The sequence below is a fragment of the Urocitellus parryii genome, chromosome 1, assembly GCF_045843805.1.
Source record: "Urocitellus parryii isolate mUroPar1 chromosome 1, mUroPar1.hap1, whole genome shotgun sequence".
In the NCBI taxonomy this organism is placed as follows: domain Eukaryota; kingdom Metazoa; phylum Chordata; class Mammalia; order Rodentia; family Sciuridae; genus Urocitellus; species Urocitellus parryii.
In genome coordinates this window covers 94,797,135-95,046,234 of record NC_135531.1, presented here as the reverse complement: position 1 = coordinate 95,046,234, position 249,100 = coordinate 94,797,135, and the positions used below count along the sequence as shown (strand labels likewise).

The window sequence follows — 249,100 nt, the reverse complement described above, 5'->3', positions numbered from 1 at the left end:
GTACCAAAAAAAAATATTTTCAAGTAGCTATTTCCCTAGAAGTCTAGAACTATGAATTTGTGAGTGTGGTCATAAATGCTTAGACCTTACCGCCATCTGGGACTCTTGTTTTTTGTTTCTGGGTCCCCCCCCCTTGGCAAAACGGGTGATTTACTAATTAATCCTCATTCAACATACTTCCTGCCCTTCCTTCTAGGCACAAGAATTGCCCTGGAAGGAGGGCAGGGAATAGCAAGTTACAAATGGGAAATATTTCTTCTTGGCTGAATGAGAGGCTGAAGTTGCCCTCCAAATGCAGTGGGATTTCCACAAGGCAGTACCCCAAATCTTTACAAATTAGGTTGGTTTTATTGAAAGCACTAGGTGCCAGGGTGATCAATCCAAGGCATTTATTAGAGGAAGGTAACTACTGAGTGGGCAGCAGTTTCCTAACCTAATTACAAACTGCAAGAGAAAGATGTTCTACCTATATATGTTCATAACAAGGAAATCAGGGTATGGAGTTTATATGAGAGGTTAAGGAATTTGGCTTAGATTCTGGGCTAGTTTCTTTCAGTGTTTTGGGCAACAACCTAAATAGCTTTACTTGTGCCTGGGAATGCTGCAGGCCCTGGCTTGGGTTCAAGCCTTCAGGGGAAAACATGCAGCTGATCAGGTCACAGAGCCATCAAAGCACTTGGTATTTCTTGGTTAAGATGAGAGAAAAAGTGAGAGCACCTTGAGGACCCTACAGGAAATTTACATTTAAAATATCTTGTTTTCCAATTTCAGGAGAGGAAATGAGTACTGTGAATAAATGATAGAGCAACTAGGTCAATATGTGTCTGTTAAACACCTGTTTTTTGTTTTTGTTTTTGTGGTGCTGGGCATTGAACCCAGGGCCTTGTGCATGCCGGGCAAGCACTCTACCAACTGAGCTATATCCCCAGCCCTGTTCATTTGTTTTTGGTTTTTGGGTGTTTTGTTTGTTTGTATTTTGTTTTATTTTAGATACTGGGTGGGGATTCAGCCCTGGACCCTTTACCACTGAGCTACATCCCACCCTTTTTATTTTGAGACAGGGTTTTGCTAAGTTGCTGAGGGTCTCAGTAAATTCCAGAGGCACCTTGCACCTGGCCTATACACCTTTACTTTTTTTTTTTTTTTGGTAGATAGAAACAATACCCTTATTTCAATTATTTATTTTTATGTGTGCAGAAGATCGAACCCAGTGCTTCACGCATGCTTGGTAAGCACTCTACTGCTGAGCTACAACCCCAGCCTCCAGACACCTCTACTTTTAATAAAGTTATTAAATAAAGGAATAAATAAGGAGGGAGGAAGAAGAGTTTTTCTTCAGACCAACTTCCTTTTCTCAAAGCTAGTTGTACCCTCTTTTTAAAATATTTTTTAGTTGTTGATGGACCTTTATTTTACTCATTTATTTATAGTGCTGAGAATCGAACCCAGTGCCTCACACATGTGAGGCAAGCGCTCTACCACTGAGCCACAACCCCAGACCTAGTTGTACCCTCTTAAGACAACAGAAGAAGTTCACAATCTCTTCCACAAAACATCCAATTAAATATTGATAAACCCACTCTGATTCCCTCTTAAAATTGGAAGCCATCTCGCCATAAAGACATAAAAGCTAATTTCGGCTTTACTATAAATTACTGCAAATTCTGAACTTGTTTGGAATGTCTGCTCGTGCCTTGAACTCACCCATGCCTGGCTTTCCCTGACCAGATAGCAGCCCTCTCTGAAATTTTAGTGAGGCCTCATAAATCTTGGCCTTCCCTGGCCAGAAAATGACCCTCTCTGAGGCTCTAATGACCTTCATAAATTCTGATGTTGGGCCAGCAAAAATATAAACTAGCATTTATGTTATGCTCGTCAGAGTTTTGTTATCTATAACCTTCCCCTTTGTGTAACTTTCTAAAAGCTGGGTTCCAAGAAAGCTGTAGGGCTGTCTTATTCCCGTGTTTTTTTTTTTTTTGGAGAGGCAGTCCAGCTGGTCGAAATAATAAGCTTGCTTTTAATTTGATTTTAATTGAAGTCAGTGGTCTTTTCTTTGCGATCTGGTCTAACAATATCTGAGGAAAATCAAGGATTTGGATTTGGGTGGCCAGAAGATAATATTAACCAAGACTAGAGAAAAGTAAGGAAAACCAATTTGACTGAGTCCCTGGAATATATACCAGGAAGCAAAGGTGCTGGCTTAAGACTTAAGGCACAGGGGATCATCCGTTCCCCATTCCTGCCAGACAAGCCTGGGGCGCCTGAGTCATTCTTCATTGCCTGGCACCGGGTGTCTAAATGCCCTCAAAGAATTCTTCCTGGTTCAGCCCCTCTCCCTGCATCAACCTTCACTTGGAATATTTCCTAGAAGGGAAGTGCGTAGGGCTATTGGCAGGAACAGATGTGGTGAAGTGACCAGGGTTCACAGAGGAGGAAACCGAGTGACATCACAGGATTGCCCAAACTCTTGGGGCAAACAGAATAGATAAGAGCATGAGGCTGGAAGCCCGAGAGTGCCACCAAAGCCATTTCCAGAGCCCACTCAGGCCATAGAGGCTTTCAGGATTTAACAACCATGGTGAGTTACAGTCTTGGGGTCGAGCTGGGGGCACCTGAGCTGGGCATCCCTGGGGACTAACTGGGACCTCCCTGACTTTTGCTGTCTCTCCAGGAGAGCGTGCGCTGGTTGTTGCTTTTGCTGCTACCGCTGCTGGATATCTCTGCAGCCACTCCGGATCCCTGCGAGTTGGACGAGGACGACATCCACTGTGCCTGCAACTTTTCGGAACCGCAACCCGACTGGTCCAGCGCCTTCCTGTGTGTAAGTGCGGTTGATGTGGAGATCCGTGGCGGCGGCCGCAGCCTGGAACAATTTCTAGAGCGTGTCGACATCGACGCAGACCCACGGCAGTACATGGACATAGTCAAGGCTCTACGTTTGCGGAGGCTCACGATTGGAGCTGCACGGGTTCCTGCTCTACTGCTATTCGGCGCCCTGCGTGTGCTAGGGTATTCCCGCCTCAAGGAACTAACTCTAGAGGATTTAGAAGTAACAGGCACCATGCCGCAGCCTGTAGGAATCCAAGGGCCAGGGCTTTCCGTCTTGCGCCTTCGCAATGTGTCCTGGACTACAGGAGGTGCCTGGCTCCCGGAACTGCAGCACTGGCTCAAGCCGGGTCTCAAGGTACTGAATATTGCCCAAACACACCCGCTTGATTTTTCCTGCGACAAAGTCCTCACTTTCTCGGCCCTCACCACCCTAGACCTGTCTAACAATCCTGGACTGGGAAAACGCGGACTGATGGCGACCCTCTGTCCCCACAAGTTCCCGGTCCTCCGGGATCTAGCGCTACGCAACGCTGGAATACAGACGCCCAATGAGGTGTGCTCTGCTCTGGCTACAGCTGGTGTGCAGCCCCACCGCCTAGACCTCAGCCACAACTCGATGCTCGCTACTGCAAAACCCGAGGATCCTGGGTGTGTCTGGCCTAGCGCGCTAAACTCCCTGGATCTGTCATTTGCTGGGTTGGAGCAAGTGCCTAAGGGACTGCCGGCAGAGCTCGAGGTACTCAATCTCAGCTGCAATAGGCTAAATAGGAAGCCACGGTCAGACGAGTTGCCCAAGGTGGGTAATTTAACACTGGACGGAAATCCCTTCCTGATTCCGGGAACCTCCAATCCCAGTAGCATTGTCCCCTCTGGAGTAGTCCCAGCCTGTGTGCATTCACCCTTGGCCGTGGGGATGTCAGGAACGCTGGCTCTGCTCCAAGGGGCCAGGGGCTTTGCCTAAGGCCCAGAGGAAAAGAATCCATAGACATAGATTGCCCTGGCTTGGGGGAGTACCATCAGGACAATCAGCACTTCTGCCTCAGAACCAACCCTCTGCCTCACCTTTATTAAATCTTAAAGGATGGACTGATGTAATTCAACAGACCTTTACTGGGTGTCTGCTATGTTCTGGGCTCAGGGGTGAATGTGGAATCCATCATACTATAACTTTCTTCATCCCTACTCCCTAGAAACCTTGCCTACCCTTCCAAGAACTGCAGGGACAGAAAGAACAGCAAAACATTGCCTAGCTCGGGGAGAAATAATGAATGCTTGTATAGTCAGGACTTTCTGAGCAGATTACTGGAATTTGGGTTAATGGATGTTTAATGGTAAACATATCATGGAAGATACAAAATGTTTTCTTTCCCACACACTGTCCAAAAATCAAAGGAAATAAAACCCAGAGTCAGCTGGGCGGGATAGAACATGCCTATAATCTCAGCAACTCAGGAGGCTGAGGCAGTAGGATCACAAGTTCAAAGCCAGCCTCAGCAATGTAACAGGGCCCTAAACAACTTAGTGAGATTTTGTCTCAAAATAAAAAACAGAAAGGGCTGGGGATGTGTGCCTTGGGTTCAATCCCCAGTACAAAAAAAAAAAAAAAAGTCATTTGCTTCCCTGCTTCCTCCCTCACCACCCCTTAAGGGAAAGGGCAAAAGTGCCTTCCTGTCCTACATAAACTTTGCATTTCATTATTTCAGGGGTTCTCTCCCATAGTGTAAAACTAATTTGTCCCCAAAGGTACAGTAGTCTTCACTATGTCACTCCCCAAGTAAAGGATAATTTCTTTTTCCTTTTTTTAAAAATTTGTTCTTTTTAGATGTATATGAGTAAGGGGTAATTTAAGCAGGGGAAATGGATACAAGGTACAATTTATATCTGAATCAGAGATCTGTTTTATTGATACCTAAGTGGATAACCCATTTAGATTGACTCTGATTTGCAAACAAGATAACATATCAGATCCTTCACAATAAACAGAATCAACTCAGAGACCTAGGATATCAGCCATCAAGAAGGGCTGCTTCTTTTGAATACTTTTCTCATTACAAGGAGGCAGCCACATATATCAAAAAGCTAATACCTGCTGGAGGGAGGGTAAGGAACAGGGGTGGGGGATGCATATAGTTCAGTGCTCCTGTCTGCCTTAGGCCAGTGTCTAGAGCCTCATAGATAGGAATGAGAAAATTAGCATTGGTGGGAGAGTTATAGAGGTCAGCAAAACCAGACTCAAAGAATGGCAAAATACAACTAAATTAGCTGGAAACTCACTGGAGTGTTCCCAAGGGACCATCTACCTGCCTGCTGGGAAGTTTCTAGTATAGAAGAGTTAATCACCCCAAGACATTTTTTTTTTTACATTTGAATAGCTCTGATCATACTTCATGAAATAGTTATAGAGCCCCTATTCCACTTCAGGCCCCATATTAGCTTGGTATACAGACCAATCATAACACATTTGCCCTCAGGGAATTTTCTCAATTCAGTAAGGGAGGTAGACACATAAAAGCTAGTTGTGATTCAAGAAGATGGAGAAATAATCTCCACAATGGGAGGTAACTCAGGAAGGATTTGAAAAAGATAAAACATGTAATATGTATTTTGTGACATGACTATCACTTCCTCATGAAGGACATCCCAGGCAAAAATAGGCAGCTTGTAAAAAGGCTCAGAAATCTGAAATCAGATGACCAGAACTGGGAACTGTACCTGGTTAGGTAGGACTGGAGACCATCTCCAAGGCAGGAAGCAAGCCCTCACTAGAAACCAACCATGCTGGCCCTTGATCTTGGATTGCTAGTCTCCTGAACTGTGAGAAACAAATACCTGTTGATTAAGTTGCATTCTGTCATGATAGCCTGAGTTGTCTAACAGAAGATTTTCAGGGAAGTCCTCTCAGATAAGGAATATCTGAGCGGAGATCTGGGTGAACTGGAAACCAAGCTTGAGGATAATATGGGGAATATAATTCAGGCAGAAAAAATCAAAATGCAAAGACCCTGAGGTCTTTGGGAGTTAAAGGAAAAAGCAAGAATGCCAGTGTGGCTGTATCAAAATAATCAAAGTTGGAGAGGGGTAAGAGATAATATTAGAGAGATATCAGGGACCAGGTCATGTAGGGCCTTGTAAAAAAAATGCTACTCAAAGTATGGTCCAAGGCAAATTGCTATTACTTTATTCCCATTGTATTTCCAGGGCTTAATATAGTGCCTGACACATGGTGGGCACTGGAATGCATGAACATCTCTAGCTTCCATCACAATGATCTCCAGCCCTTGTTATTTCTGCACTATAAGAAGTACAAAGGTCAAGAAAAAATGTGTTTTGCTGGAGATTGAACCCAGATCCTTGCACATGCTAGGCAAACATTCCACTATGAGCTACACTCCAGTCCCTCCCCTTTTTTGCACTGCTGGTGATCAAATCAAGGGCCTCATGCAAGACAAAATGGAAAAAGAATAACAGGGCTGGGGATGTGGCTCAAGCAGTAGCGCGCTCGCCTGGCATGCGCAGGGCACTGGGTTCCACCCTCAGCACCACATAAAAATAAAATAAAGATGTTGTGTCCACCAAAAACTAAAAAATAAATATTAAAAAATTCTCTCTCTCTCTCTCTCTCTCTCTCTCTCTCTCTCTCTCTCAAAAAAGAAAAAAGAAAAAAAAAGAATAACAAGGCTGGAGGACTCACACTTTCAGATTTTAAAACTTACTACAAAGCTACAGTAATCTAAATAGTGTGGTACTGTCATAAACACAGACATCTAGATAATGGAATAAATTCCTGAAATAAACTGCATCTATAGTCAATTTTTGACAAGGGTGTCAAGTCTGTTTAATGAAGAAAAGACAATTCTTTCACCAAATGGTACTAAGGAAACTGTATGCCCACATGGAAAAAAAAATGTGTTAGCTTTTTGTTGCTGTGATCAAGTTACCCAACAAGAACAACTTAGAAGAGGAAAAGTTTATTTGGGGCTCATGGTTTCAGAGGTTCAGTCTATGGCCAATGGCTCTGGGCCTGAGATGAGGCAGAACATCATGCCAAAAAGGGTGTGGTGAAGGAATGCCAGTTTAACTCATGGCAACCAAGAAGCAGAGAGAAAGATCAAAGTGCAGGGACAAAATAAAAATCCCAAAGTCATGACTCCAGTGACCTACATCCTCTAGCCACATCCAACCTGCCTACAGTTGCCACTCAGTAAGTAGTTCTTTCAAATTTTTAATCCACCAAATGGATTCATCCACTGCTTAGGTTATAGCTCTCATAATATAACTGTTTTACCTCTGAACATTCCTGCAGTGTCTATCACATGAGCTTTTGGGGGATAACCCATATCCAAACCATAAAAAGAATGAATGCTCAAGTAGCTCAAAATTATTAGAGACTTAAATGTAAGATCTAAAACACCTAACTCTTAGAATAAAATATAGGGCAAAAACTTTATAATGTTAGGTTCGACAGAGATTTCTTGTCAGAGATTTCGACGCCAAAGGTATAGGAAATTTTTTAAAAAATAGGCAAACTGGACTTCAAGAAAAACTTAAAAATTTGTGCATCAAAAGACATCACCTACAGAGTAAAAAGGCAACATATAGAATGAGAAAACATGTTTGTAAATCATATATCTGATAAGGGATTCATGCCCAGAATATAGAAAGAGCTCCTAAAACTCAACAACAGAAAAACAAATAACCCATTTCAAAAATGGGCAAAAGACTTAAATAGACATTTCTCCAAAGAAAATATTTATGTGCCAAATAAGCACATAAAAGGTGCTCAACATCACTAATCATTAAGAAAATGCCATCAGGGGCTGGGGATGTGGCCCAAGCGGTAGCGCGCTCGCCTGGCATGCGTGCGGCCGGGGTTCGATCCTCAGCACCACATACCAACAACGATGTTGTGTCCGCCGAGAACTAAAATAAATAAATAAATAAATAAACTCTCTCTCTCTCTCTCTCTCTCTCTCTCTCTCTCTCTCTCTCTCTCTCCCTCTCCTCTCTCTTTAAAAAAAAGAAAAGAAAATGCCATCAAAACTATAGTGAGGGGGTCAGGGTTATGGCTCAGTGGTAGAGGGCTTGCCAGGCATGCATGAAGCACTGGGTTCTATCTTTAGCACCACATAAAAATAAACAAATAAAATAAAGGCATTCTGTCCATCTGCAACTACCAATTTTTAAAAATTAAAAAAAAAAAAACACCATAGGCTGAGACAGGAGGATAGATTGGGCCCAGGAGTTTGGGGGTGTGGTACACTACACCAATGGGGTCTCTTTACTAATTATCAGTAGTGGGATTGCACCTGTGAACAGTCATTGTGCTTCATCCTGGGAAACATAGCAAGACCACATGTCATAAAAACAAAGAAAAAAACAAACTACAAGGAGACATCACCTCCTACTTATTAGAATGGCAACTATTCAAAAGAAAACAATAAGCCTTGGGAAAGATGTAGAGAAATTAGGACCCTTGGGCACATGTGGGAATGTAAATTGGTACAACTACCATGGAAAACAAATCTCCATGAGTCCATGGGCTGTGTCACTTGCATTCAGTTTACAAAGTAGTGCTTCCATAAATCATGGCAGGTATTCCATCAGTCTTTACTGAATGATTAATTAAATGAGAGCAGTGGGCTTAGGGCTGGGCATTGCTGCGCTGAGGAAAGAAAAAAAAAAAACACTGAATGGCATTTTATTACACCAAGGTCCCACAAAAAGGTTTGTCCCCAACTGAGTTTGGACACTAGAAACTATGTATCATGGTTCCAGTCTCAAGGTATCTATATATCTATATATCTATAACATATATCTCAATATTTTTTTCTGGTAGTGTTCAGTATCGAAGTAACATGATTCATTCATCCAATGTCAGGGTTGGGGCACAGGCATCCCCAGTGAAGCCCAAAGACTGAGAGATTTGAAATGATAAAATAACGATGAATAATACACCCTACAGAAGGAAGGAAATGAAGCAAGTAGAGGGAGATGAACTGAGAGAAGCAAGGGCCCCATTTCCACTTGGCATTCTGTGGTCAGATGTTTGTGTGGTGTGATGGATTTTATGCTGAAAGGGCAAAATGTGGTCAAAGGACTTCCTTTTTTGAGCCAAAATAGGTTTCCCTGTATCTTCCTCTTTTGTTTCTGCTCTGTCATCTGTATATGTAAAAACTTTACAATGTTTACAACTTGTATATGTAATCAAACATATACAAGTTCTTTTCCTTGACTACAAAGAGTTTTGCTTTCAAAAAAACTATTTTTTTGCTCTGTCTTATCCAGACTTCTCTTTTCCAACACAAACCATCCACTCACTTTTTCCAGTGATCAGAGTCCCATCATTCTTCAGCCCATGGGAGGCTCTTAAAAAATCATATGTATGTGCTGGGGTTGTAGCTCAGTGATTGAGCACTTGCCTCTCAGGTGTGAGGTACTGGGTTCACTCCTCAGCACCACATAAAAATAAATAAGCAAAATAAACATAATGTGTCCAACTATAACTAAAACACTTTTAAAAAAAAAAATCCTATGCAGTCGAGAACATTTGAACACCAACTTGAATCCTTGTGAATATTTTTAAGTTGCTAATTTTTAAAAGTAATGTGTGTAATGAGTGTGATATTATGATCATGTTTAAGAAAAAGTATTTGACAAATACATCAGGAGGAAAGAAAACTGCAGAGCAATATCCCTGCAAATATGGACACAGGAATCATCAACAAAAATGAAAGGAAACAAAATCTAGCAATGTATAAAAGCAGTTACACACCATGATCAATTGGGATTTATTCCAGGAAATGGCCTAACATCTGAAAATCAATATAAGACAACATATTGATAAAATAACAAATAAAAACTCTATGATTGTCTAAATAGATGCAGGAGAAGTATTTGACAAAAAAATCAACCTTTTATGAAAAAAAAAACACTCAAAAAAAAAAAAAGGGAAAGCTGGGAACTTCCTTGCATAATAAAGGACATCTGCAAAAAAACATCTGCTGAGAATAAACTTAACAATGAAAGACTAGATGTCCCTCCCTCCAAGGTCAGCACCAAAACAAGGATGTATGTTCTTTTTTTTTTTTAAATAGTTTTTTTTTTTTTTAAAGAGAGAGTGAGAGAGGGGAGAGAGAGAGAGAATTTTTAATATTTATTTTGTAGTTCTCGGCAGACACAACATCTTTGTTGGTATGTGGTGCTGAGGATCGAACCCGGGCCGCACGCATGCCAGGGGAGCGCGCTACCGCTTGAGCCACATCCCCAGCCCAGGATGTATGTTCTTACCACCTCTATTCAAAATTTACTAGAGATTCAGGTCATGAAAATTAACCAAGAAAAAGAAATAAGTGGCATGTAGATTAGGAAACTGGTAAAATAGTTTGAATTTACACATGATATGGTGGTGTATATTAAAATCCTATGGATTCACTAAAATATATTAGTTCAACAAGTTCAGTAAGGTTGCAAGATACAAGTTCAATATACAAAAATTCTATTGTATATCAATACACTTGTGATGACTATTCTGAAAATTAAATTTAAAAAATCCCATTTACAACAACAGCAAAAAGGATAAAACACATAGGAATAAATATGGCCAAAAGTTATGGTTTGGATGTGAGGTGTCCCCAAAAAGTTCATGTGTGAGACAATTCAAGAAGGTTCAGAGGAGAAATGATTGAGTTGTGAGAGTCTTAACCCAATCAGTGAATTAATCCCCTGATAGGGATTAACTGAGAGGTAACTGAAGTGATAGGATTTGGCTGGAGGAGGTGGGAATTGGGGGCCTGGCTTTGGGGTATATATCTGTATCTGGAGAGTGGATTTCTCTTTCTCTCTCTCTCTCTCTCTCTCTCTCTCTCTCTCTCTCTCTCTCTCTCCTTTCTGATCACTATGTGAGCTGCTTCCCTCTGCCCCCATGATGTCCTGCTTCACCTGTAGCCCCAAGGACGGGAGGCAGCCTTCTATGGACTGAGACCTCTGAAACCATGAGCCCTCAAATAAACTTTTCTTCCCTAAAATTGTTCTGATCAGATATTTTAGTCATAGCAGTGAAAAAAACTGACTAAAATACCAAAGAAGATCGAAATTTACACTCTTAGAACTATAAACTTCTGTTGAAAGGAATTAAAGAATGTCTAAGTAAATGGAGTAACATCCCATGGATCTTAATATTGTCAAATCTATCATTTCTCCCCTAATTTATCTACAAATTCAGTGAAATTCTTGCATAAGAACCTAAGCAGCTGATTTATTTTCTTATCTTTTTTTTTTTAATTTTTAATACTGAGGATTGAACTCAGGAGCACTTTACCACTGGGCCACATTCTGAGCCCTTTTTCTTTTTCATTTTTTTAAATATTTATTTTTTAGTTTTAGATGGACACAATATCTTTATTTTATTTGTATGTGGTGCTGAGAATCAAACCCACTGCCTCGCATGCTAGGCAAGCGCACTACCACTTGAGCCACATCCCCAGCTCCTTATTTTTCATTTTGGCACATGGTCTCCCTAAGTTGCTGAGGCCCTCACTAAGTTACAGAGGCTAGCCTCAGAATTTACCATCCTCCTGCCTCAACCTCCAGAGTCAACTGGAATTACAGGAGTGTGCCACCATGCCCAGTCAAGCAGCCGGCTTTGTGTAAATGGACAAGCTGGTTCTAAAGTTCATATGGAAATTCAACACTTGTGGAATAAACAAAATAATCTGGTAAAAGAAGAACAAAGGGGCTGGGGTGTAGAGCATATGCCTAGCTGGTAGTAGAGCATTTGCCTAGTGTGCATGAGGCCCTGAGTTTGATAGCAAATATCAGATGAAGAAAAAGGAGGAAGAGGAGGAGGAAGAAGAGGAGGAGGAAAAAGCTAAAGGACTCATTTAAAATATTGTGAAGCAACAGTAATTCAGATAATATAGTGCTAGAATAAGGATAAACACAACAATCAGTGTAATAGAAGCCAGAGTTCAGAAATAAACCTCAATGAAAAAAATCAACCTCAATTGATTTTGACAAGAGTGTCAAGAACATTAAGTGAAAAAAAAAATTAGTTTTTTTTTAATTAATAGCATGGTGACACACATGTAGATGCATGAAGATGAGTCTTTACTTCAGATCATAAAAAAAGTTAAGTTAATATATACTGATGACCTGAATATAAGAGCCTGAAATTATAAAACTCTTAAAAGAAAACATAGAAATTAATCTACATACTGGTTCATCAATAAGCTAAACATAGTTAGTTATCAGATAATACAACAATACTAACCCTAGTTATATACCTAAAATAATTGAAAAGGAGTATTCAAGCAAGATTTATTACCAAAATGTTTATATCCACACTATTCAAAATAGCCAAAAGGTGAATGTCCAAATGTCCATCAAAAGTTGAATGTATATTGGACTGGGGCTGTGGCTCAGTTGTAGAGCACTTGTCTTTCACATGTGAGGCACTGGATTTGATCCTCAGTACTACATAAAAAAAATAAACAAACAAAATAAAGGTATTGTGTCTATCTACAACTAAATATATATATATATATATATATATATATATATATATATATATATATTTATTTATTTATTTATTTATTTATTTAAAGTTGAATGTATATGCAAAAAAGTGTTATACACACACAATGGAATGTTTTTCAGTCATTGAAAGCAACAAGGTACTTTTACATGCTATAGATAAACCTTGAAAACATCATGCTAATTGAAATATGCCAAACACAAAAGAACAGATATAATCTGATTCCATTTATATTAAATATCTTAAATAAGTTAAAGATTACCAGAGTCTAAACAAAGGGCAGATGGGGGAGTTATTGCTTAATGTGCAGAGTTCTGTTTGGGGTGATGAAAAACATAGTGGTGATGGTTGCACAACACTGTGAAGGAAATCAAGGCCACTTTGTTGTACATACGAACATGGTGAAAATGGCAAAATTTATAGTGTATATTTTACCATAATAAAAAGTAAGAAAAATTCTCAAATCAAGAACCCAATTTTATACCTAAATGAACTAGAAAAAAAGAGCAAACTAAACCCAAAGCCAGAAGAAGCCAGAAAATGATAAAACAAATAGAACAGAGATATAAGGATATATAATATAATATCATTATATAATATAATGATATAAGGAATAGAAAGAAACTAAACAATGCTTCTTTGAAAAGGACAACAAAATTGACAAATCTTTAAGCAGATCTAGGTAAAAGGAAGGAAAGAAAGAATCAGTTAAGCACACAACTAAAATCTGAAATTTTCTTAAATTAAATCACTAACCAAAAGTCTCATAACAGAGAAAAGTTCATGACCAGACAATTTTACTGGTGAAGTCTCCCAAATATTAAATAGAAGTTAACACCAATCCTACTAAAGCTTTTCAAAAAAACAGAAGAGGAAACATTTCCCAACATGTTCTGTGAGGCCACCATTACCTTGATATCAATGATAGGCAAACACACCAGAAGTAAAACTACAGATCATTATGTACATGGATGCAAAGTTCTCAGTAAATACTAATAGACTAAATCCAAAAGCACATGATCAAGTTGAACTTATCCCAGAAATGAAAGTTTGGTTAAAAATAAGATAAGCAAGCCAGGCATGGTGGCACATACCTGCAATTCCAAAAACTTTGGGGGGCTGAAGCAGGAGTATTGCAAATTTGAGGTCAGCCTCTGTAACTTAGGGAGGTCTTAAACAACTTAATGAGAATTTGTCTCAAAAATAAAAAGGGCTGGAAATATAGCTCAGTGCTAAAGTGCCCCTGGGTTCAATCCCTAGTACCAAATGATGATGATGATGATGATGATGATGATATAAGCAATCAGTGTAATATACCACATCAATAGAACAAAGGGGAAAAACACATGATTATCTCAATAGAGGGATGTCGCAGGGCCTGACTTTCAATCTACATGGAGGAATGCTTATCTTGCTCATTGTGCAGCAGGGAAGTCCTAACATAGAACACTAGTTTTCAGACAGAGTGTTGTTAGAACACTGGCAAGCATCATTTCCTTGCTCCTTTGACAAGAAGTCATTTCCCTGTTGGTACAAGGTCAGCCTATGTGGCAGTTTCTGAACTCCTGGTGTCTGGACTCCCATAATATGATACATTGTGTATCACCACTGACCTATCATGTCTGTTATATGTAAATTGTCATATACCCACTATGAAAGCTATTTTTGCTGAGCAATAAAGCAGACAAAGTTCTCTGAAACCATCTCTGGAAGAGTTTCTCCATGCCCTCAAGCTCCCCACAGTCAATGCTGGAAGGACAGGCCACTCAGCAGAGGGAAAAAGACAACTTGACAAAATTCATCATCTTTTCAAAATAAAAACACTCAGCAAAATTGGAATGGAGAGGAATTTCCTTAACATGATAAAGAGTACTTAAAACACATCTCTAATATGATTCAATGGTGAAAGAATGAAAGTTTTCCCCCTAAGATCAGAAGAAATCAAGGGTGCTATGTCTACCATTCCTATTACTATTGTACTGGAAGTCTTAACCAAAGCAATTAGGCAAGAAAAATAAATAAAAGGCATCCAAATTAGAAAAAAAGAGGAAGAAACAGTAAAACTTCTATTTGAAGATAACACAATTCTATATATAGAAAATCCCATAGAATTTACAGACTTAAAAACCCTATTAGAGATAATAAACAAATTATCAGTCTCAGGTACAAATACAACACATAAAAATTAGTCATTTTTTTAATGCAACAGTAATAAAAACCAAGAAGAAAATTAACAGGTTGGGATGTAGCTCAGTGGTAAAGTGCTTGCCAGGCATGTATGAGGCCCTGGGTTCAATTCCCAGCATAAAAAAAAAAAGAAAAAAAAGAAAAGAAAAGGAAAAAAAGTAACAAATAAATAAAACAATTTTATCTACAATGTTATATAAAAAAAAAAACTTAAAATAAAATTACCAAGAAAATAAAGGACTTTTACAAAAACTAGAAAACATTGCTGAACGAAATTAAAGGAATCGTACATAAATGTAAAGACATCCTATGTTCATGGATTGGAAGACCTAATATTTTTAAGATAACACTATTCCTCAAAGCGATCTACAAATTCAGTGCAATTCCTGTCAAAAGTCTAGGAGCCTTTTTTTCAGCAATGGAGAAGTCAATTATCAAATTCATGTAGAATCACAAAGGGTCCCGAATAGCCAAAACAATATTGAAAGAGAGAAATGAAGTTGGAGAACTCATACTTCCCAATTTTAAAACAGTACAACAGTGACTTGGGAGGATGAGGCAGGAAGATCACGAATTCCAGGTCAACCTCAGCAACATAGTGAGAGCCTCAGCAATTTGATGAGGTCTCAAATTAAAAAAAAAAAAAAAAATGAAAAGGGTTAGGGATGTAGCTCAGTGATGAAGAATCCCTTGATTCAATCTTCAGTCCCTGCCACCACCCACCAAATGACAAAACTATTAAACAGTGTGGTATGGACATAGGGATAAACATGCAAAATGACTGAGTAGAATTGAGTAATAAACAACCCAAACATCTATAGTCAACTTTTTTTTTTTTTTTTTCTGTACTGGGGATTGAACTCAGAGGTGCTTAGTCATTGAGCCATACCCCCAGTCCTTTTTTATTTTTTATTTTTTTTTAATTTTAAGACAGGGTCTTACTAATTTGCTTAGGGCCTTGCTAAATTGCTGAGGCTGCCTTTGAACTTGCAATGCTCCTGCCTCAGCCTCCTAAATTGCTGGGATTACAGACATGCACCATAGCACCTGGCTCATCAACTGATTTTTAATAGGAATGTCAAGATAATTTAATGGAGGGGCTGGGGATGTGGCTCAAGTGGTAGTGCGCTCCCCTGGCATGCGTGCGGCCCGGGTTCCATCCTCAGCACCACATACAAAACAAAGATGTTGTGTGGGCCAAAAACTAAAAAATAAATATTAAAATTCTCTCTCTCTCTTAAAAAAATCATAAGTAAGATAATTTAATGGAAAGAGAACAGCGAATAGCAAATAGCATTGGACAGCTAGCTAATCAAATGCAAAAGACTTATGAACCCCTACTCTCTACATATAAGAAAATTAACTCAAAAACTATAAAGGCATTAGAAAAATATACAGATTAATCTTTATGACCTATGACTTAGTAATGTGTTATTAGATATAATACCAAAGGCATGAACAACAACAACAACAATAAAATAGATAAATTGGAGCTCATAAAAACTAAAAACTTTGGGGCTGGAGTTGTAGCTCAGTAGTAGAGCACTCACCTAGCACGTGTGAGGCCCTGGGTTCGATCCTCAGCACCACATAAAAATAAGTAAATAAAACAAAGGTATTGTGTCCAACTACAACTAAAAATAAGTATTAAAAAATAAAAAATAAAAACTTTGGAGTATTAAATGGCACTATCAAGAAAGTGAAAAGACAATTTATAGAATAAGAGATAATTATGAAAACCATATATCTGATAAGACATAAACATAAGATACATATAAAGAGCTCTTACAAATCAACAACAAAAGACAAACAATCCAATTTTTCAAATGGTAAAAAGCAAACAAATTTGAATGTATGTTTCTCCAAGAAGCTATAAAAATGGGTAATACCCAAAGAAAAAAACGCTTAACATCACTGGTCATTAAGAAAATGCAAAGCAAAACCACAGTGAGATATCACATCATAATCACTCTCTTGGCTATAATAAATTCTCTTTTTTAAATTTAATTTTTAGTTTTAGGCCAACACAATATCTTTATTTTACATTTATGTGGTGCTGAGGATTGAACCCAGTGCCTCCTGCACACTAGGTGAGCACTCTACCACTGAGCCACAACCCTAGTCCAATAAGTTCTTAAAAGAAAATATCTGGACTGGGGGTATGGTTTATTGGTGGAGCACTTGCCTAGCATTTGTGAGACACTGGGTTCCATCCTTAGCACCACATAAAAATAAATAAATAAAATAAAGGTATTGTGTCCATCTACAACTATATACAATTATATATAAAATAACTAATATTGGTAAGAATGTGAAGAAATAGGAAGCCTCATGCTTTGCTGGTGGGAATGCAAAATGATACAGTCACTCTGAAAACAATTTGGCAATCCTCAAAAAGTTAAACCCATCAATTGATTTCATTTTTTGTTATAAAAATAGCAGAAATCAAAACATACGTCCACACAGAAACTAGCACACAAATATATTTTATTATTATTATTATTATTATTTGGTACCAGGGATTGAACTCAGGGACACCCAATCACTGAGCCACATCCCCAGCCCTATTTTGTATTTTATTTAGGGACAGAGTCTCACTCAGTTGCTTAGCGCTTCACCCTTGCTGAGGCTGGCTTTGAACTTTGAGATCCTCTTGTCTCAGCTTCCCCAGCTGCTAGGTTTACAGGCATGTGCCACTGTGCCCAGCAAGAAGCATTATTCATAACAACTAAAAGATGAAAACAATCCAAATGTCCATCAATAAGTGATGAATAAATAAACTGTGGTAGATACATATGGTGGAATATTATTCAGCCAAAAAAAGTAATAAAGTATTGATACATGCCATCACTTGGATGGACCTCAAAAGTTTATGTTGAGGTAGGGAGGGAGGAGGGAAGAACTAGGGAGTGATATGGGCTAAATTATATTGTTATATTGTGTACATGTATGAATATGTAACAACGAATTCCATCAATATGTAAGACTATAATGCACCAATAAAAAATGTGGGAATAAAAAGTGAGTGACAAGGGATGAAGAATCAGAGGACAGTTGATTCAGGCTGCATTATAGTCCATGCAAAAGCATGAGCGGAGGGGCTGGGATTGTGGCTCCGTGGTTCAGCGCTCACTTAGCATGTGTGAGGCCCTGGGTTCCATCCTCAGCACCACATATAAATAAAATAAAGGGATTATGTCTACCTACAACTAAAAGAATATTGAAAAGCATGAGGGGAGAAAACAGTAGCCCCCCAATAGGGGCCTTGAGAGGGCCTAAGATGTGTTGAAGAGGCAGGCAAGAGCTGAATTATGCAGAGTCCTGCTAATGAATTTGAACTTGCCTGAGGACCATGTAGGGCAACTGAAAGAGCTGAAGCTGGAGCCTGCCATAATCAGTTTGGCACTTTCTAAACTAGCCACCTTTTCATAGTGTTAGATGGTGATAATCAGCTTTACTGTCATGATTCGAAGGCCCTGGAGGATGAGGAAGAAAACACTAGCTTGCTTCAGTATAACAGATCCCTAGGGCCAAGTCTGTGTTATTTTATTTTCTTTGGAAAGTAATAAATCCTTTATGGGAAGGGGGAGAAAAAAACTTATGCTAGGTGAAATAAGACAGACGCTAAAGAAATCGTTTGCTTTCTTTCTATAATATATCCAGAATAGGCAAATATAGAGAGACAGAAAGTCAATAGTGGTTACCCCCAGAGGAGGGAAAAGGAGAAGGAGAAATGTTACTTGATGGGTCTGGAATGTGTTTTGAGGGTAGTGAAAGAGCCTTGAAACTAGAGGGAAGTGATGGTTGCACAACAGTGTGAACACACTCAACTCCACTGAGTGATGCAATTCAAAGGGGTTAATTATATGAATGTGCATTTCACCATGATTTTTAAAATACAAAGGAAGAATAGGAAACTGTAAACAGTTACAAACCTCTTTACATGATATAAGTGGGATGTGTAGAAAGATGGCGAATCCTGGAAATCATGGACTCTGGATGAATATTGAGTCATAACAGAGAAGGTGACACTGAAATTGAAACTAGGTTTTGAAAGGTAAAAATTCAGAGATTGCAAGTATAGGTCCTGAGAGAGGGGGTTCTTTTTGAAAAGGGAAAAAAAGAGTGAGTGATAGTTTCATGCATAGGGAACAGAATGGGCAGAGTCTTGAAGGCATGAGAAAGCAATTCCAATACAGAAGATGAGGAAAGTCAGAATCACAAGGCACACAGAGGATAAAAACATCAGGAGAGGAAGGCAGGGCCTGATGTTGAGGGATTTGGAAGACCTTATTAATGCCTTTAGTCAAGGACTCAAGCAGGATTTATTTCTAGAAGGAACAACATGAGGATCTTCTTTTTGCCCAAATTAACTCTCTATATCTTGGTAATATTCTCTTGCTCTTGTTTTTTAAATATTCATTGATGTACTGCTTATCATGTGCCTTGCACTGTTTTATGTTTATTATAAAATCACTTACTCTTAATCATGTCTCTCAACTTTGAGGCTCTCTGGGAATTCGGTGGAAGTCTTTTTTTTTTTTTTATAAAGAGAGAGAGAGAGAGAGAGAGAGAGAGAGAGAGAGAGAGAGAGAGAGAGAAATTTTTAATATTTTTCAGTTTTTGGCGGACACATCTTTATTTTATTTTTATGTGGTACTGAGGATCAAACCCAGCGCCCTGCGCATGCCAGGCTAGTGCGCTACCGCTTAAGCCACATCCCCAGACCTTTTGTTTGTTTGTTTGTTTTTGGTGGTGCTGGGGATTGAAACATGGAAGTCTTAAAACACAGAAATGAGAGTTTCTGATTCAATAAAATATGAGTGAGGCCTGGAATTTACTTTTAATCCCATTCCTAGAGATACTGAGCCTCCTGACACAGGGAACACATTTTGAGAAACACTGCTTTCCATCAACCTTATACAGAAGATGGCATTATCATCACCACCATACCCATTTTAAAGACATAGGGAAAAACAAATAGAAAATTAAGCAATTTTTGCCCAAGGCTGTATAGCTCTCAGGGGTGAAGCTGGAATTAAATACTGAGTGACACTAGCATATCTCTTAGTTTAGAGGTCGCAAATAAGCAGAATTTATGGCTGACATTTTCAGTCCTTGTTTGCAACCGTTTTGAGTATCTCATGTAACACACACACACACAGACACATACACACACGACCATAACTGACATCTGAGATTAAAAATTCAGATACTAACTGACATTAAGGGGGTGGTAAGGGAGAGTCTTTTTTTTTCCCCCTTAGTACTGGGGAATGCAGGGGTGCTCTACCACTGAGCTATATCCCAGCAATTTTTATTATTTATTTTGAGAGCAGATGTCACTAAGTTGCTGAGGTGTTAAGGTCTGTAAATAAGTCAAAAATAACACCTGGTATTTTGCCAGAGAAATGTTAGAGTTCGTAAACAAGTCTGGATGGTGCCTGGCAAAATGTCAGAGGGAGTGGTTTGAGAAGTAACAAAAAAAAGTGAGCCATTAAGTGTGGAGATTCCTTATTGGTTGATTGATGTATCTGGTTTATGCTAATTAAGATAAGCTGTGCAAAATGTATAAATAGCTCTGTTGCCCTACAATAAATGGCTCCTATTCCTGCTGTATCAACGTACGCAAGTTATTCGTCACCCCCCGGTTATTTTGCTGCAGCCGGACCCCGGCAGATGGTGGCCCGTTACGGGGAGCCCCGGGACACTCGGGGGTAAGTGACGAAAAAAAGCTGCCCATCCATAGATAGGACGGGAGCAATCTGCATGTCCCTAGACAGATAGGGCGAGAGGAAAAATGGCCATTTCGAGAAAATGGAGAAGATTGATACAGTATGTTTGTGTCTTGTTTTGTCTAAGTGTATTGTATTGTCTTAGTGACGAAGATATGGAAGGGGTGAGAAGTAAATTGATAAGGGAAAGAGACACCCCAGTGGAACCAAGAATAGTTAGGGCATGTGTTGATAAAAGCCCAGGAACTCTAGTCAGAAAGAAAAAGAAAAAGAAAGTTCAGAAAAAAAAGGATTATCAAAAAATAAGTTGCAGCAAAAGGCTATTACTGAATACTTTTCGTTACCGGAGGGTGCGTAAATCGGAATCTGTGCAGCGGCTGCCTTGTGCACAAGCGGGTCATGGTGCAGCAAATACTTTCCAAGAGGCGGCAGCTGGCTCTTCCACTGCCGGGAGCCCAAATCTAGACCTGACCTGGAGGCACAGTCTAGCAGGCTCTTGCTCCCTGTGTCCAGTAGCAGTTTGAGTCCGGACACTCCCCAGACTCTCCCTGGGGCCATCTGGGGCTGCCCAGGATGCTACAGCCTGCAGAAGATGCTACCAGCGTCCCTCATTTTTGGTCATTTTCAATGCCAATAACTAAGCTACAATGGTTCTCCCACACCAGGAAGCTAATGAGTAATGAGCACTATTAAGGCTTATTTCTGTTGGGTGCAGAGCAGGCTGAACTGTGTTGTCTGCAGGGCAGGCTGAACAGATGTTGGCTGCAAGATAGCCCATGCACTCAAACCCCCCTCTATCTGGTCCTTTATCACCTGTTTGTGTCAAGTCCCGCTCAAGGCTGAGCACTCAACCCCCCTTGTGCCAACAAGGCAGCTTGCAGACCCAGAGGCCCCATTAGATTTGGGCTATAAAAACTCCCTCCTGCCAGGCCCCCCTCTCTCTTGCTCTCTTTCTCTTGCTCTTTCTCTCTTGCTCTCTCTCTCTCTTGCTCTTTATCTTTCTTGCGTGCACTCTCTGTCTCTCTCTTGCTCTTGCTCTCTCCCTGTTCATCTCTTCTCTTCTTTCTCTCTCTCTCTCTCTCTCCCTCTCTCTCTCTCTCTCTCTCTCTCTCTCTCTCTCTTTCTCTCTCTCTCTTTCCTTCCTTCTTTTCTCTTTGTTGCACTGCTGCAATAAAGATCTTTTGGTCACTCCGAGTGTTGTGGTCACTTTCCTTTCATTGGTGCCGAAACCCGGGAGAGGGTTAAAACCCACTTTTGGGTCCCTCTTCCTTCGGAAGTGCCACTCACCGGATGGCCTGAACCCATTTTCTCGACTGCCAGAACTCCATCCACCACCGACCTTCGATTGGTGAGCTTCCCCTTCCTGGAGTCCTAAACCCAAAGGTGGTGTCAGGAGGATTTGACCGTTGATTGTCCGGCAAACCTCTTTGCCCACCTGCGGGGAGGAAAACACCCCACCACAGCCTTCAAGGCCACGGTGGCCCTCAGGGACTCCTTCCTAGGGCAGAATAGACTCCTGGGTTCAAAATTATTCCCTTCCCCTCCCAGCTGGTAGTTTACCAGCATAGGCTTTGTAGGTCTCCCTCAAAGGACTGTGTAACCTCCGGGGACACAAAACAGAAAACTGAACATCACACCCCACCCAGACCTTCATGGCCTTGGTGGCTCTCCTAAAATCCTAGTCCTCACACCTTCAAGACTCGGCCGCCAGAGAGATGCTTACCCTCCCCTTCCTCCCTCTTCCCCTGTCTCTTTCTTTCCCCTCTTTCCGGCCCTGTGGCCCTGCGAGTCTCCAGCCTCTCCAGGAGGGGTCCTGAAAAGAAAAGCCTTGGCCAAGGTCTCCCACTGCTACGGCTCCGTCCAGGACGAGAGCCTCGACTGTCAGGATTCGGTGACGACCAATCTCTGCAGCTCGAACCTGCCACTAAGGCACTCCTGATTTTTGGCTCTAGCGGGGACGCCCCTTTTGCCAATAAATCAGTTTCCTCCTTCTCTCTTATACTAGAGTTGCGTCCCCTTCCTTCTCCTCTATACCAAGTTTGCGTCCCCTTTCCTCCTCCTTATACTACTTTGCGACATGGGTAATGTGTCCTCTCTGCCAGTCGACTCTCCCCTACAATGCCTCTTGGATAACCTCAAAACTCTCTCCTTGACACCAGACATCAAAACCCCAAAATTGATCAAATATAGCACCCAGGCCTGGCCCACTTATCCCTTAGACAACCAAAGCAGATGGCCTCCCTTTTGGGCCCCTGGATCCCTCCATTCTAAGGGATCTCTACAATTACTGTGAGCATTTGAAAAAATGGGTAAAGAGCTGCTATATCAAAGCTTTCTTCTTGCTTGTGCTCTCTGCACCTCTTGCAAATTTTTCTAGCTTGCAAACCAAAACCCACAACCACTGATCCCCAATCTTCTCCTCCTCCAGACTCATCCACTACTTTTGACCCTACTGATGAATTTCCACCCTATCGCCTGGCTCAAATAGGTCCTCACCCTCAACCTTCTGCCCCAGCCCCTCCACTGTCTCCCCCACCTGAACAACCTGACTTCTCCTCTCCACTCACTAGATCAAAAACTAAACAACCGCCTTTCCTCAAACCATTGCCTCTTTCCTGAGGTAGCAGGTACTGAAGGAATCCCTTCACCCACTCACTCCTCTCTTCTTCTGTCAGCGCCCACACCAGGTCCCACCAGGTCCTCTTACCAGCTAACTCAAAGCTCAAACAAGCTGAAGAGAGCCCTTGGACCCCTATCAGAGATCTGGTAAAAATGGCCTTTAAAGTTGCTTTGTCATCACTGAAAACAGGTTACTAAGAATTGTCCCTTACAGGCTTTTTGGGATATTCACTCCCATCCTTCCCTCTGCTCTACCTGTTCTACTGCTCAAGTTTTCCTTGCTAGGGAAAATTCTATTCTTTTACATCATTCCTTCCTCATTCTCAGATCCACCAAGCTGCTCTCAGCCCCACCTTCCCATCTTCCCCCTCCCTACCCAGGCCCACAGAAAAGGCTTAACTGATCTTCTCCAGAAATCTTCACCATGGCTGATTTTAGGACTTTCAGCAAAAGAATCTCTACAAAAAAGTTTAATGTAGATAAACTTCCTATTTTCATGTTGCCCTGTTTTACTTGGTCACTGAAAAAATCAGCACTCAAAAAGCTAGACACCCCGTACTAGTTTTTCACAAAATATGTAAAACAAGGCCTCTGGCTTTGAGCTGGTGCTTCACAGAGAAGGCTACATGTCTAAGATAAGGAGGTTACCAACTGGGCTCCATGATAACAGCTGGCAGGGGTGGGGAGGGTGGAAAGAAGAGGAGAGAAAGTGAAGAAAAAGCTCTCCCCCTTCCAAGTGTCCTTGAAGGGTTAACTTGCCCAGAACAGAGAAAAAAAAAAAAAACCTGCTTTTTGTGAACTTCTGCAGACTGTGAACTTCTGAGCCCCTTCCCTTACATGTTGGGTACAAAATTCTGAAACAACCTAAACTTGGGGTTCAGGAGATTAATTGATTACAACAGAAGCAATGTCCTCTGAATCCGGTTGCAACCAAATAGGACTATTTCCCTATCTTCGGTGCTATCTTAGGTGCCTTGCCTTGTCTGTCCCTACAATTCTATATACCTAAACATTTTCATGTTTTCATGAGATGGTCAACAGATGTGATTAATTGTGTGTTGCAAATAACAAAATATCTCTTGTTAAAATGGAATAATTTGCCTAAATTCAGAAATTTACAAGGATTGTTTCAAAGTGTGAATAAAAAAGAGTTAACAGATAGGAAAGAGAAATTAGAAGGTTCTAAGTATGGATTTAATACAAGGAAAATGTGTTTCTGGATAAGAGAGTCTATTAAGTAAATAAGAGGGTTTATGCTGGCTATATAGGTTTAAGTAAGTGCTAAAGAAGGTCTGTCTATACAACTATGGTTAAACAACAACTGTTATTTTGCAATATTGTAATATGTTATTTCTTTAAAAGCTAGACTTGATTAATATAAAAACATCAATAGTAATTGTGGTACTATTACTCTTCTTTGTATATTAAATGCATTCATATTTTCCAGGTATATGTCATTAAGATAGAAGCTTTAAAAACTATATCAAGCTGGTGTTCTCCAAAAGGTTGCATGGTTATTTTAGGCTTATAAAAATAACTTATTGGAGATTTATTTATATCATTTAATGTTTTATAACTGGACCTGTTATCAATAAGATTAATATGAAGTTCTATACACTGGGTACAATTTAAATGTAATATACTGTGTTACCTAGTATTCATGTGACATCAAGCAACAACATATATGTAAACTTTATAAAATAATATTTAAAAAAAAAAAAGATCAGCTTCAATACTAGAACACTTTACCTAAGATTTAAAGAGCCCTGGCTTACTTGAGATAAGGCTGTGCCTCCCATCTTACTACATGTCAGAATGACTCCAAAGTAGGCCAGACTTCAGTTAAAGCCTAATACTCTTAATTTAGGGTGAAACTGACTTTGCTGGATGTTTATGATCAAGATTTAAAGTTAAATTAAAATGGCCAAGAAAACCAATAGTTGGCTCTGGCCCTCTGAGTCAGTCTGAATCCAGGGAACAGGGAACTTCTCTAAAGAGCTCTGCAACTCTGGGCCACATAACCTCCTGATCGGGGAGATTAATGAGACCACTGGAGAATGGAAAGCCAATCAGTGCACTTGCTGTGAATAGGAGGGTCATTGGAGACAGGAGACATCCCTGATGCTTCCAAGGGAAGCCACATGGTCAAGCAAGACCTGGACCCATCCTAGCGCAAAAGCACTAGCAGAACTGAGAAGCTGCTCTCAAGTTCCCCCACGAGTGACCCCTATGGGGACTCGGCTGACTCTTAACAATAGATAGAAACAAAGTCAATTTTGACCAACTTGATCTTAAACACCTACCAAAACCAGTTAAGCAAAAACACAGTCATTCCTGGGAGTAATGAAGGACAAGAACAGCTAGAAAAGAGGAAACAGCAACTAGCCAACAGGCTCCATGGGGAATGTTCAGTCAAGTATGGCCTTGGCTCCTCCCCCTCACAGGACCCCTATTAGTCCTCTCTATGTTTCTCCTAATAGGACCATGTCTATTAAATTGCCTACAGAAGTTCCTGCAAGATCAGATACACAAATTCACCCACAAGTCAGTCAATCAACTACTTCTTTAAGACTACCAGCCCTGATGCCCAAGATGGAGACCAACTCCTCTGGCTCCAGAGACTCTGTGCCCATCTAAAACCCTCTTCTTCTTTTACTAATCATTATTCTCTCTCAAGTTTTTATCTCAAACTACAGATACCGCTTCTACATCAATGTGACTTGACACCAGGATGACACCACCCACTCTCAGTTTATGGGTCAAGGCGATTGCCCTTCCACTGGCTACAATCAGGCTGTCACCCTGAACATTACTGGATTCAACCAAGCCACCTCCAATACTTCCTAGAGTCCCTGCTACAGGACCAGTGGCTGATACCAAGAATCTCCTCCATCCAGGACTGGTTTGATGCCATCAAGGACTTGTGGTTTCAAGGAACTTTTATGGACTTTACCCCTACCATGGTAGTTGTCTGTAGCCACTGAGTGTTATTTCTGGCTGCCCTGGTGTTCTCAGACCTGTCCCCCGAACATTCCTCCACTTCCCCTTCTAGGTCTAACGCCGTCCACCATTAAGCAGGAAGAAGTCAGAGGACTTTACGCGGCCCCCCATGTCACTTAGAAAAACAAAAAGGGAGGAATGTTGGGTGCAGAGCAGGCTGAACTGTGTTGTCTGCAGGGCAGGCTGAACAGATGTTGGCTGCAAGATAGCCCATGCACTCAAACCCCCCTCTATCTGGTCCTTTATCACCTGTTTGTGTCAAGTCCCGCTCAAGGCTGAGCACTCAACCCCCTTGGGCCAACAAGGCAGCTTGCAGACCCAGAGGCCCCATTAGATTTGGGCTATAAAAACTCCCTCCTGCCAGGCCCCCCTCTCTCTTGCTCTCTTTCTCTTGCTCTTTCTCTCTTGCTCTCTCTCTCTCTTGCTCTTTATCTTTCTTGCCTGCACTCTCTGTCTCTCTCTTGCTCTTGCTCTCTCCCTGTTCATCTCTTCTCTTCTCTCTCTCTCTCTCTCTCTCTCTCTCTCTCTCTCTCTTTCTCTCTCTCTCTTTCCTTCCTTCTTTTCTCTTTGTTGCACTGCTGCAATAAAGATCTTTTGGTCACTCCGAGTGTTGTGGTCACTTTCCTTTCAATTTCAAATGTAAAAAACCTTGAGATAATGTACTAAATTGTTCAAAAAGTTGTTTTCTTAGTGGAATGCTACAGGATTTTCTTTAGCCAGCGTTGCAGAGTTCCTGCCTTTGTCCCAGTGCCAGTGAAAACGAACGTGGAAGAATTTCCAGTGTTGCTGAAAACCGGAGGAGATTTCGGCTGACAAACGGAGGAGACTTCGGATCAAGCTAGCTGCCCGAAGAACTTACCTGGACTGTGATTTAAGCTAGCTGCCTGCAGAACTTACCTGGACTGTGATTTAAGCTAGCTGCCTGCAGAACTTACCTGGACTGTGATTTACCTGGACTGTGAGTTACTCTATTGAGACACTGCTTTACCTGGACTGAGACAACAAACTGTAATGTACAACAAATTGTAACTCAATATCTTTGCAAACAGTGTCATTGCTGGTATAATTTTTCCAAAGGCTTCTTGCATGGAGCCATCAAGTGGCTTGGTATTGTTACATTTTGTATCCTCACTTTCTGTTTGTAGCAGGTTATTTATGGTGTTTCTGTAAAAACCACTATGGTCTTTATTTAAATTAAACAAAAGGGGGAATTGTTAAGGTCTGTAAATAAGTCAAAAATAACACCTGGTATTTTGCCAGAGAAATGTTAGAGTTCGTAAACAAGTCTGGATGGTGCCTGGCAAAATGTCAGAGGGAGTGGTTTGAGAAGTAACAAAAAAAAGTGAGCCATTAAGTGTGGAGATTCCTTATTGGTTGATTGATGTATCTAGTTTATGCTAATTAAGATAAGCTGTGCAAAATGTATAAATAGCTCTGTTGCCCTACAATAAATGGCTCCTATTCCTGCTGTATCAACGTACGCAAGTTATTCGTCACCCCCCCCCCCCCCCCCCCCCGGTTATTTTGCTGCAGCCGGAACCCGGCACTGAGGGTCTCACTATACTGCCAAGGCTGGCCTTGAACTTATGATTCTCCTGCCACATCCTCCCAAATCACTGGGATTATAGGCATGCCGACACTACTCCTGACAGGAAAGTCTATAATACATTCTTTAGGCCCTTTCAATGAAGTTTTATTTTGGTCCTTTTGTGATGATGCCAGATTCTAGAAATAAATATTTACAAACAACTAATAAGCTGTAAAGAAAACTTTAGTAAGAAAAAAAGACAAGACTGAATTATCAATATGTTAATATCTGTTATTTTAAACATTTACCTTTTTAAAATAGGCAGCCATCCAAACTTTTTTTGGGGGCGGGAGTTATTGCAATCTACTTTTGGCAATAAGGGGAAAGTGACTATTAGAACTCTAATCAGTTTGTATTCAACAAAGCAGTTTTTCATGAATGTTTAAGGTCAATGTATATAGTCAGCTTAGATTCCAGTATCAGCTTGAGTACCTCATCATGGATATTTATGGAAGAGTGACAATAGTAAGAAATTGCAAGATGCTACATCATTTAAGATTACTTAATTTTTAGGACAGTAAAGTATACTAATGAACTATAATAAGTAAGTATTTTTTTTCAGTCCCAGAGATTGAATCCAGGGGTGCTTAACTACTGAATCACATTCCCAGCCCTTTTTATTTTTTATTTTGAGAAGGGTCTTGCTAAGTTGCTTAGAATCTTGTTAAATTGCTGAGGCTGACTTTGAACTTTCTATCCTCCTGTCTCAGAATCTCAAGTCACAGGATTACAGGTGTGTGCCACCATGCCCAGCTATAAGTAAGGATTTTCATAATGTGTTTCGTTGCCTCTTTATTGAACAAAATCCAACTATTAACTTGTTCTGTAAGTACCTGGTTTAATAAAGATTTGTTGTACTTCAAGAGCTCTGACTTTTTCAAAGACCAAAAAATTAGTTTTTATTGTTATGATAAAAATTCACCTTAGAAGCACATTCACATTTGTCCTTATTGTAAAAAATTTTATTTTGGTGGGGGGTTTCTAGGGATTGAACCCAGGGGTGCTTAACCACAGAGCCACATCCCCAGCCCTTTTTAATATTTTATTTAGAAAAAGGGCCTCAGTGAGTTGCTTAGGGCCTCACTAAATTACTGAAGCTGGCTTTGAATGAATGATCCTCCTGCTTCAGCCTCTTGAGCTGCTGGGATTATAGACATGTGCCATCAGCTAAAAATTTTTATTTTTATAAATTATGAAAGTTAATAATATTGAGAGAAGAAAAACTTGTTACACATGCTATTTTGGAGCTGTCCCAAGATGAAAAACAATTCTTTCATTGAGCTACTTACTTTTCACATCTGAATCTAATTTGTAAAGTATCTCTCTGTTTTCCTTGCAATAAATAATGTCTTCCTTTACAAAGAGAAAAAGTTGAGGGCTGGGTAATATAACTCAGTTGGTAGAGTGATTGCCTCACACAAGGCTCTGGGTTAAATCCATAAAAGAGAGAGAGAGAGAGAGAGAGAGAGAGAGAGAGAGGGAGGGAGGGAGGGAGGGAGGGAGGGAGAGAGAGAGAGAGAGAGAGAGAGAGAGAGAGAGAGAGAGAAACACAGAGTTACCATATGACCCAGCAATTCCTTTCCTAAGTCTAAGAGAAATGAAAACATTCATCAGTGCAAAATCTTGTGTACAAAGCTTACACAAGCATTATTCATAATGATCAAAAGATGAAGTCAACCCAAAAGTCCATCAAGTGAAATCCAGTCATTTGTAATAAAGGATTTGCCAGCAATTGTTCCTGGTCCCTAGGAGGTACATTCTTTCCTTCTCGCTTGTCCAGATTCGTAGCCTTTCCTACAATAAAGCTGTAATAGTAAATACAGTACATTGTTGAGTTTTGAGAGTGGTTCTAGTGAATTGTTGACCTGATGGGATAGTGAGAACTTCCAAATTTCTACTTGCTGGTGAGAAATGTCATCCTGAGAACCCTCAGGTTTGTGACTGAAATTGAAGTAAGACCATTCTTTTATAGGAGAAGTGGAATTTTCTTGAACAACCTGATTCATTAAAATATAGTAAGTAGTTCTTCCTTATCTTTTTTTTTGTCCTGTGGATTAAATTCTGGAATGAGCTATATCCCTAGTCCTTTTCATTTTTCATTTTGAGTCAGGGTCTCACTAAGTTGCTGAGACTGACCTAGAATTTATGATCCTCTTACCTCAGCATTCAATGACACTAGGATTACAGTATGTGCCACCATGCATGGTAGTGCTCCATATCTTTGGGACATATGTTCCAAGATCTCCAGTAGATGCCTGAAATGGCAGATAGTACTGACTCCTATTGATGATACTATTATTTTCTCTACATACCTATGATTAAATCTAATTTATAGGGCTGGGGTTGTGGCTCAGTAGTACAGTGCTTGCCTAGCACATGTGAGGCACTGGATTTGATCCTCAGCACCACCTAAAAATAAATAAATAAAATAAAGGTATTGTGCCCATCTGCAACTAAAAATTTTTTTTAAAGAGAGTGAGACAGAGAGAGAGAAATTTTTAAATATTTATTTTCTAAATATTTATTAAAATAAAATTTTTAAATATTTATTTTCGGCAGACACAACATCCTTGTTTGTATGTGGTGCTGAGGATTGAACCCGGGCCGCACGCATGCCAGGTGAGCGCGCTACCGCTTGAGCCACATCCCCATCCCTAAAATTTTTTCAATAAAAATAGAATTATTATAATATGCAGTACTTAAACACAACCACCATGATACCATGACTCTGGATCTGACAACCAAGACAGCCACTAACAGGCAGTAGTACTCACAAGCATGGATATACTGAGCAAAGGAATGATTCACATCATGACTAGGAGGGAATGAGGTGGTACTAGATTTTATCATGCTACCCAGAACAGTGCGCAATTTAAAACTTATGAGTTGCTTACTTCTGGAATTTCCCATTTACTATTTTCCAGTCACAGTTGACATTGAGTAACTGAAACCTTGGATAGAAAAACTGTGTAGAAAAATAGGGGTGGAGGATTACTCTATATGGTTTGTGAAGAGAAAGAAAGAGGAGAATGAGGAACTTTGGTTCCTGGGTGGGTTACCACAGGGTTACCAGTCATATAGAACAGCAACTGTGCTGGGAATAGATACTAAAGGTAAAAGTTACTAGTGGAATTTAGAGATGACTAATGTAACTCATGGGGAATTGGGTAACTGGATGCATAAGAAAATGTAAACTAACAAGATAAAAGCTAAATATACGATCCCTTTATTATGGGATATGGTTATTTGTAATAGCTAATATGACAGTAAAAGAGAGACAAGATGATATTTTGACCAGATAGCCTGTATTCTCAGGTTTCTACTAAAGGAATGAGTGGGAAAGACCTTGGACTGCTTAGATCCTGACTGGCCTGGGTACAGCCGCTAGCCCCAGAGGGAAGTCCCCCCACATAGCTGGCAAGTGGATTAGATTTAACCAATGCAGGAATCCCTGAGGAGCTACAAATGGGTCCTGACAGGAATAGTTACTTACTCTGGCTAGATTTTACTACTCAGTGGTAGATGCAAATGCTCAAAATACTATTAAAGGATTGAAAAAAAAGGTACTGTACCAATTTGGACACCCAAGTTAATATCTTCAGACCAAGAATCAAACTTTATAGCCCATAGCATCCAACAGTGGGCAAAGAGATATCAGATCAAATAGACATATCATGTTGCATATTATCCACAGGGAATTAGAACACATAATTGAAATGTTTTAATAGGGAATTAAAACAAATAATTGAAACATTTGCTGTCTAATATGAAGGGAGGAAAATAAAGTCATGAGGCACTTGTTTGAATGAGTTTATAAGAATGTATGCTCACATTCAACATGGCAGGGGTAGGTGGCAAGGGAGAGTCCCCTCTGGACAGATTCTACCACCCTTCTAGGGGATCTGAGGAAAACAGAGTGAAGGAGGATTCTGGTATGTTGCAAGCCATCTGTGGGCTGCATGTGGGCCGCAGCAATCGAAGCCTATTGAATAGAAGAATCTGGTGTCTGGGACTGACCAGTGGACACATCCTCTGGTTGACTGCCCTGACTCATAGTGAGCCCTATTCAAGCTCTGCCAAAAGTCCCATACAGCACCGAAGATGGGGTGACAGATGGGGTGACCTGCTATGGCCACACAACCCCTCTGAGATGGGTGTGACCTACCAAGATGTCAATCAACCTGCTGACTGCAAGACACCAGGAAGCAAGACTCCACCCTTGAAACCTTATCCCTGACTTTTATGTATCCCCTTAAATAAACCACTGGAGCCATTTTCTTTTGTCTGGCTCCAGCTCCTGTGTGAACTAAACCTATCAGGGGTTCCGCTTTTGAAAATATCTTTCTGACTCTTGTCTTTTGTTCTTCACTAATTATTGTAGACTTTAATTTCTCAGGTGGCTTACACCTTCTCAGCAGGAAGAAGAACCCCCCAATGAGACGCTGGCTATCACCTTATACTAGTATGACTATGAGATTGTTATCTATATCACCTCAACTTTCTTTTTTTTTCCCACCTGATGCAAAGATCTCAGGACCAGAGATGAATCTGCAGATGCCAGAAGCAAGGATAATTCCCAAACAAGAAACCGTAACTGTTTCTTTAAATATTTCTATCAGAATTCCTAAGAGCCTAATGGAGCATATTGTGCCTTCAGCCTATCTGTAAAATATTTGAGTTGACAATAAATGCTGCTGTACTGGCTAGTGGTTAAGACAGCCCACCAGTTTCATATCTATACAACCCTACTCTACATGAATGGGGGAGGACTGAAGGGGAGACACTTGTTGCCAGAGGTGTACGCCAGGACAGTGGTCAGATCTACATATCTTCAAAAGTAGGAAAGTTTGGATATAAATGAAGAGAAGGAAAAATAATAGCTGATGGATGGCAAATAAATGAATAAATGGGTTATACAATTAGAGTAATCAAGTATTATACTAACACTTCAAAAGAATTCCAGAGCAAGAGGTGATATTGTCATACCAGCTGTCTGAAAGGGTGAAGCCAAAGGTTGCTGAGATCACTCCTGGTTTTGGAACCTGAAAAGATTGCGTAGAATCATAAAAATCTGAGTGGCCATCTTACTGAAACTGATAGTTGCCTGGTGTTGGAAAATTGGATTTTATTTCCGTACACTGATACTTCCAAATATTAGGCTTTGCACATTAAGCGTATGCATGTTGGTAGTCTGCTGTATCTGCTATATCAATAATACACCAAATGTAGATTATGAGACAGGTATGACCCTTTTGCTGAACGACCATGGACTGGACAGTGATATGATAAAGAATATGTCTGATCTTTGTCCCCATTTTATGGCACAGAGTTTCAAAATCCTTTGGAATTCATGAGTAAAAGGAGTCTCTCTGTTAGACTAATGAAGTGTGCAAAGCAAGTTCACTGTGTACTAGTTACCCACTTGTCTGACTTTGGTGAATACCTGCACACAACTTACTTAGAGATAAGCATCGAGGGACAACAGAAAAAAAAAATTGTCAAGGGACAATAGGAAAAGCTAAGAATTCATTGTGAGCCAGTCCCCTAAGGCTCTGGAAAGCTCCCTGGGTGGATGGAATCTTTTGTGCATACCCCACTGGCACCACAACTGAGGAACCCTGTATAGCAATGCTTTGGGTTTCATACCCCAGGGAAAATCAGACTTACTGGGATAAAGCATTGAAAGATATCCTATTTTAGGAGCCTATGTTGCTCCAGCCAGTCCCTCCTGTCACAGGATGCTGCATTCCCATCACATTTTGCAGTTATTTTTTAAAACTACAAGCAAGGAAGAGGGGAGAACTGAGTCAGTCCAAGACCACTTTGCTGTGGACTCTGTATAGCCGTAGCATAGAAAAGGTAGAATACCAGAAATCCAATCATGTCACTAGAAGGCTAGAATTGTTAGCTCCCCGCTCCCACCAACCCTCTGGGGAGAAGAGGGCATCTGGAGTCGAGTTCAGTCACCTGGACAATGATCAACCATGCTTGCATAATAAAACCTAAAAAAAAAAATCAACAACTCCAGACAGTGAGCCTAGGGAGCTTCCTGGCAGTAAGCACATTGATGAACCTGGAAGATGGCAGTATAGTGAGAGAGGCTCCTGTACCCTGGATCTTGCCCTATGTACCTCTTCATCTGACTATCCATTTATATCCTTTATAATAAGAAGGCAATAGTAAGAGGCTGAGATTGTGGCTCAGTGGTAGAATGCTTGCCTCCCATGTGTGAAGCACTAGGTTCCATCGTCAGCACCACAGAAAATAAATAAATAAACAAAAAAGTTTAAAAATAGTTGGGACATACTTATAATAAATATTTTTTTTAAATAAGGCAATAGTAAGTAGAGCAGTTTTCTGAGTTCTGTGAGTCATTCTAGTGAATTATTAATATTATCAGTGTTCAGAACTGAACCCAGGACCTTGCACATGCTAAACACAGGCTCTACCATTGAGCTATACACTACAGTCCCTTTAGTGAATTATTAAACCTGACATGGGGTCTTTGGAACTGCTAAACTTTTAGCCAACTCAGACAGAAATATGGATAGCCAAGTAACCTTAAAGTGTCTGTCATCTAAATTAAGGACAGCTTTGTTGAGAAATTTACATTTTAATTTGTGGGATCTGTCATCAACTCCAGGCAGTTCATGTCAGAAATGAATTGAATTGAACATTCAGTTGATGTCAGAAAATTGGTGTTATAAAATAAACATAGTGTGTTCCTGAGTTCTGTGAGTTGTTTTTGTGAATCAAACCTGAGGGAGTAATGGAAACACCCAGAATCATAGAAATACCCAGGTGGTTGGAGTGCAAAGGCTTAGGGAAACCTGAGCTTGAGAGTGGTGTCTATAGTGAGCAGAATGCTACAGAAAATCACGCCCTTTACTGTGAAATTTAGCCGGATCCTGGGTAATTTGTGACAGAAGCCTATATAGAATATTATTCAGCTGTAGGAAAAGAAATATTTATTCATGCTACAACATAGATGAACACTGAAAACATTATGCTAAGTGAAAGAAACCAGATGCAAAAATTACAGTATGTAATTCTAATTATATGAAATGTCTAACAGACAAATTTGTAGACAGAAAGTAGATAAATAGTTGCTCAGGGTTGCAGCTTGAGATGGGTGGTTTGAGGTTAGGGAGCTGATAACTAAAGGAAATCAAAATTTTTTTAATGACATGATGGAAATATTCTAAAATTAACTGTTATAGTGGTTGCAACCAATACATATATCTATGTATTGGTTGCATATATCTATGAACATACATAGATATATGTATAGATATATGTATATGTATATATACATAGATATATGTATATCTATGTATATACGCTGACTTATACTTTAAATGGGTACATTGTGTGGCATATTAATTATATCTCAAAAACTGTTATTAAAAAATGTTTACCTTTTAGAAATAGATGCAGAAATAATTGATGAAATAATGAGATGTCTGGAAACAACTTCAAAATAATCCATTGGGGATGGGGAGGGTAATTGAAGAAATAAGACTGACTGGAAATTTATAATTGCTGAAGCTAAACCTAGAAGTTTATTATACTCTTCTCTTCACTGTTATATATGTTGGAAAGTTTTCATTAAAAAAAAAAGAAATTCAGGAAATGTTTTCTCAGAAGAGAGTGTCACTTCTCTTGGTATTTTAATTATCTAGAGCCACCTGACACCTACTCCCAGGCCCTCTCATGAAGGACATGAATTATTAAGGGCAACCTGAGAGGCCAGGAGTCTTGGAGTCTACAGAAGTGGTGAGAACAGGGGCTGTGTGGACCAGGAAGGTCTGCCTTCTCCAGGGACCCACACTGTGTCTCTCAATCTACTTGCCATGTTGACTGTGGTGGTACAAGTGGAGCTGGAGAGGGGATCAGGTAAGAAGCCCCCCAAGTTTGTATTCAGGAGTATAGCCTAGGGAGCTTCTTGGGAGAGGCAGGGCCAGGACAACTTAGGTTGAGAAACTGAGGCCTGGGTTGAAGGCAGGACTTGGGGAATCCTGGAGCTCAGTTTTCTTCATGAGAATTCATGTGAAATTTGCCTTTCTCAGGCCCTAAGGAGACCCATAGCCCTACAATCCTTCTGGAGGGGCCCAAGAGCCTTCGACTTCTTCAGCTGGGGAACTTGGAGACTCAGGTAAACAGGTGGAGTTGGTGGGTATAGGGGAAGATGGGAATGACACTACTGACCCCAGTTCTGCCCATAGGAACAATGCTTCACCTTTGACAGAGTCCTGGGTCCTGATGCTGCTCAGGTAGGGAAACTGAGCGGGTGATGGGAGGATGATGGGAGGTTTCAGGGCCCTGGATCTGAGAGTGCTGTCTGCTCCCCACCCCTTTGCTCAGGAAAGTTTGGGAAATGGCACCCGAGACAGTGGGAATTAGCCTGTGTCTTCCCGCAGGAAGCAGAGCAGGAGCTACTGGCACGAGTCCAAACAACACTGGCCTCTGTGGGCCAAGGGTACAGTGTATCTCTGCTGCTCCGAGGCAGGGAGACAGAGGCCCCCCGATTTGTGCCCCAGGTAAGGAACCACCAAGGCACAGACCTCATGAGGTTCAGGAGTTACCTTCTCCAGGACTTTAGAGGTTCTTTGTCTGTCCATCCCAGCTGGACTAGGTAACACGCCTTGGGGGACTGTGATCCATGTAGTACATTTTGACCCTAGCAGGTTTGAAAGGCAGGACGCTCATGAGGATGGGATGGGAGTCAGAGGGGCGGTGTGTGAAGATCAAATATTCAGGAGGTCTGCTTTTCATAGTTCTTGGTTACACTAATGATACTAAACTTGAAAACTTTGTTGTGTGGGGGGGGCTTCATTAAAATTTCCCCAAATCAAAACAGCTGCCTCAGAACCTTGTCATGGGACCCTGTGCCAGGTCCCACTGAAAATGTCTACTCATGTGTATTGATTCTGGCTCACTGTGAACATGAGGGTTAGTGCTATTTCTATTCTGGACACCATGACCCCAGTACCCAGACAGGGCGTGGCATACATCTCACCCTCAGGAAGTGTTGAGGGCTGAGTCATTTCTTTCTCAGTCCTCACTGGATCCCTTTCTCCCTTTAGTTGCTGCAGATGCTGTTTGAGGAAGCTCTGTCCCTCCACCGCTCTGATCATGTGCTTAGCACTCTTAGCCTGGTGCAGGTGAAACTCTTGGGGGTTGAGGAGAAGGGATTGGGACCTGGGAGCCAGGGCCATGTGACACTGAAGAAAGGACCTGCAGCTTGTGGGGAGCCAGAAGAACTTGGGTCTAGCCCCACTCTGAGGCTCACCAGAGTAGGATTGTCTCTGTGGGGTCAACTTTATCCTGACAATGGAATGGCTCAGTCATGCACACTGCTGAGCTCAGAGGGACCCACAAAAGGAAAGGCTCAGTTTGTAACAAGTGCGCTTGTGTGACCTCAGATCAGCCCCAGCGGGAAGACGTGGGACCTGCTCTCCCCAGGGGTGGAGGACCTGTCGGTGCTGGATGTGGCTCCTCTAGGCTTGTGAGTGTTCAGGGCCCAATGGGGTCTGAGTGTGCTTGTCTTAAGGCAGGGCTAATAGCCCCAGGTCAAGTCTTTAGAGGTTTCTACCCGCTGCCACCTCAGAAGAGGGAAGCTCTGAGCTTAGAGTCCTGTTTACAGGCCTTGGGTCTGCTCCCAGGACCCCCTTGCACCCTCGCACCCTCACACTCTCGCACCCTCATCCCATATGGTCATATCTCTTACTACTTCCACCCCGATTGTACTCTTCAACTCATACCATTTCAACTCTATTCTCCATCCTCACATCTCAACTCAGTCCGCTGTCATAGTAGGTAATTTTGACCACTTTACTGAGCAAGACTTTCATTTCTTCATCTGTAAAATGGGGGGAATCCCAATTATCCTGTTTCCCTTGATGGGCAAACCAGAGGAGGAAAAATAAGTTGCTGAGGCTAGCCTCAAACTTGTGACTTTCCTGCCTCAGCCTCCTTCATCTCTGGGATTATAGGTATGCGCCACCCTGCCCAGCTCACAGGAGAAAATTAAAATCATTTTAGGAGGTGACTCAACTTCCCCTTCCTGCAGGGTGGTGGAACATGCCAGTGAAGTGGAAGTGTCTGATGCAAGAGCTGCCTCAGAGCTATACTTACAGGCTGCAGGGGGTGAAGGCAGGTGAGGACCTGAAGGCACCAGTCATCCCTCATCCCCTGGGCCTTTGCCTTGAGCCTACCCTTTCCCCCACAGGACCTGCTTTTTGCTCACTGTCACCATGTTCTGCCCTGGGCCTAAACCTCCTGAGGGGCCTGGGACCCAGGGTGTGTGGCGAGGTGCTTTGAGGATCTTGCAGCTCCCAGGGACCCCGTAAGTATGAGAGGGCCTCTGGCTGCATTGGGAGGTGAGGTGCAAGGCTGGAATATGGATGTGAATGCCCAGGGCAGCATCAAAGTTTCTCCTTTTTTCCTGAGCTCTCACAGTAAGGTTTCCCCAGACTCCAGACTAAGACCCTCTGTTGGCAAATGATGTGGTCAAAAGCAACTGGGTAGGTAAAGAATTTGTAGAATCTTTAAATATTAGATCTTTCCAGTCACTGTTTTTTCATATATTGATAAGTGCCCCATTTTTTTTTTTTAATGTTAAAACAGGGTGTTAGGGCCGGGGATAGAGTTCAGTTGGTAGAGTGCTTGCCTTCCATGCATAAAGCCCTGGGTTTAATCCTGAGGGGGGAAAAAAAAAAGACAAGTTCTTGCTAAATTGCCAAGGTTGGCTCCTGCCTCTGCCTCCCAAGTTTCTGGAATTATATGCATGTGCCATTATGCCCAGCCTTCTATTTCTTTTTAATTTTTACAATTTGAATTAATTTTCTTCTGATCTATCAGACTGCAAACTTGGGAAGAACCAAATATCCAAAACAAAGATTGGAAAATTCCCAAGTAACCATATCTTCATGCTGCACTTTGTACCTTTTTCTCAGTGTCCAAAAATATGAAAGCATTGAGTGGCAATAGAAAATAAACATTTCAAGCCAATTTGCAAAATTTGTATTATCATGGAAACTCGGCCAAATTCAGAAGTGCCTAAAAACAAAATGGAGAAATAAAGTACCCTAAATTCCAGACTATTCCAAAGTCTTTTCTTTCTTTCATTCTTTCATGTAGGATAACATTTTCAAGGTTCAAACTTCAGTTTTTATTGAAATAATATTCAATTGTATGAATATCCCATCTTTTGTTCATTCATTTATTCCTAGATGGACATTTGAGCTGTTTCCACCTTTGACTATTACAATACTACTTCTTATGAACATTCACATAAAAGGTTTTCTTTTTACATATTTCTTTTACATATTTTCAATTGTGTGTGGGATATTGTGTGTGGGGGGTAAACTGGTAACTCAATTATTTTAAACATTTTTTTAATTGTAGATGAACACAATGCCTTTACTTAATTAATTTATTTATTTTTATGTGGTGCTGAGGATCAAATCCAGTACCTCACACATGCTAGGCAAGCACTCTAACTGAATTTTAATCTTTGTCTATAGTTATTGAGGTAAAATTCATACAACATAAATTTAACTATAACCATGATATAATGTGCAATTTTTTTAAGAGAGAGTGAGAGAGGGGAGAGAGAGAGAGAATTTTTAATATTTATTTTTTAGTTCTCGGCGGACACAACATCTTTGTTGGTATGTGGTGCTGAGGATCGAACCCGGGTTGCACGCATACCAGGCGAGCGCGATACCGCTTGAGCCACATCCCCAGCCCATAATGTGCAATTTGGTGACATTTAGAACATTCATAAGGTTGTGAAACTCTTTAGTTCCAACACATTTTCATCATCCTGAAAGAAAACCCTGTACCCATTAAGCAGTCACTCTCCAATTTCCCTTTCTCCCAGCCCCTACTGAACATGATTTCATTTCCCAATGGATTTACCTAATATGAAGGTTTTCATATAAACAGAATGATGCAATATGTGACTTTTATACCTGGCTTCCTTCACTTAGAATAATGTTTTCAAGGTTCATCATGCTGTAGTATATATCAGCACATCTTTCCATTTATTTATTTATTTACTTATTGGTACCAGGGATTGAACTCTGGGGCACTCAACCACTGAGCCATATCCCCCACCCTATTTTGTATTTTATTTAGAGACAGAGTCTCACTGAGTTGCTTAGTGCCTCACTAAGTTGCAGAGGTGGGCTTTGAACTTGCGATCCTCCTTCCTCAGCTTCCCGAGCTACACAACCCCAATCCTTGCACATACACTTTTTATAATGTTGTAGAATTTCCCTTTTATTCCTATTGAGTTGATTTTTTTGGTTTTTGTTTTTGCTTTTGTTGTTTTGCTTGTAGTACTGGGGATTGAACCCAGGGGTGCTTTAACACTGAGCTGAATTCCTAGCCCTTTTTATTTTAATTTGAGACAGGGTTTCCCTAAGTTGCCCAGACTGGCCTTGAACTTGTGATTCTCCTTCTCAGCCTCCTAAGTAGTTGGGATTATTTTGTTGAATATTTATATCACGATAGGGTTTTAGATACTGCAAAAATTTAAAAAAAAACTATTTTTAGTTGTAGATGGACACAATACCTTTATTTTGTTTATTTATTTTTATGTGGTGCTGAAGGTGGAGCCCAGGCCCTCACACACACTAGGTGAGTGCTCTCGCACTATACAATGAACCCACTGTGCTGAAGCACCACATATAAATAAATAAAATAATAAAAAAAGAAGTCACATTACTTTTTAAAAAACCTCTATCAGGAAGAACTTGACACAGGCAATGCTGTTTTTGAAACATATACTCCATCTTAGAACAAGAGTCGCCTCATAGTCACTCTGACTCAGCTGTCATCATGGAAAGAAACCCCAAACAATATTCCATGCACTCCAGTTTTATTGGGGATCCCAGGGAAGTTTCCAAAGAGTCCCGCCCAGGTCTACTTCTTAACTTTTGACTGACAGCAAGATGACATCAGGCTTTCAAGCCTTACTGCCAGGATAACTCTATGTCACCTTGGCCCATGCTGAGCAGTTCTTATTAGATTCTAAATCATTTTTACAGGTTTTATGGTTAGGAGGAACTACCCTTATCTTCCAAGATCTAGTCTGTGAAAGGGGTCACAAAAAGTCTCTCCTTTCAAAGTAACTTGGGTTGTTCTTATCAACATTGTTTCCTGCCTGAGTTTCCTTGAAGGTAACAGGTAATTTGCTGAGGACTGTGACACATCCTGACTACTAAAGCCAGGTACAAGACATTGCTTTTTGACAAAGAAAGCATGTGGGAGTCAGCACAGTGGTGGTGGTGCTGGGTATTGAACCTAGGTCCTTGTACATATAGGAGGCAAGCACTCTACCAACTGAGCTATATCCCCAGACCTCAGTTTTTAATCTTACTGAAGATTAACAACACACAATAAGTTAGCTTCTTTCTTGCTTTTTTTTTTTTTTAAAGATTTTTGGTCTTTTGATGGTTGGATCATAATGTCTTGGTGGGGATCACCTTGAGTTTATGCTATTTAGAATTCATTAGCTTCTTGCATATGTAGATTCATGGTTTCATAAACTTGAAAGATTTTTTTCACTTTAGAAAGAAAAGAGGTTATTTTGGTTCATGGTTTTGGGGGAAGGAGAGTTCAGGAGCATGATATCTGCATCTATGGGGCTTCTGGTGAGGTCCTCATACTACTCAACTCATGGTAGAGAAGTGGAAAGGGGAAGCAAATACATGCAAAAGGAGTACATGTGCAAAAGACAGCATATTTGGAAGGTTTTTTCCTTCCACATTTTTTATTGGTGCATTATAGTTGTATATTTGGGGGATTTTTGACCATTATTTCTTCAAATATTTTTTTTCTATTCTTTTGTCTCTTTTCCCTCTGGTATTTGCATTATCCAGACTCCCACAAGTCTCTTAAGCTCTCTACTCATTTTCCTTCATCTTTTTCTTAATTCTCCTTAGACAGGATTATTTGACCTATCAAGTTCACTGAGATTATTTCTTGCACTTGCCCAAATCTACTCTTGTATCCCTATAAGTGAATTTAACATTTCAGTTATTGTACTTTTCAGAATTTCTAGTTGGTTCTTCTTTATAATTTCTACCTCTCTATTGATATTCTCTATTCATTAAAACATCACATCTTGATTTCCTTTAGTTTTCTGAGAGAGTTGACTTAAAGTATTTGTCTAGATATTTCAGTGTTCAACATCTGTGCATCCTCAGGGACAGTGTCTGTTAATTTCTTTTTTCTTTTGAACCATACTTGCTTGTTCCTTTGTACATGTCTTAATTTTTGCTAGAAGTTGTCCATTTTTAATATTTTTTGTAAAAAAAACTGTATTTGTCATATTGATCTTTTGTTCATTGTTCTTTGTTTCTTTAGTTTAATGCTCTGACATTTAGGATGTTATGTGGTAACTCAGGAAATCAAATTCTCCCTACTGTCCAGGATCTGTTATTGTTGCTTGTTATGGGCTGTGGCTTATAACAATGTTTGCGTAGTCATTTTTCTTTTCTTTTTTTTTAAATTTATTTTTTTAAAAATATTTATTTTTTAGTTATAGGTAGATACAATATCTTCATTTTATTTTTATGTGGTGCTGAGGATCGAACCCAGTGCCTCAAGTAGATAGGCCAGCGCTCTACTTCTGAGCCCCAGCCCCATCCCTAATTTAATTTTTTTAATATTCATTTCTTAGTAGTAGTGAAACACAATTCCTTTATTTTATTTATCTATTTTAATGTGGGGCTGAGGATTGAACCCAGCGCCTTGCATGTGCTAGGCAAGTGCTCTATCACTGAGCCACAACCCCAGCCCTGCTTAGTCATTTTTCCAAACAATTTTTGAAGATAGTAATCTTTGTGGCCACTGAAGTCTTCATTCTGTTATCTCATTAGTTAGCCAGTGACCTGACATAGAATTTAATCCCTAGGGACAATTAAAGAAAAATAAAAACATTAAAGAAAAGTAAAAAATAAATTGAGCATGGTGGTACAGGCTTGTGGTACAGCGACTCAAAAGGCCAAGGCAGGGCTGGGGATGTGGCTCAAGCTGTAGCGCGCTTGCCTGGCATGTGTGCGGCCCAGGTTCGATCCTCAGCATCACATACAGACAAAGATGTTGTGTCCGCCGAAAACTAAAAAATAAATATTAAAATAAAATATTCTCTCTCTCTCTTTAAAAAAAAATATAGTTAAAAAAAAGGCCAAGGCAAAAAGGTCACAAGTTCAAGGCCCCGACGTATGGAGACCCTGTCCCCAAATAAAAATTGAAAAGTTGCCAAACACATTGATTACTTTTTAGATTGTAGGATAGAAATCAAAGTAGAACACATCAGATAGGGCCTCTTTTTCACATCCCATCTTTCATATATATATAATTTCTCCCAAAAGTCAGGGAAAGAGCTCTCCCTGAGTTTGTTGTAAAAATTTCTCTATTTTCAGTTGCCACTGCTTTAAGTGCTCATTTCATGAATTTCACGTGAGTTGGACAGTGGTTAAGATTGGCAGGTGGTTCACTAGACACATTTCTGTTTTGCAGACATTACATCCATTTCAGTTCCAGGTTGTGAACCTGTCTGGTTATGTGCAAAAGTTGATGGAAATAGTCAATCTTTTTATCAGCATGTGATGCGTTCATTTTCTTTCTCAATCACAAGTGGACAACTATTATCTTCTTTTTCTCTGGCAGGGATTGCCCCTTGCTGCGGGTGTTGGCGGGTGACGCTGTTGGTGAGAAGGTGGAGGGCTCTCTGCCCTGGATTGTCTCATGGCTTCTGGAAGGAAACAACTACAGTGGACTCCTTATTCACCTGGACCCCCAAGATGGATGGGGCAAGGGTGTGGGGTTTTTTTGGAAACTCTGAAATCTGGCATTAGGCCTGCCTCATCCTATCAGCCAACTAACCCTTGCCCAGAGAGCAAACTTTATCCTCTGGGATTTAGGAAGATGCCATTGTGGCTAGGTGCCAAAGTTTAGAGGGGCAAGGGCAAAGACAGTAGTAAAAGCAAACCCCTCCCCTTAGGGGGCTTCAACAGCTTACAAAGCATTTTAATACCTTCAATTCTTACCATAACCTCCTCAGGAGAATGTAATTTACAAATGAGTAAATGGAGGCAGGTATATTTTATAGAAGAGGAAATAGAGGACCAGAAAGAGAAAAGAACTTACCTATTTTCACATACCCATCAATAATATGGCCTTTGCTGGGCACATTGGTGCATGCCTGTAATCCAGGACACTCAGGAGGCTGAGGCAAGAGGATGGCAAGTTAGAGGTCAGCCTGAGCAACCTAGCAATATTCTGTCTCAAAATAAAAAAAAATTTAATAAAAAGGCTTGGAATATAGCTCAGTGGTAGAGTACCTCTGGGCTTAATCTTCCCTCTATCACATAAAGCTGATAATAGTTCAAGATGGGTGATAGATGGATTTCTTACACTGTGTATATGTTTGAAATTTTCCATAAGAGTTAAAAAAAAAAACATGTCTGGCACTCTGTCTCCAAAATCAACAAACACACTTTTGGCCAGCAGATTCCCAGTCCTCCTATGCCAGGTCCTATGGAATGAGGAAGATAAGTTGTGGCAGTTGACACAGTCAAAGATAAAGCAGTGAGGGTCAGTCATGTGTTTATCTATAGGCCAGTGTGATGTCATGACTAAGAGCACAGGCTTTAGTGTCAGACAAAACTGGGCTTGATTTTCTGCTCTGACACTTACCAAAAAGTTGTTAGACCTCTCTGAGTTTCAATTGCCTCATCTGGAGAACATGGGTGGGGTGGGGTGGGGGCTAGGTCAATTACAGTTGTGGGGGATAAAAAGAGGTAAGCTATGAACAGCCTTAGGACAGAGCCATCAAGCACATGTGCAAGTCTAATAGGGGTTAGATATTTTGAAGCATAGTACTATTTTTTAAAATATTTTTTTAGTTGTAGATGGACACAATACTTTTATTTATTTTTATGTGGTGCTGAGGATCGAACCCAGTGCCCTCCACATGCTAGGCGAGTGCTCTACCACTGAGCCACAACCCCAGCCCCAGAATAGTACTATTAATGGAAATCTGAAATATTACAAACAGTGTGCTCTGGAGTCTACAGCAAGGAGTAATCTACTCCAAGTTTTCCTTTACTAGGCAGCTCCCTGCGTTTGCTCCAGGCTGCTTTCTTGGGGGCATCAGGAAGGAGGATGCAGATGAAAGAGGTGAAGCCCACTTGGTGGGATGCGGTAGAAGAGGCCTGGGCCCGCCGGGCTAGCCTGAGGACTCTGCGTTTGAGCCTCTTTGGGGACACCTTGACAGACAGTGGGCTTAGCCAGCTGGGAAGGGCACTGCGGGAGCTACAGGTGAGCAAAGTGAAGCCTAGGGGCACCTGAGCCAGCAATGGCCAGTGCCCACTCTGAACCCCTTCTCCATAGGTGATAAAAGCCTGGAGCCAGTGCCCAAGAAGAGGGACACCCAAAGGGGCTACAGCTGAGGCCGTGGGGTTCCCAGAACTGCAGGTACATCTTCTCCAACCTTTTGGGAGCCCCATTTATGTCTTTCTTTGCTGTCTTCACAGAGCATTCCATTTATTCATTGATTTATCGATTTCCAAACATTCATTGACAATTTACCATGTGCAGGGCACAGGGCTATGTCCGCCCTGGGAATTCCCTGATCTTGTGGAGTTTACAATCTGTTGGGAAGAAACAATTACACCATGATCAGTTCTCGGAAAGGCTTATAAACACAAGGTTCTGTGGCACATCTGGGTTAGCCTGAGCAAGAAAGGGAAGGAAGGCTTCATGGAGAAAGTGATTCCTGAGGTTGGCAAAGATGAGTGAAGAACAACCTAGACAGAATGAGAGGCAGAGATTGAGAGGTAAGCAAATGCTTGATGTCTCTGGAGAACTGCAAGCAGCTCAGTTCTCTGGAGAATAGAGTTTAAGTTAGAGTCAGGCGAGAAGGAATAGTGAGATAAGTAGGGCCAGGTTACACAGGGCTTTGGTAAACTACTGAGATGTTTGGACTCTGTCTTGAAGGTCAAGCCTGAGCCACCGAAGTATCCTAAGCAAGGAAGACAACATTATTCCCATTTGTCAGGTGAGAAAACTGAGATAAGAGAAGAGATGTGAGTAGCCCAGGGTCATTTTCTTAATCAGAGGCAGCCTAGGAGCAACACTAAAATCCTCAGATTTCTAAACTGAAACAACCCGGATGGCATGACCTCTCTTGTACAAAAGGGGGCGCTGTCTTCCATGATTTGCTGCAGGGTAGTTCAAACCCTGCGTATTCAGGTCCTTCTCTTCCCTTTTCATAATTACATCCTTACAATTTGTTTTTATAACACTGGGCCTGGGGAGTTAAGCACATTAGTTTCCAATTATTGATCACATGCCTGACTGCTCAGTGCTTTGTTGTTACCTTATTTCATGCTCTTAACAACTTTTATTTGTTACCTTATTTCATGATCTTAACAACTTTTATCCATTCTATTTTATGAAAAAGAGCATGGAGACTCAAAAGACTAGTCGCCTGCCTGACATCATAGAGCTAAGAAAAGGCAGGGCTGGGTCTCTGATCTGTTTGATTTCAAAGCCCCAAGCTTAAACTACGTTGTCCTTGGGAGAGGGATGAGAAATTGTCACTCTAGATTACTTCTCTGCAGGTGATGATTCAGTAGTAAGCCATAGTCCAGGCCTCAGCAGGAAGTCCTTGGTAGATCTGGTACTTGAGGGGTAGTTGGGAAAGGGTCTTCACCTTTGGTGTGACTAATTATATTTTCCTGTAATGGCAGAAAGAACATCATCTCTAGGGCCTGGTCTCCACCAAAAGCATCCTCTCAGGAACTCTGAGGAACAGGTAATATCTCATATATTTTGGGAACAACTGGAAACTGTTGGGAGTGTGAGGGGGTACCAGAGCCCAGCTAATCTGCCTCCTGCTATTGCCTGACAACAGGAAGAAATATGGAGCTTCTGGAAAATAAAGGACCTGAAGGGCTACTGGATCCCTAAAGGATGAGCATAGAGAGGAGCTTTTTTCTTGGTTGGATTATGAGTATGAGATTATTAGGGCCTTTATGGTGACTATTGGCAGAGCCAGTGCCTCCTCTACCCCTGGCCTCCTGAGTCTCTTCCCAGGTTACAGATTCCTCTGGGCCAGTTAGGTCCTGGCTTCCGGGTAAGCCTAGACTGATACCATCTAGTTCCAGCAGGCCCCAGATGTGGCTCTGCAGTTGCTCATGGCTCAAGTTCGGAGGCAGAGATTGAGAGAGCAGCACCAAATTTGGATCCAAGAGGAGATAAAGCATTTGGAACAGGAAGAGGTGGTACATGAACAGGTCAAAGGCCTGGTGGCTGAAGAGGAGGTGAGGAGGGCTGAGTAGGGGTCTTGAGATTCCTTATAATTAGGCTAGTCATTGTACTAGAAGCTAGTCCTTCATCAGTCACAACTGACTGGTCTATACCCTCTTAGTCTTGTGGGGGATAGAGGAGGCAATTCTCAGTGCTGCATGCTGTAATAGGGGAGTTAGGATGAAAATAAAAAGGTACACTTCACCCAGGCTGGAGTGAATCAGAGGAGATGGCATCTAAGGTGAGACTTAGAGGACAAACAGAAATCACTAAGGGAATTCACTAGACTCAGTTCCACAAAGGCAGATAGTGCTCATCACAGAGGTACTCAGTAAACATAACTTGTTTGAACAAATTAAGAATCAAAGCTATTTTTTTTTATGGTGGGGATAATTTCTCAGAGAGGAAAAACTGTATAAGCAATGGGCTAGCATAAAGCAATGGCAAAATGGGCTCTGAGAACCACAAGTCTGGCACCCAGCAAGTGTGGAGTCAAGAGGCAAAGCTAACGAGATGGTATACCACATCTCTGAGTCTGGATTTCACTCCAAGGAACTGTTGAAAGGTATATGTCATCTCAGCTCTGTCTCTCACTAGCCATGGGAATTTGGGTAAGTTAGGATAACTACCCCATAAAGTTGTTACTGGACAAAATGAGATAATGCACATGGAGGGTTTGGTACAGAGTCCAGCAATAGGTGGTGCTCAATAAAGGGTATGAATTATCTCTGAAGACCTGTGAGAAGAGGCCGAGATGGCACCGGGAGCTGAAAGTACTGAGACTTCAGGTGGAGGCCCTGCAGGCAGAGCGGAACATCGCAGAGGAAGACTTGGCATTCTTCTATGATCTGCATGGGCAGGCCACCAGAGCACAGACAAGCCACATATTACAGGTCAGTGGAGACAGACAGTAGGCCTTGAGCCTGCTGGTAGCAAGGCTGGCTGGCTGGCTGACAGACGTCTCTGAATCTGGCCACAGGTATTTCGAGCCTGGCAGAGGCTGCAGGAAGAGCAGGCCATGACCACAGAGCATCATCACCGCAGCCTACTGGCTTGTGTCCTGCAAGACAGCATTGACCTGGCCTTGAGGAACCAGGAGCTCCAAGCCCAGAACCAGCAGCTTCAGCAGGGTGCAATGAAGGGAGGGGCAGTCAGACTGGATCTCTGCCTTAGGGTGAAACCTGATGATTAGGAACTCTTCAGTGGTGTTAGAATTGGATGCAGTGGCACATATATCTGTAATCCCAGCAACTGGGGAGGTTGAAACGGGAGGATCACAAATTTGAGCTAGCCTCAGTAACACTATTGGCAAGGCCCTCAGCAACTTAAACCCTATCTCAAAATAAAAAATAAAAGGTTAAATCCCTAGTGCCAAAAATAGTAACAACAAAACCCACATTATTTGCATTAATTAAAAAAAAAAAAAGACCAATAGAGCAAGGGGATCAGAGTGAGAGGGAAAGGGAAGGTACTGAGGAATGAGGGTGAACAAATTATGGTATATGCATGTATGAATATGGCATAACAAAGTCCATTAATAAATAATTATAATGCACTAATAAAAACATAAAACATTAGTGGTCTTAAGTTTTCCAGCCTAGTTTAGTTTGTCTTGCTGGGCTCAGTACCTTCTGTTTCCAAGACTCTCCAAAATTCTCCAGGGCCCAAGTTTTGTGCTTAAGGGAAATTTCAAAGTCTGTGACAGAGAATATCTCAGATCCACAGCAACAGCTTGGAGAAAACCACTTGTCCTCTTAGTCCAGAAGTTACTCCAGAATTAAGATACTCAGGAGACCAAGGGACAATTATGTTTGAGGGGAACTGTGCAGCATAGAAGACACAAGACAATAATGACTGGTTGTAGGAAGCACCCTACATCCTAGAACACTTTATTAAGACCTTATTGCTTATGCAGTTAAAAGAGACATTGATTAAGCTATAGAAGTTTCTGTACCTGGTCCCAGGTCAATCTGTGCAGAGCTTTCCCAGGCTGTTGGGAGCTGGGACACTACTAGGCAGGGATAGGACTCAGAGTGGGAAAGATGCTACCTCCTAAGAGCCTTAGAGGTGGCAGTGGGCTTCAATAGGGCCCTTGGGTGAGCAAAGGGGTTAGGGGTATAGGTTTAAGCCAGGATCCAGGGGCAACATTCCCTGAGATGAGTCAAGCCCCAGCCCTCTGTGGGGTTTCCAGAACAAAGGCTGGGTAAGGGAAGCAGCACTGTGGAGGGGGTAGGGGATATATCTCCAGGCAGTGCTAGAGCCGAGGGACCTTGGCAGAGTGGCCTAGGTGACAGCTATATAATTTGTAGCAATTGGGCCTTCCTGCATGACTGTTGGGTGTGAGTGTCCCTTATGAAGAAGTCATGCGCCAAGGCGGGGCTTGTGCACCAACACCAGGCCTGGGTAGTGGGTATACTGGGGTGACCACAGTGGGCAAGGAAAGCCACTTGTCACCCATACCTCATTTTGTGTTTATGGAAGATGAGGCAGGGGGCCTTCCCCATCAGGAATGGAGTTATTTTTCAGGCCTAGGTATTGATGCTCCCAATTCTTTAGTTTGGAAGAACTTGGGGGTGGGTGGGGAAGTTAAGTTTCCTTAACCAAATCTACTCTTCATGCCTCCTAGAAGCCTCCTTCATACACCACTTCAAGACTAACTTGGTTGCTCTCCCTTCTCCAGCTTTTCTCACAAGGCACTTATTACAGTTGCTAAGGGGAGGAAAGGAAGAAGTTTGAGAGATGACTCTGGTGGTGGTGCCCAATCTATAGAATCAGAAGCAAGCAAGGTAGCCAGGGGCTAGTGACTACCATAATACAGGCGCACAGCCAGGCCAATGAGCAGTGTGGCCAGGAAGAATGTAGCTGTGAGTTGCAGCCGTAGCAGGGCTGCTGAAAGCATGGCATTGACCACTAATGAGCAGGACACAACAAAAAGGCGTGTGATGCTGCTGCCATGCTTCATGACAGCAGACATGAGCAGTCCATTTAGTGCTTGGCTCAGCACCACAAGTGCTGCCCATCCTGAGAAACCCTCCAGGAGGCCTGGGCCAGGACCACCACCTGCATGCAGACCAAGGTTCAGGAGCACACCAAAAGTGTAGAGGAAGAGGTTTTGAAGTGCGAGGGGCAGACGCTGTCGCTTCATGAGCAGCTCTGTGTATACAGACGACAAGCCTGAGATGAGACAGTACAGGATGAGCAGCAGCAGTCCCAGTGGAGTGATATGCAGGGGCATGGGGCTGGCAGCAGCTGCTAGAGGCCCAGGAAGGGTGTTCCCAGGGTCCTGAAGGCCACCTGCTGCATAGCAGGCCCCTGCAGCCATCAGCAGCAGCAGTGCCAAACCCTGGCGTGCAGAGAGGCGGTGCCGGAGACAGAGGCAGTAGAATAGGGCTGTGCTTCCAATCTTGAGATTGCTCAGCACCTGGTAGGTGCTGGGGTCCATGTAACGCTGTAGATAGATCACCAGGTTGTTGTTGGCGCCATAGAGCAGGGCAGATAGTGCAAAAGGAGCAGCTTGGCGCCAGGGTGGGGCCCCCCGGGGCCATGCTTGCCAGCCCACAAGGAGAGAGAAGGCGCACAACAGTAACTTGGTCAGCTCAGTGAGCAGCACAGCTGAGGAGGGCCGAAAGGGCACTCGGCCATCCACATGGCACAACGCCAGCAGTGGGGCATGGGCACCATACATGGCAGTGGATAGGAGGAGCATCAGGGTCCAGCGGGCCTGCCTAGGACGGCCCAGGCCTGGCATACCACCTTCCTCTACACTCATGCCCTCATCAGATCCTGGTTGCCTGTGTAACTAGCAAGTGGCAGAGGAACTGGGGCACATTTAAGGGATATTAAGTTATGGAGCCAGCTTCCAGGAGGAGCTGGTACATTGCCAGAGAGAATACTGAGGATCAGAGTCATCTGTACACTCTACAGTTAGGGCTGGGAGAGTAGGGGCTGATGAAGCATGGTCTTGGGGCCAGTCTCATGGAGCTGGGGAGGGAAGGAGTCCAGGTTACAGTCCGACAAGTGCACCCTCTGCAGGAAGAGAAACTAAGATGAAGGTGGCAGGACAGGTGGAGACAGTAAGTAGATGACAGCTGGGGAAGCCAGATAGTGTGTCTGTGTTCGAAAGGCCTCCACCTGTAGGCCCCAGCTGTTCATCCTGCTTCCCCCATAGGATCTAGAGCTAGTCAGGCCCCTTGCGCAGTGACCGAAAGTAGTCCCTCAGTGTCTTCTCCACGTTGGGCACAGCATATGCCTGAGCTGCATAGATGCCAGTGCAGGTGCCAACTGCAAAGCCCAGTACTGCCGATGCCCTCAGTTTGGCCACCACATAGCCAGCCAGGAATCCTTTGAGGAACGGGGAGGACAAAAGCGAGCCATCCTGCAGAGAAAAATGAAGAAGGAAACTCAGGCAGGTTTTCCCTCTTCTCTACCCAGGAAGTACTCAAGTGAGGGTCACTCTCTACAGCTGTAGCATTTTCTCCAAAGATTTTTCTCAAGGTTCTGGAGCTCAAAAAAGGAAAAAAAAAAAAAAAAAAAAAAGAACTCAGGAGTCCTGATCACACAATATATATCAGAATCCTGAAGTCAGAAAACTCCAACCACAGAATCTTCCTGCTAAAATGTCAGAGATGCCCCTGAGCAGTCTGAGCCCTGCTATTTCTCCAGTCTCATTTTCTAGCATATTTTCCCACTACTGCAGCCCAACCGACCTTCTTTCCTCCCTCTTGTACATAATACTACTCTGCATATGTTTGGAGTTTTCATTCCTCTCCACTTCACCTAGTTAACCACTACTTAAGATCTCAGGTCAAGAACTATTTTCTCAGGGAAATTTTCCTAGGGAACTGAGAACTGGCCCTCAATAACCATTTGCTGAACAAATCTCTGCCACTGACTCAACATTCTCAAGAGAAAATTGGACAATGAAGATTAAGGTGAGAGGCAGGAGGACAACTCCTACCTGGCCCACACCACTGCTGACTTCGTCTTCCACTCGCTGTTGCAGGCGTTCCAGCTGGTTCTTGAGAAATGCCAGGTCCTTAAGCTTGGGCAGAGAATCCTAGGAAAAGGGAGAGGCTGGCTCCACAGACTGACTCAGCCCCATTCCCTGTTCAATTCTATCAGAAACTGGGAGTTGGGAGGAATGGGGTGAGCCAGAGATATCTTTCTATAAAACCTTCCTGAGATGGCAGTGGTAAAGGCAGAAAGGCATTGAAAAGCAGAGTTACATGGGGCCGGGGAGGGGGTGGCAGATGAAATCAGTATCAGTAACTTGTAATAATCACTACAGGAATCTAAATATAGCAATCAGTGTGCAGGAAAGACAGAAGGAATCTTCAATTAGGTCTATGAGCAAAGAACTACTGACTGAACCAAGAGCTCCCCAAAAGTGGTGATCAGTCTTTCTTGTCTGTTGTAAAATGCCTGGTAGTGGGACTGGCAGGCACTTGGTGAATGTGACTGATGCTGGGCTTCCAGACCAAAGGAGAATAATAGCTTGAAGCCGTTCCCTGGACAATTTGAGGGTAAACCCGATTTCTGCCTGGACTGTATCCCTGTTTCTGAGAGCATCTCAACCTAAATGGAGTAACTGGGTATGAGAGATAATGAATGTCGGAAAGAGTATGCATAAACGACGAATAATTCTGATCACATGTAAGTATGAAATTCAGTGTGTGCACAAGAAAGTGTTTGAGGGTGCCGTTCGTGTGGATTGGAAACGCTATCTCTGGAAGGGAAATTTGGGGGGCTAGGGAATGAGGCAGAGTGAGGAGCATTCCGGGGTAAGTGTGTTTGAGTGTGTGCTAGTAACTGGGCATCATGATGGTATTCGGGAGGGGACTGCTGGGGGATCCCCGACTCCTCCCGCCTTCCCTAAAACTACCCCCATGCCACCCCTCCCTGTTGAGGTAGTCGATAGAGTTCCAGGGAAAACAAGAGGCACCCTATCTCTGGGACATTCCAGTGTCACCTTTCCCCAAAACTACAGAGCCATGGAATCTAAAGACAATCTTAAAAAATTAAGGATCACCCCCACGTTCACTCACCTTGTCATCCGCCATCTTCCCCGCCGAACTTGTTGCGCAGGCGCAGCCCCGCCTCCCTTATTGGGCCTACCGCCATCTTTACTGAGGGCGGAGGCGCTTCCGGGGCATTTTTGTAAAGGATTGGGTGTTTTCTTCGCCGCGGAATTTTGACAGTCTAGTTTTCACAGATGCTACCACGTGACCCCTACCGCCGCATCCCAGGCTGTCTGTGAGCGCGCATACACCCGCGCGATGATTTCACTCATGCGCGAGTGCGCGCGGTGCACGTTCACCTGACCGGTCTTCCACCCTCTTGATGAGCTCATAGTTGCGTGGTGGTGTCAGCGAGTCAGGGGCATCCGTGCGCCTCCTCTGGTCCGACGCACGGAAACACACATCCACTCGGCTTGTAGACACCACCGCCTAGGGGCGGTGCTGCTCAGACCCCGCCCCGCGTGTTTGCGGCGCCAGCTGGCCTGGCGGTCTCCGACACAGGGAGCCGGGGCTTTTCAGCGCAACTCTGCTTGAGGTCGCGCTGAGCTGAGAGCGCAGGGCAGCTAGGGCCAGCGGGGACCCGGAGGGGCTATGCTGGGCAAGGATTATATGCTGGCCATCATTCTGGTCAACTGCGACGGTGTGCACGGAGGGGCCTAGTGGGAAAATGAGAAGCTGATGGGGGAGACTAGGGAATGGAGAAAGGGTCAAAATCGGGGGTGGTGTGGGGACCGGCAGACAAATGAACCCTGATCTTACAATCCTTAAGATTGGGGAGCCTCGAGCTTCTGCCTAACGGGCTGTTCCTTGTGGGATGTAGGGAGGGTTATGACAATGGTTATTCTGAACTCATGCATAATATGTGCACCCTCTCCAATCTCGTTTCTGTAGATGACTTGTGGGGGGACCAGAATCTGGAGGGGGAACCAGGCCTGCCCCCAGGCTGGAGGAAGATCCATGATGCTGCAGGTACTTACTATTGGCATGTACCAAGCGGTAGCACCCAGTGGCAGCGTCCAACCTGGGAAATAGGAGATGCAGAGGATCCAGGCACGGTAGGTGTGAGAAAGGGGCCTAAGGCTGTGTGTGGCCCTAGGCCTGCTTGTTATACTGATTGACTGCCCCCGTTCTACAGAGGACAGAGAGGATTTGGGGACTGCGGCCCCCCAAGGGGAGATCCTTCTCCAGCCTGGAGAACTCACTGGACCGAAGGTAACAGGGATGGCCCAGGCAAAATGAAAGGCTTGGGAGCATTTAGAAATGCAGCTGAACCCAGTCTGTTTTCCAGATCAGGTTCTGGACTACCTTTTAGGGCCCTGTTCTGTGTTGTTGGGCACAGCACAGCACCATGTTCTTGACTATCAGTATTTTGAGTTTTGTCCCTTGATCTAAGTTTTTGTCATTAGTTACATATTCTTTCCCATATTCTGTGTCCTGACCTATCATGTTTTAGACCTTGGCCATGTCTTTGGGCTTTGATTTCAAGGATGTCTTGTCTTGGTTAGGGGCTCTGATTCACAGTTTATACACTGTCTCATGTTTTAACTTTTATTCGACGTCCTGTCTGGACCTTGGGTTCTGAATTTTCTCTCAAATTCTAAGCCACATTTTATGTTAATATATCTTGGGTTTTACCACACTTGGGGTTTATATTTGTGATGCTGTATTTTGGATCTTGTCCAAAATCCTGTGCTGATCAAATAGCTTGGGCCTTACCATTTCCCCTACTGTAGGAAGTATGGTTCTCTTACCAGTTGTGCTCTCTTTTCCAGTAACTCTCTGACCTGGTATGGTGAGGAATCCTATATCCAGAGCCTGGAGCCAGGGACTAAGGTAGTGACTTGAGCCCGAGGGTCAACCTAAGGCATTGGGAAATCCTTAGTGAAAGATTGGGGTGGACCTGGATTGAGTAGAGGTAATAAAGAGCAAAGGAAGAGACTACCAGAGGGTTTGTACATGTGGAGCCTATGGTACCTGCCACCCCATTCCACCCCTACTCACTCCTGTCCCTTCCCCTAACTTGTCAGTGCTTTGCAGTCCGCTCTCTGGGCTGGGTGGAGGTGCCGGAAGAAGACCTGGCACCAGGAAAGAGTAGTATTGCAGTCAATAACTGTATCCAGCAGCTGGCTCAGACCCGCAACCGTAGCCAGCCCCCAGATGGTGCCTGGGGTGAGGTGAGTTATCTGGCTGCCCAATGGGTTCAGTCTATGGACCAGCAGAAGTAGTTGTCCCTGAGTTACCTGTTTCCTATGGCAACCACTTTTATCTGATCTTTGGGATGACTGTCCTTGGCAGGGCCAGAACATGCTTATGATCCTGAAGAAGGATGCCATGAGCCTAGTGAATCCACTGGACCATAGTCTGATCCACTGCCAGCCTCTGGTGCACATTCGTGTATGGGGCGTGGGCAGCTCCAAGGGCCGGTGAGGACATCTGCATCTCCCCAAGCGAGAGCTGCTTCTCCCTCCCCCCTGCAGGCTGTGATCCCCACTGATGCTGATCCCTGGTACTTGAACCCCTGGACACAGATCCTCTGACATGGACCCAGCACTGCCTCCCCTGCCTGGTTCAGCCCTGGTTGGGGAGGGTGGGCCCAGCTCAGCAGGGACAGATAGGGGACAGCCTGAAAGGCTGGGCTGATTCTCTCCTGTGCTCCCACATGCTTCTGGAACAGTGACAGGTATGTGACAACCAGGTACCCTGACTCCCAGCCCTAACCTCCCCACTCCATCTTTGCTGTATTCCTAGACTGATTTTAAAAGCTTCTTGTAGACACTATAGGCCCCTGCCTCTAACCAGCTCTATCCCAGCCCCATTTCTGCTTTTGCCAGGGACTTCGCTTTTGTGGCGGGTGACAAAGACAGCTGTATGCTCAAGTGCCATGTGTTTCGCTGTGATGTCCCTGCCAAAGCTATTGCAAGTGCCCTACATGGGCTCTGTGCTCAGGTAAGGGCTAAGAGTGGGGGGGCAGGACATGTGGTTGTGGAGCTGGGGCTGGAGTTTTCAAGATAGTTGGGTCAGGGTGTTATTGACCCCTTCACCCAAATTCCTCCTTCTCTCTGAGTCTCATGATGATTGCATTTATTTTAGATCTTGTCAGAGCGAGTAGGGGTCAATGGTGATTCTGTTTGCTGCTCCCCAGATCCCATCTCCCCTGAAGACCTGCCACGGCAAGGTATAGGAAAAGGGCTGCTATATTGCATCATCAGGATGTTTGATGAAAGATGGGAGTTGGGGGAGGTTCCTGGTCATTTAGCACAGGTCCAGAAATGTGAGATTTCTGAGATGTCTGGCCCCAGGGATCCCAAGCCCTAAAATGGAGGAACATCCATGGGCTTTCTTTTATTAGCAACATCTCTGTCCTGGGTCCTGGCCCACTCAGAAGGGTAGGCTAGGTATAATGGAGAGTTCCCATGTCAACTTAATGTTTACCTTTTAGCGGAACTGCTGGATGCTGTGAATCAGGCTGCTCAGAAATATGAGGCACTGTACATGGGGACCCTGCCAGTCACCAAAGCCATGGGTGAGGACTAAAGAGGCTGGATGGGTTGGGATGCATAAGACAAGGGGAAGGTGGGTGGGGTGGGATCTACTATTTCTTGGAGACCTCCCATGGCCTTACATAGCCTGGGATGTACCAGCTTTCCCAACTCAAAGTTCTAATTCCAGCCCCAGCTATATTCTTCTCATCTTTCTGAATCCCAAGTCAGTGAGAGGGGCCTAGATACTCTCTGCAGACCCTTTCTTTCTTTGTAACTGGGAGTCATTACAGTTGTCATGTCCCCCCAGGAATGGATGTGCTGAACGAGGCCATTGGTACCCTCACTGCCCGGGGGGACAAGAATGCCTGGGTTCCTGCTGTGCTCAGTGTATCTGATTCTCTCATGACTGCACATTCCATTCAGGTACCAGAAGAGGGTGAAGGTGGGGAGCCTGTGGAGGGTTAGCAAGGATGCTGAGGGGGTCTGCTGGAAGAGATAGTGGGCCTGGCCAGTGCTTGATCCTCTAATGACTGGCCTGGTATGGACAGGCAGAGGCCAGTGCAGAGGAGGAGCCACTGTGGCAGTGCCCTGTGCGCCTTGTGACCTTTATTGGCGTTGGCCATGACCCACACACCTTTGGCCTCATCGCTGACCTTGGCCGTCAGAGCTTCCAGTGTGCAGCCTTCTGGTGCCAGCCTCATGCTGGGGGACTCTCTGAAGCTGTGCAGGCTGCCTGTATGGTGAGTTGGGGGTTGGCATTCATGGGTGGAATTGTCCAGTAGCTGCTGTATACCATGGACTGGGCTCACGATTGGCAGCCTTTCCACAAATCACAAACCAGTGACCCCCCTAGGGCTGATTGGTTCATAAGTATTTTGGCCCTTGTTCTATTTTTAGTAAGTTTTGATTAGTTGCCTATATTTACAGGCTATAAGATTTTACATAGTTATTACTATACCTGCATTTCTTAAATTATGAAGAGTCTGGCACAGGGTTCAAATGTAAAATTTCAGCATGTAGCTGGAGTTCTGTAGGGACTCTGCTACATAGGTTTGGCATTGTCTTTTCTGTTTGTCTCATTTAGGTTATTTCTTGGCATATGTGGGCATTCAAATGTGGTATGCTTAAACTCCACTAATTCAGTTCACTTATTTATTCAACAGATGATGAGTACCTATAAATTATATGCACCACACTTGACCCTGGTAATTCAGCAATATAGAAGGGACATCTTACCTTCACAGAATACTTAGGATAGAACAGAAACACATCAGGAAGAGGTTGTATACCATGGGATGATAGAGGAGATTTCCTTCAGGAGAGAAAATTGAGATGACCTAAGAGGAAGTTACGTGAAGCAGAGTGGGACAGTTATGCTGAGTACAGGAAACTTCAATTGTAAAGGAGAGAGAGAGAGAGAAAGAGAGAGAGAGAGAGAGAGAGAGAGAGAGAGAGAGAGAGAGAGAGAGAGATAAAGGGGGGGGAGGGAGAGGTGTTAGTGGATTAGAGTATGTGGCAATGCAAGGGAAAGTGTAGTGAGAGATGAAGGCAGAAACCAGGTCATGGGTCGAGCTGATGAGTTTATTTTATCCAGGGGTATGAGGAACCAATGAAGGATTTTGAGCAAGACAGTTAAGTTTCGTTTTTGGTTTAGGATGACCATTTAAGCTATAATATGGGTAAAAACTTTAGAGGACACAGAGAGGAGGTAGGAAGGCTAATTGAGACCCTCGTTAATAGTTCAAATGAGATAATTTGAGCAGTTGTACTGGGAATGGATTGGGGTTGTAGACCCTCCCCTTGATTAGAGAATATGCTTTGGTGAGGACTGATCCACAACAGTGATAGATAGATCAGAGGTAGCCTAGTGGTAGGTGTGGTTAAGAGTACAGGCTCTATAGTCAAAACTAGGTTTGAATGACAGTTCCACCATTTTCTGGCTATATGACCTTGAGTAAGTCTTCTACTCTGTCTGAATCTTAACTTCCTCATTTGGAAAATGGGGATAACAACACCTCATAAAAAGCTGAATTAAGTTATATTATTATATCAAACACTTACCAGTGTCCAGCCTTCCTTAATTTCTCAGTAAATATCAAGTTTTATGTTTTTGCTGTTGAACTACTTGACAGTATTGTAAGGACTGCAGATATGCTAACTACCAGCCTTGTATCAGATAGAAGCCTTGCCCAGTTTTCTGTTCTGCAGAAGTTTTCAAGGAGTCCAGGGGCAGAGAGTAGCTGTATCCTCACATCACCCTTCTCCCTAGGTTCAGTACCAGAAGTGTCTTGTGGCCTCTGCAGCTCGAGGCAAGGCCTGGGGTGCCCAGGCCCGTGCCCGCCTGCGGCTCAAGAGGACCAGCTCCATGGACTCCCCAGGAGGTCCCCTGCCTCTGCCCCTACTCAAAGGAGGGGTTGGGGGTGCAGGGGCAGCCCCTCGAAAGCGGGGTGTCTTCTCTTTTCTTGATGTTTTCCGTCTGAAACCCTCTCTACTCCATATGCCCTAAATTGATCTTAGAGGGCTGGGGAAGGAGGCTCTGGATTCATGCCCAACTCTGTACCCCTTCATGTCCCAGGGGCCTGCAACCTCTCACCTTTCCTGCCTGTTCGGGATCCTTGCTTACCCTCTATTTATTGCCCAACTTATTGTTTATACGGATGACTGAGAGGCCCTGCACTACAACTTAGGCCCCTGGTTCCCCTTACCTTGGATCCTTGTGTTCCTTGACCCTGTCCAGCCCTGGGCAGTTGGCTCTACCTCAGCAACACTTTATAGAAAAATAAGTGCAAATAAAAATCCCTCAGTGACCTCACTAGGTGTGAGTATATTGGACCTGGGACAGGGTTGGGGGCTAACAACCTGTGAGGGGTGAGCGTGACTATGAGGGCATGGATGTAACTGACACCTGACTTCATTCAACAAACATTTTCTAAGGTCTTCTTTGTGCTAGATACTAAGCTAGGTGCTGGGGATGTACTAGTCAGATCCCACCTTCTGAGACTCCTAGGGGGGAGATAAACAAGTCAAACAAAATAGAAGATGCTATGTAGTACAACTAGGAAATCTTCTTCAGAAGAGTATTGTGGTAGCACGGTGAGACACTTAACCTAGCCTAAAGTGTTACAAAAGACTTTGGGAGAGTTGACATTTAAGCCGAGTGTTGAAGAAAGATGAGTACTAAGTGAGTCTAGAGAAAATAAATGTGGTGAATGTGTAGGGCACTGGACAGAGGTGAGGCTCCAGGAGTTGACCTGGCTAGATCACTGACGGGGTACACGCGGGGCCTGAATTTTTGGTGGTTTGAACTTGCTCCTGAGAACAATTGGGAGAGATTAGACCCTGAGACTAGGGCTCCCTAGAGCGCCAGGTCCTCGGAAAAACAGCATCGTTTGGTGCCTTGTGACCAGAGTCCCTTAGGGAATTGGCGCAGGGTCCCTGCGGTTCTCGGCGGTTGAAAAGAACTGTCCAAACAAGTCCTCCAAGCAGCCAGCGCCGCCTGGCACACATTCCAACTAGCCCACGTGATCGGCGGCCCCGGAAATGACGCGCTGCCGCGCTGGCAGTGCGGAAGTGGAGATGGCGGAGCTGTATGTCAAGCCGGGTGAGCGCAGCTGGGGGCGCCGGGTGTGGACCTCTACCTTCCCAAGCCCCAGTGAAACCTTCTGGTGGAGTCCGGCTCTCGCTTTACACATTCCCTCGCCTCCACAGGCAACAAGGAGCGCGGCTGGAACGACCCGCCGCAGTTCTCATACGGGCTGCAGACCCAGACTGGCGGACCCAAGCGCACGCCGCTCACTAAGAGGGTCGCCGCCCCGCAGGATGGATCCCCCAGAGGTGCGTGGGGGCCCTATACACGGAGTCCCGCGGAGAATGGGCGGTGCCAGGGATAAGCGTGACCCAAAGGTCTGTTTCTCTCTTCTGAGGAGACTTCCCTCCACAAGACTGGGACCCCAGTAAGGGGCCCAGAGCAGGTGTTTTTGAGCTCCCTCTCTGCCGCTTAGACCAATAAATGTTGTTTATTTAAGAAGACTCTTTAATACCTTGATCCTAAGTGATCTTATTAAGCGTATTCTCAAGTTGTTTCCAATCTAGTCCTCTTCTTAGAGTCCTCTTCTCGATTTAGCCCTTTTACCTCTTCACTTGGGCTATATAGTAGGCCTCTGAAACTTGATGTGTTACTCATCTATTATTATTTACTGAGTACATACTAAGAGACACTACTTAAGGGCAACAAACTAAATAGCAGTGAACAAGAAGTTAACTACCTAGTGTTGGCAATAGATTAAATATTGATTTAATATTTAATGGTATTTAATGTCATGGCTTGAATAAGATGACATTAAATCAAAGGGCTCTGCAGAGAAATAACAGAGTGATATGTTACTGGGTGACTAAATTAGGCATCTGAGGGGTTGAAATCTAGTAACTAGAAGCCAGTCGATGATCAGGTGCAAGAACATTTCAAAGCTAGTGCAGAGGTCCTGGGATAAGAAAAAGATTGGATATTGAAGAAGTAGAATGGCTACAACATAGTGAGTTTTGCCAGGAAAAGGAGTTTGCATTTTAATCTACAAAGTTGGAAGCTACTGAAAAGTTTAAAGTAGAGAAGGGCTGTCTTTCCCTCTTAAAGTTTTCTAGGACAGAAGTGGGCAGTCACCTGCACAATGGGCTCAGGTTAATTTCTTTTAGCATCCCTTCATCCTTTACACCCTTTTCACTGCAAAGGAGTAATATAAGGAAGGCAGGGTTTCTTAACCATGGCACTACTGATTTTAGGCCAAGTTATTCTTTGCTGGATACTCTCTTTTGCGTTGTAGTTTCTTCAGCAGCACCCTTGATCCTCTACCCGGTAGATGCCAGTAGTGTTCAGTCAGTTGTGTTCAGATGTTTGCTCTCCAGCATGGGAACCACTAATTGATTTACATCTTTAAAAGATCACTGTGTCTGCTGTGTGGAAAAAGATTTTAGGGAAGAAATGAACAACAAATCAAGAAGCTATTACAGTAATACTGGCAAGATTTAATGATTTGACAAGGAAGGAAGTAGTGGGGATGGTAGGAATTAGGTGTACATAGGTTTTGTTGTGGAAAAAGTAAGAATAAGTAAATAGAAATCAATGTGGTTTTTTGTTTGTTTATTTGACATGGGGATATTGGAGGATAGAGGTTTTGTGGGGAGGGAAAAAGCAAGTTTTCAGTTTGGGCCATATTTAAGTTTGGGTTGCTGCTATCTTTGGAGAGAGAAAGGGATAGATCAGATTAGAGAAAGTCACCAACAGTCGTTGGTATTTAATGGCATGGCTTGAATAAGATGACATAAAGAGAGGTTGTGGATAGAGACCTAAAAAGGTGCTCTAGGGCTTTCTAGCATTTCAAGGTTATGTATAGGAGGGAGCAGCAAAGATTAAGCAGTGGCCAAAGAAGAATAGGGGAGAGTAAAATCAAGAATCAACAGTGCAGAATGCTACAGAGGTCAAGAGAGACAGAGACCTCTATATCTGACAAACACTGCAATTACTGCTGACCTTAACAAGAACAGTCTCTATAGAGTGGTGAAAACAAATTTAGCTGGAATGGGCTGAGAGAGAATATGAAAAATACAGAGTAATTATAGACATTTCACTCAGAAAGTTTTGTGAAGCAGAGATGAGAAAATGGGGCAATGTTGGAAAATGGAATAATGTGAAGGAAGGATTGCTTTTGATAGTATATACTACAATATGTTTGTATGCTGACTGAGAACCAGAACTGATGATGCAGAAGAAAAGGAATAATAGCTGGAGATGGATTTTGATAGAAGCAGGAAGCTTTCATTTATTACAGAAGGAAGGAAAGTGGGCACAGATGCAGATAAGCTGGTAAAAGTGGTGGTGGGAAGATGAGAGAGTTCATGTTTGATGACCTGTATTTTCTCAATGAAACATGAGGCAGGATCAGAGGTGGAGAGACAGTAGGCAAAGAAAGAGTGAGACAGTAGAAAAGTTTAGAAGACATGTGTCCAGGCAGTGTTTGGAATGTTTTAACATCGGTGGCCATTAAAAGTATTAAGTTATCATTTATCAGTTTGGTTCTGTTTTCTTCCCAAGTGTAGGCACTATGGTTTAACCAATAAAGTGGGACAAAAGGAAGAGAGGGAGGAGGTAAAAGTGTTTCAAAGGGAGTAACTGTAATGCACCAGGGAATCTGAGTAGTTGAGCTGGAAGGGTAGGAGGGGCAGTCAAATTTTGGAGATGATACAGTGTTGTGGACAAAGCATTGGGGAATAAAAGGGAGGAACAAAATGATCACTGGAGTGCTGGGGCTGTAGCTCAGTGGTAGAGCGCTCGCCTGGCAGGTGTGAGGCACTGGGTTTGATCCTCAGCACCACATAAAAGTAAACAAATAAAGGCATGCTGTTCATCTACAACTACCAAAAAAAAAAAAAAAAAAAATCACTGGAGGTGCAGGAGTAAAGTAACTGAGGCCAAATTATTAGGTGCATTAATCATCCTTGGAGATGCTAATGCCTGAAAATTAAGTTCTTGACTTTCTTCCTCCAGTTACTGGTCAGAAACAAGTCATCTTGATTCTTCACTCAACTATTGTAACCAAATCCTGTTGCTGCCTCCTCCTAAATAAATCTCGGACTGCTTTTCCCCCCTCATCTATTCTTTTACCATAGTTATGGCTAGGCATTCTCTTTTTCCTGGACCATCTCATTAATCAACTGCCGTGCCTGGCTCTATTCTTGATCTGTTCTCATCAATTTGTCATGAAACATACATCTAAAAAAATAAGTTGGGGGAGCTGGGGTTGTGGCTCAGTGGCAGAGCACTTGCCTCACATGTGTGAGGCACTGGGTTTGATCCTCAGCACTACATAAAAATAAACAACAACAACAAAAAGATTATAAGAAATAAATGTCGGGGGCTGGGGATGTGGCTCAAGTGGTAGCGCACTCGCCTGGCATGCTTGCGGCCCGGGTTTGATCCTTAGCACCACATACAAAGAAAGATGTTGGGTCCGCTGAAAACTGAAAAATAAATATTAAAAATTAAAAAAGAAAGAAAGAAATGTCAGGCACTGCAGAGTGGTGCATGCTTGGCTCCAGAGGCTGAGACAGGAGTATTGAGAGATTAAGGCCAGCCTCAGCAAAAAAAAAAAAAAAAACAAAAACCGAGGTGCTAAACAACTCAGTGTAGATCCTGTCTCTAAATAAGATATAAAAAATAGGGCTGGGGATGTGGCTTAGTGTCAAGTGCCCCTGAGTTCAATCCCCAGTACCCTGCCCTCCACACAAACAATAATAATAATAATAAGAAGAAGAAGAAGTTGGGCCATGTTACTCCTTGCTTCTATAAAACTGCAGTGGCTTCCCGACTGTAGGGCTCGAGATCAAACTCCAAGGCCCTACAGGAACTGGACTGCTCCTCCAGTCATGGCTTACACTGCTTTCTTCAGTTTTAATAAGTCTTAGGAAGCTGGGCAGTTGCACACTTGGAATCCCAGCAACACAGGAGGCTGAGGCAGGAGGATTGCAAGTTCAAAGCCAGCCTCAGCAACTTAGTGAGAGACTGTCTCAAAATTCAAAAACAGAAAAAGGTTAGGAATGTGGTCCAGCTACATTGAAGCACTCTTCAGTCCAATCTTTGGTATCCCTGCCCCCCAACAATTCACCTAGTACTCTTTAACTCTTCATAGCTGCATCTATTGTATCCATTAGTTCTCAATAAAAACTGTTAGCTTTGTGAGTATTTTGTGTTACACACTAATCTAGCAGCTGTACTTGTATAAACAACTTAGGTCTTTCTATACCCTTTATCACATAGTACATTTTATTTCTTTACAGCATGTAACATAATTTGGCAGTTGTGTCTCCAACCCCTCTAGAATTTAAGCTCTCTAAAGGCAGGAACCTAATTTGTCTGGTTTACTCTATCTTTGGCACCTAGCACATTGTCTGCACCTAGTAGATACTTAATGCACATTTTTAAGTGGATGAATTGTCCCAGAGTATCCCTGCTTAGAAGGGGTGACTTTAGTGTTGAGTTTCTTACCTATTTGAGCCATGCTACTTGAATCCTGCTTTACTTTTTCAGTCTTCACCTCAGAGACTTCTCCTGGGCCTCCTCCAATGGGGCCTCCGCCTCTTTCAAGTAAGGCCCTTGGCCCCCCCTCTGTGGGGAGCTGTCCTGTCTCCAGAGTGGAGCCCACAGGTTTCCGAGTCATTGAGTCTGAGGCTATGATGGAGGATGTGCTGAGACCTTTGGAACAGGCATTGGAAGATTGCCGTGGCCACATGAAGGTAAGCCCTCCAGGGAGTAGGAGATAGCCAGATGCAAGTATGGCTCCCAAAGGTAGACCTTCTGACCCTACAGGCAATGATTCTTAATCCTGTCAGAGTTATGGACCCCTTCAGAATCTGCTAAGACCTTCCCAAGAAAATAAACAGGATTTCAGGAGGGTGCACAAGACTTCTGCAGAACTAGTCAACAGTAGAGTTGTAGGAATGAGTTGAATTAAATTCCCATTAGTGGAAAATAGTAGTTTAATTTTCAGTATCTCCAGGCCATTCAGAGCATACCCTGCTAGTTTTGTACTCAGTGGGGGAGAGGAAATCTCTATCTATGGTGTTTCCTAAGCTCTCTGGAGGTAAGGGATCAAGGAAAGAGGAAGTAACATAGTAATTTCATCTATTTGGCTCTTAAGTCTCTTTTTTTGGTAAATTAACCTTATGAGCTTCTGAGGGTCTGAGAAGACCCCAAATTTTTAAATTCTAGCCACACATGCATGTTTTCTTGGAAGAAGATCCATAGGCCTCAACAGGTTCTCAGTGAGGGCCTCTAACCTTTGGGTAAAGAACCAGATCTCTAAAAGACAAAATGTAAGGTCCTGGGCCAGAGATTAGCAGATGCATTCCTATGATACTGCCTTCCCTTTTCCCCAATGGGCTGGCACCACTTGAGTTGGAGGGCATTTGTCTTTCAGAAGCAGGTATGTGATGACATCAGTCGACGCCTGACACTGCTTCAGGAACAGTGGGCTGGAGGGAAGTTGTCAGTGCCTGTTAAGAAGAGGATGGCACTACTGGTGCAAGGTATGGGTGGCTTCTGGTATAGCCTAAATCTCTTGCCCTGCCATGGTTGGTTAAGCTGGAACAGGTGCTAAGATTTTGAACTCTGGGATGGGAGGCATGAAAGCTCTTTTTTAGCACATTCTGCTTGCTCAAGCCCTGTTTCTCCTCAGAGCTTTCAAGCCACCGGTGGGATGTAGCAGATGACATTCACCGCTCCCTCATGGTTGATCATGTGACTGAGGTCAGTCAGTGGATGGTGGGAGTTAAAAGATTAATTGCGGAAAAGAGGAGTCTGTCTTCAGAGGAGGAGGCCAATGAAGAGAAATCTGCAGCAGCTGCTGAGGAGAACCAAACTATACCAGGCTTTCAAGAGGCGCTATAATTCTGGGGATTCCCCAGACTCACCTAGCCTGTTTCTTATGCCTTGGTGTGGAGGCCTTCTCTCACTTGACTCCATTTTACCACCAGGGAGACTGTCCCATTGGAACTGACCCAAGATCCAATCTGGGGTACAGGGAGCTCACTTGTTAACCCATAACATATGCATTTCAATAAAAACATCTCAGTGGTGGGCACTGGGTGGGAAGAGATGAGCCCCTTCATATGTCAAACTGGTCCCCAATACTGTCCTTGACAGCCCACTCCTTGCATACCCTATAACTCCTGTTATCCTTCCTCCACATATCATGCCTAGCTGGGCATGATCAGATTGCTGCTTGCCACTTTTACCAAAATTAGATCAAGAAACTCATTCCTTGTAGCCCCGTCTTTGAAAGAGTTCATTTCAAAATGAGAACAGATTCAAATAGCCTAGCATGTGGATGCTTTTCTTGCAAGGAAAGGAGACTCCCTTATATACCTTCCATCTTTGAGGTATACAGATAGTAGAGATTAGAACCAGTGAGTGGTTTTTGCTATATAGAGAATGAAGGAGATGACCCAAATACTGAGATTTGGGATCATTACTGACTCATCAGGCAAACTGCTACCTCATTTTGGCCTTTAGTGTGGACCTTAAGGTTTCTTGTAAACCTATGTAAACAACAGTGCTGTAAGAAAGGAATGCACAAGGTTTTCAGTATTGGAATGGGGACTGGTACTTACAGGTAGTAGGAGGTAGAAATAGCAAGGAGAGACAAGAGATTTGGCTATAGGCTGTGAAATCACCTCATCCAGAGAGTGCTGCTTAGGAATGGAGAGGGGAGGGCTGTTGGGGAGGCCCAGTTCCAAGAAGACTGCTTCCTGAAAAGACAGGAATATCCCCTGGCAAGGTCCAGGCTATTGCTGTTCATGGTTTGGCGACTCCTACAGTCTGTCCCAGGCTGCTGGAAGTTGGCTCAGGGGGAGCTGGGAACAGACCTGGACCTCTCATAAGCCTGCTAGGGCCCTCAGCTGTGTGGCTAAGATGAGAAGACCACCATTGAGGAGAACACTGGAGCCAAGACTTTTGTTTGAATGTTTACTAAGCAGCCAGAAGGTGACATATTCTGTCTTCCAGTCCTAGCCCTTAGCATAGAGGCCTGGGGGTTGGGAGGAGTACCTAAAGACCAAAGAGAAAGGAGATCTAAGGACTTGGCAAGTAGCCCACTCCTATCCCTGGTCTAGCTGCCCCAGATTTAAAGGAGGTCCACAACCAACAAGTCACTCCTTTCCAGATTAGATGAGGCTAGCTGTCCTTTGGATATCCCAGAAAGAGGTGGTGGCAACAGCGGCATGAGGGATCCCTCTATAACGCCACACGGGGGGATCATCTGCACTGGATTAGAAGTCCATTTCAAATTGTGCGTCATCTGGAGAAAGAAAAAGCAGGGCTAGTTGGTGGCCTGAGGGTCTGAAGGCCTATGGCCAGTGTGGAAACCCCTCTTGGAATTGAACCCCACTCTACTTCACAGAGGCATCTCAACTCAAAGGATGAGGCATTTCCTAATTTTAGATACTGCTTTCCTTACCGGGTATCTCTTCCTCTGTCTCCTTCTGCTCCTTCAGCAACTCCAGTTTGGAGGGTAGGACTGTTGGAGGAGTTGTGACCCCGGGAATCTGAGGGAGGCAGCAGGGGGGTGTCCGGGCAATGGGTGAGTTCTTGCACTCCAGCAGGAACTTTCGGTCGTAGATGATCCTGGTGCCTGTTAAAGGGTAGGGGCTGAGGTTAAGAGTCAGGAACTTGGGCTCAAAGGTGATTAGGATCCCAGGCATCAGCCTTTTGAGGACTGTGTTGGGGGGTGTAAGACTGTCACATTTCCCAGTGTGTAGACTGACTAGGACCTCTACTGACAAGGCTTCATGGCACTGAAAGACTACCAGGCCTAACCAAGATGTGTGTAGACATCATAAAGCAACTGGGCTTTCCAGTTAGTCCAACCAGGGGACTTAGGTTTGGGGGAGTTTCAGGTCTTAGTTCTAAAAAGGAGCACCAAACTATGAGCTCAGGGTCTGCTACTCTTAAGCTTTGACATTTTCTTGGTTTGGTTTACAAGGTGGGATATAGTTGCCCCACAGCTGTGAAGGGGGCACTCATCTCCTGCAAAGAGAAGCTGTGTTCTTCCAGATACTTGCTTTCCTCATGAAAAACAGGGACATATGACCACTCCCAAGTCCTTAAAGTCTCAGCCTTCTAGCTCAAGGGAAATCAGCCAGCATTGTTGACCTCAAAGGGAACTGCCCAGTTCTTGCCCCTCCCCTTTACCCAGGAATTGCTGGGTAGGGAACCCAGCCGCTCAAGTTCTCGGGGCTGCTGGCTCAACCAGCAGCAGGGGAAGCCTGGACTTTTATCTATCACAGCTAAAAGACACAGCCAGCTGCATATACCTGAACCCCTGCCCCTAACAGCTCTAACCAAGATTTGGTGCTTCCTGCTCAGGCCACCTTCTACTGGGACCTAGGGGCCTACTCCCAGGAAGGAAATTTGCTAAAGGTAGGAGCATATGGAAAACCCCCAGAAACAAGGCCAGAGAGAGGAATCTACTCACTGTCACCGAAGATGGGCACAAGGTACTGTTACAGCACTTTGAGGTTTTGGGGAACTAAGTTTCGGTTCCAAAACCCTCCCTCAAACCTACAACCTGCAGAGGGGCCTGCGGACAAAGACAAATCTACAGCCCACGCCTACCCACCCCCGCCGGCAACAGCACGCAAGCGCTGGTTTGCCAGCACTCTGCAGACTCCGACTCGGCCCGCTGACCTCCCGGGGTAGTGGCATATAGAGTGCCCCCCGGCGTAGTGCTGTAGCAGTCGGGCAGCCGTTCCCGGCCCCCCGGAATCGGGCAGCTCGTGGACGTGGACATAGCAGACAGGAGGTGCAGGAAGGCAACCGGGCTGGTGCTGTGGCGCGGAATGCTGCTGAGTCTGAGGCGGACTTGGTTGACCACGTGCGGCCCCAGCAACAACACTAGGACGACGTCACGCCCGGGGCGGGCCACTCGCTGTCACTCAACCCGACGGCGCCGCCTACTCGCTAGAGAGCAACCAGACTCCTTAAAGGTGGGGGAAAGTCTAAGACTCTGCACAAGCCTTCAGATCCACCTGGTGCAACATTTGCCAGCTTTCCTCTCAATACTGCAACAGTTTAGCAGTTTACTGTTTATACCTGGGCTCCTGGGGAGTACAGCTGGCTTATTCCTCTCAAAAGTTTTGGACAGTAAAGCACTATTAATAGCCGTATTTTACAACGAGGCAAATAAGCCCAGGCAGGAAAATCTGTTTCAAAGTAACACATGTTGTTGGAGGGGTCCTAAGTGTATCTCACTTCAAAACCTGGTCCCTTCAACACAGCTGTGTACTGGCCACTAGAAACAATCAATTGAGGCTGTGGGCTTAGCTAAGTGGTAGAGTGATTGATTAGCACGCGAGACCCTTGGTTTGATTCCCAGCACAGGAAATACACGATTGCTATATGGTGTGAAAATGCCTTAATGGCCTTGACCACGGCAAGAGACTTACTTTCTTCAGGGAGCTTTCTGAAATAGTTGTACCTGGGCTAAGGGATGAGTGGGCCCTGAGGGACAGGGGGAGGCTGCAGTTTGAGAAATCAAGAGGGGAGGCCTGGTCTTTTATCTATCACAGCTAACTGAGGATAGGTAGGGGATCTGGTCATTTAGCTCTGTGAAAGGGAAGGTCGGAGGGAGTGTCTAACCTTGGGAGATAGATATATATATTTTTATGTAGGTATAGTGATATAATAGGCCAGAGAGAGGTGGTGGGAGAGTTAAGTACTAAGTCTAGTGTCTATATTATAGACTCTAATTTTAACTTCAATCCAGTTGTCCTGTTTGGCTTCCCCAAAATCAGCACTGTCCTTATTACCCCCCAAAATTAAGTATAGCACCTGACCACATGCACATACTGGTATTACCTCAGCTATGGATTCATTAGAATTTCCCTTAGCTTTAATTCTGTCCCTCATTTAAAAAAAATTATAAATCAGTGCTTCTTAAACTTTAACGTGCATATAAATCACCTGCAGACCTCAATGAGAACTCTGATATACTAGGTCCTGGTGAGATTCTGGATTTTAAATACATTCCCAGGTAATACAGGTGCTGCAGATTCTCAGAATCATATTTCAGACAGCAAGAATATGTATGCTTAATTGTTCCAAACAGTTTTGAAGAAAGCATCTTACAAAGTGGTGCACACCTAAATGATGTACATTAACTGTGATGGAGAGCAAGGCTTGGGAACAAATTATAGAGTCATCTGATAAGTCATCTTTTAAGCAAGGTGATGAAGTAGTCTGTTCAGGGAGGCATGGGATAGAGGACCATGAGATTGAAGGTGGGAAGCCCAACAGTGAAAGCAGTTGGGATAAAGATAAATATATAAGACTCAGATACAAAGAGGAGAAAGAACAAGGTGATTGATTAAGGGTGGGGTGAAGGAAATGGAGATAAGCCAGGGTACTTCCCTATCTTCTGGTTTGACAGCCTTGGTAGCTAGAATGCTAGTATAATAGGGAAAACAAGACAAGGAGCATTGGGGAATGAATATTGTGTGTGGAATGCCCAGGTAAAGCACAACATGGAGCTAAATATATTGGTCTGAAGTTCACAGGGAGAACTCAGGCTAGTGCTTCATATTTGAGTGGAATGAAATCCAAGAGTATGGAAGGAGATAACCTTGGGAGAAGATTCAGTGTAAGACAAGCCCTAAGCACATCAACATTTATTTAAGGAAGAAGGATTCACCAAAACAGAAAGAGCAGTCAGAAACAGATCTGGGAGAAGTTTTCAAGAAGGATCCATGTCTAAAAAATCTCTACTACAAAATAGCAGCAGTAGATATCACTACTATCTGCACTACTGCATGAAGCTAACTTTTTGGAGACACTAGGTGGAATAAGTTTGGAGAACTAGAAAATAGGTTGTTGGCTTTAGAGAGAAAGCCAGATTTATTATCCATGCAACCTGGATAAGGAACAAGAGTTTAAATCAGAGAGTTAATACTCACTAGATATGGAAGTTTAAAAAATACCTATGCCCAGGCCTCCACCACTAGGCAAACTGGCTGAAGTCACACCAATACCATCAAGATGAACTTTCCTAGTATATGCAAGACCCTGCATTAGATCACCAGCACTGTGCAAAGATAAATAAAGGATAAGATAAGTATGCAATAGATGATTTGATTTATGACCTTGTTTTCCATATTAGGTCTTGAAGCCTAGGCTAATTCCCTTTTTATTGGAGGTGATCTTAACACATTTAAAGAGTTTTAAACTTCAAATCACATTTTTCTCACTCCTTTTCTATAGGAAAGAGTGAAGGTGAAGGAACTAGCCTGTTGGAAAATGACAAAGCACTAAAGGTGAATTAAAAGTGCAGCGTTATCAGAGCCCTTCACCCCAGTACAGGGTCCACTGGGAAGACGTCACGACCAGCTATACTTCTCGGTAGAAATTCTTCTTGTTAGTCAGAGAACAAGATGTTCAAAGTTGTTTTCCTACAGGCTTGTTTGCCTCTTCCTGGGTTTACAATGTGGTCCAAAGGTCTTCAACAGTGGGATACAATCATGTATACCAAATACACCTCTCTGCTTAGCATGAAACTATCATATGACCAGCTTTTCTTCTACAACCTAACTCTAACTAAGATGGTCCCCCTTGTGCCCTAGTTTTGAGATCAGCAGGAGGATTTGGCCATAATCTACACGAAAAGATGGAAACTGAAGTTCCAAGTCCTAAAATTTCTTACCTCTGGTTAGGAGAGGGCACCATTGGCTGTCCAACTCTCTTCTTTGGTCTGGTTAGATGAGGTGATGGGATTTCCCCCTTGAGAGCAGGGACTGAAGAAAGCAGACTGGCCTATAAAAGGGCAAGTCAGCACACTGTAGCCACAATAGATTTAAGGGGTCTTACAACATCAATAATTTTATTGATGGTGGAATTTTGTTAACACTGAATACTATTTGAAATAAGAGAGTCTGGAAACCTTAATGATATATTTTATTCCTTGAAAGAGCTGTTACTCTCATGCAGTTTGACCTGTATTTTAGCAGGATGTTTCTTAATGACTTGAAGGACTACTATGGATGTGCAAGGTTTTCTTCTACCTTCACTAAAATCTCCAAAATCAATACTCATCCCCAGAATAGCAGGCTTTTTTCCCCCACCTCAGAACCAAACCTCAGTACTATAAACATTTTAATGGTTTCCAGTATTCGCAGACCATATAATCTCATTCACAAGAAAAAGGAGAAAATTTATGTTAGAACTAGAGGACTCTTTTGAGTTTCATTTAAGTTTAGTTTCATTTTCAGATGATGAAAGCGAAGCCCAGAAAGGTGAAATGACATGCCTAAAGTCTTAGTGCTTCAAGTGGCAGAAATGAAAATAGAATTTAGGCTTCTGACTCTTGTTCTACCATACCCATACTGCTTCCCCCCATATCCCTTGTATATTTTGAAAGTAATCAAGTTCTTACCTGAGCTAGGTTTTATCCAATGTTCAGGTTGGTAAATAGCAGTAAAGGAATGCCAGGAAGAGGCAGGCAGAGGAAGAAGAGATTATAGCAGGCGAAATGGGATTGGGAGCTGGCTACCAGGATCCAAATAGAAAGAAAGGAAGGCAGGGCTGATAAAAGAGTAGTAGTTCCTAAGGAACTACATTCACTGTACAACTCCTGTTTCTTCCTAATTCTTCTAGGGTTTTCTCCCTCCTTTTCTCTTTATGGGTTCTAATTCCCGAATAGAGATAACATTTCTCCTTTTGTTGTTTTCTAGGTGCAGATTTAAGGGTTCTTCCAGACAATTCAAATATATTATAGTTACAATAGAACCAAACTCACCTTTTTGTCCCACTGAATAATTTACTTAATATTATCTCTCACTAGTATATATTTCATCAAGAGTAGTTTCATGGGCTGGGGTTGTAAATCAGTGGCAGAGCGCTTGCCTAGCATGTTTGAGGCACTGGGTTCGATTCTCAGCACCACATAAAAAAATAATAAAGATATTGTGTCCATTATAACCAAAAATATTTAAGAAAAGAGTAGTTTCATTCACTTCATTGTTTTAGGTGATTAATTTTGTTATTGATAAGTGGAAAGTGCAAGATATGTAGGTGATCCAAGGGGTCTCCCCCTCCCTCCAGGATCAGGGGGCCTCCTGATAATATTTAATGTGATTATCAACTACTACAAAAGCAGTAACTATGATACAAGTGATAACTTTCAAAATTCATTAAAAAAGAAGTAAGGGTTGGGGTTGGGGCTCAGTGGTACAGCATTTGCCTATCATGTGTGAGCCACTGGGTTCTATTCTTAGCACCACATATAAATAAATGAATAAAACAAAATGTCTGTTGACAACTAATACACACACACACACACACACACACAGAAATAACTTTAGTAATCATTCTCTTACATAAGATGAAATGGAAGACAAAAGAACAGGTTATGTCTAACACGGAACAAACATGGTATATCTGACCTGGTGCTGGCTTTAGGACCTAGGCAGTGATTAAGAATTCCTATTATGAGAGTAGAAAGGTGCTGCTTGTATAGTTTGCTCCTAGTTACTCCTTTTTTGTGTGCATTCTCTCTCTCTTGCTTTATCTATCCACCCCAAACATTTTCTTATTTTCTTTTTTATAATGCTTATACATAAGACAAGAGATTCAACTACATTAAAACACAAACAGATTGATGACTATACTTTTCAGTGAGATCATTTTTCCTTCTCTATTGCATCAGATTCTTGGCATAACTTTTGGTTTGCCCAACCCATTCCAGTGTTTCTGTGTTTAGTTTGTTAAACATACTGACTTTTCATACTTGGGTCCATGGAACTAAGCTCAGAACAAGTCACATATTTATAAACATTACTTAGTTGATTCAACAATACAACAAAGTAACAGGAGTTGTCGAAACCCAAATAAAATTAAAACACCCATAACCAATTACATCTTTTAGATTAAAAAAAGTCAGGAAGCACAAAAGGAACCTGAAGTTGACGATTTGGGTGTGATTTGTTCATTGTTAACTGATTTAAATCCCAAAGTTCCTATTTCCAAACTCATGATCTATAAAAAAGAGTGAAACTTTATCAGTGGCCTATGTGCTAAAGTCAGACAAGATGCAGTGCCAGGGTTTGAACTTTCTCACATGTAAAATGATGTGGAAGACAACAAGGGAACAGGAATATTAAACACAATAAACAGATAACAAGTCTTAACAGTGCTTTTTCAAGGGAGTGTATAATGTGAGAAACATGGTACATAACATTAACAATCTGGTTCAGTATGATTGTGGATTGGGCAGTACCTCCATGACCACTGAAAGGATCACACCCCACTTCTAAACACTGTTCATCTTTTTATTGAATATTCTGGTAAATATTTCACATTAATACAGGCTACATTTAGTAGAGCCATTATATGACAAGAAATTTACTCAACTTTTTCCTTTCCAGTATGTAAACAATTATACATGTATTTACCACCCTAAAAGGTTGAAACATGTAATCATCTAATTCTCTTCTGCATATAAGTAGCATTCGGTATGTTTAGCCAAAAGCACTAAGTTCATCTGATCTTAAGTTGAAAATGGCTAAACTAACCAGAGAACATAATCAGGTGGATAGGAAATCAATTTGTTCTTAAACAATGGGAAATCAAATTTCCATTGCTAAAGCCTCAGAGAAAATTTCTTAGTTAGGCACATTTAAAAAAGAAAAAAAAAAAAAAAGTTCCCCAGGGTTCTTCCAAGGTCATAGATTTCTCAAACAAGGCTAAAGAGTAAAGACCTTCTAACTTAGTTGACATATTTGAGATGCATGTTTCCAATATGAGGTGCCCACGTGCCAGGCCAAATCTGAAAAGGGGGAGGAAAAATTGGAATTTCTAATTAGGAATCTTTAGACATTTACAAAACGAATATAAAAATGCAATGGCAATTCACTGTTTTTGCCTAGGAAGAATACACATACATGAAATAAAATGTTTGGTTGCATCATCTTGATATTTGAAAAAACTTACTTCAGGTCAAGGTGGTCAGTCATGACTTGACTCAGAACTTGTATTATGCACAGTATTGGGTGACATGACAAATCTGAAAAATGAAAGAGCATTAAGCCCATTTTACCTGTTGGGCATCAGTGCATTCAGTTGAATTTTGGATAACTTTTATCATAGGGTTCCAAGCAGGATCTGGGTTGTGAAGCCCATTAAACAATGGACCTCCAGGAACATCAGCAAGCTGAGGATGAGAGGGTATTATGGTGCCTCCATACATGGAAATTGGTAGACCCTAAAACAGCAGGAAAAAAAAAAAAGGTTCACTTGCAAAATGATTACACATAATGATTCTATAATTCCAGTTTAGACCTCTCTAATTTCCCTTCAGAAAACACCAGAGGATTCTGTAAGCAGAGTGTGGTACAGTACTGACAAACCAAAAAGTGTTTTTCTGCATCTGCAACATTTTTCAATAAGAAATAAAAAACGAAATATGATATCATCAGGAAATTTCCTGTATTATGTTTGAAAACATAATACCCTACACTTTCTCCTATCTTAGTTTCATGAATAAGAGTCTACTAAGAAGAAAAGGGTAAAGCTATGTGAATGTTTATAGCAATAATTTGGCTTTATAGCAGCCAGAAAGCTGTCAGAGCAAACAAGAAAGCATTGAAGATCACAGCCAGCTTTTTAAAGATATGGAGGCCTCCCTCAAAGTTGTGATAGAACACAAAAACAGAAAAACTCAAACACCTAAGGTGTAGACATTATGACCCACTACTGAAACTGAACAAAAGAACTGGCAGGGATGCAAACAAAGGGAGACATTTCAATACACACTACTCCTTAACATGTAACTACATTGACTGGCAAAGTACCAAACAAATTACAATGATTGTTTATCAACTCACTTTAGAAAAATCCACAAAACCGCTTGCCATAGGCTGGTGAAAAATGTTAGAGGGGGCTACCATTCCAGAATCATCTCTCTCCATTGGTTGGTGCTGGGAGAATGTGCTTGGGTCTGATAATTGTTGATGCATTGGATGGTTCCCTATCACAGACTGCGACCAACCTGATAAGCCTTCTGGAAAGAAGAATTGAAAAGAGGGTTTGATATTTATTTGCATAAAACAATAAAATATTATCACTTTATTCTTTCTTCAATACCAAAATAAATTCCTCTCAAGAGTTTAGGGAACATTCATCACTGTCTTGCAAGCCAAAAACCAAAAAAACAAACAAACAAACAAAAAAAACAAGTTCCCAGACTACCAGAAGAAGTCCTCTGAATACCCCAAACATCTTATACTCTCTGAAATACCTGAAATAATTATCCCATTCTACCCTGGAAAGCTTAAGCAGGAAAGTAAGCATGCTTTGAATATTTATTTTTTTATTATTATTTTTTAAAAAAATATATTTTTTAGTTGTAGTTAGACACAATACCTTCATTTTTATTTATTTTTATGTGGTGCTGAGGGTTGAACCCAGGGTCTTGCACATGCTAGGTGAGTGCCCTACCACTGAGCCACAACCTCAGCCCTGAATCTTTATTTTTGATCAAATATATATGTCACCCAACTAACTTTCCAGACTTTGAAACTAGACTGAATTCCTTAAAGGTACAAACACCCAACCCTGTTTGTTAAGCACAGGAACTAAGTTCTTTTATTTTTAAAGGAACTGAGTTTTAATGACAAACTTACACAACTTAATTAAGCTATCCCTGCAGAGAAAGAAAGATACATACCTGACACAGCATTGACACCAAATGACCAGATTCCACTGTGTCCAACAGGAGCGACAAAACTGGTTCCCACAGGAGCTTGAGCAACAGACCCTCCTTGCCGTATTCGAGCCAGTCTCTCTGTTCCAATTGGGGGAGGTATCTTTCGATCTTGACTGGCACTGCCTCCTTTTGGTTGGCCCAATGTTGGTGGGGCAGAAGTGGCTGAAAGAGGTGAAGATGATCCCGAAGAAACAGATGGAATAGGAGAGTCACCTGGTGGCAAAATATTTCTCTATTGTTTTATTACATATAAAAACTATAGAAATATGAGAAACCTTGTTGGAAAGATCTATTCCACAACATAGGTCTGTAAAGAAAAATTTCATTTTATGAGATCATTCAAATGAGAATAGATAATTTCAAAACATTATCCTGGACTATTTTTGCCTGTAATAAAAGTAAACAAATAGCCTAAAAAAATTTCCTAGTTGAATTAAACAAGGGTAGGAAGGAAAAAGTACTCATTTATTCTAGTTCTAAATAATCTAGTTCTAAATAAAACAGTTACTTTTAAAATTAACTCAAATATGGCAATGTTTGTACAGTATCTAGATTATTATCTGAAAAACACTTCCTTACTTTTAGTTCTTTCTCTTTTTCCCTTTCAATACCCTTTTACCCTTTCAAATTGCCCTTTTAGTCCATAAGAAAGAAAGGTTAAATGTTAGCAAAGCACTGTAACTGATTGGCAGTTTTCTTTCTTAATTGGGCTCAGGTACTTTGGTTAGTTTTCCTTGTCAAAAAGGCCAATGTTAATTACTTCACAATTCTCACTAAAGAAAGGAAATCAAATACTGTTAAATTCTAAATACATAATCTGTTCTAAATATTGAAATAAGCAATTCAGAACAAAGGAATACTTATAATGGGCAATGATACATCCATAAAAATGTAAAAATAAATGAGAAATCATAAATAATCATAAACGAGATATCATAACAAGTTGACCATATGCATAAATCAGTTTCAAGATTTGAGAAATTATTTTACTGCCCCCACCCCCAATCATTTTATTATCTCTTTTTTCATTCAATACTGGGATTGAGCCCAGGGCTGCTCTACTGCTGAGCTGCACTCCAACCCTTTTTATTTTTTAAATTTATTTTTGTGGTATTGGGAATTGAATCCAGGGACACACTACCATGAGCTAACAACCAGCCTTTTTTATTTTTTGAGACAGGGTCTTGTTAAATTGCCCAGGCTGACCCTGAACTCAAGATTCTCCTGAGTAGCTGGGATTATACGCATGGACCACTGTACCTGGCTTTGTATTACCTCTTCTTGAATAACAATAGATAGCTTGACCCTTCTCAAGTTTTGAATCCTATAAAATGCCTGTCAATTTTTTGATGTGACTACAATACAAACTTTGGGTATCTGCATACTGTTTATTTTACTAAATTTATAACATAGTATTTCCTGAAATAAATGGCTTAATAACTTAATTAAGACTCTTTGGAAAGAGTTCCTCCATGATTCCTACATGAGTTTGAGGTGCTTGTCCATGGATGGGGTGAAAAATGTTGTCTGTTGAAACTAGGAGTCCCAACAGGAGCTGGCCCTTGCAGGAAAACCCTTGTTCCTGGTATGCCGGAAAAACTTGTCAGAGGAGCAGAGGAGGAAGATGGGGAGCTGCCTGATGGGTCAATGGATGGTAACCCTGAAATAAAACAGGTACGAGATATCCAATTAGCTAAGGCTTTAAAATGTGAAGTCCAAGGTTACTTAATTTTTTAAAGAAGAAAGCATGTGGTTTATGTTTGTAGATCACAGCAGAAAGAATCCACTTATGTGATACTATACGGCCAAACCTAAATTTTCTTACCATCAGAAGAAAATCATCTAACATATAAATATAGAAAATGAACACAATGTTTAAGAATGGAAGTCACCTAAACTAAAGTTCTGGATAAATCTTAAAGCTTTTATTAATATCTGTATTCTCTCTTGTGGAAAACCTGAAAGCAACAGCTTTTTAAAAAATTATAGTTATTTCCTATAGAAAATGAATAACAAAACCTACCAATTTTCCTTCCTCATAAGGAGGAAAAGCATACCACTAACCTAAGGGTAATTTTGGTATTCTATTAAACAAAATCAATAATTGTAAACTATACCAAAGTTTCTATCTATTTTGGATAAATTTGAACTTAGCAGCCTTCGTAAATTCTATTGATTGTGGAATTTATTAGGGAAAAGGGACAAAGATCCAAGAAAGGATTACAGGTATTCACTGTAGGAAAATGAAAATTTGCCAAAACTTCTCTCAGGAAAGTCTGATTTTCAAACAATTTAATTCCCTATCATTAAAAAAAACAATGTTTAGATGTAATTCACATATCATATAATTCACCCATTTGAAGTATAAAATTCAATTGATTTTAGTATAGCAATTCACAGGGCTGAACAGCCATCACCATAATCAATTTTAGAATTTTTCTGTATCCCTTAAAGGAAACTCCATACCCATTTCCTATCACCAGATCCTCTCATTCCCGTATCCCCACTTATTTTTTGTTAAGTTTTTTTGTTGTTGCAGTTTTGGGGATTGAACCCAAGGCTACTCTACCACTGAGCTACATCCCTAGTCCTTTTCATCTTGAGACAGGGTCTTACTAAATTGCCCAGGCTGATCTTGAATTTGCAATCCCCCTGTTTCAGCATCCTGTGCCTCTGGGATTACAGGTGTATAAATTATAGTTATTTCTTTTTGATGAACCTTGAAACTTTTTTTTTTACCAAAAGAGCTGCCCCATCCTACATTCCTGCCAGCAGCCATCATGATTTTAATTTCTTCACACCCTTCCCCATCTTCTTAAAGTATTACTACTTCTTACTAAGAGGGTAAACCCATGGAAGAAGACCATGAATAAAAGCAACACATACAGGCTGTTAAGAATTGAGGTCAAGTAGGGCATGGTGGTGCACACCTGGAATCCAAGTAACTCAGGTGCTGAGGCAAGAATATCACAAATTGGAGGTTAGCCTCAGCAACTTAGCAAGACCCTGTCTCAAAATAAAAAATTTTTAAAAAGGGCTGGGAATACAGTTCAGTGGTGCCCCTGGATTAAATCCTTAGTACTAAAAACAAACAAACAAAGAACAAAGAATATAAGGTCAAGCTTATTAATCCTGGGCCCCAGAAGGAGGGTCAAAGATGAATACTTCCTTTATTTATTTAAAATATTTTTAGTTGTACATGGACACAACACCTTTATCTATCTATGTATCTATCTATCTACCTATCTATGTGGCACTGAGGATCAAACCCAGTGCCTCACACATGCTAGGCAAGTGCTCTACTTCTGAGCAACAACACCAGTCCTATTTATTTATTTTTTGAGAAGGGGGTTTCACTATGCTGTCCCAGGCTCACCTCATACTCCTCCTAATCCTCCCACCTCAGTCTCCTATGTATCTAGGATTACAGGTGTGCATCACCATGCCAAGTTTAAGAATACTATTTTCTATCACAACTCAGAGCACTGACAATGAGCAATTTTTTTCAACCTGTGGCTTTTGAAGATCTTTACTAGTCTCCCAAAATGAACAGTTACAACTGATGTCTATTTATAGAAAAAAAGAAAAAAGGAGATCATAGATGGTCTTGGGGAGACTTATGTTTCTGCTTCAAAGACAAGAAACAATTACTTGAGGGGATGTGGGGTTGGAAAGATAATAGAATGAATCAGACATTATTACCCTATATACATATATAACTGTATGACTGGTGGGATTTTACATTATGTACAATCAGAAGAATGAGAAATTATACTCCATTATACATGATGTATCAAAGTGCATTTCTACTGTCATATATAATTTATTAAAACAAATAAAATAACATTAAAGGAAAAAAAAGAAATAAAATAGAAACAACTGTTTTCCTGAAGGACAAGTAAATAAAACATATCTGAAATGAAAGTTAAGGCTATGCCATATCCGTAACTCACAAGTTTTTTAAAAATACTTTTTTAGGTGTTGATGGACCTTTATTTTATTTATTTATATGTGGTGCTGAGACTCAAACTCAGTGCCTCACACCTGCTAGGCACGTGCTATACCACTGAGCTACAACCCCAGCCCCATAACTCACAATTCTAAACAACATAGATTAGTAGTTTAGCAAAAAGGTAACATGCATGTTAGGGTAGTTGGAAGAGATATACTAAGTGAAAATAGTGTTCCTTACCCCAATCTGGGTCAGCTACCATTTTTAACTTGTTTTTCTGTACAGCATAGATTAGATTAAATTTGGCTCTTAAACTTTGAAAAATAGATTTTGTTATTCCAAACATCGCCAAGCCAACAATGGATTCAAATCTATCTGCATCTTTCTTACAATGCTAAGAAACTGATAGTTTAATCTAACTTAATTATATGTAAGTGATTTACCTATAGCTACTTTTTTGTCCATTTACTCAGATCTCTACTGTTTATTACACAAGGTCATGCAATATTACATACAAAAATGCTTTATTATTATCTTGGAATAAGAGGTTAGGCTCCAAGAGCCTGCAACTTAAGCTCTAGGAATACTTAATAATAACTTACCAACTGGACTAGTAGAAACTCGCTGGGAAGGTGGTCTGAAGCCAGGTGCCTTGGAGTTGTCAGGGTGCACATTTTCCAAGTGTCCAAGTACAGAGTTACCCAGGAATGCTGACTGAACAGTGAAAGAGGCATCTGTAGCAACTCGTGAGGACAGAGGACCATCTCCCCAACCCTGGTTAGGTGGTACCTGACTGCTGTCAAAAAGGCTACTGAAGTGATTAAAAAGTGTAGCTGGGCCAAATGTAGGTTGCAAAGATTTGTTTGCTGAACTTATGTGCATCTGAGAACCATTCATAATGTTCACAGTTGAAGAAAGTTGCACTGCAGCTGGTGGACCTTGAGGTGTTGTTAAAGGAACGGGATTTGTAACAAAAATAGACTGGGGATCCTGGTGTATGGCTGCATTTGGTACCACTGAGTAAAAAGAACCTCTGGGCTGTGTTCGATGAGAAACTCGAGGTGCTGGTACAGCTAACTGAGGTAAATTACTGGTATCCTGATTATCAGCAGCAACCAATCTGGGTGATGCCAAAGTCAATGGAGGAGGTTCTGTGTTAGAGGCAAAAGGCATTGACATAGGACTTATATCAGACACATTGGATGGTTGTGCCTCCTCCTGTGTGTTATTGGAGGGAGGAGTGGGACTACTAGATGGGTGAGTTTCTGCAGCTCCTGGGGTATTGCTGGCAGAGCTACTGCAACTATTTGCAGTTGGCGATGGGGTACATAGGTTTGTCATGGGTTGGTCTGGTGTGGACATTTTTTCTTTGGGAGGTGGCATGGCAGAGAAAGACTCCATCTTTTGTGAAGAAAGCTGTGCTTGAGGAGTAGTTGCAGGCAGAAATGTAGTGGGAACTTGCCCACTTGTAATAGGTGCAGAGGAGACAGAAGGCAGGGAACTACAAGTGCTTGTCACAGAAGAAATCACTGTTGCTGGAGGACTCGTTTTAGGCACACAGGCAAACAACTGCTTTCTGACTGATGAAGGAGTTCGGGTATTAGTCACACATAGTTGCTGACTGGCAGCAACTACAGAAGAGACAGTGATAGGACAACTGGCAGTAGCTAGTCCAGGAGACTCTGATGGTAAAACAGTCCCATTCTGGTTTGGTAGACGGGTTGTATTGTTATGCTTTGGAGAGCTATTTGTATTGCCAGGATTCACAGGTCTCACTGGAAATGGTCCCCAAGTGTTAGGAGAAGGTGAGAAGGTTCCTCCAAACTGGGCCATAGGTAGGCGAGGATGCCGAATCTGTTGCATAGTTTGAGCAGCCAGCAGGGCAAAATGAGGGTGGGGATAAGCTAAAGGAAGAGAAACTGGGAAAGAAGAACGTACATTTGTTGGTACGTTCTTATTAAGTTTATTAGTGGGCTGGAACGTAGATAATGTTGTTGCCTGTGAAGTTACAAGAGTTGGAGCACCCAAGGGAAATGCATTTTTGCTGGAAGCTGCTGTGGTGCCTACTCCAGATGAGAAGTTTGCATGAATGGATTTGGTGCTGGTAGGGGTTCTGATGTGATTTTTAGGAATTAAGTCTTCCAGTTCCTTAGCGGGATCTTGTATAAGTGCATTGATAAGCTGAACTGCATATCTTGTTGATTCTGTACCACCCCTGGGGAAAAACAAACAAGAACAAGACCAAAAGCATTAAAAAACAAACAAAACACATGTATTCTTAACCATCAAATAAAATCCTTAATTGTATTATACCTAACAAAAGCTTGCTTTTTATAAAATTATACCCAGAAGTAGTAATATAAATTCTTCACAATTACCTTATTGTTATCATTCTCTCGCCATTCTTATCTTTTTGTTTATCCACATCGATGTGGGCACCAGTAACATCTTGTATTGCAGTGATGTTGCATCCTCCTCTTCCCATTATTCTGGACACCACTGAGGCTGGAACGGACAACTTCTTTGACCTATAAAATGAGGACTATTCATGAGCTTATGAAATTAGATGTCTTTATTAAAAAAAGATGTCTCAGCAATAAGTTGATGGACATTTATAGAATATTTCTTAAATCTAAAAATATATTATTGTAATTTTTTATCTTAGAAATGGATCTCTCATCATATTGAATTTAATTTAGGCAAGTTAAAACTTACATTACCATTTAAAACAAATTATATTTAACTCACTCAATCCAAGCATTCAAATCTGCTCAAAATATCACTTATATCAACTAAACTGCACGTACCATGTATTGACTCTATCTAAAATAAAATAATGCATACAATGTTGTTAAATTCCATACTGAATAATGTTAGCTTATTCATTTTAAATCAAAATCAACAACTCAAATATACATCAATAAAAAATAAAAGTCTTACGTTTAATCTACATAAAGAGCAAATCATAGGTTATCCAAAAGAGTCAACATTTGGGATAAGCTAAAGGAAGAGAAACTTATATATATAAATACAAAACACAAATTTATGTATTGCTTCTGATTGTACTTGAGCGTATTCTGGATTTAGTATGGCACTATAGTTTACAATAATGGTCACATTCAAATTATTCATTAATTAACTAGGTAACTATCTGGCATGGAAAGGAGAACCTATATGATTTATGAGAGTTAAAAAGATGAGACTAATCCTACTTACCTTCGCACAACTTCTTTCCACCCTTCTTCTCTTTTTTGACCCCTTTTAGGACTAGTGAGATTCAGCTTTATGTTTGGAGAGCTTAATGGCAATGACACTGACTTATAACTTGTTGACAAGGAATTAGAATTTGCTTCACCTTCAAGTCTGAAGAGAGAAATATCAGGTTCAACAAAAGATAAGTGTTAAGGTAGAAACTCAAGAGATTGCCCCTTTATAGACAAAGTTATGCTGAAATATTTGAATTTAAGTCCTGCACATCAAATAACCAAGTCAGAAAAATAGAAATGACCAAAGAATCATCATCTATTTTAATATAAAAATGGATTCAGAAGTCAAAAGTTAGACCAAATTCAATAAAAATGACAGTTAAATAAAATCAAGGCATGCTAATATTATCAACTTCAAACTATAAATCTTAGCAAGCTCTCTGCCACTGAGCCACAACTCTGGCCCCTGTTTTATAATCTTAACTAGCACATGATTAAGAGGACACAGGTAAATTTTAGTTTTGGATATTAAAGACAAGTTAATATGGTAGATTTAAATTGTTTAACACAACTTGGATAACATACTTTGAATTCTTGTGCCAAGTCTGAAAAAGGAAAGATGAATGTAGAGTTAGCAAATCTGAAAAATTTACCGTGTTTGAGTTTTGGAAGCAGTAGTAATTATCTTCTCTTCTTGGGAATTGAGGAGCAGTGACGGGTACCTCCTGTCACTACTGGAGTTCACATCCATAGTGAAATTTAACTCTTGACTTTTACCACCACTACTACTTTCACTGTTGCAGTCTGTACTGTCCAAGTTATCTGAATCACTATTCCCACCTGCACCACCACCTCTAGGATCCCCATTTATTTTATTTTTATCTGCCTTTTGTTGTGCTAAAGATATATGTTGTTCTGGCAGAATTAAATGTGCTGTGGGAGGGGTCTCTTTGGTTTTATTCTTCTTATTTTTCCGATTGGTACTGGGAGTTGTGACCACGTTGGCCCTTTTTTTCCCAAACACATTTGTGAATGTTGCAGATGTTGCAGAAATTCCAATTGTGGTGGTGGTGGTTGCACTAGGAGGTTCTATGGGAACTTCTTGCTCCACTGAAATTATAAAAAAAGGATAAAAATTACATTGAGAGTCATAGATCTGAAAACAAATTGTGACAAAATATACCAAATAATTCAGCCTTTTAGGTCATATTTTCTTTCCACCAGTGTTCACTAATAAATAAAGAAATATTTGCTGCCATTAGAATATACAATATTATAATTGGATGTCTAGGTTGGTATAGAAAATATATACCCCATTAACATAATTAAGATATGAAATGTTAATCTCATGAACTAATCAAAACTACATAGTTTGAATTTAGGACATTTTTTAGATATTATTTTAGAAATAGAATTCAAGTAAAGCAAAATAATTTGCCTATCACAACCACAGCATCATAAACAAATCTGAGAATAATGAACTCCAGTTATACTGACATGCTTGCCCTTTATAGTTTCAAGCCTAAATCTTAGCTAATAGAATTTATTCAGGAACTCTCTCTCTTTCTAGTTTTTAATCAGGGAAGTTAGAGGTAGAGAAGAACCTGAAGAAAAGCTGTTAAATCTCTTATTTTATTGCTTTTAATATGCACACAATATTTTACAAGGTGACTTAAATCACAACTGAACTTCTTCACGTTATGTGCTTCCTTTCTCTCTTCTGTTTCTCTATCAATTTACAATGTAAAACATTAAAATTATTTAGTATAAAAGTAAATTATCAATTTCAGATTAATTTAATAAAAAATTTAACTAAATTGACTAGAAGCAAAAGATATTCATAATGAGTAATAAGAAACTTTTTCACTCATTCAAATCAGTCATTTCTTACCATCTTCATCGTTCTCCTCTTCATCCTCATCTTCTGCTAGTTCTGAATTCTCCTTAGGTTTGTTTTCCTCATCTTCTTCCTGTTTCCTTTTCTGCTCCTCTTTTTTCTTTTTTCTCTTTTCTTTTCTTTTCTCTCTTTTAGCTGCAAGAGCCTGCTTTCTGCTCTCTTCTCTTGACTACAAATAAAGCCAGTTTATCATTTTAACATTAATGTGATAATTTAAAGAATGAAGAGGCATTTTGGTTCATGATACACAGGCTTTCCATGGACGTGTTTCAAAATATTTATAAATGCAAAAGAATAAATGGCAACATCAAAATTGAAAACTTTTGTGCTTCAAAAGAACCATCAAGAAACTAAAAGGGCTGGGCGCGTTAGTATACACCTGTAATACCAGGGGCTTTTGGGAGGCTGAGACAGGAGGATAGAGAGATCAAAGCCAGCCTAAGCAACTTAGTAAGGCTCTAAGGAACTCAGTGAGACACTGTCTCTAAATAAAACATAAAAAAGGGCTGAAGGATGTGGTAAAGTGCCCCTGGGTTCAATCCCTGGTGCCAAAAGGGAAAAAAAAAAAAAAGGGTAAAAGGACAACCCACAAAATGGAAAAAAAATTTTTTTCAAACTATTCTTATATGTAAGATATACAAATCGAAAATATATGATGACATCTTACAGCCCACTAACGAAAAGAGAATCCAATTAAGAAACAGACTATTAAAACATCAAATTCTCACCATATTTAGGTTTTGCAAACATCTATTTTTAACACATATATCTTATATACTTTTTAATATATATTACCCCCGCCAAAAACAGCGCAGTTAACAAACAGGTTACCTAAGAACATAATGAAAATCTGAAGTAGAAAATACATTATTACCCCTATTTCTATGGAAATTATGCAAAAAAAAAAAACAACATAAGAATATGTACATGAAGCCCAGTTCTTCTTGTGGTAATTAAGAAAAGCATTTCCCTTAAAACCATAATTTAGCATTCTGAGGCACAAATTGACTATTCTTTGAAATTTTTATTCATTTCAATCATGGGTGGGCAAAATATTGACTGTGACAAATCCAGTCTGCTGCCTGTTTTTATGTGGTATGAAAGGAAAGATTGCTTTTTACATTTTTAAATAGTTGAAAATCTTAACATTTCATGTGAAAATAATACAAAATTCAAACTTCAGTGCCCACAGTTGAAATTCTATTGGAATACAGCAACACTCATTTAAAAAAAATTTTTTTTAGTTGTTGATGGACCTATATTTTTTATTTCTTTATATGTGATAATCAAAATCAGTGCCTGACACATGTTAGGCAAGTACTCTAACTGAGCCACACCCCAGCTCCACCACACTCATTTACTTACCAATTGTTTATAGCTGGTTTCATGCTACAGTAGCAAAGTTGAGTTTTTATTACAGAAATCTTACGTACATTCTAAAATATTTACTATTTGGCATTTTATAGAAAAAGTTTACCAACCTCCGGTGTAAAAAAAAAGGGGGGGGGCGTTGCAGACAAAATGAAGAGATTGTATATTCAGCTAAAAGTGATTTCATCACTTTTTTGGCATAAGAGCAATCTGACTACGTAGGGAATTGCTACTATATCCCTGGATAGTTACATAAAAAGAAAAAGTTACAGATATGAATGGAACCTTAGGAGTCATCTAATTTCAAATTTCACTTTATTTGAAAATGAATATATGGTCTGGGGTTGTAGCTCAGTGGTAGAGTAGTTGTCTAGCATATTAAAGAACCTGTGTTGGACTCCAAGCACGCACGCACATGCAAACACACACTTATATATATAAATTATATATACATAAATTTAAAAATGAGTATAAATTATTTTCTATCTGGCTTTAAAATATATAAGTTTATCAAGTTTACAAAAATTTATTTAATTTCCTATTGATAAAGGTTTACACTTTCCACCCAATAGCAAAATAACAATGAATATCCTTATATATCCATATCTTTGAACATGTATCTATTTACTTTAGCATACTGATTTTGATATGCAGTGATATCAATGTTTACAGCAGTACAATTCACAATAGCTAAACTGTGGAACCAAGATAGATGCCCTTCAACAGATGAATGGATAAAGAAACTGGTATATATACACAATGGAATATTACTCAGCATTAAAAGAAAATAAAAATACAAAATTTTCAGGTAAATGGAGTTGGAGAATATCATGCTAAGTAAGGTAAGCCAATTCCAAAAAACCAAAGGCTGAGTATTTTCTCTGATAAGTGGATGCCAATCCATGATGGTGATGGTGGTGGGTGGTCATGAAATGAATGGAGGAACTTTGGACTCAGCAAAGGGAAGGGAAGGGAGGGGGCATGGGTTAGGAAAGATGGTGGAATGAGAAGAACTTCATTACCCTAGGTACATGTATGATTGTACCTAGGGTAATGAAGTTACCAGAGAAGTGAAAAGTTGTGTTCCATTTGTGTACAATAAATTGAAGTGCATTCTGCTGTCATGTATAACTAATTAGGACAAAAAAAAAAAAAAAGAAAAAACTTAGGCCACTCTTTTATTATGCAATTCTTTACTAATGAAGTTGAACAATCTTCATCTATTTAGTGCACATTTGTATTTCTTTTTCTGAAAATTGCCTATTCATGCAATCATCTTTTTTTCTCTCTCTTGTTTTGTTGTGGTATGGGAATTAAACCCAGGAGTGACCCCATGTGCGAATATGATTACATTACCTATGTAACTCTACATCATGTACAACCAGACTAATGAGAAGTTATACTCCATTTATGTATGATTTGTCAAATGTATTCTACTGTCATACATAAATAATAATAATAATAAAACAACCTAGGAGTGTTCTATACTGAGTTACAGCCCCAGCCCTCTTCATATTTTTTTTGAGACAGGGTCTTGTTAAATTGCCAAGGTTGGCCTGGAACTTGTGATCCTCTTCCTCAGCCTCCTGAGTATCTGAGATTACAGGTGTTCATTACCATAGCTTTTTTTTTTTTTAAAGAAGTGGTATCAAAATTTTAGCCTCTTTCAAAATGATACTTTTTCATCAACAAAATATCTTCATGATCAGCTATGTCCTGCATTCCTAGAACAATGCTAAACAATTCGTGATATTCTTTTATTACAATTTCTAGAATCAATATCAACATCCTTATTTTTCAAACAAGCTGACTGGGCCTCTGAATGGCAATCTTTTTTTTTTTAATGTTTTTACCTTGTACCCACATCCTAGGATCCTAGACACTTATTCTTTAATAAGGAATCTAATAAACTTACATTCAAAATCTTATAATGAACAAATGATTTCCAATTGTTTTCTAAATTTCTTCTCAAATTAATGTTAAAGTCACTTAGATAGTAATGTCATTTGGTAAACTGGTAATCTTGCTCAAAATCTAATCCTTCATTTATATGGTCTCAAAATATTTTTTTTTATGAATGATAGTTCAAATTAAATGGATGGTGGTTTGAGAATATATTAACAATTTCCTCGAGTCAAATTTTATTAAGATTATTGGTCATACAGGTGACAAATTTATTCTACCTAATTTTGAACAATTTCTAATAAGGAAAATTATTTTTCCCACTCACCTTTTCCAAATCAAGCTCCTTTAAAAGAATACTTGCATTCTTATTTGCTTCTGCAGCCTGCTGGTCTTTAGCCTTCACAATTGTCTCAACACATTGGTGACACTTTTTTAATAGTTCCTACAGAAAATGGAATTATATAAAAACACATAATATATAGAGGCCAAATAAAACATGAGTAGATGAGCACATCAAAATCTAGGGGGTAAAAGCTCAAAACACTGAAAATTTGCTAAGCCAAATTAAGCTATCCTGAGTCCAGTCCTGAATACAACTTTAATCAAACTAAGGCATCTTTCCTCAAAAATCTGTAGGTTCTTAGAAAACCTTTTCATCAGACTAATGGTTTAGTAATTAGCCATAACCAGAGTCACTTCAATTACGGTCCACAGTAAGAGGGAAATAATATTTTTTATAAAAATTAGGGTACTATGTACTTTGCAAGTGGAAAAACTAAAGTATAGAAAGATCTATGCTTTTGACATCTCAGAGGAGAAAAACAAACTCTTAATTGTACATCTGGATATATAATTCTAAAAAGAACCAAAATGTGCTTCAATATTATAGTAAACTTACCTTATCTGTAATTGTTGCTATGTATCTCATGCATTCTATATCAGAAGGGAATTGATTGACTTCCTTCACCAAATACTGGACAACTTTTACATGACCCTGTGAGAAGTACAACAAAACACATACTCACAATTCCTTTGAAATTTTGCTCGTATATATAACAACTTAAAAGATTTCTAGATAAATAAAAATGGTCAGGAATATATGGCTTCTTTTTAATTTAATCAATAACCCATAAAAAACAGAAAAATCTGTTGAAAATAGTACTTCTTAGAATAAATTTAATAACAAAAAATTGACAATGTAAAATAAATCTCAGTATAAAAGGGAAATTAGTCCTAACATAAACAAAACTTTCAGATTTCAAAGCATTATTTTGGTTCCACCTGACTAAACAAAGTTGACTACCAAATTTTTTGGAGCCCTATAACGTGAACCTAGAAAAACACTTTATAAGTGCCATTATCAGGGACTAAAGGATGAAATAAAATCTTTCTTTTTTTTATTTGTACTCTGCTAGGGATCCAACCTCGTATTTACTAGGGAAGCACTCTATGGCGGCACTATATCCCTAGGCCTTTTTATTTTATTTTGAGACAGGGTCTCACTAAGTTGCCCATGTTTGCCTTGAACTTATGATTCTCCTGCCACAGGCTTTTGAGTCACTGGGATTATGTGTGTGGCATGGATCTGTAATAAGTTTTAAGCTTATCTATTTTAATAGAACCAAGCTTGTATAGCTTCCCCTCCTAATAAGGTTCTAAAACATCCTCAAGAATAAGTCTGATGAAGAAGTGTTTGCCTCTGGGACAGGGACTTGATGAAAACAGAAATGCTGGAAACATCTAGGGTTATAGCATTATTTCATATCTTTATGGAGGTTTGGGTGACACAGGTATCTGCATTTATAAAATGTCACCAAACTATGCACCTTAAGATGCATTTTACTATATTTACATCTGCTTTAATTAAAAACATAATTTTTTAAAAGAATTAAGTGTAGAAAACATTTTAAGATTTTCTTTTAAAACATACAACTTACACTGCTGTCCTTCAAAAGCTATGATTACCTAGTTTGTGCCAGGCACTGTGCTATACAAGTAGGTATAAAAAGCAGTGAAAAGATAGCCATAACTCTCAATCCTCATAGTCCTTCCAGTACACAAAACAGGTATTAAATATGTAATTACAAGTTGGGATAAGGGAAAATATTCAACTACAAAAGAGAAACCTTTTTCAAGTTGGGTATTAGGGAAAGAATTTGAAAAGTGATATTTAAAATGGAAGTTAAAAGCAGCACAATTCACAAAATAGCTAAATTATGGAGCCAATCTAGATACCTTTCAGTAGATGAATGGATAGGGAAACTTTGATATATATACACAATGGAACATTACTTAGTATTAACAGAGAATAAAATCATGGCATTTGCAGGTAAATGGATAAAGTTGGAGAATATATAATGCTACGTGAAGCAAGCCAATCCCAAAAAACCAAAGGCTGAATGTTTTCTTTGACATGAGGATGCTGACTCATAATGCAATTTGGAGGGGAGCATAGAAGGAACGGAGGAACTTCAAATAGGGCAAAGGGGAGGGAGGGGAAAGGAGGGGGAAAGTGGGGAGGAATGAAGGTGGAATGAGTTAGACATCATTATCCTTTGGTTAATGAGAGGTATAAGACACGAATGTTGTGAAAATACTTTGTGTACAGTCAGCATCTTGAAAAATTGTGCTCTATATGTATAATATGAAATGAATTGCATTCTGCTGTCATATGTATAACATCAATTAATTATTCTCCATGGTTTCAACTTAAAATTGGCTTAAAATTAATTTAATTAAATTAGAATAAAAATGGATGAAAGGAAAATTCAAACATGATTCTAAATGTAAAATAATGAGGCATATTGAACCTAACTGAAAACACAGAGGAGATTTATAGAAGCAGAGATGAACTATGTGAAGTGAAATTCTGATTTATAACAAAGCTTGGTATTTATAAGACTTTCTGTGAATATAAGCCAGGTAGTCTATATCCCAGTCCCAGGAGAGCTGCATAATTATTCACTGTTCACACAAAAGCCAAGTGAGATTCTAAAGGTGAAATAACTTCCTCAAGGCCACAGAGCTGAAGTCATATATCAGAATCTTCCCTGTCAGGATTTGAAACAGAATTATATATCAACACATGGCTCATGTGTGTTGTGTATCCACTTACCCACTGAATTTGTTGACAAGTGATGTAAACATAAATGACATACTATATTATATAATCTTAGATTAATAAATTTTCCTGGGAATTTAATATATGGATATTATGGGGGTTGATAAATTATTTTTAAATAAATGTTAGGGGAGTAAAATAAAATAAAATAGGAGCTAAATGATGAGTAGGGAGGTAAGCCAGGTAAACAGGAATGAAGAACATCCTAGGAAAAGAAAAACCAGTGAGCAAAAAGTCCTTAGGCAGTTAAAAGGTGAGTGCATTCTAGGTCAGTGACAGTGCTACAGTTTATGTAAGCAAAAGGGGAAGGTATTATGAATGATCAATCTGAGGAGGTTAACATGAACCAAATTATGAGAGCTTTGTAGGCCATATTAAGTAGTTTATAGTTTACCATTAACTGCAATGGGACAGGTATTTATTTATACATACATATATACATACATGCATACATACATAAATACCAGGGATTGAACACAGAGGTGTTTTTGTCACTGAGCTACACCCTCAGTCCTTTTTTTTTAAAAAAAAAAAAATTTATTTTGAGACAGTATCTTGTTAACTTGCTTAGAGCCTTGCTAAATTGCTGAAGCTGGTCTTGAAATTGCAATCCTCCTGCCTCAGCCTCCTGAGTCCCTGGGATTACAGGTGTGTACCATTGCATCCAGCAGGATTTAAAAAATATATCAGAACAGTGAGCCTTAATTTATATGAGAGGTATAAGTTTTTATGAAAGGTCACTCCTTTTTGTTCCTCGTCAGGTAAATATCCACCTGCATACAATAGTTTTCCTTAAGTCTCATATTTTATGTACAACATAACAAAAATAGTCAAGGAAACAAGTGATTTAACAACAAAGCTGCTTAGAGTGAACTACCCCATAGCTTTTAGGTTTGGCTGCAAAAGAATGGAAAGACAATAGTGATTTTTTTACGGAAATATAATTGATTCACCAACATCAATTAATTAAATCTTCCCTCACCCCCACATCAAATTACCTTGCGAAATGCTGACATAAGGGGTGTGATTTTCCGGTTATCTGCTGCATCCACATCAGCACCTGCTTGTACTAACAACTGCACTACATCAAAATGACCACCATTGGATGCCAGCCAAAGTGGTGTATTTCCCTTCTTGTTTCGAACATCAATATGGGCTCCCCTGTAGACAAAAATGTTAATACAGTTGTTTCTTATAGGAAGAGGCTAACATTTTTTACTTTTCCCTACCATCTTTCATTATTTTGTAAAGAGTAACATGTAAATAAGTGTATATTAAAATGTCAATAAAGTAATAGAATTTTATTTACTTTAAAAGTAAAAGGGACCACAGAAAGTTGGGTGTTGTTTTGTTTTGGTTTGATAAAACCAAGAATCCTTCATGGCAGCTACATCCCCTGTCCCACTTCTTAAAATTTTTTTTGGTACTGGGGATTTAACCCAGGGGTGCTTACCACTGAGCAACATCCCCAGTCTTTTTTGTAATTTACTTAGAGACACGGTCTTGCTGAATTCCTTAGGGCTTCAGCTAAGTTGCTGAGGCTAGCTTTGAACTCACCATCTTCCTGCTTCAGCCTCCTGAGATGCTGGGATTACAGATGTGCACTACTGCACTCAGCCCCTTTTTTAAAAATTTTAAGATGGGGTCTCACTAAGTTGCTTAGGCTGGCCTTAAACTTGCAACCCTCCTGCTTCAGTCTCCCAAGTCACTGTGATTACAGGCATATGTCACTGTACCCAGATAGGGAAAATAAATAAATAAATCTGTGTGTGTCACACACACACATGCATATATACACATATACAAATATATATTTACCCATAGGTTATAAAATGAATAATATATGTGTTCTTAAATTTTTTTTAATAGAAAATGACTCACCTGTTAATCAGGAGCTCACAAAATTTGTAGTGACCTTTGTCTGCTGCTATTGTTAAAGCAGTATCTCTTGAAGAAGGCACAGGAGGGGCATTGACATCTGCTCCTTTATCAAGGAGAACTCTTCCAACCTCTGCATATCCCCCAGAAGCAGCTTCCATCAAGGGGGTAAGACCAGTCTGTTTAAATCAATAAATGATGTAATCGAATTTTATAATTTCTTAAAAAGACTAAAGCAATTGACTTTTAAGAAGATTCTGATTTCCTCTCCCAAGAGCTAAGCAATAGTCTGTCTTAAATTTTACTAAATAGCAAGTGATAACTGTTAGGTTCAATTTAGACATGCCAGAATTCACTTTATAACCTAATACCCTATGCAAAAAAGAAACAATTTCATAACTTCCAAACTATCATAAATCTACTCATTAGATAATAATTACTTTGTGAAATTAAGAGACATTAAAACATAAGTAGATTAAAATCCTAGTTAATAATTTTTTTCTAATGTCTTTCGTACACTAATCTCTTTGATATTTTTGTTGAAAGACATTTCCTACTCTCATTCTCAAAACAATATGGATTTCCCTAGGACTTTTAATAGATGAGTGGGCCACAAATGTAACAGAAAAAAAAAAAAAAAAGCCAGATGGTAGGAAAGGCTCATTTCTCTATATATGATTAAAAGTCAGAGGGAAACTGGGTACGGTTGTACACCCCTGTAATCCCAACTCCTTTTGAAGTGAAGGCTTCAAAAGAAGGATCACAGTTCACAGCTGGCACAGACAATTTAGCAAGACTCTATCTTAAAATAAAATCAAAAAGGCAAACTAAAATGGCAGAATGGGGCTGGGGTTGTGGCTCAGCGGTAGAGCGCTTGCTTACTATGCAGACATTCCTGGGTTCAATCCTCAGCAACACATAAAAATAAATAAATAAATAAGCAAGCAAGCAAATAAATAAATAAATAAAATGTAGCAGAATGCACCTAGTAACAAAATAAAAAAGGAAGGAAGGAAGGAAGGAAGGAAGGAAGGAAGGGAGAAAGGATGGATGGATAATAGCTAATGGAGTTAAGGGAGAAAATATGAAATTTCCATTCAAACCTTTCCAACTGGAAATGACTACCAGATTGGCTGTCATCTAACTATAAAGAATTCCAGAATTCCACCTGCTGGGTGTAGTAGTGCACATCTGAAATCCCAGTGGCCCAGGAGGGTAATACAGAAGGATCTCGAGTTCAAAGCCAGCCTCAGCAAAGGTGAGGCATTATGCAACTCAGTGAAACCCTGTCTCTAAATGAAATGCAAAATGGGACTAGGGTTATGGTTTAGTAGTTAAGTGCCCCTGAGTTCAATCCCTGGTACCAAAAAAAAAAAAAAAAAAAAAAAAATCACTTTAGCCACATTTTTCTAGGGTTCTAAGTTATCTAATAGTTCAAATAAAAGGATTTCTAATTACTGAAATGCTAACTCCTATTTTCTAAATGTCAAACAGTCAGAAAACTGTCAGAATCTTTTACGGTCAAAGTAGATTATATAATTTTATTTTGTCCTAATTTTATAATTTATGAAATAATTTTGCTTGGGTTTTATCAATGTAAGCATACCTCATTAAAAGAATTCTTTAAAAATCTACGTTAAAGGACTTATATAAAATAATCTTATTAAATTCAAAAGTTGCAAACGTCAATAGGGATAACAGAGCACACAAGTATCAAGTTGGGAAAAAAATTGATTCTATTTATTCCTTACAGTCCATAATAAACAGTTATTAACAATGAAAAGTATGTCACTGACCTTTATATGACATAATTCCCAAAACCTTAATTGAGACATCAGTTTTAACTTAATAACTGAAAATACTATAGTCAATCTGAATATAGAAATATATTTGAAATAGTTTGCAAATGATAAAATGTTTACCTTTGCCCTATGTTCAACATTGGCTTTTCGGTCCAGAAGCAAACTCACTACTTCTGCTCGGCCCTGGAAACAGGCCAGGGTGAGAGCTGTGTTCCGATTGGTCTCTATTTGAGCGTTAATGTCTGACCCCATATCAAGCAGCAGTTTCACTGCAGGAACATGTCCATTCATTGCAGCCAACATCAGGGGAGAAATACCTAGTTTACTCCCAGTCCTAAGAGGAAAATGTGCTCAGAAAATTAAAATATGTAGCCTGCGTTTTTAAAAAGCAATAACGATGAAAATGGTTCAGTAAAAAGACAAGTTTTGAACAACGATGAATAGTTTTAATTATTTAGACCAATAATATGGAATAGGAAAATCCCATAATTTAAAACACAATTCCTACTTAGGGGTTACAAATTTTCCACAACACATAGTAAAGTATTTTTTGGAATGAGACCTCTTTTAAAAGAAGCCATATTACTGAAATAAGCTGGAATTACTTACAAGCACATTGTAGAAATAATATTTGGCTTTGCATCTTTAGTACTATCTTAATTTAAAATGGTATCTGCCCAAATATTAAGGGAAAGACACTTAACTCCAAAATAATCATGATTGATAAAATGGATGAACAGGTGATACCTTGAATTAATTTCTGCCCCAGCATTAAGAAGAATCTTAATGATATTAACATATCCTCCAGATGCAGCTAGACTCAATGGTGTATAATCAGACACATTCCTATGCTCTTTATTGGCACCACGAGCCAGCAGCAAGTCTACCACCTGCAAAGTAAAATATGAATAGAGAAATTCAGTTTACACTAAGGGCTAAACTTATGATGAAGTAAGCACAAAGAAATAAGACCTACTACATCCTTGTCTAAATATCTGAATTACATTCCATTATGTCCTAAATAGAGAAATGGATTCAATTTCATATCAAGAAATTCAGACCTTTGAAATCCCAATTATGCCGAAGTAATAAGATGTCACCCTTTCCATTTGTAAGTTATTAAGCGAGCAATGAATGTGCATTTCTTGTGTTTAGATTTGTGATTCATTCAACCACAACAAATGTAAAAACAAATAAATTTTATTAGCCTCAAGGGCAAAAAACAGTTTTAGGGTTTAGATCTAGAATGTCCCTGAAGATCATGTGTTGAAGGCTTGTCCCTACTGAAGCAGCATACAGAGGTGAGGCATTGGGAAACGACTAAATCAAGATGGTTCTGATCTCATGAGTGTATTAATCCATTGATAGCTGACTGAACTACTAGGCAGTAATAGAAATTATAGGGAGGTGGGGCGTGGTTGGAGTAAATAGGTCACTGGAGGCGGGCCTCTGGTGACTATACTTTGTCTGTGGCCCCTTTCCCTCTCCCTTTCTCTCTCTCTGCTTCCTGATTGCCATAAGCCAAGAAGCTTTCCTTTGTTACATCCTTGTACCATGATGATTCTGCCTTGGAAATAGGTGACTACAGACTGAAACCTCTGAAATTATGAACCAAAAAAAACTTTTCCCTCTTTTAAGTTGTTCTCATCAAGTATTTTGGTCATAACCAGGAAAAGCTGACTAATACAAGCAGATTCCTTAAAAGGGCATTAACTATATGCCCATTTAGCTTAACCAAAGTATCCTACTCCTTGGAAATTATATGGAACGTGTCAAAACACATGCATGTTTTATTCATGTAGCTAAAATACTAATCATATACATGTTGAAAAATATAAGCAAAATGTTTACAAGATGAAAATTAATGTTGACATACCTCCTGACGTCCACCAGAACATGCCAAGGAAAGTGGAGTATCCTTAGTTCTTTCAGATTGTGCTTCTATATCCCCACCTTTATCCAAGAGGATTTCAACAACTCCAACATGCCCTGCTGTAGCTGCTAGGATCAGTGGTGTGAAACCTAAATTAGAAAATACAAAGCTAGCAAATTAGTAGGTTGTTGTTTTATTTTTGTGGTGCCGAGTTTGAACCTAGGGCCTTGTGCATGCAAGGCAAGCACTCTACCAACCAAGTTATATCCTCAGCCCAAATTAGTGGGTTTTTATTTATTTTAAATCCACTGTCATCAATTCTCTTATTATTTTAATTTTTTAAAAAAGTGTTAGGGCAGATACTAGTAACCATTTAGAATAAAATGCTCTAAATCCAAATATTTACATGACAAAAACCCACCTGCCAAAAATGCTAAGTCAACTAAAAACTTAAGTTTGTATTCACAATGAACTTTGATCCTTCTGTACAAAACACTTTGGGGAAATATTAAGGAGAAAGGCAAGCACAACCTCCCCCCCCCCGCTGCAGTATCACTAAGCTACAACCCCAACCCTATTTTTTATCTTGAGACAGAGTAGCCTCAAACTTGTGATACTCCAGACTCAGTCCACTGAGTAGCTTTTATTACAGTTGTGTGCGATTGTTCCAAGTCTTTTTCTCCTCAGTGTTGCTGGGGACAGAATCTAGGGCCTTGAACATGCTAGGTAATAACTCTACTGGTAAGCCATACTACTAAACCTGTAACCACAACTTGCCTACCTTTGCTGATAACTTTTGATTTTTTAAAAGAATTACATGGCTCTGCAGATTAATGAATGCGGATATTGTTTACTCGTCTCATCACAGAGAGATTGTAGGAAGTACTTATTGACAGTAAAAAAAGCTACAACCATTTTCTGATATAACCATAATCATATATTATGGGACTGACATTTCCTACCTTTTTTGTCTCTGTGCTCAATTTTAGCATCTCGTGCAATAAGTACAGATACAAGTTCTTCGTGACCACCAGCACAAGCTAGTGTTAATGCTGTGTCATGATTACTCTCAGTCTAGAAGTAAAAATAAGATTATCAAGTGAAGAGAATATAATATTTCTTTTAACTATTAATATACAATGATAATAATAATATTCTAATAAAGAATATTAGAATGGGCAAAATAAGTTTAAATTAATTGATTTACTTACATGTGCATCAATGTCAACTGAAGGATACACAGGGGGCATAGACTGTGAAACCATATTGCTTGGAGTCTGCGAACAGGGTTCAGGTGTAAGACATTCTGTGGTCTGAGAGGAACCATTCGAACCAGTGGGTACTCTGCTACTCACAGCTGAAAAACAATATTCATATCGCTAAATTCCATTTCAGAGAGTAAAGTAATATGTACATAGAAAATCACCAAAAAAAAAAAAAAAAGAAAAGAAAAAACTACAGAAATTTCCATAGCAAAGCTATAATGTAGTAGTTAAATCATAAGCTTTGGATCACTGACTTTCTAAAGTAACTGACCTCAATTTTCCTTATACATACAATAGAGAAAATAATAGTACCTGTGTCTTGAAACGTTGTCGGAAAAATAATTTGAGATAATACAGGTAAAATACTTAACACAGTATCTAAATATTTAGTGCAGAGCAAATAAATAGTAGTTTTTTTACCTTGTCATTAGGGAGAATATAGTTTCAAAAAAATATTCTTTTAAAAAATGAATTTTATATCTTAATTTTTAAAGGGTAATCAGACAAAAATGCCCTCTGGACAATGCAAAAAAAAAAAAAATGTGTGGGGCAGCTCGTAGAGGAAAAAGAGGAGGGGAATGAATTAGAATATTTTCACATAAATTGTAGGGAATATATGTTTTAAAATTCAATATTTACTTTGAAAATTTTCTAAAATAAATCAATGTTTTAAAGTGAAATTATTTGTATTTAAAACATTTTAACAGTGCTTGGCATATGTGAGTGCTCAATAAATGTACTTATTATATATTTTACAAGACTTTAGTATTATTATTGACTTATAAAAAATAAAAGCATTATTTACTCAAGAAAGAAAAAACTCCCAGAAAAAAACAATCATTAATAACAGAAAAAAGGGTGGGGCTGTAGCTCAGTGGCAGAGTTCTTGCCTAGCATGTGTGAGGCACTGGGTTACGTTTCTTAGCATCACATAAAAATAAAATAAAGGCATTCTGTCCATACACAACTACAAATTTTTTTCTTTAAATAAAAGCTTTGGTAATCACAATAACTTTCTAATTGCCCTCAGATTGAAAGTCAGTCAAAACTTGAAGAAAAATACAAGCATTTCAAGTGCTAGAGAATGTTCCCTCTCTAAAATTTTTATATGACTGGATCCCAACAAGGAGCTGTTCACAAGTCTGAAATAGTCAGTTATTTACTAGTTTAAATAACTTATCAAAATTTAAGATGTCCAGTTTTTTCTACATGAGCTATCACCCCTCCTCCCCATCAATATATAACACCATCTCAGCAATATAAATTTCAATGTCTGTCAGCACATAAACAACATGATTCAACTATCTAGTTACAAATAAGAATGGCTATTATGTGTGTGTTTCACCTATAAGAATATACACAATGGAGACAAAGCTTTAAAAATTTGTCATTCAATGAATTAAAAGTAGACAATATTCTGTTTACTTATTCAAAATGGCTGTTTGGAAAACAGCTAAAAAAAAAAAAAGAAACAAAAATGCAATAGAGTGATATACTGATATCTAGTATTTTACTAATATACTTTAACAGTGGTTAGTCTTATAATTATTTACATATATCTTAATAAAGAACTACTTTTCTATCATTTTTATTCATGTTCTCTTTTTATTAATGAAAAGTAGATATTTTTAAAATTTTAATAGTTGATTATCGAGTGTTATACTGGAATGGGTTGCTATGAAAGTCTTCTTTACAGAGTTAACTTTAAAAAAATATTTTTGTATATTTAACAGCTCTATTACCAAAAATCTGTTGTTACATCAGTTATTTTACATTTTTGTACTACATTAACCTAGAAGCATTTTTCTCCTTATAATAATGACAATCAGAAACATTCATAGAAAGTGACTTTAATGAGATTGATTACAAATGAAAAGTTATAAAAATAAAATAAGAAAATAGCAAGAGATGTAAAAGGTACATGTGGAATAAAGGTTGTATTATGAGAGCATTATACCAGGACTATGACATTTCATTAATTCCCAAATGTTTTCTACCTCTAAACAAAATGCCTCTGAAAATTACTAAGAAAGACCATTAAACAAAGATCAACATATAATTTAAATTAAACTTAAAACTATTCTAAGATGGGATAACAGAAGAACTGAGTGCTCTATTCTAACTTGTGAAATTGAATAAAAATAGTTTTGTAAGTGGTATGAAAGATAATAAATCATACTATGGAAAAAACTCACAGATACTAGGCATACATAAAATTTATTGTGAGGTTTTAGGAAATTTATTGCTATGATCAGTTGTAGGTAATAATAGCTTCCTTAAATAGTTCTATTTAAATAAAAAACCTAAAAATATAACTTTGATGAGAGGAAATTATTAAAACCATTTTGAGTCCTCTCAATATAAGAGCATTTCCTAATTACCTTTTTATTCTTAAATCTACATTGATTATCACTGAGTTACTTAAAGCAAGATTCTTTAAAATTGAAATATTTTAAGAGCACATAATAAAGTGCCAACAACAAGGAACTAAAGTCACAAAACTATATTAAAACTTACATGTATATCAAATCTTAATTTAAAAAAATAAGAGAAATAATGTTATCTAATGAAATTTAGAAGCCTAAGAAATAGTAATATGCTTAAGATAAATTTAGAACTTTAAGTTGAATCAGATACATGTGTATTAGATATAAGGTTCTTTAACCTAGCTGAACCAAGTTTGAATCTTGGCATTTACTAGCAACTTTATTTTCCTAAGCTTCAGTTTTTCAACAGAAAAACAAAGATAGAAAAAATGATCTATTTTATAGGGTAATTATAAATAGCCAACGATAAAATGTAATATAAAGCATTTAGAACAAAGTATGGTATATAAATGCTCAATAAATGTAAATAAACTGATATTACTTTATTTTTAAACAATCTTCTTTAAATAGGAATTAAATTTTTACTGCTTCTACAGCTTCTGATGGCCAAAGCTATTTTGAATTTCTTTAAATTGCTTTAAATTTCTAGATGTGTGAACTTTTGAGAATCACTTGCTATATGATATCTGCCCAAATCCCAACATTCACTTTCAGAAGAAAAGGACTTGAGAAACCATGTTCTTAATTAAGAGTTTATATATACTTTGTCAAGAACTACATCAGCTACAAAACATATAAAATTACCAATAAAAGCTATATTAGCTAATTAAGTAACAACATTAATGTTATATATAAAACCAACTTTTATCATAAGAAGTATCTTGAGTAGGATAGCAATAAAGAAAAAAAACATTCCTATGTTTAGAGAGTGCAATTTGAGGCTGGGGATTTTGCTCAGTTATAAAGCATCTGCTTAGCATGTGAGGCCCTGGGTATAATTCTCAGCACCAGATAAATAAATGAGTGAAATTTACTGCTATTATATACAGATATTTTTCTAAAGTAAAACTTTATATGTTATAATTTTCTCCTTATCAAGTATGAGTATAGATTTAATTTAGGTAAAATTAATTAAATCTGTGACCTCTTCTGTCCTACCAAAATACCAATGTATTAACCTTGTCTGATTTCTTTTACCTTCAATTAGAAGAAACTTATACTTGGAAAAAATAATGTTTTAAACTTTTAAGTGAGTCAGGTGAACATCTTGAACAAAGAAAATATAATTATTGCTACATATACCAAAACTGATAAACCTTCATAAAAATGGAATTTTTATATGAAGATAATTTTGAACTGATTTAAAAGTAAAATTACTGGAATTAAATTTTATTAGCTCATATCAACATGATAATTAAACAATGTTTTCTAAGGTAGTTTTTTCAAGTTTTGTGTGAATTGTAAAGGACCATACCCATTTAACAAATACTTCAGTAAAATAAATACTTTTCCTACAAGAACCATTTATAAATATTACCATAAAGTTAACTCCTACAAGATCCCTTTAGAGTTCTTTCTACATTCTTTATTTAAAAAAAAAAAAGTCGTAACTGTATTGAAATATGGGTTTCAAAACTAGAATTGAGTACTTAATTAGGAACATTATAATGCTAGTTACAGAAGTTTCAAAGGCAATGTCACAATACTATAACCAATGGAAGTTATATACATGCCCAATAAAGATTTTGATTTAAGTAATCTTATTCCACAGTTTTAAAGATTCAGTAAAGATTAGGAAGACTAAAGGCTCACAAGAAAAGAAAGGAAACTGGGATAGCATAATTGGGGTTGGGGGTGGGGAGGAGAATATGACAAGAGGAAACAGACAACAGTAAGGAAAAAAATGTTGCAATCAAGAGACAGAGGACTGGCCTGCCTTTGAATATCACTCCAGCTACATCTTAGTTCTTGGTCTTCATCCACTGTCAACAGCCATTCTGGCTGCATTTCTGAACTGGGCTTTCATGGAGGTGATACATTCACCAGCCATCTTTAGGAAGGTAAATGATTAATTGCACTGTTTTCCCACTGCTGCAAGGACAATGAAAGGGAAAGTAAACTTGTGCACCTCATTTCATATCTAGATGTAATTTTCCACACAACAATAAACAAAAACATATACTTTAAGATTATTAGGACTTTCTTGTATGTGTATGTATATGTATTTGGTGTGTCTGTTGTTTTCATCAAGAGTTAATGAAAAATTCCAATCACAAACCATTCAGTGGTGATAAGTTTAATTGTACTTTTATTTCCTCACCACAAATATTATAACATGGAATGCTTAGTTTTCTCCAAACATTCCATTTAACTGAAATAATTGATTAAAAAATTATAAATTTTAAAAAGCAGCATGATTCTAAGTATGATTTCCAAACAAGAAATTCACCAGCAAGAAAATTTAATGTTTAATCTTGTGTTAATACCTCTGAAGTCTGTACAAAGAAATTCTAGTGTGAGAGCTCCTACCCAAGGCACAATATAAGGTAGCTTTGATAACAAATATCTAAAATAAAGGATTTATGGCAACTTTATTTCTTTGCCTTTGAAAGGTGACAAAAAAGAGGAGGGGCAAGCATACTTTATGTGTTAGTGCTGTTGAGCTTAGTTAATTAAATTCATTTCCAAAATACTTCAAGAAATGAGTAATTTTACAAGGTAACTAAAAAATGGAAAAGTACAAAATCTGTGTTTTTGTAGGGGCGTGCAAAGAAGCTGAGCACACAGATTAAAGAGAAATTATTACAGATATATATCTTAACCCACCTGCTATCAGGTCATCAAGAGTGTCGGTAAGCGTCTGGGCTGGAGTTGCAACCATTAATCCATCTGGTTCTTGAACTAATAGCCCCTGATCATGTCCAGTAATAGCAATCTGAGGCTGTCCTACAATTTGCTGATTACCTGATATTTTCTGAAGTTCAAGAGAATTTGTCCCATTAGAACCTAAGTCACTGGAAAAGTTACACTCTGAAGATGATAAAGGCTGGACTGGGACAAAATCAATTTGTTCTGCCGGTGGTGGAGACTGTTGCTCATCATCAACATCATTATCTTTAAATAAGATTGTGTCAACCTGAGTTAATTCTGAAAAGTGATCCTCTGGGAGACTACCATCTCCTTCCCCTTCTGGGAAGACTCCTCTATGAGAGCACTGCTGATGTAGAGACACTGTGTCTTTCTGACCTTTGGTTTCCAAGTATTCTTTGGTAAACTGCTGTTGTGTTTTCATCTGCAACTGCCTTTCCACTTTCTGCAGTTCTTTCAGTATTTTCTTCTTCTTCTGGACTTGCTCTTCTCTGTTCTTTTTAAGTTCTTCTATCTTATCTTTGTTCAGAGGTTCACCTTGAATTAACTCCAATGACTTAAGCTGTGCTTTTTCAATAGCACTAATTCTTTGTCCCAGTTCATTCAGCTTGCCTTCAGTCTCCTCTACTATGCACTCCAAAGGCTGGTATGGGTGAAAAGGTGGCAGTAGGTCCTGATCTGCTACCTGCAGGGAACTGGACTTCTGCTTGGATGTACCTAAGCACATGAAAAATGTTTGAAAAAGTGCCATGCTAAAAAAAGAAAAAAGAAAGAAAAAAAAAAAGAAAAAAGAAATCAGAACCCTCCCTCCCCCACATATGTGGTCCTCCCTCCCGAAACCATTGTAACTAATGCTACACAGGATAAATGTTCAAAGAGTCACACCAGTGTTAGGTGTGAAAGCCTATACTATTTCACCTGTTTCACGCAGCATAAACTGGGATGTTGACAAGTCAAAAAATGTGAATTTTAAAAAATCTACTCTTTAGAATTAGGAGTATTTAGGAAATTAAGACTGGGGCAAGAAGGAAAAGAAAACAAAGGAAAGAATCTCAAAATTTACTGACCAGATTGGACTTTTAAAAGAATACCAAATAAAGCAGAATCTAGACAGTATTGAGGATAACAATGTTAATGATAGCTTAAATGCCCACGTACAAAAATGATTATTTTTAGCAATAACTGTACAAGTAAAGAAAGGTATCACAAGAAACCAAACCTTATGGATCAAAGCAGGGAAATGTGTTTTTCAAGTTGTCAAAATATTTCTCTTATTAAAATATAATGTGAAATCAATTTTCAAGACATCTTTGTAAAATTCTCCATTAAATGTCTTTAACACTTCCATACCTGAATACTATATTAAACTTATATCTTACAATATCCTGCATTTAATTAAACTCTTCAAGTAAAGTTCATTTACGAGAGAAACAGTGAATGTTCTTAGGAGAAAAGCAGACTTCCCAAATAGGATTACTCATTCTATCTTTCCATTTAAAACAATGGAAATAAATATATGCTATTTTAAGGTATTAAATTATACTTATTACTCTCATATATCAAGTCAGCAGAAAAATAACCATCATTATTAACAGTCTTACATCTACATGAAATGGAGGAAATATACTTTTTAATGTATTACTCTGAGGCAAATTCAGGGATTAATCATGCTTAGGAATAAGTAGGACTATTCAACAACAAAAAGGAACAAATTACTAATGCATTCTACAACATGGATGAACCTCAAAAACGGTACACTAAGTGAAAGAGGCCAGGCACAAAAAAAACCCTTCACATTGTACAATTCCATTTGCATCAAATATATAAAGAAAAGGCAAATACATAGAGACATAAAGAAGAGTAGCTGCCTGGTGTTATAGCAATGAGAATGAGGCTCAACCGCCAACAGGTACGAGAGCTTTTGGGGGTGACAGAACTATTTTAAAATTAGATGGTGATGGTGATCACACAACTTGGTAAATTTACTAAAAAAATTCATAGCACTATACATTTTAAATGAGTGAATTATGAAATGTAAATTAAACAACAAGAAAGCTGTTTATAAAAAAGAATTGGGTGCTGCGCACAGTGGTACATGACTATAATCCTAGTGGCTCAGGAGGCTGAATCAGAATGGCAAATTGAAGGCTGGCTTTGGCAAATGAATGAGACCCTGACTCAAAATAAGAAATAAAAAAGGACTGGATATGTAACTTACAGGCAGAACACCCTTAGGTTCAATCACCAGTGCCACAAGAGGGGGGAAAAAAAAAAACCCTGGGTTTAAAAAAAACATGCTGGGCATGGTGGACTGCACCTGTAATCCCAGCAGCTTGGGATGTGCCTCTGAGGCAGGAGGACCTGTAATTCAAAGCCAGCCTCAGCAATTTACCAAGGCCCTAAGCAACTTGGTGAGATCCTGTCTCTTAAAACAAAAACAAACAAAAAAACCAACCTTGTCTATTCTTTTAGAGTACAGTTAATGTATGTGAATACCTTAAGTAATTTAAGAATTAAATCAAAGATTCATCTGCTAATGCCAGAATTGGCTCAAACACGCAACATTTATTATTATTGACTGATACAACCTAAGTTTTCCCTATCAGATACTGTATCTACAAAAGTAAGAAAAGCACAGTTCCCATATTATTATAAGCAATTTCAAAGGTCTACTTATCTTTAAAAATAAACTTCAGCAAAGAATATTGTCTATATTCAATTTTTTAATTTCAATCTGAGCAAAGTGGTACAGAAAGATTTTACTCTTTCAAAGTAAAAGCCATTAGATTTGAGAGGCAATTTTATTGCTATTTCCATAAGACCTAATTGGAGCCCATATTTTCATGTAAGTGTTTAATGATAATCAATAGCTAAGAAAATGGAGCAAACAGCTATATAAATCCACTAACACAGAAAGGAAATTTTCCATTTTGTAATAAATGCCATAACAGCAGAATAAATTTAGAAGTTCTATAAAGAAAATACATATATGTTTGGTACCAGGAATTGAACCTAGGGGTGCTTAACTACCAAGTCCCATCCCCAACCCTTTTATTTTTTGTTTTGAAGCAGGGTTTCATTAAGTTGCTTAGGGCCTAGGTTGCTGAGGTTGGCCTCAAACTTGTGATCGTCTTATCTCAGCCTCCAAGTTGCTGGGATTATAGGCATGCACTACCACACCCGGCTAAGAATGAATTCTCTTTTAAATATTCTTTAATTTCAAAGTAACCTTGTATAGCTACTATGTAATTTGTATTCAGAGTTAACATTAACCAGAAGGATAATTATATTTATGACAACATTGGACATTTACACAGATTTAAAATCTCTATAAATAGTAAGGTGATTAAAAATAAGACTAGAATTTTGAGGACAACAATAAACATGAATAACACTATTTTATTAATGAACATGTGCAAGAAGCCTGGAGCACAGATTACTAAGAGTAACTTATTTAACTGAACAGAAAGACTACAAGCTCAGAATATATGTAGCATAAAAAAATTTAGGATAGTCAAAGCAATGCACAAAAAGCAATTTCCAAAATGGTCAATGGATGAGTGTTCATAACTAATCATTAGTAGAATTTTCTAAAATACTGACTACAACATCAAGATGAAATCAGGTTGATAAAAAATAGATAATGTTCTCTAATCACTTCCAGAAGCTAAATCAACACCAAATATTGGGTATAGACTGTAACAAGGGTTCCTTTAATAACAAAAATTTTAAATAGGTTGTAGGTAATATTATAGAGCATCAGAAAATGAAAGAGTTTCATCTCCTTCAAACATCTTCTACTATCAGATACAAACAAATAAATCTATTCACTGATATCACAGAGTATACCAGAAAGTACAATTTAGAAATATAGGTTAAGTCACTATCTCATCTTTTTTGATTTGGTTTCTATTCTACTTCTTTTGCCTCCCACTTTTTCTATGATAACAAAACTAGAAAAAGTTTGCAGCAGAAATCATGATATAGAGACAGTTTAAACATGGCCTTTATTTTTTTATGGATACACAGGGAATGAAGTGGACATACCCTTGTTAAACATTTAGTTTACTACTGAACTTAATTCTATCATTTTAAAATCTAAAATAATTAGCACACTGTGCAACAGAAAAATAATGCATTGTCTATAGATGCATGTGGACTTGGTTTCATTATTTCCTTACTTGGTTTTGTCTCATCAATGCTATCTGCAGTTCCCTTGCTTTCTAATATCACATAGCACCCTACTAGAATGATTTAAAAACAACATTCCTGACTGGATCTTCCACATAAAATAGGGTTGAAGAAGTAGAATTAAAAATGACACCAATCCATCAAATGCAGAATATATATTATCTAAGGGAATTTATGCTTTGATAAATAAACGTATGTGTGTCCTTTCCTTTTTGAGACAGGGGTCTCATTGTGTTATTGAGGCTGCTCAAAAGCATGTGCTCAAGCAATCCTCCTGCCTCAGCCTCCAGAATAGCTGGGATTACAGGCATGCACTACCATACCTGGTATAATCCTGGGTTTCAATATAGAGTATTTCTTATTTTGTTTATGGTCAAAAATTAAAGTCACTGGCCTAGAAGTCTCATTTTTCTTTATGTGCTAATATTTGTCTCAAAATTTCCCAAATAGAGTATGTCATACATTTTTAACATAGAAATCTCTTCAACCAAGAGTGTCCAAATATAGACCAACTGTTTTACATGATAACAGATTTATTCAACCTTTCTCCTTTTATTAAAAGCAGTTATAGATAAAAAGGCATTATTAATTTGGGGCATACGTAAATTCACATAAACATGAATACATAATGAAAATTGACTAGAAAAGTAGTAAAATTTACAAAGGAACATTCAACTTTATTCACTGCACATATAATTTTCAATATACTTTTAATGACTTGATATAATAATGCAAGAACTTCAAGTTTCCTACTCCAGGAAACAACTTTGGGATATGAAGTAGCATGTTAATTTAAATCTTACTTTACACTTAAACTTTTAATCTCTTTTCCACCATTCTGTAATACTAATTCTTGATTATTTCTTTATAAACACCCTCTTTAATCACATATGTCTCCTTTAAAATACTTAATAATTTTCTTTTGCCTTCAGCATAACTTTAGCCCAGCATTCACTAATTTACTAAACAAATATGTATATACCTAGCACAAGCAAGGGATGGTAGACCATACAAAGATAAGCAACATAAACCCTGCCCTTTAGGAGCTTACAGTCTAAGAGGGGAGAAAATATCCCAAATAAATTCTGACAAGATTCATAAAGGGACAGTACAAGGATTACCATTACAGTATTATATGTGGTGGTGAGGAATTACAGGCAATCTGGTACCTATCACTGGGAAAAAGAACAGGTAAGATGGAGGATATACAGGGTGAAGAAGCACAATGCTATAGGTATAAATAATCTAGAGGAAGACACTTGGACAGAACTTAAAAAAAAATGTTAAGTGAAAAAAGTAAAACACAAAATGGGATCTACAGCACAATATGATTTATGTAAATAAAAAATACAAAGTAATAAATACTTCCTAAGAACAAAGAATAATGCACATCAAACACATTAGAATGATTGCCTATAGGGGAAATAGAGGACAGGGAAATACGCCAGGAAATAAGAATCAATAAAATAAGAAAAAAGCCATAATGACAAAGCACTAGGAATTAATTAAGTATGATTAACTTAACCTGCTACACTTGAGGTCCAAAGGGGAAAAAGAGTGAGCAGGCATGACCAGAGCCAAAAAGAAGATCTAGTAAAGTATTATAGAAGTTCAGAGAAAATAAATTACTTCCCAAGAGGGTTTGATGTACACAGGAAAAAATATGTATGTTTGTTTGGGTGGTACTGGCAATTAAATGCAGGGCCTCATACATTCTAGGCAAGTGCTCTAACAATGAGCTACATCCCCAAACCCAACATCATTTTAAATGCTTTCAGCAGATTAGTTCTATGTCATATACAATTTGCAGAAGATCAAAAATGAGTCTTCTCTTTTAGAATTTCTGTAGGACTAATTGAAACAAGTAAGTTAGATGCAAATGCCTGCAAATCAACAAATTTATTTACAAAATTGATTTTGGAAAGGTAAAACTTTTACATTACTAATATATCCTTTCCTACCTGAATTATTTATATCTACAATTAACAGCTAAAGAATGCTGGCAAACTAAGCATGTCACACTCGCATAATTTCATATTTTGTTCATAGAGATGATTCTGAGGCATCTCTGTTAGATACCATCTATAATCTTGAATCCTTGAAAACCAACAACAGACAAATATGATCAAGATGGATACAGCCAGAAATGGATTTAAAAATAATAACAAATAAAGAATTGATCAAGCAGTAGATTTAAATCTGCAAACCTAAAAAAAAAAAAAAAAGATGGATACAGCCAGGACAACATGGTATGCACAAGGCATGAAAGAAAAGAATATCTGTGTAGGATATATATGAAACATCTGGGCAAGATTTAAGGGTGTGTATATATTTTTAAATGACAGGAAAATGTATTAAAAATTATTAAAAAACAGAGGAGTAAAAGAACTTAAGATGAAAGAACTTAAGATGATTGCTAGAAGAGGAAAGTAAAAGATTTACTAGAGAATAAGAACTTTATATCCATTCCAAATAATATATACTACACAGAAATAATATACTGACTTAGCAGAAACAAAAACAAAAGGGTCAAACAGCAATTTCATTGCTCAGAGGACTTCTTTTTGAAACATGGAGACTTTAAGAATAAAAAGTAGGTTTAAGGAGAAAAGAGTTGATAATATCTTTGTTTTTTGTCTTTTTAAAAAATATTTTTAAAATTGAGATGGACCTTTACTTTATTTATTGATTTATTTAAATGTGGTGCTGATGCTGAGAATTGAATCCAGTGCCTCACACATGCTAGGCAAGCACTCTACCACTGAGTCACAACCCCAGCCCTGTTTTTTTTTTGAAACTGGGGAATCAAACCCAGGGCTTTGTGAATGCAAGGCAAATGCTTTGCTGCTGAGCTACATCCCAGCCCAATACCTTTGTTTAAAATAGACTTTTCTGTCCATCCTGACAATTCAGTATGTGCTTTTAAATTATCAATTGAATCTTTCTCTAATTCATAGTATCATATTCTGTGATGTGCATGATTTATGCTAACATGACATCTCAATACAATGTGTTATCATAGTTTGATGCTACATAAATAATTGTTAAGTTGCTAACAACAGAAATGTTCAAAGGTTCAGATATGAATGTTAATTTTTTCCTTCTCTAATCAGTAAAACGAAAGATTCCTTAGTAGGTTAGTTCATTTTTACACTATTCCATAAGTACTAAAATATCAAAGTGAAGAAATTAAGTAGATACTTAGTATAAGATAGCTCAGCAAGCAAAAGACATGAAAACTCACTTGATTTTCAAAAGTCACCACTCAAACATTGTACTTACATATTAAATCTATGTTTAAAATGTTTTATGTCCTCTCTGCATTAGTTTATTTCTTGGTTCTGTCTAGTTTATTTCTTGATTGTTTTATGGATCTTTGTTAAATTTTTTTAATGACTTCTTATTTAATACTTACTTTCCCAAGCCAAAGTTACTACATTCCTCTATTCAGTTTGGACAAACAAAAGTTAAAAAACAAAACAGGCAATTAGCTTTAAATATTTTACTAAAGGCTGTCAGCTGGTTATGATGTTTCAGATTCCTTAACAAACACATGATTAATTTGCTTTTTAATTGGTAAGATTAAAAATAACAGAAAAAGCTAGGTGCAGTTATTTGTACCTAGCATTCGGGAGGCTGAGGAATGAACCCAGGAGTTAAAAAAAAAAAAAAAAAAAGAAGAAGAAGAAAGAAGGAAAGCTTTGAATAGCTAATATCCTACTATACAGAGGAAAACAGCTAGATTAGTTTAAGTCAAAGAGACTACAGATATTTCATCTCTGAAACTAAGTAATCCTTTGTGAAGGCCCTCAACACTTTAAATTATTGAACTGGCATGATTTGGGAAAAAACCTTCTGTTAGCTGCTATAATAATTTTTCCTAATATATATATTTAGACATTTCATTGTGATTTCAATAGCTAGAATTTGATTGTCATATACTAAATGAACAATATTCATAAATTTTTTATGTTAAGGTTTTTTTGGGTGATGGGCAGTACTGGGAAATCAAACTCAGGGCCTTGCACATGCTAGGCAACAGCTCTACAACTAAGCTACATCCCCAGCCTAAAGTAAATTTTTAAATTCTACAAATTACCTATTTCCTTTACTTCAGAGAATTCAGAAATTAGAACAATATATATTATTAGTAGAGGTAAGGGACTTTGTATTTACAAATGAAAGAAAAATATCAGAGCTCATAAAACTTGAGTCCTTTACATGGTCTACACTCTTTCTTAGTCATGTGAATCTCATTTATATACATTTTGATAGTTATTTGTTCAGGTTCACATACTGACCCACTATATATTCCAGCATTACATACCTAAAACTGAATGTAATTCTTAAACTTCTTACTTATTAGTTGCTACAAAGATTTAACCAGACAGCAAACACATATTTATTCTTTGTATAATAAGAATATATATATATATGTGTATATATATATATACATATAATATTGTTTAGCTAAAAATTAAGTGGAACTAGAATAACTAATAAATTTTTCTACCTAACATAATCAAACACTTAGTTTGTTTCCTAAGTATTTTCATCTACGCCAGCTAAAAATTACATTTAGTAGCATGTTAACAGGAAAATATTCATTTTTTTCCTAGCATTTATGTCTTTTCTATTTTCAACAGTATGTAAGAGAATTATTTGCATTTATCAGAATTATCTACCTCAAATTAACCACAGATACATAGTAACTATGCACCATTAAACATACAGTTTTAGATTAATTAGATGATACACCAATTTTAAAGCAAATAATTCAAAAAACTAACCTTTTTGTACTCCTAAAAGAGCAGGAGAGTTCTCTTGAGAAGTTCTGTCAGGTTCCTGGGGAGGTACAACCATGGCAAGTGTATGCATTGGTACACGAGGAACCTAAAAAGTCAACTCAGAAAAAAATCATCTCAGATCAAAAAATGAAACAAAGGCCCATAAATAAAACAGAGATATTGTTTTACATTTTTTTCATATACCACAAATTCACTTTATTTCTTAAAACTTAAGAAATAAAAAACATCTACACCAAGAAATAATTTTTGAGAATATTAAATGGAAAATCTGCAAAGAGTATATAATTTAAGCTAAATGAAATTAATGTTAGTCTTTTGCTGAATAAAGGATCCTGTTAGTCCCATTTAGAGCCAGGAATACAAGTTACATACTATTCACTGAGCAGTTTACCCTTATTCAAATTTTATATGACTCAAAAGAGAAAATAAAAATTTGGGCTGGGGATGTGGCTCAACCGGTAGCGCGCTCGCCTGGCATGCGTGCAGCCCGGTTCGATCCTCAGCACCACATACAAAGATGTTGTGTCTGCTGATAACTAAAAAATAAATATTAAAATTCTCTCTCTCTCTCTTAAAAAAATAAGAGAGAAAACAAAAATTCAACATATTTACTGAATTGGGGGTATGCTAACAGTTATCAGGATAACTTTGTAGAAAATAATTAAGGCTTTCACTAAGCTTGGTAAGCTTAGTATACTCTATATTTTTTCCATAAATTAAGTAGCTTTAACATTTATTTTGGGCTGGGGATGTGGCTCAAGTGGTAGCGCGCTCGCCTGGCGTGCGTGCGGCCCGGGTTCGATCCTCAGCACCACATACCAACAGAGATGTTGTGTCCGCCGAAAACTAAAAAATAAATATTGAAAAATTAAAAAAAAAAAAAAAACATTTATTTTAATGATTTTTGGTGCATATATAATAGTTAACTATACTTTCCTATTGACAAAAATGACTATCTTAATGATACCGTCTTGAGAGGTGTTAAGTGAAAAGCTTTTCCATGGTTCAAGATTATACTCAATATATTCATTACAACAAACAAAAAGGGCTAGAGATATAGCTCAGTGGTACAACGCTTGCCAAACATATGCAAAGCCCTAGTTCAATCCCCAGTAACACTCAAAACAACAACACAAATAACCTAGTTGTGGTAAAATAAAAATACAGAATACTTGTGTTTGAATCTATGTCATTTTTTAAAACCACTATTTTCAGTAAATAAGACAAAAGAATTTCCATGTATTTTGGAAGAAAATATGACTTTGATGAAACTAATTTTTAAACAAAAGTTAATAACTTTAAACAATACTTTTATTAACAAATAAAGTCCATTTTACTTTACCTGAGATTGATCTTGAGAAGGTGGGTTAAGATGAGACATATCTGTAGTAGGAACTGACAGAACATTATTTGGGTAATCCAATAGATAAGAAACAACATTAGTATGGCCACCCTTTGCTGCTTCAATAAGCATTGTTGAGCCATCCTAAGAAAAAATTGATATCATAATTAATTCTTTGTAAATTTATTCTTATAATCTGATAGATACAACTCATACAAAATTGAATCTCATTTAAACAGTAATAAATATTTAGCATTAAGAGACCAGCCATATTTTTATAATAATTTTATTATTTATTTATTTATTTTTAAGTAGAATACCTTGAGTCGATGAGTGGGGTCAGCCCCATGAGCCAAAAGTAGCTCAACAACTGCCAGGTGGCCGCCTGCACATGCCAGTGACACTACTGTATGATCATTATTGGCTGTAGCCCTATTCACATTGGCACCTTCAAAGAAAACATAGCAATCTTAGCAAAGATTGAAATCAAACCAGTTCAGACAATATCATTTTAAAGATCTTTTTGAAGTCGAACACAGATACAAAAAATTATGCAAATTGTAAGTGTATAGAGTGAAAACTTTTCACAAAGTGAACACACCTGTGAAACCAACACCCAGATCAAGAAACAGAACATTATCCACATACCAGAAGCCCCATCTTGTGCCCCTTTCAGTCATTACCCACCACCCCCAAAAGTAACTACTACCCTGACTTCCAAACTGGTTTTAGTTTTTCAATTTTATATGAATGAAATCATACAATATATTCTTTTGTGTCTGGCTTCTTTCTCTCAATATTACATTTGTGAGATTCATCCATATTATTGCGAGGAGTTGTAGTTCGTTCATTCAATATCACTTTTAAAATGGAAAATCTAGGAGCTGGGGATGTGGCTCAAGTGGTAGCACGCTTGCCTGGCATGCGTGCGGCCCAGGTTCGATCCTCAGCACCACAAACAAACAAAGATGTTGTGTCCGCCGAAAACTAAAAAATAAATTTAAAAAATTCTCTCTCTCTAAAAAAAATTTTTTAAAAATGGAAAATATAGAAGACTAAGATTAATAAATATATGTAGGTTATATACGCATCAAATAATACCACTGTATGTAAATCTCAAATAGTTTCAAAGACAGTTTTGATCTACTTCTAGAAAGTGGCAATAGTTTCAAAGTAGAGAAAATAAATTTTGTAAACAATATTTTAAGAGAAATAATTTTAATATTGTGTATTTAAAAGCCAGAATGACTGAGATATGGAAAGAGAAGAGAAGATTATTCAAATATTTTACTTAAAAGTCTCCTTAGTGGGCTGGGGATATAGCTCAGTTGGTAGAGTGTTTGCCTCACATGCAAGCCATGGGTTCAATCCCCAGCCCCATAAAACAAAACAAAACAAAAATAAATAAACCAAAAACTTCTTAGTAAGCTGTTCAATACCTTTGTACAATATGATCTGAAAAAAAGTTTAAATGCAAAATCTTTTCTTAGCCTCTCTTTTGATGAATTGTTTTTGAACCCTGGAAATAGGACCTAGTTTTTAGTTCAACCACTTTTTATAATCCCAAAAGGTCTCAGCTAGAATGGTAAAACTACAGAAATACTCATTCTTCTTCTTTTAATTCCAGAAACTTACATAAGAGGAAAATAGGTCAGTGTGTAAAACTAATGTTTTAATTTATTTAGTTAGTTTTCAGAAAATATTCAACTGAATACAACTGCAAATTGCAAAAAAGTATTTGGGGAAAGACACAGCAATGAATATCCTTACATTAGCAATGTGAAATTTTTAAAAAGTTGTTAACAATAAATTTAGATGGTGGTATTGTTCAGCAGCTTTTATAGATTACAAAGGCTATAATATAATCCATGTGTTCTTATTCCTGACAAGCAGAGTTGTTGGATATGATCAGATGTCCTCTTTAGTAAAGAAGCATAAGAGAACTCTAAAAGTTAGTCATCTATTTATTTCTTCTATGTGGCTGAGGTAAATAGTTTTTCCAGATGATGTCTCAGAACACAATGGGAAAATATGCCTTATTTGGCAGCAAAAATGTTATATGAAGAAAATAAACCTGGTTTTATTCAATTAAATAGCTGGATGTGGTGGTACATGCCTATAATCCCAGTGGCTCAGGAGGCTGAAATAGGAGGATCGTGAGTTCAAAGCCAGCCTCAGCAAAAGCAAGGCACTAAGCAACTCAGTGAGACCTTATCTCCAAATCAAATACAAAATAGGCCTGGGGATGTGGCTCAGTTGTTGAGTGTCTCCGAGTTCAATTTCTGGTACTCACCCTCCAACAAAAACAAAACAAAACAAAACAAAAAAACAGGTAAATTTAAAATGAGACTAATACTGCATTTTTAATGTCAAAAATATAGAATTCTATTAAAACACAGATAAAAAATTTTTATTTTAATTACACGACACCACTTGTATTTTAGCATTCTCTTCTAGGAACTTTTATCAGATATCATAGTACCTTTCATACTATAAGAATTAGACTGAACCAAACAAAATTTCTGACATCAGCAATTTTATTTAGAAAATGATAAATTCAGTATGGTTCAACCTAACACAGGGTTTGGCACCATTTCAGTATTTTAGAAGCAGTCTTGAACTAGTTCTTCATCCATCAGTTGAACAACTTTTCCTAATTTATTATATCTACAAATAACAAGAATTTCTAGATTATTAAAATAAAAAATAGCTGAGTATGAGGACATGTTCCTATAGCCTTAGCTAGTCAGAGACTGAGGAAGAAGACTTGCTTAAGCCTAAGAGTTTAAGCCTATCCTAGCCTAGGCAACACAGCAAAACCTCATCAAAAAATAATTAGGAAGGACACTTACAGTTTCTATTAATACAACTCTATCACACACACACACACACACACACACACACACACACACACAAAAAAAAAAAAAAACCATAGCAGACTTTCTTTCTATTCTCCAACTCCATCTCTAGCATAACTGTCTTGTTATTAAATGGCGAACATCTACATAAGTAGAGACAGGCGTTTATATTTGTTTTTCCAATTTGGGGAAGCAATCATAAACCATATGGCGGATGAAAATTTTAAAATTCAAAAATTGCCAGTAAACACCTCACAAACTCTATGCTTACTAAATAAAATATACCAACAAAAGACTAGGGACTAGGGTACAATATTTGTACTACAAGTAAAGTAGCCTTAACATAAATTGCAAATGCTTAAGACTTTTCTTTTCAGAAATTAGTTTCTTGGAAAGGATCAATTGCACTTCCTTTACCTTTGCTTATGAGAAACTGCACAGTGCACAAATGACCAGCTCTTGCAGCTTTCATCAAAGGTGTTCTTCCACCTTCAGATTCATGCTCCTGTTCAACAGAAAAAGAATCTATCAGTCAGTGACTACTGATTAAACACCTACTTTAAGCACTTAGTATTAATGATATGAGAAATAATGAGGATTTAATACTTACTCCATGTAACCACTTATACTACCTACCTCAATTTTTCCAATATAGAGGATTAACTTCAGTCCACATGAGATGGTGTAACTTTTATGGGCAAGTTCAGTTTTGCATATCAAACAATAATCACTAAAGATAATATTAATGTTCAATTTGGTCCCCAAGAGAAATAACTGCCTTTTTCTAATTCTAAGGTTAAGAAGATATTTTTCTAACAATTCATCTGAACTGTGAAAAAGAAACCTTAGTCCTATAAGGTGTTTAGAAGGGTTGTAATCTTTTTTCAAGAGCTACTAAGAGCTCTATCAAAATATGGTAACAAATCCCTAAATTAAAACATTATAGTATGTTAGAAGTAAAGGGAAATAGGAAAAGAAAAACATACCAAAGGGCAGATTTTTTTTTAATGGAGTAGAATTTAATTATTTAAATAGTCAAAGACAAAAAATGCAGTTTTATAACAGCAGAGAGATCATTATTCTTCCAAGGAAGTTTGCCAGCAAGGAGACCTCATATTACATGGCATTAAAAGAAGCTTGGCTGTATGATGACCAGTACTGTATGCTAAGAGAATTGTAAACCTTTACTTATTATATTCACCTAAATGTTGAAATGTAGTTGAAACTTTTGCTTCCATGAAAAGTTTTTTCACCTACCTCCTTTTCATTATGTATGCAAACATGAATTTTTGTTCTGGCTCTGTTTTGTTACTAAGAAAAACCTGAAAAAGTGATTCCATAAGGCTTTGTTCAGCTCTGTTCTTAATTAACTCCTAAAACCCTTTAGTTACCAAATATAGGCGATCTGCCAATAGAAAAGAATTTAGTATATTTGTAAAACTATATCTGAATAATTCAGGCAAACTAATAAGAAAAAAGAATAGATTATCAACCCAATGGAAAGTTAAAATTGAAGTATAGTGACTAAAATTCCATTCTAAGAGAGGTGGAGTTTTGCTTTTTGCTTTCTTAATCTTGATTGTGCTGAATCACTCAACTTATAAAAATTAGTTTATGCTTTGACTTTTTAATTTTTAAACATGTTGATTAGACAAAAACCTCTAGTAACCCTAAGTTACTAAACAATGAGTAACTATAGAAATACCTAAATTTGGCTTTAGAATGGATTTTGAACTTACATGCGAATGAAGGTAAATCTAACATTCTGGCAATTTACTTCAAACAAAACAAAACATACACCAAGAAGACCTTAATCAGAGAGACCTACAAAGTTCTTTGTCTAGTTTTCCCATGCAACTTATTTCTGAACTGTCATTACAACCAACCAAATCCTGAAAATAAACTGCCCTTTTAACAATTTATTTCTCCCCCTGCCTCAGGGCTTTTATACATGTTTGTCTCTCTATAACACATCTCCTGTAAACTCCTTTTCATCCCACAAACCTCAGGTCAAGTGTTATTTCCTAAAGGAAAATTCCTTTAGCTTCCTGACTACACAGACCACTCTTCCTGGTTTTGACTTGAATTTCTCCTTCATAAGTTATAGTCTTATATACTAGTTTGTGAGTTTAAATATCTCTTCTCCACTAAACTATAACTTCTGTGAGAGCTGCAATAGTGTCCATGTTTTGCTCACCATTGTACAATTAATGCCTAAAACAACAAAGTGATTGAATATTGCTTACCAACCAGGAATCTAGGCATAACTGAACTCTCAAATCCTCCCTCTTATCATACAAAAGTCTTAAGTTTTTATTTCTACTAGGTAAATGAGAGAAAAGCTGAACAAAAAAATTAAGGACTAGTAGCTAAGCTTGAAAGTAAGACATGGATGATACGCATTTGATAAAACATTATTAATAGGACATGGGCAGGCAACATTAATGTCACTTCTCCTTGCTTTCCATTTTTCTCATTCTAAACCTAACAGTAATACCCACCAGACTAACTAAGTCTCATGAGTAATGGAAAAGACTGAAGATTTTAAAAGCCCTGCTTCAGAATTTAAGCTTTTAAAAATAACTATTAATTCTATATATTTAAAAATATTACCATAGGTATAAAATATCAGAATATATAGTTCCTGGATCCTCACTACAAGGTAAGTTTTAAAATTCAACTTGCTAATAAAATTCCTGAAATAAAAGGTTTGAAAAGATATTTATTTTATTTTCCTCTCTATAAACACACATTTAAATTCCTTTGATTATGAACATGTTTGAGAAAATGTTTGATAAAGCAATGCCACAACTTTATATTTGTAACATTTTATGTTCTAAAATTAATAGAACTAGGGATATACCTCAGTGGTAGAGGGCATATTTAGCAGGTGTAGAGCCTTGAGTTCAATCCCCAACACAAAAAACTTTTAATAGCATATATCCCATAACAGAAAACAAATTGCTCCCAAAATATTTAATCATTAAACCCTTTAAAAACAGAAATCAAAGTTGTTTATACTAATTATAAATGTTAGCTTTATTTGTAAAGATAATATTTGTTCAAGACTAATGAAATTTTAGGATAGGAGTTATTTCTAATTTTTTCTTTCATAAACACAGAAAATTATTTTCCAAGGTTACAAATTTAGATATTGTGTATCTTAATGTTTCTTTTCTGTTCCTGGGAATAGCTAGAACAATATAAGAAATAATCTAATCCTTGTCCATTTGGTGAGATTTGTAAATCCATCTGGTACTCTTATCTTTATTAGGTACACAGTTTAAAACTACTGATTCAGTTTGTATAATGGCTATTGTTTCACTGAGATTTCCCTATTCTGAAGTCAGTTTTGCTAATTTATATATTTATGGAAAAAAATCTGTATTCATTTTATCTGAGTATTCAAATTTATTGATTCTCTACTGTATCAAATAGTTATAACTCTAAATTTCTATTGTTTGGTTTTTCAGTACTGGGGATTGAACCCAGGACCTTACACATGTTAGGCAAGTGCTACCACTGAGCTACATTCCCAGCATTAAGTTTCATTGTACTTTTCTACATTTAAAAAAAAAAAAAAAGTCTGGTTTGTTTTTTGCCTTGTTGATAGTTTTTTTGAAAAATGTCAGCTTTTAATTTTGCTCTCTATGCCTATTTTGTCTTTTTTTAAAAAAAAAACATATATATGTTATTGTTAATTTTTAAAATTTAATATGCTAGATGTTGAACTCAGGACCTTATACATGCTAGGCAAGCAGTCTATCACTAAGCTACATCTCCAACCTAATTTTCAAGCAAGAGAGATCAGAGAATACACATTATATAAGGAATTAAGGGTTTCTTAAGACTTCGTTTTTGGACTGAAACATGGACAATTTTTATATTTATATTATATTAACATTTATATAAAATGTCCCACGTGTAAGAAAAAATATTTATTGGAATCAGAATGCTAGCTCTCTATAAGAAACTTAATTTTTATATTTAAGAATTTTTTTTTTTAGTTGTAGATAGACAAAATATCCTTATTCATTTATTTTTATGTGGTGCTAAAGATAGAACCCAGGGCCTCACACATGCTAGGCAAGCACTCTACCCCTGAGCTACAACCCCAGCCCATAATTTTTATGTTTTTAATTGTTTTATCTGTTTGACCTTTTATTGGTTTCATAGAGAAGTGTGGAAAAAAAAATCCTACCACTATAGAGGTATTCTTACCATTTTCCTTGCAATTTTGCAGTTGAATGTTTTGGGCTTAAAATTCCATCGTCTCATATTAATATTTTGCCTCACATAATTTTTCTTTTATCAATCTTCCCTATCATTTTGCTTTAGGTTTGTCTCCTGTAAACATCATTTGCTGGATTTTAAATTTTAATTTAATTCAAAATTCTACCTCTTAACAATGGAGTTCAATGGCTTTTGTATTTGTTCTGATTATTGATGCATTTTTCTAAAAAAAAAAAAAAATCCTTAAAGGTTAATTCAGCACTTTATCCTTCTGAACAACAAAAGGACTGGTATAACTGTTAACCTAACACATTCTTCTAAATTTCACATTATTGTCTAGAATTTTAGCACTACTTTGGTTTTAAACATAAACTAAAAAATTTATACTTATAATGTTTTAAAACCAATTTCTTTGCTTACCGTAGCTTCTTGCATCCCACGCCTTCCTCCAGGACTCAGTTTGATTACTGATGTACATATCTTTTAGTAGTTCTTTGGCAAGGATCTGATGATGGTAAGCTCTTTTATTCTTTGTAGATCTGAATCTCATTTTTCCTTCTCTGGAATAGTAGTTGAGTATAGAATTCTATATTGCATTATTTATCTTGGTATTTTGAGGACATTACTCCCCATTGTCTTCTGTGATTTATTATTGTTGATGAGAATGTCAAAAATTTGATGGTTGTTCCTTTGTAGGTAATGTGCCCCCTCCTTCCCCCTGTAGCTTTTAAGATATTTTTCTTTAGTCCTAAAATTCTAAAGCCTTATTTGTTCTCCTGAGCAATCAATATGGTTTTCAATAAAGAATTTATGTCTGCCTTCAATTCCGGAATATTCTCCATCAATATCTCTTCAAACACTGCATTCTCTCCATTTCTATCCTTTTCTGTAGAAACTCCAAATAGATGTATGGTGCAGCTTCTAAATCTATCCTTTCTTTCTCATATTTTCCATCTCTTTATCTTTGTGCTTGTTATAGTTTAGATCTGAGGTATCCCCGAAAAGCTCATGTGTGACAATGCAAGAAGGTTTAGAGGTGAAAAGACTTTGAGTTATGAGTTTGTACCTAATCAGTACAATCATTCCTTAATAGAGATTAACTGGTTGCTAACTGTGGGCAGGCAGGGTGTGGCTGGAGACAGTGGGTCATTGGGGGTGTGCCTCTGGCATATATAGTTTGTCCCTGGTGAGCAAAAGCTCTCTCTGCTTCCTGATTGCCATGTCCTGAGCTGCTTTCCTCTGCCACTCTCTTCCATTGTGATGTCCTGCCTTTCCTCAGGCCAAGAGTGGCCACCTATGTACTAAGACCTCTGAAACGTTGAGTCCCAAAATAAACTTTTCCTCCTAAAATTGTTCTTGTCAGGTCTTTTGGTCACAGCAATGAAAAAAGCTGACTAAATTGCAATATTGTGTTATTTCTTGTTTTATCATCTGATTTACTAATTCACTCACTAATTTGTTCAACAGTGTATAATATATTGTTTGTCAGATATACTGATGTTCCCCCCTCTACCAAACTAAACCTTTGTTTTATTGCATATACTCTTGTTATCAACTCATTATCAGCTTTTTTTTACCATCTCACATTTTTTCATGGCTGTAAGATAGCGTGTCTAAAACTCTCAAGACTAAAGTCTTTCATTACAATTTCCTTGAGTGTATATTCTGTTTTGCTGCTTTTTGTTTGACTGCTTGCATTTTGACTATTTTTCTTGTCACAGATCTGCTTTTAAGTTTTGTAATTTTCTTGAGAAAATTCATTTTGCATAGCAGGTATTTTGTTTTGTTTTTCATCCACAACATCCCTTTTCATCAAATGGTTTAAAAGTTGTCTCCATCTGGCTCTTAGAATCCACTTCAGGAGTAGACCTTTCATTGGCATCTTAAGGTTTTTTGGTCCATGGAGATATTTCAATTCTGTTCCCTAAGTCAAAGAATGATGTCCTCCCAAATTTTTAGTCACATTGTTGTCCTTGCTTCTTACCTCTAAAACAATAGCTTTGGGTAGTTGCTTGGGGCTTTTTTCCATGTTGGTTCACAGGTAGAACAGTAAGTTTCCAGTTCCTTGCTTCATAAGTATACTAGATCTACTGGTCTGCTACATGTGAGATGCATGAAGTTGAAATCCCAGCCCCTACTGCCCGATTTTTAAGCCTTATTTCTCCGAGGGACTATAGCTTTGGATATGGATCTTTGCTTCATTTCTAGCACATGGAGATCTTTGATCTTGTTTCTGGGCAAAGCTACATATTTTTAGATTTGTTTTTCTCCCATATTCTGTTTATCATTTCTATATACCCGAGAAATTTCTATTACACCAAGAAGCTTCCAAATACATTAATACTGACTTTACTTTCTTGACTGTTACATTTGTACTTATATTTAAATAGCCTTCAGATACTGAAAATGACTCATTCAATACATAAAAAACCTAGAGAGAATTTGTCCTTAAAAAATAAAAACCTCCAACAAACCGTATTTGGAGTTTCATGTATTTTAGATACTTTAGAAAAAAAAAATGGAAATAATGTCCCAGTTTTGAGTGGCAAAATTTATTTTATATTATTTTTGTGGCAAAATTTTTTAAAGTATGCAAGTCATTCCTTAATAAAAAGTTAACATTAAAAAAGCAAGAAGTCATGCTTAAGGTTTATTAAAGTAAGCTAGTCACCTGTCTGAAATACATATATATATTTTTTTAAAGAGAGAGAGAGGAGAGAGAGTGAAAGAGAGAGAGAGAATTTTTAATATTTATTTTTTAGTTCTTGGCGGACACAACATCCTTGTTGGTATGTGGTGCTGAGGATCGAACCCGGGCCGCACGCATGCCAGGCGAGCGCGCTACCGCTTGAGCCACATCCCCAGCCCCTGTCTGAAATATATTGATTAGTGGATAATTAGAGTTCATAAGCTCCCTAAAAGCTTATTCATGAAAAATATATTGCAATGTTCTGGTTCTGGTGAATGAGCAGAATTAAAAAAAAAAAAAAAGGTGGAACTTTTTCCTGCTTGATTTAGATTGCAAAATTAAACTTTTATGTCATGTATGTACCAGAGGATTCTGATAATTTCTCATAAGGAGGTTTGTTCTTCCAATCCACCTCTATATATTAACCACTATCTTTGTGATCTACTGTTACTGATCAGATTCAAATCCCTTAGGGAAACAAAGATGGCAAAAAGATTAAGAGGCACCACCCTAGGATTTGTATTTAGTTCATTTTCTTAAAAATACAAGTAATTAAGAAAAAAACTAAATATTTATTTTGGATGGGGAAAGAATGCTCAATTATAAAGTAAAGATGGAAAAAGAACAGAAATCAACATTGATGTATAATCATCTGCACAGACTGCAGCAGTATCTCAAAGTGTGAAATATTAGAATTGCCTGGGATATCAGTTAAAATGAAGACTGCCCATATTAGATCTACTGAATCTGAACTCTAAAAGTAGAGCAACAAACCTCATTTTTTAAAAAACAACAAATAAAGTTATAGGACTTAGAGTAAGAAAGAGACAGAGATAGAATTATTTATAGTACTATTTCCTTTGTAACAGGAAGAAGAACTGCACCCAAAAATAGACTTGACTTTACATTTTTTTTTAAATTTTGTTTTAGTTGTCAATGGGCCTTTACTTTATTTGTTTATATGTAGTGCTGAGACTTGAACCCAGTGCCTCACATATGATAGGCAAGCACACTACCACTAAGCTATAATCCCAGCCCAATTTCACATTATTGATAGCAGCCTGTAATATTAAACTGAATCAAAATTGAAACTTTAAAAAATATTTTGTGAAATAAAGTTACCTACTAGGTTCAAAATAGAATAACATCCTTTCATTCAATAAGCCAATAATAAAGATATATTCTGATTATGCATTCTGATTAAGAATAGCTTGGTACTAAGAAATTTATTTTAGCCTGGCCTGTTATTTCTGATCCAATCACAATTTATCCCTAATTTAAAAGTTAAGAACTACTCCTGAGTTTAAACAAATGTCTCTGAGCTACAATGAATAATAAATTTGTTTGACTTTTTAAATAATAAGGCAAAGAAAAGAAATGCTTTTTTATTTGGTATCAAGGATTGAACCCAGGGGTACTTAACCACTGAGCCACATCCCCAGTCCTTTTAAATTTTAAGACAGGGTCACTAGGTTGCTTATGGCCTGTCTAAGTTGCTGAAGCTGGCTTCCAACCTACAATCTTCCTGCCTTAGCCTCCCTAGTCCCTGGGATTAAGGAGTGACTGGCAAGAAATACTTCTTATGAATAAGTATTCACCACTTTAAAAATCAATTTCGGAATGAAATAATTTTAAGAAAAAAAAATTTTAGTTTTACAGAAATCAGGGCATGAACAACAGCAAATGTAAAGATGGAAACTATTTTTTTTTCTTTTGAGAATTAAAATAACAATCCAACATATTACCATCAATCAGAGTTTCCGATTTTTGATGAACAAACTAGAATGTATAGGACTCTATAACTCTGGGATATCCTAATTCTACCAATGAGGAAAATGAAAATTAACTATATGAATAATAAAATCTAATTTTGCCTAAGAATTTTTAAGGAACACCACATAGGAAGAATACTAGGAATACAAACTACTAGTAGTGCAAATATTTTTATTGGAACTTCATAAAAATATTTTTATTTTTATTGGCACTTCTTTTCTAATTAAAAAGGACTTTCTTTGTCATCCAGCAGGGTCCTGAAACTTCTTGGCTGGAATTCAGATATCCAAAGTTTTGGTTACCTATAGCATCTACTCTTTATATAGTAGCTTACAAGCATCAAAGGCCACCCTCACCTGATGCTTGGCCGGATCTATGCCCTCCAAAAATGTCTTCATGTCCTCCTGCTTGTCCTGTGAAAGGAAAAAGAAGAACTCACGGAACTTATTCCAAAAATGAAAATCACATTTGGCCATGAAGACCTTGTGACTGGTATTTCAGGTGCTGGGCTTTGTTTACCTCAGGATCTTCAACTGAAAAGATGCTCTATGAGACTATAATCTCATGAGCAGAGTATGATTTTTTTAGGGTAAGATAATGTGATTTTCTTCCAATTAAACTTCATTATAAACCATCTTAAATAAAACAGTAATTCTGTTGAATTCTTTGCACTCGTGCCTTTGTTTCAAAAGGCAATTAAAGGCACAAAAGCAAGAGTGTCATTTAAAAATAACCAAAAGAAATCAAAAGATTTGTAAATATCAAAAATTGGGGGAAAATAGTAAGAAAAATGCTGTGAAAAATGCTGTAATTTCATTAGATAAGCAGCCCCCCCCCATATAAATGTACTTAGTGCTTGCCTTTAAACAACTGAACAAGAACCTTCAAAGAATTTGAGATGAAATATCTATATTTTCTCTAAATCTCAACTCCTGACAGAAACTACCTAATGATGTGACATGCACAACTGAGGAAATGGCAGCATGCTTTTCAGTCATTGAATGGAATCAGTAAAGCCTTTAAATTAAGAAATGTGGCCTATCTTCAACAGATGAATGGATAAAGAAAATGTGGCATATATACACAATGGAATATTATTCAACCTTAAAGAAGAATGAAATTATGACATTTGCTGGTAAATGGATAGAGCTGGAGAATATTATGCTAAGCGAAATAAGCCAATCCCAAAAAACCAAGGGCCAAATGTTTTCTTTGATATGCAGATATTAACTCATGATATGGTGGGGAGCGCTAGAGAGGAATAGAGTAACTTTAGATTAGGTAGAGGGGAGTGAAGGGAGAGGAGGGTATATGAGGGTAAGAAGGATAGTAGAATCAATCAAGTATTATTACCCGGTGTACATATAATATGATTACATGACTGGTAGGATTGTATATCATGTACAACCAGAAGAATGAGAAATTATACTCCATTTATGTATGATGTATCATAGTGCATTCTACTGTCATGTATAACTAATTAGAACAAATTTTAAAAATTTTAAAAAAGAAATGTGGCCTAGCGAAGGCTTTACCTCCAAATGACTCCAATCTCCTTACCTGAGTCATATGTTTACCCCAGGGGCTATATGCTACAGATTCAGTAAGAAAGTATTCTAAGACAATTACATAATTTGAAGACACTGACTCTCAAGGCAAAAATCTATTTTTCTACTTTGAAACCTGGCTATATTGCCACTTTCTAGAAGTAGATCGAAACTGTTTTTGAAACAGTTTGAGATTTACAGTGATATTATTTGATGCTTACATTAACCTATATATATTTATTAATCTTACTCTTCTAGATTTCCATTTTTTAGTTGTCAATGGACCTTTATTTACTTATATGCAGTGCTGAGAAACAAACCCAGTGCTTCACACATGCTCGGCACGCACTCTACCAGTGAGCCACAACCCCAGCCCCTAGATTTTCCATTTTAAAAGTGATATTGAATGAATGAACTATAACTACACACAATAATATGGATGAATCTCACAAATATAATATTAAGCAAAAGAAGCCACCCATTGAGGGGTGATGGGTAATGACTAAAAGGGGGACAAGATGGGGCTTCAATTTACAAATAAATTTTGCTAAATGGATGAGGAATAGATTATTTCTTATATTGTTCTAGCTATTCCCAAGGACATAAAAACAACATTAAAATACACATCATCTAAGTTTGTAACCTCAGAAAATAATTTTCTGTGTTTATGAAGGAAAAAAACGTGGAAATAACTTATATCTTAAAATTTTATTACTCTTGAACAAATATTCTCTTTACAAATAAAGCTAACATTCATAATTAGTATAAACAACTTTTTTTTTAGGGAATTTTAATATTTATTTTTTAGTCTTCCGGGGACACAACATCTTTGTTTGTATGTGGTGCTGAGGATCGAACCCAGGCCATACGCATGCCAGGCAAGCGCGCTACCGCTTGAGCCACATCCCCAGCCCCTAGTATAAACAACTTTGATTCCTGTTTTTAAAGGGTTTAATGATCAGAGATTTGGGGGCAATTTGTTTTACGTTATGGGATATATGTTATTAAATTAAATTAAAAGTTTTTTTTGTGCTGGGGATTGAACTCAAGGCTCCACACATGCTAAATATATACTGTACCACTGAGGTAGACATCCAGTTCTATTATTAATTTTAGAACATAAAATGTTATAAATATAAAGTTGTAACATTGTTTTATCAACTATTTTATCAAACATATTGTTCAAAATCAAAGGAATAAATGTGTATTTATCTCTTTGACTTCTTTTTCCTGAGAGATATGTTTACCCTAGGGGATATATGCTACAGATTTAGTAAGAAAGTATTCTAAGATCATTACATGATTAGAAGACACTGACTCTCAAGGCTTACTTCCTTTTCCTTTCCCTGCCCATATTATTTTCAATGAATAGCAAGTCCCATTCAAACAAATAATAAGCACACAGTATCACAATGGAACCTATCAAGAATTCCCTACAAATACAGAAACTGAATAAAATTTTAGTTAAATATCCCCTATGCTACCTAAGAAGTTAAAGAGAATATGCACTCTTTAAATAAATAACTGAACGAAATGATAGTTGAAAGAGTTAAAAAAAAGTTTTAACTGAATAATGACAAAGATTAAGTGGAGAGATTTTAGAATGAACTAAATCTGCTACCTGTTCATTTTTAAGTATTCCCCCAAAATGAAGTGTTCGAAATAACTGATGATGCATCCAGCATATACAAAAAGTTTTAAGAGAATAATTTATATACCATTTATCACTAATGATTCATACATTAAAAATTCATTTTCTTCAAGGATTTCAATTGCACTTAATGTATCCTTGGGCTAAGAAAACATTCCAGACCATCTACCCTATCTGTACACAGGGAGTTGAGTTAATATATTCTTTAGAAATCATAAAATTAAGATTTCTTCAGCTAGGTTACTAAATATCATTGAGTTAAAAAAAAAAAACCTTATTTAAAAAAGAAAAGGATAAAAAGGATGGGGAATAAAAGCAGCCTAGTGATTTGCCCAGTGACAATGAAAACAGCCAAAGTAAGAATAGAAATTTTATACCCCTCAGCACTAGAAAAAGGCACGTTCTCTCTTCTAGATGCTAAATTACTAATATTTATATGACCTTGGTAAAAGAGTAGAGAAGATAGTATTAAATTTCATTTTACAGATGAGAACAGTGAGGCAAGTATTTGATTATAGACTATTATTTTGATGGCAACGATGGCCTCTTCTAATATACAGTGGCATTAACCCTTTCTGAACAACTAAATGTAGCCTTTGTCATTCATAAGGCCTCTATTCAGGTACGGTTACAGAAGACCTTCCATAGATATTTCTTTCTTTTCAGTAGATGTACTTTTATAGCATTGTAGGCCTAAAACACTAAATTGGCTCACAGAATCTCTACATGAACATAATTAGAATGTATTTGTCTTTTCTAATATCTTAGTTGTTTTCTATGAGAAATATTTTTTTCTTTTGAGTTCAGAAGCTACTTATTATTATATCATAGTATACCTCTTCTAGAAATGGAAAACAGGTCAAAGAGCTAGGAACAAGAAAGGAATAATTAACCAATTTACATATTATTCTTTCTCCCATTCCAATTGAGCTTTGTGGCAAATTCATGTGAAGTAAATTCTAACAAATGACAAACATTTCTTCCATTTAACAAATGTATGAAAGTTTTAATACTGAAATTAACATGCCATGAAGAAAAAGACCATATTATCCTCACAAATGGTTTGGAAAATAAAATACCAAATCAAAAAGAATTCTAACATGTTAGCCAATACAGTGTTGTCACCTAAATATTAAGTGATTTTGGGAACTTTGACTTGATACAGTTCTCTTTCATTAATAAGAATCAGGACTATAACAATAGAATGACTAGGCATAGAAACCTAGAAAATACTGACTTCAAAGCAGAACAAAATTAAAGCAAGCAAGAGAAAGAAAGAAAGCAAGAGAAAGAAAGCAAGAGAGTAGTACTATTTATAATCCAAATTATACTGTTAATCAGTTATTGTTAAACAAGTTTTCCACCAAAATCATGAAGGAGAGTTAGAGGACTATAGAAAAGGACTATAGAAAAGGAAGTCAAGCCATATGTGCTTTAGCTGAAGTAACCTATAAAGATGAAAACAGTAAGAAATATTTAAGTTCTGTTTTTTTCTCTAAAGACCAGAAGTTGAGGAAAACAGCCTGGAATAATATAGGATGCTAGAATAGTGGCTCAGAGACTCTGAGAGTTGGTCAACTTCAGTTTGAAAAAGGTTGCTTATTGGTTGTTTCTGGTCAAATAGCTCAGATAAAATTTTATAAAGACAGTAATACTATGAAAAATACCTTTCAGAGCAACAAGATAAAGTGATTTCCAAAGGCTTTAATTTTTTTTTTAAAGAATCTGTGTACTACAGAATGCTAACATGTTTCAATGAAATTTTTCTTATAATGGGTCTCTACCATTTTATGCCTCAAATCACAACAAATACTAAAAATAAACCAAACCTAATAAAGAGATGCTATGCAAAGAAAATGCATAAAGGATGCATTTTTTGATTAGGTCTTTCTCTTTCCTTTAAATCAATATAAGAATGATTCCCACTACAGCAGTAGTAACAAGAGATTTACAAAACAAGGATCTTCAAGAATGTATGGGGTAAACACTATACTTATAGAGTAGTTGAAATGATTCTACATGGTGAAAAGTAGAATTCAATGTGCATAGCTTTTTCAAAAAAAGTTCAAAAAAACTCTACACTTAATGACAACTTCTTATTTAATATTTTTATATTCAAAAAGAACATTCAAAGTAACCTATTTAAGAATACTAAACGGGTCCAAAAGTTTTAAATAATGGGTTATACTTCAAAATTATGTACTTATTAATAAGACAAGCAAGCCAAAATACAACCCATATTCTCTAAGTGTATGGATATTCAATTTTCTTCTGATTAGAAAATATCTATAAATATTTTTACTTTAAAATATTTTTAGAATCAGAAAAAATGAAGTTTCAAATAACTGTCTTATAAATACAACTAAAACATGCACATATTTTAAAGATGTACTGAAAATATTCAAGTATGCCATCAGTTCTGGCTGTGAATTTTGTAAAAGCAATAAATAAGAAAATTTCAAGACTTTTTAAAAAAGTTTTTGTTAATAGACCTTTGTTTTTCATATATTTATTTATATGTGGTACTGAGAATTGAACCCAGTGCCTCACACATGCCAGGCAAGCAGTTTACCACTTGAGCCCAGCCCTCAAGACTTTTGTTAAAACTAAGTTCTAAATGATACCCATTACACATTTAGAATAAAGTCTGAAAACTTCTCAGTTTCATCTCAGGAAATAAAACTAAAAAACAAAATTATTGCATTAAAATATTTTTAATATTTACATTAAAACATAAATTAATATAATTATAATTAATATGTTAATGCATTCTGGTGAAGAATATCTAAAAGAAGAGGAAACAATTATTTATTTGTTCATTTATTTTTACAGTTTGGGGCACCAAACCCAAAGCCTTGTGCATGCTAGACAGGTGACTCTACCACTGAGATAAACCTCAGCCACAAATACTTCCTGTTTTTGATTAGGTCTTTTTCATTCCTCTGGCATTCAGGAAAGCTTGAAATTATAAAACTTATAGTTTTAAATATCAAAATGATACTTTCTCATACTAAAGAATAATTTCTCATTTTTATTAATAGGAAAAGCTTAATATTAAAAGTGAGATATAATTCTACAGATAGCAAAAGCATGGAATACGGGATATTTAAAAAAAAAATTTTTTTAGTTGTAGTTGGTACAATATCTTTATTTATTTACTTATTTTTATGTGGTGCTGAGGATCAAACCCAGTACCTCACACATGCAAGGCAAGTGCTCTACCACTGAGCTACAGTCCGAGCCCCATTTTTTTCAAAGCCAAACTCAATTATAAAATAATTTAAAAAAAGAAAAAGGAAAAAGCTATGCACATGAATTTATTCAATCTAACAGCATACATAAATAGTGAAAAACAAAGAGCAAGTCAAAAGTTCGATAATTAAGTGAATGATTATGGTTCATCAACTTGATGGAGTATTATGCAATACTCATAAATACAGAGACTATATCAATATGGAAAAGACTGATAGAACACAATAGAAAAAATAGAAAACAACTTTATTACTGTATAATTACATGTAAATATGAATGCAAAAATAGATTGTAAAATAGAAAAATAAACAATTGTTAAAACAGTAATACTATTTTTTTAATATTTAAGATATGTATTTATCTGAGCCCCATTTTCTTTTTTAAAAAATATTTTTTAGTTGTACATGGACACAATACCTTTATTTTATTTATTTATTTTTTACATGGTGCTAAGGATCAAACCCAGTGCCTCACACATGCAAGGCTCCACTACTGAGCTAGAATCCCAGCCCAGAGACCCTTTTGTTAACCCTGTATTTTGAATATAAACAAATATGGTAAATTCAAGTAGTTGTATCTATTCATTTAATACAATTTTTCTAAGAAGCCAAATCATAAACACTAATTTCCTAAAGATTAAAAAACTGTGAAAATAAAATAGTTAAAAATATTTCATAGCAGATTTTTAATTCAGTCAGAGTAAGTAAAGTTTTGCTGTGCATTAAAGCACATTTAACAGTTCTTTTTCTTATTTAATATTTTTGGAACTCTGAATAAACAGGTTAAGATAATGACTTTGTTAGAGAAAAGTAAAAGATAAAAGGATAAAAGCAGTAAACTTTGGCTATAGTATCTAAACTTTATGCTCTATGTTATCTATTTCAAGTGATGAAATACTTTAATTCCTCATTTTTATAGATGACCCAAAGCAACTCTAATAAAAGAAAGAAGGCAGATGATTCAGATCTACTCTTTTATAATTCTCATTCTAAAAAGTACACCTCTCAGAAATTTTACTGATAGCACAGATCCTGATTAACAAGAATGACTGACACTCTTATCATTGTAATACATAGTATTTGTAAAAATTATAATAGCATAATCACATTATACATTTATTTTAGTCAATTATTTTCCAACAATATTCTCAGGTATCTACGTTTGTTATAGGAAATGATTCAAAAAACATTTGCAGTATTTGTTTTAATAACTAAAACTACTAAAGTTAATTCTCTATTATATAGCTATGTATGTCTCATGCAGTTTTTGGTGGGAGAGCTTTTTTGGGGGTACTAGGGATTAAAGCCAGGGGCACTCAACCACTGAGCCACATCCCCAGATCCTTTTTTGTATTTTATTTGGAGACAGGGTCTCAACTGGTTTGCTTAGGGCCTTGCTAAGTTGCTGAGGCTGACTTTGAACTCAAGATTCTCCTGCCTCAGCATCCTAAACTACTGGGATTACAGATGTACACGGTTTCATTCAGTTTTTTTAAGAAATATATAAGAATTCTGGAAGAAAATTCTTAAAAAACTCTCACAAAATAAGTCAAACCACACATTCAGTAAGAAACATGAACCTTTTAAGCATTATAATTAATTGTATTATTTATAATTTTCCATGGTTCTAAGGATTATTACATGTATGAACCTTCCATCTAAAATGAAAGTTTTAAACGGTAAACAAAAAATACTAGAAGAACAGTGAAACAGAATGTTTTAATAATGCTGTTAGGAGGATGGTTAACAATAAGAACCTTTGTTTTTAAATGTCAAATCAAATAAACAAAAGAAATCAAACTGATTTGACATATTATTCTATTTTGTGAACATATCACTGAATTTAAGATTTGTCTAATAAAGGGCAGTTTAAAAAGTACAGAAACATCAAGTTGGGAGTAGCGTATAAAAAGGAACTATAGTTTTACCTAAGAAACAGTATGCCCTATTAAACACTTTTAAATATGTTTTAAAATATATTTAATACATGCAAGAATCACAAGTAACCATTTTTTACAGTTATTTTATATAAAGTATACAAACTATTGATATTTACTAGTGTTTTGTAAACATTACACATAAATATTAAGATTCATAAAAAAATATTTGAAATAAAAAATATCTTACTAAATCAGCTCCTGCTTGAAGTAAAACATCTGCAACGTCTGTATGTCCATTTTCACAAGCATAAGTCAGGGCTGTGTCTCCTGTTGCTGTCGTAGCATGCACATTAGCACCTGGCAAACAAAAATAATGCATTTATTTTGTGAACTACACAATTATATTAGTTCACTTTTAGAATCTGGTAAAACTGCTGAATTCGAAATGTGAAAACATTATCAGAATGCACTGTAAGTAGCCTTGTTTTCTTTTAAAAATGCTTTAGCCACACAGAAAAGAACTAAATCAAATAATTTTAGAACTTAGAAATTTGCCTGTACACTCATCCCTAATAAGATATATCTTAAAGGCTAGGGATACATCTGAGTGATAAGAGTATGCTTATATACGTGAGGCCCTGGGTTCAATTCCCAGCACCACAAAATAAAAAAAAAAAAAAAAAATGACATACTCTAAGAAATAAAAGAGTTGCAAAAATAAAGAAACCATTTTTGGAAGTCATAGTGGCAGTGTTGATTTGTATTCTAAGATGATTCTATGGATATCAGAGTAAAATAAGTAAATAAGTAGTAAAAACCCCCAAATTTTTGGCATAGTTAAGAGAAAACAGTGCCAGTCATGAAAATGCACCCCTGTAATCCTGCCAGCCAGGGAGGCTGAGGCAGGAGGATTTCAAGTTCACATCAAGCCTTAGCAACCTAGCAAGACCCTATCTCAAAATAAAATATAAAATTAAAAAGGGATGGGGATATGGCTCAGTTTCTTTCTTTTGGTACCAGGGATTGAATTCAGAGGCACTTAACCACTGAACCATATCCCTAGCTCTTTGCTTTTTACTTTTTGGGTGCTGGAGATTGAATTCAGAGGCACTCAACCATTGAGCCACATCCCTAGCCCTATTTTGTATTTTATTTAGAGACAGGGTATCACTGAGTTTCACAGTACATCGATGTTACTGAGCCTGGCTTCTGCCTCAGCCTCCATAGCTGGCTGCCAGATGGAATATGGCTCAGTGACAGCACTTATCTAGCATGCTTGAGGCCCTGGGTTTAACACCAAGTACCACAAAAACAAAACAAACAAACAAACAAACCATAAAGAGAAAATACAGATATAATTGTTAAGGTTAAATAAAAACCCTGAGATTCTGAACTGGAAGTTTCCATAGAAAATATTTATTTATTTATTCAGTATGGTGATGGAACTCAGAGGCACTTGAGTATCACTGAGCCATATTCCTAGTCCTTTTATTTATTATTTTATCTTGAGACAGGATCTCAATAAGTTGCTTAGAGTCTCACTAAAATTGCTGAGGCTGGTCTCAAACTTGTAATCCTGCCTCAGCCTCACTCCTGAGTCCTTGGTATTACAGGCATGCACCAATCATGCCTGGCTCACAATGTATTTTCTATCTATAAGAAAAATACGTATTTCCTATCCCTGACCAATTGAAAAGGCCTAGGGACAATGATATCCCAAGCAGAAGCAGCATTTCAAGCTTTGATTATGGTCTCTAAGTACAGAGCAGGAACTGTACAAGATGAGCCTGGAACATCTGGCCACATCAGAAAGCAAGGAAACTATCAAGAGACTCTAGTGAGGTTATACAAAAAAGATTTAGGGGCCAACTTTATTGACAAATGATATTCAAATTGTCCCTTTTTATTGCATCAAAAAAGAATGATGATTGTGGTGAAGTAAAAGCCAATATATATGTTTAAATCTAAAAGTTCAAAATGATGTTCAAATCAAAAACAAAAAACAAAACCACTTCAATGGCTACCTTTGATGAATGCTAGGGTATCATCTCATTATTCTGAAAACTAAAAAGGAAAAAACAAATTAAACATATATCCTGCCATTCTTATATGATCTGTACTTAAGGGCAACTAAACAATTGATATGGGGTAGTTTCTCTTTATAGACAGACATAGTCCAGCTAATAAACAAGAAAGGAATAATAGAATTTAGAATATCACCACTTTGCAACCCTAGTGTATTAAGAAATCTAAGCAATGGTGATCACGGCTTAGAATATCGCAAAAAGAGAGACAAATGACATTTATTCCCTCCTGGAAAAAGTACATAAATGCCACCTATGAAATCTTCCCTTAAAAAAAAAATTCAAACCTGAATATAAACAGGTGTCTAAATCTAACTATTAATTCATGAAAGGAATAGAAAAACAAATACATAAAATCATGGAGATATAATCAACAAAATCCACACTTTGGGAAACCTAAAGGATAAATATACTATTTCTTCAAACAAAACATTACAAGAAAAAAAAAAAAAAAGAAAAATGAAGGGGAGCCTACTTTATAGTATCTGTATGAATTGTTTTTTTGTGGTGCTAGGGATCAAACCCAGGGCCTCACTCATGCTAGGCAAATACACTACCACTAAGCTACATCCCAGCCTGTGTGAATCTTATTTGATACCTGATTAGATTCATCATTAAACACAAACATACACATTTATAAAACTATCAAAGAAATATGAAATGTGCTAAGATATCTGCTAAGAAATACTAAAAATTTTAGGTAGAAAATGGTACTATGGCTATGTTTTAAAATTATCTTTTATAGAAGCATACTGATGTATTTACTGATAATTTAACAAAAATAAATTTTAAAATATATTCAAATTTTTAAAAGTAAAGTGTTTATTTTTAAATAAAAATGATTTCATAAAAACAAATGGTGGGGGCTGGGGATGTGGCTCAAGTGGTAGCGCGCTCGCCTGGCATGCGTGAGGCCTGGGTTCGATCCTCAGCACCACATACAAACAAAGATGTTGTGTCCGCTGAAAACTAAAAGAAATAAATATTAAAATTCTCTCTCTCTCTCTCTCTCTCTCTCTCTCTCTCTCTTTTTAAAAAAATTAAACTGGTTAAACTTTCTGGGTTGAATTCTTTAAAAAAAAAAACAAAAAAAAAAAAACAAATGGGGGTGCTGGGCATTGTGGCACATGCCTGTAATTCCAGCAACTGGGAGGCTAAGGCAGGAGAATCCCAAATTCAAGGACAGTCTCAGTAACACAGCAAGACCCTGCCACAAAAAAATAAAAAGGTTGAGGGGAATGGTTTGGGAGACTGGGGATGTAACTCAATAGTACAGCACTTGCCTAGAATGTACAAGTTATTGAGTTCAATTCCCAGTACCACAAAAAAATAAATAAATAAGTTAATTAATTTGACATAGAACACCCCTGGTTTCAATCCCCAGTACAAACAATAAATAATATAGAAGGTATAGAGATAAAATAAGATTGGTCATGAATTAAAATTAAATATTTGCCCACTTAAAAGTACGTGATGGGTTCTTAAGAGTTCATTATACTATATTTGAAAAATACTATAATGAAGGGGCTGGGGTTGTGGCTCAGTGGTAGAACCCTCACCTACGACATGCAAGGCCCTGGGTTCAATCCTCGGCACCACATAAAAATGAATAAATAGGACTGGGGTTGTGGCTCAGCGGTAGCATGCTCACCTAGCATGTGTGAGGCCCTGAGTTTCATTCTCAGCACCACATAAAAAATAAATAAACAAAATAAAGGTATTGTGTCCAACTATAACCAAAAAATATTTTTAAAATGAATAAAATAAAGGTATTATGTGCAATTATGACTAAAAAATAAATATTAAAAAAAATACTATAATGAAAAAGTTTAAAGTTGTTTTTTTTTTTTAATTATATAAGCAATGCATTAAATACCTACTGGATTTTTCTTTAGTGCTACACTATAAGAACTTCATGTAAATAAATCACACTCTATGTGTGATTCTTCTTACAAGATCTTCATGTAAATGAATCACAATAGGAGAAAAAAATTTTAGCTGGAAATCATATAAAAAAGTGATTCTAACTCCTGAGATAATTCTGGCAACTACATACTTCCAATCAGCAAAAGAAGCTAAATATGAGAATCAATGGTGATAGAGTAGGAAACAATAATTGTCTAGAGTTCTAAATTTAAATATTGGCTCTATCACTATTAGCCTGGTTACCTTAGAGTAGTTGTGTGACATAACTGTGCACTAGTTTCCTGATCTACAAGAATATGTTTAAAATGTCTTTCTACACAGGGACTGGGAATGATTTATAGAGATAACATAAGAGCTGAGCAGAATGCCTGGTATTCAATTATTTCTTTTTGTTGTTGTTGTTGCTGCAGTACTAGGCATTGAAACCAGGCATGTTATGTATGAAACACCCCTAACCTTTTTCTAAACTTTTAACTTTTGAGATAAGATATCACTAATTTCCTCAAGCTGTCCTCAAATTCACAATCTTCCTGCCTTAGTCTTTCAACTCGCTGGGATTACAGGTATGTGTCACCAAACCCAACTGCAATGATTTCTTAATAAACATTTATTCCTTCTTTTAGAAACAGTATGACTTTAGCTTAAGTGAGGAATGTGGAAAGAATACAGAAAGGTAATCATTGGTAGAGAAAGACTCTTGAATGGAACACAGTCACAGAAAATGATGGAGGAATAATGACTAAATAACACATGTACAAATTAGAGTGAATAATAATACAAGTATCTGTGTCAGGAAAAAGGTCGGTTTTATGGTTGGTTTGCCAAACTGTAAATCATCCAAACCATTAACAATCTGATTTTAAATATTACTTAAATAATTGAAAGGAAATTTTGAAACTGGGCTATATTTAAACTAATGGTAACAACAAAAGTTTAAAAAGTAAATGGAGTTTTGCTAAACATTTTACTTTTCTTTACAGATGCATTTCTCTATATAGCAAGTTTTAAACAATATATCAAACATGGCTAAAATGAAAAATTCTGAATTATTTCCAAAAGACATAAAAGCTTACATCTATCTGGACTGATTTTTTCTGGCATACCTACAAAACTGCTTTATGGTGAGAACATTTTGAAATACATACTGCATTATTGTTAACTATAGTTACTATTTATGTAATAGGTCACTAAAAATTATTCCTCCTAACTTATTTCCTTTGACCAAGGTCTGTCTCCCTTTTCCGGTCCACCTTTTAATCCTCTAAATCCCTCCCCCCAGACTCTGGTAATTACTATTTATTCTCTATTTCTGTGAGTTCTACTGTTTTATAGACTACATATAAGTGAATCATTATTTACATATGTCTTTTTTTAGCATAAGGTATTTTTAAAATCACATACCAGCAGCCAGCAAATATTTAACCAATTCCAGGTGTCCCTCCTGAGAAGCCTCCATCAGAGGTGTGGAGCAGCCAAGTTCTATATCTGCCCCTGCCTTAATGAGGAAATCTGCAACTTCAGAAAATCCTCCACAGCAAGCCAAGGTAAGAGCGGTTTCTTGGGTTTCTTCTGTCTGAGCATTTATATTTGCTCCTAGGAAAACATAAAAATAGATAGGACTAAATAAATGCAAGAGAATTACAATAAAAATATTAGTCTTAGTTGCAATAATCAACTTTATGAACTCTGTCTTCTCTGCTTTGGTTCTTTCTAGAATGCTGAGAATTTATGTTATCATCAAAGGAAAAAAAAAACAATATTCTAGTCATAGTAACCTTCACTGACACTGACATGAAACATATGAAAAAAACTCTTTTTTAGGAAAGGAGGGGAGGGTACTAGGGATTTAAACCAGGAGTGTTTCACCACTGAGCTATACATCCCAACCCCCTTTTCATTTTGAGAAAGTCTCAATAAATTGCTTAGGGTCTCACTGAGTTGCTGTGGCTGGCCCTGAAATTCTAATTCCCCTATTTCAGCCTCTCAAAGTCACTGGGATTACAGGCATGTGGCACCTTGCCCAGTTTTTTGTTTTTGTTTTGTTTTGTTTTTTAAAGATCCAGTCTTCCTTTGTTTCCCAGGCTGGTCTCAAACTCAGGGGTTTTCAAGCAATCCTCTCACTTCAACCTCTCCAGTAGCCAGGACCATAGGAATGTACATCATACCCAATTTAAAATTCTTTCTTAAGCAATACAACTACTTTACCTTGTGCTAAGAGTAGTGCCACCATCTCTTCATGTCCTTCCCGAGCAGCTTCCATCAAGGGAGTGTATCCTTCATCATTAACTTCTTCAAGATTTGCTCCCCTTTCAATAAGTAGAGCTGCCAATTCAACATGTCCTCCACAGGCAGCTAGCGTCAATGGAGACTCGAATGAATCTGCAGGCATGTTCACTTGAGCACCACTGTCCAAAAGCAAACGTGCCACCTCTACATGTCCATCCTGCAGATTTTCAGGGTAAAGCAAGGAGAGAATTTTTTTTGTTTTGAGATTTTTTAAGTTGGAGAAGAGAAGCAATAGATTGAAGACAGAAAGGAAGATTAGAAGAATTAGCTTAGGCAGCATACCATCTGAGACTTATGAAAAGTCCACTAATATTATTTTAAAGTAATATTAAATTATTTTTCCTTAATTTTGAGTCAGAATTCACTTTAAAGATTAAGACAAAAAAATTTTTAAAAAGAAATCAGACTTGGGGTCATATAATTACAATTCTAAATAATTTTAACTTCCATATTCTTTTAAGTTCAAAAAACTATTAAATCCATAGTTAATAGAAACTCAATATACTATTTATACAACTGCCAGGTCAAATATTGCTGACCCTCAAACTTACAGGGTGTCCTGTTCACTTGTGGTAACTATATTAGATCTATTTTATAAACAAAGGCTTGTCAAAAAAATAACACAACAAACTCTGTAAAATATTATGTCACTATGATAATAAGCCACTGTGGATTGATTCAATCTCGTATTTTCCTTATCACAACAGCTTGTTGCAATGAGGCAAAGAATTTCACAAAGACATAAAACTAAAAATATTATTTGTAAATAAGTTTAGCATAAATCTATCTGCATAGATAGTAATTAACAGTAAAACATTCTCAAGGAAGGTATACATTCTGTCCCTTTATCATCATAAATATCCTTCTTTAACACATTTCAAATTCTATTTCTTTTTTTGTTATTGTTGTTTAGGGTTTGGGTACCAGGGATTGAACTCGGGGCACTTGACCACTGAGCCACATCCCCAGCCCTATTTTGTATTTCATTTAGGTCTCACTGTACTGCTTAGCGCCGCCTCACTTTTGCTAAGGTTGGCTTTGAACTCATGATCTTCCTGCCTTAGCCTCCCCAGCTGGTGGGATTATTGGCATGCACCACCGCGCCTGGCTTCAAATTCTATTTCTTTCTTTCTTTTTGATTTTTCTTTCTCTTTTCCCCCCACCTTTGGTGCTGGGGATTGAACCCAGGGCCTGTGCATACTAAGCTTGCACTTTATCAATGAGCTACCCCCTTTAGTCCTGAGTTTTAAATTCTTGACTTTAAAATTTATGTAGGCCTTAATGCGTCTTGTGAGATGCATTAAGGCCTACATAAAGTCAGATGCTATGTTGTTCTATGTTTTAAAAATAACCAAAATATTACTAATAAAAAGCACATGCTGAGTACAAAAATAAGATTTTACAAGGCTGGGCAGATCTTTTATTATAGAACTAGTTAAAGAACACTTAATTAGGGCTGGGGCTTTAGTTCAGTGGCAGAGCACTTGCCTAGCATATGTGAGGCACGGGGTTCCATCCTCAGCACCACATACAAACAGATAAAATAAAGGCACTCTGTTCATCTACAACTATAAAAAAAATTTTTTTTAAAGAAACCTTAATTAAATGATGAATTTCAGTATCCATCAAGTGTTCCATTATGTATTAATTAAATGACCAGCCCAACTAAAACTACTTTTAATGCAATGCCAAAAACAGATGGTTTTACATTAAAATTTTAGTTTTACTAATACTTTAAATATATGTAAAATAAAGTACATTTAGTTATCTGGTATTTGAAACACATTTTGAATTCAAAATGAAATAAGGATTTATAAGTGCCTACACATTGGAGAATTGCTGTGGTACCTAGACCCTGAAGCTTTTCAACAAGTTGTTTTACTTGAATTTACTAGAATTTTTGAAGACTATAGATTCTACTCACATATCTTGAGTTCATATATTGAGAAATTGTACTAGCTACTCTCTGATATTAATGAACAATATTATTTCTGCCAAGGAAAGAATTAAAAATTAATATAAAAAAAGAACAATTCAATCTTAGAGGCCTAATAGCATGAAAAGTTTGTTTTGGAAATGGGTAATAATGAGTGTAATAGGGGCTGGGGATGTGGCTCAAGCGGTAGCGCGCTCGCCTGGCATGCATGGGGCCCGGGTTTGATCCTCAGCACCACATACAAACAAAGATGTTGTGTCCGCCGATAACTAAAAATAAACATTTAAAAAAAATAATAATGAGTGTAATACATTTTACTATTGTCATGTATGTAAAAAATTTTTTAAAAAATAAGTTTATTTTGGAACTGGGGTTGTAGCTCAGTAGTTACTCAGAGTGCTTGCCTAGCATATGTGACACTCTGGATTCTATGCTTAGAATGCATAAAAATGAATAAATAAAATAAAGGTGTTGTGTTCATCTACAACTAAAAAAGATTAATAAAAAGTTATTCTTTTTTAAATTCTAAGACTTTGATCTTAGCCATGAAAAAGTAGCTGGAATTGAACTCACTGTCCCAATTTTAAAAGCTGGGGGAAGTCGGGTGTTGTGGCACATACCTACAACCCCAGAGACTTGGGAAGCTAAGGCAGCAGGAAATAATAAGTTCAAGACCATTCTCAACAACTTAATGAGACTCTATCTCAAAATAAAAACAATTTTTAAAGAATCGGGGTAGTAGCTCAGTGGTAAAGCACCCCTGGGTTCAATCCCCAGTACCACAAAAAAGTAGTAATGCTTATGTGCATATATGCATGTGTGTGCAAGCATGTGCACAGGTGTTTATACCAACTGTTCAGAGAAATTGGATAGCAATCAAGCAAGGGCTATGAAAGAAAGGAGGACAAGAAATAAAGCCTACATTCTCATTCCAGCTTTTTCCCAGTGTATATTCCAAACTGGCCAAAGGAAATAAAGCCTAAACAGTGAAAATTTGGCTGGGAAAAAGGAATAAATATCAGAATAAAAAGTAACTAAGATAGTCAGGACTTGGAGAATGGAGGCAGGGTATAGAGAAAAAGAAAACAGTGAATTCCCAAAAATTTATATAAAATTTTCTTACATAGGTTTAATTCTCTTCATAGGCTTAAGTACCAGAGTAACTTGCCCAGCATATGCAAGGTCCCTGATTCAATACATAGCACCATGTACATACACACAACACACACACACACTCTCTCTCTCTCTCTCTCTCACACACACACACACACACACACACACACACACACACACAAGTTCTGCCAATACTTGGGCAAGTCCTGAGTTGAGCTGGCCAAGGATGAGACTTCAGGATGAGTAGCAGAAAATAGCTACTGAAAACCTAGAGACACTGGGGGTTCAGGCTCAAGTCAAAATGGAGCCCCTGGTGGTAAATACCCCAGACTTTCAGTTGAGATGATAGGTAATTCCCAAGAACTAGTCTTTATACTGTAGAAATAAGGTAAAATCAAGCCTCATCAGGATCAAAATGATCCACTGACAATATAACTGGCTGCCAGGATAAATTTTACTAGTATTAAAGGGAGGACAGTATAATCCAGAGCTTCTAAAAGCAATTACCCACAGTGTATGGCTTACAATAAAAAAATTACTAGATAAAGTAAGAGACCAGAAAAAAGTAACTTATAATCAAGACACCAAATAACCAATAAAAGCAATCCCAGGAATCAAATATAGGAGTTAACAGAAAAAGATCCTAAAACTATTAATGATATGTTAAAATAAATAAATAAATGGAGAAAAGGGATGAAAAAGTAAATTTTGACATAGAACATAAAACACCATATCAATAATTATATAAATGTAAATGGACTATTTTAAATAACCAATTAAAAAGCAGAGCTTGACAAAGTGGATTACAAATCATGATCCAAATATATGCTACCTATAAGGCACTCACACTTCAAAATTATGACACAGGCAGATTGAAAGAAAAGAATAAAACATTTATAGGTAAGCATTATCAAAGGAGAACAGTAATAGTTATATAAATATTAAACAAGAGACTCTAGAGCAAAGAAAATTACCAGAAACAGAGAGAGACTTTCTATAATAATAAAAAGGTCCATGCCCCCCCAAAAAGACACAGCACTTCTAAAAAGTATGTGTAAGCACCAAATGACAAAATTCTAAAATGTGAAATATGATAAAAATGTCAAGACACTAAAGAAGAAACAGACAAACCCACAAGTATAGCTAAAGATTTCAATATCTCAACAATTATGAGAATAACCAGATGGAAAATCAGAAAGGATAAAGTAGTAATTACCATCAATCAACAGATCTAATTGACAAAGTATACTCTGCCCAACAACAGAATATCCATCTTTTCAAGTGCTCACAAAGGGTATATAACCACCTCCAGGTCAGGAAACAAACCTTAACCTTTGAAGAACTGAAATAAAGTGTCTTGTCTTTCTTTGTACAAAGTAATAACAATGGAATCAAACTAGAAATCATTAACAGAAAGCTATTAGGAAAATCTTCAAACATTTGGAAACTAATCAAAATAATCCATGAGTCAAAGAGGAAGTCAAGTGAAAATTTTAAAAGATAATTGAATGAAAACAAAAAAAAATATCATACTTTGTAGGACACAGCTTAAACACTGCTGAGAAGCAAATTTACAACAGTTAAGCATCAGATTAGAAAAGGAAGTAACTCAAATCAATTATCTAAGGTCCCAACTCAAGAGATGGAAAAGGAATAACAAAATAAACTCAAAGAAAGCAGAGGAAATAATAGAGTGGAATTAAATAAAATAGACTATAGAAAATAAAGAAAAATTATAAAACCCAAAGTTGATTCTCTGGAAAAAAAAAATCAACTAAGTTGATAAACCTTTAATTAGACTGTCAAAGAAAAAATGAGAAGAGTCAAAATTACTAAAAAGGAATAAAAAGAAGGAACATTAATACAGAAATAAAAGGGATCATAAAAAAGAATAAAAGAAGGAACATTAATACAGAAATAAAAGGGATCATAAAAAATACTATGAACACTATGCCAAAAAATTGCATAACCTAGATGAAATGGACAAATTCCTAAAAACACAAACTAGCAAAACTGACTCAAGAAAAAATACAAAATCTGAATAGACCAATGAAAAGAGAATTAATAGTCAAAATCATCCCATCTAGAGATTTTACTTCTAGACATATACCCAACAGAAACAGTTACTATTATCAATCAAAAGACATACAAGAATATTCATAGCAGCTTTTGATCTGGAAATGACACAAATGTCCATCATAGCAGACTAAAAGAAAAAAATGGTATATTTATACAATGGAATACTAAACAGAAATGAAAAAAGAAAATTACTGTAAAATGGAACAAAATGAAAGAAGTCAGACACAAAAGAATACTTATTGTATTATATCATTTATATGAGGTTCAAAAACAGGAAAACTACTTTATGATGACAGAAGATACAACAGTGTTTACTGTTAAAGAGGGGCATAAGTGAGTTTTCTGGAGTGCCATATCTTAATCTGGTTGTTATAAGGGTATATAAATATATAAAATTATAAAATTTCAAGCCATTACATTTGAGATTTGGCAGTCAGTTTACTGTATGTAAGTTGTACCTAACTTATACACATTATAGTTTATTCATAATTTTTAAGAGTTTGAGAAAGTCGTTTCTAAAAGTAAATTCCTGGTTTACTCTGCAATCAAGAGAATCATTAAAGCAATTATATTAAATTTTCCAATTGTTAATCAGTTATACAGATTATTAGTTCATATTTTTCCCCACAATGCACTCTACTGAATACCTTGAAATCTCATATATATTTGGTAGAACAGGATACAAGGGCTCTATTTGGAAATACAGCAATACAGATGTGTCTTAAGAACTTTTCAGATTAAAAAAAATAACAAAATTTCTGAAGAGCTGTGTAAATATGCCTGCAAATTCTTTGTCACACCACCTCATCAAGAGATGAACTTTATGCCCATCTCCCCCACTTGGAACTGTGCTGCCCCATGGTAGAAATGGTGCTGTGCCAGTTTTTTGCCTCTTGAAATGCAATCCTCAGGATCCAGCTTTCAGTAAAGAAGACCAAAAAAGTCACATGGAGAGAGCAACTAAGGTGAGAGAAGTCTCATCGTTTCTGCTAACCTCATCAAGGTGCCAGACAAATGAGTTATATCATCTTAGAAATTCCACTCAGTCACTATCTGATGGCAGCTACATGAGAAACTCTCCCCTATTGAAAGAGATCAAGAGAACTACTCAATTAACCCAGAAATATGGAAGATTATTAAGTGCCTATTGTATTAAGACATTATATTTTGAGTGATTTGTCACAGCAGCAGTCAACAAAATAAGAATTAACAAAGGTAATGAAAAGTTTACTTAATCATATCTCAAACTTTGTACTTCGAGAGTCATTTTCTCACTAGTAAAGCTGCCTTCGAATTTCTTAGAATGCTTTGAATGTCTTTGATATACTTTTTATAGATACACATGTGTATGATATCTATGTACTTAGAGAAGAAAAATGGTTTCTGGATTGGCAGAATTAAACATGATTATTCTCTTTGACAAAATATTTGGATTAAAAATTTATCCAACAGAAGCAATGTCTTTAAAGTTATACAGACTATCCAGAGTACCCACTCTTAAAATATTAGGAGGATATTTTGAGACTAGTCTTCTTTATAAGGTTTTAATATCAAGCTATAAAAACATTAGATATATGTCTACTATCTCCAAATTTAGTTTTATCACTATCTCTAAAGCCAAATACATTACTTTAGGATTACATGTTACAGTCCTATTCCCAAAACACAGATATTCAAGCATTCACTATGTTTAATTGAGAATTAGATAAGAAATTATATAAACCAAACATTAATTAAGAATTTTCAGACATTTAAATACATGTCTTCTTATTAAATTTTAAGCAGGTGCAATTAAAATTACCATGCAAGCCTCCATTAAGGCAGTGTGCATCTCATCTGTTTTGTGCTCTTGATCTGCACCAGCTTCAAGTAGAAAGCGAACCATATCCAAATGGCCTTTAAAAAAAAATTTTAAGAATTGACTATCAATTGAATATGTAAGTATTAAAATAAAGCATCTTTTTCTTTCAGATGTCTACATACAATTCATGATAATTTATTTTGAATTCAATAAATAATGACAATTCTACAAAGCAAAACTCAAAAACAATAAGCAGGCTCTCATCAAGGTCCTATTATCTAGATTTTAAAGACTAAATTGGTCCAAATTCTAGTTAAGTAATACAATAATGATTATGTCTTAATTTAATCTCTATAAAATTACTTTTCAAAACAATGCAATCAAATAGAAAGCCAGGTAAAGTATCTCTGGATCACATTTTCTTAAAAAAAAAAAAAAAAAAAAAAAAAAAAAACAGCTTTAAAATAACCATAAACTCACTGTGGCAATAAGCAGGCAAAGAAAAATCCCTTTAAAATAATTCCAATCTTCTTGAAACATTTAATATATAAAAAACCTTAGTAGTGAGTAAGAAAAAGACAAACACTCCAATAGAAAAATAAGTATATGAAATGGTAATTTAAAAAACAAATACAAATGAATATTAAAAATGATGAAAAAGATATTAAACCTTCCTATTAAATAAACACTAAAATGAGACACCACTTTTTAACTATCAAAATGGCAAATATTAAAAAGAATAATACCCAGTGTTGGTGAGGGTGTAGGGTGGGATAAAGGGCACTCTCAAACACTGCTGGTGGGAGTGTAAATTGGTTCAACCTTTCTAGAAGGCAATTTGGCAATATGTATCAAAAGCCTTAAAAATGTCCATACCCTTTGACCCAGCAATTCCACTTCCAGGAATTTATCCTAAGGAAATAATCAGAGATTAGGCAAAAATGTCTGTACAAGAATGTTATCACAGTGTTTTTAATAATAGTGAAAAACTGGGAACAATTCAAGTGTCCAACAATAGGCAATAATGGTGTATCCATTTGATGTCTTTGGCAGAGACTGATAGTAACCTATCCAAAATCCATTGTCTTATTCTTTCTTAATAACATAACTCTGATTTTATCTGGGTGACAACATGCTTAAATACTGAAAATCAACATTTTCCAGCCTCTCTTGTAGCAATGTGTAGCCAATGAGATGAATGGGAGTTATAAGGCAAAAACTTCCTGAAAGATTCCTTAAAGGAAGCTTACTAAATTGGCGTGGCACTCCCTGTTTTGCCCTTACCTTTTTCAGCCTTCCTAGAAAATGAATTGTTGGGACCCTAACTACCATCTTGGCTTATAAGTAACAGAATTCATATACTAGGATGTTAGAAAAATAAAATTCTATCATGATGACAAATAAACCCCATATTAGCTGCAGAGAACATACTCTTAAGACTTCTCTTTTTTTCAAATCATTTAAGATAGTAATATATGCAACTAAGCTACTCACATAATTCTATGTGATCATCAATAGTTATACTGCAAGAACATTTGTTGAGATGAGAAAATGTTTATGATATACTGTTAAATAAAATAAGCAGCCTATAAAATAGTGTTAGTGTATGATTATTTTAATAAATATATATGTGCTTCTTTATAAACATACTTAAAAACATACTGGAAGTACACTGCTAAAATATTATTTACAAGCTTCTTTACATTTAGATGGTGATATTATATGTCATTTAAAAATTCCTTTGCGTTTTAACATATTTTTCAGGTTTTCTGTATCAAGTATGTATTAATATTTTTATGTGTGTATTATTTTTAAATAAAGGTGGGGAAAAACAATATTAAACAAAAGTTATTAGGTAATGGAAACCATCTCAGTCTGTACTAAATGATTTGGTTGACTTCATAGCTAATTAAATAAATTTAAATTAAAATAAAAGAAACATACACTGGGAAACTATACTACAGAAAATACAGGCTAAAAATGGGCTTTCTATATAATCTCGTATAAACTACATAATCTTATAGCACAGATAAAACAAAGTTAACTCAAATACTCAATACTTGCTATTCAAAGTTGTCAATAAAATTATAACTATTCATACATATATAGAGAGTACCTTTGTAGCATGCAAGTGTAAGAGCACTTTCTTTGAATTCATTAGAATGAGTGTTGATGCCTGCACCATGATCTAGAAGGACTCTTGCAACTTCCACATGACCTGCACTGGCCGCTTCCATTAAAGGGGTATGTCCATTTTCATTATGATCTTCTATATTCGCACCTTCATTAAGTAACACTTTCACAATGTCAACAAATCCTCCAGCACAGGCATAAGTTAGTGCAGTATTTCCTAATGAAGAACAAAGAGAAATATGAAACTGACACAAAATATAATTATAATCAGTTATAGTTCTTTAATTCCCTTACATAAAACACTACAACTACCATCTCAAGTTCTTTTGTTATTGTTGTTGTCACTAATTACAAAATTATCTTAATTTTTTCCTAATTAAAAGATGCTCTTAAAGGTCCAATACGGCTGGGAGTGGTGGTGCATGCCTGTAATCCCAGTGACTTGGGAGGCTGAGGCAGGAGGATCACAAGTTCAAAGGCAGACTCAGCAACTTGGCAAGACTGTGTCTCAAAATAAAACATAGGGCTGGGGATGTGGCTCAAGCGGTAGCGCGCTCGCCTGGCATGCGTGTGACCCGGGTTCGATCCTCAGCACCACATACCAACAAAGATGTTGTGTCTGCCGAGAACTAAAAAATAAATATTAAAAATTCTCTCTCTCTCTCTCTCTCTCTCTCTCCTCTCTCACTCTCTCTTTAAAAAAAATTAAATGAAACATAAAAAAGGGCTGAGGATGTGGCTTGGTGATTAAGTGTCCCTGGGTTCAATCCTTGATACAAAGAAAAATAAAGGAAAAAAAATGCCCCTGTCTCAAAAGTCTGGGGATGTAGTTCTGTAATAGAGCACTCCTGGGTTCAATCCCCAGTATCACCAAGGGCTGGGGGGTGTCAGTACAAAAGACCATATATTATAAGTGTCTGGGCAATATAAAATGCCTAGAAAAGATAAATCTATAGTTAGAAAATAGACAAGTGGTGGCTAAGTCTGAAATTATTGAAATGGGCATAGGACTCTTTTGTGATGATAAAAAATATTCTAGAATTCTATTAGATTATACTGATGATGGAACAACTCTTGAAATCTAACAATCATTATTTGTACCCTTATACAAGTGAATTTTATGTCAATAAAGCTGTCGAGTTTTTTTGTTAGGTTTATGCTTTTCCAAAGAAGAAACAGCTATATTTGTACTAGACTTGAAAAGATGAATAGGATTCCTAAAGGAAAGAAAGGATATCTAATATCAAAGAAACTGGAAGTAAAAGCAAGTGACTAGAATGGTTAACATATACCCCAACAGAGCTGAAGTGCAGAGCTATGGTTTTAAAACCTGACCTCTCCCTAGAGGACTGCTTTGGAGTCTGGAAGGAACACGAACCTATATTTTTAACAATTTCCCTAAGTGATTCTAACATGCAGGCAGTAGGCACAGTTTGTTGGACAAAATGAACGAATGAATTAAAAACTGAACCTGATTATAAATTTACTGGTGAGAAGATGAAGTAATTTCCTTCTGAAATCTTAATTTTTCCAATGAAGTACAAGTTAAAGCCATCAATGGAAATGGGAAGGGGTACATGGTCGAGGAGAGTATTCCATTGAGCATCTGGAGGTGTAGAGAGGAGCCTATTAAGAAGTGTATGCTTGGGCTGGGGATATAGCTCAGTTGGTAGAGTGCTTACCTCTCATGCACAAGGCCCTGGTTTCAGTCCCTAGCACCACAAACAAGTGTATGCTTGCCAGACACAGTACCACACACCTATAATCTCAAAGGCTCAGGATGCTGAGGCAGGAAGATCGAGGTAAAAAAGCCAGCCTCAGCAACTTAGTAAGGCCCTAAGCAACTATTTAGAGACTTTGTCTCTAAGTGAAACAGAAAAACAGGGCTGGGGATGTGGCTCAGTGGTTAAGCACTCCTGGGTTTAATCCCCAATACAAAAATTTAAAAAAAAAAATTTTTTTAAAGTGTATGCTTACTGTCTGCTTCATGACACCCCTTCCTTCTATACAGTATACCCCTTTTGAGCTTTAAAAAAAAAAAAAAAGTAAACTTGACCTCAAAAAAGTCTTTTTCTCTCAAATGCAGCACTTCCTTTTTAAAAAACTAAAGATACAGGAACAATCCAGTGCTTTTCCAACTGTTTCAAATAACTTCAGAATCCCTATCCCCTCCCGGTTCCTCAGAAACCATGAAAGAAGATAAGCAAGGCCAGAGATCAGGAATTACATATGTACCTACAATATTTGAGTTTTTTTAAAAAAATATTTTTAGTTATAAATGGACATGATACCTTTATTTGTTTTTTATGTGGTGCTGAAGATTGAGTCCAGTGCTTGACATGTGCTAAGCAAGCTCTTTACCACTGAGCCACAACCCCATTCCCCCCTCATCTATACCTACTTTATTTTATAAAAAAATATTTACATATATTTTTTAATTGTAGTTGGACACAATACCTTTATTTTACGTATTTTATATGTGATGCTGATGATCAAACGCAGGGACTCGCACACACTAGGCGAGCGCTCTACCGCTGAGCCATACCCCAGCCCTATATCTACTTTAGATCTCTTTTTTAATCTGTGTACAATTGTATCTGTGTTTCAATATACTATTTTGTTGCATATTTCTCAAAGGAGTATATACCTAGCATGACATTGATAACCAGAATCAAAATCTTTATTTTATCATCTTAATTTAAATCTTTTGCTGTGGTTCAGCAATCAATGAATGACCCCCCTGCAAAAAACAAAAATGATGTTCTAGCAACACAATAGAATATTACACAAACCTTGCAAATGTTTATAAAGAGCTTTAAAAAAAAAAAAGCGAAGTCAAACAAATGGCACATAGGGTTATGATTTCAACTATGCATCTTTTTACATTAAAAATATTGAATGGAACATGGCAATAGTGGTATTTCTGTGTCACAAAGATTGTGAGAATATTCCTTGATCTTTTTTACTTTCCCGCATTTCTCAAATTTTTTTGACAGTTACTGGGAATTGAACCCAGGATCTCACACACACTTGACAAGTGCTCTACCACTGATCTATACCCCAGCTCAAATATTCAATAAAATATTTTATTTGGGGGCAGGGTTTTGCTAAATTGCCCAGGCTGGCCTTGAACTTGTAATCCTCCTGCCTTAACCTCCTAAGTATCTGGGGTTACAGGCCTGTGCCACCATATCTAGCTTCAATGTTTCTATAATGAGCATATGTTACTTTTATAATCAGATAAAAAAATTAAGTAAGTAAATTTAGTAGTTTACCAATACTGTCTAAAATGTATTTTCTTTATGTAAATGTGAGATTTTCCAAATTAAATTAATACAAGGAGTCATTTTCAAGGATTCAACCACAGTATTTGTCAAGCTAATCAGCTGAACTAAATGGCAGGCAAAACAGTCCACTTTCCTAAGACTAACATTTTCATTCCATATAAAAATGGAAAAAACATAGGGAAACATCAGGTAGTAGTAATGATGATGGTAGTAGTAGGAGCAACAGTATCAATAGCAATAATGGGTTTTTTTAGTCATTTACATTATTGTCATAGCACTGAACCACTTAGTATTCTATTGAAAAACTGTTACTGTAAAATTATGTTGTTGTACATTTATTTCTTAGTATTGTCTCTTTGATAAACTAAGTGAAAATAGATTATAATAGATATATTATCTTCAACCAGCCAAGTGCAGAATAGCAAATAAGAATGAACAAATACATTTTCATCAAATTAAATAAAATACTAAAAAATATTTGGCAAGCTTTAAATAAGTCTGTATTACTCTTCAATAACAAATGTATGTCTCCTAAAACTGAATTTTTAAAACTTTCTTTGTGTTAAAAGAATTGCAGAAGGCTGGGGATGTGGCTCAAGCAGTAGCGTGCTCGCCTGGCATGCATGTGCCCCAGGTTCGATCCTCAGCACCACATACAAACAAAGATGTTGTGTCAGCCAAAAACTAAAAAATAAATATTAAAAAATTAAAAAAAAAAAAGAATTGCAGAAGAACAAAAATACATTCAAATATTTCCTCAACTTTTCAAATACTTTAAATGTCATCTTGAAAAGTTGCTTTCAACACTTCTTTATCAAAAATATTCTATTGCAAGTTTCCTCAGCATAACAAGTAACTCATCAGTCTCATAAAATATTCTAATGTATTACTCACAATTACTATTTTTCTTTCATTATATAACTTAGAAAAACTCGACACCTTCTTTCTATGCATATTTATTTCTTAATGTTCTTTAACTTCTTTATCTTTACAGATTTATTCATAAGACAATTCATTGTTTTAGGTATATTTTCCTCCTAACCATTATCTTTAACCTCCATTTACTACATGACTTAGCAAGGTATGTATCCCCATCTGCATAACTTCTCCCAAAAAACCCACTTTGTATTTTTTATTTTTTAGTTATAGTTAGACACAGTACCTTTATTTTATTTATTTATTTTTATGTGGTGCTGAGGATCGAACCCAGTGCCCTTGCACATGCTAGGCAAGCGCTCTATCACTGAGCCACAACCCAAGCCCCAGGAAACACTTTTTTAAAAGACTATGACTCAAGGAAACTCATTACCAAATCTACATCTACAGCTCAAGACATACTACAAAGGCTGGTCATAGCTATGAGTCTGTGACACATCAATAACTAAGAGTAGTCCTTACTAGGGTAGCTTTTATGATACACAAGAATATCTTACCAGAAAATGTATTCAGCACAATTCACATGAAAAACCCTACCAGGTAAACATTCTCATGTTAATCTATAACCTAAAATCAAGAAAGTTGTATTTAAATGAGATAAGGAATTACAGGAGATATACTTCATAATTTTGCCTCCTTATGGCATTACATATCATTGTGGCAAAAAAAAGAAACTGCAGCAGAAAAACCATTAATATTGACCAAATAAATTATATTTGTTTTAAAGACTTTAGAAGATATCAAATTAATTTATATTTTCTTCAGAGATTCTACAGAAAAGCTAAGATATTTTTTCTATACAGTTTATACTGGGTTTCCCCAGGAATCAAACTTGTATCTCTCAGGTTACAATTACTTGTTATCAATTTATATACCAATGAACATTATCATTCTCTGCATACCTGTTGCAGACTGGGAGTTGACATCTGCATCATGAAGGAGTAATAATTTCACAATATCTAAATAACCTCCACTGGAAGCTGCCATCAAGGGAGTTATGTCTCCTTTATTCCCTCGATCTTCAACATTAGCATGCATAGCTAGCAATACCTTTAAAACAAAAGAACATACACAGAAAGAAATTATCAATTCTTACTATTAATAGTATTTCTAGAGAACATTGAATGGGGAAGATATTTTAGAGGGATGAGGAAAAATCAAAAGTAATCACTTTTGAGGAAAACATACAAATTTTTACTTTTCATAATGCCAGGTCAGATGCTATATCTTATAATACCATAATATATTAATCTTTAAATAAAGTAAGATCCCATTAGCCATCCTATTATAAAATGTGACTGTTATGGTCAAAGAAGTTGTGTTATAAAGCCAGGTGCAATTCTAATCCCAGAGGCTCGGGAGGCTGAGGCCAGAGGATCATGAGTTTTTCAAAGGCAGTCTCAGCAACTTAGCTAAGAGGCCCTAAGTAATTCAGCAAGGCCTGCCTCTAAATAAATAAAAAGGGGTGTAGGGGTGGGTGCTGGGTTGTGGCTCAGTGGGAGAGCGCTCACCTAGCACATGGGAGGCCCTGGGTTCGATCCTCAACACCACATAAAAATAAATAAATAAAATAAAGGTATTGTGTCTAAATACAAGTAAAAAATAAATATTAAAAAAAAAAGGCTGGAGGGATGGGGATATAGCTCAGGTGGTAGAATGCTTGCCTCACATGCACAAGGCCCTGAATTCAGTCCCTGGCACCATAAAAGAAGGGGCGGTGCTGGGATTATGGCTCAGTGGTTAAGGGCCCCTGGATTCAATCCCCAGTACCACTACCCACCCCACCCAAAAAAATGTTGTGTCATGTTTCAGGTTATCTAACAAGACAGCAGTAAAACTACACTCACTAGATACAAATTAACTGATAAAAATATGACTTTCCCAATATTGCTCTAATACTAAAGGAAAAGCACTAAAAGAATTGGGATAATCTGAATGCAATGGAAATAAAGCACTTCTTCCTATTTTATCTGCATATTGTTTCTAAAGAAAAGTTTAAAATATAATTATTATTTCTATCAGTTTCTTATTCATTAGAACTAGTTTTGAGAGAGTGGTAGAAAAATGAACCACGCTCATTGCATGTACAGGCAATAAAATGAATTGTGTAAATTTATATTTTGCCTATTGCCAAAAAGGGAAAAGGGAAGGAGAGAACCTGGCCTTGAATTATAAGTAATAAAAATAAATAAAACATCAAAACCTTTCTACAATTTTAATTACTAAAGATTATTTCTGCTTACTTGTGCTAATTCATAATACCCTGCTGAACAAGCCAAACACAGCAGGCTTTCTCCTTCTTCTGTATGTTCATTTACACTTCTGCCTTCATCTAGCAATTTGCGAACAGCATTCACATCTCCATCTGAACAAGCTTCTGCCAGACTGCGACTGAAAACAAAACCATTCAACAATTACCTGACACAAGACGACTCAGGATCCTGTGATAAATTACATCAAGTATAGAGTCACACATACAAAAATGTTACTACAGAAAGAGAAAAATTATATTGTAGGAACATCTTATTTGCTGAGCATCCTGTCTGCAACTCTGATTATTCACATCAACGAAGTCAAAAAGTGAATTTGAAAATAACAATGTTTATCATTCAAAATTTTCTAATATATTACAATAGATTTTAAATAAAATCTTTTGGGCTGGGGATGTGGCTCAAGCAGTAGCGCGCTCGCCTGGCGTGCGTGCGGCCCGGGTTCGATTCTCAGCACCACATACCAACAAAGATGTTGTGTCCGCCGAGAACTAAAAAATAAATATTAAAAATTCTCTCTCTCTCTCTCTCCTCTCTCTCTCTCTCTCTCTCCTCTCTCACTCTCTCTTTAAAAAAAAAAATCTTTTGCAGTATTAGATGCTTCAAATAATTTCCATTTACAATCTTATTTGGTAACAGTGAAGGTAAAAATCTAAGAAAATAATTTTACTATAAAATGACTAACCACATCAGTGTATCCTAAATTTTATTGTGCATAAAATCACCCACATTTCTTATTAAAATGTAGATTCTTCAGGAGAAGGGAGGAAGGGAGAACTACTAGAGAATGACTGGGGGAAAAAAACTGTAGATTCTGGTGGTATGGTGGTAAATTCCTGTAATCCCCCCACTCAGGAAACTGAGGTAAGAGGATCACGAGTTCAAGGCCATCCTTAGCAACTTAGTAGAACCCTGTCTCAAGATAAAAAATAAGAAGAAAGGAGGGGTTCAGCTCCATAATGCCCAGGTAGAGTACCCCTGGTAAATTCAATCCCTAGTACCACAAAAAGTAAAAAAAAAATGCAGATTCTGATTTAGTAATCTGAGGTAGGATCCAAGAGTCTGTTTCTATATACATACATACATATATATTTTTTTAAGTTGTCAATGTGCCTTTATTGTATTTACTTATATGCGTTGCTGAGAATTGAACATAGTGCCTCACACATGCTAGGCAAGTGCTCTATCACGGACCTATAACTCCAGCCCCAAGATATTGGATTTTTTTTATAGTTGTAGATGGACAGCATGCCTTTATTTGTTTAGCTTTTTTTTTTTAATGCGGTGCTGAGGATCAAACCCAGTGCCTCACACATGCTAGGCAAGTGCTCTGCCACTGAGCTACAGCCCCAGCAACAAGATACTGTATTTTTAACAAGCTCTGATGTGATGCTCATGCAATATCTGAGTAGTAAGCAACTAGACTACTACATTAGTAACCCATTTCATTTATTACTTCTCTAGCAGCCAGTTTAGAGTTCACTACTATAATCGCTAGAATAAGTAACTTAGAAGTAGAAACCTGGTTTTTGGTTTGCATTTCTTTTTTCTTTTTTTTCTTGGTACCAGGGATTGAACCCAGGGGCATTTAACCATTGAGCCACAACCCCAGACTTTTTTTATTTTTATTTATTTTTTTTGAGACAGGGCCTCACTAAGTTGAATTTGGATTTCTTATATACTCTAGTATATATTCCACATGAATACTCAATGAATAGGAGTTGGATGCAAGAATAAAAAGATCAATTTTATGTCTACATAATATACATACATTTATATACTCACTTAAAATGTAATATCCATTCTAATATCCATTTGGCTAATGTTTATAAACTCTTCCAAAAGATATATTTAACCAAAATTGGTAAAATCCACTCAAGGATGTCTAATAAACAGCATTAAACACATACGTGTCCACTTGTCCTGCATTGTGGCTGTTTTCTGCTCTCATCCGTGTCAGTGCAGCAGCAGCTTCATCCAAAGCACAACTAACCGAGGATGTCAATCTCCGGAGTACCTCAGGATCTGCAAAAGCTTTACCATCAGCAGTTGACAACTTGCCAATTCCTTTGTGACCGTCAATCAGGTAGTACAGGGGAAGAAAAGGCATAAAAGTACAAATTGTAATTATATTTCAAAACATCATTTTCTAGGGCAAAGAATGGACATAGCCTCTATAGATATGGCTAATTGTCAAAGACAAGGTTGATAATTTCAATTCTGCCACTAATGTCAAGACTATGGCATAACCACCCAAATTTTAGTGCTTCCATCTTCACAATGCACTTATTAATTTATCTTCTACCTAACTCCAAATAAAACTTAACAGGATGCTCATTGTTTCAAGTAAATAAGATTTAAAAGTTCACAGTCATATCATAAATCTCTGGTATAGGGTATATGTCTATGGTATTTTTGGTATTAATGAAGGAGATATTTTGTATAGTATGATCCTGCCTTTTTTTTCCTACAGAGAATTGAACCCAAAGGCACTTTACCACTAACATCCTCATTTTTTTTTTTTTTTGAGATAGGATCTCCCTAAGTTGCAGAAGCTAGCCTCCTATCCAGCCTCCTGAGTAGTTGGGATTATTACAGATGTGTAGTCCCACATTTGACCTCTTTTTTTTTTTTAATTATGTATGCTTAAACATCTACATGTAGTTATATTACTACAGGGTAAAAGCGAGGAAGTATATATATACCCTTGATAGACAATGAAGGTCTATCTACTTGTTATCTACTTAGTACATTTCATACTGCTTTAGCTATATTATAACAGGTGTGTATTTAAAATTTAAGTTTTTAGCTTTTTTGGGGTGGTGGGTACCAGGGATTTAGTCCAGGGGTACTTAACCACTGAGCTACATCCCTAGCCTGTTGTTTATTTTTTATTTTTATTTATTTATTTTTTGTGGTGCTGGGGATTGAACCCAGGGATCTGTGCATGCAAGGGAAGCACTCTACCAACTGAACTATATCCACAGCCCTTAAAATTGAAGGTTTTAATGTTCTTTTTTTTTTAATATTTTATTTTTAGTTGTAGTTGTGCACAACACCTTTTATTTTATTTTATTTTTATGTGGTGCTGAGGATCGAACCCAGGGCCTCGCATGTGCTAGGCAAGCACTCTACCGCTGAGCCACAACCCCAGCCCTTAATGTTCTTTAAAAAAAAAAAAAAAAAAACAACGAATTTATTTAGCACTTCATAAATGATTACATATAAAAATATTCAACAGTAGGGATGGGATTGTAGCTCAGTGGTGGGGCGCCTGCCTAGCATGTGTGAGGCACTGGGTACCACATATAAATAAGTAAATTAAAGGGCTGGGGATGTGGCTCAAGCGGTAGCGTGCTCGCCTGGCATGTGTGCGGCCCGGGTTCGATCCTCAGCACCACATACAAACAGAGATGTTGTGTCCGCTAAAAACTAAAAAATAAATATTAAAATTCTCTCTCTCTCTCTCTCTCTCTTAAAAAAATAATAAATAAATAAATTAAAAATAAAGGTCCATCAACAACTAATATATATATATTTAATAGTATCTAGAGTAAAGATAGATCAAAATATGCATGTGATTAAAGTTCTTCTTGACATGGTCTCAATTTTTTCTAAGAATCTCAATGTTAAAGAAAAGAGTATTCTCAGCTCTGCTTTAAGTTAAATTAGTGACAAGAATTTTTTCATGGGCTATGGATCTAGGAGGTAGCATGTGCAAGGCCCTGGTTATTCAATTCCCCAATATCACAAAAACAAACAAACCAACAAAATCCAGCTATCTTCCTTAAGAAAGGTTGGTAATGTTTACCATGATCTCATAACTAAAAACACAAAAATAATTCTATAAATTCTACTAGAATGCTATAGGCTCTACACAATGTTCAAAAAGCAAATTAAAATATTTGCTGCACACACACACAAAAAAATGTTCACTAAACAATTGTCTTAAAGGCTGGGGTTATGTAGCTCAGTGATACAGCATTTGCGTAGCTTGAGTGGAAGCCCTGGATTTAATTTCCAACACCACACACACACACACACACACACACACACACATGAAAAGGAAAAAAGAAAATTTAAATACTATCTTGCATAGGTCTTAGGAAAAGGCACACTCTTTTTAAATATATTTGACAGTTTCTTTGGACACAACATCATAACCATCAATGTCAAGAGTTTAAATTGTTAAAATATACAAAAATTTAATCTTTTCTGATACTTCCTGAAAGATAACTATTATTTTCAAGATTTATTTTCTCTTTCATAATATAGGTTATAAAAACAAGTCACTCTAAGATATATCTTGCTATTTATATCAGTCATACTATAAACCAAAGAAAAAGGGAGAAAGAATGCTTAATGAACCCCAAAAACTCTGAATGGGAATCATGATGTACACATTAGAAAAAGATATGAGTTTAAAATTCTTAACTGGGGAGATCACAGAATAGTTCTCACAACAGTTCTGTAGCCTAAACCAGAAAGTAATATGTACTACCAACCATAAACAAATTTGGGCTTGGAAAGGAACAGAAAATTAGTCCTTATGAGACCTGGAGAAGAGAAACACCTTTCATATTTCTCTCTTATCTAAGCAAAACAAAGTAAGGTTCTAAAACAGAAAAATAAATAAATTAGATGTAACATAGCAATGACATTTCAGGTCTAATACAATATATGCATAACTCATAACTAGGAGATTCACAAGAGATCCAGACTAGGAGGGAAATCCAACATAATCCATCTTTACATTTTGTTTCTTTTTAATTATCAGTCTTTGCTGGATACTTAAGTATTTTATTCCATCTAATCTTAAGTTTCTATCAGTTTAAAAGACACAAAGACCAAAAGTTAATCTGCTACAAATTATATTATATGCTTTTATGCCACTATGCTTTTCCATAACAGGAAAGTTTAAAGAGTTTCAAGATATTGAGTAAATATTTTCCTAATGCAATGTCTGTTTCCAAGAACAATATAAAAATGCTAATTTCCTTCATGTTTTACTTTTCCCCTAGTCCTTAACTGACAAAATACAAATTTTTCTTATTATTTTAAAGGCTGCTATGATCTTTCTGAATGTCTCTTTAATGTTTATTAAAGTATTCACTCATAAGCTGAATGAAATTTTCTATACATTTTTAAACCTTGAGTATTCCACATCTTAACAGCATTAATATAGGATAAGGTAAAAATATGGCACCCTAATAAGCTTCTATGCACTTTTTTTTTAATGTTATAAATTATTCATCTAGATGAAATTCTTATGTATGTATAATGTGCATGCATAAATGCATTAAACAAATAAAAGGAATGCTAAACAAAGTGAACATATTGCAAAAAGGTCATATTCAGAGATTATAAAAATTTTTGTATTTAGGAGTGATAAAAGGTTTTCGTTAAAATGCCATGAAAACTTTGTATAGCAAATAACGAGCAGATTATACAATATAAAATAATATGTACTATTTTGAGAAGGTATGTTTTTATAACAAATTTTTCTTTTATGATACTTCAGAACAAATAATTGACATAGCTTGACATGTTTTAGTACAAGTTTATGTTCGTTTTTTTATTTAAATGCCTATTATGTAGGAACTAGGATTGTAGTTCAGTGGTAGAGCAACTGCCTAGCACGTGTGAGGCACTAGGTTCGATCCTCAGCACCACATAAAAATAAATAAATAAAGGTATTGTGTCCCATTTACAAATAAAAAAAATTTTAAAGACGTCTATTAAATAAAAAAGAGCTATTTTTAATTAAGTTATGCACTGATTAAAATGAATAAGTAGGCCAGACACAGTGGTGCATGACTGTAATCTCAGCGGGGAAGCTGAGACAGGAGGATCATGAGTTCAAAGCCAGCCTCAGTAACTTATTGAGGCACTAAGTAACTCAGTGAGGCACTGAGGTGTGCCCCTAGGTTCGAGCCCTAGTACCAAATTAAAAAAAAAAAAAAATTCTCTCTCTCTCTCACCTCTCTCTTAAAAAAAACAAACAAACAAACAAACTACAGTTGAGTCACTCATTGCCTTCAGCCAAGAATTTTTTTTTAATATTTACCTTCTAGATACCCTAGCTCCAGCCAAGAAGTTTTTAAAATATGAAATGTGAACATTTTCTTTAGGAAATAAAAAATAAATTTTACAGTGATTGCATATTTCGTATGTTACATAATTTGAGGATAATCTTGTATAACTTTATAGAGAGATCTAGACTTTATAGAGATTAAAATAAATAAAGCAATCAAAAAAAAAAAAAAAAAAGAAAGTACCTGCTGCTTCAAGCAATGCTTCTAGTCGTGCCTGTGTCTCTGGATCCACAGTGCGTAAGTCTGCTCCTTCTGCAGTACTCGACAAGAAGATCTCTGATGTTGTTTTAAGCACTGGGTTATCCAAGTCTTCTTGGTCCAAAATAAATGATTCGACCTATTGAACATGCAAAATCCAAAAAACGATTATCAATATGATTAGAACAACTGTAAAGTAATAATATGTCTTCTTTGGCTGGGGATGTGGCTCAAGCGGTAGCGCACTCGCCTGGCATGCATTCGGCGCTGGGTTCGGTCCTCAGCACCACATACAAATAAAGATGTTGTGTCCGCCGAAAACTAAAAAAAAAAGAAATATTAAAAAAAAATTCTCTCTCTCTAAAACAAAAAATAATAATAATATGTCTTCTTATATAACCAGTACTTTTAGAAACATGGGGCTATATGGTCACAGACTTTGAGGACGCATTCTGACTATCAAGTAATCTTCAAACATAACAGGTAAACCCAGACATACTAAAGTTTCCTGGAGAGCACTCTATCTTCTATTCCTAAGCAATACTTTTACTGAAATAAATACATGAACATAACCCCTAGGAAGATGTATACTGTATACAGCACTAGAGAGTTGCTTTTTTTCAAAAAGCTGATAGCACAGATAGGTCATTATAGTTTTCCTCTCTACTAAATAATTTATCCAATTTCTAACCCCGAAATAAAAGTCTTAAAAACACACTAACAAACACCTGGAGTCCTATAGATAGAAAAACTCCATGAGTTTAGAAACAATACCTATTTGTTCACTGTTCTATCCTGGGACTAAGAGTACCTGGTACATAGCAGGTATTCAATACATACTTGCTGAAATGAATGAACCATATAAGCAAAAAAAAAAAAAAAGAAAAAGAAAAAGAAAAAGAAAAAAAAAATCAACATACAAAATTAGTTAATTCCAAGTAAATTTTATTATGCACAACCTCCCTGGTAAGCAGTTTGAAAATTTGTTAACAAAATATGTTTTAAAACTCATGTCCTTGCTGGGCACTGTAATTCCAGCAACTCAGGAGGCTGAGGCAGGAGGACAGCAAATTCAAGGCCAACTTTAGTAACCTGGCCAGACCCTCAGCAACTTAGTAAGACACAGTCTCAAAATAAACTAAAAAGGATTGGGACATAACTCCATAGTAAAGCATCCCTGCATTCAATCTCCAGTACCCAAAAAAAAAAAAAAAAAAAAAGTACAAACTCATGCCATTTGACCAAGTAATTCCATTTTAAGGAATCCATTCTTTAAAAAAATATCTGAGGTGCTGGGGTTGTTGTAGCTCAGTGGTAGAGTGCTTGCCTAGCACACATGACACACTGGGTTGGATCTTCAGCAACACATAAAAATAAATAAGTAAAATAAAGGTATTGTGTCCATCTATAACTTAAAAAAAAAAAGAAGGACTACTAAATTTTTACTAATTGGTGGGGGAATGCATATAACAGGGATTAAACTCAGGGGCACTCAACCACTGAGCCACATTCCCAGCCCTGTTTTGTATTTGATTTAGAGACAGGGTCTCACTGAGTTGCTTAGCACCTCACTGCGGTGGAGGCTGGCTTTGAACACATGATATTCCTGCCTTAGCCCACCCCCCGCCACCCAAGACACTGGGATTACAGGTATGCACCACTGCACTCAGCCTGTACTTCTGCTATTAAAAAAAAAAAAAAAAAAATCTGAGGACTGGGGTTATAGCTCAGTGGTAAAGTGCTTGCCTGGCATGTGTGAGGCACTGGGTCCAATCCTCAGCAACACATAAAAATAAATTTTAAAAAAGTTACAGTGTCCATCTACAACAACAACTAAAATTATCTGAAAGCCAGACAAAACTTAATGAGCACAGATGTTCACTGTAACAATAATTAAAATTCCAAAAATGAGAAAAATAACTACAATAAAGAATTTGCTAGATATATTTTGTACATTCACATGAGGAATGATTTTGTACCCATTAAAAACAATGTTTTTAAGCAGATCATAGTGGTGCACATCTATAATCCCAGTTACTTGGCAGGCTAAGGCAGGACAATTGCAAATTGTCCACTTTCAGTAATTTACCAAGATTCCGTCTCAAAATAAAAAATAAGGGGTTGGGGATTGTAGCTCAGCGATGGAGTGCTTGCCTAGTACATGCAAGGCACTGGGTTCAATCCCCAGCACCACATAAAAATAAATAAATAAAGGTACTGTGTTCATCTACAACTAAAAAATATTTTTAAAAACTTTACAAAAATTAAAAAAATAAAAGGGATGGGGATATAGCGAATTTGGGTTCAATCTTTAGTATCACCACCAAAAAAAAAAAAAAAAAAAAAAAGATTTTGAAAACATATTAAATGGCACAGGAAAATATTAATAAAATTAACTGAAATCCGGCCGGAGATCCAGAGGAGAGACCCACCCACCCCACCATACAGTGGCCAAGAGATCTGGAGGAGAACCACCCCATACTGGGGTTCCTTATTCAAAAAAGTGTGGCTCCACAGCCCAACATCAGAGTACATATAGGCTTGAGGCTGCCACTGCCACGAAACTGAGACATGGCTGCTTCTATCAAGTGACAACAATAAGGACCTGGTAAGACATCACCAAGGTCCCTGTGGGCCTGGCTGCACCAGAGGATTCTCTCTACTAGGGGTGCTAAACGTTATCCTGTCTTGCAGGGGGTTGCCTATCTCGTTTCTCCTATTAACAGCCAACTTCTAATGATTACCCTCTCACTTGTTATATAATTTAATGCCTTCATATTCTCATATCCTGCCTCATAAACACCTCAGCCAACCCCCCAGTACCCCCTTCTACCATTAGAAACTGTAAACCATTATGCAAACCTATTGAACTATATGGTAGAAGTTAACCGAACTCATCATTTCTGATTATAGTGACAAAACTGAATGTAAAAATGGAAGCTTAATGATATATGGCTGCACGTTGGGTATACTGAGTGCTGTAAGATTGATCTCTCCCTTAAAAGTGAGGTATTGGGGGACTGGGGTTGTGGCTCAGCAGTAGAGTGCTCACCTAGCAAGCGTGGGGCCCTGGGTTTGATCCTCAACACCACATAAAAAATAAATAAATAAAACAAAAGTACTGTGTCCAACTACAACTAAAACAATTTTTTTTTTAAAGTGAGGTATTGTAATCTATAGGGATACTATAAGACAATAGTGCAGAAGCTGTAATACCTCTGGATCTACACTGCAAGAGAGGAAGACACATAGACATCATGAAAAAACAGGGAGGAAAGTGCCCCAAACAAACCAAGATACTACAACAACAACAGAATCCATGGAGAGTACAGCAGGTGAAATGTCAGAGAAGGAGTTCAGAATATACATAACTAAAATGATCTGGGAATTAAAGAACGACCTAAGTGAGCAGATACAGGCAAAAATGGATCACTGCAACAAAGACATAAGAGAACAAATACAGGTGACCATGATCACCCCAACAAAGAGAAAAGAGAGCAAAGACAGATTGCAAGAGATCACTTCAAGAAACAGAGATACTGGGGGTGGGGGGTAGGGTGGAACAGAAACCCTTGAAATGAAAGAAACAATAAGCCAATTAAAAAACTCAATAGATCGCATCACCAACAGACTAGATGACTTGGAAGTCAGGATCTCAAACAATGAAGACAAAATAAACAATCTTGAAAAAAAAAGTTGACCTTTATTGTGAAGATGGTAAGAAACCATGAACATTATGGGATACCACCAAATGACCAAATGACCAAATTTATGATTTACTGAGATAGAGGAAGATTCAGAGATTCAAACCAAAGGAATGCACAATCTCTTCAATGAAATAATATTTGAAAATTTCCCAAGCATGAAGAATGAAATGGAACATCAAATACAAGAAGCTTATAGGACACCAAATGTACAAAATTATAACAGATCTACACCAAAACACATTATAATGAAAATGCCTAGCATACAGAATAAAGATAGAATTTTAAAAGCCACAAGCAAGAAAAATCAGATTACCTACAAGGGAAGACCAATTCAGATCTCAGCAGCTTTTTCAACCCAAACTCTCAAAGCCAGGAGATCCTGGAACAACATACCAAGCTCTAAAAGATAATGGATGCCAACCAAGAACCTTATATCCAGCAAAATTAAGCTTCAAATTTGATGATGAAATAAAAACCTTCCATGATAAACAAAAGCTAAAAGAATTTATAGCAAGAAAGTCTGCACTACAGAACATTCTTGGCAAAATATTCCACAAGGAGGAAATGAAAAACAATGAAAATGTGCAAACTACAATAAAGGAAAAGCCAATCAAAGGAGAAACTAAGTCAAGTTAAATACCAAAAATAAACAAAAATTACAGGTAATACAATTCATATCTTTCAACCACTTTCAATAAATTTTACACATAAAAATTTTAACTACAATATCATCTAATTTTTCAGGGTTTTGTTTATTTTGTATTTTTTGTTTTCCATTTCTCTTCACAAAATTACACAAATATTTTCTTTAAAAGTTTTAGCATTTTATACATTATATTTTAATATATAATTAATCTGGTATGTGTACATATTTTACCTGTTATGTGAGATGAGGTATATTTTACTTTCTTATAATTATAAAAAACCATTATTCAAGATTCAAGGGTGAAAAAATCAAGGGTAAAAATTGTTTAATAAGGTATTTATAAAGGTAAGGGCAAGGTTGAGGGAAACCTGTTAGAGTCTGTAAACAAGTCAGGATGGCGCCTGGTATTTTGCCAGGGGGAGTGGTTTGTGAGGTGGCGCCAGTGAACCATTAAGTGTGGAATTTTCTTATTGGTTGACTGCTATATCTAGTCTATGTTAATTAAGATAAGCTGTATGGAATGTATAAATACCTCTGTTGTCCTACAATAAAGGGCTCCCACTCCTGCTGTATCAATGTACACAAGTTGTTCGTCACCCCCCCGGTTATTTTGCTGCAGCCGGACCGCGGCAGAAACCAACAAATTTTGTGAAACACCTTTCCTTCCGAAGACTTGGAGAGGTAGGAGGTGAAAGAAGAGAGAGCCATTATGAAAAACTTGTAGGAGAAGGTGAACTAACTGAAATTATTCCTACCAAAAGCAAAAAGAAACCAACTCACAGTCTAATAGTCTTATAGGGAAGAATAAAGCACCTCGCACTACTCTTGTATATTCTAAGTTCATCTCTTTGGTGTCCCTTTCTGATGGAACTCAACAAGAAACCACATGACAAGGGGACTTATCCTGCAGCCTACAGCATATGTCTCACCAAAAGGTGAAAGATGGAGAAAAGATCCAATATGGCAGCCATTGGTTATGTGAGGCTACCGAGTATTTGAAATGTGTCTACTCTGAATTGAGGTGTGCTATGTGTTAAATAAACATTAGGTTCCAAAGAATCACTAGGACAAACAAAATGAACATGAAATGTCTTACTAACAATTATTTTCTTTGCAAATTATATTGGTAATCCATTGGGTTAAATGAAAATATATTAAAATTAATTTCTCTATTTGTTTAAAAAAAGAAGAAAAAGAGAACACAGTAACATATTCTGTATCTTGACTGGAGTACTATACATCCATATTTATGTTGTCATTTTTAATATTGTGTTGTCAAAATCCATATAACTATAAAACAAAATAGGGCAAATTGTACCATACAAAAATTATATCTCAACAAACATAACTTTAAAAAGAAATCTAGTTCATGAAGTGTTTTAACAGTATTGGGCACATACTAACCACCTGATAAATAATAGCTATTGTTATAAGTGATTAAAACAACCAGCATCACACTGTTTCATAGTGGGGTAGGAAAGGGGAGCATGGGAACATAAGGCAAAGGGGTGGGAGGGGAAGGGAGGGGCATGGGGTTAAAAATGATGGTGGAATGAGATGGACATCATTATCCAAAGTACATGTATGAAGACAAGAAGGGTGTGAATATACTTTGAATATAACCAGAGATATGAAAGATTGTGTTCTATATGTGTAATATGAATTGTATGCATTCTGCTGTCATATGTAACAAATAAGAATTTAAAAATTTTAAAGTGGGCTGGAGATGTGGCTCAGCGGTAGCGCGCTCGCCTGGCATGCGTGCGGCCCGGGTTCGATCCTCAGCACCACATACCAACAAAGATGTTGTGTCCGCCGAGAACTAAAAAATAAATATTAAAAATTCTCTCTCTCTCTCTCCTCTCTCACTCTCTCTTTAAAAAAAAAATTTTTAAAGTAAATTAAAAAATAAAAAATTAACTGAAATCCACAAAATGTTATGATCTTTATTTTGCTAAAAGCACATGTGTGCATGCATGTAAATTTGAACATATGCATATTCACATTTACACTCCTAAATACAGATCTGTATACTTATATGTCTATAATATGTGAATAGCATAGCCAGGTAGGTTAACATATTTATAAATACATTTTAAAAAAAGAAACAGAAAGACTAAGTACTTCTTCCAGGACACAGCTAATAAATGACAAAATCAGACCAGACCATATGGTAGAGAGTCCCATGTGGTTAAGTGCTGTTAACCATCCCATGTGGTTAAGTACTGTTAACCACTGGGATATTCTATTCCACACATTTTACAAAAGACCACGATATTTGGAATTCATTATTTGAGATATTTGGCTAATTGATTGTGGGGAGCCATTCTCGCACGTGATTGGGCACCTCCCTGATTGGGTGTGAGGCGTTCTGGCCAAACTGTGTCGGAGCTATTCCCACCCTCTCCAGGTGCGAGAGCCTGTCCGTGTGGGGGTGTGACTGATAATTGACCCTGAGACCAATCACTGACCCTGACCTTGGAATGTTGCCCCACTCGACCTTCATTGGATGGAATTTTCCCCTGAAATTTCTTGTTCCCCAATAAAAGGCCACTCTCTGGCGTGCTCTCTCTCTCTCTCTCCTGCTAGTGCTGAGTAAGCCTTGCTGCCCCACCGGGTGGTTCCAGGCAAGAGCTAGAGGGAGGGCCTTCTCGGACCTGGTCAAAGAAAAAGATAACTGAGTCTTGTGTGTTTATTTCGATCTCACTAGTTAACTTCTATGCTACGAACCTCTTGTATGAAACCAGCGTCCTGGTCTCGCGGTGGAGTTGATAATCTATTTTTGCATTGGACATTAAATAAAGATACCCTACTAAACACAGTAAAGTTAAAATAATTTAGATATATTTCATTAGTAGTGATGCACTAAGTCATGTAAAATACTGCAACACACTTTAACATTTAATTATATTCAAAGATAACATCCTACTCCATGCCAATAGATATATTATATAATCAGCTATCGATGGCCTTGAAAGGCACCTGCTTATACTAAGAGCTTACTGCAAAGCTGAGAAATTATATTTGCAGATATATATAACCACCAGTTGGGAACATAAATAAAACCATCATTCCAGTGGGAACATTCTAGAATGTTTCTTATGAAAGATAGTTACATATTAACATTTCTATTTGATAAATAATATTATGTTCATAAAACATTTTAAAAATCCAAGTTAAGGAATTTCAGTTCTCTCTTTCATTTTCCCAATATTTGCTAAAGGTTTATTATATACAAAGCACCATGAGAATATAAAAGAAATAAAGGCTTCAATTATTATAAAAGGCCTCAAAGAAAAACACATGGTACAACTACATGCATTAAGGAGCAAGAAATCACTTCCAGCTCTAGTAGGGTTTGAAGGATGCATATCATTTTTATAGATGATTAGGCATAAGGGTGGAGGAGGGCAGGAGAGTAAATGTGTTTCAGTTAGAGGAAAGGAGTGAAATAAAAAATGAGAAGATGAATTTGAGGGGCTGGGGATATGGCTCAAGTGGTAGCGCGCTCGCCTGGCATGCGTGCGGCCTGGGTTCGATCCTCAGCACCACATACCAACAAAGATGTTGTGTCCACCGATAACTAAAAAAAAAATAAATATTGAAATTCTCTCTCTCTCTCTCTCTCTCTCTCTCTTTAAAAAAAAAAAAAGAGAGAAGATGAATTTGAGAAGTAATGAATGATCTAGTCTCAAAAAAATGTAAGGTTCTTCATGTACTGCTTGTAGAAACATAAATGGTGTAGTCGCTATAGAAGACAGTTCAAAAGTTAAACATAAAATTAACATATCACCAGTTATTCCACTCTTAGATACAAACCTAAGAGAACTGAAAACACAATATTTATACAAAAACTTATACACAAATTTCACAGCTACATTACTTATAATAGCCAATAAGTGTGGGGGGGACCCCAAATGTCCATCAGCAGATAAATGGGTAAACAAAATATGGTATATCCATACACTGGAATATTATTTTTAAAAGACTTAAATACTAAGACATGCCATAATGTGAATGAACCTTGAAAATACTATGTTTAGTGAAAGAAGTTAGACGTAGAAGTTCACATACTGTATGATTCTATTTATACGAAATGTCCACCAAGGGCAAATCCATACAGACAAAAATAGATTAATGATTGTCTTGGGAGTAGGGGAAAGAAGACTGTTAATGAGTCTGTAGTTTCATTCTGAAATGATAATGATGTTCTGAAATTAGACAGTGGTCATTTCTGTACAATCTATGAATATACTAAAAAACATTGCAATATAATTTTAAATGCTAAATTTTAGGAATGTGAGTTACACCACAATTAAAAAACGACATAGTATACCTAAGATATAATTATGGCAATAAGAACAAATATGGATGGATTTGAATAGATCATGTAAAGGGTAACATATTGTTCATTTGCCCATCTGAGTCCTACAGCTAAGAAGCAAAAGAACAGCATTACTGCCTTTCTGGGTGCCAAGAACATTAAGAATCATGTTTCTAAACATATTCCTAAGTGTTTGGGAAAAATTAAGTTCAAAAGAAAAACAAAACAGATACAATCTTTGTCTTTAGAAGGCTTATAACTTCTCTTTGAAATTCACAATACATAAAATAACTCACTAAATTTAATTGTTCTATATCTTAAAAGTAAAGGTAAATTCATGTTTTTTAAATATATATTTCTTAGTTGCAGTTGGACACAATACCTTTATTTTATTTTTATATGGTGCTAAGGATCGAACCCAGGTCCTCGAACATGCTAGGCAAGCACTCTACCACTGAGCCACATCCTCAGCCCCTAAATTCACATTTTAATAGGCAACAAGACATAAAGGAGAGAATACTGCACTAGAGATCAGGAGAATTTGGTTCAACTACAAGTTCTGCATTGTTTCACAATACAGGATCTCAGATTTTTAACCTCAGACGTATCGTATCACTCAACCTTTGTGACATTCAATTTCTTCCTCAAAAACAAAGACAAGCTGGGCACAGTGGCAAACGCCTGTAATCCCAGCAACTCAGGAGGCTGAGACAGAAGGATTGCAAGTTTGAGGCCAGCCTCAGCAACATAGCAAGTTCCTAAGCAACTTAGCAAGACCCTGTTTCAAAAAAAAAAAAAAATTAAAAAGGGCTGGGAAAGGTGGCTGGAATTGTGGTTCAGTGGTAGAGTGCTTGCCTGGCATGTGTGAGGCCCTGGGTTTGATCCTCAGCACCGCATATAAATAAATTAAATTAAAGATCCATTTACATCTAAAAAATATTTAAAAGGGGGGGGGCTGGGAATATAGCTCAGTCATAGACCACCCCTAGGTTCAATTCCCAGTTCCAAAAAAATTTTAAATAAAAATAAACTTAAAAAAAAAAAAAAGACACTTGTGGGAAGAATCCTAGAATGAATTACAGTTATGCAGAACTCTATACATATATGGCAATTTGATATTCCAAGTAGCATTCAATTCTGTTTACTTTTCCTACCTCTCTAGGGTCTCAAAAGTAAGCCTGTCTCAATGTAGAATCAATAAAAGGACAAAATATCCAGTTATGTTTATTACTGTTTATGTTTATTATGTTTAAAAATATTTGAAGGATTGTTTTTGAAAGTTCGTGAGTACCTTACTCACTGAACTTGCAGAAATATACTCTTGTAATTTGTTTACCTCAAAATATATAGCCAATCAATATGGAAACTATTTATAGCTACAATTCTGGGTATATATCATAAAAGCTTGATGATACCACTCCTATTCAATATAGTTCTTGAAACTATAGCCAGAGCAATCAAGCAAGAGAAAGAAATTAAAGGGATAAAAAATAGGAAAAGAAGTTATTCAATTATCTATTTGCTGATGAACTAATGACATTACCCTAAAAGATGTCACAAGACATCTTTTAAGTCTCTAAAAGACCTAAAATCTGCACCTGAAGACTTCTAGAGCTAATAAACAAATTCAGTAAAGTAGAAGGATACAAGATCAACATTCCTAATTAATAGCTTTCCTATACTTCAATAATTAATCTACTGGGAAAGAAATCAGGAAAACTATATCATTTAAAACAACCTCAAAAAAATAAAATAAAATACTTGAGAATAAATCTAACCAAGGTGGTAAAACATCTCTACAATAAAAACTATGGAACACTAAAGAAAGAAACTGAAAAACTTAGAAGATGGAAAGACCTCCAAGGTTCTTAGATAGGCAGAATTAATATTGTCAAAATTACCAAGTCACCAAACGTTATTCAATGCAATCCACATCAAAACACCAATTACTTCTTCACAGTACAAAAAAAAAAGTCCTAAAATTCATTTGAAAGAATAAAATACCCAGAATAGCCAAAGAAATCCTGAGCAAGAACAATGATGCTGACGGTTTCACAATAAAGAATCTCATATTATATACTACAGAGTTAGAATAACAAAAACAGCTTGATATTAGCATCAAAATAGACACCGAGACCAATAAAATAGAAGACACATATAGCTACTGTCATCTGATACTTGACAAAACTGCCAAAAATATGTGGGAGAAAAGATGGCCTTTTTAACAAATGGTGCTAAGAAAACTGGGCATCCATATATAGATGACTGAAACTAGATCCCCATCTCTCACCCTACACAAAAGTCAAATCAAAGTGTATTAAAGGGGCTGAAGTTGTGGCTCAGTGGTAAAGCATTTGCCCAGCATGTGTGAAGGCACTAGGTTCAATCTTCAGCACCACATTAAATAAATAAATAAATAAAATAGAGGTGTTGACATCTATAAAAATAGAAAAAAAATTTTTAAAGTTATCAAAGGCCTAGGAATTTGCAACTGCTAGAAGAAAACATAGGGTCAACACTCTCAACATATTGGCATAGGCACCAATTTCTTAACAAGACCCCAAAAGCTCAAGAAATAAAAGAAAAAAAAATCAATAAGTGGGATGACACCAAATTAAAAAGCTACTGCACAGGAGAGGAAAAGATTGATAGCATGAAGAGAGAGTCTACAGAATGGGAGATCTTTGTCAGCTGCTCCTCTGAAAGGATTAATATCCAGAATATACTAAGAACTTAAAAAACTTAACACCACAAAAACAAACAACCAATTAATAAATGGGCAAAAAAACTAAACAGACACTTTTAAAAAGAAGAAATACAAATGTACACGAGAAAATGTTTAATATCTCTGGCAATGAGAGGGGTTGTGGCTCAGTGGCAGAGTGCTTGCCTACCATGTGTGAGGCACTGGGTTCGATCCTCAGCACCACATATAAATAAATAAAAAATAAAGGTACATCAAGAACTAAAAAGTATTTAAAACAAAAAAAAAACTACATTGAGGGGCTGGGGTTGTGGCTCAGTGAACTCTTGCCAAGCATGTTCAAGGCCCTGGGTTTGATCCTCAGTACCATATAAAAAAAATAAAATAAATAAAGGTATTGTGTCCAACTAAAAAAATAAATATTTAAGAAAAAACTACATTGATACTTTACCTCACTCCAATTAGAATGTCAATCATCAAGAATACAAATAATAATAAATACTAGCAAGTATATGGGGTAAAAGGTATACTCATACATTGTTTGGGGGGTACAAATTAGTACAACCATTTTAGAAAGCAGTATGGAGATTCCTTTAAAAAAAAGAAAAAAAAAAAAAAACACCGTATGACCCTCTGTATGACTCAGCTATTACACAGCATTTTCCAGAACTGAAATCAGCATACTATAGTGATACAGGCACATCAATGTTTATAGCAGCACAATTCACAATAGCCAAGTTATGGAACCAGCTGAGGTACCTGTCAACAATTAAGGGCTGGGGATGTGGCTCAATGATAGAGTGCTTGCCTAGCATGCATGAGGCCCTGGGATCAATTCCCAACAGCACAAAAAAAAAAAGGAAAAAAATTAACAAAAATGTGATGTATACACATTATAGTTTTACTCAGCCATAAAGAAAATTATGAAGTTTGCTAATAAATGAATGGAATTGGAAAACATCATGCTAGTGAAATAAGCCAGATTCAGGGATCCAGTATCTTCTCTCATATGCAGACACTAGAGCAAAGTAAGGGAATAAAAGGGGGAAGGGGTGGAACCCATAAAAATAGAGGAAATATCAGTGGAATAGAGGAAAGCGATTGAGGGGAAGGCAGGAGGCACAGAAGAGGGAAAAAATGCAGAGTGAAACTGACCAAATTATATACATATATGAATATACCACACTGAATTTCACCTTTATGTATATCTATAAAGTATCAATTTTTAAAAAATGAAAATAAATAAATGGAAGATCAACAGAGTAGAGGAAAGGGAATAGGGGAAGGGAGGGAAAGAAAAAGCAGTGGGGACTGAAATAGAACAAATTTTATTCCATGCATGTATGACTATGTCAAAACAAACCCAGGGGCTGGGGTTGTGCGCTCCAGCCTAGCATGTGTGAGGCATTGGGCTCGATTCTCAGCACCACATATAAGCAATTAAGTAAATAATAAAGGTCCATCATAACTAATAAAAATATTTTTTAAAAACCCACTATTAAGCATAACTATAATGCACTAGTAAAAACATTTTTTAAAATCTTGCTGAGGGGCTGGGGATGTGGCTCAAGCGGTAGGGTGCTCGCCTGGCATGTGCGGGGCGCTGGGTTCGTTCCTCAGCACCACATAAAAATAAAATAAAGATGTTGTGTCCACCAAAAAACTAAAAAATAAATATTAAGGACTGGGGATGTGGCTAAAGCGGTAGCATGCTCGCCTGGCATGCATGCGGCCCGGGTTCGATCCTCAGCACCACATACAAAGATGTTGTGTCCGCCGAAAATTAAAAAATATATTTATCTCTCTCTTTCACTCTCTCTTTTTAAAAAAATTATCTCTCTCTCTTTAAAAAAAAAAAAGAATCTTGCTATACAGTACCAAAAAAAAGTCTCTATGTAATAAACAAGCTAAAAACAAACGGTATACCTAATTAATCTTCATAATACAAATGAGTATAAAAACCTCAGTTTTTTTACATACAGCTAAAGGATCATAGCAATGTGCTTAATGCCTAATAGCTCCGGTCTCTCCACCAGCTATATTCAGTAGTTAATAAATATATTCACCTATAGCAATACTGTTTTTGCCAATAGCAAGAGAGTATATTTCAAGTTCTAAACACTGCAGAATTGTTCCTCCTACCTTTGATTAGGTATAAGAATAAAAGGTAAAGGAAAAAGAGTGGAAAGAAATTATGTTCCACCCAAAACTACCTATTTTACCCTTGCAGGTTATCTCTCCTGAAATGCCACCTGCCAAAAACTTCCTCCTCAAAAGTCTTTCTCTTCCCCTCCTTTTTTATAGAAGGAGGGTTTCTATTTTTGTTTTAGTTTCAACTAAAGAAACACAAGGGGGAAGAAGGGTAGAGGAGAAAACTATTTCGCCCCATTTTTATCCCATTTGACATTTCAGAAATGACCACTGGATGGCAACAGTGGGAAATTAAACAGTACCAGTTAGGATCACCTAAAAAAAAAAAAAAACATCTGTCACCCTGGCCAAAATTCAGTTTAAAAAATCATTTATTAATCTAGCTATGATTTGATCAAGCTTTAATTCCACTTGAAAACAATTTAAAACTTCAATAATACCAATATGGTTTAAGTCTTATAACAGGAAAATAAAATCTTGTATTACTTGAATCAATAACCAAATGTCACCTTCTCTTCTAGAAATGGTAACTGCTAGCTGACAGAGAAAATAAGTTACTAAAAAAAAATTCTATTACAAAATATGATTCTCAGGTCATGTGGTTATATCATACAAAGAACCAACAAAGAACATCACACCTATCTCTCAAACATGTCAAAAAAACATTGCTTTTCATAGATTCTCTTTTAATAGACAAATGGATTATGAAACTCTTTACATATTCAATAAACTTCTATTTTGAGTTAGGAACCTGAAAATAGTATCCACAAATTTCATCTCCAGAAGTCTTTAAGAATAACCATCACAATTAGCTAGGTAGTAAATCACTTGCCTATCATGTGCAAAGCCCTGTGTTTAATGTCCAGCACTGCAGATTCCAACTGGAGCTACTAAAAAGTTTTTAAGAAATCACTAAATTGGGCTGGGGATGTGGCTCAAGCGGTAGCGCGCTCGCCTGGCATGCGTGCGGCCCGGGTTCGATCCTCAGCACCACATACCAACAAAAAGATGTTGTGTCCGCCGAGAACTAAAAAATAAATATTAAAAATTTAAAAAAAAAAAAAAAAAAAGAAATCACTAAATCTTTGTTGCACATTACCTCTCTCCTCACAAACCTTTCAAAAATGAAATTACCTTAAGAAATTTTAATGGGAAAGTAACCTTTTAAAATATGTAAAAAATATGTCCCTGCTAATTTTCTTATTCTTTCTTATCTAGTTTATATTTGTTTTTTGTTTTAAAGAGAGAGTGAGAGAGGAGAGAGAGAGAGAGAGAGAGAGAGAGAGAGAGAGAGAGAGAATTTTTTTTTTAATATTTATTTTTTAGTTCTCGGCGGACACAACATCTTTGTTGGTATGTGGTTCTGAGGATCGAACCCGGGCGCGCTAACGCTTGAGCCACATCCCCAACCCCTCTAGTTTATATTTGAATAGGCCAGTATGTCTTACCATTGTCCATTCAAAAGAAGCTCTTTACTTTAAGTCAGAATCAGTGCCTTACACCAATTTTAGAGTGCTGGTGATTTACTATTAATTTGTATTCAAAACAGTAAGAAGGACAGGCCAGTGTTCCAAGAGGTAATTCATATATAATACATACATATGAAAAAATCACAAAAAATCATCAGAAACATCATCGTAAAATACTGCAATGAAAAGGATGTATTCATCAACATAAAAGCTTTTCAAGTTTCATTCTACAAAGAAAACTGTATTCTGAATTTCAGATCCACAAATCCTTTTTCTCCAAAAACACAGGGGAGGGCTGGAGTTGTGGCTCAGTGGTACAGTGCTTGCCTAGCAAGCGTGAGGCACTGAGTTCGATCCCCAGCTCTACATAAAAAAGAATTCTATATTCTATAATTCTAAATAAACCTAAATAAATTCTAAATAAAACCTAAATAAACAAAATAAAGGTATTGTGTCCATCTACAACTAGAAATGTTTAAAAAAAAAAAAAAGGAACTTGGTACACTGCTGGGTAGAGGAGAGATGGCAACAATCAGTCAGTTGGAGGATCTGCAGACAACCAAGAGGACCGCACTACTGCAGGACTGGAGAAGAAAGGTGTACTATTTGTTCCCAGACAGGAAGGAAATGGCAAAAAGAATATGAAGATGAGTAAACTACTTTGGGGAAAGTGGTATGAAGCCTTGGGCCTTGGGCCAGTACAGCTTGAAGTAGAAGTGCCAGTAGCCCCAGAAGCAAGGAGCCTGGGGCCCAAACTAAAGCAAGGAAAGCAATACCAATTCTAGTACCATGGGCAAGGACATCAAGATAAATTTCCAGTGACAGATTCAAAATAAGAATGTCTACAGTGTCTCCGTGAAAGAGAGGAGTGCTGTATCATTATAAAACCAACCAACAAAAAGTATTACAAGAAATTAAATTTCAGCCTTAACAGATACCACATACCTATGGATGACTCCTCACTGATTTTTGTTCATACAAATGAACCATAATGATCTCTTAACAGAAGTCAAAGGAGGTTGTGGTGGCAGAGTCAGAATTATAGAAGGAGCTAAGAAAGATAAAGATGACCCACAGTAGTGGTGGGGAGGTGGGGACTGCAAGACATAGAAGCTGGCCCCTGAGCCCTGCGCCGTCAGCATGGAGCATGCTTAAAACTTCAAGGATGGAGCCTTTCAAAAGAGGGTCTCCTCTCTTCTAAGAGCTATCCAGAGACTATAAGAACCTGCCTATAGGGCACTCTTAGCCCCTCTATCATGGCCTTCCCCCACTCCCCAGTAGTACCATTCTGACTTACAAACAACAAAACCCCCACACACAAATGTTATGTTGGGATTTCTGAAATTGTTTAGCTTTATATATGATAAGAGAGAATTATTATGCTTCTTCTAACTGTAAGTTAAAGCACAAGAAAACTAACTCCACTTTGTTCTACCACAAAAACTCCATTTCTAAAGTAGAGTTTGAATACAGAATCTACTGTCTTCTAAAATCTCTATTTAAAGATGAGATAAAGGTCTTTCAAAATTACTATGATTGTTTTCTTTAAGGGAAAAAAAAAAGTAGGCTATAGGGGCTGGGTTTGCAGCTCAGTGGTAAAGCACTTGCCTACCATGTGGGAGGCACTGGGTTCAAACCTCAACACCACATATAAATAAATAAAGGTATTGTGTCCATCTACAACTAAAAAATAAATTTTTTTTAAAATAGGCTACCATTAATAAAACACTTCATGTGTATCTGTTTTCCATACATTCAATCATACATTAAGTAAATTAAATTATTTTCATCTTAATTAACTGAAACTCAGAAAAATTAAGTAACTTGCCTAAGATCTCATAAACATGCAGGGATTTAAAGCCATGTGTTTCAGACTCCAAAGCACAACCTTTCACCATACCAAACTACCTTTAGTGAATCTTCTAAACAACTAAACCAAAAATATTAACCAATAAAGTAAGCAGAGAATCTATAGCTATCCTAAGGTCATGGATTAACAACAATAGTAATGTCAGAAAAAAAAACTTTAAATTAAAAGTAATAGATTATTAGGCCCACTAACTCATCTGTCAGGGTTCTCTTTTTAAAATATTTTTAAATTGTTGATAGACCTTTATTTATTTTTATTTATTTATATGTGGTGCTGAGAATCAAACCAAGTGCCTTACACATGCCAGGCAAGTGTGCTACAGTCACTGAGCCATAGCCCCAGCCCCTATCAGGGTTCTTAAAGGGTCATATAATGCTTTTATTCAGAAATTTCTCACAGCTACATCTACTTACTAACCAGTTCACGTTCAACAAAAACACTTGGGCTACAACAGGTTTAAAAGAAAAAAAAAGAAAAGAATACTGCTCAAATATTTATTAGAAAAGTCACAAAGAACCAGGCAAGCGGCATTAATCCCAGCTACTCAGGGGGCTAAGCAGGAGGACCACAATTTGAGGACAGCCTGAGCAATTTAGCAAGACACCGTCTCAAACTAAAATAAAAAGAGATGGGTATAATGCTAAGTGGTAGAGCACCCTTGGGTTCAATCCCCAATACTCCCCCCACCAAATCAGTCACAAGAAATAAAGTACCTGGCAATCAAGGCTAAGGACATTTTTTAAACTGTGGGGTTTTTTTGTTCTTTTTTTTTTTTTAGTTGTAGTTGGACAATACCTTTATTTTATTTATTTCTTGTTTTATGTGGTGCTAAGGATCGAACCCAGGGCCTCAAAAGTGCGATGGGGCTGGGTTGTAGCTCAGTGGTAGAGCACTCACCTAGCACCGGCGAGGTTCAAACCCTGGGTTCGATCCTCAGCACCACATAAAAATAAATGAATAAAAATAAAGGCATTGTGTTCACCTACAACTAAAAATATATAAATATTTTTTATTTTATTTTTTTTAAGAAAGAGTGAGAGAGGAGAGAGGGAGAGAGAGAGAGAGAGAGAGAGAGAGAGAGAGAGAGAGAGAGAGAGAGAGAATTTTTAATATTTATTTTTCAGTTCTCGGCGGACACAACATCTTTGTTGGTATGTAGTGCCGAGGATCGAACCCGGGTCGCCCGCATACCAGGCGAGCGCGCTACCGCTTGAGCCACATCCCCAGCCCTATAAATATTTTTTAAAAAGTGCTAGGCGAACACTCTACCACTAAGCCACTAAATTAAATAGGCTTGATTTTTTTTTTTTTAGAGCAGTTTTAGGTTTACAGAACAATTTAGTGGAAAATACAGAAAGTTCTTATATGCCTCCTTTTCCTCCCCTACAGTTTCCCCTATTATTAATATCTTGTCTTGGTGTGGTACATTTGCTATATGATGAGGCAATATTGAAACATTATTATTAATCAAAGTTCACAAGCTTATATTAAGGTTCATTCATTTTTGTATTTTTTTTACTATAACTTCTAAAACATTGTTTCACTGTGATATTTCCATACATGCATATATCATGCTTTGAGCCTGTCCACTCCCTGCTATCCTCTTTTTTCCTCCTCTTTCTCCCCCCTCTTGTCCCAGTCCCATTCCCCTTCCCTAACAGTCTCTTTTCTACTTTCAGATCATCTTTTTTTCTTTTCATTGTTCTAAATTTCCACAAGAGAGAAAACATGCAATATTTGTTTTTCTGTGTCTGCTTATTTCACTTAACATGAAAAATTAAATTTCAATCCAATTCCATTCATTTTCCTACAAATGACATTTCATTCTTCTTTATGGCTGAGTGATACTCCATTGTGTATATATACCATACCTTCTTTTTTTTTTTTTTGAGAAAAAGAGAGAGAATTTTTTAATATTTATTTTTTAGTTTTCAGTGAACATAACATCTTTTTATTTTATTTTCATTAGGCACTGAGGATCATGCCAGGCGAGTGTGCTACCACTTGAGCCACATCCCCAGCCCACCATACCTTCTTTATCCATTCATCTGTCTGGGCATGTAGGCAATTTCATGTAATGAAAAAAATCTTAATGTTAAAAGAAGAAATGTTACTATGTATTTTATGTATCATAATAAATGGTAAGGTTAAGGCTAGAAATCTTAACTTCTGCTTAATAACCTAAATAGAAAATGAGCATTGAATAGTCCAAAGAAACATTCAATTTTAAATAAGTTAAAAATAAAAAGAATCTCAACCACCCTAAGCCACCAATTAATACCAATATGGGGAAGAGAGCATAATGATTAAGAGCAAAGACTACTGTGATATGAGCCCACTACTCACAGTGTTATCATGGCTGACATGTTTTATTTCTTGTAGCTCCATTTTTCTTATTTGTAAAATAATGATAGAAGTAGCTACATCACAGGGTTATTGATGATGAAGCAAGATAATACATTTAAAATTAAACTACAGTGGTACTGATGATTAAACACAATTATACCTCCAAAACTGCACTGCAGTGCCTAACCCACTGTAAATGCTTAACAAATATTAGTTATTAATACCACTAATATTACCACTACTACTACTATTGAGGTCCATTTACCTAACTTCACATCTTTTACTTTGCACTCCATAAAAATACTACAGACTCCATTATAATTGTCTCAGGCCGGGAACCAGTAACTTGAGCATGTTTTAAGCACTACACATACATTTATTCAATACTTATTAAGCCAAACTATGTGCCAGATTTTTTACTATATTCTGGGGACACAAAAATAAGAGCTGATTTCCACTCATTAAGAAAAGACGGGGGCGGGGGTTGTGGCTCAGTAATAGACCACTTGCCTAGCATGTGTGAGGCAATGGGTTAGATTCTCAGCACCACATATAAACAAATAAATGAATAAAGGTCCATCAATAACTAATAAATTTTTTTAAAAAAAAAAAGAAAAGACGGGGGTTGGGTTTGTGACTCAATGGTAGAGTGCTCACCTCGCATATGCAAGGCCCTGGGTTCAAATCTCAGTGCCACTTAAAAATAAATAAATAAAATAAAGGTACGGGCTGGGGTTGTGGCTCAGTGGTAGAGCGCTGGCCTAGCATGCACAAGGCACTGTGTTCAATCCTCAGCACCACATAGATGTAAATTAAAAATATTGTGTCCACCTAAAAAAAAAAGAACTTAAAAATAAATAATTATTTTAAAAAGAAAAGACAGGGGCTGGGGATGTGGCTCAAGAGGTAGCTCGCCTGGCATGTGTGCGGCCCGGGTTCGATCCTCAGCACCACATATCAACAAAGATGTTGTGTACGCCAAAAACTGAAAAATAAATATTGAAATTCTCTCTCTCTCTCTCCCTCTAAAAAAATATTTAAAATAAATAAGTAAAAAGAAAAGACAGATAATCAAATAAATACAACAAAGTATTACAAATGCAACAAAAGATAGTTGTATACAAACAACAGGTATACCCAGAGGAGGGAATGGTTATTTCCAAATGGAACAGTAATGAAGGTAATCAAAGATGAGGACTCAGAACAAAAAGGTATCCAGTAGGACGGAGAAGTAAGACAACAGTGATAGCAGCAGTGTTAGGATAGTGGTTACAGCCAGGCATGGTGACACACACCAGTAATTCCAGCTACTTGGGAAGCTGAGGCAGCAAGATGAGTTGAGCCCACAAGTTTGAGACCAGCCTGAGCAACATAGTGAGACCCTCCCCTCAAAAAATAAAATAAAACATGTTATAAACATGAGACCCGGATTCAAATCCTAGTTCCATCCTTACTAAACGTGTAACTGTGTATGTTACATAGTATCTTTAAGTTTCAGTTTCCTTATCTGTAAACTAGAATAGCCTCCTTTCCTCATATGGAAGTTGTAGGGTTTATTTTCAAATATATAGGTAGCTGGGTGTAGTGGCACACAACTGAAACCCCAGACACTCAAGAGGCTAAGGTAGCCAGGCACAGTGGTGCACGCCTATAATCTTGGCAGCTCGCTAGGCTGAGTCAGGAGAATGCTTCAAAAACTTAGCCAGTCCCTAAGCAACTCTGTGAGATCCTGTCTCTAAAAATGCAAAAAAGAGCTGGGGATGTAGCTCATTGGGCAAGTAGCCCTTGGTTCAATCCCCAGTACCAAAACAAAACAAAACAAAATAAGAGCCTAAGGCAGGAAGATCACAAGTACAAGGCCAGTGTAGGCAACTAATTTTGAGATCCTCTCTCAAAATTAAAAAAAAAAAAAAATTAAAAGGGCTTAAGGGTATAGCTCAATTAGAAGAGAATTTATACATGAGTCCCTGGGTTCAATCCCCAGTACCATAAACAAACAAACAAACAAATGTAAGCATTTTGCTCAGAGGACAATGAGTGTTCAATATACAGCAGCTATTACTACGATTCTAAAAGCCAAAGCAGTGGAAGCATATGTATGTCTTACTTGCGATGGTAAGAGAACTACAGCAATTTGATATGGCTGAAATATAAAAAAAAAACAAAGTACAGGACACTGAGGTTAAAGCTGAAAAAATAGGTAAAAGCCAAATCCTAAGTAATCTTGTATGCTATACCAAGGAATTTGGATGCATTAACTAAAGCATGGAAGGGATTTTAATCAAAGGAATGACATGATTGAACTGGGATTAGAAAATTTAATCTGAAAGAAGGGTAGAGAAAGAACTAGAAGCTGTGCATGGTGGCATAGGCCTGTAATCCCAGCAACTCAAGAGGCTGAGGCAGGAGGATCACAAATTCAAAGCCAGACTCATCAAGGCCCTAAGCAACTTAGTGAGACCTGTCTCAAAAAAGAAAAAAAAAAAAAACAGGCTGGGGATGTGATTCAGTGCTTAAGCACCCCTGGATTCAATCTCCAGTACCAAAAGAAAAAAAAAAAACAAGAACTGGAAGAAAGAAATGGAGAGGTATAATCTTGGAAGTAGAGATAGCCAGGCATTACTGCAATTGAGTGAAAGATGATGGTTTGATTTATAGTAGAAACCGTGAAGATATAGAGAAAGGGACTACTTAAATTTTGTGATGTGATAAGAAGCAGCAGGTGCAGGCTCTGAAGACTTTGACATGCAGGGATGGAAGAGGAAGGGGAAATGAAGAATCCAGTTTTAAAATTGACAAGCCTGAGACATTTATGGAAAATACATACAATAGGTAGTTGGAAAGCCTCTTAAAAGCTAAAAGAAGGCAGAGGAAAGTTACATGGATAACTCAAAATTTAAAAATTCCTGACAAAGGGAACTGCAAATGTCAAAGGCCCTGCAGCAGGACATGCCTAGAGAATTTACAGAACATAATAAAGTAGCAGTTGTGGTTTGTTGAAATATAAGCACAAGACAATCTCATGTTGATAGACTATCTATGCTTTTATTTTAAATCCCTGCCCTTTTAAGCCTGCCACTTAAAGTCCAGTGCCTAAAATAAGACACTCTTAACATCAACCTTTATAAAGATCATCCAACCAAACTGAATATGGTGGGATAGTTTGCCTGAAATCCCAGCTACTCAGAAAGCCAAGGCAGGATGATCCTGAGTTCCAGGTCAGCCTGGGCAACTTGATGAGATCCTCATCTCAAAAAATAAAAACTTAAAAAAATAAAAATCAAGGGCTGGGGATGTGGCTCAAGCGGTAGCGCGCTCACCTGGCATGCGCGGGGCACTGGGTTTGATCCTCAACACCACATAGAAATAAAAAATAAAGATATTGTGTCCACCTAAAAAGAAAAAAAAACTAAAAAATAAATATTTGAAAAAAAATCAAGTTGACAGAATCATCCTACTAATATGGGATAATGATCCATATACTGAATTTGGTAACTTTGACTATCATAAAACCATGAAAAAAAAAGGTTTATTTTGTTTGGGGGTAGTGGGGATTGAACCCAAGGCACATTCCCACTGAACCACATCTCCAGCCTTTTTTATTTATTTTGAGACAGGGTCTCATTAAGTTCTTGGGGCTTCACCAAGCTTCTGAGACTGGCCTCAAATTTACCAGTTCTCGTGCCTCAGCCTCATAAGTCACTGGGATTACAGCAATATGCCACCTCATCTGGTACCATGAGAAAATTAAATGAGATAATGCAATTAAAGTACACAATGCCTGGAACACTCAAACTATAATTTAATATCTGAAAGGACAAACATAATTTAAATAATTAACCCTGTTTTTCACACATTGCTGAAAAGACTTATGTTAAGAAACATTTTTTTCATCTTTATAATTCCAAATCTAGTATAGTGCTTTAATAAATAGTAGCTCTAACTGGGCACAGTGGTACATACCTATAATCCACATAACTCTGGAGGCTGAGGCAGGAAGATTGCCAAGTTTGAAGCAACCTCAGCAATTCAGCAAGGACCTAAGCAACTCAGTGAGACCCTGTCTCAAAATAAAAAATAAAAAGGGCTAGCTCAGTGGGAAAGCTCCCCTGGGTTCAATCCCCAGTATGAGAAGAAAAAAGAAAAAAAAAAGGAGAAGAAGAAGGAAAAAAAAGAAATAGTAGGCCCAAATAAATAACTGTGAATGAGTAAATCCACTCTAAAATGCCAACCAGAGGGCTGGGGATGTGGCTCAAGCGGTAGCGCGCCATGCCTGGCATGCGTGCGGCCCGGGTTCGATCCTCAGCACCACATACCAACAAAGATGTTGTGTCCGCCGAGAACTAAAAAATAAATATTAAAAATTCTCTCTCTCTCTCTCTCCTCTCTCACTCTCTCTTTAAAAAAAAATAAATAAATAAATAAAATGCCAACCTGAATACTTAAACAGACTACCAAAGACTCTTAACTCTCAAAGACACAATTCTACTGTGCAAGATTTAAGTTCATAAATAGGTCCCACCCCAAAACAAAACAGATTTTCTTCTGTAGAGAATGAGTGAATAATTTCAACAAATTGTTAACAAGGAGATAACATACAATAGTAAGTACCTATAATACTGTGTTCTCTTATTCCTTCAAATCTATTGGGGGGATAGTAATAGGTCAAATTCATCAGTTTAGTCATAACCTTAAATAATCAGAGCTTCAAACTAAAAAAATATATATAAACTTGGGCTGGGGATGTGGCTCAAGCGGTAGTGCGCTTGCCTGGCATGCGCGTGGCCCGGGTTCGATCCTCAGCACCACATACAAAAAAACAAAGATGTTGTGTCCACCGATAACTAAAAAATAAATATATTAAAATTCTCTCTCTCTCTCTCTCTCTTTCTCTCTCTCTCTCTCCCCCTCCCTCTCTCACTCTCTCTTTAAAAAAAAAATATATAAACTTTTCTTTGTTAACCTATCAGTCAAGTACTAAGTAAAGAAGTACTAAAATATAGTACAGACTTCTGTTGTTCATCATAGAGTCAAAATAACTGGTAATGTAACATAATTAAGATCATTTGAGTAGTGACTTGAGTAGAGATTTATTTTTGTCATTTAATCCCACAAGTGATAAGAGTGACTTGGGGGGCTGGGGATGTGGCTCAAGTGGTAGCGCGCTCGCCTGGCATGCATGCGGCCCGGGTTCGATCCTCAGCACCACATACAAAGATGTTGTGTACACCAAAAACTGAAAAATAAATATTGAAATATTCCCTCCCTCCCTCCCTCCCTCCCTCCCTCCCTCCCCCTCTCTCTCTCTCTCTCTCTCTCTCTCTCTCTCTCTCTCTCTCTCTCTCTCTCTCTCTTAAAAAAAAAAAAAGAGTGACTTGGGTGCCAAGCAAATTGTATGTTACTTAAATATTGAATTTATACCTTGTAAACAGTTATTAGAAGATACCAGATGCAAAAACTCTTAATTACCATGCTTTATATTTTATTCCATGAATCCCCTCATCATCCTGGAAAAAGAAATTCTGTCCATATTTTTCTTGGAGACAATCATTCCACATTAGATGCACTCAGACTATAACTATCCAAAACAACCATCAAAGAGCAGGAGCTCTTTTTATTTTATCTCCTTTCAAATAGCCATACCCAGGCTAGGCAGGGGCAGGCGGCAGGGGGGCAGAGGATGCACAAAAAAACTAAACACTGATAATGTAATAACTTGCTTTTCTGGCAGCTTGGCAAACCACAAGTTTAAATCACATGAATTTTCCCCATCCTCTTTAGCATACACACAGAAGCAGAAATTTCATGAACTAGAATGTTACTGATGGAGGGGAAGGAATCTTTTGAACGTGACCACAGATTCTCCAGTATTTTATTTGTTTGTTTGTTTTGGTGAGGGGGGGTTGTATCAGGGATTGAACTCAGGGGCAATCGACTACTGAGCCACATCCCAGCCCTATTCTGTATTTTATTTAGAGACAGGGTCTCACAGAGCTGCTTAGGTTCTCATTTTTGCCGAGGCCAGCTTTGAACTCACGATCCTCCTGCCTCAGCCTCCTGAGCCACTGGGATTATAGGAATGTGCCACTGCATCCAGCTCTCAAGCATTTAAATACTATTACATCTCTTCTGAAGACCAGATCAAGAAAACATGAACATATTCAATAACCAGAATTACCAAAACAATCTTCAAAAAAAAAAAAAAAACAACAACAACAACAAAGGATTGGGGTTCTGGCTCAGTGGTAGAGCGCTTGCTAGCATGTGTGAGGCATTGGGTTCAAACTTCAGTACCACATAAAAATAAAGAAACAAAATAAAGGCATTGTGTCCATGTGCAAAAAAAAAAAAAAAAAAATCAAGAGGACTTAAGACTTCCATCTTCAAAACTACACTTGTAATGTGGAACTAGTATAAGATGACATATAGATCAATGGAATACAGCAGACAGTCCAAAAATTAACTCAGAATCAATTCATTTTTGACAAGGATACCAAGGCAATTCACTAACGAAAAATTTTTTAAGTCTTTTCAGCAAATGGTGCTGGAATGACTGGATATCCACATTCAAAAGAAGTTGGACCTCTATCTCACAACTCACATAAAAATTAACTCAAAATAGATCAAAGACTAATATAGGAGCTAAAGATACAAAACTCAGAGGAGCACATTGCAGATGCTGTAAAAAAACCAACTTGGCAGTTCCTCAGAAAGTTAAATGTGAAGTTGCCCTATGACAGAGCAATTCCACTCCTAAGTACATATCCAAGGGAACTGAGAAGATATGCAAATGCTAAAACTAGTACTTGAAGGTTCATAACATTAATTATAACAGCCAAGCATGGAATTAACCCAAATATCATCAACTGATGAAAACAATATGGTATATCCACAAAATGAATAATTATTCCAATTTAGTACTGATATAAGTACAAACATTACGCTAAGTGAAAGAAAAGAGACACAAAATTATACTATTATACTATTCTGTTATTTTATTTTTTATATTTATTTATTTATTTTTTTGGTACCAAGTATGGAACTCAGGAGCACTTAACTACTGAGCCACATCCCCAGCTCTTTTTTATATCTTTCTTAGTTGTTGATAGACCTTTATTTATTTATATGTGGTTCTGAGAATCAAACCCAGTGCCTCACACATACCAAGCAAGTGCACTACTGCTGAGCCACAACCCCAGCCCATTCTTTTTTATATCTTATTTTGAGACTGTCTCACTGAGTTCCTTAGGGACTCACTAAATTGCTGAAGATGGCTTTGATCCTGCTCCTCAGCCACTAGGATTACACCTGGCAACTGTTTTTATATAAGATTAGGCAAATCCATAAAGACAGAAAGACTGCATATTATATTATTCTGTTTATTTGCCCAGACTAGGCAACTCCATAGAGTAGTTAATGATTACCAGGGGCTAAAGAAAGAGGAGAATGAGAAATGTCTACTAATTTTGGAGTGATAAAAATATTTTAAGTAGATAGTGACGATGGCCACAAAACTTTATGAATATATTTAAAACCAATGCATTGCACACTACAGAATAAATTCTATGATATGTAAGACATTTCAATTTTTAAAACTGAGAAGTTGAAAACTATTTCAGACATTTGTTGTTGCACATTTTGATAAATGCACTGTGGTTATTGAAAGAACATCTTTGATCTTAGGGGTATACACTGAATTATTTAGGGGTATAGAGGCGTAGTATCTGCAACCTTCTTTCAAACAGTTTAGAAAATAATTTACGAAAAGACAATAAGGCAAAATGAACACAACTGATGAATCTTGGTAAAGGATATATGACAAAAGTTCCTTACACTATTCTTGCAACTTTCCAGTAAGTCTGAAAATATATCAAAATATAAACAGAGAAAATATGAATGTATCCAATATAATTTGGGCGACTGTCCCTCTTCATGTTTGTTCTTTGATAAAGAAAGTGTGTTTCACATTACTAAATTTAACAACTGTGCAATTTTTAAAAGAAGAAAAAGGTAGAGATGTAGCAGAAGAAAACATTTAAAGAAAAAACACAATTAAAGGCTAATAAGAGCTGAAAAGTATAACACTTGTGGCTTAGGAAGCTGAGGCTAGAGGTTTTTAATTCAAAGCCAGCCTCAGCAACTGGACAAGGTGCTAAGTTACTAGCGAGCCTGCTCTAAATAAAACATAAAAAAGGGATAGAGATGTGGCTCAATGGTTAAGCACCCTGGGTTCAATCCCTGGTACCAAAAAAAAAAAAAAAAAAAAAAGTATAAAACTCTGTATAATCAACTAACATGGGATTTTGTAAAATGCCAAAACCTTCTCAATCTACATCATTAAAGAAAACACTACATATTTATGTAGGTTTAATGTCATATTAGAATAGTTTTTCTAAAAGTAAAACATTTTTAATTATATAGGATTAAAAAATATTCTTTCTAGCATTTAATCAATATATGAAATATCCTGATCAACCACAAATTAGTCAATATAAGGAGAAAACATGAAAAATAAAGGATCATAACTCCAAAGTAATCATCGCATGTTATTTGGGTTCAATATCTACAGGGAGAACATCAATAGAGCTCCGACTGTGTTTCTGTTATAAATGCTTTTTAATCCTTGTCAAGCTAAAGCCATTTGATTTGTTAATATCAATTGTGATGAAACACAGAAGATGTGTATTAAAAAATGTTCTCCTTGGGCTAGGGATGTGGCTCAAGAGGTAGCACGCTTGCCTAGCATACGTTTGGCCCAGGTTCGATCCTCAGCACCACACACAAACAAAGATGTTGTGTCCGCCTAAAACCAAAAAATAAATATTAAAAAAAAAAATCTCTCTCTCTCAGATCTCCCTCTCTCTCTTTAAAAAAAAAAAATGTTCTCCTTTAAATTGATCTATGCAATACTTATTAAGTGCCAATGGCATTTTTTTTCAAAAGTAGAAAGAACCATCATAAAATTCATATGGAATTTAAGAGACCCTGAATAGCCAAAACAATCTTGAAAAAGAACAAGTTGAAGAACACTTCCTGGTTTCAAATTTTATTATAAAACTAAAGTAACCAAAAAATAGTGTGGTATCAGTTTAAAGACTAATATGCAGACCAATGGAATAGATCAGAGAGCCCAAAAATAAACCCTCCTATATATGGTCAACTGATTTACTAGAAATTAAATCCAGAGTGCTCTATCGCTGAGCTGCACCACCAGCTCCCTCCCCTTTTTTTGAGACAGGGTCCCGTTAAGTTGTCCAGGCTGTCCTCACACTGGCCATCTTCTTGTCTCAGCCTCCAAAGTAGTCGGGATTACAGGCATATGCCTTCACATCCAGCTTTAGTTAACTGATTTTTTAAAAAACTGCCACTACCATTTGTCTTCAACAAATGGCATTTGAAAAATTGGATATATACACACACAAAAGCATGAAATTGGATCCCTAACTTATACATATAAAAAAATTAACTCAAAAGAATCAAAGGTATACATTTAAGAGCTAGAATTATAAAACTCTTAGAAGAAAACATCAGAGAAGATCTTCATAATGGATTTGGCAATGACTTCCTTGATGTGATACCAAAAACACAGATATCGATAACAAAAAATAGACAAATTAGACTTCACTAAAATTAAAACTTTTGTTCATAAAAGGGTACATCCTCAGAGTAAAAAGACAACCCATAGAATGAGAGCAAATATTTGCAAATCATGTATGTAGCAAGAAGTTAATATGCAGGATATAGTTAAGATGCAGAATACTAGGGCTGGGGTTGTGGCTCAGTAGTAGAGCGCTCGCCTAGCATGCACGAGGCACTGGATTCAATCCTCAGCATCACATAAATGTAAAATAAGGATATTGTGTCCACCTAAAACTAAAAATATATATATATTTTTTAAAAAGATGCAGAATATTTAAGGAATTCCTACAACTAAACAATGAAACAACCCGTTTTAAAAATGTGCAAAGGCGGGGCAGGAAAGAATAGAATTTCATTGAATTAGACAAAGGGGAATGAAGGGAAGGGATAGAAGACAGGGACAGACAAGACAGTAGAATGAAATGGAAATAACTTTCCTATGTTCACATATGAATACACGACCAGTGTAACTCCACATCATGTACAACCACAAGAATGGGAAGTTATACTCCATGTATATATGTTAAAATACACTTCTGGTTATATACTAAAAAGAATGAAATGCAAAATCCCCCCAAAAATATTTATAGACCTATTCATAGCAGTATTATTTACAATAGCCAAAAGGTAGAAGCCATCCAAGTATTCATCAACAAATAAAATATTTATACACACACAACAGAATATTATTTTTTTATTTAGCTTAAAAATGGAATAAAATTCTGATACATGCTACTTCTGGATGAACTTTGAAGATATTATGCTAAGTCAATAAAGCCAGTCACAGGATAAATACTGCATGATTCCAATCATATGAGGTAAATAAGATAGTCAAAGAGTCAAATCCAGCAAGACAAAAATGATGATTGCCAGGAGCTGGCAGGTGGGGAAAATGGGAGATTATTGTTTAATGGGTATTGAATCTAAGTTTGGGAAGTTGAATAAGTTCTGGAGTTGTTGGCTGCTGGTGATATCACACAATGTCATCGTATTTAATGCCAATGAACTATAATGAACTATACTCTTAAAAGTGGTTAAAATGATGTGTATGTTCATATATGGTATACATATATACTATATATATATGGTATACATATACACTATATATGTATAGATACATACATACACCATTATATATGTATATGTACAAATATATACACACCATAGATATATATCTAAATATAGATACATATATATATATATGTATATGTATTTTTTAAGCACAATTTAAAAACAAAAAGATAAAACGGTAAAAGCGGGGGTTGTAGCTCAGTATTAGAGTGCTTGCCTCACCCATGGGAGTTACTGGGTCCAATCAGCACAACATAAAAATAAAGGTATTGTGTCCATCTATAACTAAACACATTTTTTTAAGATAAAATGGTAAATTTTTATATTATGGTTATTTTATCATAATTTAAAAATACAAACTTTATTCTCAACTGTTCTCATTACAAACTATTAAACACATCAAATGCACCTTGGCAACTTCATAAACTACTCTATTGTTCAAATCTTTGGTCCTAAGGGATCATCAATTGTGTACTAATGAAAGTGAATCACATCATTAGAATATAGTGGGATGTCTACATTTTAAAAAGCACCCTTTCTACTATTGAAAACAGCATCTATTCAGTAAGGGGGTAACTGTGAGCACAGACCATGTGCATAGCAGGGACAAGAGCAAAATGTACTCTTTGACAAACAGTTGCCAAATTCAGTTCAGCAAATAAAAAGAAATTTATATACAATGTTTCAATTCTTTCTGGTTTAGGTAAACTTGGCAGTGATAAAATCCAGTCAATCAGTTGCCTTAAGGCAATGGATCTTCATTTATAGGAACCAAGAGCTGTTGTTAATTAGTAACAGAATAGCACACATATTTTAATTTTTACAAAATAATTAAAATATAACAATATTGTAAAGCCAATGTTTCTAAGATGCAAAGCTGGGCATGTCTTTATATTATCAATGGTTTTAATTATTTCTTAATCCTTTTAAAATTAATAATGAAAGCCGCACTTTTCAAGTAATTTCATTCCAAAATTACTTCCTTCTAATACTCAATGGTACTCAAAGGCACACCTCCCTAATAAACTGATCTATGTAAAACTTTTCAAACTTGACGTGGAGGCACACACCTGTAATCCCAGCTGCACCGAAGGCTGAGGCAGGAGGATTGCAAGTTTGAGGACAGCCTTAACAACTTAGCAAGACCCTGTCTCAAAATAAAAAAACAAAATAAAAAGATCTGTAGCATAGTGTCAGAGTGACCCTGGGTTCAAACCCCAGTATCACCAAAAAACAAAACTAAAAAACTTTTCCAACAAAGCCAACTATGGATTATAATGCTAGTTTAAGATAGCCATTGCTTGAGCAATTAAATTCATTGGTACAATGCATCAGAAGAAATGGCAAGACAATCTAGCAGATAAGATAAATAGAATGGGAATCAGATTACCTCTCTTTTCTAGTCCTGCTACACCTTAAGCTGTGTAATGATCCTAGACAAATCAATCAGCCCAATGATTGCTGTTCACTGAGCCACAACCCAGCCCCCAATACTTTGTTAATTTTTGATTCATTATTTCATTTCTCTGAGCCTACCTTTATTCATCTATGTAGATGATACCTCAAAGGAGTGTTAAAACAAGCAAAAATGGGCTGGGGTTGTGGCTCAGTGGTAGAGTGCTCACCTAGCATGTGTAAGGCCCTGGGTTCAATCCTCAGCACCACAAATAAATAAATAAAATAAAGGTATTGTGTCCACCTACAACTAAGATATATAATTAGAAAAAAAAAGCAAAATAACAAAGTATCTAGTACAAAACTATTAATAATAAGCACTCAATAAATTCTAGCAGTTACCTAAAATGAGATGAGAAGATTATCACCAAGATTCCATGACTCTACAGATAAGCAAAAGGAGAGGGAAATATGATCAACAAGATCCAAAAAGAAAGACATACTAAATCAGTTCAATTATATTTCTTACAACTCTGGTTCTAAGAGAAGGTAAATAGCTAGGCATGGTGGCACACACCTGTAATCCCAGCAGTTTGTCAGCTGAGGCAGAAGAATTGGGAGTTCAAAGCCAGCCTCAGCAACTTAGTGAGGTTGTAAGCAACTTGGCAAGACCCTGTCTCAAAACAAAACATAAAAGAACTGGGGATGTGGCTCAGTGGTTAAGCGCCCCTTGTTTCAATCCATGGTTAAAAAAAAAAAGGTAGGCGGGGCATTTATTTTCTCTTCATTTGCCAACTCCAGGTCAACACTTCAATACTTTTAAAAATTGCCTTTTCTTTAAAGAAATATTATCTTATCTATCAATGAATCAGAAATACCAGATTGATTTGCAGAGGTCATCTAGTCCATCATCACTCTACTACCACTACTACCAGACAGGCTCAAAAGAGAATATGCTCGAGCTGGGATATAGTTCATTTGGTAAAATGCTTGCCTTACATGTATAAGGTCCTGGGTTCAATCCCCAGCACGACAAAAAAAAAGAGAGAGAAAATGTGCTTAGGGTTGGGGTTGCTCAGTGGTAGGGCACTTACCTAGCATGTGTGAAGCACTGGGTTCTGATTCTCAGCACAACATAAGTAAAGATCCATTGACAACTAAAAAATATATATTTTAAAAGGAATTGCTTAAACTCATCTCTGTGCTGGATGTGTAATATGATTTATCTCGTAAAAACTTTTTTTCTTTTTTGAAGTGAGTGTTAGGGATAGAATCTAGGGCTCTCACACCCCCAACCTTTTTTTTTAGTTTAAATCGCTCTCAAATTTGTCATTTAAAAAAAAAATCTCACATGGGGGCTGAAGCTGCAGCTCAGTGGCAGAGGACTTGCCTATCACATATGAGGCACTGGGTTTGATACTTAGCACAATATAAAAATGAAACAAAAGCATGCTGTCCATCTACAAATATAATTTTTTTAAAATCTCACATGAATAATGTGTTACCTTTTATGTGACAACAGGAAAAATAAAAATATATACTTGTGGGGCTGGGAGTGTAGCACAGCAGTGGATACCTTCCTTGCCTAGCACATCTGAGGACTTGGGCTCAGTCCCCAGAATCACAAAATAAAACTGTATTTTCATTAAAAAATTCTAAAAGAATATATGACTGGAGTATAAAGTGCAGGATAGGTGGGAGTAGGGGTGGAACCAAAACTTCACTTATCTGCCCTTATATTACTTTTGTTTATGAGCTGTATGACTGTAACCACCTATTCAAAATGTACTCAATAAAAATAAAACAAAAAACCTGACACTCCAAATTTCACACTAAGGTTTTCCTCCACCCATACTACTCAACTCCGCATTGACCCATTATTCCTAATTCATATAACCGGAATCATCAACTCATCAGTTTATACTAAAGCCTTAAGGCTTTACAGAATGAAGCTTGTGCAAAGCTGATATTCTTGCATTATATAACAAATTGTTACAGTAACAACATGTAATTTTTTATTCAGTAAGTATTTTCAATGTCTTCAAAATTTGCCTACTAAAATTTCAAAATTCTATTTCCTGATAATGTATTTCTAGTGATGATACTTTGTGGAATAAACCCTTTCCACTTTAACAAACTTAAAATCTTCATAAAAGTTTTTTTTAAGTTCATTTTCATGGAAAATAACTGAACTTGAAAATAATATATCTTAAGTCATAATTACCCAAAATGGTAATTTAAAAAAAATTTTTTTAGTTATAGATGGACACAATGTTTTTATTTTATTTATTTATTTTTATATGGTACTGAGGATTGAGCCCAGTGCTTCACACATGCTAGGAAAGCGCTCCACCATTGAGCTACAACCCCAGCCCCCAAAATGATAAATTTGCCATAGAAGATTTACAGCAGTACATGCTAATTTCACTGGAAACTTTTCAGTAGCTTCTTTCTATTTCTCCCTTGTTCAGATTATAAGCTCTGAGATGCTATTAAAAACAGTGACTCATCTTGTTTACCTAAAGTTTGAATATAGAATATACAGGACAAAATTGCCATCCCTGCCAAAGATGGCCTCTAAACTAATGGTTCTCAACAAGGGTGATTTTGCTCTCAGGAGACATGGCAATGTTTAAAGAATTTTGGGCTATCACAATTAGGTGGATTTTACTGGCATCTAGTGGATAGAGGCCAGAAATGGTACAAAAGCATAGGAAACCCCCTCAAAACAAAGAATTATCTGGCCCAAAATGTCAATATGTTGCTGTTGAGAAATTCTGCTCTACATTATAGATTTTAAGTAACTCTAAAGGAAATGACCCAGATGACTTACTACTGGGAAAAATCAGGATGGGATTTCTATGCTGGCCTGTGGTGTTTTGTTGTTATTGTTGTTGTTTGTGGTGCTAGGGATTGAACTCAGGGCCTGGTGGTAAATTGTCAGAGAAAAATAAAAATCTCTATAAGGTTTGTCCTATAATTTTAGAGATGTATTCAATTTCTGGTACATGCCTCAAGAAAAAAAAAAAGTTCCTCTGCCACACCCTTCCACCATGGTGCTCTGCCTCGTCTTGGGCCCAGAGCTACAGAGCTGGCCATCTATGGATTGAGACTGCTGAAACCTTGAGTGTCAGCTTAACTTTTCCTCTTCAAAAAAAAAAAAAAAAGAAAGAAAGAAAAGAAAAGAGGAAATTTCAATGAAGTATACAGCTATCTTTTCTAATTTATGTTTAAAGTGAAGGTAGAAACTGGAAGCAGTGGCACATGTCTGTAATCCTAGAGATTCAGGAGGCTAAAGCAGATAAACTGCAAGTTTAAAGCCAGTCTCAGCAACTTCACAAGATCCTGCCTCAAAACTGAAAAAAATTAAAAGGGCTGGGGATGTAGCTTAATGGTAAAATGCCATTAGGCATACACCCAGTACTCCCCCAAAAGTGAATGTATATACACACACACAGTCTCACACACAAATAGGCCTAGAAAATTTATTGAAGGAAAAATTTTAATATTAGTTGTCTTAATGAGAGAGTTAAAGAGTTGATGGGGAGGGGAGGCAAGGACTTTTACTTTCCATGTTATATCTACTATATATACACTGAACTTTTCACCAGACTGTATTAATTTTATAATAATTTTAAAAGGAGATTTCATATTATATATATAAGTATGAAAGCATATGCATACATTCTTATGACAGAAAAACAAAAATTTTAAACCTCACCAAGTTTGTTCTTTAGGAACTTTCTATTTTTCTTTCAACTTGCTTAAAAAATATAAAGATTATGATTCTGAAAGTAACAGAAACTGTTTTTTTTTATTTTTATTATTTTTTAGTGCCAGAAAAATATGGAACACTTCCCAAATTTGTGTGTCATCCTTGCACAGGGCCAATACTCATATCTTCTCTGTACCATTCCAAATAAAAGCTGGTTTTTTAAAAAAAATTTAACCCAACATCTACTATTAATCACTGGTATATTTCAATAAGACTCTTCTATTCAAGGCTTTAGCTAAAGAATACACTCAATATAGGGCCTGGGGTTGTGGCTCAGTGGTAGAGCACGTGTGAGGCACTGGATTCAATTTTCAGCACCACATAAAAATAAACGAAGGTATTGTGCCAATCTACAACTAAAAAAATTTAAAAAAAAAAAACATTCAATATGCCTAAAGAAATATAAAAGAGATATTTACCCCAGTGTTTAAAAAAAAATAAGGCTAGTCAGGCATGGTGTCATACACCTCTACTCTCAGCAGCTTGGGAGGCTGAGACAGGAAAATCACAAATTCAAAGCCAGCTTCAGCTACTTAGTGAAGCCCTAAGCAAGCCATGGTGACTCTATCACTAAATAAAATATAAAAATGGGCTGGGGATGTGGTTCAGGGGTTAAGCACGTCTGAGTTCAATTCCCAGTACCAATAAGGGGAGGGTGGTTACAAATAATGGCACTCCCTAAAATAGCACAAATCTAATATTTATTAAAAGAAATTACTAATAGACCTAAGTCCCTTTCTCAAACTAACTAAAAGGTCTTTTGACTTGCCCAATGAGGGAAAGCAGCTTGTTTGTTTGTTTCCAGCTCTTGGCTCAAATAATAGAGAAAAAGAGGTCCTTAGAATATCTAGGCCTCTGTACACAAAAGGTATAGTACTTCAACAAATTTTTATTCACTTCTCACCATGTCCTGCCCTATTAAACCACACACAATTCATTATCTTTTAGGAAGTCTAGGAGCATAGTTCTAAAATATTTAGAAAGATGAAAATGAGGATTTTAGTATTTTTCATCAAATGCCAGTTAGGGAGTATTTTTTTGAAGAACATTACTTATGATCTCTTCATACTGGAAATTCAAAAGCAATAATATGGAAGAAAACAGCTCATCTGGGGCTGGGGCTGGGGCTGGGGCTGGGGCTGGGGCTGGGGCTGGGGCTGGGGCTGGGGCTGGGGCTGGGGCCGTAGCTAGGTGGCAGAGCACTTGCCTAGCATGTGTGAGGCAATAGGTTCAATCCTTAGTACCACATAAAAATGAAACAAAGCATGCTGTCCATCTATAACTACAAAAATAATAATTTCACTCACAAAAGCATATACTAGGGCTGGGGATATGGCTCAAGTAGTAGCGCGCTCACCTGGCATGCATGAGGCACTGGGTTCGATCTTCAGCACCACATAAAAGTAAAATAAAGATATTGTGTCCACCTAAAGCTAAAAAATAAATATTAAAAAAAAAAAAGCATAGACTATACCCTACCACACTAAATAACAAAGACAAGGTAATTCCGGAATGTCTTCTCCAGATGACTTGAGGAAATATAGGGCACAGAAACAAAATATTTTTTCTTCACAGATTAAGAATCTACACATACACTGAACATCACCTTAGATCAGGCTAACTTCTATGGAGTATCCTAATGAGTTCCATATATACACTTACTACCTAAGTCCTTTTGTGGCACAGAAAATATAAATAAATAGGAGAATAAGTTTGTTCTTCTACTAATGGGTAGGAATCACAGACAGGTGACCTCTACAATAAACTTCAAAAAACACAAAAGGTGTGGATTGTGCTCACAGCTTTAACCACATGGTATGGTGACTCCATACGAAATTATATAGAGGTGGAAGAGAGAGAGATTTATGACTTTGGAGACTCACTAGCAGTCTACCTATGAAGAAATTTAAATACTACCTATATAAAAGCAAATGAGTGATCTTTCATCTTACCCATGACAATCATGTAAATATGGTCCAGAAAAAAATCAAGGAGATTCTCTTTTGATCATTTAGGTCAAAGTGAACCTTTCAGATTCTCCCTTATAAGTTTTAAAGAAAAATAAACTCCATAGAGCCCCCACCTCATTTGCCTAACTCTGGGTTCATCTCTCATCAAGTTTCACTAAAAGGATAAAAGCCTTCTACAAGCCCAAAAAACGGGTACTCCAGAGACTCTCCCCGCTAACTGCCTATTCAAATAAAATCCTTTTTCACCTTGCCTTATAAGTTATTCCTCTTATATTGGGATACAGACATTCTAGAGACTATTCCCTTTATAATCTGCATTTTTTTTTCCCAAAGCAAATGTTGGAGTCAGTTTATACTAAGATTTTTAATCTAAAGAAAGCCCTATTCAAATTTAGGATGATAAGACAGTGCACTAATTGTATTCTGCAACCCACAGTTTCTCCTTATTCCTCTCAAATGCAAGAGCAAGGATCATTAGTACACACAGGGAAATTCCTGTACTTTAACACCAAGACCAGAGGTTAAAATAATTGGTCACAAGGGATAAACCTACCTTAGAACAGAAATAGAAGAAACACTCTGAGCACTATAAACAATGGTCATCACAGGACAGTACTATATCAAGTCATTGTCAATAGAAAACTGTGTGTGTTTGTGTGTGCATGCGCGCCAGTGCGCTCAAGCACGCGCACACACGCGTGTGTTGTTTTCCCTGGAGTGTGTGGTATGTGTGTGTTGTTTTCCCTAGAGCCCACGAGATGATACCTACAATCCTAGATTGCTTAGACCTAAAAATACGTACACGGAAGAGTTAAAAGAAGTGAAAGAATTGATCACTTATTTCCCTTACTGCAAAAGAAAAGGTGTCCGTAAGGTGCCTCACCTTCTCCCAGCCTAAAAAATCTCAAGAGTTCAGCTATCCAGCTATTCCGAAGCTCAGAGATGCACTGGAACTTCCTTTTCCTGTCTAACTTCACAAAACGTCCCAGGAGCAAGAGTCACGTGATTTTTCGGGGTTAAAAGCTGAGAGTTACTTAATACCTGTCTCAAACTAGAAAAGAAAATAAGAGCTCCACTTAAAATACGCAGGCAAGGCATACGTAAGGTAGGAGGTAAATAAACGTACACCTCAACTTTGAGAGGCCAACAGCAGAAATGCTCTTTGGGCTAGTTAGCTGTATCCCTCAGTACCAAGGGCAGGGACTCCGGCAAGACCCCGCCCTCCCCCATCTCCAAAGCGGGGTGGGCGGGAGGTAGCCTGAGGAGTCCTTGTTCCCGCGCGAAGCTCAGAGACCAAAGGACTCCCTATTGTGGGTTTACGGACGCTGACGGGAACCCGTCCCGCTCCAGCCACGAGCTGAAGAGTAAGCCGAAAGCTCCCGAGGCCCGCATGGCTGCCACCGCCGCCAGGGAACCGACCGCTGTCAGAGAACGGCTGCACCCGGGAAACCGGAGGGTGGCCCCAAAAAGAATTCATGCCTCACGGTGTGTGGGAGGCGGGGGTCCTGGAGCCGTACCTCAGACACTTCGTCCTCATCGCTGCCAGAGGCACCACCTCCACCTCCGGTCCTCAGCACGGCAGCCGCCAACTTGAAATCCAGCGCCGCGTCCCCTCCGCCCGCAGCGCTGCCGCCGCCACCGACTCCCGGCGCGGGCCCGGCCTCCCCAAAGAGCCTCACGGTGCGGATCCCCAGTCCGACCCCTCCCGGCGGAGGCGGCTCCGAGGCCCCGGCTGGGGCGGATCGCGGAGCCACAGAGTCCAGGTCCTCCTCAAAGGAGGTGCCGCCGCCTCCGCCGTCGGTCAGCATGGTTCGCACGCGGAGCCGGAGACGCTGCCGAGTCACTCGCGGCCACCGCCGCCGCTGATCCCGGGAAGGAGAGGAGCAGCAGGAGGAAGAAGCGTCTCCTTCCCCCCGTCCCAGCAGCGCCACTAACTTCTCACTGCCTAACCTGCTGCCTCCCGCCCCCTCAACCCGCCACTGGCTGCAGCTCTCCGGCGGCTGCAGATCATTGGCCAAGGTGACCTGTCGCTCAGGCTCTCCGTCACGCGCTGCTCGCTGGCTCGCGGCCCTCAAGCTGCGTTGACCCGCGCAGGCCTAGGCGGTTGCGAACACCCGCCTCTCACTCCTCACGAGCCGACTTCCGGTCCTTTTCTGTGTCTATTGGCCAGCCTCTCTGACTGTAGCGTCACGACCTTAAAGTGGATTAGTTAGCCTTGTGGTCAGTCATAGTGACCCCTAACAATGGGAAACTCCATTGGCGCCATAAAGTGTCGGTCACTTTGTCACAGGACGTCGCGTGGTACAATTGGCCGGTGAGGGTACTATTCATCCCGCCTCCATCTGAGGTGACGGGAAAAGGCTGGGGAATTTCCACTTCTGATTAAAATGAGGGCTTGAAGTGACGACTCGCAAGAATTAATAAAATTTGGAGTAGACCTAACCCTGCGCTTGGTGAAGCTCGAATGCCAAGGATGCAAGAGGCGCAGAGGTAACGCAGCTTCCACCTGTCGCTCTCCGCCGGGTGCCGAGACTATGGCCGGAAAGTAGCTGCACCGGGATTGGAGGAAAGAAGCAATCGGTCTCATCGAGACCCCACCTTCCTGCCAATGCCTGGTTGGAGGACCGCAGCGTCAGTCACTCTGGGACAGGTGAGGCTGCCTAACCCTTCTGCCTCTGCCTCTGCCCCTGCCTCTCTTCCTCTTTGGGCGGGAGCGGGAGGCAGAGAGCGGAGAGGGAAGGGGAGAGGGGCTGGGCGCTTCCTGCGGACCCTTCCGCCTATCCAAGTTGAACCCGGCGCGCGGAGCTGAGGGAACCCGGGGAGCAGCTCTAGATGGCCGTCCTGAGGCAACTCGGCCCTCCCGCACGCTGGGACGTGGCTGGGCGCGGCGATTCTACGGGCTTTAGGAGCGATCGCCCTGGGGGACCGCGTTCTCTTGCGTGTGGAAGGCGGAGGGTCAGCGGGGCTGGACAGCGCCATCAGTACCGGGAACTGTCCCACCAAGGCCGCTAACAGCGCGCTGAATCCAACCTCAGGGCTGAACTGAGGCAAGGAGGAGTGCTCCAGGGGAGTTTTGAGTTCTGGTGCCGCCACTTATTTGCTGGGTGACCTTGATAGGTTTGATGTTACTGCATGTGCAATGGAAATAATATCAGTACCTGCCTCAATGGGTGGTGGTTGTGAATAAATTCGGTGATGACCTAAAGTGCCAGATTCAAAGGAAAGAATAATTTTGGTACTCACTGCCCCTTCTGCCTTCAGGAGTTCTCTGCCAGTCCTGGGTTCTGCCATCCCAACCAATTCCACCCAGACGCTGATGCAAAACAAAGCTAACTAAGAGGATTCTCCTCCTCCAAGAATGTGTATCTACCTCCCTACTCTCCGTCTCTCACCATCTCTATCTCCTTTATCAGTAGAGGAAGTTAAAAAATATTCAGGTTCCAACTACTCCTGTGTCACCACAAAGGAGTTTGGTGAAGTTTGTATGGCAAATGCCTTTTGACTCAGAAAATGTTCATATGACAGCAAAGGTTGACAAAAAACAAGATGTGTCATTTTCTCCTTAAAACTAAGAGATTTGCCTGTATTGGTTGTACAGTACTTAATATTTCACCTTCTTTAAACTGAAGTCTGAAAATTCTATGAAGAATATAATGATTTTTTTAAATGACTTTAAAAGTTGATGCTGGGCTGGGGCTGTATCTCAGTGGTAGAGCACTTGCCTCTCAGGTGTGAGGCCCTGAGTTCGATCCTCAGTACCACATAAAAATAAATGAATAAAAATAAAGATTTTTTTTTTAAAGTTGATGCTGCCATGTTAACATTTCTTTGACTTTGGTAGTTGCCCATTTTGACATTTCACGTGCAAGAAGAAATTAGTTTTTTTATGTACATATTGAGTAAATGTACTGTATAGTTTAAAATAAGTTGTAGAAAATAGGGAAATTTTAAGTGTCATGTACACTGTCTAGTATTTGTGAACTTAATTAGGCTGTACCTTCAGTGCTGTTTAAGTTTTCAAGGCATGTGTGACTAGGTCACAGCCCAAACTAAGCAATAATAAAAGAAACAGCACTGCCTAACCCACTTCAAAGCAGGATTATCCAGAATTGGTATGGATACATCCTTAGGCAAAAACAGGTATTGACTGGTGCAACATTACAAAGGAACTATTTGTCATTCCTACCACTAATACAAAAATAATTTCTGATGCAACTCCCTGAGCAAACTCATTAAATTCTTTAAACAAATGTAACGAATCTCAAGGACAGAGGGAACGAAAACCTGAATATATACATTTTATCCATTATATTTAAAAGAGAAAAATATACTATCTTCTCAGTGCCTAGCAACCAAACCCTGAGTATAGTCAGAGAGAGATGATTGAGCAAAAATCCTTATTTCACCTGGACCTTACCAAGATACCTGGCACACACCTCTGATCCCAGGAACTCAGGAGGCTGAAGTAGAGGATCAAAAAAGTTCAAGGCCAGGGCCTGGGCTGTGGCTTAGTGGTAGAGCACTTGCCTACCACTGCATCAGACACTGGGTTTGATCCTCAGTACCATATAAAAATAAATAAAATAAATATATTGTGCCCATCAACAACTTAAAAAAATTAAAAAAAAAAAGTTTGAGGCCAACCTTAGCAATTCAGCAAGACCCTGTTTTAAAATAAAAAGAGCTAAGGGTATAACTAAGTGGAAGAGCCCTTGCAATGGGTTCAATCTTCGGTACCTCAATAAATAATTAATTTTTAATAAACCTGGACCTTTTCCCAAAACACTTATCACTAGTTTGTCAATTTGAGAATTAGGAACTCTCAGTCTCTGATTTGGGTGATTGTTATGTAGAGTCTGTATTTTGTGATTTAATACTTTATATAATAATTATATTCCTGTAGTTTTACAAAAAAAAAAGAAACTGAGAAATTACCATATCAAGTCATGTATTTGGTAAATGTAAAATCACACTGTATGTATTGAATGTAAATTATATTGGTAAGTATTAATTTGATTTATTGGGTAACGTTGGTTTTAATATATTCTATCTTAAGATAGTCTCTTTTTTTTTACATTTTTTTTATTTTAAACCATGGCTTTTTTTAAATATCTTTATTTTATTTTTGTTTGGTGTTGAAGATTGAACCCAGCACCCTGCACATGCCAGGCAAGCGCGCTACCACTTGAGCCACATCCCCAGCCCCAAGATAGTCTATACTAGTAAAAAAATTTAATACACTGATTTTTTTTTCTTCAAAGACTGAGCCACTGTCTACTGCAAAACCCTCCTTTAAAAGAAATTTATTAGAACCAGGTTTGGTGGTACATGCCTGTAAGCCCAGCTACTTGGGAAGCAAGAGGATCACAAGCTGAAGACCAGCTTGGGAAGCTTAGGGATATTTTGTATCAAAATTGAAAAAACAGGATATAGCTCAGAGGTACAGTGCTTACCTACATGTGTAAGGTCCTGGGTTCAATCCACATCCAGTACCGCCAAAAGTAAAAAAATATGTTAGAAGTGAGCATTAGAATAAAATGGTTTGGGGCGAGGATGTAGCTTACTTAGTGTTAGAGTACTTGCCTCACATGAATGATGCTCTGGGTTCAATCCCCAGAAAATGAAAAATGAATAATAGAATAAAATGTTTTCCCACATAAACCAGGTGGAAATTTTGTTCAGAACCAAGGGGGCGCTATACCACTGAGCGACATCCCCAACCCTTTTAACTACTATTATTTTGTAGGTTTAAAAAATATATATATATATATTTGTAGGTGGACACAATACCTTTATTTTATTTTTATGTGGTGCTGAGGATCAAACCCAGTGCCTCATGTGTGCCAGGCGAGCACTCTACCATTGAGCCACAACCCCAGCACACACACCCAAACCCCCCTCCCCTCTGTCTTTTTTTTTTTTTTTTTTTTTTTTGAGATTAATTTATCCAGGCTGGCTTGGAACTTGCAATTCTCCCATCTTAATCTCCTGAGTCAATGAGATTTCAGGTGTGCTTGCCACTGTGCCTGGGTCATGGGAAGATTTATTGTGGTATATTTGTAACATGTTTAGCATAGAAGCATACACTTCTATTTGGCCATCTTTTAGACAGAGAGGGGGAAAGGGAAACTATAGCCCAAGGATTTTTAAAAATTCTTAGGTAACAAGACGCTTCATTCCTCATTATATGAGATTGACAAACTAAATCCTAGATCCAGGGACTTAGTTTACATGTAGTTCTTTAACATAAACCTGCATTTTCTCAAGACATTTGATTTCTACATGCTAGTCCAACTCAGGTCAGTCTATCTATATAAGGAAGGGAAAACTAAGCAAACAAATTTGTTGCACTTGTATGTTATGTCATTAAACCTTTGTAATAATCTTATTCAGGTTTCAATCATTTTAAAGATGAGGAAGTTGGAACTTCAAAAAGGTTAAGTAACTTATACAACATTATAAAGCCAGTATATGGAAAGACTAAAATTTGGGTTTATCTCCACCCAGTCCCAAAACCCATGCTCTTGCCACTATATCATGCTGATTCCATTCATTAATCAGGAAAACATCCTCAATTATATCCTTCTTATAAAGGACACAACTTTTTAGGTGGAGTTATTCCTCATTACCACCAAATATTCTTTTATAACAGTTGGAAACATTAAGTTTAAAACTTGTTTCTTGGTTTCTTCTATCATATTATTTGCTTCTTAAACCACATAATATTATACTAAAAAAATACAATATATTTGATTAATACCATCATGTGGTTCAAACTTTTAAAAGAATTTTAAAAATACAATGAAGGAAAGAATCCTTTAACTTTGCCCACTAACTACCCAGATCCCCTCTCATATCATTAGGCTTTTAAAATATCCTTCTAGAGATTTTTAGACAAAGGTGAGTCATTTCATATATGTCAATTTATTTTTCACATTTTAACACAAATGGCAACTTGCTACACACACTTCTTCACCTTCCTTTTTTTTTCCACTTAATTTATTCTGGAGATATTCCATGTCCTTATACAAAAAGCTTTGTCATTCTTTTTTGCTACTTCTTCTATTAATTGAAATATATATATACACATACACACACACACACATTTGTGTATGTGTGTGTGTGCGTATTAACAGTGCTACAATATAACTTTCTAACCCACTCTCTATCATGCAGGAATTGCTAGGCATATATTAGTTTACTTGAAAAAGCCAGACTTAGGGCTACCATTGTTTGGGCTACAGTTAAATGCACCTGAAAGATGTCTAGCCACATCTGTGAGACAGGCATATGAAAACAGAAGAATTATGCCTGCAACTGAACTACCCCCACCACACAGCCTAAGAAAATTTTACCAGATTATTTACAAAATTTCCTAGAATTAAGTCTGCTACAGAACCTACTCTTCCTGAAAAAGGGAAAAATATATATACACACAAAATGACCACTTGCCCACTCCACATTCTATCTTTGCTACCTATGAAATGAAAATGAAGCAAGGGAGCTGGGGGTTTGGCTCAATGATTGAACACTTGCCTAGCATGTACAAGACACAGGGTTTGATCCCATCACCACCACCAAAAAAAAAAAAAATACCTCTTATGGAATTATTGACATTCTCAACAAAGAAGATGGGGGAACAATTAAAATCCACCTTCTTCCTTGAGCCACTGTCAGGATTTCTTACTCCTTGATTTTTGACAAAAGATAGCATTATCAAGGAGAATATGCATTAGGATTATAGAGGAAGCAGAACTTGATGGTAGGATTTCTGAGCTGGGAATCAGAAATACCAACTCTCTGTAGGTGACAAAATTTGTGTGTCCATTTGACCTTTAGAGGTACACTTTAAAGTTGTATAATTTTAGGGGTATTTTGTATCACAAAACAGTTATCATTTCAAGTTAAATGTCATATGTGTGTAGAAAAATTACAGTAGATCATACATAAAACCAAGATATTAATAGCAACTATCTCTGGTTAGTAGAATTATACAGGGATTTTTTTGTATTATTATTTTTCTCTCCAGGAATGGTGACCTGCACCTATAATCCCAGCAACTCAGGAAGCTGAGGTGGAGAATTGCAAGTTCATGATCAACTTCAGCCACTTAGTAAGACTCTGTCTCAAAATTAAAAATAAAAAGGGCTGGGGATGTGGCTCAGTGGTTGAGTGCCCTGGGTTCAATCCCTGGTACCGAAATAATAATAATAATAAAATTATTTTTCTCTTTTTGAATATTTGTATTTTCTGGGTTTTTCATTTTTAGTTTCTACAGTGAACATATTATTTTTACATAATAAAATTTTTAAATATTATTTCAGATATACATGTTGTAATTTTTCATCTGTTCATCAACCAGCATTTATTTAATTCTTGCTATATGCATGACACTGTACCTAGTACTTTAGAGAAAACATAAAAGAGGCAGAAGACTTAATGCACTTCTTTCCTGTTATCCTGATGCATATATTTATTAATTGTTGATTAGGTAGACAAAATGCATATGGAAAAATGGAGATCATGAGCTTAGTGGTAGAGAGCACTTTTCTAGCAAAACAGGAAAGAAAGTCTGAAATAACTGAAGGTCAAACTCAAGACAGTCTTGATAATAAACTCATGTAGAAGTATTAAATAGATTACAAGACAAAATGGAGAGAGTTTATTCAGAAAAAAAAAACTTGGATTAAGAGCATTTTGAACTAATACACTGAGGCAAACAAGATGTAAGTTACTCTAAATGGAAAGGAATGATGGGAATAATGATGAAGAATTTAAAAGTTCTCAAGTTATTTGTCAGAAAGGTTAAAAAGAAACCTACTTGGTCATTACAAAGATGTCAGAAAGAGAAATTTAATTCTAGAAATACTGGAATGAAAATATTAAAATACAGTATTCAGGATACTGAATACTAGAACGAGAGCTTTAAATTTGTTCCAGTAGGATACTCACTGTGATTCTTTTTTTTTTTTTTTTTTTTTTTTTTTTAAGGAAACACTTGCAAATGTTTATTAATTGTTTGTGACAGATGCAGGATAAATGAAGGATGGGAATTTGCAGCATGAAGCATGTGTTGAACAGGAAACAGATTGAGGGGAACTTGTCCAGACAGACAACTTAGTAGTGGGGCAAAGCAGAGAAGAGATGCCCATAGTGATATCCCTGTATGTGTGTGTGTAAATGCAGAGAAAAATCTGTAATTAAACATCTATGTCTTTGGTAGGCCCACCTGGAGCAGAGGAAAGGTAGTGCTGTTCAATGCAAAGAATATCTAACAATATTTGTTTTTGAAATTAGGCACATGGATACACACAGATATATACATTAGGTATATGTCTTGCCCAATAAATTCTAATATCTAACAGATTGGTGGGCATATAGCAAGAAAAATTCTAACAGAATACATAACATATAGTAAAAATAAATGATGCTTAAATTTTTAATGTTATGAATTCTTCCTTTAACTTGCTTATACACCTGAAGGTCAGAAGTTCAGAGCCATGCCCATGACTATAAAAAAGGTCACCACGTTTTGCTTCTCATCATGGGAAGGTCACATCCCTGAAGCTGAGGGGAAAAGACAGAAGAAAAAGAAGTGAGAGTGAGTTACCACTGCTAACTTGTCCTCCTGACCTGCAGAACGCACACACTTCTGTGTTGCCCAAGGTCAGGACCTCTACTCTTCCAAGTGAGCCCTCTGCTTAGGCCACAGGGACTTCCTCACCTGTCCTGTTCTATGAATTCTTAGGCTATAAGAAGGTATAGCCTGCATGTTGGGAGCTGACCTGGGATTTGGGAGCCTATGGCATCCTGGATAGGAAAGGTCCTCAGATACACAAGAGTAGGGAGTAGAAAAGTGTGGGAAATCTTAGCCTCAATGCTGCACTCCAAGGGATTATGGGAAGTGAATGATTTTGGAGAACAAGTGACTAGATAAGAACAAAACAGCATATTTGCAGGGGCATGGAAGATGTGTCAAAGGGTCATTTACAGAGTCAGTCTTCTTCCTCAGGGTCGCTGATCTCTTCATATGCCACAAGATACTTCCTTTCCCGCAACCTGTGGCTCCAGATATTCACATTCTTCTTTCTGGGTCCTGACACCTTCTCACTTTGCTTCCCAGAAGTACTTGCTTTTCCTAACGGGTATAGTTGTCTCTGAGCCTGTTCTGAGCCAACTGCTTTTGGCACTCCCTTTGGATCATTTTCTTCCATTGCTGGCTTCTTGGGCATCTCCTTGCGTTTTCTCTGTCGTATGCCAGAAGCACTTTTAGGCAATTCATCCTGACTCCCACGGTTGCGACATTCATCAGAATCATCGCTCTGGGAATCTATGATCTGTCCGTTAGAAGTCATGAAAGCAGGAAGGGTGGCTCTGAGACCTCAGAGACGAAGCGACGGTGAAGGGCACTCACTGTGATTCTTAAAAAGCAAGAAAATTTTTGTTTTGTTTTGGTCTTGGGTATGAATCATCAAGATAAAAATTGTTAAAGGGAGATTATAACATGTTTGTTTGTTTTAGCTATATTTTAAATTGAATTTGAACTAGACAATACTAGAGTCCAGGAAACAAGCAATTTTTGCTGTTACCCAGGTGTAGGGTAATGAAGGCATAGATTAAGGGAGTAAAATTGGAATGAGAAAAAAGAAACTGTCAGGAAACAAAGAGTCAGCTGAGTTGGTGCCTGATTAAATGTGGGATGCAAAGGAGTATGGGAACAAAAGTGTGACCAGATAAAGCTGGGCACAGCGGCACATGCTTTTAGTCCCAGATACTCCAGAGGCTAAATAAAGCTGGAGAATGAGGGGTTTGAGCCCAGCCTGGCAACATAGGGAAACTGTCTCTACGTTCATACTCACATACATAATCCAGAGGAATCAACACAAAATTTTTGAAGAGAAATGTGGCATTTTGTATCAAAATCCTCTCTCTTTTCTCTCTCTCTCTCTCTCTCTCTCTCTCTCTCTCTCTCTCTCTCTCTCTCTCCAGGGAAGGTACTGGAGATTGACTCCAGGGGTGCTTTGTTCCTTACCACTGAGCTATATTCCCAGCCCTTTTTACTTTTGTATTTTGAAACAGAGTGTTGCTGAGTTGCTGAGATTCTTGCTGACCTTGAATTTACTATCATCCTGCCTCAGCCTCTCAAGTAGCTGGATTTACAGACTTACACCACTACCCCTACTTAAAGATCCCTTCTTTAAAATGTATTCCATCTATTAGAATAGCTAAAATCCAAATAATTGACAATATCAATTGCTGGCAAGGATGCAAAGCAACAAGAACTCATACATTCTTTACTCTTGAGTGTATAAAATGGTACAGCCACTTTGGAGGACAGTTTGGAAGTTTCTTACCATTTTGACTTACTGGTGAAGACTGAGTCATCCAAAGCTGATCTCTGAGGCTCTGAACTCCACTCAGTTTGCCACGCCCCATGCTCATCAAGGCAGGACTATAAATCAGGAGATGCAGTATGGCATTCATCTGCTGGGCAAGGTAACAATACTACCTACCAGGTGTTCTTCCCCAAAGAAGTGGTATTGTGTCTACTATTGCCACAAAACAAAGTCCATAGAAAACCTAATTGAGACATAAGTCTGATACAAGTTCACAGAAGCTATAAAAGAAATTGTGGTCATGACTCCAGCCTGTCATCTTACACTCAGCATTAGCTCCAGCCTGTCACCTTACACTTGGCATTAGCTCCATTGCTGGCAAAAGAGGAAAACCTTCCAGGATTGGACTTCAGCAGAGATTTAGTAGATGTAAAGGTTTGTGGATTAGAACACACACTTGAGAAGTGGGCCTATTCGTGGTCTCTGAAGTTTGGTTAAGAGCCCTAGACTACCCTGATACCTCTGCTCATTAGTTGTTAATGTTTTTAATCAAGACTGAACTGTAGCTGGGCATAGGGTGCAGGCCTGTAATCCCAGCATTCAGGAGGCTGAGACAGGAGGATCGTAAATTCAAAGCCAGCCTCAGCAAAAGTGAGGTGCTAAGCAACTCAGTGGACCCTATCTCTAAATAAAATACAAAATAGGGCTGGGGATGTGGTCCAGTGGTCAAGTTTAATCCCAAGAACCATAGATAGATAGATAGATAGATAGATAGATAGATAGATAGATAGATAGATAAAAGATTAAGCTGGAGATGGGTTTGGTGGCACAAACCTGTAATCCCAACAGTTTGAGAGACTTGAGATAGGAGGCCTTCAATTTCAAAGCTAGCCTCAGCAATTCAGCAAAGCCCTAAGCAATTTAGTGAGATCTTGTCTCAAAATAAAATATAAAAAGGGCTAGGAATGTGGCTCGGTGGTTAAGTGTCCCTGGGTTCAGTCCCTGGGTTCAATCCCTGGTACCAAAAAAAAAAAAAAAAAAAAAAACAACTTTATTGTTATTTATTTCTCTTCCAACAAATTAAAATAGGAAGGAAAAAAACTAATGAAATAAAATGTAAAATGCAATTTTTTAAAGATCAAATCCAGGGAATTATATTTAACTCAAGAGAAATGTGAACTTAGGGAAATGTGAAATATTTTGCATATTCTTCAGCACACACGCACATACACACAGGCATATCGCCAGAGTTCTCAAAGTATGATCAATCTATACAGACTCCTGGAAGCCTCAAGACTTTTTAAGGGAATCCATGAATTTTCATTGTAACTCCATAATACTGCTTTTTGGGGGGTGGTTTGTTTTTGTTTTGGGGAGGGTTAGCAGGGATTGAACTCAGGGGCACTCAACCACTAAACCACATTCCCAGCCCTATTTTGAATTTTATTTAGAGACAGGGTCTCACGGAGTTGCTTAGGGACTCACTTTTGCTGAGGCTGGCTTTGAACTCACCATCCTCCTGCCTCAGCCTCCCAAGCCAATGGGATTACAGGTATGCGCCATTGTGCCTGGCTATAATACTGTTTTTTACCATGTTGACTTTTGCCCTGATGATATGGGGAATAAACATTGCTGGTATCTTAGCATAATTTAAGGCATTGATATCAAACTTTACTAGCAGTTAATGTATTTTATCTCATTAAGTATTATTTAAAGAGGAAAGAGAAAAAAATTACTATGAAGTCCTGGAATTGGAGATGTACTCAGTGGTAAAGCATATTCTTAGCATGTATAAGGTCCAGAGTTCAATCAGCACGAAAAGAAAAAACAATTCTTGATGAAGCAATACCCTTGGGATGGGGATATATCTCAGTTGGTAGAGTGCTTTCCTCACATTCACAAGACCCTGCCCAGGTTCAGTCCCCAGCACCACCAAAAAAAAAAACCTCAACCCTTGAGAATATGTCATTTAACTATTCTGTGTGAGGAATGGGAAGTATGCACAGAACTTCTGCTGTACATCAGGGAAAAGCACTTGTACCACTATTTTTTTTAATTTTTAATTTTTATTTTCTTTTTATGTGGTGCTGGGGATTGAACCCAGGGCTTCACATTATGAGGCAAGTGCTCAGTCACTGAGCCACAATCCCAGTCCCTTGTACCACTGTTTGGGTTGCAAGCTGAACTAGCCACTTTTTCATGGAATATCATGTTTTTTAAAAAAAAATTGTAGTCGTTGATAGACCTTTTTCTATTTATTTATTTTTATGTGGTGCTGAGGATTAAACCCAGTGCTTCACACATGCTAGGCAAGTGCTCTGCAATGAGAAACAGCCCAGCCCCACCCTTAGTCCTTTTTATTTTTGAGATTTTTGTGACAGGGTCTCACTGAGTTGCTTAGGTCCCCACTAAATTGCTGAGGTTGACCTTCAACTTCATCCTCCTGCCTCATCCTCCCAAGTCATTGAGATTACACTGTGCACCACCATTCCTGCATGTCTTTTTGATATTTTTTAAGAACATAAAGGGGTTCTGAGATCAAAAGATTTCAGAACTGCAGCAGCACTCTGTAGCAGTTCCATTGAAGGCAGAGAAATGGAAATGACATATGGAGACTCTGCTGGGCTTTTTACAGTTTTTTTTTTTTTCCCATTCACTCAAATGTCATCTTTTTTAGCCTAGCAGTCTAAGCTTGGGAGCAAGAACTCTGAACTGTGCTCTGGGTGTCTCCAGTGTGAAACTATTAAAGGGAAAAGGCATTCCCTGTCTCTCCACCCTCTCTGAGTCTCCAGGTAAGACTTTGGTGAGTAAAGGATGAAGAGAGAAACTAGGAAAGGGGAGGTAGGAGTGAGGGGACTTCCCAGAAATTAGTTTATTCAGAAACCCTGAAGCTAGGAGGTTAGAACACGCTATCAGGAGCCACAGTTTGTTCATTTAACTCAATATCAAGAACTGAGAGGAACCAAAGACTAAAGCAGCAAAACTGGGGCTGGGGTTGTGGCTCAGCGGTAGAGCACTCGCCTAGCACATGCAGGGCCCTGGGTCTGATCCCCAGCACCACATAAAAATGGATAAATAAAGATATTGTGTCCAACTAAAAAATAAAATAAAAAAGCAGCAATACTCATCCCTTCCTCCCGCTCTGGCCCAGTTTTTGAAACCTTTCAATGGCCTTTTAAAAAAAATAATAATAATTCTTCCAGGCCACAGTGCATCAGGGTTAGTTAGAATAGGCCAACATAGAAAGAAATCAAGCTTAAAAAAAAAAAAAGTAAACCAACATAGTAACTACTACTACTTTGCCACATACCTGCCCCTCTACACCCACCCATCCCTCTTCCCTTTCCCTCCTACTATCCATTCCTTCCCCTGGTCTGAGCCCTGTTTTACCCTAAATTATTACTGAATCATTAGAGATATACTGACATGGATGGAGAATTTAAGGATAAGGTATTTCACCATGATTTGAGTCCCCTTAGTGCCATTTACTGGTTGTATGATCTTGAGCCAAGTAACTCTTCTGGGCCTTCAGTGTCTGCATCTCTAAAATGAGACTATCTTCCAGTTCTCTGAATCTATGCTCAATAAATATTTAATGAGTCCAGTAAAGCTAAAGACTCTGAAATAAATGTATTGTCATTGAAAGAACAGAGCATCTAGAGAAAGAACCCAGCTTTAGTTTGCACCACTGCACATTATCCCCTTCGGACGTGGATATATTCATGAGAGGTGAACAAACATAAGTCTCTGAAAACAACTTGGAGAAACCTCCCTAGGCCACAGTTCTTCCCTTGGGTTCACTTAGCTTGTAAGTTTATGGAGTTGGTATTGGAGAATTCCCCAGTTCTTGCCCAGCAATAGTAATTCCTTTGGTCTTGGAGGCCCTAGAGGTCTTCATTCTCTCTGTTGTGACCCTACTGATTAGATATTAGATTCTTTCTCCTACCATTTTTTAAAAAAATTTTAACAGCTTTAATAAAATAGAATTCTCATATCACACAGTTCACCTACCTTTATGATCATTATTTATTTCAATGGCTTTTATTATATTCAGAGTTGTACAACCATCACATCTATTTTAGAATATTTTCATCATCCCTAAAAGAAATCTTGCACCCAAGCCTAGGGAACCACTAGTCTACTTTTGTCTTCATAGATTTACTTATTCTGAGTATTTGATGTAAATAGAATTTTTGTCTTCATTCACTTAGAATATTTTCAAGTTTCATTTCTAGAGCATGAATCAGTGCTTAATTCTATTTTATACCTAATATCCCACTATATAGATATAACATTTTATTTACCCATTCATCAGTTTGTGTTGTTGAGTCATTAGAGTTGTTTCGCTTTTTGACTATCATAAATAATGTAACTATGATTTGTGTACAAATTTTTATATAGACCTAAGTTTTCAGTCTTCTTGAGTATACACTTAAGAGTAGAATTACTGACTCAGATGATATGTTAGTCTTTTAGAGAACTCCCAGAATGTTTTCCAAAGCAGCTGCACCATATTATATTCCCACCATCAGTATGAAGGGTACAGTTTCTCTACATTCTTACAGATACATTTTTTATTATTATTATAACTATCCTAGTGGGTTTAAGTCATATCCTATTGTGGATTTCACTTTCATTTCCCTGATGATTAACAATGTTGAATATCTTTTAATGTGTTTACTGACCATGTATATATCTTCTTTGAATAAATGTCTGTCTGTATCCCTTGCCCATTTTTTATTTGGGATATTTGTCTTTTTATATTATTGAGTTGTAAAAGTTCTTTGTATATTTTAGGTACAGACATATGTTTGTAAATATTTTCTCCCATTCTGTGGCTTATTTTTTCACTTTTTCTTTCATTCTTTTTTCCTTTTTTTTTTTTTTTGTACCAGGGATTGAGTCCAGGGGTGCTTAACCCTGAGCCACATCCATAGCCCATTTTATATTTTAGATAGAGACAGGATCTTGTTGAGTTACTTGCTAAATTGCTGAGGTTGGTATTGAACTCAAGATCTTCCTGCCTCAGCCTCCCAAGCCACTAGAATTGCAGGTGTGTGTCCCCATGCCTGGTGTTTTTTCACATTCTTGAGTGTCATTTGCAGCAGGGAAGTTTTTAATTTTTATTATGTCCAATTAATTTTTTTCTTTTGTGGTTTGTGTTATGTCATCATGTCTAAGAAACCATTGCTAAATCCAAAGTCATAAAGATGTATGCCTATGTTTTCTTCTAAGGAAGTGTTTTAGCCAGGCGTGGTGCCACATGCCTATAATTCTAGCTACTCATAGACTGACAGGAGGATTGCAAATTCAACGCCAGCTTGGGAAGCTTAGGGAAACCCTGTCTCAAAAATAAAAAAGGGCTGGGATGTGACTCAATGATAGAGTGCCCTGGGTTCAATTACTGGTACAAAAAAAAAAAAAAAGAGTGTTTTTTAGTTCTTATATTTAGGTCATTGATCCATTCTGAGTTAGTTTTTGCACATAGTGTGAAGTAGGGGTTCAACTTCATTTATTTGCATGTGGATATCCAGTTTTCCCAGTGTCATGTGTTGAAAATATTATCTTTTCACCATTGAATTATCTGGGCAGCCATGTGAAAATTAATTGACCATAATTGTGAGGTTTTGTTTCTAGACTGTCAATTCTGTTCTGTTAATCTATATGTCTGCCTTATGCTACTACCACACCCTGTCTTGATTATTATAACTTTGTAGAAAGTTTTAAAATCAGAAATTATAAGTTCTCCAACTTGTTTTTTTATTTTCAACCTTGTTTTGGCTACCCTGGGTTGGGGCCCTACTATTTTTACCCCAGGTGACAAGGCCTCGCCCACACTGCTTTTCTAAGGTATTCATTATGGTAGCCTACAACCCTAATCCTTACCCTTCCCAACCTCATCTTGCAGTATTCTCTCCCTCACTCCATTCTAGCTCCATGAGCCTTCATTCAGTTTCTTAAACATTCCAAAATCCTTACTGACTGAAAGGCTTTGAAAGCATATTCCTTTGGCCATGAATGCTTCCCCTCCATATCCTCTCTCCTATTACCCCCTGACTCATTTTTGTCATTCAGGTCACTGCTCAAATGTTATTTTCTCAAAGAGGCCCTTACCACTCCCCATATTAAAATAGCCAACTCCAATGCCTTCTTCACTGTCACATTTACCTGGATTACTACATTGGTCACTGTCCAATATTGTATTGTGTATATATTATTATACTTATTTATTTTGTATTCCCTACTGGAATCTCTAGGAGAGTAAAGATCTTGTCTTATTTACCACTGAAATCTTACACATAGAACACTACCTGGCATATAGTAGGAGTTTTTTGTTTGTTTGTTTTTTGGTTTTGTTTTTTCTGGGGGGGTATTTTTTTATTTTTATTTTTTGGTACCAGGGATTGAACCCAGGGGTGCATACCACTGAGCAACATCCCCAGCCCTATTTTGAATTTTATTTACAGACAGGGTCTCATTGAGTTACTTAGCGCCGCCTTGCTTTTGCTGGGGCTGGCTTTGAACTCATGATCTTCCTGCCTCAGCCTCCCAAGCTGCTGGGATTACAGGCATGCACCACCAATAGGTATTTAACACATATTTGCTGAATGAATGTATAATGAACGATCAGTGAATCCCTGGACAGCCCTTGGAAGAGAGGTAAAAGCACCTGGAAGAGAGGTAAAAGGCAGTAATTGACCCTGAGACCAGAATTGCTTCTCTCATTCTCACCTTTTTCTCTCATTTTGCACCAGTCAGCAAGTCCTCCCTCTCCTAATTTCTACCTACATTAAAGCAGTAGGTTCAGGGCTGGGGTTGTGGCTCAGCAGTAGAGCGCTCGCCTAGCACGTGTAAGGCCCTGTGTTTGATCCTCAGCACCACATAAAAATAAGTAAATAAAATAAAGGTATTGTGTCCAACTACAACTAAAAAATAAATATTTTTTAAAAAGTAGATTCAGACACATTTCTGCCTTGAGTGCAGTTCCCAATGTGGGGGGAAAAAAATCTTCAAGGAGAAATTGATTTTTTTTTTTTTTTAAAGAGAGAGTGAGAGAGGAGAGAGAGAGAGAGAGAATTTTTAATATTTATTTTTTTAGTTCTCGGCGGACACAACATCTTTGTTGGTATGTGGTGCTGAGGATCGAACCCGGGCCGCACGCATGCCAGGCGAGCGCGCTACTGCCTGAGCCACATTCCCAGCCCCAAGGAGAAATTGATATTGACAAATATATTATCATGTGAGGTACATTAATGTGATAGTTCAAACAGACCAATATGTAAAACATTTTGAACAGCATAATTAATAGTCTAGCCTAATAGAAATTAATATAATATTGCTCCTAACAATTAAGAGAATAAACATTCTTTTTAAGTACCCATGGAATATTTACAAAACTCGACCATATGCCAGGCCATAAAGTTAGCCTCAAAAATCTCTAAATGCAATTAAATTAGAAATAAGTTACCAAAAAAAAGATAACTAAGGGGGAAATAATATATGTGAACATTTAAAAATGCACTTTCAATAGCTTGTGGATCTAATAGAAAATACTTAAAAATAATGTTAAGGGGCTGGGGTTGTGGCTCAGTGGCAGAGCACTTGCCTAGCATGTGTGAGGCACTGGGTCCGATTCTCAGCACCACATAAAAAAATAAACAAATAAAATAAAGGCATTTTGCCCATGTATAACTAATAAAAATATTTTTAAAATGTTGAGAATATAATGTATCAAAATTATAGGATGTAATTAAAACAGGAGGAAAATTATGACAGCAATGCTTACATTAGGATGCATTCTAATTAGGCTCAAAATAGGACCAAGTTCTGGCTCAGTGGTAGAGCCCTTGCCTAGCATGCATGAGGCACTGGGTTCGATCCTGAGCACCACATTAAAAAAAAAATTAAAAGAAACAAATAAAATAAAGGTATTGTGCCCATCTACAACTAAAAAAAAATTCTTTTAATAGGGGCTAAGAACTTAGAAAAACAACAGAATAATCTAAAGAAATAGAAGAGAATAACAAAGAAAGTAATAAGATAGAAAACATTCAACAGAGATCAACAATGTGAAAATTATTTGAAAATACTATTAAATAAACTAACTTGAGACAAGAGCAATTAAGAGAATGCACAAATAATAATAGAAATGGGGGGATGAGGTTGTGGCTCAGTGGTAGAGCATTTGCCTAGCATGTGTGAGACACTGGGTTGGATCCTTGGCACCATATAAAAATAAATAAATAAAATAAAGGTATTGTGTCCATCTACAAATTAAAAAAAAAGAAATGGTAAGAGAATCACAGCTAAAATTATATAAGGGTTATTAAAATAACTTTAGGCCAATAAATATGAGAACTTAGATAAAAATTAATAAATTTTAGGGCTAGGGATTTAGCTCAATAAGGGCCCTCAAGTTCAATCCCAGCACCACAAAAGGAAAATAAAAAAATAATAAATAACAAAAAAAAATACAGCTTATCAAAACTGGCTAAAGAATAGATAGCCTAAAAATTAAAGAATTTGAATCGATTTAAACTTTCCACAGCTGAAGCACTAGAGCATTGACTTCACCAGTGACTTCTTTGAATCCATAGAAAGTTGGATAATTGAATTTTAGTGGAGACATACAATGGAGTACTACATAGCAACAAGACAAACAAACTACAAGTACGTGCATCAACTTGATTGATTCAAACATACTGAGTGAAAGAAACCATCACAGAAGAATTCTACACTATGGTTCTATTTATATTTATATAACATCCAAAAGTATGTAAAATAATAAATATGTAAGGGTACATAAGGAAAGTTAAAATTCTTTTAAAAAGCAGTAGAATCACCAGGCCTGGTGGCACACACCTGTAATCCCAGCAGTTTGGGGGGTGCTAAGCAACTCAGTGAGACCCTGTCTCTAAATAAAATACAAAATAGGGCTGAAGATGTGACTGTGGCTCAGAGGTCCAGTGCCCCTGAGTTCAATCCCTGTTTCAAAAAATGCAGTAGAATGATTACCATCAAATGTAGGAGAGTCGTTATCTGGAAGTGGGGATGCAGTCTGGGAAGGACATATAGAGAGAGGCTTCTATGGTACTAGAAATATTCTATTTCTTAACCTGAGTGTTGGAATATATAGGTGTTCTTTTCACTGTTATTCTTTAATTCCACTCCTAGCTATGAACTCTGGAGAAATTCTTGCACTTGCAGAAGACTTTATATGCTGGGGGGGGGTATTTTTCAAATTTATAAGATTATTTGTTCTATGCAGATGACAGAATGAGGTAGTGAGAAGTTCACATGTGTACTGACATGGAGAAATGCCCAGTGCATATTAAGTGAAACATATGGTACAGAACTTTATAGTATACTATTTTTAAGAAAAAATAGTAACATATCCATTGAAATAAATCTGAACAACAGACACCAAAATGTGAATAATGGTTATTTCTTGAATGATTTCCATTTCAAAATTACCCATTTCTGTAATGTTTTGAGATTTTTCCAGTTGCTTCATTTACTTTTGTGGTCAACAAAACAATAAGAAAGATTATTTTTATATGTATAAAAAAGTGCTTCAAGCAGGCCATAGTGGCTCATGGCCTGTAATCCCAGTGACTCAGGAAGCAGGCAGGAGATGGCAAGTTGGAGGCCAGTCTCAGCAACTTAGTAAGATCCTGTCTCAAAATAAAATAAGTAAATAAATAAGAAGTTTCACATAAAGGGATCCTTATTCTAGAAAGAGACTTTTTCTTCTTTTGCAAGTAGAAAAGATGACCAACCTCCAGATTCCATAAATGAGGATTTGTGAGAACAGATAGTTCAAAATGGGAAGGGCTTCTGGGCTCAGGTCCCATTAATTGTGTAGAGAGCAAGTAAATCCCTTTGGCTCACCAGCCTTTCCTAAACACCAACAAAACTGCCTATTCCCTTCCAGGAAATATTCATTCTCTGCAGATGACAAGAAGAATGACCTAGACACATGTGTACTGACCTAGAGAAAATGCCCAAAGCCTGTGGTCAGCTGCCCTTCAGTCCTGTCCCATTGTTCCAGATCCCCAGCTGAGAGCATATGACAGTGAAGCCAAAGGCCAACAATGTCCTAACTTCCTGAGGACACACATATGAACTGGGAGAAGAAATGGTGAGGCCAGAGCAAGGGCTCAAGGACACAATAGGACAAAGAGCAAAAGGAATGCTAAGGGATAAGCCCAGGAGATCTTGTTCTGGACCAGCCAGTGAATTGCCCTTTCACTAACGCCCAACTTGCCATTGCAATTGGTGGGGGCTTTTGGGTTCTTGGTCTTATAAAGACATGGAGAGGGTGTTCTTGGCTAAAAAGAAAGTTCAGATCATCAAGGGCAAACAGTTTTGAGTTCTTGCATATGCTGTGGCTTCAGCATAGACCATTTCTCCTCCATCGTGTCCTGGCTAATTTCTCTTCAGATTTCTTATTATGGACCACTTCCCGTTAGAAACTTCACTAACTCCTACCCATCCCATCTTCACTACCTCCCACATCCTGGGCTTCTCTTATCCAGCACTATCCCACTGGGATTTTATTTTATTTTTTTGTACTGGGGATTGAACCCAGAGGCACTTTACCACTGAGCTACATTTCCAGCTCTTTGACACTGGGTCTCGCTAAATTGCAGAGGCTGGCCTTGAACTTGGGATCCTCCTGCTGCCACTGTGCCACTGGGATTTAAGCTTTCTGAAGACAGGGATTATGATTGCCACTCTATCTCTAGTTCCCGGATACTCAGTGATAGGCTCGTTAATTAAAAAAAAAAAAAAACTCAGAAAATTATATATGGATGAATAAGCGAATGGTATAGAGGATCCCTCCGCTTGTCTGGAGTGTGGCTCACAGCTGAGGCGGAGCCTCCTGGGCGAGGGAGAGGAGCCTAAGTTTTATCCTTCCTAGCTCTCCTTTTGTCATCACACCCCTCCCTCTCATCCTCCGCCCCTTCCACCTCCACGTCCCTCGTGGTGTGAGTTTGATCTCCCTCTATTGGCCAGACTTCGGAACTGCACGGAGTCAAGCCCATGCCCTCTTGCCGTTTTGTTCTTGCCTCTGAAAATATCCTTCTTCTTCCTTCCCCACCCTAGGGTTTATAAGGTACTGGAGTATGAAGAGAACACAGGACTGGTCAGGTAGATAATTAAGTAGACTTAATTATCCAAAGAAGTTTCCAAGGCCTGAGCCCCCCATCTTCCCATCCTCAACGCTAGGAGCACTTACTTGGCTCACACCCTCACCTTAGGCTTAGCTTCCTGGGATCTTAACTCCCATACTCTTACTCCAGCTAATTCACAGAGATGTTGATTTCTGGGACCTTCGGCTGATACATCAGCTCCGACTGTGGAAGAGAGATCCAAAGATGAGTTGGAAATAAAAAAAAAAAAATAGAGAGGCAAGCAAAGAAGGGACCCAGTGAAAGGATATAAACCCCAGTGATATATATAAAAACCCATATCAAGGTTGAAAAAGACACACCTTAAAGCTGTGATCCAGCCCTCTCCACCCTATAGACTCATAAACCAGGACCCCTGCCCTACAAATAAAAATTTCCCTTACTATCCATTCTGCCTATTTCAACATAGAGCTAAGGAGAGAGATTGTGTTTATCAAATCTTCAGGGTTAGTGGAGATATTAAACTTTAGAAACAGCTTCTGGACAGAGTATGCTCCCAACTTCTGCCCCATTCCCCTGGGATGACCCAGCCTGGAGCTCACATCTTCACTGTCACTTCCACTGAATGGGTGCTCTGGCTCTAGCCCCTTCTCAGGAATGTTCCTTTCCTCCTCTGGCATGAGTTCATCCAGCCAGAGGAGTTCCTGTGGTGAGAAGACCCATTCCAGTGCCTTTCGGACTCCAACCAGGCCTAGCAACTGCAGAAATAGAAACAAGCCCAAGGTTGTCAGCAGCAACTGAATTAACTGTAATATTTATTGAGCACTTCCTATATGCTAGGCATTGAGTATCATTTCACAGAACATAACACATCCCTATAAGATATTTTATTCCCATGGTATAGAGAAAGAAATTGAGGCCCTAAAAGATTAAAACTTCTCAGAGGTTATACAACTGGGATATGGTAAACAGATTGGTCCTACTGCATAATCCATGGCTCTCAACTCCTTCTCTGTTACCCCTCAACATTGTCTTACCCCAGGACTCCAGTTTTGTTTTGAGTTCATAGATCAGCCCAAAGAGGTTAGGAAAGGAGGTGAATCAAGCACCCTGGCCCTATCCTATCTGTAAGTATCCTTCAGCCATCTTTCTTTCTCTTAGGATTTCCAACCAAGAAGAGCTAGGGCAAGTGGGAGAGGGGATAGATTTCTACTTGTGGAGGCCTTGGCCACCCTCTCAGGATCAGAGTCTCCCAGAAACTCCCAGGATTACCCAACACTGCCCCAAATCACCATGAGGGGGAAGATGATGGCTGCAGGAGTAGACTTAATTATCCAAAGCAGACCTAGGCAGGCAAGCTGGATAGCTGTGAAGAGGTGGACTCTGCTCAGAGGTACATGGCGCAAGAGCAGCAGGTCTGGCTGGTGTTTTGCTGGCATCAACAAGAGCTGAACTCTCTTCATAAACTGGAGGATGAGAGGAAAAGGAAAGCAGGGCAATCAGGTAGTTAGAAAGTGTCACTGTTAGCTACTCCAGCCCAGTGGGGGTGGGGCAAAAGGTCCCTTTGTCCTCCTCCCCATCCAGAGCCTGGCAGCCAACTCTTTACACTCAAGAGAGGCAAAAAAAAAAAAAAAAAAAAAAAAAAAAAAAAAAAAACAGGGCAAAAGGGTAATTGGCAAGTTTAGACAGGAGGAGTGGGGTTTTGGGTGATTTTAATGGACTCACCTGAATGCTGCTAAGTGCTGTCACCCCCATGTACAGAAAGATGCCATAGAGCACAGGCATTGGGATGAACTGGTAGGAAGAAGTATAGAGCTGGTGAAGGAGTTTACCTCTGCCAGTGCCCAGATGCCCCAACTCAGACTCCAACCCCAGCCTCCAGCATCTGAGCCTGCCCACGCCTTTTCTTTTCTTTCTTTTCTCATTTTGCATGCATGTCTGATCGCCTGATTGCATGAAATTCTCACATCAGTAAAATGAGGTGAATTATATTATTGTCTGCATTTTACAGATGGGGAAACTGATTTTCAGAGAGAGAGAGTAAGTAACTTGCCCATTACCTGGTTTACCTCTCCAATCTTATTGATCACATTCCTCCTCTCTGTTCTGTATGTTCCCAGTATACTGGCCTCCTTTCTGTCACTCAACATGCCAAGTTTGTTTCTACCCCATGAAAAGTATTTTGCTTTACTATTCACTCCACCTAAAATGTTCTTCCATAAGACTTCTTCATGTCTTCATGGACAATTCCCTCTCACCACACATACCTCATCTTATGACAACCCAGAGAGGTCTTTGGCTTTCACTGATAATACCCAATCTAAAGTAGCCCTGGTACTACTTTTTTTTTTTAAGTACTAGGGATTGAACCCAGCGCACTCTACCACTGAGTATATTCCCAGCTCTTTTTATTATTTTTATTTTGAGACAGGGTCTCACTAAGTTGCCCAGGCTGGCCTCAAACTTGGGATCCACCTGACTCTTTAGTCTCCAGAGTTGTGCCTGGATCCTTATTTGTTTAAAATATGTCCTCTCTCACCAGACTGCAAAGATGGAGACATGACCTCTTTTGTTCACCACCATATCCCCAGTATCTGGAACTATATGTTTGGCATATAGTTTATGAGAGTCACCTAGTTAGTAAGTGGATGATCCAGTCCATCTGGCTCTTTCTACTGAATCACTCTCACCCAGCCTCCATGACCTTTCCCTCCCCTAACCTCTCTTGTCTTCCTGCCAATGACTCTTGTCTGACATTCTCCACACCTTCCTTAAGTGTTTTACTATCTTGGCTTATTGAGCCCTTCTGCTATTACTTGATTTTTGTTTGTGTGTATATTTCTGGTAGAGGGCTTAGTTTCATATTTCTTTTCTATACTCCTCTGCCCTCATTTCTTCCAGATACCCAGCAGAAGTGGCATACAGCACATGTTCTATAAAAGTCGGTTGAAGGAGAAGAAAAGGGTTTTTGCCTCAAAGTTGTTCTGGGGTGTGATGATAAAGCCTTAGTCTCAGGCTGGTTGGGATGCTGGAGCAAGGGTAGCACTTGGACCCTAGGGGATGGTTAGATGCCCACATTCTGCTCCATTGGATAGAAAGCCTTCTGAATATGAGTTTGGGGGTCTCAGATCTGAGAAACTCTCTCTTTTGCAAGTTACTTCTTTAACCTTTGCGTTTCTTGTTTGTAAAGTTGATATACCTTTTAGGGTCAATATGAGGATAAAATGAGGTCAAGTATGGAGAAAGCAGTGCCTGTCACACAGTAAGCATTCAACCAGTGTCAGATTTTGCTATCTGTTTTGTTATTACTGCATTGACCCTGATCCTGGCCTACCAGGTACCTTGAGCACAGGTGCCAGAAAGATGGAGATGCCTGTAAGGATGAACACCACCAGGCCCGTCAGCCTCTGTTCCCTGTGGGGAGAAGGAGAAATTAGCCCTGATCTGGGAGAGTTCCTGGGTCAGGATGGAGACCCTGACCAGACACCAGTATAGACTCTGGCACCTGGAGAAAAGTAAAGGGATCACCCAGTAGGTTACCTGGCAGGGTGAAGGCTTTAGTTTGGTGTGGAGTATTGGTGGGCGGCAAATGGCAGAGCACTTCAAAATGAGGTTTCCAGGCCTCACCATTAGTTCAAGTTCATAGCTGCTCTTTGTTTTTATTTTGATGGAAAATTAGTAATTTTTTTACTGCCATAAAGACTTACATTTCAATTGGAAGAGTGCTTACCTTGCATGCACAAGGTCCTGGGTTTGATTCCCAGTACCACAAAAAACAACAACAAAAAAGCCTTACATTTCAAAATTTACAAAATCCATTCCATATACTTTAAAGATTGGTTTTCCAACAATTACAGAATTGTTTTTGTAATGAATCTTTTGTAACATCAATCATGTGTTCTACATTGAGTGGGGATTTTTAGGAATCACTTGGCTGCCTCCACCCTTAAGGCCCCTCCCAGTCCCCATGCCTCAAGGAGGAGAGAAGATCTGATTTACCCATTGCAGTTCCCAGAACCCACCCATTTATCCCACTGCAGTGCTTGGGTGCACAAGATTAGAGTTTAAGCCACGCAGAAATTCTGTCGCATACCCTGTGCCCCACCTTGCTGTACAGCTCTTGCTCTAGCCTCTTGAATACTAGCCTCACCTGATGCCCAGGAAGCTGGGGGCCTCCCCAGGGGCACAGTCTCTGCTCTCTCTGCGAAGACTATCCATGTGGGCCAGGGAGATGACAGTGGCTGAGACATACCAGGGCAACCCAAGCACTGATGTGAGCAGCATCAGCACAGCCACACAGAAGAGGTCCAGGTGGAAGCCAGCTCCCTTCTGCAGATAGTGAGGAGGAGGAGAATGGGAAGTAGATGAGGGTAGCCCATGCCTGGGGCCTCTGTCCTCTCCGTGGAAGACTAGGGATTGGAGGCCCCACCTTGGAGCTTCTATCCCTTGGTCTGAGACCTTACCCAGCAGGCCTTACCCGGAGTCTATATTCCTTGCGATTGAGGATTACTGCTGTGATCTGCTGGTCCATGAAGATGAGGATAGACAGCAGCAGGGCAGGCAGGGTGGCTGCCACTGTCAACCACCAGGGGTTGGTTCCAAAAGGCGACACAAGCCAGCCACGCCCAGGGAGTGTGGGCTGGGGGAGGGCATTCCATGTTGGAGAGTCTACCAAGGGCACCTCACCTGTACAACCAACCTTGGTATTCTTCAACAACCTGCTCCCCTCCTCAAGACACTGAATTCTATGTGGGAACAGATTTGTGTGTGTATGTGTATGTGTGCACACAATCACACGTGCACATGCATAGGCATCTGGTTTCAAATACACCATCCCAGTGACTTAAAGGGGCACCAAGCCGACTGGAACCAGGGGCTCTGAACTTTGGATTTCAGGGTCCTTCCCTCCCAGGAAGAAGAAAAGTTGGTGGATAAAACCTGCCTATACTTCTTGATATAGTATATAGTATGTAATAGAGCCCTCCTCCTTGGGCATAGCCCCCATCCAGGGTGGGGCAACTCAGGCTCAGACCTGCTATGATCTGGGGCAGGGGAAGGGCAGGGCCAGGTGTGTCTGCATTTGCTCTGATTACAAGCGTCTGTTTGGGAAGTGGGGCGGAGTGGCCCAATGTTCTGAGCCACCTGGCCCTAGATGGAGCCCCTCTGCTCTCCTGTCTGGGAAATGGGGGTCCAGTGGAAGGTCTCCATATGTGCAGGCAGAATTTAAGAATCTGGACTAAGCCTTGTCCTGCACACTATCATGCTCTAGGGAAGGAGCTCCAGCTGTAATGAATTAGAGCAGGTGATGAAGGGTGGTGCAAAGAAGAGTGGGGAGTAGTGGAGTGGGTGGGGCCATGCCAAGGGTAGGAAAAACCCATAACAACAATGACTAACATTTACTGAGGAGAGAGTATGTGCCAGGCACAATAATCAGTACTGTACACTGTGATCTTCTGTAAATTTCAAAACAACCTATGGGGTAGGAACTGTTGTTATTTATTTCCATTTATAGATTAAGAAATTGAGGCTCAGAAATGTGCAATAACTTGCCTAATGGACAGCCAGGAAGTGGCAGATCTGTCTACCTAGAACCCATCCTCCTGACCCCTACCATATAATAATTATCTGCTGTGTATATATTTCTATATTCACTTATATGTCTGCTGCAGTACCTCATTTAATGCTTTCAACAACCATTATTATTACTATTTTTTATGTGTAAGAAAAGAAGCTCAGAAAAGGGTAATATTTGTGCATCCTCCTCCTCCAGGGTCTGCTGGCCCTGCTTTCCCCTCTGGCCCCTCTCCCGATCCCCAATTCTTACCTTGAAATCTCTGGGCACCAAGAGCTTTGGTGTGGCTAGGCCCAGGAAGGCATCAAGGCTGCAGCCCAGCAAGATGGCCAGGACTGAGGAGAAGTCACTGAGCACCTTTCGTACCTAGCCACATGGTAGATAGTCAGGTTCCAGCCTGCCATCCCCCTCCTTCCACACACTTTCCCATTCAGAGACAGAACCCAAGGTTAAGAGCAAACCTCTAACACAGAAAGAAAGGTGATACTCACCACGGAGGGGAAGAAGCGGCTGGTCCTTACATGCTTGAGGGCCATGGCAAAGAGGAAGGAGGTAAGAAAGAGGAGAAGGGAGAAGAAGGCAATGTCTGGGACTGTATGACAACCAGGGCCACGAGGGTAGCCTCCCTGCCGGGTACATTCAGGTGGAGACAGCAAGGATGCATTGACCAGGCCAAGGTCCTGTATGAAAGGGTGGATAGCATTATATGCAGCAGAGTAAGTATACTATTCTCCTGGACCACCTCGAGGAAAGGGGGACCCACAGAAACATCGAGGACCCAGGATGGGAGGTCTTTGGTCATAGGCCTCAGTGATCTAGATTATGTGTGGGAAGAGTTAAGAGCCACTCACTGCTTTGGCTGCCACCCTTTCTTTCCCAGGCCTTCTCAGGAGCAGGATCTCACCATGCTTAAGAGGTCATTTTTGTCTTTTGGCTTTGTCCTTGTCCATTGAGACTCATTTCCTGGGAAGCAGAAAGAACCTTGAGAACCCCTGAGAACCTTCTCCAACCCCACGATTCTAATCTGATGGGTATAGATGAACCAGAGTTCTGATTCCTCTGTCTGCTGACTCTATCACTACCAACTATGATGTTACGTCAGGACATTGCCTCTTGCCCTCATCTCCATAAGTTCTCACTCCCACTCTACCTCTTTGTACAGGGGATTGAACACAGTGGTGCTTTACCACTGAGTTATATCTCTGGTCCTTTTAATTTTTTTTTTAATCTTGAAACAAGGTTTCCTTAAGTTGCTGAGGTTAGTCTCAAATTTGTAATCCTCCTGCCTCAACCTCTCAACTCCCTGAGATTAGGGTCAAGCACCACTGCACCCAGCTGCCCCTCAATTCTCTACTCATTTGTAACTCTGGTGCATATCATAGAAAAAGGTCCCAACAGTTGCTAAGCAAATGTATGTTGGCCAAATGCATGAGCTGCTCCCAAATCTGTGTTTCTACCACTGCACAAACTGGGTTTGTTTGTGTTTTCGGTACTGGGGATTGAATTTAGGGGCAATCAACCACTGAGGCAAATTTCCAGCCCTTTGAGTTGCTTAGGGCCTCACTAAATTGCCGAGGTTGGCTTCAAAGTCCCTATCTCCCTATCCCTGGCTTTTATCCTCCTATCTCAGCTTTCCAAGCTGTTGGGATAAATTGGTCTTACTCATGTCTAGCACAAATCTGGCTCATGTTAGAGGACACTCCTTCCCCAGTCCTGGTGTTGCCTTCCACCAGGGATACATGGAAGGGTATATGCAAGTATAATACTCCAAATCTCTTCACCTGGTCAGTCACTCCCTCCAGGGGAAAAACTATGATTTATTTGATTAATGAGTTTAGGAGATGAAGGTAGGTATTTCTAGCCCTGCCTCTGTCTCTGCCTCTTCCATTTCTCAGGAATAAGCTGCCTATCTGGTATATGTATTTAGCTCTGCTCTTCTGGGGCAAGATCATCTCTGTCAGTGCTGCCATTACCAAGTGGGTAATTCTAATTTGTCTTTATTTTTAGGAATCCCATTCACCCACAGGTATAACCCATGTTCTTCTATTGGTGTTATAAATAAAGACAATATTGGGTTTTCTATTGTCTTTTTTTCTCAATTGATTCAGAACCATAGAGGAGAAGCGTGCTGCTGGTTATCAAGTAAGTGTTCACATTTCATTGAATTTAACCAGGGGAACCCCTCCCCATCCCACATCAGTTCTCACCTGGTCAAGGTCCCTCCCTGTTTCCCTCAACCCACCTCCTGGGACTGGGTATTGACAGAAGCAGCCATAAGCAGGGGACCCCGGCCTTAGGATGGGATAGGCTCTGGTCAGGTTCAGCATTTTGCCCAGGGCATCATAGATGAAGATGAGGCTGATGAGGGCACAGAAACCTTCCTCGGTGAAACGGGTGAAGTATCGCACCAACACACTGGCTTCTGTGGCCACCAGCACCAGGCAAAAGGTGGCCACCCAGATGCCTACCCACAGGCGGAAGGGCAGGTAGTCCAGGCTGTAATCTCTGTGGGGTGAGAGACAGCAGGACTGTCTGCTCCCCACCTAACCCAGGTCAGGTGCCTCTCAAGCCAAAGAGACAGTTCTCATTTTTTCCTATTGACCAAGCCAGGACCAGGCTGAGGATGTGACTAGTAAAGGGCTGGAGAGATGGGAGAGGTCTCCTACCTGCTGAAAGAGAAGAGCAAGCGCTCAAAGACCAGTACTGGTCCTGTGCTGCTGAGGATGGTGAGGGGCTGGCCTGCCATTAAGCAGAAGGCAGCTCCAGCCACCGCTGTGCCCAGGAAACTTTCCAGCACTCCCTGAAAGACAGCATGGGGCTCAGGACTCTGGAGTCTTCTGCACAGGAGCCCAGGCTTCTGGGGGAGCCTCCTAAGCCCACCCGTAGTTCCAGGAGAAGGGAATGGCAGCCCGGATACCAAAGCTTGTGTCAACCCCTCTTTTGCACCCCACCCACCTGGGCACCCTCAGTGGCATCTCCCAGCAGACCCCCGAAAGTGATGGCATTAGTGACAGTGGCCAGGTAAATGTAGAGCACCGCTGAGAAACACTGGGGATGCAGGGCGTCCAAGAAATCGCTTGGGTACCACGGAGCCTTCCGTCGCACGTCCTGGACAAGGCCCCCAAACAGCCTCCCGCCCGTGGGTCGTCAGTGATCCGGATTCCCATACCTTATGCCCCCATCCCCGCTACTTTTCCTGCGTCCAGGTGAGCCCTTCCGGCGAGCACACATCTGGATCCCCTATGACTCCTCCCTTCCCCAGGCCCCCAATCCTTCCCAACCAGCTCGCCTCACCGGCCGGTCCGCTGCAACTCCGGGGTAGGCTTGTGTGGCTCATGGCTGTCCCTGTCCTCTGTGCGGGCTCTGCGGGGGCGGGAGAGGCCCTCGACCTCCTGCATTTGCGAGCGGAGCCTAGGGAGAAGGGAACCCCAGGCTGTTGGAGAATCTCCAACCAGCCCACGATTTGGCTCCGAGCTGGGGGCGCCCTGCCCCCTGGTGGCCACTGAGGGGCCGGTTCACAGGGCAGAGTTGCGAGCAAAGAAGGTCCAGGTCATATCACGCCCTGTGAAAGCCAGGCTCCGGAGGGGAAGACACTTGTCCAGATCGAATAACAAGAGAGTGAAAGAGCAGAAATCAGAGTTAGATTGGCCTGACCTCAAATTCGAAGATAGGACCGGCCTCTCCTCCACAGTAGCTCTAGACCCTAGACTGCTTTTGAGGAAGGATCTGTATGGAATGATGGCCCCCAGGTACCTTTTGTGCTGAGAGGGCAGGCATTTGGGTGGGGGGATCCGGGCTGTTGAGTCCCACCGACCTGGGGGGAGCACAGTCACCCCTTCTAGGAAAATATCCAGGGCTGCCAGAAGGTCATGAAGGCTCCTGGCTCGGCGAACTGACCACTGGAATTGCTGAGTTTAGGAACACAGAATGGGCAGTAAATACAGAATTGGACTCTCACATGCATTTTCATTTGTGTGTTTCTCAAAACTAGACACACAGGTCACACAGGCAGGCAAATCATTCGTGCATTTGTTCATTCAATGAGTACTGAGTGATTTCTGTGTGCAGCATTGGGCCAGTAATGAGGCTATATTGGTAACCATGGAAATTTCAGTTCCCCTGCTACAGACACAAAGCTACACTCTGCCTCACTGCTGTACTTGGTCACACATACAGAGTCCACACATACTCACAGTAGCCTATGTGCACAGTCACACAGGCATGCCTGCCCAGCTTACCGGGTCACTGAGTAGGACAGCCGCTGCCCGACCCATTTCATGGTAGCCCCTTCTGGGTACCGGGGGGCCCAGGAGGAGGCAGAAAAACCTGAAGAAGGAACCAAACCCCAGGGAGGGTCAGATGCTGCTTTCTCATAAGGCAGTTCTGCCCACTGACACCGCTCTGCCCTCCCTACCAGCTCCATACATATACTCATTGCATGCCTGCTCTGCAGGGCTGACCACTCTCACCTTCCCTATCCCTACACCCATCCCCCACACACCCTCAGAGGACTGACCCAGGGATCCCCTCAAAACAACCCCCATTCAGGCCCTTCTTCTGAGTTCTGGGCCCCTGACTCCTCAGTAGCCTCACCTGCTGGGGATGGGCACCTCAGTAAGTGGCCCCAGCACCACAGGGTCCCGCAGTCTCACAAAGGCCCCCACGGGCTGTGCTAGGAAGCCCAGTTCTCCTGCCAGCACAGCTGCTGCCTCCGCCCCTGGAGGCAGCTTCTGTCTCAAGGAGTTTTGACCCTGTGTGGCACAGAGTATGAAAGGTTATTTGGGGAGGGGAATGCTGACAGTATCTCAACTGATGAGAACTTTTAATTCCTGACTCCTCTCCCAACCCTACCCATAGAAGGGCCACAAACCTGTTCCTTCAGGGGAATATTTTCATCATGGGAAGCCTTTTTTGGATGGGCAGATCCTACAAAAGGATTATACAGTGGTCAAGAGCACAGGCTTTGGGGGCATATCCACCAGGGCTCCCTGACTAGCTTTTCCTCTAACAAGCTATGAGAACTGGAGCACACTCTTCCCCACTCGGCCTCAGTTTTCTCATCACTAACATGGGGATAATTGTGGTACTATCTTACAGGGTGACTGTCAAGATTAAATGAGATACTGTGTGTAAAGCCCCTGACACAGAACCCACCAAGTGCCTCCCTTCACAGAGCTCTATTGGGCTCCTAACCATCCCTTCCCCTATTTCCACCAGCTCCTGAACTTGTCCAGGAGTCTTGGGTTGAAGTCTGAGCTAAGCCTAGGCCACTTCTGTCTCAGGAAGTTGCAAGGGACATCTTGGATTCTCCCACCCCAGGGTGTTGATCCTGGGCCCAGGAAAGGGCTTCTCACCCCAACAAGTGCCTCTGGTCTGGATGTGATGTTGGGGCCTCTGCAACAATAAGGCCTGCAGCTGTCCTCTCAGCTCTGGGCTCAATGATTCCGCCTGGATCACCTGTTCTGGAGAACAGATGTGGGGTTTGAGGTCCTTAAGGGTTTTCTGAAGCACCTCCATATCATCCTCTCTCCACCTCATTTCCCTTCTAGGGGTCTTAGGAAATGTAGGGACCCATGAACTTGCTTCTTTCAACTCCTTTCCAACTCCTTCTTGTAACAATCTCTAGGGTGGGATGGGGTCAGGTAGGCTCTAGAAGATTCCAAGACTGGGGGAAATCCCAGGAAAATGGCATCTCCCTGAAAAGGTTAACAGCCTACCCACGAGCTCCAGGAGGCTCTGAGCTGGACAGTCCAGCAGTACAAGGCCCTTGGCCAGCAGGCTGCGGAGCTTCTGGAGGCTGGGCAGTGTCAGGGTGGGCACATGGGGAGCACTCCACCGGCCCGCTCCTACCTCCAGCTTCTCCTCGAACAGCATCCACCTGTGGTAGAGGGGGATGGATAGTATTATTTGGGGAATGTCTCCCACAGCCAGGAGCTGGGACACAGCAAAGCCAGGGAAGATAGGGCAATGGGGGAGTCATGGGCCCTGTGATGCCAAGCATGCCTATCTTGGGCAGTCACCCCTCATCCTGGGACCTGGGGAACTCAGAGCTAGACTGCAAAGGACACTAATATTATGAAAGGCAGAATGCATAGAGAAAAAAAATCCTTATTTTAGGTTGGAAGGAGATCCACAGGAGGAACAAGGGGGTCATGGAAGAAGCCCCAGCTGGGGAAGGGCCTCACAGAACTAGCCTGGGTCCCACTTACCTGCCTGTCTCTCTCCACTCTAATGCCTGGGGCCAGCCCAGCAGCTCATTCAGCTGGATGAAGAGCAAGGGGTCCTTGGATATCCCCAATTCCCTGCTGTCTATGTTTGAGGGTCCATCAAAGCTGGGGCTAAGGCCAAGGCTGCTGTCCATATCTTCTACAGGAACATTTTCATGGGCATCTGGCAGCTTCATCTTACTGAAGATCACACAGAGTCTCAGGAGCAGTGAAATTCTAGGGCCCCTCTGGTTATATTTATAATGCACCCTCAACCCCAGTTACAGTAGCACAACACAAACAGAACAAGACCTGCTAGCTCCAGAGCATACCGGGTCACCTGTTCCCCTACTTGCTTCCCCACCCCTGTTGCATGAGAGTGTTTGTAGCCTGGTTTTCCCCAGGCTCTCCAGAAATGCCCAACCTGGGGCCAAAGTGTATATGTGCATTTCCTGTGAGATCAGGTTTGACCCCACTGTGTTTGGTATAAATAGATAGGAGTAGACGGCTAACCTAGGTCTAAGTACTTACTCCCCCACATTATGTTGTCCCTAGCCTGTATCACATGCAAACACCAAACATCCAGAACTGTTTGGGGTGTCAACATCACACTCTGGGGGTCACAGACACACACATTTGGACAAATAAGGACCTATTAAATAATTGGTCTTACAGAAACCTGGCAGGGTAAGGGAGACAGCAGGTACAGAACCTGCCCATTAAATGAGCTAATGATGAAAAACAGAGGCAAGTCACAGAGAACATCTGTATCTTAAATTTTTTTTTTGTCCAACATCTGGAAACCCCCAATTTATCTATGTTCCGGGGCCCTGCCCCTTTAACTTGCTGAGGATGGAAGAGCAACTGGGGTGTTTGATGCTCATTGTACTAAATGAGCAAAGGAGAATGTGATCCCTTGTCAAGTACTGTTGACTTTACCTTCCACATATACACAGAATCCAATCACGTTTCCCCACCTCTAGCACTACTACCCTGACACAAGCTACCATCATTTCTCAGCTGAATTGTTTCAGTGGCCTTCTAGCTTCTTGCAATAATCTTCCTGCTTCCACTCTTTCTCCTTGCCCAAAGTCCATCCTTCACGTGGCAGCCACAGGAGTCCTTTTAAAAGGCAATCAAGCAGGGTGTGGTGGCCTACACTTGTAATCCCAGCAACTCAGGAGGCTGAGACAAGAGGGTTGCAAGTTCAAAGCCAGCCTCAGCCATTTAGTGAGGCCCTAAACAACTTAGTGAGACCCTGTCTGAAAATAAAAAATAAAAAAGGGCTGAGGATATGACTCAGTGGTTAAGCGCTCCTGGCTTCAGTCCCCAGCACCAAAAACAAACAAACAAAAACCAATAGAGCCACATTATTACTCTTCCACTCAAACTCACCCAGTGAGTACCCATCATTCCCAGAAGAAAAATTAAAGTTATTGTCATGGCTCCAAGATTCATGGCCTGACCTCAACCCACTTCACTAACCACAACTCCTTCCATCCTCCCTTTGCTCCCTTATTTCTAACCACATCATCCTTCTGACTGTTATGCAAAGCCTTTTCCTGCCTGAGGGGCTTCACAAACTGTTTTTTTGCAAGGAAATATTTCCCCCACCTCTTTCCCTCTCACCTGCTTAGATCCTTGTCACCTAGATCTCTGCTTGGATATAACCTACCCAAAGAAACCTTCCTTTTCCATCCTATCCCAAGTTGCCCTCTACGGTCCCTTTCCATTACATTTCTGTTTTATTTTCTTCCTAGTAGTTATCACTATTAGTAACTGCCTCATTTATTTGTTTATCGTTTATTGCCTGACTCTATACACACACACACTCACAGAGAGAGAGAGAGAGAGAGAGAGAGAGAGAGAGAGAGAGAGAGAGAAGTACAGTCCATGGAGCAAGTATGTTATCTTTCTTGGCCGCTGAGACTAGAGCAGCGTGGCATATGGTAGCTCTCAATAAATGGTTATTGGGCGAGCGCAAAGAAAGGAAGGGGGCTGGGCAAGGAGCCGCGCTTTTCCTGAAGGCCACACGAGGGCGCTGCTCCCCAAGACCCAAAATGCTAGAGCCGCTCCCTTAAGCCAAGTGACTATTAGGCTTCCCCCGCCAGGGCTCCGAGATAGTGAGATGGAATGGAGGGATGGAGAGAGGGATCCTTGATTCTCCTCGTTGCCCTGGTCCACCGAGAATTGATCTAGAGAGATGGGGTATGCGGAGAGCACAACAGGATAAAGAAGAGAGGAACAATCAGGTTCATCTGAATAACCCGCTTACCCCACCCCGCACTGGATAGCAAGGACTCATCCCCTGAAAAAATGGAATCCAGGTGTCCCTCTCCTCCAGCCTCAGGTCTAGAGGAGCCAGTCACTATATTACCAATTGGGGTGCAGAGCCTGAGGGGGAAGTTGGTTTCAGTCTTAGGAGAAATAGAAACTGACCTAGACCTACAGAGGTCTTTGAGGAACCCCTGTGACCATTCCCTTCAAGAATGTGTCCCAACCTTAGGGGCAAGTGACTCAAGGAAACCTGAGAGGGATGGGAGCATGGACTTATGATACCTGTCCCTCCCACACACACCCTCATTTCCTATCCCAATTCTTGCCAAAGTTCAGAGCATCTTTCCTTGTCCTGTGTCTCCAACTACCTTGGCTCCCAGGGCTGCCTAATATAGAGGAGTCAGCCTCTCCAGACCTCATTTGCAGCTCTGGACCTGGTGCTCTGAGCTGGACAGGTTGGTGAGGGGCATGAGTAGGAACCCCAAGTCCCTCCATTGGCACCAGTGTTTGTCCAGATAGGGCCCAAGAAAAGTGTGCTGTGTAGTTGAGCAGTTCTGGATGTGGGCTGGAATTCAAAGACTGGGTTCTTATTCTGGCTCAACCACAGATTTATTGGGTCTGTCCTTGACAAAGCCCTTCTCTCTGAGCCTCAGTTTTCCTGTATGTACACAGAGCAAGTTAGTAGATGATTTCCAGGCTTCAAAGCATACCTTTATCCTATGCACTGATCTGGGCCCTGTGGAGAAGAAGTAACCTCACAAACAGGCTGCCTGGTTGAATCTTGGTTGTGGTCACTTTCTAGTAAATGGAGAGAATATCTTTGTTGAACCTGAGTTTTTCTTATGAGCAAAAGGGAAGTAAATAATAAAGGTACCCACAGACTGGAGTGATAGAGCATTTTCCTAGCAGGTGCAAGGCCCTGGCTCCAAGCCCAGCATAACAAAAATAAAGTCCCCACTTTGTAGGCTTTATTAAATGAAAGAATGCATGCAAAATAGGCCTCACAGTAAACACACAAAAAAGGAGGCCATTATTATCATACAATAATAGTCTAGAGAATATTCACTCTAGAGTGGGGAGGAAAGGAACTTCCAGGTACTAAAATGCTGATTATGTTCAACCACTATTCCAGCCACATTATTTCATGTAACTCTTACAAAAAGTTTTTAATAAACTTTAAAAAAAATTGTGTGTGGGGGGCGGGGCGGGTGCTGGAGATAGGACCACCAGGCAAGTATTCTACCCTCCAGCCATACCCCCAAACTCCCATTAAAAAAAAAAAAAAACAACTTTGTGGGTCTAGATATATTCACAAGAAATTGCAAAAATTTACTGAGAGGTCCCCAGCTGGTATCTTTTTATTCAGGTTCCCACAATGGTAACATGTTTCATGACAATAGTACAATATCAAAATCAGAAAAGTGACATGGGTAAAATACCTATCAGATTTCACCAGTTTCTACATATAATGTGTGTGTTTGTATGTATGTATAGGTTTTTTGTTTGTTTATTTTTTGGCAGTGCCAAGGATTGAACTTGGGGCCTCACACATGCTAAGTGCTTTACCTCTAAGCTACACCCTCAGTCCATGTGTATAGCTTTATGAAATTTTATCTCATGTATAGATTCACCCACAACAAGCTAGGCAAAGTGATCAGTGAAATAGCCTGTTGCTTATACTTACACAGACTTACCTGGAGTATAATAACTGTAAATACTGACTGATGAAGGTATGTTGTATCGGCAACTTGCATTACCAAAATGAACAATTCTCACTAATTTCCTTCCTGGAAAGTCAGTGTAAAAATCTTTATATTTTTGTGTAAATTAGAGATGGTTCTAGGTTCAAGTAATCATAATCAAGTTTTTCAGCAGTATGTGTGTTCAACAGGACACTCAAAAGTAATATGAAAAGTGGGGCTATTCTTAATTATGCTAGTCTGAACCCCTTTTCTCTCAAATGCCTAAGAACTTTCCAGTTGGTGACATCAAAAACTCTATCACAAATTCCCAGAATGTCCCCTAGGGGACAGTATCTCTACCTTTGCAAATCATTGTCTTAGACCAACCTTCAGTTATGAAAGAGCAACTGGTTGTTAAATTGTTAAAGTGCAGCTCTGTGACTGCATTTCTAAGAACTGAACTTACATATTTCTGGTACAGAGTATGATGTGATTGCATTCCAAAGTTAAGCACTGGAAAAATTACCAAAAGTACTAACCTGTTTTTATAGAGTTTTGCATCTTGCTGAGCACTTCAAAGATGCTCTCCTTCAATTTTCACAAGAACATCCCCTAAGAAGATTGTTATTCTCCAACTTATAGATGAGGAAGTTGAGTCACAGAGAAAAAAGTTATCATGCTTTGTAGATCAGGCACTGTAGATTGTCATAGAATTGTCTCCTCCCCCTTTTGGGCAGTGCTAGGGGTCAAATTCTGGTCCTTGAGCATGCTAGGCAAGCAGCTCTACCACTAGCTACATCTCAGCTCTAAGCAAGCCTTTTGACAGCAACATGACAGAAAACAATTCATGAAAGACAACATTGGCCAGTTCCGGAATATAACATGATACATGATCATTTCAACTTTTTTTTTTCTTTTTGAGGTAGTGGAGATTGAACCCAAGGGTACTCTGTCACCAAGCTACATCCTAGCCTTATTTATTTATTTATTTATCTATCTATTTATTTATTTATTTATTGGTAATTGAGCTCAGGGACACTGGATCTTGCTGAGTTCCTGGGCTGACCTCAAACTGGTGATCCTCCTGTCTCAGCCTCCTGGGGATTACAGGTGTGTGCTGTTGCTTCTGGTACCTCTCTCTCTCTCTCTCTCTCTCTCTCTCATCTAAGGAATCTGAGGCTTGTGTGGTGAGGGAGGAATCACTTGCCCGCACTCTGCTGGTAGAGAGTTATCTGTGTTAGGGGATGGCCGAAGAGCAAAATTCTGTGTCTGGAGATGTTAATCTCTAAAAGTCAAAGAAACAGGCCTGAAAACAGAGAAGAATGGCAGGGAATTCAGCACATTATAAATGTCCCTTTCCTTGAAATCTTCTGGAGATAACAAGAATTCCTGACACCCACCCCCCTCCAAAAGGCTTGTCATTACATCATTAATTCCTATCCTTCATTCCATTCAAATGGATCCTGGCTCCAAACAGTCACATATTAGAACCTGTCCATCCACACATGGAGAACACTGTCGAGGTGCCCCCAGACAGTATAAGGAGGTACAAGGGAACGCCAATAAGCAGACCTGAGTTCTAATCCAAATGCACCCCCCAAACTTCCTGATTAATGGGGCTCAAGGTGAGAGAAGCCAGCCTGTCAAGGAGCAATGATCCCTCACCCTGACCTTCCAACTTTGGGTAACTCTGGCCTTAAGGTGACCTGAAGTATCCCCAGTGGAGGTTCCCTCCTTTAGCCCTCTTCCCAACACAGCTTTGGGGCTACTTAAGACTCATTTCTCCTAGTCAGAGTGGAAGAAAAAAGCACTTGAACCCCCCACCCATCCACTTACACACATGCTTCTCCCAGCTTTGAGCTGGAATCGCTTTCTTGGGGTAGCATTTCCAAAATTCTGGTTAGCCTTGCAGTTCCACCATCTCATTGATAAGCATGTCCATCTCCCAGAAGGGACCTCATCATCTCTGAGAACAGCCCATGGTAAAGCAGAAATTTTATTCAAGTTACAACTTGAAAAGAAAAAAGAAAGAAGGAAGGAAGGAATTTGCTCATAGTAACAGCTGTCATTGAGTTAGTACCTATTATGTGTCAGGCATTATATTTGAAATTATGCACATCTGATCTGATTTAATCATCACAAGACCTCACAATAATAACTAATATTATAATTTTCAGAGGAGCAAACTGTGGATATAAAAAAAATTGAATAACATGTTCAAAGTTAGAAAATCAGAACCCAAACTTTAATCCACATCTACTCAACTCTCTTAAGAGTGTATATATTTCACTAGCTGCCCTGCTGCCCTACCTAATCCTCCTTGCAGCCTAGGGAGGCGGAGATTCTTATCATCATGCTCCAGGACAGATGAAGGGCAGAACCTCAGTAAAGCTGATGATGTTACATCCACAGAAGTGGAAAGGAGGATGCCCTCTTCTTATTCATTTACTCAAATGATGCTGAGCTGAAGAGCAGAAGCCCTGGTAAAAAAACAGAAATGCAAACTGAGTTTATAATGCTCACTAGCTGGTTCACCCTGGCCTGTTACCTCTTTTACCTTCAATCCTTTACAACGGGGATGTTGAAAATAAGTATCTGCTCTTGGGCTCTTGTGAGCATCAAGCAAGGTAAAGCAGGTGAAGCATTAAGCACCTGAGAGCTGTCATTACTCAAGGTTCCTTTGCCTCCGCTTCAGAGGTTCAGATTTCATCTAGATGTTTGACATGTTATCCTGATTCATTATGCAGACCCATGATTCTCTACCTGGCTGGTGTCAGGATTACATGTCTGTCATGCAAATGCTTGGACCTTGGCCCAGAGATTTTTATTCAGAAGGACTAGGGTAGAGCCTGGGCCTTTTCATCTTTACTACATTTCTAAGTAATTCTGGTGCAGAGCCAGGTTTTGGGGGACCAATTCTATCATAGACATCTCAGCCACAGTGGGGAAGGAACTCTGGCTGGTTTTCTCTCGACGTCCCTTTTCCGCTTTCTTGTCACCACCAGCAACTTTTCTCCCAGGTCCTCTGCACTGGCTTGTGAGAGCTTTCTCCAGATCCAGGACTCTGTGGCCTGGCAGTGATTCAGCTGCAGTCAGAATCCCGGGGAGCCTGCTTTTCCAAAGCCTGGGAACCTAGGAGGGGCTGGGAAACAGGATGCCAGGGGTTCTGCTCTAGATTTGTCCTCTTTGACTCACTGGTGGCCAAGGAGCAGTCAGTCTCCAACACTCAGCTGGCTCCTGCTCATAAGACAGTCAAAAGAGGCAGAATTATTAATTTGAACTCTGCTTCCTTAGGATTGTGTCTTTGGCACTTTAAGACCATAGTGGATGGGGTAGACCTTGGCAGAAAGAAAGAAGGTTTAGAAGAATCTTGCATAACTGTGCTTTTCCATTGACATCTAATTTGGGCAATAAAACCCAGTGTCTACCTTGGTATCTAACATCTTCTATTCTCCGTCCTAGCCTCTGTTCCAATGTCATCTCCTATCCCTCCCTTTCTGCCCTTCTTGCTGTTTCTTGAACTCTCCACGATTGTTTCCACCTCAGAGTCTATGTGCAATTTGCACAGCTTGGAGTGCTTTTGTCACGGAAGATACAAGTCTGGTTCCTTCTTATTCAGACCTCAGCTTCATGTCCCCAGCTCAGAGAAGGCTTTGCTAATCCATCATCAAATCTAAGAAGTCATCCTGGGCACTGGAACACATCACACCATAGCACACACATCACTTTAACTTTCATCTTAGCACTAATCACTACAGAATATATTTTTCCTTGTTTGTTTACTTAATGAGTTGCTTGTTGCCTATAGAATGTAAGCTCCATGAAAGCAGGTTCTCAGCAGTTTTATTTCCTGCTGTGTTTCCAGTTCCTGGAAAGTGTTCAGTGATTGTAGAATGAGTTAATGAAGTTGCCCAGCATGAATTGTGATGATTTGTGTGTGTGTGTGTAAACATCTAAGATTCTGAGGAAGGGAAGTGACTACCCCAAATTCAATTCAGTCATTTCATCTTTTTTTCCAGGCGCTTCCTATAAAATCTGGCTGACACACAAACCTAGCTGGTGTGAGGCTTCCAGGTGTGTTGAAAACTTGGAGTTGCCCCAGGAACGAGGCTGAATCTGATGTGGGGGTGAGAAGGCGGAAGGACAGAGCATGCCAAGGGAGAGGCAGGCTGGGACAGGAGAGCAGGGTGTGAACAGCGGGTGGGGGGGAAAGGGGTGATTTGGCTATGTGTCAGGAAGTGTTTCCCTCCACCCTCCCCTGGGGAGAGCCCTGACCCCTAGGTGGCTCTGTTTGGGGGAAGCAGGTGGTCAGGCAGCTACTGAGGGAAGATGAAGGTGTGGCCTGGGCGGTCACCATCTGCTGAGGTCCTAGGCTCGTACTGATCATCCAAAGGAATAATCCCACAGTGGCTCTTGGCCAAATAGGTGATAGGTGAGCTTCCACCTAAAACCTGTTCAACTATAACTTGAAGCCTCAGAGCTGTCCTAGGAACCAGCAAGGGGCCTGGGAAGGGAGAGAAAATGACCACTGAAGAAATAGTGTTGTCAAAGTTGAATGCTTAGTGATAACAATAACAATAATAATAATAGTTTCTATTTATTGAGAGCTTATAATTTACCTGGCACTGTACTAACTGCTTTATATGTGTTCCCTTATTGGATCCTCAAAAGGCTCTCCACAAATAGGCTGTACTATTATTGATATTATTCCCATTCAAGAGATGTGGAAACTGAGGCTCAGTCAGGTAGGTATCTTGTCCAAGGTCATACAGTAAATAGCATAGGCAAGATTCAAACCCAAGTCTGTAATGATTCCAGTGTACTATGAAAACCTAGGCCTGGAGAGGGTTGTTGGGGCAAGTTAAGAGGATAGAGCCAGACTGACCCCTGAAAAGGTGGGGGTGGGGAAGGAGAGTGGGGTAGACGGTGTATAAATAGAAGGCCTGTTTTTATCCCTACACTCGCTCAATCAGGCAAGTGCTCTATCTGGCACAATTTAAGGGCTCTGAATGCCAACCCAGCCCTGTGTCAACCAACTCCCTTCCCAGCACGTCTCTGGGAGCTGAAATGCCTACTGAGAGAGTCATTTCTTTGGGTCAAGACATTGACTCCACAAGACCCCTGTAAAAATACATGGGTTAGAAGAGAAACATCAATCTCTTGGCACCTGTTGAACATAGCAGTCTAGGTTAGCCAGCTGGGTGCTATGAGAAGGAGGCTCGTTTTTGTTGTTGTTTTGGGGGAAGGAAAAGGCAAGGAAAAGTATAAGGTTTTGTTTTGTAATCTGTCTCTCTCTGATTCCAGAAGCCTGGGAATTATAATCCAAAATTCAAAAATCCTAAACTAGACTATCCCCTGGGGGAAAAGCTGGGGGGAAGCAGGGGTGGGGATGAGCAGCGTCTGGAAGACTAACTTCCTTTGCTTTTACTGGATTGACACCAAGTGCCTGCAACTTTAACTAGGTGGCCCCTTGGCTCATGAGACCTGCGGGCATTCATATACCTAATTTTTAAATGATGAATGAATTGTTATTTTCTATTTGCCCCTCCCAAAAAAAGTGGGCTTCTGAAACGCAGAAGGTGATACAAGTGGAGACCTCTGATAGGGGCAGGGAAGACCCAAAGAACCAGGCCCAGACAGCTCTCAATTCAACAGTCACAAGGCTGAAGAGCGCCAGGAGGATGAGGAAAGGTAGGAACCGGTCCCCGCCACCTGCCGGTCAGCAGCCCTACCCACAGGCCCCGGTTGCCCTGGCCTGGTCCCAAAAAATGTGAGAGCCGCCGGGTCCCCCCGCCCCCTTCCCCGCCGGGCCCACAGGGTCGGGGGCCGCTCTGCCGGCGCCTCCAGCTGGGCGCGCTTCCCGGCGCGGGAGGGGAGAGGGAGGGGGCGGCGCCGGGCGGGGCGGAGCTCCGGCGCCTCCGGGAGCCTTATTCCCGGCCGCGCGCTGGGAGCGCTCAGTCTGCCCCGGGAGCTGCACGCAGCACGCGGCTCGTCGGCCTGACAGAGGTGCAAGGGCTCAAGCCGACAGCGGACTGACTGTGAGCAGACAGTGGCTCAGCGGCTGCGTGCTGTGCGCGGGTCCCAGCTAGGCTTGCACCAGAGGCGGGCAGCACACGGTGCCCGGGGGAATCTCCTGCGCTCCGCCGCCTGGCTCCGGTACCGGTGCCCGGTGGCCGCCGCCTCCAAAGTGATTGCCGCCTTGCCGTCCCCACCGGGTTCGGGACCATGAAGCTGCTGCCGTCGGTAGTGCTGAAGATCTTTCTGGCTGCAGGTAAGAAGACTGCTAACGCCCCCGGAGATCGGGGGGATGGGGACGCTGTGCTGGGGGCACAGGGGAAGGTCGCTGCAGCGCCCCCGAAGCGGGCCACTTGGTGGGGCCCGTGCGCCCTAGCGGGCGGGCGTCGATATCGATGCATGGTGGCTCGGGGTCTAGGTGGGGGTCTGATGCGGCCTCGCCCCTCGCTCGCAGTGTTCTCGGCGTTAGTGACTGGCGAAAGCCTGGAGCGGCTTCGGAGAGGGCTGGCGGCTGGAACCAGCAACCCGGACCCTCCCACTGGATCTACGGAGCAGCTGCTACCCACGGGAGGCGATCGGGCCGGAGAAGTCCTGGACTTGGAAGAGACAGATCTGGACCTTTTCAAAGGTGGGTGTGAGGGCCGCCCAACCTTGGACCCCCGTGGGCAGTTGAAGAATAAGAGGTTCTGAGATTCATGCTGTTGAGTATTCCTGTGGGTTGAGGGTTATTCATGGAGGACCCCAAGGAAAAGCTGATGGCCTGAGAGGGGATTGGTGGTCCTGGAATATAGGTCTTGCTGTCTGTCATTTCTTACTTTGGATCTCACCTGTCTGGGTTGCTGCCCTTCTGGATACTTTGGGGCTAATTGAACAGGCAGGTTGTCCTCTGAGATAAGTTGAGTGGTAGGAAAAAGGCATTCTTGAGATGCTTTCCCCAGAGTTCCCATGTGAAAAAGGGCACAAATCCTCCTTCCCACATCTGGTAACTATTGTGTGTAAAATAGAGACAACAGCCAGGTGTTATGGGCCATGCCTATAATCCCCACCACTCAGGAGGCTGAGGCCAGAAAATCACAAGTTAGAGGTCAGCCTCATTTATTTAGAGAGACCCTGTCTCAAAAACATAAAAAGGACTGGAGATGTAGCTCAATGGTAAAAAGAGAGAGAGAGAGAGAGAGAGAGAGAGAACACAAATGTGGAGATATCTAGGCACATATCAAATATCAAGTTTGCAGTATTACTCTCCCACACCCACCTGTCTCCAGGTTGAGGAAACAGGGGAATGGAGTACTCTTTGCCTCTCTAGGTGAGGCCAACACCTTTGGGGAAGGTTATGAATGGTGAGCCCTGGGGTCTTAGGAGGCTATATTGAAATGCTGGGTAACTATGAATGCTATCAAACCTTGGAGATTTCCTAACCACCTTGAATTCTTGAGTAGACTCCAAAAGGGGAAGGACCACATGAATCCCTCCAACCAGCATGTGTACTGAGCTGAACACAGGCATAGGGCAGAGTCCAGAGCCTACTGGCTTCCCTGTCCCTGGCCACCTGCAGAGATTCGTGGGGGTGGAGCAAGGACTAAGCCCTGTGGCCCCAGAATGACTATATTTGGTTGAAAGGGATACCCACCTGATGTAGCCCCACCTACCAGTTAGTTGTTCTTCTCCTTCCTCACCCAGAGTTTCCCTTGGGAAATTCTATCCTTTTTATAAATTGGGAGTCTGCTCCAAAGCTGAGCCTGGGCTCCCACACTTCATCCTCTCTCACTGACATTCTGGGGTCACCCATTGCCTGATCAGCCTGGATTCTCCTGGCTGTCTTAGGCTGGGCAGGGCTGGGCTGGGCTGTGACTCACCTCCCACCCACATGGCTGCTCCTCATACCTCTGCAGACCTGACTCACTGCTCCCTGTCCTTAGCAGGAGCCTGGCTGTCACCCTGCCATTCTCTCCCTCTCCTTTCTGATTGACATGGCCCTCCTGACTTGCTTTCCCTACAGACCTGGTCACTGGGTTCCTCTGACCACCTGCCTCATCTTCTGAGTTCTGAATGGCCCTGGGACTGGACCAGAGATCACAATTCTAATCCCAATCCTGCATGATCTTGGGCAAGTCACTGCTGTTTGAGATCTCAAGGTTTCATCTTTTTTTTTTTTTTTTTTTTTTTAAGAGAGAGTGAGAGGGGCTGGGGATGTGGCTCAAGCGGTAGTGCGCTCGCCTAGTGTGCGTGCGGCCCGGGTTCGATCCTCAGCACCACATTCAAAAAACGAAGATGTTGTGTCCGCCGAGAACTAAGAAAAATAAATAAATGTTAAAAATTCTCTCTCTCTCTCTGTCCCTCTCTCTCTCTCACTCTCTCTTTAAAAAAAAAAAAAGAGTGAGAGAGAGAGGGGGAGAGAGAGAGAATTTTTTTAATATTTATTTTTTAGTTTTCGGCGGACACAACATCTTTGTTTGTATGTGGTGCTGAGGATCAAACCCGGGCCGCACGCATGCCAGGCGAGCGTGCTACCGCTTGAGCCACATCCCCAGCCCTCAAGGTTTCATCTTAAAAATGAAAAGCTATGATATTCACTGAAGTCACTTCCAGATTGAGGATTTTAGGTGTGCAGTTTAATGTATTATGCCTACCTTTCTGCCAGACACAGACTATAGCTATGGACAGTAGACACCTTTTTCCTACTGGGAAAAGGGGTCAGAAAGAAGCTGGCATCAGACCCCTGGGCTAGTTTTGGGAGTAGCCCATGGCCAATTCTAGCTGAATGTCTGGGTGAGGTCATTTTTCCCCTAGTCCTCAAAGCCTGGAAAGAAGGGGGGAGTTGTCATTGTTCCAGTCCCTTCTGGATAATTTCTTACTTTTCATCTCTCCACCCCTTGTACACATTGTACCCACCATCCCATAGCACTATAGACAGGACATTTGGGAATAAATGTAAATAGATCTTTGGGAAAGTGGGTAAGTTATAAAGAACATTCAAAAGGGTACATGTTTTGCTCAAAGCAAGGCCCTTTACCAGGGATGACTTGTTTGCTGTTCTCAAACCAAGATCTATTCTGAGCTCATGTTTGTCTCATACTATTAGGAACTCCAAAGGGGGTTACCTGAAGACATATACATTTTTCTTATTAGGACCTCCCACCCCCAAAGCATTAAAGTATTCAAAAGCAATTTTTTTTTCTGTGATGCTCTCTTCCTGCGAGTGGGTCATAGAGTGTAGCAATAAGGAAGTGAAGCTGATTGAAGGCCAAAGAGTGTGAAATAGGTGTCAGGAAGTCAAAGATGGGAGTGGAAGGTGGACAGTGGTGTGGGTGAAGTTGGTAGTATCGCCCAGTGAACTGCAGTTACTAGAGGATCAGCATTCCTTGGAATATACTGTACCCTCTACTTTGTCCTGAGGTTCCCTCTTTCTGGTGGTTCTACCCAGTCTTCCTTCAGCCCTTGGGAGGCACTGAGCCCAGAGTCCTTCCCAGGCCTCTGACTCCAGATGGGATCAAAGAGAATATATTCCTTCCAAATGTGGTGCTGTTCTGATCTTCCCTGGAAGAATCAAAGGCTTAATAGGGTGCCTTTCTCCTACAGTTGCTTTCTCCTCCAAGCCACAAGCTCTGGCCACACCAAGCAAAGAGGAGCATGGGAAAAAAAAGAAGAAAGGCAAGGGGTTAGGGAAGAAGAGAGACCCGTGTCTTCGGAAGTACAAGGACTTCTGCATACATGGAGAATGCAAATATTTAAAGGAACTTCGGGCTCCATCATGCATGTAAGTGTCCCTTCACTGGGTAGAATCCTGTCAGCCACGTGGCTGTTTCTCGTTGTCACTGTTCCTTGAATTCATAATTTCACACAGTTTCTTTTCAACCTCTGGGCGGAAGTTGGGAGGAAGGGAAATATTTTTAGTCAGCGGAAGTCACCCCCCCACCACTACCAAAGAGGATGCAATTTCCTGTGGTGTGGTTTTGTGACGCTCTTGAATCCTTGGGGACATTTCCTGCTTGCCCAGAAATGAGCATGTGGCTAAGAGAACTGGCACCTGGAAGCAGGTTCTTCAATCCTGCCTCATGCCCTACTCTAGAAGTGAGAAGCCAGTAGGAAACACGGCAGAGCAGGTTCCTGGGTGGAGTGGGGCTCCTGCAGGCAGGTATGAGGTGCATTTGGTCACATGCTGTGTCTCAGGTTAGTGTGCACGTGAATGAGCAAATGTGGCAGGACAATACAGAGAGGAGTCATCATGGGAGAGTTGAAGCTCCTCCTCCCTTCTTTCTCACACCAGTAAGGAACAGGAGGTAGGGGACATGGAAAGTATTGACCTTAGGCCACAGTGGTGGGAGAACTCTTCCTTTGTGCAGGATTAACAGGAAATGGAACCCAACCCAGCAGGCATCCAGCCTCTAGTCTGGCAGCATCATCCCTTCCTTGGGCAGGCATGTGGGTGGAGAGGCCATGAGTTCCTTAGGCTCTCTGAAACCAAACCCAGCAAGTCACTGTTTTGGCAACCCCTCAGGATGACAACACTACCACGCTCTCTGGCAGGCATAATGTTGCCACTGTGCCTGAGGCCTGCACCCTATGTTAGGCTGCAAATATCTACTCTTTTGCCCATGAAGAGGCAGACTCTGGGGGTCTTATGACCGGGAGATGCTGAACAGGCCAGAACACTATTGTATGTATGTCTTCTCCCATTCTGTCAAGAAGGCTGACTACCTGTTGTCTCTTCTACCTGTAATTGATCCCTTAACTTTTAAAAGCTTCCTTGACCTATCTGATCACATATAGCAGAGCTGCCCCATATTTGGCAGTTAACATACAGACCCATCATTTCCCACCATGTCCACAGTCACTGTGTCCTTTCCTATAACATCCTTATAAGGAGCTTTTATTGGGGAGGAGTGTTTAAGAGTGGCATAGAGAGTCACCATATTATCCTTCCCATTGTCTCAGGACAGACAGAAATGTTTCTTAAATTTGTAAAACAGCATCATTGGCACAGGGTGGAGATGGTGCTTCTAAGGAAGACAAGATACATTGAGGCCAGGAATCTGTTTGGGCCAAATTGGTCCAGGGCTTTTTGATGGATAGATGTGGAGCTTAGATAGAAGCTCAGCTGAGAATTCTTATAAGACTGCTTCCCTGGAGAGTAGAGCTCAACTGACCACCTAAGCTCAGAAAACTGGTAAGTGTGCCCAGGGCCAACTTCCCTTTGGCTTAGGGATAGTGATGACAGTCATAATGACGCCATCTTTCCTTTATCCCAGATCTTCAGTAATTACCTATGAGTTAAGCCTAACAGGTGTGTTGAGCACCTACTTGGTACCAGGCACTATCCTAGGGGACAGGGAGATGTGGTCTTCCTGGATTTTCAAAAG

General features: G+C 38.7%; 10 protein-coding genes and 1 non-coding gene across 14 annotated transcripts in view; 5 read left to right on the top strand and 6 right to left on the bottom strand.

Moving 5' to 3' along the window:
* Positions 1 to 2,497: 2,497 nt before the first annotated feature.
* On the top strand, positions 2,498 to 6,558 carry Cd14 (CD14 molecule). The gene is made up of 2 exons (XM_026384431.2): positions 2,498 to 2,578; positions 2,672 to 6,558. Exons 1-2 carry the CDS (start codon positions 2,576 to 2,578, stop codon positions 3,788 to 3,790), a joined length of 1,122 nt encoding a protein of 373 aa, XP_026240216.2. The 5' UTR covers positions 2,498 to 2,575; the 3' UTR covers positions 3,791 to 6,558.
* Positions 6,559 to 35,343: 28,785 nt separating this feature from the next.
* Positions 35,344 to 48,014, top strand: LOC113179753 (uncharacterized). Its single transcript, XM_026384489.2, has 14 exons — positions 35,344 to 35,386; positions 35,560 to 35,645; positions 35,911 to 36,030; positions 36,577 to 36,654; positions 36,916 to 36,998; positions 37,563 to 37,649; positions 43,178 to 43,326; positions 44,622 to 44,830; positions 44,903 to 44,986; positions 45,509 to 45,569; positions 46,264 to 46,328; positions 46,675 to 46,836; positions 47,557 to 47,715; positions 47,802 to 48,014. Exons 1-14 carry the CDS (start codon positions 35,344 to 35,346, stop codon positions 48,012 to 48,014), a joined length of 1,599 nt encoding a protein of 532 aa, XP_026240274.1.
* Positions 48,015 to 49,355: 1,341 nt separating this feature from the next.
* On the bottom strand, positions 49,356 to 50,602 carry Slc35a4 (solute carrier family 35 member A4). The gene has a single exon (XM_077800849.1). The coding sequence runs from the start codon at positions 50,589 to 50,591 to the stop codon at positions 49,620 to 49,622; it is 972 nt and encodes a 323-aa protein (XP_077656975.1). The 5' UTR covers positions 50,592 to 50,602; the 3' UTR covers positions 49,356 to 49,619.
* A 388-nt stretch (positions 50,603 to 50,990) lies between these two features.
* Positions 50,991 to 52,972, bottom strand: LOC113179647 (SLC35A4 upstream open reading frame protein). Its single transcript, XM_026384354.2, has 3 exons — positions 52,867 to 52,972; positions 51,780 to 51,878; positions 50,991 to 51,197 (listed from the first exon to the last, which is right to left on the bottom strand). The coding sequence occupies exons 1-3, from the start codon at positions 52,879 to 52,881 to the stop codon at positions 51,000 to 51,002; spliced, it is 312 nt and encodes a 103-aa protein (XP_026240139.1). The 5' UTR covers positions 52,882 to 52,972; the 3' UTR covers positions 50,991 to 50,999.
* A 276-nt stretch (positions 52,973 to 53,248) lies between these two features.
* On the top strand, positions 53,249 to 59,119 carry Apbb3 (amyloid beta precursor protein binding family B member 3). Its single transcript, XM_026384351.2, has 12 exons — positions 53,249 to 53,479; positions 53,731 to 53,894; positions 53,975 to 54,051; positions 54,612 to 54,672; positions 54,867 to 55,013; positions 55,135 to 55,262; positions 55,671 to 55,785; positions 55,930 to 56,014; positions 56,279 to 56,362; positions 56,629 to 56,744; positions 56,870 to 57,061; positions 58,591 to 59,119. Exons 1-12 carry the CDS (start codon positions 53,431 to 53,433, stop codon positions 58,825 to 58,827), a joined length of 1,455 nt encoding a protein of 484 aa, XP_026240136.1. The 5' UTR covers positions 53,249 to 53,430; the 3' UTR covers positions 58,828 to 59,119.
* A 717-nt stretch (positions 59,120 to 59,836) lies between these two features.
* Sra1 (steroid receptor RNA activator 1) lies at positions 59,837 to 65,986 on the top strand. Its single transcript, XM_026384388.2, has 5 exons — positions 59,837 to 59,922; positions 60,030 to 60,155; positions 64,399 to 64,604; positions 65,288 to 65,396; positions 65,546 to 65,986. The coding sequence occupies exons 1-5, from the start codon at positions 59,862 to 59,864 to the stop codon at positions 65,755 to 65,757; spliced, it is 714 nt and encodes a 237-aa protein (XP_026240173.2). The 5' UTR covers positions 59,837 to 59,861; the 3' UTR covers positions 65,758 to 65,986.
* An 827-nt stretch (positions 65,987 to 66,813) lies between these two features.
* On the bottom strand, positions 66,814 to 69,507 carry Eif4ebp3 (eukaryotic translation initiation factor 4E binding protein 3). The gene is made up of 3 exons (XM_026384389.2): positions 68,554 to 69,507; positions 67,325 to 67,498; positions 66,814 to 67,165 (listed from the first exon to the last, which is right to left on the bottom strand). The coding sequence occupies exons 1-3, from the start codon at positions 68,654 to 68,656 to the stop codon at positions 67,137 to 67,139; spliced, it is 306 nt and encodes a 101-aa protein (XP_026240174.1). The 5' UTR covers positions 68,657 to 69,507; the 3' UTR covers positions 66,814 to 67,136.
* A 4,229-nt stretch (positions 69,508 to 73,736) lies between these two features.
* Ankhd1 (ankyrin repeat and KH domain containing 1) lies at positions 73,737 to 201,451 on the bottom strand. Of its 4 annotated transcripts, XM_077800818.1 has the most exons (35): positions 201,035 to 201,451; positions 162,436 to 162,589; positions 158,068 to 158,224; positions 156,131 to 156,278; positions 154,790 to 154,937; positions 149,648 to 149,881; positions 147,532 to 147,626; positions 140,522 to 140,759; positions 139,718 to 139,909; positions 134,554 to 134,663; positions 126,334 to 126,390; positions 117,700 to 117,787; positions 114,745 to 114,872; positions 114,425 to 114,568; positions 113,065 to 113,167; positions 104,042 to 104,800; positions 98,835 to 98,980; positions 98,586 to 98,697; positions 97,627 to 97,772; positions 96,498 to 96,640; positions 95,871 to 96,084; positions 93,952 to 94,127; positions 93,069 to 93,231; positions 89,848 to 89,943; positions 89,275 to 89,391; positions 85,668 to 85,842; positions 84,430 to 84,886; positions 83,787 to 83,933; positions 82,949 to 83,098; positions 81,173 to 82,785; positions 78,102 to 78,278; positions 76,580 to 76,831; positions 75,738 to 75,913; positions 74,951 to 75,115; positions 73,737 to 74,680 (listed from the first exon to the last, which is right to left on the bottom strand). In XM_077800818.1, the coding sequence occupies exons 1-35, from the start codon at positions 201,323 to 201,325 to the stop codon at positions 74,621 to 74,623; spliced, it is 7,731 nt and encodes a 2,576-aa protein (XP_077656944.1). In that variant the 5' UTR covers positions 201,326 to 201,451; the 3' UTR covers positions 73,737 to 74,620. The 4 variants fall into 4 exon arrangements, with proteins under 4 accessions (XP_077656944.1, XP_077656949.1, XP_077656946.1 ...); XM_077800823.1 differs by lacking the exon at positions 126,334 to 126,390; XM_077800820.1 differs by lacking the exon at positions 126,334 to 126,390 and having other exon boundaries at positions 76,580 to 76,780.
* Positions 197,613 to 197,716, bottom strand: LOC113179792 (U6 spliceosomal RNA). The gene has a single exon (XR_003300383.1). It is a non-coding gene; the product is annotated as a U6 spliceosomal RNA (small nuclear RNA).
* A 20,708-nt stretch (positions 201,452 to 222,159) lies between the features above and the next one.
* On the bottom strand, positions 222,160 to 233,963 carry Slc4a9 (solute carrier family 4 member 9). The gene is made up of 21 exons (XM_026384486.2): positions 233,770 to 233,963; positions 233,278 to 233,438; positions 232,915 to 233,022; positions 232,431 to 232,486; positions 232,154 to 232,311; positions 231,799 to 231,886; positions 231,314 to 231,468; positions 230,855 to 230,971; positions 230,516 to 230,690; positions 230,227 to 230,360; positions 229,803 to 230,065; positions 228,465 to 228,523; positions 228,052 to 228,240; positions 227,813 to 227,926; positions 226,466 to 226,627; positions 226,139 to 226,317; positions 225,330 to 225,402; positions 223,714 to 223,782; positions 223,281 to 223,454; positions 222,591 to 222,746; positions 222,160 to 222,213 (listed from the first exon to the last, which is right to left on the bottom strand). The coding sequence occupies exons 1-21, from the start codon at positions 233,961 to 233,963 to the stop codon at positions 222,160 to 222,162; spliced, it is 2,838 nt and encodes a 945-aa protein (XP_026240271.1).
* Positions 233,964 to 243,643: 9,680 nt separating this feature from the next.
* Positions 243,644 to 249,100, top strand: part of Hbegf (heparin binding EGF like growth factor) — a 12,311-nt gene continuing 6,854 nt past the window's right edge. Inside the window, exons 1-3 of the mRNA XM_026384390.2 lie at positions 243,644 to 243,996; positions 244,195 to 244,368; positions 247,320 to 247,497. Of these exons, the coding sequence (XP_026240175.1) occupies positions 243,951 to 243,996; positions 244,195 to 244,368; positions 247,320 to 247,497 (398 nt within the window). The 5' untranslated portion in view covers positions 243,644 to 243,950. The remainder of the gene's footprint in view (positions 243,997 to 244,194; positions 244,369 to 247,319; positions 247,498 to 249,100) is intronic.

What these genes read in the sequence shown, in the direction of transcription:
- Eif4ebp3 (XM_026384389.2), bottom strand. Translation starts at nt 68,656, where the DNA reads ATGTCCACGTCCACGAGCTGCCCGATTCCGGGGGGCCGGGAACGGCTG. An exon ending in ATATGCCACTACCCCGGGAG is followed by an intron (nt 67,499 to 68,553) that starts GTCAGCGGGCCG and finishes ACCCTTTAACAG; the next exon opens with GCACCAGGATCATCTACGAC. An exon ending in GACAGAGGAAGAGATACCCG is followed by an intron (nt 67,166 to 67,324) that starts GTAAGGAAAGCA and finishes TTCTTTCTCCAG; the next exon opens with ATGACGCACAATTTGAAATG.
- Slc4a9 (XM_026384486.2), bottom strand. Translation starts at nt 233,963, where the DNA reads ATGAAGCTGCCAGATGCCCATGAAAATGTTCCTGTAGAAGATATGGAC. An exon ending in AAAATGACCTCTTAAGCATG is followed by an intron (nt 228,241 to 228,464) that starts GTGAGATCCTGC and finishes CCTTTCATACAG; the next exon opens with GACCTTGGCCTGGTCAATGC. An exon ending in GCAAGGAATATAGACTCCGG is followed by an intron (nt 226,318 to 226,465) that starts GTAAGGCCTGCT and finishes CACTATCTGCAG; the next exon opens with AAGGGAGCTGGCTTCCACCT.
- Ankhd1 (XM_077800818.1), bottom strand. Translation starts at nt 201,325, where the DNA reads ATGCTGACCGACGGCGGAGGCGGCGGCACCTCCTTTGAGGAGGACCTG. An exon ending in CCTTAATGGAGGCTTGCATG is followed by an intron (nt 140,760 to 147,531) that starts GTAATTTTAATT and finishes GAAAATCTGCAG; the next exon opens with GATGGACATGTAGAGGTGGC. An exon ending in GGCACTACTCTTAGCACAAG is followed by an intron (nt 139,910 to 140,521) that starts GTAAAGTAGTTG and finishes ATGTTTTCCTAG; the next exon opens with GAGCAAATATAAATGCTCAG.
- LOC113179647 (XM_026384354.2), bottom strand. An exon ending in TCAGCAGTGGTGTGGGCCAG is followed by an intron (nt 51,198 to 51,779) that starts GTAGGAGTTGTC and finishes TTTTCTCTGCAG; the next exon opens with GATGGCTCGCTTTTGTCCTC.
- Apbb3 (XM_026384351.2), top strand. Translation starts at nt 53,431, where the DNA reads ATGCTGGGCAAGGATTATATGCTGGCCATCATTCTGGTCAACTGCGAC. An exon ending in ATGCAGAGGATCCAGGCACG is followed by an intron (nt 53,895 to 53,974) that starts GTAGGTGTGAGA and finishes CCCGTTCTACAG; the next exon opens with AGGACAGAGAGGATTTGGGG. An exon ending in GCCAGTCACCAAAGCCATGG is followed by an intron (nt 56,363 to 56,628) that starts GTGAGGACTAAA and finishes ATGTCCCCCCAG; the next exon opens with GAATGGATGTGCTGAACGAG.
- Slc35a4 (XM_077800849.1), bottom strand. Translation starts at nt 50,591, where the DNA reads ATGAGTGTAGAGGAAGGTGGTATGCCAGGCCTGGGCCGTCCTAGGCAG.
- LOC113179753 (XM_026384489.2), top strand. Translation starts at nt 35,344, where the DNA reads ATGTTGACTGTGGTGGTACAAGTGGAGCTGGAGAGGGGATCAG. An exon ending in GCTGCAGGGGGTGAAGGCAG is followed by an intron (nt 37,650 to 43,177) that starts GTGAGGACCTGA and finishes TTTCTCTGGCAG; the next exon opens with GGATTGCCCCTTGCTGCGGG. An exon ending in AGACAAGCCACATATTACAG is followed by an intron (nt 47,716 to 47,801) that starts GTCAGTGGAGAC and finishes ATCTGGCCACAG; the next exon opens with GTATTTCGAGCCTGGCAGAG.
- Sra1 (XM_026384388.2), top strand. Translation starts at nt 59,862, where the DNA reads ATGACGCGCTGCCGCGCTGGCAGTGCGGAAGTGGAGATGGCGGAGCTG. An exon ending in GGAGCTGTATGTCAAGCCGG is followed by an intron (nt 59,923 to 60,029) that starts GTGAGCGCAGCT and finishes TCGCCTCCACAG; the next exon opens with GCAACAAGGAGCGCGGCTGG. An exon ending in GCAGGATGGATCCCCCAGAG is followed by an intron (nt 60,156 to 64,398) that starts GTGCGTGGGGGC and finishes TTACTTTTTCAG; the next exon opens with TCTTCACCTCAGAGACTTCT.